Source organism: Limanda limanda, chromosome 4 (genome assembly GCF_963576545.1).
Source record: "Limanda limanda chromosome 4, fLimLim1.1, whole genome shotgun sequence".
In the NCBI taxonomy this organism is placed as follows: domain Eukaryota; kingdom Metazoa; phylum Chordata; class Actinopteri; order Pleuronectiformes; family Pleuronectidae; genus Limanda; species Limanda limanda.
Genome location: NC_083639.1, coordinates 24,688,605 through 24,945,298, shown reverse-complemented (window position 1 = coordinate 24,945,298; position 256,694 = coordinate 24,688,605). Strand labels below are relative to the sequence as shown.

General features: G+C 41.0%; 7 protein-coding genes and 7 pseudogenes across 8 annotated transcripts; 5 read left to right on the top strand and 9 right to left on the bottom strand.

Annotated features, from left to right (window-relative positions):
• The first annotated feature begins 1,604 nt into the window (after positions 1 to 1,604).
• sh2d5 (SH2 domain containing 5) lies at positions 1,605 to 7,523 on the top strand. The gene is made up of 10 exons (XM_061070349.1): positions 1,605 to 1,730; positions 2,040 to 2,105; positions 2,826 to 2,906; positions 3,852 to 3,926; positions 4,036 to 4,182; positions 4,875 to 5,075; positions 5,971 to 6,151; positions 6,575 to 6,680; positions 6,761 to 6,920; positions 7,320 to 7,523. Exons 2-10 carry the CDS (start codon positions 2,055 to 2,057, stop codon positions 7,521 to 7,523), a joined length of 1,206 nt encoding a protein of 401 aa, XP_060926332.1. The 5' UTR covers positions 1,605 to 1,730; positions 2,040 to 2,054.
• Positions 7,524 to 9,432: 1,909 nt separating this feature from the next.
• Positions 9,433 to 16,699, top strand: kif17 (kinesin family member 17). The gene is made up of 14 exons (XM_061069992.1): positions 9,433 to 9,663; positions 10,107 to 10,253; positions 10,883 to 10,984; positions 11,227 to 11,416; positions 12,153 to 12,605; positions 12,741 to 12,835; positions 12,958 to 13,159; positions 13,251 to 13,354; positions 13,446 to 13,561; positions 14,190 to 14,418; positions 15,007 to 15,298; positions 15,381 to 15,442; positions 15,533 to 15,653; positions 15,948 to 16,699. Exons 1-14 carry the CDS (start codon positions 9,433 to 9,435, stop codon positions 16,136 to 16,138), a joined length of 2,535 nt encoding a protein of 844 aa, XP_060925975.1. The 3' UTR covers positions 16,139 to 16,699.
• Positions 16,700 to 18,967: 2,268 nt separating this feature from the next.
• zgc:158258 (uncharacterized protein LOC791186 homolog) lies at positions 18,968 to 20,677 on the bottom strand. The gene is made up of 3 exons (XM_061070307.1): positions 20,573 to 20,677; positions 20,184 to 20,379; positions 18,968 to 20,070 (listed from the first exon to the last, which is right to left on the bottom strand). Exons 1-3 carry the CDS (start codon positions 20,675 to 20,677, stop codon positions 18,968 to 18,970), a joined length of 1,404 nt encoding a protein of 467 aa, XP_060926290.1.
• Positions 20,678 to 26,669: 5,992 nt separating this feature from the next.
• Positions 26,670 to 29,909, bottom strand: yod1 (YOD1 deubiquitinase). The gene is made up of 3 exons (XM_061069554.1): positions 29,842 to 29,909; positions 27,887 to 28,099; positions 26,670 to 27,381 (listed from the first exon to the last, which is right to left on the bottom strand). The coding sequence occupies exons 2-3, from the start codon at positions 28,092 to 28,094 to the stop codon at positions 26,684 to 26,686; spliced, it is 906 nt and encodes a 301-aa protein (XP_060925537.1). The 5' UTR covers positions 28,095 to 28,099; positions 29,842 to 29,909; the 3' UTR covers positions 26,670 to 26,683.
• A 7,240-nt stretch (positions 29,910 to 37,149) lies between these two features.
• On the top strand, positions 37,150 to 67,060 carry LOC133000064 (gastrula zinc finger protein XlCGF57.1-like; the record flags this gene model as incomplete). The annotated part of the gene is made up of 2 exons (XM_061069930.1): positions 37,150 to 37,604; positions 66,429 to 67,060. Coding segments are annotated over 2 exons (846 nt in total), but the record flags the coding sequence as incomplete, so codon positions are not given.
• On the bottom strand, positions 48,440 to 52,483 carry LOC133000059 (6-phosphofructo-2-kinase/fructose-2,6-bisphosphatase 2-like; annotated as a pseudogene).
• A 2,259-nt stretch (positions 67,061 to 69,319) lies between the features above and the next one.
• Positions 69,320 to 79,182, bottom strand: LOC133000058 (6-phosphofructo-2-kinase/fructose-2,6-bisphosphatase 2-like; annotated as a pseudogene).
• Positions 79,183 to 85,999: 6,817 nt separating this feature from the next.
• Positions 86,000 to 86,782, top strand: LOC133000116 (gastrula zinc finger protein XlCGF49.1-like; annotated as a pseudogene).
• A 2,889-nt stretch (positions 86,783 to 89,671) lies between these two features.
• LOC133000060 (6-phosphofructo-2-kinase/fructose-2,6-bisphosphatase 2-like) lies at positions 89,672 to 93,701 on the bottom strand. 2 transcript variants are annotated; one of them, XM_061069925.1, is made up of 10 exons: positions 93,613 to 93,701; positions 93,230 to 93,437; positions 92,902 to 93,048; positions 92,582 to 92,686; positions 92,362 to 92,491; positions 92,210 to 92,272; positions 92,063 to 92,127; positions 91,064 to 91,231; positions 90,418 to 90,440; positions 89,672 to 89,741 (listed from the first exon to the last, which is right to left on the bottom strand). In XM_061069925.1, exons 1-10 carry the CDS (start codon positions 93,684 to 93,686, stop codon positions 89,672 to 89,674), a joined length of 1,053 nt encoding a protein of 350 aa, XP_060925908.1. In that variant the 5' UTR covers positions 93,687 to 93,701. The 2 variants fall into 2 exon arrangements, with proteins under 2 accessions (XP_060925908.1, XP_060925910.1); XM_061069927.1 differs by lacking the exon at positions 90,418 to 90,440 and having other exon boundaries at positions 89,676 to 89,741.
• A 16,523-nt stretch (positions 93,702 to 110,224) lies between these two features.
• On the bottom strand, positions 110,225 to 115,242 carry LOC133000062 (6-phosphofructo-2-kinase/fructose-2,6-bisphosphatase 2-like; annotated as a pseudogene).
• A 14,459-nt stretch (positions 115,243 to 129,701) lies between these two features.
• On the bottom strand, positions 129,702 to 134,809 carry LOC133000115 (6-phosphofructo-2-kinase/fructose-2,6-bisphosphatase 2-like; annotated as a pseudogene).
• A 5,633-nt stretch (positions 134,810 to 140,442) lies between these two features.
• Positions 140,443 to 181,926, top strand: LOC133000114 (gastrula zinc finger protein XlCGF57.1-like; annotated as a pseudogene).
• LOC132999428 (6-phosphofructo-2-kinase/fructose-2,6-bisphosphatase 2-like) lies at positions 151,141 to 158,415 on the bottom strand (annotated as a pseudogene).
• Positions 181,927 to 189,831: 7,905 nt separating the features above from the next.
• On the bottom strand, positions 189,832 to 242,248 carry nfasca (neurofascin homolog (chicken) a). The gene is made up of 32 exons (XM_061069902.1): positions 242,155 to 242,248; positions 239,162 to 239,179; positions 237,149 to 237,254; positions 234,156 to 234,352; positions 233,300 to 233,422; positions 230,283 to 230,453; positions 229,892 to 229,939; positions 224,343 to 224,454; positions 223,632 to 223,816; positions 223,406 to 223,537; positions 223,076 to 223,219; positions 222,705 to 222,816; positions 222,408 to 222,574; positions 221,484 to 221,631; positions 220,624 to 220,748; positions 218,831 to 218,875; positions 217,348 to 217,449; positions 216,568 to 216,765; positions 216,206 to 216,276; positions 214,115 to 214,337; positions 213,801 to 213,916; positions 213,412 to 213,622; positions 212,879 to 213,001; positions 212,322 to 212,495; positions 210,761 to 210,787; positions 207,531 to 207,800; positions 206,751 to 206,873; positions 201,847 to 201,996; positions 200,547 to 200,675; positions 199,624 to 199,659; positions 198,682 to 198,751; positions 189,832 to 191,096 (listed from the first exon to the last, which is right to left on the bottom strand). Exons 1-32 carry the CDS (start codon positions 242,246 to 242,248, stop codon positions 190,868 to 190,870), a joined length of 4,179 nt encoding a protein of 1,392 aa, XP_060925885.1. The 3' UTR covers positions 189,832 to 190,867.
• Between the last annotated feature and the right edge of the window lie 14,446 nt (positions 242,249 to 256,694).

The following is a 256,694-nucleotide window of genomic DNA, read 5'->3' as shown; positions in this document are numbered from 1 at the left end:
ATACTGCAGCCAGCCACCAGGGGGCGAGTGAAATGCTCAAGCTTCACTTTTGGGGAGCTGTCATGTCCTTCAGTTCAGGGGTTATGAAGATTAAACTGAAATATGAGAGTCTGGTCCACAGAGGATTTCGGAGATCAGCGTCTGCCACTCGTCCCACTCTTGTTGCTGTTGCCTAGCAACTGAACTGAACGGTTGAGGACGAAAAAGTTTAAATGCCCCTTGTTTTTTTTTATTCAATGTACTGTTAGCAGTTTGGTTACGTTGAACCCCAAAACTAATGCATCAAACGGCGCCACAAACACTGGCCTAGAAAAATGAATCCTGGGCCAGAAAGGATCCGCCCATCGGAGCCTGCGTTTCTCGTAGGAGCAAGGACGCATCGGTCGCACACTTTTGCAGGAATCTTTGAAATGAGACGGTCCGGTCGCACCACTGTGAAGAACTTAGTCTCCACATGCAGCCTCTGAAGGCCGTGGGCCCCGAGTTGAGACACAGCTTACAGGTCGAACCTCTGGACTCTGTGTTGCCCTCTAGTGGTTGTACTGCTTAACAACCACGTAGCATGTAAGCTACATCATACGAAACAGGTGTATTTCTCTTAGTATGTAAAGGCAGCATGACCGAGCTTAAGATGTGACACAGTTCTCTTTATTCCCAGTCAGTGAACCATCAACCTTATCTTGAAGTTGCTATTTTAACGTTAAAAACAAAAGTGACCTAGTTTTACTTAAACCTGATTCTATTCTTACTTTCAGGATGCCTACGGTCATGAAAAACCTGGAAAAGTCATGGAATTGTAAAATGTTTATTTCCAGGTCTGGAAAAGCGCTTGAAAAAAATAAAATCCCAAAAGTTTTGGAGAAGTCATGGAAATTTGTTATATTCAAATATCCATGTTGTTCATTTACGCTGAGTTTTAAATAACTCATATGCTTTAAAAAGAAATGAGCTCAAAATATAAGCAGGCATACTCTGTCATACTTATTGAAAAGTTGGGTGGGGAAGCAGGCGGGATAATGCACTATGCCAGGGAAGTGTAGATTTAACCATGCTTGGCTACAAATGGAAAAGTACATGTCATGGGTTACAACAGACAATTACCTCAATCAAACTATTGTCTCATTCATTTGTGTAATAAAAAAATTTACTGTATGCTTTGGAATTCTCATTGTTTGCTTAAATACTAAAATGTTGTAACTTTTTCATGTACACACCGAGGTCTCACAAAATGTTTGGTCATGGAAATTTGGTTTAAAGTTATTGAAAGCTCATGGAATGGAAAACCATTTGTGAAAATGTGTTTGAACCCTGTACTTTACATCCTGGTATCTTCTCAGTGGCTTTGTGGCTGGAGACTTGCGCAATGATAAGGAATGTGAGGATCCGAGGGAGGGGGGTGGGGGGTGAGGAGTGATTCACTGAGTCAAACTTCAACTGAGAGAGAGTCTCTCACACCTTCCTCCTCCTCTTCCTCCCCGGAGCTCCGCCTCCGGCCCGGAGCTCACACCTGGAGGAGGACGGAGCAGCAGCAGGTAAAGCTGAGGAGGAGCTCGGTGTTCTCGGGCTGAGGAGGAGGAGGAAGAGGAGGAGGAGGAAGAGGAGAACAAGTGAGTCCGAGGGATTTCAGGAGCTTTCCACCGACACGTGGACCGAGTCCGGAACCGAGACCCTGTGTGGGGGGGCAGTGCGGGTCCAGGTCTGGAGGAGACTGTTCGGAGTCTCAGCAGCAGGTTGTGATTTGTTGTTCTCAGACTTTGTTCGGAGCAGGTCAGGACTGATCAGGCTGAACAACACGTCCCGACACTTTGACGGAAACTCTTTCACTTTGTTGCATCTGAGATTTTTTAAAGTTTTTAAAACAGATTAACGAGATTTAAAGCGTGAAACTCTTCATGTGAAACTTCTCTGCTCCACTTCACACGACCGTCTGATCTCCTGTTTCACTTTGAACTTCCTAAAAGTTGTTATTTACTCTCCTTGTCTTTAATTTGTTGTCCTTTGCTGAGATTTTTCTGTTTTTATTATTTATGATTTGACAGAGGAAGTTGGTGATCATGGGTGAGGCTCCAGTGAGTGAGGGGGGTGCAGTCACACGATCAGCAGAGGTAACCCCAGAAATATACATGTACAGATATATATATTTGCAATGCAGACGGTGATTTGTAAGGGAGATGGATTCTGACTTTACCCGTTAAAACAAAATGACCCCAAACAAACATCCATCTAAATAACCTGCCAATCCCACCGTCCATGTCTCAGCCTTTATGAGAGAACGTGTTGTATTTAAACAACTTTATGAATCCATATGGAGGCAGTTCATTTGGAACAGCTTGTACCAAAAAACATAGACAGATTTACGGTACGGTATAAGGGAGCTATATGAGTGATGAGACATAAATGATAAAGTTAATAACGATACAAAAGGTTTAAAAATAGCATCCGCAGTTTGTTTTTAAAAGCAGAAAATGGCGTGAGGACAGTGCCTTTGCCTCGCTCGCCCTCTCTCTCTCCCACACATACACATGGAACATCTGTCACACTCAGATTGAAAGATGTGGCTGTTGACATTTAGCTCTCCCTTGGCAGGAAGGAGAGATTCAGTAGAGACGCAGTAGATAACGCTCGTATGCTTGTTGCATGTTCATGTAAAGAGCAGGTGAAAATCCCCCCAAATCCAATGCATTATTGTTTTGCTAGCGTCCACACACACAGGGTTGAAAACCATACGTTGCTGTGTGTAATGAAGCATCACCCTCCTTGTGTCGTCTGCACGAGTGTCCTCTTGTTCCCGTGTGTGCTCAACCTTCCTTGTCTCTGCTGTGAAGTATGTCGGCTCGTTTCCTGTGGACGACCGCTGCTTGGACGACCAGATGGAGCAACTGCACGCTCAGCTGAAAGTCCTGAAAGTAAGAGCAGATCCACGTGAGGGATTCTTGAAATGATCCATATCTGGGAAAAGTGAAACATCTGTGTAATGCAAGTAGGGTTGCAAAGGGAAAGTTTCCGGTAAATTTCCGCACACTTTCCGGAAACTTTCCATTAAGTTAAGCTTGGGAATTTAGACGCTGAGCAATAAAAACATCATTCAAAACTCTATTTTAAAGATGTATGGAATGCATCACACGCTGCACGTTGAGTTTCAACCCTCCACTGTGCATTCTTCCATCACATGCACAGATAACTCCCAGCATGCTTCACACTACAGCAGGGCTACTGAGGCCTGCTGTAGAGTGAAGGACTAGTCAGGTAAGTGTCGATGATATCACTGGGGAAAATATATTAGCATGCGGATTGAGGATTGTTCATCTGTTCATCCAGCCTACTTCCATTAATTTATCCATCAATTGTAAAATATTTTTACAGACGATTCCAATTGTTTGGCTAACTATTTATATCTCTGGCATTGCATTAGTGTTTTTTTACAAACTTTTTTCTCATCTTATTCTACAGAACAATGCCACGTGCACTATCTCATGTGTGGAGACATTTCACTCCATCCAATGTAGAAGGAAAGGCTGTGTACATTTGCAAATACTGTGCAAAGATCTATGTTAAGAATGACACAACGATGCAGAAGCATATAGTCAAGTGCCCAAAGTTTCCTCAGGGCTCAAATCAGCCTATGACAAAACAAAATGTTTATATTTATGTCTGTATATGACAAGGTAAATACAGTTAGTATAAATTACCCACAACATTTCCAGTTTATTCTCGTTAATTCCCGTATATTCCTGTTAATTCCCCTTAATTCCCGCTAATTCCCATGGAAAGTTTCCAACTTTGAATATTCCCGGAATTTTGCAACCCTAAATGCAAGTGACGGCAGCTAAACCTCTGTTTGTCCCTCACAGACGTGCAGGAGGAGACGACCTGTGTCCCTGAAGTTCTCCATCAAAGGGGTGAAGATGTACAACGAGGATGAAACGGTAAGGATTTGTCTCTGATGATCTCACGACCGAAATGATTAACGTTGTAGAAGTGGGTTCAATCATCTGGTCTCTACTGTCCTGTCCCTCCCCCCTCCCCTGTCCACAGACCCTCCTCATGGCTCACGCCCTGCGCAGAGTCTCTCTCTCCACCGCCCAACCCACCGATGCTCAGTTCGCCTTCGTCTCTCACAACCCGGGCAGCACGGACGCTCAGCTGTACTGCCACGTCTTCCAGGCTCGGCACGCTAGAGCGGTAAGAAGGGGCGTCCAGATTCGACCTTTTATTCAGGTCAACGCCGCGTAGAGCTATGCCGGGAATTCACAAACTACCTACCAGTGAGAATGATTAGAGAGTAACTCGCCCCTCCACTCCCAAAAGGAGAGGCGGTGGACTAGTGGCAGAAACTTGGACTATGGGCAGAAAAGGTCTCTGGTTCGTCTCTGGTTCGACTCCACGGAGAAACAACAAAAAGACGAACCTGGATTGATCTGTCCAAAAATCCAAGATCATTCTCACTACTCTGTCTAGTGCCCCTGAGCAAGGCACCTTACTCCCCCAACATCTGCTCCCCGGGCGCCGTACATGGCTGCCCACTGCTCTGTGTGTCCTGCACCAGATGGGTTAAAAGCAGAGGTTACATTTCCCTACAATTGCATGAGTGTGCTTGTGCATGTCTGTGCATGTGTTTGGGACAAATAAATGTATCTTGATCTATTTTATCTTAATCTTAAAACTACAAAATGAGTGAGGGCAAAGTCACTTGATAACACCACCACAGCCCATAATCCTGCTGGTATTCATTAATTTTGTTGTGAACACATTTAAAGGGATTGGAAACATTGAAACATTGAAAGCTTATTGGCCGAGATTTGTGTTTCTTTGCGATTCAGTTTGTCACACGACACAGAAACTGTTGAGCAGTGTTCTCCCTCTCTCTCCTCTAGGCCCAGTTCCTGAACCTGCTGCTGTGCCGCTGTTTCCAGCTGTCGTACCTGGAGAAGCATCCGGACGAGGCTCAGACGGACTCGGAGGGTTCGCTGCCTCGTCGGAACCCGTCGCTGCTCAACCACGGCTTCCCTCTCAGTGTCTCCGCCCTGGTGTCCTTCAGGAGAGCCCCCTTCCAAGGGCTGCTGCCCGGCATCAAGGTGAGAACCTGAACCTCCTCTCCGCTCTCTACTCGACAGCACACAACCCGCAGCAGGGATACATTTCATTAGTCTCTCATTGTAGTCATAAAGAACGTTCAATCTTAGTCAATTGTAGCTTTTTTTTTTTTTTTTTTTTTTTAGAATATTTGAATTATCCAAATATTCACAATGTAAGAGAACATGCAGAGCATACAGAACACTATACATTAAACATTACAGAAAATTACATAACAAAATTTAAAAAAAATAAAATAAAATACACACATAGATGAAATAAAACTAATTAAATAAATAAAGTAAATAATTCCCCCCACCCAAAGAGAAAACAAAAAACAAAAAAAGTTGGTGCATAGGATGACACATCACAGAGAAATACCGCAATGACACAGTATATAATGTAATTCAGAGCTCCAAATAGTTACAGTCCTATGGTACCGTTGGTGGTGTAACCATGTACTCCAAATAAGGCTGCCAGATTTTCAAAAATAACTTATATTTCTTTCTGAGACTATATGTAATCTTTTCAAGAGGAATACAACTGTTCATTTCCACAGACCATCGGCCTATGAGAATTGTAACTTTTTAATCAAACTTATTTTCGGCTGTTTGGTTTAGCAGCACAAACTTCTGCTACTGAAGTAAAATTACTGGAGGAAAATAGATTCCTTCAATGCCATTCAATCTGTTTTATAAGTTCGAGCTGTGGTTGGAGCAGATGACTGTAGAAAGAAGTCTGTGATAAGCTGTCGTCACACATGAAAGATACAATTATGGATTTATCGAAGTGTTTGTGGGTAACCAGACAAAACCAATAAAGACTGTGGCGACAACGGACTGAAGCTAAATCCTCCCAACACAACGAGATAACATTTTCCTTTTCCCTCATCCGTAGAAAAGCAGCAAGTCCTTGGATCCCGCCCCGAGCAGCCCGGACGACGTGTTCCCAAGCCCCTCCCCCTCGCTGGTCCGAAAGAAGGCCATGAGAACCAAGGCGCTGTGTGGGGCGTACCGCTCCTTCACGTTCACGCCACTCAAACAGCGCCTGGTTCAGGAGCGCCTGAACGCATCACAAGGTGGGCCCGGTGTTCACAGAGTGCTATCAAGAGTCAGAGAGTTGATTAGGTAAAGAACCCCCCCCCCCCCTCAGTGTTGGGTGATGGCGACCACTCACCGTCTGTTGTGGTGTCGAGAGGACGTTTTTACCATTTCTACTTATTTGATAGAGGTGACGGATAAAGTTCTTGTTTCACGTGGGTCATTTCACATTTTTATTAAGCTTCTCACTGTTGAGTTTCTCTGTTTATTTGACTTGTAGCTGAAACACATTGATACACAAGCTGTGGTTTATGGATTATTTCGTCAAACTGTTGCCTTCACCAATTCTCTGGGTTGTATTAAATGTTTTTCTACACAATCGTGGGTTGTGGATTTACCTCCACTATTGAAACTCTGGAGATCAAACAAATCCAAACGATTTCTTCTCATGCGTGAAACAGAAAAGGTGGAAGACAAGACACTAGCGAGAAGGTCCCGAGCTCCGAGCCTGGCGGAAACGGAGGAAGCACTGGCTCACGCGGTGTGGTGCTGGGCTGGTATCGCAACGTGAGTTTCCCCCGAGCTTCTAAATAACTTCTCTAACAACAGATGACACTAATTGGTTTTTCTTCTTCCCGACGGTTCAGTGACAGCAGCTACTCTCTGCTGGCCGACGACGTTCTGGGCTCGTACCTCCTGTGCCCTCATCCCAAAAAACCCAAATGCGGCTCTCTCATCATTCGCTTCCCCTCCGGCCTGATCACCCATCTCATAGAGAACTCTCATTCGGGGAAGTTCCTGCTGGAGGTAAATGTTTCCAGGAAGGAAGGCAACTAACAAGATAATATGTGCTGAGATTCATAGTGGAAACAAAACCATAACATGTAGACAGAAAGAAAGGAAATGGTTTACTCTCCAGAAATGTATTTTGCATTAGTTATATTATGAATAACCTTTTGCCTGTAAAGTCAAGTTGGTTTCTTGGATAGAACATTGATATGTTAAAGATACTAATATCCGATATTTCCGACAAATGTCTGAAACACATACCATTTTAAATCGAATCCTCCATAAATGTTTTTCCTTGGGTACATGTATTTTTAATCTGTTGGGGATGTCTGAAATATCAAATACCCAAGATTACAATTTGGTGTAACACTAGTGTCATTTTTAAATCTTTTTTCTTTTGTTCCGTCTCTGTGTCAGAAATGCAGGACTGAGTTCAGTTCCATCGCAGAACTGATTGACTTCTACACTGAGACCCAGGACGAGCTGCCGAGCCTCCTGAGCTGCGCCCGAGTGAACCACTGCTACGAGTGGGAGGAGACCACCGGCAAGCAGCCGCCGGGGAAGTTACCCAAGGTCTTCAGCATAGCCAAACTTAAAAGTACCTCCAGAAAATGGTTCTAAACTGTAAGGAATGCCAAACTGTGAAGATCCAATTAAGTAACACCTTTTCTTTCTCTTTTGCACAAACAGTAAATCAAATTATCAAAAGTCACATTAGGTGTTGCGGAGAGGATTCACAGACTAAAATGCATCTATTAACAGTGTTGGCACTTAATGTATATAGGGTACACGTCATTTCATGGGAGGGTACTGCTTTATCAAAGATATACATTTTATGCTTGCGGCTTGTATGTTTTTCAGTATATATTTTCTAAGTGTTTTTATATCTGCCTGCAGGGCGTCAGAGGTTATCTGTGTTTTTAATGGTGTGATATTGAGAATTCAGATTGTTGCACCTGAGGCCATTTTTTAAATCTTTTTTTCTTGCGTTGTCAAGACAAATGTATTTTATCGTTTCAACGAACTTTAATCTTGCTTACATGCACTTGTTTCTCAGTTTAGACATTAGACCTGGAGAATGTGCAAGTGGTTCTATACAAGGAATTTCCTGGTTTAAGAAAACGTTACAAGGACATCAGTCATTTTCTAAATCATTGGCGTATATTAGAGCACTTATATCGTGGCCATGATATTTGAATGTATTCAAAGTTTTCTGTGTTTTTAATATTTGTCAGTCTAATACGTTATGTCTGTTTTACTGGTAATTTTAAGTGGTAAACTGGTATCTTGTATCCTGATGTCAGGTCAGTGGTTTTTCAGCAGAGCGTAAACCAAGATCTCATGAAGTAAGATTCAGTTTGCATTGGGATGTTGGTTATAATAAAATAATCTGATATAATTTTTCCTGTGTAAGGAGCTATATTACAGTGAAGGTTTTATATTTATTGTAAATCAAATGTACCCTCTTTTCCATTTTACACAGAAAATCCTTTGTTGAGATTAAATTACACAATTTCCTTACATTTTCAATCCAGTCTATTTATGACACTTCATGACGAAACCTCACCTGAAAGATGAGACTTTTCTGCAGTGAACACGCACACGGGGTTACTTGATTTCTACACTCAGACACATGCACTCAGTTGGGAGTTCATTAAGTACAGCGAGCGAATGACAATAGTCTGAAAGAAACATCTGCAGTAAATCACTATCGTTAAAGGTCAAATGTTTCTAGAAGTCTAGATTCGCCTGTATCAACTGATAGATTGAATACAGTTGAACACTCCATACAGCAAAACTGTTGCTTTAGCTTTAAACTGTATTAGGATTTAACTCTAGTTCTATTCTATTCCACCTGTCTCACCCCCAAAGTGAAAAACCAAGAACACGTCCTTCATCGTTGCAACTTTTTGAAAACAAAATCCTTTAGTTCGTAATACTTAATTTCTGTGACTGTTGAAGTACAGCAACTCCCCCTTGTGTATAAATATAGCATTATTTCAAATTTATTGTATATAGTATGTCTGCTTTTTTCCTACTAGTGCTGCTACTTTCTTGTGCTGCCCTCATTTGTGGTAATTCCTTTCACTACAAGTTCATCTTATCTAACAGATAAACTAACATTTTAATGTTTAATGACAAGATGGGTTAACTTAAACTCTTTTAATGATTGTAACCGGACACACTGATGTTTCCAAATCACAACCACAGTTAATATACTCAACTCGACCTCACCAAGATGGCCGCCACTCTCAGGCACTTTGGTCAAGGCCTTAGCTCTAGTTTGCGGTTGCTAGGCAACGTGGAGACGCTGTGTAGAGAGGAGCTGAGACCATGGAGGAGAGTCGGCTGCGTTTCTAGAAGGAACTCCACCTCCATTCCTCCATTCAGCTTAGTTTCTCTTATATAATCTTCTTTGAACACTTCTTGTCGCTTGTGATGTTCTCCAGCCATCGGCTCTGGGGATGTTTAGTGTTTGTCAGCTAGATCAACTCTGAACACAGCTTCTTCTTCTTCCCGCTGGTGAGTGATGGGGTCGGAGTCGGTGAAGGTGGTGGTCAGGTGCCGGCCTCTGAACGACAGGGAGACGGCCCTGGGCTCTGAGACGGTGCTGACCATGGACCTGCAGCGCTGCCAGTGTTTCATAGAGAAGCCCGGGGCGGCCGATGAGCCTCCCAAGCAGTTCACCTTCGATGGGACCTACTTCATCGATCAAACCACCGAGGAGGTGTACAACGAGATCGCCTACGCCCTGGTGGAGGTGAGTGAGTCTGTAGCTGTCAGTGTGAACACAGAGGGACAGGGTGCAGATGTGTGCAGCTCCACGGTCACTGGACACCACCAGTCCAACTTCAAGGACATATATCTTATTGCTACAGATGGCCGACCTCATTATTTACTTAACAGTCTGCTGTCAGTCTCCTGTAAAGGTCAGCTGTGTGTGTGTGTGTGTGTGTGTGTGTGTGTGTGTGTGTGTGTGTGTGTGTGTGTGTGTGTGTGTGTGTGTGTGTGTGTGTGTGTGTGTGTGTGTGTGTGTGTGTGTGTGTGTGTGTGTGTGTGTGTGTGTGTGTGTGTGTGTGTGTGTGTGTGGATAGGGAGTTAGGTAGGGGGATTGGTACTCACCTACCTACACATCTCTACCTAAACGTAAAAAGCCAGATGTAAAACATCACTGAAGACCTTTACTGATTTCCTTTCTTACAGGGAGTCACTGAAGGATACAACGGCACGATCTTTGCCTATGGACAAACAGGAAGTGGAAAGTCCTACACCATGCAGGGGGTGTCCGAGCCTGCAGCCCAGAAGGGAGTCATCCCTCGGGCGTTTGAACACGTCTTCGAGAGTATTCAGGTGAAGGCGCTGTTATGGACAGTATGTTTTACTTTAGGTGTACTTGATTAATTTAGTTTTTATTCTCTTTCACCAAGTTTGCATTGGCTTACTTTTGGGGCCCTTTATAACTCAGGATGACAGAAAGTAGGCTGAGAATATTTTCCATACTCACCACATATACTTGCTATAATCCCTTTTTCTCTGAAGCAGTATTTGAAAGACCCAAGGTTGAGTTAGAAAGCCAGACAGATGACAACTGGGGGGTTACATAATATCTCTGACTTCTTTGAGACAGACAGAGAAGACACAACAATGATTTGTCCAGATGAGCAAAGGTTTAGATATTTGTCCAATAGTACTTAGTGAGATTGTAATCTAAGCTAAGATTTGCTGTTGGTAATAGAACCATTAACATATGGCTCATCATATGAAAATAGTTGCATAGTCCCCCGATGTATCCAATATTCAGTCATCTCCACAAAAAAACATATTCATTTTATGATTTAATAGATTTTATGCAAAACAAAAGTTCCAAGACCAAGAGTCCGAATTTTTCTTCATAGTTAATCGCGCAGAATTGTGTGAACTGTTTTTACTCAATCATATGTTACATATTACATATGTTTATATGTTTGTGTGCAAGCTAGTGTGCGGAAAATACAAAGTTCCTGGTGAGGGCGTCGTACCTGGAGATTTACAACGAGGAAATCCGAGACCTTTTGGGAAGCGACACCAAACAGAGAATGGAGGTGAGTCCGTTAAATCCCCGTTAACAACACTGTGTAACGTTAGAAGACAAAACTATTAGTGTTCTTTGTTCAACACAATGACTGTGAAAGCTCTTTCTCTGACTGTCCTGACAGTGAACACAGCGCTTAGTTGCCATTGCGATTTTAAAGAGCAGTAAAGATATGGATACCTACAGGTGAAGGTCAACAGGGTGACACATTTTGATTTTGTTTGTTTTTGTGTGTGGATGATGATTGTTTAGCTGAAAGAGCACCCAGAGCGGGGGGTGTACGTGCGCGACCTCTCCATGCACACTGTGCACAGTGTGGGGGAGTGTGAGCGGATCATCGAGCAGGGCTGGAGGAACCGAGCTGTGGGCTACACGCTGATGAACAAAGACTCCTCCCGCTCCCACTCCATCTTCACCATCCACTTAGAGATCTGCAACACCGGTGAACACACACACACACACACACAATCATACACTACTGTTATCACACAACTGTTTAATGTATGATAAAGAAGTTTTATTTGCATTAGCCTGTAGAGGTGTGATACCATTAAGTCTGATCAGCGGCAGCTCAGTTTTCCAGTTAAACAATAATTCCACCTCCTGATATCGTCTCTTATTAATCTTGTTTCAGGTGTAACCCACATCTTTTATCTAACACATACATGTGTGGGTTTCACTGGAAAGTGTTAACAATGTCAAAAAAAAACAACACAAGAATGTGTAAAACATTTTCCATGTAGATGACATGTTTGTAAAAAAACAACAACTTTTCTATTTTGCTTTCTTTACTATATTTAGTGGAGAAACTCCCCTTTAGGGACTTCATAGAATTATAGAGCAAGTATCGTGAGTATCAGTAACAGCTTTTCAAAATACATTTTCTGCAAAAATCACAGTCAAAGAATAGAAACATTTTTGTTGCACAATAAACAATTTACAAAGAGATGTCAATTTGCAATATAAAAAAAGTAAATAAATGTCTTTGAACACCACTGGCATGGAAATGTTTCCACATGTCTGCATGATGACAAAATAATTCTACAACTAAAACTTAAAGTACATTTCAATGTATTTTCTTTAACTGTGTTTGTAACTTGGAGTGTATTTTATTTAATACAGTTATACACCTTCATGTTGTAGTTTCTTCACATTCTCTTTGTCACCCACATCCTCAGATGCAGAAGGGCAGGACCACCTCCGAGCAGGTAAACTCAACCTCGTTGACCTGGCAGGAAGTGAGCGCCAGTCCAAAACCGGCGCCACTGGCGAGCGCCTGCGTGAGGCCACCAAGATCAACCTGTCCCTGTCGGCCCTGGGCAACGTGATCTCAGCCCTGGTGGACGGACGCTCCAGGTACATCCCCTACCGGGACTCCAAGCTGACCAGGCTCCTGCAGGACTCTCTGGGAGGAAACACTCGCACCCTGATGATCGCCTGTCTGTCCCCGGCTGACAACAACTACGAGGAGACCCTGAGCACGCTGCGCTACGCCAACCGGGCCAAGAGCATCCAGAACAGGCCGCGGATCAACGAGGACCCCAAGGATGCTCTGCTCAGGGAGTACCAGGAGGAGATCAAGTCACTGCGGGCCCTGATCTCAGGCCAGCTGGGCATGGCTGACCTTTCCAGTGAGTGATGTATTTCAATTTAGGGGGAATAGAAACTCTTTTAATTTAAATATTACTAATTTTACAAATTATTGACAGATGTCTGACTATTATTTTCTTGCTTTGACTGATTTATCGTTGGTCTTCCTCGTGCAGCTCTGTTGGCCGCTCAGTTGTCTCAAACGTCCCCTGATCTTCCTTCGAGGCCAGAGTCCAACTCCACAGAAGCAGAGAAGGAGCAGATGAAAGAGGCAACTCCAGGCTGTTCCCACACCATTAAATCACTTCACTCCTCCAATTGCATTGTACAAGGATGAAGTGGTTTATGGCTCTGTGTTCTGCTCTCTCTCTCTCTCGCTCTCTCTCTCTGCAGGAGTACGAGGAGAGGCTGGCCAAGTTGCGGGCCGAGTACAACGCAGAGCAGGAGTTCAAGGCAAAGCTGCAGGAGGACATTGCTGCACTGCGTTCCTCTTATGAATCCAAGGTGTCCAGCCTGGAGCAGGCCCGAGCCAACAGGGGGAGCACTGTCCCAAAGAACGATGACAGGAAAACGTCTGGACACAGCAAAGACCCATGTAAATAGATTCTGAATCAGATTTCAGTTTCAGTGATTATTCTTCTGTCAATTCTTCTGTCAATCTATCATTTTTCGATTTTGTTTTCCAGCGTCAGGGAGCTCAAGCTGCATGACACAGGTTGCTGAAGAGGAGCTCAGCGTTAAAACTGACGCCTTGTGTCTCAGTGCACCTGGAGAAACGTCTAATTCCAAGGTACAGTCATGAAACGAGTATGTAAAAGAAATAAACAAAGAAGGATTGTTAAAAGCTCATTGGATGTTACTTCCTTGTGTTGGTGAATCAGCTTCCTGCTCCTTGTGCTGAAGATGAGGTCCATGAAGGTTCCGGTGGAGACGAGCTCATTGACTCAGAGGACGTTCCCACAGCAGAACCTCTGGACCAGCAACATGTCCTGGAAAGGTCTGACTTCTCCTGTTGTAATACAAAACTACAGTTGGAATTCCTAATACACGTCTCTATTAAAGCTGGGGTTGGTAATCCTGGAAAGAAAACTTAATTTGTTGATCGCTATCAGGAAATGAAGAGGATTTATTTGGAGGATGGAGGATTTCAAGTGTTTAAGAAACAACTTTTCAGCCCTACCTTTAATATTTTATTTTAACATTGCACACTGGATATGGAACATTGTCCAACATATTGATAGATAGATAGATAAATAGAATCCTTTATTAGTCCCACAGTGGGGAAATTTGAGGGTTTTACATCAGCAGCGCAGGCACAGTGCAACAAGAACAAACGAAAGAGCAAAACAACAAAGTAAGAAACAAAAAAACAACAATGAGCAAAAAGAAAAAGTAAACAGTCAAATAAGCAAATAAATAGTAAGTAGTAGAACAACTGAACAATACAATTAAATAATTAGATAATTAAATTAAATAATTAAATAAATTAAATTGCAAATATTGTGTTGTGTGTTAATGGGGTCACAGCTGGTTATACAGTCTCTATTAATATACACAACACCAGGACATTAAGCAGCTTCCACTCCTATTCCTCCATCACTTCCCTTCACCTGCCTCGTCCACAGGCTGCAGCAGCTGGAGCAGCAGGTTGTCGGAGGAGAGCAGGCCAGGAACAAAGAGCTGCAGCAGAGGCACCGGCAGAGGAAGAATCTCGCCGACCGGAGAAAGGTGCAGCTCATCCGAGCGCTGTCGGAGAACAGTGAGGAGAGTGAAAATGTGCTGCTGAATGTCTACAACTCCATCCAGGAGGAGGTCCACGCCAAAAGCCAGGTTCTGGTCAAGGTGCAGGGAAAGGTGGGTCACAGCTGCTAGTAAAACAAATGGGACTTACAGGACAGTAGGTTTGGAGACAAAGGAACGTTCTGTATATTTTGGATATAACACGATTCTTTTATTTAGTTTATTTTGTTTTTCACTGCAGCTGAGACTATACTTCATGAAGTTTTCTTATTTATATTCGTATATCTTATTAACCCAGACTCGTGCATCATTTCCAAGCCTCTCAGAGAAGGAAATCAGTCGTAATTGGGCCAAAATTCCAAAAGCAATTTTCTCTGACTACTATCGAGCTTGAAAGTAAAAACATTTCATCATCTCTGACCATGTCGAAAATTATAAACCCTCCAGGATAAGAGGTCGGGAGAATAGAACGTATTTAAAGATGGACGACATGACCGCTCCCCAGAAGTGACCTCAAAGTGTCTTCATTTCCACCTGGTGGCTGCAGTGTAGTCATTAAAACCTGCCTCCTCCGTGTTAGTGGATGGAACATGGACATAACACACATAGTTGCTAACTGGCCTACTGGTTCATACTATTTGACACGGATGACTTTTATGCACCACCCTTCAACCATAAAGCCACATTAACCTGCTGTGACAGCTGAAAGCGGCCAAGCTGGAGATCCGTGACCTGCAGGCAGAGTTCGAGGTGGAGAGGAACGACTACCTGGCGACCATCCGCCGGCTGGAGAAGGAGGGACAGCTGCTGAACAGCCTGCTGGAGCGCATGGTGCCCCTGGTGCGCCGCGACTGCAACTACAGCAACCTGGACCGCCTGAAGAAAGAGGCGGTGTGGGACGAGGACGGCGCCGCATGGAGGCTGCCGGATGTGATGGTGCAGAAAACCACGCTGCCTTCAGGTGCAACTCATGAACAGGGGAATTATGACAAAGGTTTTAGCAAACTTCTAAATCCTAAATGTGTTTTGCAACATCTTCCATGTAGGTCTTATCCTGTTCTGTTTCTCTTTCACAGCCGTTCATCCAAAACCATCCACCAGACGAGGCTCGGCTGCTGATGGTGGAGATCCCTTCTTGGTGTGTTGATGTGTTGATGGTTCATGCATCGTGTCTTACTCCCTCACACTGAAACCCTGACGCAGCCTCACCCCTCTGTGATTGACGCAGGTGGAGGAGGACCGGTATAAGGAAATGCTCGACCGCAGCGGCAGTGAGAACATCGCCAGCAGCTACTTCAAGTCAAAGAGGACCAGTCAACTGCTGGGGGGGGACGCCACCAGGGGACACTGTAAGAGCAGGACCGGGAGACTCCTCCACTGATTGAAGAGAATTGTATAGGAACCTTTCAGTTAAATAAGAATAGAGTCTTTTAGGGTCTTTTACTTCTTGAAGTGTAAGTCCTTTGAGGGGGAACAAATTGAAAATAGATATAAAGTATCACAAAGAAAGTAATCATGATTAGATACGAAAATCACTTTTATATTAAATGACAAAAGGATAACTTCTCAGCTTTTCCTAAGTTACAATGACTCATGTTTACATTTTGGCATCTTCCCTCACGCGTTGCTCTCTTCTCCTTCAGCCGTCCACTCTCCTCCTCTTGTCAACGGAGCAGCCCACCTATCACTGAGCAGTTCTGCAGTGAACCCCCCCGTCGGCTCGGACTCCGTCATGCCTCGACCTTTCCGCCTGGAGTCGCTCGGTGCCCCCGTGTCCAACGGCAAGGTGAAGCGCAAAAAGAGCAAATCTCACATTCATAGTGAGGGGATTTGAAAAGACTGTGAACTCTCATCTGCTACTTTCTCTAACACGTCTCACTGTGTTAGTGTGTAGGATTTAGAGAAATCTAAAGTGGAGTATAATGTCAATATTTATTTATAATCACAGTTTCTGTTGACTTAAGTTGAGCCCTTAATATCTACATCAGGGGCGGGGCCTCACTTAGTTCTCCTCCACAGTTTGGAAGGGGAAGGGAACTCAGTTGGTTGCAATATACATCTTTGCCACTAGATGCCACTAAATCCTACAAACTGAACCTTAAATATATTCTATACAATGTGATTGGTCACACACAGTATATTGTAGATGATCACCGGTTTACTTTTTGATTACTACTGATAGAAAATGTATGAGAGTATTCATCCGGCACTTTGTGTTTACACTGAGTCATGTCATGTGTTTTAAATTCACAATGTGAATGTCATTTTCATCGAAGATCTTCCTTCATTATGATGCTACCCTGGAGTTTCTCCACTGTACTTCAAAACTTTCGTACTGTTGTTGTGATAAACAAGCTGTTGTAATGTTCACCTGCTGCTGAGCAGATCAAATAAATGACTGTATCCACCTCGCGGCAAATTTACTGTACTTTACAAACCTGGACGTGTTAGCAGTGTTGTAGTAAGAAGATCTGAGCCGACGACTCGTCAGACCGGTTTGTGGTGTTGGAGTGAATAGTGACTGCACTGGGCCGAGGGGCTGTTATCATGGCAGCAGCGTTGACAGATAGCAGATTGTTATCTCAAGTTCCATGTGACCTCTGGGGTCAGCATTGTGGATTGAGGTGTTCTTTTACTAATCCTCAACAACGACCAGAGAGTTGTTGATTTATGCTCGAGCCAAATACAAATCTGTGAATTATTTCGAATAGATTTGGATCCTAAAATGGAAAGTTTGCAGAGATTAACTTGGCAGAAAACTATTAGAAATAACCCAACGATAGCTACAGAAAATACAACAAACAATGTAGCTGTAGTTCTATGTTTTAGAAACTCAATTCTTTCTGGAGTATCATATTTCTAACTTGGGCTCTGGCTTGATTTCGTTATCCATCATTTAATATTACTGACAGAGACTCATGTCAGTTTCAAAACTCAACACTCTTTATTTGTCTGTGCGGACACAGTAGGACACAGATAACGGCCCATCATGCAATGAGCTTGCCTCATCGAGAAGATAAAACAACAGAGGGCTACTGTAATTGTCTCTCACGAATATCAACAACACCCTAATTACGCTCAGGCTCCGGAAGCTGCTGCGTAACGAATCGCCCGGTCATTCAAATAAATCATTAGCAGGAATTAGCAAACTAACATGCGACCGACATCAAGTAAACAAAAACAGGACCGTTCACAAGGAGGCGGGGCTGCAGCTAATCGGATAATGGAAGAACAGCTGAGCTGGCGTTTCCCGTAGCCCGAGTGCTGTGTAAGAGGAGCAGTGTGGGATGACTGCTGGTCATTCTGTAAGTGGAGAGCTGGATGGAGCCCAGAGGAAGAGTCACTCTGCAGGTTGACAGGGAGGAAGAGTTAAAGCCCCTCGAGGAGGATAAGTCCCCATAATGTGACTGTGGTGACAGATTGTAGGTCCCCACTACATGAGTAATGTGAACACACACACACACACTAAAACACAACAAATCAATAAATAAGAAATGAACATTCAAAGAAATCAAATAGGAAACAGTGGCTAAAATGAATTATGGAAAATTCAAAAGCACATTTTGAAAGCAATAGCTAATTATCTTTAGATTTCTCTCTGATGACCATTTATTGTAGCAGTTGGGGAAGAATAACAACAGACTAGATGAGTTGTTGCACCAGTTACAAATTAAGCATTTATCAGAAATATCCACATTGTCATTTCCATCTCAAGGAAGTCTCAAGAACAGTTTGTCAAACCATGTGTGACTATCTCTAAATACACTGATTCCCTTTGAAACTTATAGTAGAAACAAATCTGTCAACTACTGTTACATTATATTTTAATAATCACATAATGCTTATAGCTGCTGTAGTTTTAAAAAACAATGAAAAAATCAACCCACAACATTTTCAGAGTTTTGCTTTACGATAATATTGAACTGCAAACACACGTCTGCTTCTTTGAGGCTCTGCTCAAAGACAAGTTGTCAATGATCCACTTGAAGGCACAACTGTGATCCGGACTGAATCTGGACAAAGGCGGCAGATCAACTTATATTGTCATCACTTTATTTAACATCATCAGATTTTCTCGGTTTTCCCAGGGAATAATTCAATGATTTTGATTTAGAAAAACAAAGTAAATCATTAAGGGAACTGATCTCTATAAATGTCTGTACTTTGGTGCAGCCTGATTGAGTTTAAGGGGATTGTTGCAGAGGTATGTGCTTGTAGTTGATTGTCTGTTTGATAGCAAGATTAAATACAAAACTACAGAACCAATTTCTAAGAAACTTTCTTCAGGGGCGGGTTTATAACCTAAAAATAACATTTATTGAATGAGGAGGTCCACAATTTATTATTTCACTATCTTTAACATGGAGAGAAAAGGTTTTAGCCTTAGTGTACGGATGCTCTTCTACACGTTCATTTCAAAAAACTCCTGAGACCAAATGAAAATAGCTGGGGAAAGAAACTGCCCTCAGGTAAGTAAGTTCAACCTAGAATGAAGACCTGGTTTTCCCTTTTAAATTCTTCTTCTTCATCCTCATGCGTTACTTTGCCAAAAGTGTCGAGTGCCAAGTTCCCTCTTAATGCTCTAACTCTCTGTAAGCTGATGGTTCTCTGAACTCTCTGAGCACTGCAGCCACGCAGTCACACTCCTGCCGTTCGCCTGTTCTCAGTGTTTAAGAAGTCCAAGTTTTCTGAGTGCTTCCCTCCGATCAGCTCCCATCCCCGGCACCACCATGACAGAATATCCTACAGAGTTTGAGGGTTTCTGAGGCTGAGCTGCAGAGGTGGTCTTCACTGGCCCAGCTCCTGTGATGTGTCCTCGCTCAGGACAGTTCCCACCTGTCCTTCCGTCCCCCAGAGCATCTGTCTTTAATCCTTTGGGCTGAACAGGATGTGGTACCGATGCAGACTGAGGGTCAGCTCTCGAGCAGTGATGGAAACTGGCGCTGCTGTGCAGAGGCTTGTTCTTGGGCACTTGAGAATAGGAAAACGATGGGCTTCTCGGTGGATTACCGTTCGATGAACCTCTTGTGAATCTTCTAGGTGTTGGGTCCAAAGTGGAGTGAGGTTTAGGGGGAGGTAGTGGAGCAAGTGTCTCATTTTCTTGATCTTTCAGGAGGCCGAGCTTCAGCAAAGCCTTCTGTCTCACCACCTCAGGGTCTTTCGCATGCTTGATACTGTACAAAGTGTTTGTGATCGACGAAGCTCCGTTCTGTGCTTTTGCAGCAATGCTGGCAGGAATCGTTTTGGGTTTAGGTGCCACAACCGGAGGACTTATGTTCAGCCTGGTAGACTCTGGGTGGGACTTCTCAGATCTCGGCATGTTTCCGAAGTTCGGTCCTTCCATCAAGGCAGGAGGACGCTTGTCCGATTCTATAGTGTGATCGACTGTGGGGCATAGAGGGGTCTTCTTCGTGGACGCACTCCTTTGCAGATAAACAAGCGCATCGTACGACAGAGGTCCTCGAGGTAAAGGACCCTCCGCTGTCCTGACTGAGCTGTCCTTGGGTTTCGTGGGAGGAGGTATCACAACATTCACTTCAAAGTGAACAACAGGTTTCTTGTTGGGTTTTTGATGAGATTTGTTGCTTGAAGGTGCGATCTGAGGCTTGGAGAGGTTTGAATCTGGAGGACCGCCTGGTTTGGTGCTGGACACAGAAGAGAGAGCGCCGCCTGCCATAACAAGAGGAGTAGGAACAAGGTAGCTCTGGAGGGGTTTAGTGTCAGCGTTCTCCTTCATGTTTTCTCTGGAGGGATGTTTCTGTGAATCTGATTCAAACAAGCACATCGTTTGGAACTGGAAACAAACTGCAATGCTCTTCAGAGTGTTTCATTGACTGACGTATTAGTAGTTCTGCATCTGTCCCCAGAGATTAACTCACCGTTCAGCTTGCTCTTGCTCAAGGAGGCCGACAGGTCAGCCAGTTTGATGGCGAGATTACCAGGAGTGGGCATCTGGTCGGGATCGTCATTGGACAGTCCACTATCCTCCTCGGTGTCCAGAGACTCAATCGTTTCCTCGAGAAACATGAGGCAGGCTTTCTCCTCAGCAGACAGGTGCTCCAGACTGTCATCGCTCTGTAACACAGGGAGGAAATCAGATGTGTAATGTCTCAAACCCTTCATTTCTAAATATATATAAAAAGGATTAAACCTGATAAATCCTTTATTTTGCTACCCAGTTTTGTCTTGATATCCCATGTGTTCCTTCGTATCATGTAGTACAACTCTACTCCTTCTCAGAGTGAATGAGGGAAGCTCAGGAACTCACAAAGCCAGAATTGGCACTGAGGACGCTGTCACAGCTGCCGGCAGAGTCCATGCCGCTCATCGTCTCCAACCCCACGCCACCTGGCCAGGTATCGCTCTCCGGCATGGTACTGCTCTACTGGGTCAAGGTTAGAGGCCCAGATCGCTGCGTGTCACTCTGCACCCAAAGAGAGAGAGATAGAGAGTTACCTTTCAGTCTTATCTGGTAAAATCATTCAAAAGTAGATTAAATTGAATCCATCATACCATAATTTAATCACACTGTTTATATTTGGCATCTGGGAGCCATTTCCTGCAGGTTCCTTCTATAATTTAATATCAGTGTTAATGATATTAAATTGCTCAAGTGCTTTTGCATCGGCTCCTTTGTTCCAACCTTATCTTTTGTGTTGCCTCACGTTAACCCTATGGGGGAATCTGTCACCAGTGTTCCCAGTTAACCGATTGAGGAGGTGTGTGTTACCAGAAGCCAGACAACATGTGATGTGATGTGATTATGGCTTTTCTCTACACATTTTTACAACTTGCTGGAAGTGAGTTGATTTAACACAAAGGCTTTTATCAGCGGATCATAAAACATTTAGTGACGGTGTGAACTCTGCATTGACGACTCTGCCCCAGTTTAACATATATTCTACAAGAAGCTGTGGCTGGACATCGTCTTTTTAGCTGTGAAGGACTTTAGACTTTGACAGTTCAATGTGCACAGACTCTGATTAACAGTACAGGACATGCTGGACGCTAAAGATTTTTTTCCAACAAACGTACGAGGACATGAAGAGGAAGGGGGGGGGGGGATCTAAGTAAGTGCTGTGAAGGGGACTGAGTGGGTTTAAAAAGCTTCTTTATTGAAATTGTAATCGGTCCAGAAAATGTATTCATACAAGGTTTAAGAGGTCTCCACAGTCACTGCCCAAGCTACTAAGGAAAATCTAATAAAATTCATGATTGTTAATATGAACATTTACAAGTAAAAGCCAATAACAAAAAAAATAACTATGATATGTAAAGAATTTATATAAAGTGGGTTTGGTTAGGGTCAGGGTTATGTCAGGGTTAAGGTTTAGGATTAGAGTTACCCTTACCTTAACCCTTAACCCTGAAAACATAGATAACATCACCTGTGAGCGTAACTTTGCTTTGAAAAGCCGAGACGAAAAAATCTAAGACTTTACACTCTGCAAATTAATTTAGAGCTACTACCAGTCACTCTTTACTCATCTAAAAGTGAACCGAAAGGAACAGAGGCTCCTTTATCGCAAAGAATAAATAATGTGTAACTGGGTTGTGATTGCTAAAACAAGAAACTTATGATTTATGAGTTTGTTTTATAGATTTCTATATGGCTCAGTCGTTCACCCCGACCTCACATCACCGTCTGACATCCTGTGCAGCCTCAGAGAAAGGCCGGTCCTGTTTCATGTGATATCTCTCTCGTCCTCTCGCGGCATGTGACTCAGATTACAGAACACATGCCGCTTCTAATCTTCCTCAACCGGATCAGTTTCAGGGGGAGCGGAGGGGGCGGCAGAAATGATCTCCTGAAAGCTATTTGATATCCCGCTCGTCCACGTTGAACGGTTGTAACTCGGTTGCAGGTTCTTCCCCTGAATCGAACATGGAAATACAAAGAGCGAGTAAACGCTGAGACCTTGATGTGGGGTTAGTTAAGTGGAGATATCATCCTGCAACACACATAGAATAAAAGCTTTGTCCTAATTGTGTATTTGTTGTATAAGGTGATTTCAAATTGAAATCACATTTGTTTTACAGCCATTTGAGCCAAAAGCACATTTGACCTTCTCACTGTGTTTTGTAGAAAAGGGAGCTGGAAACTTGGTATAAAGAAACTTCGGTCACTTTGGGATAAGTTTCTGAGGAACAGACGCACTCACTGTTCCCTGTTCATCCAGCCGGTCATCCCATCCCTGGGAAGTTTCAGAGCTACTTATCAACAGGCCACCATGTACACTTCCCCATGCGTCCTGCCTCATGCAGCTCAGGATATGAACGTGAACAGTGCAAACTCGCCGATAAGGTTTATTGTGTTTTTTAAGCCGACACAATCTGGCTTGACCACACACAGATAACCAGAGCACCTGCTGCTGCCTGGAGATGATATCTAACAGTTTGTAAAATATCAATTCAGTATTTGAAAATAAGAGCTAACTGATTTTTGGTGATCACTTCAAGCATCCTCACGTATATTATCTAATATTTTAATATTTTATTAAATGTGTCTGAGTTTGTTTTCCCCCATATAAATATCACACCAGCAGCATTATATGTTATCTATGTACATAGACACCTATAGGGACAGTCGCTCTAACTCCTAACACAAATGTCACACACTTTGTGGAACATGTGACCCATTGTTACAGTTCTGCCTTGATTGATGTTGTAAAAGAGCAAGTGTGCATTGTTTTATTATCCTTTATGTAATGTCTGAAACTGATAACTGGCACAAGGTGAAACCATCACTGTGCGGTGAGTTCATAGCCTTCAACCCTCGGCTTCTTCTGGAGAAACTATTAGTCATTTTAATCATCACTTGTTATGTTATTACTTCCATCGATTTTTCTATAGTCTAGACATTATCGGCCCTAATGTAAGTATTTACACAAAAATACCAAATTCCCTCAGATCAAAAGACGCAGTTATACATTCCATAATCATTTAAGAGTAATTTTTACTCTTTTCTCATCTGTGACATCTTTATTCTTATATTTTGACCTTAATCTTCCAATTTATTATAATTGTTTTCACCTTCAATTCTTCATTGTAATTATAGTAGCGAACTAACTAATAATGATTGTAAATAAATTAATGAAATCCTGAAACTATTCTGCAAAATATGTACATGTGAGTAAATTACATTAGCTATAACGACAGTACACACAAATATGAAGTCATGCAATTATAAAAAAAATGTAAACAGGGTACCAAAGAAGAAAATTCAATCATCATCATCTATCTTATATTTTAGTTTTATTAAACCACCTTGAGCCAACATTGATACCAGAAGAAAAGTTGACTTACTAAACTTCTTAATACTAAATAATAGTTCTCGTGTGAAACGTACCTTGTGGTTTTCCTCTCGCTGCATGAGTGAGTTCCTCTGTCGTCTCCCGTGTGAGTGAAGAGCAGCAGACACCTGCATGAAGGACACGCAGCTCTCAGCCAGTCACGGAGCAGCGTTTCCCCTAAGACGCACAAGCCCCCGTCGTCATGGCAACCACACCTGTTAATAATCTGTTAATCTCCGCTGAGTGAGAGTGACGGCGAAGTCTCAGTGGTGTTACTCTAATATTTATCAATAATTAATAATCATATCATCAGGAAAAGTTAATTTGTTACTTTTACTATTAAATTGCTATTATTACTCTGGTAGTATCTGTATTTTCGTTACTCTTTGAACAAAGCTTCAACTCGATTGATCCATTAGTTATTCACACGTATTCTTTGTATACAACTAAGAAAATACCTACTTCTACCAAAATAATTACAGAGGTAAGTATAAAATAAGTATTACACATTTGAGAACCTACAAAAAGCAAATAACAAAATCTGTTTATTGGAGAACTCAAATGTCTCCAAGCTTACTTCACAGTAGCAGTGGGAGCTGCTCCAGTCAGTCAGTGAGAGAACAACCATTAGATCCTATTAGGAAAAAGGAGATGTTTCTTAAAATAACATGTAGTTTAATCCCAGTACGATAGCACAGGATCAGTGATGTTTAGACAACTGGGGTTGATCTCCAGTGGATCATCAAATCTGAGTTATAGAGACAGTTATATATACACACACACATTGTTTGGGATTATTTTACCTTTTAGTTTTTTATAATGGTTTTATATTTATTTAGATATGAGAACTGTGGAGCGTTATTGTCACGTTACAATAAAATGGCTAAATTAACAGAATTTATAATGGAGCCCTTAGTGAACTTTAAAAAAAAAGGTTTTAACAGCTCGATACAAAAATACTTGTACACGACACGAGAGGCTATAAGTTTTAATTGTGACACAACACGGACAAAAATCAAGTAACTCCAGTTGTTCTGTAGTGCTTCGTGTGCAACATTCATGAGAACTTGGTTATGACAAAAGACAACAAAGCCATTTCATAGTTTCACTTAAATTCAAGCTGATCAATCCATTACTGCTGAAATAAAAAGAAACTAAGGTAACAGATGAGGGGGGAAAAATATCATAATTCACATTCAAACAAAGAAATAAGTGACAGTTTTGCCTGTAGTTGAGTTTAGCATAAGTCATGACTGAAAACAAGAAAGAATTTACTAAGTTAAAGTCTAAATCCAGTCCTCAATTGTGAAAAATATTTTTCTGGCAACAACTCAGTACCAAAATCACAGATGTGTAGCATAGAAATACTGCTTCTGCACAACAAACAGAGCGTCAAGAAAAAGGAAATCCCACAAACATCAAACTCCAATCAAAAGTTTCAGACCCGATGTGTAACATAAATAAGAGCGAGCTTCCTCCTTACAGGCAGCCGGTGAAGGGAATCCGCTGAGTTTATCATGCCTGACTTTAGCTGAGAACATACAGTGGACCAGCGTGAGAATCTAAAGTTTTACAAAATAAAACCCAAATCTTTACTCGCAGTTCTCAAACATTCACAACAAACCGAGTTGTTCTCAGGCTGCAAACGTGAGAGGAAACAGCCGAAGAGGTTCATGTTTAACGAAGGTGACGAGGGAGTAATGTGCGGACAGTAAACGTTGTAGGGTTGAGTAGGATTTCTCCCACACAGCGCCGTTAGTTGTGCCTTCATGTGGTGTCGGGGAAATCTGGAAAAAGTATTAACGTGAAGAGGATCTGAAGTCAGAACTCGGACAGTCATTAACCAATTAAAGTAGTTTTACAATCAGTTCTTAATAGTAGATTCTAACGTTGCATGCGACTAACGATGCAAACGTTTTCAAGGATTTATATGCCTGTCATATCTGATTGATATTGGAATGATGTGTCAATGTGTTGTTTAAATGCTGTAAATGCATAAAAACATTTCGTTTATGTGTCAAATGTTTTGTTTCCATACATTTCGTCTTCAAAGCATACAAAGACCCCAAAGTCAGGAAAAGGAATTCACATCCCGGGACGTTGGACCTTCCACCGAGCACCCGAACGCAGTTACACACTGTTTATAAAATACACCACCCTCTCACCATGACTTGTGTTCTGAAATACACTGCACAGCTTTCTCAAAAATATGCTGCAATATAAAACAAAACACTGTCTAAAAAGATTAACTCTTATAGCATGACACCCGGAAAATTACACCCTTTAAAAAAATCTACACTCCTGAAAAAAAAAAAATCTGCCGTACCGATGGAGGAAAGCAAAGCCCTACAGAGTTTGTAAAATGTTTAGCTTTCAGCACCATCCTTTTTTAAATTATTTGTATTTAATTTAAGTTCACTTATAAATGGTGTTGCAACTTAATAAAACACGGAGAAAAGTCCGAAAAAAAGTAATACATTTGGGATCATGACATTTCAAAACCTCAATCCACGACTCCGTCTTAGTGTCCGACTGTCCAAAGAAATAAAAAACAAATTGCTCCATAACCAACATCATGTATAACAGTCAAACATAGTGTTCTGCGGTTAAGACAACAGTGAGTAGAACCACGTAATAGCACAAAGAATTCTCAGTGGTTGTATTAATTCAGTCACATTTAAGTGTTTGGTGCGTTTCAACACAGCCCGGAAACATCGAGTGATCTAAACGGATTAAATCAAATCCTAAGAATTGTTTGCATATTTTCCTGGACCCAGTTACATCGATTTGAAAACCATCCGTAAAACAGATGACTGTGATGGTTTGTTGACACCGGAGCGCTGCAGTAGTGTTTCTTCTGACTTTCGAGAACTGACGGCAGTTTGAAAAGTATATAATACTGAACGGGTTAGAGGCTGAAACACAGTGTCTGCAGATTCTCGGTGGATGTCGCTGGGCAATGTGAGGTAGAGGATCACACAAGCAGACAGACACGGACTGACACAGCTGCCAGACATGGGGCACGGGTTTGGTGGTGGTTCTATTTAGTGAAAAGGGGGGCGGGGGGGGGGGGGACAAAATAAAAATCACACCTCCCCAAAGTTGGTGTGGCCTGTTTCCTTGGCGTGCTCGCGAGCTTCCTTCTGTCCCACCAGGCCGGTCTGGCACACCATGCAGCGCAGCGCAAAGCGGTTTACGTCCGTGAACTGCCGCTTGCGCCGAGCCTCGTCTGCCAGCTCCAGGGCCAGGGCCAGAATTACGTCGTCCGTGGTGGAGAAGATAGTCTGGGGTGGGACGTCGGAGCCGGGGGTTTCCTTCTGCAGCGGGTCGTAGTGGATGCCGTCGTAGATGAGCAGCACGCGTTTGCGGTAACCGGCGTCCTCCCCGAAGCGATCCACTCGGACCGTCTGGGTGTCCACCACGCAGATCTCGACCTGGTAAAACTTGGACAGGATGGACACCTCGATGGCGCCCCCCCAGGTGTCGTCGCGGCTTATCCAGGTGCAGTAGTCCTCGTTGGTCTTCCCCAGCACCGCTTCGCAGTACGCTGTGGGGTCGCTGGACACGATCTGGGAGATGAGGCTCCGCATCTCAGGAGCACACACGGCGTCGTACACGCCTCCTTCCACCACATAAAACACGCTGGTGAAGAGGCAGGAGTTGTCGGCCGGGACCACGCGGCGTGCCAGCACGGGGGAGGCTTCCAGGCGCGGCACTTTAGTCACAGTGGGATGATCCTGAGGCTTTGGCTTGTTTTTTTCTTCCTCAACAATGAGCGTGTCACCTGTAGACGATGACACATCAGTCACACAACACAGTTCAGCCTGCTCACACTTTGGTGGACGAGCATAACCGGGGTTATAACTATTCACATGAACCTTTCGCATATATATTTACAATCTCAAAGAGTCGACATAAGGTGCATGTACACGGGCTGAGATAAGGTCCACCCAACTAATCATTTATTTGAATGTTCTTTTGAGAGTTCAATCTCTAATAATACATTTATTTGTATAGCGCTTTTCAAGGAAACGCCTAAACACTTTACAAAGGATTAAAAAAAGAGACTGTGAGACAAACTAAAGATAAAAACATTGTGACACGTTGAAATTTGAAACTTTGTAGTTGTGATTTCAACGGGTCACCTCCTTAAACCTTATTTCAGTCACTAAACTGTCAATATGTCCCTGAAAAAACATTCAAACAATGTAATTAAAGCAATAATATAACCATATCTGCAATAAATGGTGTGGGGTTGTCCCATTTAGTTGTGATGTCTGTCAACGCACCTGATTTGATGGGGAAATCCTTGAGGTGGGCGTCTCCGTTCCGGAGGTCCAGGCTGGCCGGCGGGTAGCCCACCATGATCTTCTGCAGGTCACAGGGGATCCCCGTCAGCTCCTCCACCTTCCTCTTCAGCTCCTGGACGCAGGACTGCTGGGTCAAGCCCTGCATGAGGTGGCTCCCATTTTTGGTCTTACAGCGAAGCCTCAACATCCTGCCTGCGAGGGGAACACGGGAATTGACTTCAAGTGACAGGTGGAGGAAAACATCACTGATGCACCAGAGTCCCTTTGTTGATTTGGGAGTCTGGGGCTGATGCAACTGCAGGATCGTGGCCTGTGTGCTAGCCCTAGCATTGCTAGCTTGCCCGTTAGCCCAGCGTCTAACCAGACAGGGTTTAGATAGATAGATAAGATAGATAAGATAGATAGATAGATAGATAGATAGATAGATAGATAGATAGATAGATAGATAGATAGATAGATAGATAGATAGATAGATAGATAGATAGATATAGTACTTTATTCATCCCCGAAGGGAAATTAAGTCGTCATAGCAGCCGGTATATTTGAATACAATAAAATACAATACAATAGAATAAAATAAAAAATATTGAGGTAGAAAGAATAAAAAACAGAAACACAAGATAAATAGGTAGATAAGGTGCAGTGGCAAGATGATGGTAATAGTACTGATGATATGATGGTAATGTTAATGTTATTGTTAGACAGTATATAAAAATAGTACAGTATATATAGTATATAATATAACATAATATATATTTATATATGATAGTAATCATACCAATATAATAGCAGTATATAGTAATAATGGCAGCAACAGTATATATAATAATAATAGTAATATAATAATAATAATAATAATTATAACATAACATGTACACATGTATAAATATGTGTATATAGACTTATATATACAAAAAATATACAGAGTATGATATAATATATGATATATAGTACAGGTATAAATATAAGTATTTGTCTATACAATAGATAATATAATATACTATGAGTGTAAGAATATATATGTTTCTTTATCCTTCCGGGTGAATGTTCACAATGTTTATGTACATCTGTAGTGAAGTAAAGTGAGAGAGTAACAACCCGCCATTTTATGATCAACAGTGTAAAAATAGCAGAGGAACGTACATATATGTAATAACACTGTCATAACATTACACAAGTCGTATCTAATCTCACTAGTTCGTCGATGAGTTGTTTTCCAGCTTCGACTGAACTGTTACAGAACTCGATTCCCTCGAGCTGGAGATGAGACGCGCCGTGTTCACAGGTACTTGTTGTTGTTGTTATTTACCTTATAAGTGCTGCTTTTCGTTACCGGATAAGCTTCAACAACACTAGCTAACCAACGGCTGACCGACCGTTGGTTAGCCTCCGTGTTTGCCCGGCTCGGATGGTTCCACGCTGAGTCTTTTCAAAGCCCGAACTGGCTAAACAATCCCTCTGCTGACGGACACGTTTCTTTGTTGTGTGGTTTCTTTTGTTCAGTGACAGTTTAAACTCCGCTACAACAACAACAACAACACGAACAGAGAGAGAGAGAGATAGCATGCTAAGCTAACAGCTAGCAGCTACATGCCAAACGATAGGGAAAACCCCATGAAGCAATTTCACAACTCGACTCAACATCCACAACAGTTGTGACATTTCTAATAAAAAAAAAGGGAATAAAACCAACAACAACCACCTGGACTCGAACTACCGCAGCCGGTTACATACACGTAGCCTGTGTGCTAGCCTTAGCATTGTTAGCTTGCCCGTTAGCCCAGCGTCTAACCGGACGGGGTTTCTTCTTTATCCTTCCGGGTGAATCATACGCGAGGGAACTTGATATAATTCTACCGCGAACACCACAAAGTAACAAGGAATAGTTTGACAGTGACTCGGGTTTGACTCGGGTTTGACTCGGGTTTGCTCACCTTCCTCCGACTGAAGCCCTCAAACAATGGACACCCACTGAGACCGCTGCTGCGTGCCGCGTCACCGGCCTGCCTGTGACGTCAAGACGCCAGCTGGACAGTACCGTAGGTCCCGTAATAGATGTTAGCCCCAGTTTTGTACTGTGATTTAAAAAAGAAAAAAATAAGTGCTCTAGATCTCCTGTCTTTACAGTATCTGGCAAAATACTTGTTACTTTAACACACTGTAAAGAGTATGAAATAGCATCACATTTAAATACTCTATGATGAGACTATGATTGCAGCAGGACTACTTGACATATATTATTGAAGCTATCCTTCAAAAATGTTTACCCTCATCGATGCTGCTAAAAAACGTTTAAAAAACTTTAATCACGATTATGTTTTCCTATATACTTGACATCTATTGCACTTCAGTCCGTCCTGGGAGAGGGATCCCTCACATGTGGCTCTCTCTGAGGTTTCTACATATTTTTACCTGTTAAAAGGGTTTTAGTAGTTTTTCCTTAGTCTTGTTGAGGGTTAAGGACAGAGGATGTCACACCATGTTAAAGCCCTATGAGACGAATTGTTATTTGTGAATGTGGGATATACAAATAAAATTTGATTGATTTTGATTGATTGATATTATTATACTACATGAATATATCCTTTGTCTTTAACATAGTTTATTGAACCAAATCAAAATTCGTCTGAAGCTACTGTCAGGTGGGATTGTACAATACCATATTAAAAAGTACCTATATCGCTTTTCTTCTTAAGCTGCACGTTCCCCGAACATTGAACCCAAAGAATTAAGGAACATCACAACTTTTAACCTTTTCTCCAATTCCACTAAACAATTGTTACTTGAATCTCCAAGCTATCGTCATGTGGAGTAGTGGTGTTAGTCTATATATATGCAGTGCTTGATTATATGTGCTTAGTAACTACGAGGTCATCTTCTTTTTAGGGCCCGAGCACCGAACAGTAGGAGACAGTGGCAGGCCCTATTGAAATTGTAATCATTTTCTTTTCTTCAGGCAAATGAATCGGCTTTTTGAGGGCTTTAACATGCTCAAAATGTGTAGAAAATTGAAGTGGCATTTGCATTTAGTGCCCATTTTGGCCATATTCCACATGTTTACTTTGAAGTACTTGTCCCAGGGCTTACATCAGATCAACTTCAAATTGAGATGAGTGTCATCTCAACAAGATTGAAATACAAACTAACTCAAAGATCGATTTTTCGTCACACAGTGTGACCGTGGCGTGCCGTCAAAGTTTGATTACACGCCATCAAAACACGATGTTCTGTATCTCGGACATACATGGACCATGATTCCTGTGATGCTGAGCCGTCAACAAACAACTTCACTCCTGCAGTGACAGTGGTAATAGATTAAAGAAATCTTTATGTCTTGCAAAGGTGACGTCTCGCTCTCTCTCACTCTCTCTCTCTCTCTCAGAATTGGAACATTTCCTCAAACCGTGTCAACATTGAGGTACGACGAAGGTTCATCCTTCACCAACAGAGACGATGTTGTCATAACTCCACTGTGCATTGTCTTATCACCACCAAACTTCTGTGTCATGATCAGAGTCCAAGTCGGAACAGCTCTATGTGTCAATATTTCCTATGGGTCAAAGCGCCACTTACTGATCAGTGTGAAAATGAAGTTGCTGTAACATTGTCCAATTGAAACAAATTGCTCACGTTACATCAGAGCCCCTACTTGAACAGATCTATTAGTCTGTATGTAATAATACTGATGGCGCCACCTACTGGCAACAGCAAAAGGGCTTTGTTTTACAACTATCATCCAATTTACACAAAGTTTTCCCAGTGTGATGTGCAATTGATAGTGTTGACCGAACTGAGCAATTAGCAGAGAAGAATCGACATCACGTGACGGACGCAGGAAGTGAAGCGTTTATGTGCTCAGGCCGTTCAGTGCTGCTTTTCAGTCCTAGAAATTGTCGTTGATTTTTGGTTTTACTGTCGGAGATGGTTTATTTTAATTATTGAGTATTTCTACTTCAATGTCTTTTACTTGTAATGGAATATTGCTCTACTGTCTTGGTACTTTTACCTCAGTGCATGATCCGAGTTCTTCTTCCACTATTGGTTAAGTTTATTTTGTTGCTTATACTTTAGTACTTGTTTACTTGCAACAGAGTATTTCTACTGTGCAGTGATAGTACTTTCGTTTCCTCCTCGTCCTCTAGTCCAGCAGGGGTCGCTGCTGGCTCGGAGCTCGGAGTCTCTGTTTCCTGTCTTTGTCTCTTTGTCCCCTCAGAGACTCAGCGTGAGGAGGAAGGAGCAACATGTCCGCCATGCAGCTGCTGCGGGAGTCGGTACATGAGCGGATCCGCGCTGCCGCTGAAGACTTCCTGCTGCAGGTGGAGGAAGGAGGAGGAAAGGCTCGAGTCCCGGAGCTGAGAGCGATGCTCACCGAGCGGCTCGCGGCGGCGGAGGAGCAGATCCTTGCGGGGCTTGAGGAAACCGTGGCTGGGTACGAGGAGCGAGTGGAGCGGACAGAGCTGGAGATCTGCCGCCAGAGGAGGCTGCTCGATGCCGTGATGCAGCCCGAAGTCCGGCTGCACAGAGCAGGTCAGTCCCTAGAGGAACCGCTAACAGGCTAACGTTAGCTAGCATCATATATATCTATATCTATCTATGCTGGTGACGCTCTCTGAACTAGCTCCTCTGCTAACAGCTGTTTCTCTGCATCACTCCGGCTACAATCACCGGTCTGTAGTTAAACAGCCACACATCCCAGCCCCTCCTCTCTGGTGCTTCGTGACTCTGTGTTCTGTGTGAGCTCAGCCTCGTAGTCTAACAGGCTGATACAGCAGCGATGGCTTCTCTCTCTCCCTCTTGCTCCGAGTGTCTCATGTTTACTGACTCCTCCGCCTCCATTAACAGTAGTGCTACATGTAATAAATGCAGTGCTAGCCCCCGCTAGCCACCTAGCTTAGCACGTAGCTTAGCACGTAGCTTAGCTTCAGCTAGCAGTCCCTCGACCTGCCCCGTGCAGCCGGGAGCCCTGGGCGGCTGGGTGACGGTCCGGAGGGGGAACAGTGCTACCCTTAAAGAGGCCACGATTAAAGAGCCACCAGCTCACGGTTCAAACAGACTCTCCAGCGACCACAGTCAGCTGCATCCCAGGGACCAGAGCCGGAGACATCGAATCCAAACCGAAGCTGTAATTCACGTCGAAGGCAACGACTCCCGACTTCTCATGTCGGAGGTCACTAAAGTTAATGTTGAGTCGGTGCTTTTGCAGAAATGATGTTGGACACAGTCATTTTCTCTGGCCCTCTCCCCAACACAACAGGGGTCTCATGTATAACCGTTGCGTACGCAAAAAACGGGGCCTGAAACGTGCGTACGCCACTAATCACGCAAACGTTGGGATTTATAAAAACAAACTTGACAGGAAAATGTGCGTATTTCTACGCACACTTAGAACCATGCTTACGACCGTTTTGGAGACGGGAAAACGGCGACACAGACGTGAGGTGGTGAACTGCAGCAGATTATTGATCCAATTAATAATTTACATTAAAACCAACAGTTTTTCTCGGGCGACGTATCTGCTCCACACGAGCCTTTTAATTAAAAAAATATAAAACAACTTAAAGCAAATTAGGTTCAGATTCGTTTTAACAGCGTAGTTACGGAGCTGAGTCATTAATAGGTTTTAATAATATCTTCTAACACTGTGCGTATCATCAATTCACTGCAGTGAACAGGACTGTGCCATCAGGCGCACACAGAGCGCACTGGAGATTACTTATAAGAAATGAAGAAACTTTCCAAATAATATCCCAGTGGAGGTGAGGATCCACTGATGTGAGGGAATCGGTCCGAGGCTTTAAATAAAAAAATACTGCTGTGACACCGATGCGGGGTTCTGCTCGATGTGTGCATGCGAAGGACGAGGAGGAAGCGAGGGTTCCGCGATTTCTGATCTCACACAGTGTGTTATCCGCAGCAGTAGAGTATCATTGTATTTTCTTTATTAGTGACATCACTGCTGTCCCATAAAGTCGCTGTTCACCTCGGTAACAAACACCTTGATGTCAGTCTCAGAAAGTTTCACTTCCTCTTCACATCGCTTGATGCGGTGACTCTGTCAGGACTCACGGTGGAAACCCATTGGTCAGCAGCATCGTTTAATATTCACGCCGTGTTTTGCATTGACCATTTATGGGTGAAAGTGGGCGTGTGGAGGGCGGATCATCAGAAAGGATTTATTGCCAAGTAGGTTTACACCTACCTGGAATTTTCGTTGGTAAATAGGTGCATACATTTAACATAAAGAATAAAAACACAATAAGTACTTCACATAAGAAAGAAATAACTGTATATAAAAAAAAATATCCAAGATATAAAAAGTTAAATAAAGAGAAAATGCAAAACAGCTATATACAAGATATGAAAGGTTAAATAAAAAGTAAAATGCAAAACAGGAGAGAAATGTGGATGTGCAATATGCAATATACTGTTATATGTGTTAATGTAACACAGAATTGAGGCCAGGGTGCGGGTTAAGAGTCCAAGCCAGGTGGGGGTCCCTGTGTAACAGTCCAAATTAACTCCCGCCCAAATTAAACCAAACTATACCCCGGGGTGTAAAACACCCTAGGCCAAACTATACCCCTCCAGGCCAGAGTAAACCCCAGGGGATAAACTGTCCAGGGCAAAACTATACATGGTGGATATGTGGTTGATTTAGCTCTAAGGTCAGGTAGGCATAGTAGTTGTGTTGTGCTATCAAAGCATTTGAATCTTCAAAATCTAGGCTTGATATTCTCTTATATTTTAATGATAATTTACACTGCATTAATTGGAATTCAGCTGTAGGCATATACTAGGAGATCTGTATATATCTCAGAGACTAATTGTATCCACAATTGAAGTACTGCAAGCTAGACTATTATGCAGTTGTAGACACAACACAGGGGGTCCCGGGGCCTGAGAAGGGAAGGAAAGGGGTTAAATGTGGCTATAAGATGGATTATTAAAGTGACTTAAAGTAGAGTTTTCGTCGACTAAAACTAGACTAAAACTAAGAAGGATAAAAATGACTGAATGTGACTAAAACTAATATGCATTTTCGCCTAAAGACTATACTAAATCTAAAATAGATACCAAAATTAACACTGGTGTCATGAAGTTGAAATTTGAGTTATAATAACAATGTTAGTATTGGTGTAGCAAGCTAGAGAGTTTAATCAGACCGGATTCAACTAATCAACAGCTATCTTGGAATGAAAAAAGCATGTCAGGCTGTCCAAATACACCAAAATGCTTAATAACTAAATAAGCTGGCCAAGGAGTTAGACATTTTACTTTACTGGTCATCAAAGAGCATGACAACTCTTTCATACATGCAAAGCAGCTCACAGAAATATATCCCGACTTGTGTATTGCTCTGCGGATCAGAGCAACGCTACCAGTAACGGTAGCTTCAGCCGAGAGGAGTTTTTCTAAATTAAAACTGTTGAAAACGATGTTTTGATTGATGACTTTGCAGCAAGGAAGGCCAGAAGGATTGCACTGTAACCCTTGAAGTGTGATGCTATGGAGTGGAATGTAAATAGTTATTGAGACAAAGTTAATTTATACTATTTATTTGTTTGTTTATTTTGCATATTCTATTTTGATTATTTAAAACGTGTAACATATAATACAATATATCATTTAAATTGAAAGCAAACTTGCATATATTATTTTATTTCTTGTTATAATTATTATTGTTTGCTAGCTAAGTTGTCATTTGTTCGGATTCTTAAGTTTGCACTTTGCATTTCTTCTTAGCTCTCGTTCTTGTGATAAATAAAGGTGCAATACTTTACTGTAGAACTGTTAAGAAGTTTTGAATTTTTCTTTTTTGGGGGGAGGCGCCAGGGGTGAAGCTTGCCTTTTATAAGCCCTGCTTAATGCAAGCAGAGGAGTAGAGTTTGATGAGGTGAGATGGGATAGCTGATTCCTCTAACACCATTTTTTTTATATATATATATATATATATATATATTGATTAACTTTTATTATATTATGTAACAATTGCATTATCTTTTGGGTATGTGCTTTTATTTTAATGTGTAACACTACTGAGAGATGTTTTGATCTTTGTGGATGTTTTGATGTTATCAGTTTTTCTGGTTGAAGTAATAAAAGTCTTTGTTTTAGAGTTTTAAGATTTAAGTTAGTTAGCTTTCTCCCTTAATTTACCTGACAAAGCTGAACCCCCAATAAAATGTTGAAAAATTAAGTAATTCTTGTGTAAATCATTCAACACGACTGATATCATGGGGGTATAATCTGGCCTGAGGGGTATGAATTTGCCCAGGCCATAATATACCCGGGGTATAATCTAGCCTAGGCCCCTTTAACCCCGGGTATAGTTCGGCCGGGGGGGTATACTATGGCCTATTACACCGGGCCTTGTTGATTGGGTGTGTATTGACTGGCGGTATTTAAAAAACTAGCATCAGCTCTAGCAGCGGAGTTAATCCTCCACTTCCTGTCTGTGTCTGCTGCACCCGGCTGCTCCACCTCTCACCTGAATAATGAGGAGGATTTGATGCTGTTGTGAACGAGTCTGTGCAGAAAACCTGCTGCTGTGAATTAAAAACTTTTTTTACCAGAAACCTTTTGTTTTATGCTGCTTCCTTTACGAGCTGCGTCGTAACACCAACTGTAAACGACCACAACTTCTCTTCCTGAATGTGATCGTTCAAAAATCCCAACAGTCGACATTAAACGACACAACACAAGTTTTCAAAACACTTCAGGAAACTTCAGGAAACATGTGTATTTGTGTTTCAGTGTGTCCTGCAGACATCCAGCAACTGATGGTGAAGAAAGAAGAGGTTCCCCCTGAGGAGCAGCAGTGGAGCCCCCTTGTGGACCAGGAGGACCCAGAGCCCCCCTACATTAAAGAAGAACAGGAGGAACCGTGGACCAATCAGGATGGACAGCAGCTTCAAGGACTGGAGGAGGCTGATATCAAGTTCACATTGACTCCTGTCGCTGTGAAGAGTGAAGAAGATGAAGAGAAACTTAAATCGTCAAAGCTTCATCCAAGTGAGACGAAGGAGAACAGAGCGGACTGTGGAGGACCAGAACCAGCCAGGAACTCAGGTCCTGATGGACGTTTACAACAAGGTCCTGAAGACAAGACTGAAGACTCTTCTGAGACTGAAGAGAGTGAGGATAATTGGCTGGAGACCAGGGAAACTCAGACTGGTTTAAATACAAGAAATATCAAACAGCCTCTAAGTGATGTGGGATGTAAGACAGAAAAAAAATCGTTTAATTGCTCTGAGTGTGGTAAAAGATTTAACCAAAGGGGCCATCTAAATACACATATGAGGATTCATACAGGAGAGAAACAGTTTAGGTGCTCTGAGTGTGGTAAAAAATTTATCCAAAGGGGCAATCTAAATAAACATATGAGGATTCATACAGGAGAGAAAGCGTTTAGTTGCTCTGAGTGTGGTAAAAGATTTGGCTATAGGCAAAGTCTAAATACACATATGAGGATTCATACAGGAGAGAAAGCATTTAGTTGCTCTGAGTGTGGTGAAAGATTTAACCAAAGGGGCCATCTAAATAGACATATGAGGATTCATACAGGAGAGAAACCGTTTAGTTGCTCTGAGTGTGGTCAAAGATTTAACCAAAGGGGCAGTCTAAATACACATATGAGGATTCATACAGGAGAGAAAGCATTTAGTTGCTCTGAGTGTGGTAAAAGATTTAGCCATAGGCAAAGTCTAAAAACACATATGAGGATTCATACCAGAGAGAAACAGTTTAGTTGATCTGAGTGTGGTGAAAGATTTAAGATTCAGTCCTATTGTACGAGACATGAGGATTCATAAAGGAGAGAAGTGATTCAGTTGCAACCTTTGCAACAAAAGATTTATTAGATTTCATCAGCAGATATTCATAGTTACATATTCATAGCTCACTGTTTAAATAGAGTATTAACAGTTTTTATGTCCCTAGGAAAATTAACTAATTGAATAACACGAAAGATTTGTGTTTATATATCTTTTTTTTTTTTTTTTTAACTTCTTTTTATTTCCTTTTGTCAAATACAGTCATACAGTACATAGTTTTTAACATGAAATTAGGTATCACGGGTTCAAGTCTTAGGTTACTGGGGTTAACTGTCCATGTATGTCTCGGGTCCAGGCCATCATGATCCAAATATATCAAAATCAAGTTACTGATTAACAATGTCCACAGACACAATAAATTTCACATAACATTTCATCAAGACATTATTCTGAAATAGTATGACCTGCATATGTCCATTGCTTAAAAGGGGAAACAAAGGGAAAACAAAAGCAATATATATATATATATATTTATTTTTTTTCTCATATCAGATGGAAATGTAGAGCAATTGGGGACCAGTTGTTTTTAAAAACCTCTGTTTTCAGTTGTAATAGGGCAGTCAAGTATTCCATCCTGTACATATCTTGAATTCTACCCCTCCATTGGGTTATTGTGGGGGGCTGTGGCTTCAGCCAGGAGGCTGTTATTAGTTTATTTGCTATTAAAAGAAGGACTCTCAGAAGTTTTGTCTGGCTATTTTCTTCAAGGTTATCAGGCAGTATCCCTAAAATGATGTGTGATGGTTCTAATGGTATGTCTATAAATAAACAAGTTTTTATTTCCTTTTGTATTTTTCTCCAGTATTCTGATAGCTTTGGACATTCCCAAAATATGTGTGTGTGGTGTCCCACCTTGCCACAACCCCTCCAACATTGTGCTGATGTGATGCTCCATTTGGATGTTATAAGTGGAGTTCTGAAGTATCTCATTTTAAGCTTCCATCCAAATTCCTTCCAGTTAGGACTACTGGTTACTCTGTGTCCCTGTTCGAATGATTTTTCCCATTGTTAATCAGAAATTGTTATTTTCATCTCTAGTTCCCATTTTTCTTTAATATCCAAATTATTCTCCTTTAGTTCTTCCTGCAGTATCCTGTATAAATGTGATATGAACTTTGCTTTCACTGTTCCTTGTATTGCCGATATGAAGAAGTGTTCCATTTTGGATGGTGGTGAGCAGAGCTTTTCCCATTCTTGATGTGTATGTAAATAATGTCTTATTTGTAAGTATCTGTAGAAGTCTTGGGTTGGTAACTCATATTTATCTTTAAGCTGTTCAAATGACTACAGCACACCTACCTCGAACAACTGGTCCAATACTACTATTCCCATCTCTCTCCATCGTTCAAAACACCTGTCCAGTCTAGCAGGAAGAAATTCTGAGTTACTTGCTATTCTCATAGCTCTGGATATAGTCATGGGGAGTTTTAATTTTTTCCTCACAACTGACCATATTTTTAGAGTGTTTTTAATCCATATATTAGTAATCTTATTCTTCCCACGGTGGTCTGAATTCAGGAATGGGAATGAGTCCAGTGTGATGTGTCTGGGCATTCACTTTGTTCCATTCCTACCCATATAGTGTCTGTTTCTTGAGATACCCAAGCAACCATCGCTCGTAATTGGGCTGCCCAGTAATATTTTTTCAGGTCAGGCAGGTTCAGGCCTCCGTTGTCTTTTGGGCATAGTAGTCTTTGAAGTTTAAGTCTGGGTGGTTTACTTTGCCATATAAATTTGGAAAATCTTTTGTTCAGTGCATTAAAAGTGGTCGCAGGGACATATATAGGTAGTGATTGAAAAAGAAAGTGCAATCTTGGCAAAACATTCATTCTTATTGTTTCTATTCTTCCTATCAAAGAGAGTGGTGGGATTTCCCATCTTGTTAGGTCTGCTTTTATGTGACCCATCAATTTTCCATAGTTGACCTTAAACAGGTTTGATAAATCTGTTGAAATGATAATTCCTAGGTATCTAAATCCATCTGACCAATGAGCATTAAGTCTTCCTGTTAGGTGTGTAGGCCATTGTCCAACTAACATCATTGCCTCTGATTTTGATTGGTTGATCTGATAGCCAGAGAGCTCTCCATACTCTTTTAAAGTGTCCATCAACGCAGGAACAGATTTGACTGGATCACTTATGTAGGTCAGGATATCATCTGCAAAGAGAGATATCTTATGTTCTCTATTCCCCATGTCCTTTATACCATTTATTTCCTTATTTTGTCTTATAGCTGCTGCCAAGGGTTCAATATTTATAGCAAAGAGCAGGGGACTGAGGCAGTCTCCCTGTCTCACCCCCCTCTGCAGATCGAAGAACTCAGAACAGCATCCGTTCACTCTGACACACGACCTTGGGTTTTTGTATATGACCCTGACCCAGTTTACAAACTCTGGGTGAAATCCCATTGCAGATAGTGTTTTGTACAAGAAGTCCCAATTCACTGTATCAAATGCTTTTTGTGCGTCAAAACTTATGAGCATTGATGTCTGCTTATTTTTCTTAGCACAGGTAATAATGTTTAGGGTTCTTCTTATATTATTAGCACCCTGTCTGCTGGGAATGAATCCTGTTTGATCCGGGTTAATCAGCGTTGTAATATGTTTTTGGATTCTCTGTGCTAAAATACTTATAATACAATAATTTCTGGTCATTACATATCAGGCTAATGGGTCTATATCCTTCGCAGTGTGTTGGATCCTTTCCTTCTTTATAAATAACAGATATGATGGCCCGGGACCATGTCTCAGGGGAGTCATTTTTGGAAAGAGCGTATCTAAACACCCTGGTTAAAATCGGCGCCAACCAGTGTTAATTTCGTTGACGATAACGATAACGAAAAATATTCGTTAACGCCCCTTTTCCCATGACTAAGACGAGACGAAGACATAACGAAATGGATCTTTGAAAATAAAAACTGACGAAATCTATTTTAATTTTCGTTAACGAGACGAAACGAAAACGTGGCAGGTTGACTAAGTCACAACAATTTTTAAAAACATAATCGTATCAGGCCGTCATGAAGTACCCGGAGCGGCGAGTGTGTGTGTCTGTGTGTGTGTATGTGTTGCCAGACAGCGCACCGGTCCCGAGGCTCCAGCGCCGCAGCTTCTGGATCAGAGCAGAAGCTGCAGTTGGTTTCTACCGAGCTTCAGTTTCCTCCTCCGGTCTGATCTGCTTTCACTTTTTGTTTTCACATTTCGCCAACGCCAACTAAAATATATAGGCTGCAACTATTTGTTTTTATTTATTTCAAAATAGGGTACTTCTTATTTCATACATTTCCCACAAATATGGGGATGACTCAAATAACCCTACATAGTTCTGCGTTTAATTTATTTCAAAGTAGGCCTACACTTGCCTGTGTATTTTCTTCTCCTCTTCATAAGCATTTGGTGTTTCACTTTGTTGTAACAGGTAAAAATAAATAAAATGTCAACAGTTTTCTTTATTGTTGTTCTATAATTTCATAAATGCAATAATCTACAGATTAGTATAGTATAACTTTATTTAAAATTGTATCAGCTTTGTTATCAAATATGTTTTGCGGCTCCAGACAAATTTTATTTGGGGGAAGAGGGGGCAAAATGGCTCTTTTGATAGTAAAGGTTGCCGACCCCTGCTATAGACCTATAGGAGGGACATCTAATGGACAACCTAAGTACTGCAAGCTAGACTAGTACGCAGTTGTAGACACAACACAGGGGGTCCCTGGACCTGAGAAGGGAAGATATGTAGTTTAATGTGGCTATTAAATGTGACTAAAACTAGACTAGAATGTAATTTGTTTTCGTCGACTAAAACTAGACTAAAATGTAATTTGTTTTCGTCGACTAAAACTAGACTAAAATGTAATTTGTTTTCGTCGACTAAAACTAAGAAGGATAAAAATGACTAAAACTAGAATAAAACTAATATGCATTTTCGTCAAAAGACTAAGACTAAGACTAAATCAAAAATAGCTGCCAAAATTAACACTGGCGCCAACTCATTTATGAAGCATTTATAGAATTCTCCAGAGAATCCATCGACTCCTGGGGATTTATTATTTTTCAATCTTTTTATTGCATCCCTTATTTCTATTTCTGATATTGGTGTTACCATATTTAATGATACATCTTCTGGCAATTCGGGGAGGTTTAACTTAGCTAGGAAGGTTTTAGAATTATCTGTTGTTGTTTGTGATTTAGGTTCTTTGTACAGATTTTGGTAAAATGATGCAAATGCATCTGCCACCTCTTTGGGAAGAGATACTGTTCTTGCCATTGTTGTTTGGACTACCTTAGAGACAGTTCGGTTAGCCTGAGCTTTGCGAAGTTGGAAAGCTAGGAGGCGGCTGGCTCTGTTGCCCATCTCATAAAATTTCTGTCTGGAGAATCGTAGAGCTCCCTCCGCTTTGTATGATAAAAGCTTATCCAGTGATTTTCTTGCCTCCTTGAGTTGTGTGGCATTAATACTTGATCTATTATTCTGGTGTTGTATTTCTAGGAGTTTTATCTTGTTTTCTAGGGTCAACTGTTCCTCTAGTCGCTTTCTCTTCAGTTGTGATGATATCTGTATGATTTTCCCTCTTATGACTGCTTTTGCTCCCTCCCATAAAATTGACGGGTTAACTTCTCCATTATCATTTGTCTCAAAGTATTCTTTTAATTGTTGTCTCAAATCCTCCACTATTTCTGTGTTGCTCAGAAGAGATACATTCAACCTCCAGTATCTGAAAAAAGAGTACATGCCCAGGTCTATTTTCAGTATAATGGGGGCATGATCACTCAGAGTTATAGGTTCAGTGTAACATTCTATTACTTTGTACAGTTATTGTTGAGGAAGACAGAAGAAGTCAATTCTTGAATAACTGTTGTGTACATTAGAAAAAAAGCTGAAATCTCTCCCTTTAGGGTTTTTAGTTCTCCATGGGTCCACAAGTCCCAGTTCAGAAATGAAATTATTCAGTGTAAGTGTTTTTGGACTTTTGGGTCCCATCTTGCACCGTGTTAAAGTCCCCTCCAATTACTAGCATACCCTTTGAATTGTCTGAAATGGTGTTCGCAATTTCTTTGAAGAAACCTGGGTCGTGTTCGTTTGGAGCATATACATTCAAAATGGAGATCTCATTTCCTCCGACACTTCCAACCACCATGACATATCTTCCTGATTTATCCTGCACCACCTTCTCTACACTGAAGGCCAGAGTTTTACTAATTAGAATCGCCACCCCTCTTTTTTTCCCATTTGAGGCACTATACACTAAATTTACCCAATCCCTCTTTCATTTTTTGTGTTCTTCCTCGGATAAGTGAGTTTCTTGTAGCATTGCAACTGAGCATTGCATTTTCTTTAACTGAATATTTTTTTCCTTTTTATAGGATGGTTTAGTCCATGGACATTGTAACTCACTATGGTCAATTTATCCATGTGGATAACAGTACCTCTTCATTCTGTCTTTAAAAATTATCAAATATTTTCCAGAAACGTACCCGTATTTAAAAAAAACAAAAAACCTATGTGACTGCACATTTATGAAATTCACATGTAATATCCACCATTGTGGAAAACAACAACACAAAATCAAAACAAGGAAGAAGTAGACTCCCACAAACCCGACTGATCTAACAAACATAAAATCAGTCTCAACATGGACAGAGAGTTGTGACATGTCTCTCCGGGGGTGTGCACACAGTGCAGCTAGGTTACACGCAGGTCCGAGACCTTTGCTATAGCCCGTAGTGCTCGCTAACATGGAGCGTAAAGAAACAAAAAAAAGAAAAAGCTCCTCGATGGAGGAGAACTTCTTTTTTTTTTTTTTAAATAATGTTAATGAGCTTTCTGTGATAAAGCTAGCCAGAACATATTAATCCTTCTAAGTAAGCTGGGTCTTCGTTTCCCTCAAAGTCTACTCACAGCCCTGCGTGTTTCCACTTGTTCCCTCGCCGTCACCGTGGAGGAAGCTCCTCAGATCTGCACCGGTCATCACGTTCGCTCTGTTTGATGTTGAGGTCCGTAAAAGTTCCGCCCGAAGCGCCTCCCGTTCATCCAGGTGGACATGGATACCGATCCCAGCAAGTGTTTGTGCCGCATCTGAAAGTGTCATGAAGGTCTTGGTTCCGGATCTCAGGTGAATTTTCAGCTTGGCAGGGAACGGTGATTGAGCTTTAATGTTCTTTTCTTTGAGCTGCTTTATCACCTCCCTTACTTGTTTACGTTTCTTCTGGATGTCAGACGTGTAGTCTTGGTCAAAAAAGATCTTCAGCCCGTTATATTTCACTCCTCCTCGATGTTTCCATGCTTCCTGAATGACCAATTCCTTAGTTCTGTAGTCGAGGAATCTGACGATCACTGACCTCGGGGAGCTCCCCGGGTCTGTCGGTTTCATGGTCAGAGATCGGTGTGCTCTCACTATGTTTAAATTCAGGTCCTCTGGTAATGTCAGTGAGGTTCGGATGAGATTGTTTATGTAGCTCAGCATATCGTTGTTTTCTTTCTCTTCTGTTACTCCGTATATGCGGAGATTGTTGCGTCTCGCTCTGGATTCCAGATCCACACATTTTGCTGTCAGGTTAGCATCTCATTGTAGCAGGTAGCGAAGGGCTCTTTCGTGTCGCTGTGTCTTGTCTTCGGCTGCACCAAGCCTTTGTTCATATTCTGTCACTCGTTGCTCGAGCTGTGTCGTCCTTTCTGTTACCCAGCGAGTGCAGTTTCCAGTCTTGCTAACGCCTGGACTGTAACGTCTAACTTGTCTTGGGCTTTTTTAGAGGCCTCAGTTTGCTCCTTCCTGAATGTGCGCAACTCGGCTAGCACCGCTGCCATGGTCTCTTCGTCACCTGAGTCACTTTGACTTTGTTGCTCCTTGGGGGGATTTGGAGCCTTTTTGTTCCTCTTTCCTGTCTCTCGTCCAACGCTGGTCATCACAGATTGTTGTTGTGATTAGCTTTAGGTGGGAAACAAAGTTGTAGTAATGTTTTCTGGCTAGTTTTTTTACAAGTTCTCCGGGAGCTTTCTGGATCAGGCTGTTGCCTCGATCATGACGTCACCGGAACTCTATATATATTATTTCTACATAATTTCTCTATTTTTCATATTGTCCTTCATGTCATTTTAAGGTTGAAGTGTGTTCCTTGCACAGTTTGTATGTGTGTTCTTAACTAGTTCATATGATTAAATATCTTTGTTTTAAAACAATGGTTTCTTGGTTCGTGAGATTCAATGACTGTGTGTTCTCCTTTATGTATTGAATGTGTTTCCAAGAATAAAAGTCTAATAAAAAGGTAATGGCGTCATCGCCCTCCTCCTCTTTGTTTCTGTATGAACGGAGGCTGCACTGGCTACAGTTGAATTGTCTCCTCACGATACAAATTAATCAGCTTCTCACAGTCAGACATGTTTGTTTACGTTTGACGTGAAGTCGGAACTGGGCATTTGAGACTTTTTGTTTTTTCTGGTCATAATAGATCGGTCAATGTGAACGCGTTCCAGGGGTCTCGTTGTATTTGATTTTTTGTTCACAAAAGTTTGAAATAAGTATTTACTTGGCGACGTCTGGTGTGTTTTGTTAGGCACAGCTTCAAGAAGAGTAAAGCTCAGCACAGTGTTCCTTTTCCAGTGCCTTTGTTGATGAAACAATTAGTTCCCTTCATTTGTAGTTGCAACTCTAGGAGGATGATAATAATGATGAAATATCTCATTTTCAAGACATCTATGAAAAGAAACTGAGCAGTGGTGGTGTCTGTTTAACTGAGGATTATGTGTCAGTGGTCAAATCAGGTTTGATTGTCTTATTAGGGCCCGAGCACAGACATCAAAGGTGTCTGGTGAGACCCTATTGAAATTGTAAGGATTATTATTATTATTATTATTATTATTATTATTATTATTATTATTATTATTATTATTATTATTATTATTATTATTATTATTATTATTATTATTATTCAGGCAAATGAAATGGCTTTTTGAGGGCTTTAACATGCTCAACTTCTTACCAAAATTTGCAGAAAGTTAGAAAGTGGTGAAAATTTACATATTCTGAAGGAATTTTCAATGGGCGTCGCAAAATGGCTCAACGGTGCCCCCCGAGACCCCCCGAGACCCCCAGAAGGTGTTCCCATTGACCTATCTTCACAAAAATCGATATACAGGTGTATCATGACCAGACAAACAAAAAAGTCTCTTGGTGCAATTGGAAAAACACAACAGGAAGCCTGCTATTTTGCATTTAGTGGCCATTTTGGCCATATTCCACATTTTTTCTTTGATACACTTGTACCAGGGTTTTCATCGGATCAACTTCAAATTGAGATGAGTGTCATCACAACAAGATGGAGATAAAAACTGACTGACAGATTTTATTTTAATCACACGGTGTGACCGTGGCGTGGTGTCAAAGTTTGATTACACGCCATTAAAACACGATGTTCTGTAACGCGGACATACATGGACCATGAATCCTTTGATTTCAGTCTTCCTAGATCAAAGGAAACTTTATGTCTTGCAAAGGTTACGTCTCTCTCTCTCTCAGAACTGGTTATTTTTGTTTTTTCAGACAAAAAGCATGCAACGCTTCAAAATGGATGTGCTCGGGCCCACCCAGTGCTGCTTTGCAGCCCTAAAATTTTTATTATTATTATTATTATTCAGGCAAATTAATTGGCTTTTTGAGGGCTTTACCATGCTCAAATTCTTACCAAAATTTGCAGAAAGTTAGAAAGTGGTGAAAATTTATTATTATTATTATTATTATTTAGGGCCCGAGCACAGACATCAAAGGTGTCTGGTGAGACCCTATTGAAATTGTAAGGATTATTATTATTATTATTATTATTATTATTATTATTATTATTATTATTATTATTATTATTATTATTATTATTATTATTATTATTATTATTATTATTATTCAGGCAAATCTTATTATTATTATTATTATTATTGTGACTAAAGTGAATTGGCTTTTTGAGAGCTTTAACATGCTGAACTTCTTACCAAACTTTGCAGTAAATTAGTAAGTGGTGAAAATTTACGTATTCTGGAGTATTTGGAAATGGGCGTGGCAAAATGGCTCAACAGCGCCCCCTGGAACCCAGCCCCTAGATTTCCACATAACCGATTTTCACCAAAATCGGGCAAGAGGTGTATCGTGACTAATCATGAAAAAAAGTCACAAAGGGAATTATGAAAAACGCAACAGGAAGCCCGCGATTTTGGATTTAGTGGCCATTTTGGCCATTTTGGCGATTTTTACTTTAATGTACTTGTTTATTTTAATATTTTTCTATTTCTCGGATTATTAAAAAAAACATAAATTCTTCTTTTAATATGTTCTCCTATTCAACGGAAAGCCAATGAGCTGTCTAACTCCACAGCCCCATAGTGCTAATTGCCCTTCTCCCTTATCTTCTTTATTAATTGGGGGGAGGGGGCTGATCTAAAAATCCATTTGATAATGAATCTTAATAGGAGAAATAAGCAACTGAATTAATTAATTAATTACTTTCCCTTTTTCCTATTTGCTATTCAACCTGCTGAGTCATTTAGCTTCTCCATTCAACCTCTCCATTCCGTGACACTGTGGGCCTTGTGCTGATAAAACAAGGTAAAACAAAGCAAACTAGCCACGTAATCTAATTTCATTTAGTTCTTTAATAATATTGACAACGTTTTTCATATAACAAGGGACAATACAATGAAAGTCAAAAATTATCAATAACAGAGTTGAATGCACAGATTCATTTGTCTCTGATATTTCTTTGAGAAAAAACAAGACTCATTGAAACTCACTTTTATCGTCTGCTAAAAAGGCACAAGGAGGCTGATTGGAGCACGGCAATAACTTATCAATGATCAAACATTACACAGTCATCCAATGAAACTCTGCATTAGTAAATAAACAGACTGATGTTGAGGACAAGTTAAGAAAATAAACGTTTGCAAGAAATAAAGCAAATTCTTTGTTTGATAACATGAAGAAAAGTATCTCAACAAAATAGCAATACCTACAAATCCCTTCAAAGAACACATAATGAATATGTATCATTAAGAGCTGATTGAGACACATTAAAAACATTGTGAACAGCAGCTCGAGACAGAAAGTTCAATCTGTTACCTACTGCCGGGACAATATGTCAAGTAATGTGAAGTATTTTCTAACAATGCTTCTATAACAAGAGGGATAAATCTTTATACAGCATTTGAATCTTCCTTCAGAACCCCGTTCAGTACAATCTCTGTCTATGAGATGAGCAGATTTATATTCAAAAAAGTTTTTACACCATCTACTAATGTTCTTGTATTGAGAAGAATAGAGGAGCTGATACTCAGTGTATGTAATGGTCACTAAGGCTTTGTATTATTTACAGTACAATAAGGATTAGTTGGCAGTTGTGTACAACACTGTGTTTTGTTGTTTTGTTGATAGATTTCTTGTAGTGCACATGCAGAAGAGTTTATGATACTAATGATGATGCCTCCAGGTCAAAGCTTCAGCATGCAGAATAAAGACAAAGACAGAAACTGAAGATATACAGAAACAAAAAATGACCCTGTGTCCAAGTTGCCTGGTTTTAAAACACAAACTCTTCTTTGACTTCCTCCTCCTCTGACCACGATTTCCAAAAACTGTAGTTCAAAAATACCTCTATCCATCTTCAGTCATGATCGAATCCACACTTTAATTTGTGCCGTGAAGAACAAGACTTTTCATCTTCACTCAGAAGCGGACACAGCCACTAGTTTCCTCGGAGTTGTCAAAGTCGATTCCTTCGCACAGGGACTCCTTGAAGAGAGAGGAAACGTCACTGACACTCACAGATTAATGCCTCACAGCTGAAAATACTATTAGAGGAAACTAATAGTGTCTCAGGAGTCTTAAGTTCCTATTTGGAAAATTGGGTATTTTATGGAGAGTGCTGTTAAACGGCTGCAGCACTGGAGACTGTTCATTAGAACATTGTCTAAGAAGAAGTTATTAATTATTCATCAGAATCAGAGTGCGATAGTCGTTCTTGATAACGTCGCTGAGATGAAACATATCGACAGCAGCTTTCTGAATGCAAAGGTGATGGAAGGTTGAAGAAACCAAAGTGCTGGAAAACCATAAAAAACATGAAACACTGTGATAACGTATATTCAGATAACATGACTTGAACAACGGCTGAATTATGGGAAAGAAATAGAAACGTTGGCTAAAGTTTTTTTTTACCAAGTCTTCACAAAAAATACTCACAGACATCTTCTTCCTATTCGGGGCTGAAAGACGGGTTCAGAAGGAGAGAGAGAGAGAGATGTGGAGATGGGCTGAAGCACTGTACCCACAAGGCAAGGCCAACACATACACATCAAATACACAACAAATATACCCAAATTTTACTGGTTAAAAATCAATAATTTACATTTTATATTAATTTCCAATTGCAGTTAAATTTCAAATGGATTTCAGTTAAAAATAATTGTCCCTCTAGAAAAGAGCATAAATCTAAAATTTAAGATAAAAAAAAATTGATGCTGATATAAATGATTGTCTTATAGAAGAGGCTCGTGAAGTGATTACTACTCTTAAACCACCTCATCTCCACATAAAGTTTAAATTCAATTTTATTTCAGCAGAGGCTCAACTCATCGGTAGTGTTTCTCACCAAGAGACATGCTGTTCTGCATATTCACGCTGGAAACAGACCAGTGGTGAAGCAAAGGTCATGCAAGACAAACATCAGACGGCCAAGAAACATTCAAGAAAGAGAACTTTCCTTCGAGACCCGACACGTGACAGACACACAGAGACGAGTCCCATGTCAACACGGAGATGGAGACATATTGGAAGGGGGGGGGCTGTAACTCTTTCACTAACTTGGCTTTGCAGTCCCTCTGGCATCAGAGCTGATGGCGTGGGGGCAAGCGGTAGCCAGGGCGGGTTGCCTGCACTGTAGAGCCTGGGACGCTTGACCTGGTCGTGACTGGACAAGGGAGTGTAACTATTCCGCTGAGGTACGAGAGCAGAGTCCCTCAGGGTTTCATCCTGGTAGGAGATGAGATGCTGCAAGGTGTTAAAGGACAAAACAAAAGATCTGGGGACTCCTGATCACAGCCGAGCAGAGTAACCATCCTCTCCACATTGACTCGTGTTAACAGGCTCAACAACAGAAGCCAATTCAAAGGAGACTTTGAATTGAATTGGAGAATTTAAGGGGATTGTTAAGATTAAGATACATTTTATTATCCCACACACATGCACAGACATGCAAGGAGGGAAATTTAACCTCTGCTTTTAACCCATCTGGTGCAGGACACACAGAGCAGTGGGCAGCCGTGTATGGCGCCCAGGGAGCAGATGTTGGGGAAGTAAGGTGCCTTGCTCAGGGGCACTAGACAGGGAGAATCCACTTGGATTTTTGTTTCTCCGTGGAGTCGAACCAGAGACGAACCAGAGACCTTTTCTGCCCATAGTCCAAGTTTCTGCCACTAGTCCACCACCTCTCCAGTTAATGAGTGCCATTCTAGTTTGTGCATGTAAAAAACCTGCAGTTAAAAAGCCCAAAGTCCTCAGTGAAGGCAGCTCCTCTCCTCCTGAGACAACACAGCTCCTGTAGCTCCTCAAGCACCTGAAGCACATGAAGCCGCAGAGGAGCTGCAGCAAAGGACAGTCTGAAGAAAGTGATGTGTTTTTTGAAGATTAGAGCAAGTAAACCTTTTCAAATTAAAACACAAATTCAAATTATGACCCTGAATATGTCTCCTTTTAAGGATAGAATAAGTATAGCACACACCTTCTCTTCATTTAAAGGTTTGAAAACCTTTAAAATAATTCAAAGAAGCTCAAATACAGCTTTTCTTTCATCCATAACCAGAGCGATGGTAATAATGATTATTTCAGCCAAGCAGGGCAGCACGATCAGCCAGGGCTTCAGTCCATAACATATAAAACATTTAGTTTCATTAGCTGAGCTGCAGGCAGGTTCAAGATTCAAGGGACAGGGATTAAAAAGAGGGAGTTAAAGAAGCAAGGCATCACAAACCAGCATTAAACTAGTGGATACAACAAACAGGAGCCTGTTAGACTCTGTGGCTTTAATTCAATGGTGAAATCACATTCATGTAAAAAATGTGATTATTCAGCTTGAATGAGAGGAACTTACAAGGGGCCGGTCTCGATGTGTGTTCACTGCCTCCACGTTCAGATAAAACAGTTCCACTTTGCAAACCTGCAAGAGAGGAAACGGAATATTTCAATAGAAGAAAGGGTCATAGGGTGAAGTTGTGTGTCCTTGGGGGGGAAGGACCTACCATACGCCACAGATGTGAGTTTGAGCACAGTGTGGAGCGGACACTTCATGTACGGCAGATCTTCTGTAGGATGATTAAAAAAAGCACAAAGTCAGTATCTGTGTGTCCGTGTGTCCTGTGTGTGTTTTGTGATCATTCTTCTACCTGCACTTTTATCCAGGAAGTACGCCAACAAACATCGCATCACGGCCTGGTGGCAGACGACCAGCACGTTGCCCTGTCTCTCCAGCTCCATGATGACCGGCTCCAGTCGCTGAACCAGATCCTGGTAGGACTACAGATCCAGAGAAGACGATTTTATCAAAACATCAACCTGATTAACATCTGTGAAACACGAGGGGATGGAAGGAGTGGGCCAGGTTACCTCTCCTCCTTGGTAGCCATAGTGATACTTGTCCTGGTTTCTCAAAGCAAACTCCTCTGGGAAAGTGTTCTCGATCATCTCATAGCTCATCTCCTCACACACACCCTGAGGAGGGATATTCAAAAAAAGAAAAGAATATTCATTCTAATATCACACACCAAAGTAAAGTAAGCAGAAGCACTTTCACTGCACATAATACAAAGAAAGAAGTGTTTTAATTCCACATATTATACATAGGGATTGTTTAAAGACAGTAGCAGAATATTTTAATACATAAAGATGCTTTATGAGAGAGATTCCTCTCATAGATCGGTACTAACAGCGTCGATCTCGTTGAGAATCTTCCACTGTTCATAAGGAACCCCGAGCTCCTCCGCCGTCTGGATGGTTCTTCTCAGTTGACTCGTCCAAACCTTCAAATCCCACAGTTGGTGCTCCTCGATGAAGTCTCTCAGGGCGAACTGGGACACGAGAGAAACACAAATCGACAATCATCGCCTGGATATCATCAATTCTTTTCTAAGGGTTCCTGTCTGGTTCATTAGATTGATGCTCAGTAGCAATGGAGAGAATTAAAGTAAATCTTATCCCAGTGAACTAATGAGTCTTGTGATTGGTTCTTTCTGTGTCATCGTACCTGTTTCCCTCGAGGAGAAAGCTCGGAGTCCCCCCCCGATGCGGCCCTCCACGTTGTGGTTGCTCTCTCCGTGGCGGCACAGGTAGATGGAGTGAGAGTGCACGTGGATGTTCATGAGGTAATACACGATCTTGCTCTGGATGTAGTCCTGCACCCGGTTCACTAGGAAACGCCGGCCCACGTTTATCACCTTGATAAACGACAGGTCCCTGCAGGTGGTGAAGGATCATGGGGGGGCTGAACTTAAAATCTGCTTACTGATGCCATCTAGTGTTCATTTGTTGCAAACTGCTATAAAACCTTTTAGGTTCACAGGAGCATAATCCAGATATTAAATGTAATTACCTATTGAGATAGAGAGAAGCAGATGTGATCAGCTCTTACTTGTCGTAGTTGTCAGGATCTAACGGTTGATAAGTGACCTTGTAGGACTCGATGCGTTTGAGGAAGTCGTCCATTACTATCTCTCTGTGTCTCTCAGGGTCGTCGGGACTGGACACCTTCACTTCCTGTGGCAGGTATGCAGCACAGTCAGACCATGTGAGCAAGCAGCATGGTTCTGACATAACTAAGCAGACACCGGGAATATTTATAGATTAATGGTTTGAGTGACGTACCAGAATATTAGCAGCTATCACCTCAGGGTCGTCACACACCGACTCCACCAAGAACACCTGTTGGAGAGAGGTCAGAGGTCAACGTATGACTAACACGCAAACATAACAAGATCATCAAGTTTTTAAATTAGACATTAGAAGGGGCCCTGTGAAATTAGACAGTGGTTTTAGTAAATGGGCGGAGAAGGGTTTGACAACAATAAATCAATTATTTGAAGGAACGACTCTCAGGGCTTTCTCACAACCTTAAGCAAAGTATGGTATTGAAGCTAAGGATCTATTCCGATATTTCCAACTTCGGCACTATTTGACCACACACAAGGAGTGGGACAAAATTAGGGAAACACCAGGCAATTTTGAACAGTACTGGGTGGAGATAGCTGAGTATCGAATTCAAACAAAACATATAATATCCTGTTTATACACAAGAATTCATATGGATACAGCTATTGACACATTGTATATAAAAGGTAATTGGTAATTGGAGGCTAACACCATTATTACAGATGATGAATGGGAAACCTCTTGGGTGACCTGGCACAAATGTTTAAGTAGTCCAACCTGGAGAGAATTTAGTTGGAAGCTAAGAATGAGATATTTTAAAACACCCATAGTAATAGCAAAGTATGACAAGACGTATGCACAATATCGTTTTTAAATTAGTCATTGAATTCCCCTCTCTGCTGGAGAGGTTGTGGTCTAAAAGGCGACTTTTCTCAGATTTTCTGGGATTGCCCTAAATTGCAGAAGTTCTGGGAGGAGGTGATGAGGGAGATACGTGAGATCTTGAACTTAGACAGCTCGATTGACCCACAACAGCTGATTTTGGGAACTACAGCTTCAAGGGGACTAAGGAAAAACGAATTATATATGATCAGAGTTATGAAGCTAATTGCCCACAAAATGATGACAGTAAACTGGCTCAAGCCCCACCCACCTACCGTGGACCAGTGGGCCCAGAGGCTCCAGGCTGTGAATTGCATGGAAAGTTTAACTGCAATCCTACGACTCCGGATGGACATTTACTTTGCAAAGTGGACACCTGTGATAATGTATCTGTTAAAATGAACATTCTGTTGACATTTGACTGGACAAGCTGAACTGAATGTGAAACTATGTGAACCCATTGGGATAACTCTTCTGCCATTTGTGTTTTATTTTTATTTTATCTTCACTTGTAATATTGTATGACATGCTCACTGTCAAGGTACTTGTTCTAATAAAAGTTCGGAAAAAAAAAAAGATTAGTCATCGAAGGGGCCATGAAGAGGGTTCTTGTTAACATTTAAAAGTCTCACATTCATCATTTCACGTTCAACGCTACATAAGCTGTGAATGTTTGAATGTTAATTTCAATTAAGTCCAATTTCCAAAGACAAGATAACAGCAGGATAAAATAAAAGCACTTCCAATGTTACCTTGAATGCATTCTCCTTCACAAAGCCTTGAATGAGGTCTCTACGTTCTCTTGTTGTGTTTGTTGCATCAAAAACCTGAGAAAACAAGTCAATGTGTATAACGTGGACAGTGTCAGCTTCAGAGTGACAGCAGCAGCCTGTTTGATATCTAGGTCACAATTCAGCAGTGAGATGCTGTCAGGAGCCCGTCACGTTTTCACGAGACAAACCCCATTTCCACCAGATACGACCGTGAGGGGAGAGAGGCAGCTGTGCTCTGTGGAAATCAGCAGTGATTTTATTATGTATCGGCATGAAGTCTAATAACATGAACACTCCCTACTTGAACAGATCTATTCGTCTGTTTGTAATAATACTAATGGCGCCACCTACTGGCAACAGGAAATAAGCTTTGTTTCACAACTATCGGAGTCTCTGTCTCTTTGTCCCCTCAGAGACTCAGAGTGAGGAGGAAGGAGCAACATGTCCGCCATGCAGCTGCTGCGGGTGTCGGTACATGAGCGGATCCTCGCTGCCGCTGAAGACTTCCTGCTGCAGGTGGAGGAAGGAGGAGGAAAGGCTCGAGTCCCGGAGCTGAGAGCGATGCTCACCGAGCGGCTCGCGGCGGCGGTGGAGCAGATCCTTGCGGGACTTGAGGAAACCGTGGCTGGGTACGAGGAGCGAGTGGAGCGGACAGAGCTGGAGATCTGCCGCCAGAGGAGGCTGCTCGATGCCGTGATGCAGCCCGAAGTCCGGCTGCACAGAGCAGGTCAGTCCCTGGAGGAACCGCTAACAGGCTAACGTTAGCTAGCATCATATATATCTATATCTATCTATGCTGGTGACGCTCTCTGAACTAGCTCCTCTGCTAACAGCTGTTTCTTTGCATCACTCCGGCTACAATCACCGGTCTGTAGTTAAACAGCCACACATCCCAGCCCCTCCTCTCTGGTGCTTCGTGACTCTGTGTTCTGTGTGAGCTCAGCCTCGTAGTCTAACAGGCTGATACAGCAGCGATGGCTTCTCTCTCTCCCTCTTGCTCCGAGTGGCTCATGTTCACTGACTCCTCCGCCTCCATTAACAGTAGTGCTACATGTAATAAATGCAGTGTGTTGGTAGCGATGGAGGCGAGAGGCTCAGAGACCTAGAAGCTCGGCTCCGCAGCCTAGAACCTACGTTAGTTGTAGTTAGCTTAGCCCCCGCTAGCCGCCGCGGAGCTACCTAGCTTAGCACGTAGCTTAGCCTCAACGATTTGTTTACCTTTTTCCAGATGTTGATGGTCGGCTGCAGAGCTGGTCGCAGATTCGTCATTTTCACAAAGCGCATGTGTGTGAAGTTCGGTGATCTACTGAAGGTCTCGCTGAAATAAAAATCATACAAAAACCCTTCACGAGTTCCTGTGTCCGTGCCAGAATCACGTGGAGCCTTCAATATAAATTAAATGGTTAAAAAAAAAGAAAATAGTACAAAAATCTTGACCGGGACTCGAAACAGCGAGTCAAAGCACCAATAACTTCTGGCCTGATGACGATCTCGTTGAGCCGCTGAAGTTTCCATCGCGCAATAGATAAATGTCTCGTTCTTTGCTTTGTCAGCTGTATAACACCAGATGTGCTTTAAGGTAACGCCCAGATCATCTGGTGATAGTCCCAACACAGACAAAACGCATGTTTACTTAATACCAGGCTTTACAATCTGATGCTCCTCTTCATAGGAGACACAAGGAGCTCTGAAGAACACACACGCGTGACCAGCTCCACGCCAAGTGCTTGTGTTTGACGCTGGTGATCATTACAACGCGCACACACCAAAGCAGTGTCAGATGTAAACATCGCTCACAGCAACAAGAAGGAAGCTCCAGCGGTGTTTTTATGAGTAAAGTTGGTGAATTATAATAGTGATAAATAATAATAGTGATAAATAATAAAACTATTTATATTTGTTGTATTTTCACAAACAATGTGTTGTGGTGATACAAGCAATTGTGGACGCTTCATGAAACATCATCATTAAAAATAAAGTGCATTTTGTATCAGTATCATCTTCTGACTAAATATAAATGTGAAAGAAATCCCACCACGGGAATCGATGCGGTGTGGTCCACATAAAAATTAACGTGATGACAATGGCACTGCGCCACTGATCGGGAGATTTGCTGAGTCACGTTTATGTTCCGCTGACTGTGAAGCCTGTGCACATCTTACCCTGAGTTATTGTTTCAAGGAACACGCCCAGGTTAACTTTTGACAGTCACAATTTCCCCAAAAACTCGGAGTTATCATTCATACTTGACACATTTGGACACGTTCACCAACTTTACTCATAAAAACACCGCTGGAGCTTCCGCCTTGTTGTTGTGAGGCGATGTTTACATCTGACACTGCTTTGGTGTGTGCGCGTTGTAATGATCACCAGCGTCAAACACAAGCACTTGGCGTGGAGCTGGTCACGCGTGTGTTCTTCAGAACTCCCTGTGTCTCCTATGAAGAGGAGCCTCAGATTGAAAAGCCTGGTATTAAGTATGCGTTTTGTCTGTGTTGGGACTATCACCAGATGATCTGGGCGTTACCTAAAAGCACATCTGGTGTTATACAGCTGACAAAGCAAACAACGAGACATTTATCTATTGTGAGACGAAGATTTCAGCGGCTTGGTGGCGTAGTGATATCGTCATCTAACCAGAAGTTATTAGTTGTTCGGCTGCTACACACTTCTCTGCTCCCTCTGGATCAGTCACACAACCCCATAGAGACTGTGTCTGTCCACCGTCCGATTACATGATTTAAATCAAACATTAACAGAGCGAGAATTCCACACAATAATAATCTAATAGAAATTTACACAACCTCTGCAACAACTCAGGAAACTAAGACTTTTAAATGTGGTGTTTTAAACATGAGATCACTGTCATCAAAAGCTATTTTAGTAAATTAACTAGTCTCAGATTACAACATAGATTTATTGTCCCTCACTGAGACGTGGCTGCATCCTGATGAATCAGAATCAGATTTATTGCCAAGTAGCTTTACACCTACCTGGAATTTTTTTTGGTAAATAGGTGCATACATTTAACATAAAGCATAAAAACACAATAAGTACTTCACATAAGAAAGAAATAACTGTTTATAAAAAAATAATGTCCAAGATATAAAAAGTGAAATAAAGAGTAAAATGCAAAACAGTTTATACGAGATATAAAAAGTGAAATAAAAAGTAAAATGCAAAACAGGAGAGAAATGTGGATGTGCAATATACAATATACTGTTATGTGTGTTAATGTAACACAGAATTGAGGCGTGGGTGCGGGATAAGAGTCCAAGCCAGGTGGGGGTTGTTAAGTTAACTCACTTGCGCAGTGTAACTTCAGCGTGAAAGGTTCAAGCGGAGCGTCTGTTTCATTCAGTATAATTTATTCTTCCTCGTGCACCGGCTCTGTGCATCCGTGTCATGCACAGGTTCACAACAACAATAACACAGGATGTGACGACATACACGTCATATATACACAGGTACGAGAGAAGCGTAAAACCTCTAATAACAGGCAAAACTATTACCGTAAAACAATAAGAGCGTTCTCTATAATAAGGATAGTTTAACACCCCCACTCGCTCTTATCTCATTAGGTTGCATCAAAACAAAAATAACAGAATGTGGTATCCTTGATACTCAAAGAAACAAAATACTCTTTGCACTCTTAAGTACCAAACATGTTTTGTGCAAATCTTTTTAACTTCAGCTTAGTAGCTGGCTTTGTCATGACATCAGCAATCATTTGCTCAGTAGGACAATATTCCAAAATAAACTTTTCATTGTTCACATTTTCCCTGATAAAATGATACTTAATGTCAATGTGCTTGCTCCGTTGTCTGTTGACTGGATTTTTGGCTAGTGCTATGGCACCTTGGTTGTCTTCATACACTTTTGTTTTTGCATATTGATATGTGTCTATACCCCTGAGTAACTGCTCTAAGTAAATGCATTCCTGTACGGCTGATGCTAAGGACATGTATTCAGCCTCACAAGAGGATAAAGCTACTGTCGGTTGTTGTCTTGTTTTCCAGGATATCAAAGAGCTTCCCTCATTTAGACTGACACAATAACCTGATGTACTTCGCCTATCTGCTGGGTCTGATGCCCAGTCAGCATCACTGTAGACTCTGAGGCCTAATTTTTCTCCGTCATTTCTCCTAAAACATAATCCCTGTTCTGTTGTACCTTTAAGGTACCTGAACACATGTTTTAATGTGTTCCAGTGTTCTACTGTTGGTTCAGCAAAGTGCTGGGAGAGTTTACTGACCACAAAAGTTATGTCTGGTCGGGTACATGTAGACAAGTAAATTAAACTTCCTGCTGCCTCCCTGTACTTTCTTGGGTCTTTCAGTTTTTCTGCATGTTCTGTGTATTCAAGTTTTGGTTCACATGGAGTTTCTCTAGGTTTGCAATCCTGCATCCCAAATCGATCTAGAATTTCTCACATATCTCCCCTGTGACATTTTGACTACACCATCTGCTTGTTCGAAATCTATGCCCAAGAAATGTCTCAGCTTTCCCAAGTCTTTCATTTTGAACCTTTCAGTGAGTATTCTCTTTACATTTTTCAGAACATTTTCATTACTAGCTGCTATCACCAGATCGTCAACCCATATGATTAGGATTACTTTCTCGTTGTGCTTTTCTTTTGTATACACACAGTTCTCAGCTGGGTTCTGTACAAAATCATTCTCACTTAAACATTCATGCATTATAGTATTCCAATTTCTCCCTGATTGTTTCAGACCATAAATAGATTTTTGTAATTCACACACAAGTTTTTCACCTGTATTGGACTTTTTCTCATAACCCTCAGGTTGCTCCATATAAATTTCACGGTCAATTGGGGCATGCAAGTAAGCTGTCTTCACATCCATCTGGTGTAGGACTAGGTTATCTTGTACAGCCTTTTGCATGACCACTCTCACACTTGACATATCAGCTGTGGGTGAGAGTCTCCTCGTAGTCAGTGCCTGGTTTCTGACTGTAGCCTTTTGCTATGAATCTTGCTTTATATTTATCAGATCCATCAATTTTGGTCTCAAGTGCATAAACCCATCTGCCCCCCACTGTCTGGTTGCCTGGTGGCAACTGAGTAAGCTTGAAAGTCTCATTCTCCTCCAGGGATTGCATCTCCTCTCTCATGGCATCAGTCCACTGCCTTGCTTTGCTTGATGCAATGGGGTCCTGGTAATTTTGAGGTATGTCACACACTGCTCTGTAACAAGAGTCCATGCATGTGTGCAGTTTGTCATCTGTCACATAATCCTGTAGATAAGCTGGTCTCTTTCTAATTCTCGTGGGTTCCTCTTGATCACAGTCTCTGTGGACACATCTGGCTGTGTGTACTCAGTCTTTTCAGATGAAGTCTCTCTATCATCACTTTGAACACCTTGACCTGGTACATTTTTCACATTCTTATCAACAACATACTCATCACTGTTGTCATCAGTAGAGTGTATATCCCCGTATTATATGTGTGATTCAGGTGTTTGTGTTTCCCTGTCTTTGCTTGCTTTAGTGGTGAATTTCACCAACCTATGCTTTTTAACCCTCTCTGTGTCTGGATAGTACACTAGACAGGCTGGGCTGTTTATCATAGCCTATGAAAACACCTTGCTCACATCTGGAATCCAATTTGCTTTTCTCTTGCTTGTAGGCAAAACACATTGATCAGAATTTTGGTACCCTTACTGTGAATAGCTCGTACGGCGTTTTCTTTGTACGTCTACTGTAACATCTGTTTCTCACATAAGCTGAGGTCTGTACAGCGTAGTTCCATAAATTATCTGGTAACCCGCTTTCTATCAGTAGGCATCTGCTCATATCATAGAGTGTTCTCCACCCTCTATCTGCTCTGCCATTTTGGTGGGGTGGAACTTGTTGATGTCATTCATGATGTGGGAAGTCGCTCCCGCATCCATCATGATGCCTTTCATCTTCACGTTACCTGGTGGTCTTTCACTCTTGACATATCTGGCCATGAAGAGGTGGTCTTGGTCGTCACCTTGCTCCTCTGCAACTTTTCTGACGCCATCTTGTCCCCCCTTCTTCTTACAAAGTGTTTTTGCATGCGTATTGTTCTTGCAGTAACTGCACCACACTTTTCTGTAACACCTTCTTGCCATGTGTCCCATTATTCCACACTTGTAGCAGGTAATGTTAGCATCTTCTTCTTTTCTGCTACTGTGTGGCTTGCTATGGCCTCCACCATGTCTTGTATACGTTTTCATCACATTATCTGTAGTTGCTTCAGCCATTTTCATTTTCCCTGATTCCTCATAGACTCGTAGTCTTCTTTTGAAATCTGCAAACGTGACGCTGTCTTCATTCTGCGTCACATGGACAGCTAGCGGCTTGAACAAGTCCGGTAGCTCGCTTAGCGTCATGGCCACGATCAGTCCATCACTCATGGTCTCTCCTGCTTCCCTTAATGCTGTTATAATGTTCTCAGCTCTTATTAAATAGTCAGTAACAGTCTCGCTGTCTGCCATGTGAAGCTTGGCTAGAGACGTTTACATATTTATAATCCGTGGCTTGCTCTTTCCAGAATAACATTCTTTTAGTATTCGCAGGGCTTTCCTGCCATCTTCAGCAGCCTCGTGTCTGATTAACGATAGGCTTTATCATCTATTAGCCTTACCAGCTCGGCGTAGCAGTCGGCATTCTTCCGTCGGAAGGATAAAAATGACTGAATGTGACTAAAACTAATATGCATTTTCGTCTAAAGACTATACTAAATCTAAAATAGATATCAAAATTAACACTGGTGTCATGAAGTTGAAATTTGAGTTATAATAACAATGTTAGTATTGGTGTAGCGAGCTAGAGAGTTTAATCAGACCGGATTCAACTAATCAACAGCTATCTTGGAATGAAAAAAGTATGTCAGGATGTCCAAATACACCAAAATGCTTAATAACTAAATAAGCTGGCCAAGGAGTTAGACCAGTGGTTCTTAACCTCATTGGAGGTTCTGAACCCTGCAAGCTTCAGCAGTGCATTCACCGAACCCTTCGTAATTGGAAAAATAAAATAGGATTTCTTCAAAATATAGGTATATATTTTTTAGTGCACAAAATGAACCATGCATCAGTTGCACACAAAAGAACTGTGTTCAAAGAACAAAACTTGAATTTCACACAAAAACATAACTCAATGAATATTTACTGCAAATCAATGTGACTTTTGCTGTTGCCTTCCAGATACAAGTTCAGAAATGCGCGGCTTCACCTTTGCAAGTGCCACTCTCATATCATTTCCGCAACAAAGTCTGTTCCTTTTCTTAATCTGCGTGACAATGTTCGTACTCTCGCAAAAACAGGGCTAATTCCACAGGCATGGCAAAAACACGATTCCGAACGTTAGAATGGTACAGAAGTACCTTAAACTCAGAGCCCACTTCCTTACACAGCTCTTTGAAGATGCAGTGCTTCACAGCACTATTTCGCACGTAGTTCACAGATTCAACTACAATTTTTAATACTTCTGCCAGTTTGGAGGAAAGGTTTTTGTTGCCAACGCATGCCTGTGCAGAACACAGTGCGTAAAAATTATGTGTGGTGCATCGGATTTCACCAGCGCTCCAAAACCAGAGTGTTGTCCCAGCATGGCTGGAAATCAGATCTGCAACTTCTTGAGCCAAGATGTCATCGCTCATGTCGTCTATTCTGCTGCTGATAGTGTCATTTGAAAGAGGAATTTGGGATAACTTATCTTCATCATCATGATATTCACCATCTTCAAAGCAGCTGGTTTTACGAGTGTTTCACCAATGGTGTGTGGTTTGTCCTGCTTTGCGATCAGGTACACAACTTCGTACGATGCTGTGAGGATTAGGGTTGGGTACCGAGAACCGGTTCCAATATGGAACCGGTTCCATTATGGAACCGGTTCCATTACAACCGGTACCTACCCGGACCGAAATGCAACGGAGATTTCGGTGCTTCATTTCGGTGCCTGAGCCAATTGCAGACTGAGGTCTCCGCTCGTCCCGCCTCCTCACACTTCCGCTTCTTCCTTCACGGGAAGCGGCGCCTCCCGCCGGGCCCCCGGCTCCCGGTGGACAGACTCTTGTCCCTGCGCTGTCCGCGCCCCGCGTGCGTCAGGGCTCACGTTCAGGTGGGGGGGGGGGAGACCTCTCCCCGGCGCTGCCCCCCGCCGGGCGCATTTCCTCCGTGGCGGTGCGCCGCGGGCTCCGGGTCGGCTTGGAAAGGCTTGGGGCGGGAGGAACGAAGACCACGGCGAGACATGTTTCATAAAAGCGTCCGCATTTTAGGGGGACGAAGGGGGGCCGAAGCCCCCCTGCGACAGCCCCAGCCGCGGAGACACGGGGGGGGGGGTAAACTTTTGTTAACAGTTCGTATGTTATTCATAGTTTTAAGTTAAAAAGGGTTTTGTATTTATTTATATTTATAATCTACTTTAAACAGTTAATATATTTGGCAATAAAAAAAGCCTTTCTTAGTCAAGCATCGTTTTGTGCACTTTTTTGAAAAAAGTATCGGTTCCGGCACCGTTTAGGAACCGGTATCGTTTTAAAAGTATCGGTTAGGAACCGGTATCGGATAAAAACCAAACGATACCCATCCCTAGTGAGGATCGGTTTGTTGATGGGTACATGCCGAGCACAGGCAGAGTAGCCTTTTCATCGAATCTGGCTCTCTTCACGTTGAATTCAGCGAGCGTTGTGTTCTTGTATTTCCAATCTCCATGCAGCTTTAGGAAGTGTTCCTTTAGATTTGCCGGTGCCTGACTAGAATTGCTCAACTTGGCATTGCAAATCATGCATTGAGGACCCATCACGTTCCTTAATACACGTGAATCCATATTGTACGTATTCGTCCAACCACTTTCTTTTTTGCTCGACATAGTTAGTATGAAGGGATTGAAAGATTAAAATAAGATCACAAATGACGTACAATCACAACAGCCACAAGCCGACCACTGAGCGCACCAAGTTCCCTGCAGCACAGATATCAAAGCTAAGCAGTTTGCGTGATCAGCTGCAGCCAATGATGGCCAAGCAGACGTCACAAATAATGCAAGTGGGCTGAATTTATTTTGTGTAACACATTTTTACTGAGCAACTAAATATTTGTAATCTAACACGGCGAAGATAAATTGTGTGTTGCGAAATTCTCGGCAGCCAATTTTTTGAAGGCCTACAAAAAACGGCCTGACATTGCTAGTGTGAACCGGGCTATACTGTGTGTGTCTTGAGCCCTGCCGAACCCCTGAGAGTGACTCACCGAACCCCTGGGGTTCGATCGAACCCAGTTTAAGAACCACTGAGTTAGACCTTACTGGCCATCAAAGAGCATGACAACTCTTTCATACATGCAATGCAGCTCACAGAAATATATCCCAACTTGTGTATTGCTCTGCAGATCAGAGCAACACTACCAGTAACAGTAGCTTCAGCCGAGAGGAGTTTTACTAAATTAAAAGTGTTGAAAACGGTGTTTTGATTGATGACTTTGCAGCAAGGAAGGCCAGAAGGATTGCACTGTAACCCTTGAAGTGTGATGCTAGGGAGTGGAATGTAAATAGTTATTGAGACAAAGTTAATTTATACTATTTATTTATTTGTTTGTTTGTTTTGCATAATCTATTTTGATTATTTAATACGTGTAACATATTATACAATATATCATTTAAATTGAAAGCAAATTATTGTTTGCTAGCTAAGTTGTCATTTGTTCGGATTCTTAAGTTTGCACTTTGCATTTCTTCTTAGCTCTCGTTCTTGTGATAAATAAAGGTGCAATACTTTACTGTAGAACTGTTAAGAAGTTTTGAATTTCTTTTTTGGGGGAGGCTCCAGAGGTGAAGATTGCCTTTATAAGCCCTGCTTAATGCAAGCAGAGGAGTAGAGTTTGCTGAGGCGAGATGGGATAGCTGATTCCTCTTACACCATTTTTTTAATATATATATAATATTTAACTTTTATTATGTTACAATTGCATTATGTTTTGGGTATGTGCTTTTATTTTAATGTGTAACACTACTGAGAGGTGTTTTGATCTTTTTGGATGTTTTGAAGTTATCAGTTTTTCTGGTTGAAGTAATAAAAGTCTATGTTTTAGAGTTTTAAGATTTAAGCTGGTTAGCTTTCTCCCTTAATTTACCTGACAAAGCTGAACCCCCAATAAAATGTTGAAAAATTAAGTAATTCTTGTGTAAATCATTAAACGTGACTGATATCATGGGGTTATAATCTGGCCTGAGAGGTATGAATTGGCCTAGGCCATAATTTACCCGGGGTATAATCTAACCCAGGCCCCTTTAACCTTGGGTATAGTTCGGCTGGGGGGTTTACTATGGCCTGTTACACTGGGCCTTGTTGATAAGGCCAACTGCAGCCAGGAAGAAGCTGGTCTTGTGGCGGGAGGTTTTGGAATACGTCAGTCTAAATGAATCTACTCCCCCCAGTCATATAAATTCACACGTTCCCAGAGAATTTGGACGAGGAGGTGGAGTTGCTGCTATTTTTAACTCCAGTCTTTCAATTAATCCTAAACCTAAACTCAGCTACGACTAATTTGAATGTCTTGTTCTTAGTCTTCCACGCCAATCCAAGAAACACCAACAGCCAGTCATATTTGCTGTAGTACCGTGCTCCTGGGGCTTATACTGAATATTTAAAGGAATTCCCTTAGTTTTTTTCAAACCTAGTCCTTAAAGACCGATAAAATTATTATTATTGGTGACTTTAATATTCATGTTGACCATAATAAAGATAGCCTTAGTGTAGGGCTGTGCAATTAATCCAATTTTAATCATGATTTCGATTTTTGGGTCAAATGATCTCCAAACTAATATAATCAAATTGAAATGATTTCCTGAAATTACATGCACAATTCAGTCCTTCCGCCAAAGCATTCAACGCAGCCCTGCTGACTGGCTCTCACTCTCAAGCAGCTGTAAAGTGAAGGAGGAGAGTTGTGTGTGAGGTGATCGGTGGTATTTAATAAACAGCGCGAGTGGAAAATGGCAGAGGGAGGGCAGACCCGTTTGATCGACAGAAAGGACAGAAAAAGTAAAGAGGAGCAGCACCACACTATTTAGCAGCCTTGCAGCGCCATTCTCAAGCACGCAGCCGCCTGGCTGTTCACACCGGACCCGCATTTCTCTGCGCTGGTCAGTCCGCGATTCTCCGCTTGTTGTTGTATGTAACACGTTCAATGTATGTGTTTGGGGGTAAATGATGATGGTTCTCATAGCCACTCCCCACCTCTCTTTCTCTCTCTCTCTGTCTGTCTGCTTGTGTGCTTGTAGTGGGAGGGGCAGATGGGGACATTTAATAATGATAGGAAATTTCAAAGTTCTAATTTACAAAGTGTTTTTTTGGAGCGAAATACTGAATAAATGCATCATATTTTCAAAATCAAAAGTAATCTTTTTAATAATCGTGATTTCAATATTGTCAAAAATAATCGTGATTAAGATTTCTTTTCATAATCGAGCAGGGACCTCTCATTTGCTCACCTAAGCTAGCATCAGCTCGAGCAGCGGAGTTAGTACTCCACTTCCTGTCTCTGTCTGCTGCACCCGGCTGCTCCACCTCTCATCTGAATAATGAGAAGGATTTGATGCTGTTGTGAACGAGTCTGTGCAGAAAACCTGCTGCTGTGAATGAAAAACAATTTTTTTTATCAGAACCCATTTGTTTTATGCTGCTTCCTTTACGAGCTGCGTCGTAACACCAACTGTAAACAACCTCAACATCTCTACTTCCTGAATGTGATCGTTCAAAAATCCCAACAGTCGACATTAAACTACACAACACAAGTTTTTCAAAACACTTCAGGAAACTCTGAAATTATAAACGTGTGTTTTTGTGTTTCAGTGTTTCCTGCAGACGTCCAGCAACTGATGGTGAAGAAAGAAGAGGTTCCCCCTGAGGAGCAGCAGTGGAGCCCCCTTGTGGACCAGGAGGATCCAGAGCCCCCCCACATTAAAGAGGAACAGGAGGAACCGTGGACCAATCAGGATGGTCAGCAGCTTCAAGGACTGGAGGAGGCTGATATCAAGTTCACATTGACTCCTGTCGCTGTGAAGAGTGAAGAAGATGAAGAGAAACTTAAATCGTCAAAGCTTCATCCCAGTGAGACGAAGGAGAACAGAGCGGACTGTAAAGGACCAGAACCAGCCAGGAACTCAGGTCCTGATGGACGTTTACAACAAGGTCCTGAGGACAAGACTGAAGACTCTTCTGAGACTGAAGAGAGTGAGGATGATTGGCTGGAGACCAGGGAAACTCAGACTGGTTTGAATACAAGAAATAACAAAGAGCCTCTAAGTGATGTGGGATGTGAGACAGAAAAAAAACTGTTTAGTTGCTCTGAGTGTGGTAAAAGATTAAGCCATAGGCAAAGTCTAAATAAACATATGAGGATTCATACAGGTGAGAAACCTTTTAGTTGCTCTGAGTGTGGTAAAAGATTTAGCGAAAGGGGCAGTCTAAATAAACATATTAGGATTCATACAGGAGAGAAATCGTTTAGTTGCTCTGAGTGTGGTAAAAGATTTATCCAAAGGGGCCATCTAAATAGACATATGAGTATTCATACAGGAGAGAAACAGTTTAGTTGCTCTGAGTGTGGTAAAAGATTTAACCAAAGGGGTAGTCTAAATATACATATGAGGATTCATACAGGTGAGAAACAGTTTAGTTGCTCTGTGTGTGGTAAAAGATTTATCCATAGGAGCCATCTAAATAGACATATGAGGATTCATACAGGAGAGAAACAGTTTAGTTGATCTGAGTGTGGTATGAGATTTAAGATTCAGTCCTATTGTACGAGACATTTGAGGATTCATAAAGGAGAGAAGTGATTTAGTTGCAACCTTTGCAACAAAAGATTTATTATGATTTATCAGCAGATATTCATAGTAAGCATATTCATAGTTCACTGTTTTAAATAAACTACTAACAGGTTTTATGTCCCTAGAAAATATAACTCATTGAATAGCACAAAAGATTTGTGTTTATTTATCTTATTTCTACAGATTTCTACATAATTTCCCTTCATGTAATTTTAAGGTTAAAGTGTGTTCCTTGCACAGTTTGTATGTGTGTTCTTAACTAGTTCATATGATTAAATATCTTTGTTTTAAAACGATGGTTTCTTGGTTGGTGAGATTCAATGACAGTAGTGTTCTCCTTTATGTATTGAATGTGTTTCCAAGAATAAAAGTCTTATAAAAAGGTAATGGCGTCGTCGCCCTCCTCTTTGTTTCTGTATGAACGGAGGCTGCACTGGCTACAGTTGAATTGTCTCCTCACTAGACAAATTAATCAGCTTCTCACAGTCAGACATGTTTGTTTATGTTTGAGTTGAAGTCGGAACTGGGCAATTTAAACTTTTAGTTTTTTCTGGTCATGATAGATCGGTCAATGTGAACGAGTTCCAGGGGTCTTGTGTTTGATTTTTTGTTCACAAAAGTTTGAAATAAGTATTTACTTGGTGCCGTCTGGTGTGTTTTGTTAGGCACAGCTTCAAGAAGAGTAAAGCTCAGCACAGTGTTCCTTTTCCAGTGCCTTTGTTGATGAAACCATTTGTTCCCTTAATTTGTAGTGTTGTTGAAATATCTTATTTTTAAGACATCTATGAAAAGAATCTGAGCAGTGGTGGTGTCTGTTTAACTGAGGATTACGTATCAGTGATCACATCAGGTTGGATTGTCTTATTTATTTGAATATTTTTCTATTTCTCGGATTATTAAAAAAAACATAAATGCTTCTTTTAATATGTTCTCCGAGTCAACAGAAAGCCAATGAGCTGTCTAACTCCACAGCCCCATATTGCTAATTGCCCTTCTCCCTTATCTTGTTTATTGGGTGGGGGGGTGGTCTAAAAATCCATTTGATAATGAATCTTAATAGGAGAAATAAGCAACTGAATGAATAAGTGAATTACTTTTCCCTTTTTCCTATTTGCTATTCAACCTGCTGAGTCATTTAGCTTCTCCATTCAACCTCTCCATTCCGTGACACTTTGGGCCTTGTGCTGATAAAACAAGGTAAAACAAAGCAAACTGGCCACGAAATCTAATTTCATTTAGTTCTTTAATAATATTAACGTTTTTCATATAACAAAGGGCAATACAATGAAAGTCTAAAATGATCAAGAACAGAGTTGAATGCACAGATTCATTTGTCTCTGATATTTCTTTGAGAAAAAACAAGAGTCATTGAAACTCACTTTTATCGTCTGCTAAAAAGACACAAGGAGGCTGATTGGAGCACGGCAATAACTTATCAATGATCAAACATTACACAGTCATCCAATGAAACTCTGCATTAGTAAATAAAAAGACTGATGTTGAGGAAAAGTTAAGAAGCAAATAAACATTTGCAAGAAGCAAATACAGCAAATTCTTTGTTTGATAACATGAACAAAAGTATCTCAACAAAATAGCAATAATACCTACAAATCCCTTCAAAGAACACATAATGAATATGTATCATTAAGAGCTGATTGAGACACATTAAAAACATTGTGAACAGCAGCTCGAGACAGAAAGTTCAATCTGTTACCTACTGCTGGAACAATATGTCAAGTAATGTGAAGTATTTTCTAACAATGCTTCTATAACAAGAGGGATAAATCTTTATACAGCATTTGAATCTTCCTTCAGAACCCTGTTCAGTACAATCTCTCAAATCTATAAGATGAGACAACACACGATGGCTTCAGATAACAATCACAAGTGCAAATGTCTGTCTATAAGATGAGCGGATTTATATTATAAAAAGTTTTTACAGCATCTACTTTATAACATGATCTGTTTGCAAATGTAGAAATGTATTTTTTATCATAATAATGTGCTTGTATTGAGAAGAATAGAGGAGCTGATACTCAGTGTATGTAATGATCAGTAAGGCTTTGTATTATTTACAGTACAATAAGGATTAGTTGGCAGTTGTGTAAAACACTGTGTTGTGTTTTGTTAATATATATTTATTGTAGTGCACATGCAGAAGAGTTTATGATACTAATGATAAGGCCTCCAGGTCAAAGCCTCAGCATGCAGAATAAAGACAAAGACAGAAACTGAAGATATACAGAAACAAAAAATGACCCTGTGTCCAAGTTGCCTGGTTTTAAACACAAACACAAACTCTTCTTTGACTTCATCCTCCTCTGACCACGATTTCCAAAAACTGTGGTTCAAAAATACTTCTATCCGTCTTCAGAGTCAAGATCGAACTCAAACTTTAATTTGCGTCGTGAAGAACAAGACTTTTCATCTTCACTCAGAAGCGGACACAGCCACTAGTTTCCTCGGAGCTGTCAAAGTCGATTCCTTCACACAGGGACTCCTTGAAGAGAGAGGAAACGTCACTGACTCTCACAGATTAATGCCTCACAGCAGAAAATACTATTAGAGGAAACTAATAGCGCCCCAGGATTTTTAAGTTCCTATTTGGAAAAATAGGGTCATTTATGTGGAGTGCTGTTAAACGGCTGCAGCACTGGAGAAGAAGAAGTTATTAATTATTAATCAGTTTTCTGAACCTACGTGTTATTGCTTCAATTTAATCAATTCTGAGACACTCTTAAATAACCATCTTATAATTATTAATACATTATATATGTGCACAGCAAAGTATAGTTACTTGTCTATCATTTTACCTCTTTAAAACATATAGGTGTCTTACAAATGTGATAATCAAATGCTTTTAAAGAAGTTGCTTTTTACTATCGCAGCCAATTATTAATTTTCCAAAGAATCAGGGTGCGATAGTCGTTCTTGATAACGTCGCTGAGATGAAACATATCGACAGCAGCTTTCTGAGTGCAAAGGTGATGGAAGGTTGAAGAAACCAAAGTGCTGGAAAACCATGAAAAAACCATGAAACACTGTGATAACTTATATTCAGATAACATGACATGAACAATGGCTGAATTATGGGAAAGAAAATGAAACGTTGGCAAAAAAATTTTTTTACCAAGTCTTCGCAAAAAATACTCACAGACATCTGCTTCCTATTCGGGGGTTCAGAAGGAGAGAGAGAGAGAGAGAGATGTGGAGATGGGCTGAAGCACTGTACCCACAAGGCAAGGCCAACACATACACAACAAATACACAACAAATATACTTATGAATATGCATTTGTAAATAAAAAAACAATTTTTATGGGTTTAAAATCAATAATTTACATTTTTTATTCATTTTCAATAGCAGGTAAATGTTCTCAAATGGATTTCAGTTAAAAAGAATTGTCCCTCTAGAAAAGAGCGTAAATCTAAAATTTAAGATAAAAAAAAATTGATGCTGATATAAATGATTGTCTTATAGAAGAGGCTCGTGAAGTGATTACTACTCTTAAACAACCTCATCTCCACATAAAGTTATAATTACATTTTATTTCAGCAGAGGCTCAACTCATCAGGAGTGTTTCTCACAAAGAGACATGCTGTTCTGCATATTCACGCTGGAAACAGACCAGTGGTGAAGCAAAGGTCAAGCAAGACAAACATCAGACGGCCAAGAAACATTCAAGAAAGAGAACTTTCCTTCGAGACCCGACACGTGACAGACACACAGAGACGAGTCCCATGTCAACACGGAGATGGAGACATATTTGAAGGGGGGGGGGGGGGCTGTAACTCTTTCACTAACTTGGCTTTGCCGTCCCTCTGGCATCAGAGCTGATGGTGTGGGGGCAAGCAGTAGCCAGGGCTAGTTGCCTGCACTTGCCTGGGACGCTTGACCTGGTCGTGACTGGACAAGGGAGTGTAACTATTCCACCGAGGTACGAGAGCAGAGTCCCTCAGGGTTTCATCCTGGTAGGAGATGAGATGCTGCAAGGTGTTCAAGGACAAAACAAAAGATCTGGGCACTCCTGATCACAGCCGAGCAGAGTAACCATCCTCTGCACATTGACTCGTGTTAACAGGTTCAACAACAGAAGCCAATTCAAAGGAGACTTTGAATTGAATTGGAGAATTTAAGGGGATTGTTAAGATCAAGATACATTTTATTATCCCACACACATGCACAGACATGCAAGGAGGGAAATTTAACCTCTGCTTTTAACCCATCTGGTGCAGGACACACAGAGCAGTGGGCAGCCGTGTACGGCGCCCAGGGAGCAGATGTTGGGGAAGTAAGGTGCCTTGCTCAGGGGCACTTGACAGGGTAGGGAGAATCCACTTGGATTTTTGTTTCTCCGTGGAGTCGAACCAGAGACGAACCAGAGACCTTTTCTGCCCATAGTCCAAGTTTCTGCCACTAGTCCACCACCTCTCCAGTTACTGAGTGCCATTCTAGTTTGTGCATGTAAAAAACCTGCAGTTAAAAAGCCCAAAGTCCTCAGTGAAGGCAGCTCCTCTCCTCCTGAGACAACACAGCTCCTGTAGCTCCTCAAGCACCTGAACCACATGAAGCTCCTCAAGCACCTGAAGCTCCAGAAGCTGCAGAGGAGCTGCAGCAAAGGACAGTCTGAAGAAAGTGATGTGTTTTGTGAAGATTAGAGCAAGTAAACCTTTTCAAATTAAAACACAAATTCAAATTATGACCCTGAATATGTCTCCTTTTAAGGATAGAATAAGTAAAGCACACACCTTCTCTTCATTTAAGGGTGTAAACCTTTAAAATAATTCAAAGAAGCTCAAATACAGCTTTTCTTTCATCCATAATCAGAGCGATGGTAATAATGATTATTTCAGCCAAGCAGGGCAGCATGATCAGCCAGGGCTTCAGTCCATAACATATAAAACATTTCATTTCATTAGCTGAGCTGCAGGCAGGTTCAAGATTCAAGGGACAGGGATTAAAAAGAGGGAGTTAAAGAAGCAAGGCATCACAAACCAGCATTAAGCTAGTAGATACAACAAACAGGAGCCTGTTAGACTCTGTGGCTTTAATTCAACAATGGTGAAATCACATTCATGTAAAAAATGTGATTATTCAGTTTGAATGAGAGGAACTTACAAGGGGCCGGTCTCGATGTGTGTTCACTGCCTCCACGTTCAGATAAAACAGTTCCACTTTGCAAACCTGCAAGAGAGGAAACAGAATATTTCAATAGAAGAAAGGGTCATAGAGTGAAGTTGTGTGTCCTGGGGGGGGAAGGACCTACCATACGCCACAGGTGTGAGTTTGAGCACAGTGTGGAGCGGACACTTCATGTACAGCAGATCTTCTGTAGGATGATTAAAAAAAGCAGAAAGTCAGTATCTGTGTGTCTGTGTGTCCGTGTGTGTTTTGTGATCATTCTTCTACCTGCACTTTTATCCAGGAAGTACGCCAACAAACATCGCATCACGGCCTGGTGGCAGACGACCAGCACGTTGCCCTGTCTCTCCAGCTCCATGATGACCGGCTCCAGTCGCTGAACCAGATCCTGGTAAAACTACAGAGCCAGAGTAGACGATTTTAACAAAACATCTACCTGATTAACATCTGTGAAACACGAGGGGATGGAAGGAGTGGGCCAGGTTACCTCTCCTCCTTGGTAGCCATAGTGATACTTGTCCTGGTCTCTCAAAGCAAACTCCTCTGGGAAAGTGTTCTCGATCATCTCATAGCTCATCTCCTCACACACACCCTGAGGAGGGATATTCAAATAAAGAAAAGAATATTCATTCTAAAATCAAAGACCAAAGTAAAGTAAGCAGAAGCACTTTCACTGCACATAATACAAAGAAAGAAGTGCTTCAATTCCACATATTATACATAGGGATTGTTTAAAGACAGTAGCAGAATATTTTAATACATAAAGATGCTTTATGAGTGAGATTCCTCTCATAGATCGGTACTGACAGCGTCGATCTTGTTGAGAATCTTCCACTGTTCAAAAGGAACCCCGAGCTCCTCCGCCGTCTGGATGGTTCTTCTCAGTTGACTCGTCCAAACCTTCAAATCCCACAGTTGGTGCTCCTCGATGAAGTCTCGCAGGGCGAACTGGGAAACGAGAGAAACACAAATCGACAATCATCGTCTGGATATCATCAATTCTTTTCTAAGGGTTCCTGTCTGTTTCTTTAGATTAATGCTTATGAAAAAGCCAATGGAGAGAATTAAATTAAATCTTATCCCAGTGAACTGATGAGTCTTGTGATTGGTTCTTTCTGTGTCATCGTACCTGTTTCCCTTGAGGAGAAAGCTCGGAGTCCCCCCCGATGCGGCCCTCAACGTTGTGGTTGCTCTCTCCGTGGCGGCACAGGTAGATGGAGTGAGAGTGCACGTGGATGTTCATGAGGTAATACACAATCTTGCTCTGGATGTAGTCCTGCACCCGGTTCATCAGGAAACGCCGGCCCACGTTTATCACCTTGATAAACGACAGGTCCCTGCAGGTGGTGATGGATCATGGGGGCTGAACTTAAAATCTGCTTACTGATGCCATCTAGTGTTCATTTGTTGGAAACTGCTATAAAACCTTTTAGGTTCACAGGTGCGTAATCCAGATATTAAATGTAATTACCTATTGAGATGTGATCAGCTCTTACTTGTCGTAGTTGTCAGGATCTAACGGTTAATAAGTGACCTTGTAGCACTCGATGCGTTTGAGGAAGTCGTCCATTACTCTCTCTCTCTGTGTCTCTCAGGGTCGTCGGGACTGGACACCTTCACTTCCTGTCGCAGGTATGCAACACAGTCAGACCATGTGAGCAAGCAGCATGGTTCTGACATAACTAAGCAGACACCGGGAATATTTATAGATTAATGGTTTGAGTGACGTACCAGAATGTTAGCAGCTATCACCTCAGGGTCGTCACACACCGACTCCACCAAGAACACCTGTTGGAGAGAGGTCAGAGGTCAACGTATGACTAACACGCAAACATAACAAGATCATCAAGTTTTTAAATTAGACATTAGAAGGGGCCCTGTGAAATTAGACAGTGGTTTTAGTAAATGGGCGGAGAAGGGTTTGACAACAATAAATCAATTATTTGAAGGAACGACTCTCAGGGCTTTCTCACAACCTTAAGCAAACTATGGTATTGAAGCTAAGGATCTATTCCGATATTTCCAACTTCGGCACTATTTGACCACACACAAGGAGTGGGACAAAATTAGGGAAACACCAGGCAATTTTGAACAGTACTGGGTGGAGATAGCTGAGTATCGAATTCAAACAAAACATATAATATCCTGTTTATACACAAGAATTCATATGGATACAGCTATTGACACATTGGATATAAAAGGTAATTGGTAATTGGAGGCTAACACCATTATTACAGATGATGAATGGGAAACCTCTTGGGTGACCTGGCACAAATGTTTAAGTAGTCCAACCTGGAGAGAATTTAGTTGGAAGCTAAGAATGAGATATTTTAAAACACCCATAGTAATAGCAAAGTATGACAAGACGTATGCACAATATCGTTTTTAAATTAGTCATTGAATTCCCCTCTCTGCTGGAGAGGTTGTGGTCTAAAAGGCGACTTTTCTCACATTTTCTGGGATTGCCCTAAATTGCAGAAGTTCTGGGAGGAGGTGATGAGGGAGATACGTGAGATCTTGAACTTAGACAGCTCGATTGACCCACAACAGCTGATTTTGGGAACTACAGCTTCAAGGGGACTAAGGAAAAACGAATTATATATGATCAGAGTTATGAAGCTAATTGCCCACAAAATGATGACAGTAAACTGGCTCAAGCCCCACCCACCTACCGTGGACCAGTGGGCCCAGAGGCTCCAGGCTGTGAATTGCATGGAAAGTTTAACTGCAATCCTACGACTCCGGATGGACATTTACTTTGCAAAGTGGACACCTGTGATAATGTATCTGTTAAAATGAACATTCTGTTGACATTTGACTGGACAAGCTGAACTGAATGTGAAACTATGTGAACCCATTGGGATAACTCTTCTGCCATTTGTGTTTTATTTTTATTTTATCTTCACTTGTAATATTGTATGACATGCTGTGTGAGACTCACTGTCAAGGTACTTGTTCTAATAAAAGTTCGGAAAAAAAAAAAGATTAGTCATCGAAGGGGCCATGAAGAGGGTTCTTGTTAACATTTAAAAGTCTCACATTCATCATTTCACGTTCAACGCTACATAAGCTGTGAATGTTTGAATGTTAATTTCAATTAAGTCCAATTTCCAAAGACAAAATAACAGCAGAATATAATAGAAACACTTCCAATGTTACCTTGAATGCATTCTCCTTCACAAAGCCTTGAATGAGGTCTCTACGTTCTCTTGTTGTGTTTGTTGCATCAAAAACCTGAGAAAACAAGTCAATGTGTATAACGTGGACAGTGTCAGCTTCAGAGTGACAGCAGCAGCCTGTTTGATATCTAGGTCACAATTCAGCAGTGAGATGCTGTCAGGAGCCCGTCACGTTTTCACGAGACAAACCCCATTTCCACCAGATACGACCGTGAGGGGAGAGAGGCAGCTGTGCTCTGTGGAAATCAGCAGTGATTTTATTATGTATCGGCATGAAGTCTAATAACATGAACACTCCCTACTTGAACAGATCTATTCGTCTGTTTGTAATAATACTAATGGCGCCACCTACTGGCAACAGGAAATAAGCTTTGTTTCACAACTATCGGAGTCTCTGTCTCTTTGTCCCCTCAGAGACTCAGCGTGAGGAGGAAGGAGCAACATGTCCGCCATGCAGCTGCTGCGGGAGTCGGTACATGAGCGGATCCTCGCTGCCGCTGAAGACTTCCTGCTGCAGGTGGAGGAAGGAGGAGGAAAGGCTCGAGTCCCGGAGCTGAGAGCGATGCTCACCGAGCGGCTCGCGGCGGCGGTGGAGCAGATCCTTGCGGGACTTGAGAAAACCGTGGCTGGGTACGAGGAGCGAGTGGAGCGGACAGAGCTGGAGATCTGCCGCCAGAGGAGGCTGCTCGATGCCGTGATGCAGCCCGAAGTCCGGCTGCACAGAGCAGGTCAGTCCCTAGAGGAACCGCTAACAGGCTAACGTTAGCTAGCATCATATCTATCTATATCTATCTATGCTGGTGACGCTCTCTGAACTAGCTCCTCTGCTAACAGCTGTTTCTCTGCATCACTCCGGCTACAATCACCGGTCTGTAGTTAAACAGCCACACATCCCAGCCCCTCCTCTCTGGTGCTTCGTGACTCTGTGTTCTGTAGTTCAGTAAAGTTGGCAACACATTCACATGCTGCATTTGTCCCACCGTAGTAATGTGGACAACGGGCTACAGGCGAGTTTTTATCAATATGAGTCGTCTTCCGTGATGGACACATAACATGGGTGTCTACGTACAGCCTGCTGAGAAACGAGTGCGCAGGGACCGTCTACAAAGTGCAACAACGAAAAGAGATATTACAAAAATATTCAATAACCTCATTGTTATACTGTATATTCTCACCAAAATCATGTCACAGGTCCAGCGAGTCCTGCTGACTATGCTACACTACAAAGTTTAAAAAAATGTCATTTATCATAATTTTGGGAAATATTTTAATGAAGATTATTCAATAGCTTCACTGTAATACTGTTCATTTTCACCAAAATCACTTCACAGGTTCAGTGAGTCCGCTTGGCCATGCTACAGTACAAATTTTGGGAAAAAGTGATTTCGCATAATTTTGGGAAATATTTTTTATATAAAATATTCAATAACTTCGGGCTAATACTGTATGTTGTCACCAAAATCACGTCACAGCTCCAGGGTCTCCTGTTGGTTATGCTACAGCAATACGTTTGGGGAAAAGTGTTTTTGTTTAATTTTGAGAAATATTAGATATGAATATTATTCAATAACTTCGGTCTAATACTGTATGTTGTCTCCAAAATCACGTCACAGATCCAGGGTCTCCTGCTGGTTATGCTACAGCAATAAGTTTGGGGAAAAGTGTTTTTGTTTAATTTTGAGAAATATTAGATATGAATATTATTCAATAACTTCGGTCTAATACTGTGTATTGTCAGCGAAATCACGTCAGAGATCATCAGAAACTTATTGCTGTAGCATAACCAACAGGAGACCCTGGATATGGGAGGTGATTTTGGTGACAACATACAGTATAAGCCCGAAGTTATTGAATAATATTCATATCTAATATTTCTTAAAATTAAACAAAAAGCGTTTGTGCTTTAACAACGTTTCGCTTAAGACGTATTGATCCGGGAAGTCCGAATCTGTGAATCTGTTGCCAACTTTACTAAACTGTGTTCTGTGTGAGCTCAGCCTCGTAGTCTAACAGGCTGATACAGCAGTGATCTCTCTCCCTCTTGCTCCGAGTGTCTCATGTTTACTGACTCCTCCGCCTCCATTAACAGTAGTGCTACATGTAATAAATGCAGTGTGTTGGTAGCGATGGAGGCGAGAGGCTTAGCGACCTAGAAGCTCGGCTCCGCAGCTTAGAACCTCTGTTAGCTGTAGTTAGTGTTGGGGGGTGAAGTCCTGAGTGCTGACAATCAAACAATGGGTTGTAAATACTTGAGGCCTACAAGGCCAAGCAGAAACCAGTTCAACCAGTTTCTACTCTGAATCCACACATTCTCCAGACAGCCTGGAGCCTCGCCTTGGTGGGGGAAGCATCTCAATCAATCAATCAATCAAGTTTTATTTGTATAGCCCATATTCACAAATCACAATTTGTCTCATAGGGCTTTAACATGGTGTGACATCCTCTGTCCTTAACCCTCAACAAGAGTAAGGAAAAACTACTAAAAACCTTTTTAACAGGTAAAAATATGTAGAAACCTCAGAGAGAGCCACATGTGAGGGATCCCTCTCCCAGGACGGACAGAAGTGCAATAGATGTCAAGTGTTAAGAAAACATCATCAGGATTAAAGTTTTTAGCAGCATCGATGAGGGTAAACATTTTTTCAATACTATATGTGAAGCAGTCCTGCTGCAATCAGAGTCTCTGGTCAGCAGCAAGACCACGATCCAGCATCAGGATGGGATCCACTATAGTCCACAGTTATTGTCCACTGCCGCCAGTTAGAATCCATTATCAGCTGCCGCCTCGGTCGTGGTCCACCATCAGCCGATGCCACTGCGACAAAGGATCCTCCATTACCACTACGATCAGCAGGCACGATACAGAATCCACCGAACTGGATCCACCATTGCGACCTCTGACGCGCGATCCACAATCATATCCATGGTGCGGCCACAGCTGTGGCCCTGCATCCGCGGGCGTTAATGCACAGAAACTCCGGGAAAGGGGTCAAGTTAGTAACATGAACTGATGAGATAAGAATTACCTTGATGTGTTAGGGATGGAGAAAAGGAAGGAGAAGCAGGAAAGAGAAGCTCCGTGTGTCTTGTGTCATAAATTCCACTAATTAGCTCTAACTATAAGCTTTATCAAAAAGGAAGGTTTTGAGTCTACTTTTAAACGAACAGAGCGTGTCTGCTTCCCTAACTGAAAGTGAGAGATTATTCCACAGCAGTGGGGCTTTATGGCTAAAAGCTCTGGCTCCTACTCTACTTTTAGAGACTTTAGGGACGACAAGTAAAACCTGAATTCTGGGATCCAAGTGCTCTAGTAGGTTGATATGGAACTAACATCTCTTTAAGGTAAAGAGGTGCCATATCATTAAGGGCCTTGAAGGTGAGGAGGAGAATTTTAAATTCTATTCTAGATTTAACAGGTTGCCAGTGTAGCGATGCTAATACTGGAGAAATGTGCTCTCTTTTCATAGTTCTTGTCAGGATTTTGGACCAGCTGCAGAGTCTTTAACGACTTACTGCTGGAGCCTGATAATAGTGAATTACAGTAGTCCAGTCTCAATGTAACAAAGGCGTGGACTAGTTTTTCTGCATCTTTTTGCGAAAGGACATGTCTGATTTTTGAGATATTACGCAAGTGGAAAAAGGCAGTCCTAGAAATTGTTTTTAAGTGACTATTAAAAGACAAATCAGGATCGAAGATCACTCCCAAGTTCCTGACTGTTTCATTGGAAGCAAGGGCAATGTCATCTAGCGCAGCTATATCATTAGATAATGTTTCTCTAAGGTGTTTAGGGCTGAGTATTATAACTTCAGTTTTATCTGAGTTTAATAAGAGAAAATTGCGGGTCATCCAGGTTTTTATGTCCTTGAGACATGCTCGAAGTTTAGTTAATTGATTACTTTGATCAGGTTTTATTGACAAATATAACTGGGTGTCATCCGCATAACAGTGAAAATTTACCGAGTGTGTCCTGATAATGTTTCCTAATGGAAGCATATATAATGAGAATAAAATTGGGCTGAGCACAGACCCCTGTGGAACACCATGGTCAACTTTGGTGCGCACAGATGACTCATCATTAATTTGTACGAATTGGGAGCGATCAGAAAAATATGATTTAAACCAGTTTAGGGCCGTTCCTTTAATGTTAATTAACTGTTTTAGTCTTTGTAATAAAATGTGTTGGTCAATTGTGTCGAATGCTGCACTGAGATCTAACAGAACGAGGACAGACACAAGTCCCTGATCTGAAGCTATTACAAGGTCATTAGTGACTTTTGCCAGGGCTGTCTCTGTGCTGTGATTGGTTCTAAACCCAGACTGAAAGTCTTCATATATATTATTTTCCTGGAGAAACTCACACAGCTGATTGGCTACAACTTTTTCTAAGATTTTAGAGAGGAAGGGGAGATTTGATATTGGCCTGTAATTTGCTAAAACCTCTGGGTCTAGGGTGGGTTTTTTGAGTAGGGGTTTGATTACAGGTATTTTAAAAGACTGTGGTACATAACCTGATGATAATGACAGATTGATTGTGTTAAGTAATGAACTATCTATTAGGGGCAGAATTTCTTTAAGTAATTTAGTTGGAATCGGATCTAAGATACAGGTTGTTGGTTTAGAACCTGAGATTATTTTGGTAAACTGATCACGGGTGATCAGAGAGAAGCTGTCCAAGTAATGGGAAGGATTTTCAGCCGTTTCTGAGATCTCTGTTGTTGGGAGGGTATTAGTGCCAATTGAGGGCAGGAGATGGTTGATTTTATTTCTAATAGTTAGAATTTTATCATTAAAAAAGGTCATAAAGATATTGCTATTTAGGGATCGAGGAACACTGGGCTCGGTGGAGGTGTGACTCTCTGTCAGCCTGGCTACAGTGCTGAAGAGAAACCTTGGGTTGTTTTTATTCTCTTCTATTAGTTTTGAATAATAGGCAGCTCTTGCTTTGTGGAGAGCCTTTTTATATTCTTTAACACTACTCTTCCAGTCTAGGAGATTTTCAACACTGTTGCTGGAGCGCCACTTCCTTTCTAATTTTCTTGATAATTGTTTCAACTCATGTGTCTTAGAATTATACCACGGAGCTAATTGACTATGTTTTACACATTTCTTTTTTAGAGGCGCTATTGAGTCTAATGTTAATCGTAACGAGTCTGCAGAGCTATCTACGAGGTGGTCAATCTCAATAGAGCTCGGATTTTTAAAGAATTTGTTGTTTATGTCGACGGATAATACGGGTTTAAATGTAATCGGAATTATTTCCTTAAATTTAGCTATAGCACTATCAGGTAGACATCTAGAAAATTCGTTTTTTATTAGGGGCATATATTCAGGTAATGAAAAATCGAAGGTTATTAAATTATGGTCTGATAGTACTGGATTGCGCGGAAGTACTTTTAAATGTTCAATTTTGACACCGTATGATAATACAAGGTCAAGTGTGTGGTTACAACAATGAGTAGGTTGATGTACACACTGACTAAAACCAATTGAGTCTAGTATTGAAATAAATGCTACGCTCAAGCTATCTTTATTATTGTCAACATGAATATTAAAGTCACCAACAATAATAATTTTATCGGTCTTTAGGACTAGGTTTGATAAAAACTCAGGGAATTCTGTTAGAAATTCAGTATAAGCCCCAGGAGCACGATAAACTACAGCAAATATGATTGGCTGTTGGTGTTTCCTGGATTGACGTGGAAGATTAAGAACAAGACATTCAAATGAGTTGTAGCTGAGTTTAGGTTTAGGATTAATTGATAGACTGGAGTTAAAAATAGCAGCAACTCCACCTCCTCGCCCGAGTTCCCTGGGAACGTGTGAATTTATATGACTGGGGGGAGTAGATTCATTTAAACTGACATATTCATCAGGATGCAGCCACGTCTCAGTAAGGGACAATAAATCTATATTGTAGTCTGAGACTAGTTCATTAACTAAAATAGCCTTTGAGGACAGTGATCTGATGTTTAAAAGACCACATTTGAAAGTCTTGGTTTCCTGTGTTGTTCGAGAGGTTGTGTTAATTTGTATAAGATTATTGTGAGTTCTCGCTCTGTTATTGTTTAATTTAAATAATTGAATCGGACGGTAGACAGAGACAGTCTCTATGCGGTTGGGTGACTGATCCAGAGGGAGCGCAGAGAAGTGTTTAGCACTGCAGCTCTGCTTCCTGGTCCCAACTCTGGGCTGTCATGTAATAGACTGGGTAATATTCCTAGATAAGAGAGCTGCTCCATCCCAAGTGGGATGAACGCCGTCTCTCCAAACAAGACCAGGTTTACTCCAAAAAGTTTGCCAATTATCTACAAAGCCCACACCATTTACAGGACACCACCTCGACAGCCAGCGGTTAAAAGACAGCATGCGACTAAACATGTCATCACCTGTTGTGTTAGGGAGAGGGCCAGAGAAAATTACTGTGTCCAACATCGTTTTTGCAAAAGCACACACAGACTCAACATTAACTTTAGTGATCTCCGACATACGAAGCCGGGAGTCGTTGCTGCCGACGTGAATTACGATTTTACTGTATTTGCGATTAGTTTTAGCCAGCAGCTTCAATTTGGATTTGATGTCGCCGGCTCTGGCCCCCGGGATACAATTGACTATGGTCGCTGGTGTTGCTAACCTCACGTTTCTGAGAACCGAGTCGCCAGTAACCAGAGTTTGTTTCTCAGCGGGTGCGTCGCTGAGTGGAGAAAATCTATTTGAAACGTGAGCTGGTGGGTCTTTAATCGTGGGCTTTCTAAGGGTAGCACTATGCCCCCTCCGGACTGTCACCCAGCCGCCCTGGGCTCCCGGCTGCCCGGGGCAGGTCGAGGGACTGCTAGCTGAAGCTAAACTACGGGCTGAGCTACGTGGCTTCGCTGCGGCTAGCACGGGCTGGCTAACTACAGCTAACGGGGGGGTTCTAAGCTGAGGAGCCGAGCTTCTAAGTCGCTAAGCCTCGCCTCCATCGCTACAAACACACTGCGTTTATTACATGTAGCACTACTGTTAATGGAGGCGGAGGAGTAAGTAAACATGAGACACTCGGAGCAAGAGAGAGAGAGAGAAGCCATCGCTGCTAAAACTACAAGGGTGAGATTTAAACAGAACACAGACTCACAAAGCACCAGAGTGTAGGGGCTGGTATGTGAGGGTGCTTAACTATATACCGATGATTTTAGCCGTAGTAGAACAGAAAGACAGTTGTGTTTTAGCGGAGGAGCTAATTCAGATAGCGACTACACCACATGGGCAATAACAGGAAGTGACGCAGCACGCTTACCGTAATGACGTAGCAGGAGACCGACGTCCAGGACATTAATCAGCGGTTGTCATCAGCTGCTTCTTAAGTTATTAGTGCTTCGGCTCGCTGTTTCGAATCCCGGTCAAGATTTTTGAACTATTTTCTTTTTTTTTAACCATTTAATTTATTTTGAAGTCTCAACGTTATTCTGACACGGACACATGAACTCGGGAAGGGTTTTTGTGAGGATTGATAAAGGAGGAAAGTGATTTAGTTGCAACCTTTGCAACAAAAGATTTATTATGATTTATCAGCAGATATTCATAGTAAACATATTCATAGTTCACTACTTTAAATAAACAACTAACCGGTTTTATGTCCCTAGAAAATATAACTCATTGAATAGCACAAAAGATTTGTGTTTATTTATCTTATTTCTACAGATTTCTACATAATTTCCCTTCATGTAATTTTAAGGTTAAAGTGTGTTCCTTGCACAGTTTGTATGTGTGTTCTTAACTAGTTCACATGATTAAATATCTTTGTTTTAAAACGATGGTTTCTTGGTTGGTGAGATTCAATGACAGTATGTGTTCTCCTTTATGTATTGAATGTGTTTCCAAGAATAAAAGTCTTATAAAAGGATTATGGCGTTGTCACCCTCCTCCTCTTTGTTTCTGTATGAACGGAGGCTGCACTGGCTACAGTTGAATTGTCTCCTCACGAGACAAATTAATCAGCTTCTCACAGTCAGACATGTTTGTTTACGTTTGAGTTGAAGTCGGAACTGGGCAATTGAGACTTTTTTGTTTTTCTGGTCATGATGGATCGGTCAATGTTAACGAGTTCCAGGGGTCTCGTATTTGATTTTTTGTTCACAAAAGTTTGAAATAAGTATTTACTTGGTGCCGTCCAGTGTTAATTTTGGCAGCTATTTTTGATTTAGTCTTAGTCTTTTGACGAAAATGCATATTAGTTTTAGTCTAGTTTTAGTCATTTTTATCCTTCTTAGTTTTAGTCTAGTTTTAGTCGACGAAAACAAATTACATTTTAGTCTAGTTTTAGTCTAGTGGATTTTTATTTCAGCGAGACCTTCAGTAGATCACCGAACTTCACACACATGCGCTTTGTGAAAATGACAAATCTGCGACCAGCACTGCAACCCACCATCAACATCCGGAAAAAGGTAAACAATTCGCCAGTTGATCTGGCTGCCACTTAAACTGAAACACTGGGAGCCCAGGGCGGCTGGGTGACGGTCCGGAGGGGGAACAGTGCATGATCCGAATTCTTCTTCCACTAAAGAGCCCACGATTAAAGAGCCACCAGCTCACGGTTCAAACAGACTCTCCAACGACCACAGTCAGCTGCATCCCAGGGACCAGAGCCGGGGCATCGAATCCAAACTGAAGCTGCTGGCGAAACTAAATGTAAATACAGTGAAATCGTAATTCATGTCGACAGCAACGACTCCCGACTTCTCATGTCGGAGGTCACTAAAGTTAAAGTTGCGTACGCACACAACGGGGCCTGAAACGTGCTTATGCCACTAATCACGCAAACGTTGGGATTTATAAAAACAAACCTGACAGGAAAGTTTGCGTATTTCCACGCAAACTCTGACCCATGCGTACGAACGTTTTGGAGACGGGAAAGTGGCGACGCAGACGTGAGGTGGTGAACTGAAGCAGATTATTGATCCAATACATAATTTACATTAAAACCAACATCTTAGTTTGCTTGCGCGACATAATTGTTCCACACAAACCTTTTAATTTTAAAATATATAAAACAACTTACAGCACATTACTATCAGATTCCATTTAACAGCGTAGTTACAGAGCCGAGTCATTAATAGGTTTTAATAATATCTTCTAACACTGTGCGTATCATCAATTCACTGCAGTGAACGGGACTGTGCCATCAGGCGCACACAGAGCACAGAGTGCACAGAAGATCAGTTTACAGATAATATCCCAGAGGAGATGAGGATCCACTGATGTGAGGGAATCGGTCAGATGCTTTAAATAAATAAATACTGCCGCGACACCGGTGCAGGGTTCTGCGTGATGTGTGCATGCGGGTAGAAGGACGAGGAGGAATCAAGGGTTCAGTGATTTCTGATCTCACACAGTGTGTTATCCACAGCAGCAGCAGTAGAGTATCAGTGTATTTTCTTTATTAGTGACATCACTGCTGTCCCATAAAATCGTTCTCCACCTCGGTAACAAACACCTTGATGTCAGTGTCAGAAAGTTTCACTTCCTCTTCACATCGCTTGATGCCGTGACTCCGTCAGGACTCACGGTGGAAACCCATTGGTCAGCAGCATAATTTAATATTCATGCCGTGTTTTGCATTGTCCATTTATGGTTGAAAGTGGGCGTGTGGAGGGCAGCACCACACTATGTAGCGGCCGCGTAGCGTCATTTTCAAGCCTCGTTGTTACCCGTTCAATGTAGGCATTCGTAAAATTATGATGGTCCTCATAGCCACCCCCCACCCCTCTCCTTCTCTCTCTGTCTGTCTGCTTGTGTGCTTGTAGTGGGGGGGCAGATGGGGACATTTAATAATCAAAGGGAATTTCAAAGTTCTAAATTCAAAGTGTTTTTTTGGAGCGAAATACTCAAAAAATGCATCATGTTTTCAAACTCAGAAGTAATTGTTTGAAAAATCGTAATTGCAATATTGTCCAAAATAATTGTGATTATGATTTTTTCCCCATACTCGAGGAGGAACCGCTCACTGGCTAACGTAAGCTAGCATCAGCTCAAACAGCAGAGTTTATACACCACTTCCTGTCTCTGTCTGCTGCACCCGGCTGCTCCACCTCTCACCTGAATAATGAGGAGGATTTGATGCTGTTGTGAATGAGTCTGTGCAGAAAACCTGCTGCTGTGAATAAAAAACTTTTTTTTACCAGAAACCTTTTGTTTTATGCTGCTTCCTTTACGAGCTGCGTCGTAACACCAACTGTGAACGACCTCAACATCTCTGCTTCCTGAATGCGATCGTTCAGAAATCACAACAGTCGACATTAAACTACACAACACAAGTTTTTCAAAACACTTCAGGAAACTCTGAAATTTTAACCCATGTATTTGTTTTTCAATGTTTCCTGCAGACGTCCAGCAAGTGATGGTGAAGAAAGAAGAGGTTCCCCCTGAGGAGCAGCAGTGGAGCCCCCTTGTGGACCAGCAGGTCCAAGAGCCCCCCCACATTAAAGAGGAACAGGAGGAACCGTGGACCAATCAGGATGGACAGCAGCTTCAAGGACTGGAGGAGGCTGATATCAAGTTCACATTGACTCCTGTCGCTGTGAAGAGTGAAGAAGATGAAGAGAAACTTAAATCGTCAAAGCTTCATCCGAGTGAGACGAAGGAGAACAGAGCGGACTGTAAAGGACCAGAACCATCCAGGAACTCAGGTCCTGATGGACGTTTACAACAAGGTCCTGAGGACTCCTCTGAGACTGAAAAGAGTGAGGATGATTGGCTGCAGACCAGGGAAACTCAGACTGGTTTAAATACAAGAAACAACAAACCGCCTCTAGGTGATATGGGATGTAAGAGAGAAAAAAAATCTTTTAGTTGCTCTGAGTGTGGTAAAAGATTTACCAAAAGGAGCAATCTAAATACACATATGAGGATTCATACAGGAGAGAAACCGTTTAGTTGCTCTGAGTGTGGTAAAAGATTTAACCATAGGGGCAGTCTAAATACACATATGAGGATTCATACAGGAGAGAAACCGTTTAGTTGCTCTGAGTGTGGTGAAAGATTTAACCAAGGGAGCCATCTAAATAGACATATGAGGATTCATACAGGAGACAAACAGTTTAGTTGCTCTGATTGTGGAACTAGATTTATCCATCGGGGCAAGCTAAATACACACATGAGGATTCATACAGGAGAGAAACCGTATATCTGCTCTGAGTGTGGTAATGGATTTGACCAAAGGGGCAATCTAGATAAACATATGAGGATTCATACAGGAGAGAAACCGTTTAGTTGCTCTGAGTGTGATAAAAGATTTAACCAAAGGAGCCATCTAAATACACATATGAGGATTCATACAGGAGAGAAACAGTTTAGTTGCTCTGAGTGTGGTACAAGATTTAACCAAAGGGGCCATCTAGATAAACATATGAAGATTCATACAGGAGAGAAACCGTTTAGTTGCTCTGAGTGTGGTACAAGATTTAACCAAAGGGGCAATCTAAATAGACATATGAGGATTCATACAGGAGAGAAACCGTTTAGTTGATTTGAGTGTGGTGAAAGATTTAAGATTCAGTCCTATTGCACAAGACATTTGAGGATTCATAAAGGAGAGGAATGATATAGTTGCAACCTTTGCAAAAAAAGATTTATTAGGATTTTATCAGCAGATATTCATAGCATACATATTAATAGTTCACTGTTTTAAATAAACTACTAACAGGTTTTATGTCCCTAGAAAATATAAATCATTGAATAACACGAAATATTTGTGTTTATATATCTTATTTCTACAGATTTCTACATAATTTATCTATTTTTCATAATGTCCTTCTTGTAATTTTATTTGAGACTTTTTGTTTTTTCTGGTCATGATAGATCAGTCAATGTGAACGAGTTCCAGGGGTCTCGTATTTGATTTTTTGTTCACAAAAGTTTGAAATAAGTATTTACTTGGTGCCGTCTGGTGTGTTTTGTTAGGCACAGCTTCAAGAAGAGTGAAGCTCAGCACAGTTTTCCTTTTCCAGTGCCTTTGTTGATGAAACAATTTGTTCCCTTAATTTGTAGTTGCAACTCTAGAGAATGATAATAATGATGAAATATCTTATTTTCAAGACATCTATGAAAAGAAACTAAGCAGTGGTGGTGTCTGTTTAACTGAGGATTATATGTCATTTGTCAAATCAGGTTTGATTGTCTTATTTATTTCAATCTTTTTCTTTTTCTGGGATCAATAGAAAACATAAATGCTTCTTTTAATATGTTCTCCGAGTCAACAGAAAGCCAATGAGCTGTCTAACTCCACAGCCACATAGTGCTAATTCCCCTAATCCCTCATCTTGTTTATTAATTGGGGGGGGGAGTGATCTAAAAGTCCATTTGATAATGAATCTTAATAGGAGAAATAAGCAGCTGAATTAATTAATCAATTACTTTCCCTTTTTCCTATTCAACCTGCTGAGTCATTTAGCTTCTCCATTCAACCTCTTCATTCCGTGACACTTTGGGCCTTGTGCTGATAAAACAAGGTAAAACAAAGCAAATTAGCCACAAAATCTTATTTCATATAGTCCTTTAATACTATTAACGTTTGTCATATAACAAGGGACAATACAATGAAAGTCAAAAATGATCAATAACAGAGTTAAATGCACAGATTCATTTGTCTCACTCTTATCGTCGGCTAAAAAGGCACAAGGAGGCTGATTGGAGCACGACAATAACTTATCAATTATCAAACATTACACAGTCATCCATTTCTGCATTAGTAAATAAAAAGGCTGATGTTGAGGAAAAGTTAGGAAGAAAATAAACGTTTGCAAGAAGCAAATAAAGCAAATTCTTTGTTTGATAACATGAACAAAAGTATCTCAACATAATAGCAATAATACCTACAAATCCCTTCAAAGAACACATAATGAATATGTATCATTAAGAGCTGATTGAGACACATTAAAAACATTGTGAACAGCAGCTCGAGACAGAAAGTTCAATCTGTTACCAACTGCCGGAACAATATGTCAAGTAATGTGAAGTATTTTTTAACAATGCTTCTATAACAAGAGGGATAAATCTTTATACAGCATTTGAATCTTCCTTCAGAACCCTTTTCAGTATAATCTCTCAAATCTATAAGATGAGACAACACACAATGGCTTCAGATAACAATCACAAGGGCAAATGTCTGTCTATAAGATGAGCGGATTTATATTTCAATGAGGAGAGACTTGGTTTTACTTTACAATATTTATTTTGTAAACACACAAGATATGAATGTTTACGGTCTGTGGCATTTAGACCCCTGTGAGATGTCGGGGTAAGAAGGGGGCAGAGCAGGACATCGAACAGGAACACCCCCCCGGGGTCTAGACACTGGTGGTGGTTCATCAGTCAAGCGATAGTTTTGGATGGCCCATGTCCGTGAGAATTGTCCTATTGGACTTCGCCAATTGTGACATCCTCTGCCCTTAACCCTCACAAGAGTAAGGAAAAACTACAAAACCTTCTTAAAGGAAAAACGTAGAAACCTCAGATAGAGCCGCATGCGAGGGATCCCTCTTCCAGGACGGACAGAAGTGCGATGGATGCCACGAGTACTAGGTATATTGTCGGCAGGTTGTTGCCTTTTTAGTCCGCGATCAGCTCCCACCGTGATCGGGTGCCGCCGTAATCACGATCCGCTGACAGTCTTGGGATCCGTCATCAAGGTCCATGATCTCTTCCAGCATGATGTGAGATTAGGCATGTAGTCAGTTGAGGTCGATGAATATCCTACTGGGGACTGGAGGAGATTGGGGTGGAGGAGGGGTTATGCGTGTCACTGAAGGACGCCTGACTGCGGAAGAGAACAGAAGGGATTTTTAAAGTTTGGTGATGAATGATTGGCTGAAAAGCCCGTGCAAGACTTGATTGGACATTTAGAAACGCCCACGATCAGCTGATCACTTTGCAGGTTAAGTGCTCCGTAGATCAGCTGACCGTGTGCAGCTTAAGTCTTCCTCACTGAACTTGCGCTGAGCTTCATTATAAAAAGTTTTTACAGCATCTACTTTATAACATGATCTGTTTGCAAATGTATCATAATAATGTGCTTGTATTGAGAAGAATAGAGGAGCTGATACTCAGTGTATGTAATGATCAGTAAGGCTTTGTATTATTTACACTAGAATAAGGATTAGTTGCGAGTTGTGTTAAACACTGTGTTGTGTTGTTTTGTTGATAGATGTCTTGTAGTGCACATGCAGAAGAGTTTATGATACTAATGATAAGGCCTCAAGGTCAAAGCCTCAGCATGCAGAGTAAAGACAAAGACAGAAACTGCAGATATAAAGAAACAAAAAATGACCCTGTGTCCAAGTTGCCTGGTTTTAAACACAAACTCTTCTTTGACTTCATCCTCCTCTGACCACGATTTCCAAAAACTGTAGTTCAAAAATACTTCTATCCATCTTCAGAGTCATGATCGAACTCAAACTTTAATTTGTGCCGTGAGGAACAAGACTTTTCATCTTCACTCAGAAGCGGACACAGCCACTAGTTTCCTCGGAGCTGTCAAAGTCGATTCCTTCACACAGGGACTCCTTGAAGAGAGAGGAAACGTCACTGACTCTCACAGATTAACGCTACACAGCAGAAAATACTATTAGAGGAAACTAATAGCGTCCAAGGAGTAATAAGTTCCTATTTGGAAAATTGGGTCATTTATGTGGAGTGCTGTTAAACGGGCTGCAGCACTGGAGACTGTTCATTAGAACATTGTCTAAGAAGAAGTTATTAATTATTAATCACTTTTCTGAACCTACGTGTGATTGCTTCACTTTAATCAATACTGAGACACTCTTAAATAACCATCTTATAATTATTAATACATTATATATGTGCACAGCAAAGTATAGTTACTTTCTATCATTTTACCTCTTTAAAACATATCTAGGAGTCTGACAAATGTGATAATCAAATGCTTTTAAAGAAGATGCCTTTTACTGTTGCAGCCATTTATTAAGCTTCCAAAGAATCAGGGTGCGATAGTCGTTTATTGCTAACGTCGCTGAGATGAAACATATCGACAGCAGCTTTCTGAATGCAAAGGTGATGGAAGGTTGAAGAAACCAAAGTGCTGGAAATCCATAAAAAAACATGAAACACGGTGATAACGTATATTCAGATAACATGACTTGAACAATGGGTGAATCATGGGAAGGAAAATGAAACGTTGGCTACACGTTTTTTTACCAAGTCTTCACAAAAAATACTCACAGACATCTGCTTCCTATTTGGGGCTGAAAGACAAGAGAGAGAGAGAGACAGAGATGTGGAGATGGGCTGAAGCACTGTACCCACAAGGCAAGGCCAACACATACACATCCAATACACAACAAATATACTTATGAATATGCATTTGTAAATAAAAACAAAATTTGTATGGGTTTAAAATCTATAAGATACATTTTTTATTAATTTCCAATTGCAGTTAAATGTTCTCAAATGGATTTCAGTTAAAAAGAATTGTCGTTCTTGGAAAGAGTGCAAATCTAAAATTTAAGATAATAAAATTGATGCTGATATAAATGATTGTCTTATAGAAGAGGCTCATGAAGTGATTACTACTCTTAAACCACCTCATCTCCACATAAAGTTATAATTACATTTTATTTCAGCAGAGGCTCAACTCATCAGGAGTGTTTCTCACAAAGAGACATGCTGTTCTGCATATTCACGCTGGAAACAGACCAGTGGTGAAGCAAAGGTCATGCAAGACAAACATCAGACGGCCAAGAAACATTCAAGAAAGAGAACTTTCCTTCGAGACCCGACACGTGACAGACACACAGAGACAAGTCGCATGTCAACACGGAGATGGAGATATATTTGAAGCGGGGGGGGGGGGCTGTAACTCTTTCACTAACTTGGCTTTGCCATCTGGCATCAGAGCTGATGGCGTGGGGGCAAGCGGTAGCCAGGGCGGTTTGCCTGCACTGTAGAGCCTGGGACGCTTGACCTGGTCGTGACTGGACAAGGGAGTGTAACTATTCCGCCGAGGTACGAGAGCAGAGTCCCTCAGGGTTTCATCCTGGTAGGAGATGAGATGCTTCAAGGTGTTAAAGGACAAAACAAAAGATCTGGGGACTCCTGATCACAGCCGAGCAGGGTAACCATCCTCTCCACATTGACTCGTGTTAACAGGTTCAACAACAGAGGTCAATTCAAAGGAGACTTTAAATTGAATTGGAGAATTTAAGGGGGCTGTTAATGAGTGTCATTCTAGTTTGTGCATGTAAAAAACCTGCAGTTAAAAAGCCCAAAGTCTTCAGTGAAGGCAGCTCCTCTCCTCCTGAGACAACATAGCTCCTGTAGCTCCTCAAGCACCTGAAGCTCCTGAAGCTGCAGAGGAGCTGCAGCAAAGGACAGTCTGAAGAAAGTGATGTGTTTTTGAAAGATTAGAGCAAGTAAACCTTTTCAAATTAAAACACAAATTCAAATTATGACCCTGAATATGTCTCCTTTTAAGGATAGAATAAGTAAAGCACACACCTTCTCTTTATTTAAGGGTGTAAACCTTTAAAATAATTCAAAGAAGCTCAAATATAGCTTTTCTTTCATCCATAACCAGAGCGATGGTAATAATGATTATTTCAGCCAAGCAGGGCAGCATGATCAGCCAGGGCTTCAGTCCATAACATATAAAACATTTCATTTCATTAGCTGAGCTGCAGGCAGGTTCAAGATTCAAGGGACAGGGATTAAAAAGAGGGAGTTAAAGAAGCAAGGCCTCACAAACCAGCATTAAGCTAGTAGATACAACAAACAGGAGCCTGTTAGACTCTGTGGCTTTAATTCAACAATGGTGAAATCACATTCATGTAAAAAATGTGATTATTCAGTTTGAATGAGAGGAACTTACAAGGGGCCGGTCTCGATGTGTGTTCACTGTCTCCACGCTCAGATAAAACAGTTCCACTTTGCAACCTGCAAGAGAGGAAACAGAATATTTCAATAGAAGAAAGGGTCATAGGGTAAAGTCATGTGTCCTGGGGGGGGAAGGACCTACCATACGCCACAGATGTGAGTTTGAGCACAGTGTGGAGCGGACACTTCATGTACGGCAGATCTTCTGTAGGATGATTAAAAAAAGCACAAAGTCAGTATCTGTGTGTCTGTGTGTCCGTGTGTCCTGTGTGTGTTTTGTGATCATTCTTCTACCTGCACTTTTATCCAGGAAGTACGCCAACAAACATCGCATCACGGCCTGGTGGCAGACGACCAGCACGTTGCCCTGTCTCTCCAGCTCCATGACGACCGTCTCCAGTCGCTGAACCAGATCCTGGTAGGACTACAGAGCCAGAGAAGACGATTTTAACAAAACATCAACCTGATTAACATCTGTGAAACACGAGGGGATGGAAGGAGTGGGCCAGGTTACCTCTCCTCCTTGGTAACCATAGTGATCCTTGTCCTGGTCTCTCAAAGCAAACTCCTCTGGGAAAGTGTTCTCGATCATCTCATAGCTCATCTCCTCACACACACCCTGAGGAGGGATATTCAAATAAAGAAAAGAATATTCATTCTAAAATCAAAGACCAAAGTAAAGTAAGCAGAAGCACTTTCACTGCACATAATACAAAGAAAGAAGTGCTTTAATTCCACATATTATACATAGGGATTGTTTAAAGACAGTAGCAGAATATTTTAATACATAAAGATGCTTTATGAGAGAGATTCCTCTCATAGATCGGTACTGACAGCGTCGATCTCGTTGAGAATCTTCCACTGTTCATAAGGAACCCCGAGCTCCTCCGCCGTCTGGATGGTTCTTCTCAGTTGACTCGTCCAAACCTTCAAATCCCACAGTTGGTGCTCCTCGATGAAGTCTCGCAGGGCGTGGGCGAACTGGGAAACGAGAGAAACACAAATCGACAATCATCGTCTGGATATCATCAATTATTTTCTAACGGTTCCTGTCTGTTTCATTAGATTAATGCTTATGAAAAAGCCAATGGAGAGAATTAAATTAAATCTTATCCCAGTGAACTGATGAGTCTTGTGATTGGTTCTTTCTGTGTCATCGTACCTGTTTCCCTTGAGGAGAAAGCTCGGAGTCCCCCCCGATGCGGCCCTCCACGTTGTGGTTGCTCTCTCCGTGGCGGCACAGGTAGATGGAGTGAGAGTGCACGTGGATGTTCATGAGGTGATACACGATCTTGCTCTGGATGTAGTCCTGCACCCGGTTCACCAGGAAACGCCGGCCCACGTTTATCACCTTGATAAACGACAGGTCCCTGCAGGTGGTGATGGATCATGGGGGGGCTGAACTTAAAATCTGTTTACTGTCGCCATCTAGTGTTCATTTGTTGGAAACTGCTATAAAACCTTTTAGATTCACAGGAGCATAATCCAGATATTAAATGTAATGACCTATTGAGATAGAGAGAAGCAGATGTGATCAGCTCTTACTTGTCGTAGTTGTCAGGATCTAACGGTTGATAAGTGACCTTGTAGCACTCGATGCGTTTGAGGAAGTCGTCCATTACTCTCTCTCTGTGTCTCTCAGGGTCGTCGGGACTGGACACCTTCACTTCCTGTGGCAGGTATGCAACACAGTCAGACCATGTGAGCAAGCAGCATGGTTCTTACATAATTAAGCAGACACCGGGAATATTTATAGATTAATGGTTTGAGTGATGTACCAGAATATTAGCAGCTTTCACCTTAGGGTCGTCACACACCGACTCCACGAAGAACACCTGTTGTAGAGAGGTCAGAGGTCAACGTACAACTAACATGAAATCAACACAATATCGTTTTTAAATTAGACATTGAAGGGGCCCTGTGGAGTTTTCTTGTTAACATTTAAAAGTCTCACATTCATCATTTCACATTCAACGCTACATAAACTGTGAATGTTTGAATGTGAATTTCAATTAAGTCCAATTTCCAAAGACAAAATAACAGCAGAATATAATAAAAACACTTCCAATGTTACCTTGAATGCATTCTCCTTCACAAAGCCTTGAATGAGGTCTCTACGTTCTCTTGTTGTGTTTGTTGCATCAAAAACCTGAGAAAACAAGTCAATGTGTATAACTTGGACAGTGTCAGCTTCAGAGTGACAGCAGCAGCCTGTTTGATATCTAGGTCACAATTCAGCAGTGAGATGCTGTCAGGAGCCCGTCACGTTTTCACGAGACAAACCCCATTTCCACCAGATACGACCGTGAGGGGAGAGAGGCAGCTGTGCTCTGTGGAAATTAGAGGTGATTTTATTATGTATCAGCGTGAAGTCTAATAACATGAACACTCCCTACTTGAACAGATCTATTAGTCTGTATGTAATAATACTGATGGCCCCACCTACTGGCAATTTACATAAAGTTTTCCCAGTGTGATGTGCAATTGATAGTGTTGACCGAATTGAGCAATTAGCAGAGAAGAATCAACATCACGTGACGGACGCAGGAAGTGAAGCGTTTATGTGCTCGGGCTGTTAAGTGCTGCTTTTCAGTCCTAGAAATTGTTGGTTTTTTTTGGTTTTACTGTCGGAGTTTGTTTAATTTAATTATTGAATATTTCTACTTCAATGTCTTGTACTTTTACTTATAATGGAATATTACTCTACTGTCTTGGTACTTTTACCTCAGTGCATGATCCGAATTCTTCTTCCACTATTGGTTAAGTTTATTTTGTTGCTTATACTTTAGTACTTGTTTACTTGCAACAGAGTATTTCTACTGTGCAGTGTTAGTACTTTCGTTTCCTCCTCGTCCTCTAGTCCAGCAGGGGTCGCTGCTGGCTCGGAGCTCGGAGTCTCTGTTTCCTGTCTTTGTCTCTTTGTCCCCTCAGAGACTCAGCGTGAGGAGGAAGGAGCAACATGTCCGCCATGTAGCTGCTGCGGGAGTCGGTACATGAGCGGATCCGCGCTGCCGCTGAAGACTTCCTGCTGCAGGTGGAGGAAGGAGGAGGAAAGGCTCGAGTCCCGGAGCTGAGAGCGATGCTCACCGAGCGGCTCACGGCGGCGGAAGAGCAGATCCTAGCGGGACTTGAGGAAACCGTGGCTGGGTACGAGGAGCGAGTGGAGCGGACAGAGCTGGAGATCTGCCGCCAGAGGAGGCTGCTCGATGCCGTGATGCAGCCCGAAGTCCGGCTGCACAGAGCAGGTCAGTCCCTAGAGGAACCGCTAACAGGCTAACGTTAGCTAGCATCATATATATCTATATCTATCTATGCTGGTGACGCTCTCTGAACTAGCTCCTCTGCTAACAGCTGTTTCTCTGCATCACTCCGGCTACAAACACCGGTCTGTAGTTAAACAGCCACACATCCCAGCCCCTCCTCTCTGGTGCTTCGTGACTCTGTGTTCTGTGTGAGCTCAGCCTCGTAGTCTAACAGGCTGATACAGCAGCGATGGCTTCTCTCTCTCCCTCTTGCTCCGAGTGGCTCATGTTTACTGACTCCTCCGCCTCCATTAACAGTAGTGCTACATGTAATAAATGCAGTGTGTTGGTAGCGATGGAGGCGAGAGGCTCCGCAGCATAGAACCTACGTTAGCTGTAGTTAGCTTAGCCGCCGCGGAGCTACCTAGCTTAGCACGTAGCTTAGCCTCAACGATTTGTTTACCTTTTTCCAGATGTTGATGGTCGGCTGCAGTGCTGGTCGCAGATTCGTCATTTTCACAAAGCGCATGTGTATGAAGTTCGGTGATCTACTGAAGGTCTCGCTGAAATAAAAATCATACAAAAACCCTTCACGAGTTCATGTGTCCGTGTCAGCATCACGTTGAGACTTCAATATAAATTAAATGGTTAAAAAAAAAGAAAATAGTACAAAAACATTGACCGGGACTCAAAACAGCGAGTCAAAGCACTAATAACTTCTGGCCTGATGACGATCTCACTACGCCACTGAGTCGCTGAAGTTTCCATCGCGCAATAGATAAATGTCTCGTTCTTTGCTTTGTCAGCTGTATAACAACAGATGTGCTTTAAGGTAACGCCCAGATCATCTGGTGATAGTCCCAACACAGACAAAACGCATATATACTTAATACCAGGCTTTACAATCTGATGCTCCTCTTCATAGGAGACACAAGGAGCTCTGAAGAACACACACGCGTGACCAGCTCCACGCCAAGTGCTTGTGTTTGACGCTGGTGATCATTACAACGCGCACACACCAAAGCAGTGTCAGATGTAAACATCGCCTCACAACAACAAGAAGGAAGCTCCAGCGGTGTTTTTATGAGTAAAGTTGGTGAACGTGCTTCTAATGGACGGGTGAAGCTTCACGTGTTTTCCTGTCGCTGCTGGTTAAAGTCAGCAGAAGTGATTTTAAAACACAAATTATAATAGTGATAAATAATAATAATAAAACTATTTATATTTTGTTGTATTTTCACAAACAATGTGTTGTGGTGATACAAGCAATTGTGGACGCTTCATGAAACATCATCATTAAAAATAAAGTGCATTTTGTATCAGTATCATCTTCTGACTAAATATAAATGTGAAAGAAATCCCACCACAGGAATCGATGCGGTGTGGTCCACATAAAAATTAACGTGATGACAATGGCACTGCCCACTGCGCCACTGATCGGGAGATTTGCTGAGTCACGTTTATGTTCCGGTGACTGTGAAGCCTGTGCACATCTTACCCTGAGTTATTGTTTCAAGGAACACGCCCAGGTTAACTTTTGACAGTAACAATTTCCCCAAAAACTCGGAGTTATCATTCATACTTGACACATTTGGACACCGCTGCGCCCGTGTGCCGACCACACGTATATACGACATCATGAAAAACTGCTTTATCCTGCGCACAGACAAAGCAAAAGCCACAAATAGTTTGCCTGCTTACTATGAGTGGGCGTTTCATGTGCTCGTAGATATCATGGTTGGTGTGGACCACAGATCTGATGATACTGACACAAAATGCACTTTATTTTTAATGATGATGTTTCATGAAGCGTCCACAATAGCTTGTATCACCACAACACATTGTTTGTGAAAATACAACAAAATATAAATAGTTTTATTATTATTATTATTAATCACTATTATAATTTGTGTTTTAAAATCACGTCTGCTGACTTTAACCAGCAGCGACAGGAGGACACGTGAAGCTTCACCCGTCCATTAGAAGCACGTTCACCAACTTTACTCATAAAAACACCGCTGGAGCTTCCGCCTTGATGTTGTGAGGCGATGTTTACATCTGACACTGCTTTGGTGTGTGCGCGTTGTAATGATCACCAGCGTCAAACACAAGCACTTGGCGTGGAGCTGGTCAAGCGTGTGTGTGTGTGTGTGTGTGTGTGTGTGTGTGTGCTCCCTGTGTCTCCTATGAAGAGGAGCATCAGATTGTGAAGCCTGGTATTAAGTATATATGCGTATTGTCTGTGTTGGGACTATCACCAGATGATCTGGGCGTTACCTTAAAGCACATCTGGTGTTATACAGCTGACAAAGCAAAGAACGAGACATTTATCTATTGTGAGACGAAGATTTCAGCGGCTCAGTGGCGTAGTGATATCGTCATCAGGCCAGAAGTTATTAGTTGTTCGGCTCGCTGTTTCGAGTCCCGGTCAAGATTTTTGTACTATTTTCTTTTTTTTAACCATTTAATTTGTATTGAAGTCTCAACGTGATTCTGGCACGGACACATGAACTCGTGAAGGGTTTTTGTAGGATTTTTATTTCAGCGAGACCTTCAGTAGATCACCGCACTTCACACACAGGCGCTTTGTGAAAATGACGAATCTGCGACCAGCTCTGCAACCCACCATCAACATCTGGAAGAAGGTTAACAAACAACAAATCGCCAGTTAAACTGGAACACCGGTGACATCGAATCCAAACTGAAGCTGCTGGCGAAAACTAAACAGTGAAATCGCAATTCACGTCGGCAGCAACGACTCCCGGCTTCGCATGTCGGAGGTCACTAAAGTTAATGTTGAGTCTGTGCTTTTGCAGAAACGATGTCGGACACAGTAATATTCTAGGAATATTACCCATTCTATAACATGACAACCCAGAGTTGGGACCAGGAAGCAGAGCTGCAGTGCTACACACTTCTCTGCTCCCTCTGGATCAGTCACACAACCCCATAGAGACTGTGTCTGTCCACCGTCCGATTACATGATTTAAATCAAACATTAACAGAGCGAGAATTCCACACAATAATCTAGTAGAAATTAACACAACCTCTGCAACAACTCAGGAAACTAAGACTTTTAAATGTGGTCTTTTAAACATGAGATCACTGTCATCAAAAGCTATTTTAGTTAATGACCTAGTCTCAGATTACAACATAGATTTATTGTCCCTCACTGAGACGTGGCTGCATCCTGATGAATCAGAATCAGAAAGGATTTATTGCCAAGTAGCTTTACACCTACCTGGAATTTTCTTTGGTAAATAGGTGCATACATTTAACATAAAGCATAAAAACACAATAAGTACTTCACATAAGAAAAAAAATAACTGTTTATAAAAAAATAATATCCAAGATATAAAAAGTAAAATAAAAAGTAAAATGCAAAACAGGAGAGAAATGTGGATGTGCAATATACAATATACTGTTATGTGTGTTAATGTAACACAGAATTGAGACGTGGGTGCGGGATAAGAGTCCAAGCCAGGTGGGGGTTGTTAAGTTAACTCACTGAAAGGTTCAAGCGGAGCGTCTGTTTCATTCAGTATAATTTATTCTTCCTCGTGCACCGGCTCTGTGCATCCGTGTCATGCACAGGTTCACAACAACAATAACACAGGATGTGACGACATACACGTCATATATACACAGGTACTAGAGAAACGTAAAACCTCTAATAACAGGCAAAACTATTACCGTAAAACAATAATAGCGTTCTCTATAATAAGGATAGTTTAACACCCCCACTCGCTCTTATCACATTAGGTTGCATCAAAACAAAAATAACAATGTGGTATCCTTGATACTCAAAGAAACAAAATACTCTTTGCACTCTTAAGTACCAAACATGTTTTGTGCAAATCTTTTTAACTTCCGCTTAGTAGCTGGCTTTGTCATGACATCAGCAATCATTTGCTCAGTAGGACAATATTCCAAAATAAACTCTTCATTGTTCACATTTTCCCTGATAAAATGATACTTAATGTCAATGTGCTTGCTCCGTTGTCTGTTGACTGGGTTTTTGGCTAGTGCTATGGCACCTTGGTTGTCGGCGGGCGACTTTAAAAACTTAAAGGAATCATGATGTTAATGTGTTACATGTCTTACATTGGATTTCTGACCGGCGCTTACAGGCTATTCTGTGATGCTCAGACATCATGTGTTTGTCCAGTTTGTCCCTTCTGTAGGACTGGCAGGGAGACTCTATAAATGGCCGGGTCTGGTTTCCTCTCACAACTGCCTGTTTATGCTGTCTACGTATTCGACAACACATTCCAAAAACCAAAAAGAAAACTGAAATAAACCCTATTCTTTCTCTATGAACTGTAACGTATCTATCTATCTATCTATTTATTTATGCATGCATGTATACATGTATGTATGTAATGTATGTATTCACTGACTTCCATTAGTAACCTGGATTGCCGAAATCCGGAAATTTTTTTGGATCCGGTACTAATGTTTATCGCGTCTACACAAAGCCCGTCACGAAAACACGGAAACGCTGCAGCAGATTGGTTGAAATCACTGTAAAGACGTCATGGAGCATGCGCATAAAGTGAAAGAAGACAAAAGTCGAGATCCTACTAGCAATCTTCCCATATATTTGTAAATGTATATATAATAACGACTTCTCTACCACCTGAAATCACTGTAACCACAGCAATCAAACAGGACTAGTTAGAATAGAGCACTTCGCCATAGCCCTCGTTTGTGTTAAGTTACCGTTTTGAAACTTCCGCCTGTAATAAAAATATTTTCACGTCAGATTTGCCGGTTAAACAGTGATAGAAGGAAGTGACGCAGCGGGATTAATAATGGTTCAGGCTGAAGTTGCGAGGCGAGGTGCGTTCACGGTTGAATACAACAAGCGGAGAAAGCAGAATTGACCGAGAAATGCGTGTCCCGTGTTAACAGCCAGGCGCCTGCGCGCTGAAGATTTGGTCCGGTGTAATACTTAAGTTACCAAGATCAGTCTTGTACAACCAGGGGGAGTATTGCCCCTCTGACAGCCAAGCTGGGTCAGAACCTGTCATCCGGTGGTGACTGAGCAGATTCTTGTCTGGGGCAGGGCGTGCAACACTCGGGCTCTTCTCTGAACTCGGACCCGGAGCAGGAGAGCTGCTCCGGCTGCTACTCGCAGGAGAGTGGATGTTACCATGTTCCACCTGGGAGCGCGGATATTTTTAACTGCTTCTCAGGTGGTTGATGCGACATGTTTTCAGATGGATGCTCTCTGTCCGCTGGTGGGAGGTAGCTCACCTGTGTGTGCGCGCACGTGTCTGTGTGTGCGCGCATCTGGATGGAACTCCGCCGTGCGCGATACAGAGAGCAGAGGAGAACTCTAACCGCGCGACCATGTCGAGACAGAAATGCGAGCTATAGACCTGTTTTATAGGAAATGTAACCTTAAAATGATTTATGTAGAGATCTGGCGCTATATTAAAAAATAAAAAATAAAATAAATCAGTGCCTGGTTTCTGACTGTAGCCTTTTGCTACGAATCTTGCTTTATATTTATCAGATCCATCAATTTGCGGTCTTAAGTGCATAAACCCATCTGCCCCCCACTGTCTGTTTGCCTGGTAGCAACTGAGTAAGCTTGAAAGTCTCATTCTCCTCCAGGGATTGCATCTCCTCTCTCATGGCTAGGGCTGCAACTAACGACTATTCTGATAGTCGATTAGTCACCGATTATTGAAACGATTAATCGACTAATCGGATTATGAATGACACAAATTCTCAATTGCTCTTATTTAGCCAACAGCTTTTAAATTTAGCTTGAGGTTGTTCGAGGCATGTGATGACTGAAAATAAAGGCAATAAAGATCGATACTTCATTCAAAAAAAATGTCTTTTAATAAACTTTGTTTCATATAAGGGTACTGTTGACACAAAATCAAAGAAAAATCAAGTTTGTGTCCATTTAAAACCAAGGACTGGCAAAGTGCTAATAAAAAAAATTAATTTAAATTTAAGTTTCCCTTTTTACAGTGAACCAAGAACAGGCCAAGTGCTGGTACTAAAAATAAATTAAAAATCAAGTATCCATTTTTCGTGTTAACAAAAAAGGACCGGGAAAATAACATTAATAAAAACATCAACAAAACTACAGTCTTCTTCGGACTAAATCATTTTGATTAAAAAAAGACGTTTGTCAAGCAATAGGATAATATTTCGCTTTTAAACTCGTTAAAAAAAACAATCCGTATTTTTGTAATGATTGCTAGAATCCTGCGCGCAGGTATATACGTTTTATATATAACATCTGACGGAGGCGAGTCCGCATCGTCTCCGTTACGATGTCACACGTGCCTCCTCCTCACATGCGCGTGTCATGCTTCCATGGAGAGCAGGTCCTCTGTACAGATACTGCAGGTAGTTTTTTCGGGCTGTTACGGGTGAAGTTCTCTGGAACCGCGGCAGCGGACGCCGACATCAGTCCATGTTTTGTCGCTATTGCACATGCGCGACTTTCAGAGAAAGGAAGGGAGCGAGATGGCTCACTCCTCAGCTACTTCTATCAGCACCTCCGGTAAAACAAAGTTTAGTACCGGTGCGCGGCACGAGAAACACGCGCTATGACGTAACCAACGAATCATCGACGAGTAAATTCGTCGGCGACTATTTTGGTCATCGATTTTTGTCGACGACGTCGACTAATCGTTGCACCCCTACTCATGGCATTAGTCCACTGCCTTGCTTTGCTTGACGCAGTGGCGTCCTGGTTATTTTCAGGTATGTCACACACTGCTCTGTAACAAGAGTCCATGCATGTGTGCAGTTTGTCATCTGTCACATAATCCTGTAGATAAGCTGGTCTCTTTCTAATTCTCGGTGGGTTCCTCTTGATCACAGTCTCTGTGGACACATCTGGCTGTGTGTACTCAGTCTTTTCAGATGAAGTCTCACTATCATCACTTTGAACACCTTGACCTGGTACATTTTTCACATTCTTATCAACAACATACTCATCACTGTTGTCATCAGTAGAGTGTATATCCCCGTATTCTATGTGTGACTCAGATGTTTGTGTTTCCCTTTCTTTGCTTGCTTTAGTGGTGAATTTCACCAACCTATGCTTTTTAACCCTCTCTGTGTCTGGATAGTACACTAGATAGGCGGGGCTGTTTTTATCATAGCCTATGAAAACACCTTGCTCACATCTGGAATCCAATTTGCTTTTCTCTTGCTTGTAGGCAAAACACATCGATCCGAATTTTTGTAATTTTGATATGTCTGGGACCCTTCCTGTGAATAGCTCTTACGGCGTTTTCTTTGTACGTCTACTGTAACATCTGTTTCTCACATAAGCGGAGGTCTGTACAGCGTAGTTCCATAAATGATCTGGTAACCCGCTTTCTATCAGTAGGCATCTGCTCATATCATAGTGTTCTCCACCCTCTCTCTGCTGTGCCATTTTGGTGGGGTGAGTATGACGCAGACGTCTCAGGTCTAATCCTATTTTTTGTTACAAGTGTCTGGAAGTCTCGACTTGTAAACTCAGTGCCGTTATCTGAACGGATACACTTGACTTCTCCATAAGGAGCTATGTGTGCTAAGAATTTTTCTGTGGCCTGCACTGTATCACTCTTGGACTTAAGAAAATATACAAGCATAGTTCCTGAGTAGTCGTCTGTACAGGACTGTGCTTGGTGTCCGCATGGGACCGGCTAAGTCGGTGTGGACTAGTTCTAGGGGCTTCTTTGCCTTCCTATCTGGCTCCCTATTTCTTGTCTTGGTGAACTTTCCCTGTGTACACACATCACATAATTGATCCAACCCTACTGCACCTCCCTTAATCACCATGCCCTTCACAACACTTTGCAACCTTTTCACATCTTCATAATTACAATGACCCAATATTTCATGCCAAGTTTGCATATCATGACATACTTTACATTTATCAACATCCTTCTCAACAGTTGGTAAGTAATACAAATGTCCATTCTCATGAATGTGCTGCCATCCTTGGTGATCATGCGACTGTTCCCCTTCTTGAAAGTGAGTGTCGCTCCTCCATTTGTTGTTCTTGCCACTGAGAAGATGTCGTTTGGATATGATGGCATGTAGAGGGCCTCTCGTAGCTGCGCTGTGTGTTGTCGTCCTGCGTGGTCTAGAAGATGTATCACCGCCGTGCCTCTCTGTTGTGCTCTTCCACTGCACTTGCTTCCGTCTAATTCCACTGAGTGGGTCTCTGACCGGAACGAGTTGTCGAAGCTCTGGAACTTGTTGATGTCATTCACGATGTGGGAAGTCGCTCCCGCATCCACCATGATGCCTTTCATCTTCACGTTACCTGGTGGTCTTTCACTCTTGACATATCTGGCTATGAAGAGGTGGTCTTGGTCGTCACCTTGCTCCTCTGCAACTTTTCTGACGCCATCTTGTCCCCCCTTCTTCTTACAAAGTGTTTTTGCATGCGTATTGTTCTTGCAGTAACTGCACCACACTTTTCTGTAACACCTTCTTGCCATGTGTCCCATTATTCCACACTTGTAGCAGGTAATGTTAGCATCTTCTTTTCTGCTACTGTGTGGCTTGCTATGGCCTCCACCTTGTCTTGTATACGTTTTCATCACATTATCTGTAGTTGCTTCAGCCATTTTCATTTTCTCTGATTCCTCATATACTCGTAGTCTTCTTTTGAAATCTGCAAACGTGACGCTGTCTCCATTGTGCGTCACATGGACAGCTAGCGGCTTGAACGAGTCCGGTAGCCCGCTTAGCGTCATGGCCGCGATCAGTCTATCACTCATGGTCTCTCCTGCTTCCCTTAATGCTGTTATAATGTTCTCAGCTCTTATTAAATAGTCAGTAACAGTCTGGCTGTCTGCCATGTGAAGCTTGGTTAGAGACGTGTACATATTTATAATCCGTGGCTTGCTCTTTCCAGAATAATGTTCTTTTAGTATTCTCAGGGCTTTCCTGCCATCATCAGCAGCCTCGTGTCTTATTAGCGATAGGCTTTTATCATCTATTAGCCTTACCAGCTCAGCGTAGCAGTCGGCATTCTACCGTCCGTCTTCCTCGCTCGCATCAACTGGTTCTCTCACAAAAGTATCCTTCCACTTCAGGATATGCAGGCAGCTCAGGAACCGTGTCTCCCAAAGGTCGAATTTCTCCTCCGTCCCACCGAATATAAGCTGCGGTGCTGGAGCTCCTGTTCCTCGGTTAGCCATCGTTAGCCCGTCACTTTCTTGTAGCTTCTCTGCTAGCTATTAATGCGTAATACGTCGCAACTACTTCTCGCTCGCTTGTCTTCAGCCCTGGGCCCATAACCTGTTAAGTTAACTCACTTGCGCAGTGTAACTTTAGCGTGAAAAGTACAATCGGAGCGTCGGTTTCATTCAGTATAATTTATTCTTCCTCGTGCACCGGCTCTGTGCATCCGTTTCATGCACAGGTTCACAACAGCAATAACACAGGATGTGACGACATACACGTCATATATATACAAAGGTACGAGAGAAACGTAAAACCTCTAATAACAGGCAAAACTATTACCGTAAAACAATAAGAGCGTTCTCTATAATAAGGATAGTTTAACAGGGGTCCCGGTGTAACAGGCCAAATAAACCAAAGTATACCCCGGGGGATAAACTGGCCTAGGCAAAACTATACCACGGGGTGTAAAACAGCCTAGGCCATACTATACCCCTCCAGGCCAGAGTATACCCCAGGGGATAAACTGTCCAGGGCAAAACTATACATGGTGGATATGTGGTTGATTTAGCTCTAAGGTCAGGTAGGCATAGTAGTTGTGTTGTGATATCAAAGCATTTGAATCTTCAAAATCTAGGCTTGATTTTCTCTTATATTTTAATGATGATTTACACTGCATTAATTGGAATTCAGCTGTAGGCATATACTAGGAGATCTGTATCGGAGAGTAATTGTATCCACAATTTAAGTACTGCAAGCTAGACTATTATGCAGTTGTAGACACAACACAGGGGGTCCCTGGGCCTGAGAAGGGAAGGAAAGGGGTTAAATGTGGCTATAAGATGGATTATTAAATGTGACTTAAACTAGACAAAAATTAATGAGTTTTCGTCGACTAAAACTAGACTGAAATGTTCTGAGTTTCCATCAACGAAAACTAGACTTAAACTAAGAAGGATAAAAATGACTGAATGTGACTAAAACTAATATGCATTTTCGTCTAAAGACGATACTAAATCTAAAATAGATACCAAAATTAACACTGGTGTCATGAAGTTGAAATTTGAGTTATAATAACAATGTTAGTATTGGTGTAGCGAGCTAGAGAGTTTAATCAGACCGGATTCAACTAATCAACAGCTATTTTGGAATGAAAAAAGTATGTCAGGCTGTCCAAATACACCAAAATACTTAATAACCAAATAAGCTGGCCAAGGAGTTAGACCTTACTGGCCATCAAAGAACATGACAACTCTTTCATACATGCAAAGCAGCTCACAGAAATATATCCCAACTTGTGTATTGCTCTGTGGATCAGAGCAACACTACCAGTAACAGTAGCTTCAGCCGAGAGGAGTTTTTCTAAATTCAAACTGTTGAAAACGATGTTTTGATTGATGACTTTGCAGCAAGGAAGGCCAGAAGGATTGCACTGTAACCCTTGAAGTGTGATGCTAGGGAGTGGAATGTAAACAGTTCTTGAGACAAAGTTGGAAGGAACCGCTCACAGGCTAACGTAAGCTAGCATTAGCTGGGGCAGCGGAGTTAATACTCCACTTCCTGTCTCTGTCTGCTGCACCCGGCTGCTCCACCTCTCACCTGAATAATGAGGAGGATTTGATGCTGTTGTGAACGAGTCTGTGCAGAAAACCTGCTGCTGTGAATGAAAAACTTTTTTTTACCAGAAACCTTTTGTATTATGCTGCTTCCTTTACGAGCTGCGTCGTAACAACAACTGTAAACAACCTCAACATCTCTACTTCCTGAATGTGATCGTTCAAAAATCCCAACAGTCGACATTAAACGACACAACACAAGTTTTTCAAAACACTTCAGGAAACTCTGAAATTATAAACATTTTTTTTTGTGTTTCAGTGTGTCCTGCAGACGTCCAGCAACTGATAGTGATTAAAGAAGAGTTTCCCCCTGAGGAGCAGCAGTGGAGCCCCCTTGTGGACCAAGAGGACCCAGAGCCCCCCCACATTAAAGAGGAACAGGAGGAACCGTGGACCAATCAGGATGGACAGCAGCTTCAAGGACTGGAGGAGGTTGATATCAAGTTCACATTGACTCCTGTCGATGTGAAGAGTGAAGAACATGAAGAGAAACTTAAATCGTCAAAGCTTCATCCGAGTGAGACAAAGGAGAACAGAGCGGACTGTGGAGGACCAGAACCAGCCAGGAACTCAGGTCCTGATGGACGTTTACAACAAGGTCCTGAGGACAAGACTGAAGACTCCTCTGAGACTGAAGAGAGTGAGGATGATTGGCTGGAGACCAGGGAACCTCAGACAGGTTTAAATACAAGAAACAACAAACAGCTTCTAAGTGATGTGGGATGTAAGACTGAAAAAAAATCGTTTAGTTGCTCTGAGTGTGGTAAAAGATTTAACCAAAGGGGCAATCTAAATATACATATGAGGATTCATACAGGAGAGAAACCGTTTAGTTGCTCTGAGTGTGGTGAAAGATTTAACCGAAGGTGCAGTCTAAATATACATATGAGGATTCATACGGGAGAGAAACCGTTTAGTTGCTCTCAGTGTGGTAAAAGATTTAGCGAAAGGGGCAGTCTAAATACACATATGAGGATTCATACGGGAGAGAAACCGTTTAGTTGCTCTGAGTGTGGTAACAGATTTAGCGAAAAGAGCAATCTAAATACACATATGAGGATTCATACGGGAGAGAAACCGTTTAGTTGCTCTCAGTGTGGTGAAAGATTTAACCGAAGGTGGAGTCTAAATACACATATGAGGATTCATACGGGAGAGAAACCGTTTAGTTGCTCTGAGTGTGGTAAAATATTTATCCATAGGGGCAGTCTAAATAGACATATGAGGATTCATACAAGAGAGAAAGCGTTTAGTTGATCTGATTGTGGTGAAAGATTTAAGATTCGGAGGGTAACCCGGACAGACCCGGGTCTGGGTGAGGGGTTCCGGGAGTGAGGGCGTTACAACGACCGGACTGAGTGGTCGAGAGCCGTCAGATCGAGCTAGCTCTCAGCGGCTAGCTGCTCTCTCATCGGGGCTCTAGATTACAGCAGCGCATATTTTCAAGTGTAACATTGAACGGATCCCGTTTAACGTTCTAGAGTTGTTAATCTTGTAATAAAGATCTCAATGAGGAAACACGATGTTGTTTCTATTTTCACTGCATTTTAATATAGGCTATAAATAGTGAATTTTAATATAAAAATATGAATGATTAATCGATCGTTAATTCTTCCGACGATCGATTAAGACAATTTAATCGAATCCCCCATCCCTAGTTCATTTACGCTGAGTTTTAAATAATTCATATATTTTTAAAGAAATGTGCTCAAAATATAAGCAGGCATACTTGGGTTTGTGTCATTTAAGGTGTACCGTATGCCTTGGAATTCTCATTGTTAGTTTGAATACTACATTTTGTCACTTTTTCGCGTATACACCGAGATTTCACGAAATGTTCGGTCATGGAAATTTGGTTTAAAGTTATGGAAAAGTCATGGAAAAGTCATGGAAATCCATTGGTCAAAATGTGTATGAACCCTGAATGACAGTTCGTGTTCTCCTTTATGTATTCAATGTGTTTCCAAGAATAAAAGTCTAATAAAAAGATAATGGAGTCGTCGCCCTCCTCCTCTTTGTTTCTGTATGAACGGAGGCTGCACTGGCTACAGTTGAATTGTCTCCTCACGAGACAAATTAATCAGCTTCTCACAGTCAGACGTGTTTGTTTACGTTTAACGTGAAGTCGGAACTCGGCAATTTCAGGTCAGAGTATCTGACATGCGAGTCGTCTGGAACGCAGCATTACACTCACGCATGAATGACGGTAAATGTCAAACAGCAGGATTGTTAAACTCAGAGACAGCTGTGATATCCCCAACCTATAAAATTTGAAGATAATTATTTTTATGTTTGTGCTGAGATGTTTTGGTTCCGTCGGTCAATCTGTGTGATACTGGACTCAGTAGATCACAGATCTATATAAAACAACATAGATCATATGGCAGTGATTCAAAACAAACATATTTAATCTAATGAGCAATTAGCAGACAAGGATCGACGTCATGTGACTTACGGAGGAAGTGAAGCGTTTATCTTTGCCACAATGCGCAAAACGCATGTCACGCTTCAAAATGCATGTGCTCGGGCCCGTTCAGTGCTGCTTTGCAGAACTAGAAATTTTAATTTTAATTTTTAATTGTTTTTGTTTTCATCTCAATTTGAAGTTGATCATTATGTGGCCAAAATGGCCAGATAATGCAAAATGGCGGCCTTCCTGTTGTGTTTTTCATAATGCCCCTTGAGACTTTTTTGTTTTATGGTCATGATGGATCGGTTCATTTGTAGTTGCAGCTCTAGGAGAATGATAATAATGATGAAATATATTTTTTTCAAGACATGTATGAAAAGGAATTGTGCAGTGGTGGTGTCTGTTTAACTGAGGATTATGTATCAGTGGTCACATCAGGTTTTATTGTCGTACTTATTTCAATATTTTTCTGTTTCTCGGATAATTAAAAAAACCATAAATACTTCTTTTAATATGTTCTCCAAGTCAACGGAAAGCCAATGAGCTGTCTGACTCCACAGCCCCATAGTGCTAATTGCCCTTCCCCCTTATCTTGTGTATTAATTGGGGGGGGGGGGGGGTCTAAAAATCCATTTGATAATGAATCTTAATAGGAGAAATAAGCAACTGAATGAATAAATGAATAATACTATTAACGTTTGTCATATAACAAGGGACAATACAATGAAAGTCAAAAATGATCAATAACAGTTGAATGCACAGATTCATTTGTCTCTGATATTTCTTTGAGAAAAAACAAGAGTCATTGAAACTCACTTTTACTGTCTGCTAAAAAGGCACAAGGAGGCTGATTGGAGCACGGCAATAACTTATCAATAATCAAACATTACACAGTCATCAAATGAAACTGCATTAGTTAATAAAAAGGCTGATGTTGAGGAAAAGTTAAGAAGCAAATAAACGTTTGCAAGAAGCAAATACAGCAAATTCTTTGTTTGATAACATGAACAAAAGTATCTCAACAAAAAAGCAATAATACCTACAAATCCCTTCAAAGAACACATAATGAATATGTATCATTAAGAGCTGATTGAGACACATTAAAAACATTGTGAACAGCAGCTCGAGACAGAAAGTTCAATCTGTTACCTACAGCCGGGACAATATGTCAAGTAATGTGAAGTATTTTCTAACAATGCTTCTATAACAAGAGGGATAAATCTTTATACAGCATTTGAATCTTCCTTCAGAACCCTGTTCAGTACAATCTCTCAAATCTATAAGATGAGACAACACACGATGGCTTCAGATAACAATCACAAGTGCAAATGTCTGACCAGTAATGTCTATGATCAGTAAGGCTTTGTATTATTTACAGTACAATAAGGATTAGTTGGCAGTTGTGTAAAACACTGTGTTGTGTTTTGTTAATATATATTTATTGTAGTGCACATGCAGAAGAGTTTATGATACTAATGATAAGGCCTCCAGGTCAAAGCCTCAGCATGCAGAATAAAGACAAAGACAGAAACTGAAGATATACAGAAACAAAAAATGACCCTGTGTCCAAGTTGCCTGGTTTTAAAACACAAACTCTTCTTTGACTTCCTCCTCCTCTGACCACGATTTCCAAAAACTGTAGTTCAAAAATACCTCTATCCATCTTCAGTCATGATCGAATCCAAACTTTAATTTGTGCCGTGAAGAACAAGACTTTTCATCTTCACTCAGAAGCGGACACAGCCACTAGTTTCCTCGGAGCTGTCAAAGTCGATTCCTTCACACAGGGACTCCTTGAAGAGAGAGGATACGTCACTGACACTCACAGATTAATGCCTCACTGCAGAAAATACTATTAGAGGAAACTAATAGCGTCCAAGGAGCCTTAAGTTCATATTTGGAAAATTGGGTATTTTATGTGGAGTGCTGTTAAACGGCTGCAGCACTGGAGACTGTTCATTAGAACATTGTCTAAGAAGTTATTAATAGTTAATCACTTTTCTGAATTAATACATTATATATGTGCACAGCAAAGTATAGCTACTTGTCTATCATTTTACCTCTTTAAAACATATCTAGGTGTCTGACAAATGTGATAATCAAATGCTTTTAAAGAAGCTGTTTTTTACTGTTGCAGCCATTTATTAAGCTTCCAAAGAATCAGGGTGCGATAGTCGTTATTGATAACGTCGCTGAGAAGAAACATATCGACAGCAGCTTTCTGAGTGCAAAGGTGATGGAAGGTTGAAGAAACCAAAGTGCTGGAAAACCATAAAAAAACATGAAACACTGTGATAACGTACATTCAGATAACATGACTTGAACAATGGGATGAATTATGGAAAAGAAAATGAAACGTTGGCTACACGTTTTTTTAACACAAAAAAAATAATCCCAAAAATCTGCTTCCTATTCGGGGCTGAAAGACGGGTTCAGAAGGAGAGAGAGAGAGAGAGAGAGAGAGAGAGAGAGAGAGAGAGAGAGAGAGAGAGAGAGAGAGAGAGAGAGAGAGAGAGAGAGAGAGAGAGAGAGAGAGAGAGAGAGAGAGAGAGAGAGAGAGAGAGAGAGAGAGAGAGAGAGAGAGATGGGCCAAAGCACTGTACCCACAAGGCAAGGCCAACACATACACAACAAATATACTTATGAATATGCATTTGTAAATAAAAAAACTATTTTTATGGGTTTAAAATCTATAATTTACATTTTATATTAATTTCCAATTGCAGTTAAATGTTCTCAAATGGATTTCAGTAAAAAAAATAACTGTCGCTTTAGAAAATAGTCTAAATCTAAAATTTAAGATAAAAAAAATTGATGCTGATAGAAATGATTGTCTTATAGAAGAGGCTCGTGAAGTGATTACTACTCTTAAACCACCTCATCTCCACATAAAGTTTAATTTAAATTTTATTTCAGCAGAGGCTCCACTCATCAGGAGTGTTTCTCACCAAGAGACATGCTGTTCTGCATATTCACGCTGGAAACAGACCAGTGGTGAAGCAAAGGTCAAGCAAGACAAACATCAGACGGCCAAGAAACATTCAAGAAAGAGAACTTTCCTTCGAGACCCGACACGTGACAGACACACAGAGACGAGTCCCATGTCAACACGGAGATGGAGACATATTGGAAGGGGGGGGGGGGGGCTGTAACTCTTTCACTAACTTGGCTTTGCCATCCCTCTGGCATCAGAGCTGATGGCGTGGGGGCAAGCGGTAGCCAGGGCGGGTTGCCTGCACTTGCCTGGGACGCTTGACCTGGTCGTGACTGGACAAGGGAGTGTAACTATTCCACCGAGGTACGAGAGCAGAGTCCCTCAGGGTTTCATCCTGGTAAGAGATGAGATGCTGCAAGGTGTTAAAGGACAAAACAAAAGATCTGGGGACTCCTGATCACAGCCGAGCAGAGTAACCATCCTCTCCACATTGACTCGTGTTAACAGGTTCAACAACAGAAGCCAATTCAAAGGAGACTTTGAATTGAATTGGAGAATTTAAGGGGATTGTTAAGATTAAGATACATTTTATTACAATGTAATAATATACATCCCACACACATGCACAGACATGCAAGGAGGGAAATTTAACCTCTGCTTTTAACCCATCTGCTGCAGGACACACAGAGCAGTGGGCAGCCGTGTACGGCGCCCAGGGAGCAGATGTTGGGGAAGTAAGGTGCCTTGCTCAGGGGCACTAGACAGGGAGAATCCACTTGGATTTTTGTTTCTCCGTGGAGTCGAACCAGAGACGAACCAGAGACCTTTTCTGCCCATAGTCCAAGTTTCTGCCACTAGTCCACCACCTCTCCAGTTAATGAGTGCCATTCTAGTTTGTGCATGTAAAAAACCTGCAGTTAAAAAGCCCAAAGTCCTCAGTGAAGGCAGCTCCTCTCCTCCTGAGACAACACAGCTCCTGTAGCTCCTCAAGCACCTGAAGCACATGAAGCTCCAGCAAAGAGCTGCAGCAAAGGACAGTCTGAAGAAAGTGATGTGTTTTTTGAAGATTAGAGCAAGTAAACCTTTTCAAATTAAAACACAAATTCAAATTATGACCCTGAACATGTCTCCTTTTAAGGATAGAATAAGTATAGCACACACCTTCTCTTCATTTAAGGGTGTAAACCTTTAAAATAATTCAAAGAAGCTCAAATACAGCTTTTCTTTCATCCATAACCAGAGCGATGGTAATAATGATTATTTCAGCCAAGCAGGGCAGCATGATCAGCCAGGGCTTCAGTCCATAACATATAAAACATTTAGTTTCATTAGCTGAGCTGCAGGCAGGTTCAAGATTCAAGGGACAGGGATTAAAAAGAGGGAGTTAAAGAAGCAAGGCATCACAAACCAGCATTAAACTAGTGGATACAACAAACAGGAGCCTGTTAGACTCTGTGGCTTTAATTCAATGGTGAAATCACATTCATGTAAAAAATGTGATTATTCAGTTTGAATGAGAGGAACTTACAAGGGGCCGGTCTCGATGTGTGTTCACTGTCTCCACGCTCAGATAAAACAGTTCCACTTTGCAACCTGCAAGAGAGGAAACAGAATATTTCAATAGAAGAAAGGGTCATAGGGTAAAGTCATGTGTCCTGGGGGGGAAGGACCTACCATACGCCACAGGTGTGAGTTTGAGCACAGTGTGGAGTGGACACTTCATGTACGGCAGATCTTCTGTAGGATGATTAAAAAAAGCACAAAGTTAGTATCTGTGTGTCCGTGTGTCCTGTGTGTGTTTTGTGATCATTCTTCTACCTGCACTTTTATCCAGGAAGTACGCCAACAAACATCGCATCACGGCCTGGTGGCAGACGACCAGCACGTTGCCCTGTCTCTCCAGCTCCATGATGACCGGCTCCAGTCGCTGAACCAGATCCTGGTAGGACTACAGATCCAGAGAAGACGATTTTAACAAAACATCAACCTGATTAACATCTGTGAAACACGAGGGGATGGAAGGAGTGGGCCAGGTTACCTCTCCTCCTTGGTAACCATAGTGATCCTTGTCCTGGTCTCTCAAAGCAAACTCCTCTGGGAAAGTGTTCTCGATCATCTCATAGCTCATCTCCTCACACACACCCTGAGGAGGGATATTCAAAAAAAGAAAAGAATATTCATTCTAATATCAAAGACCAAAGTAAAGTAAGCAGAAGCACTTTCACTGCACATAATACAAAGAAAGAAGTACTTCAATTCCACATATTATACATAGGGATTGTTTAAAGACAGTAGCAGAATATTTTAAAACATAAAGATGCTTTATGAGAGAGATTCCTCTCATAGATCGGTACTGACAGCGTCGATCTCGTTGAGAATCTTCCACTGTTCATAAGGAACCCCGAGCTCCTCCGCCGTCTGGATGGTTCTTCTCAGTTGACTCGTCCAAACCTTCAAATCCCACAGTTGGTGCTCCTCGATGAAGTCTCGCAGGGCGTGGGCGAACTGGGAAACGAGAGAAACACAAATCAACAATCATCGTCAAGATCAGAGGTCTTCAACGTTTTTCAGGCCAAGGACCCCCAAACTGGTGGAGAGATGGAGCAGGGACCCCCTACTATATATATAATATAAAATTGTGTTTTATATTAAATTGGTCCTAGTGCCATGTAAAAACACAGCTACCCTGTTATTGTGCATTCAATACTAAGCTATTCAAATATTACACAGGTTCATATATTCATGTTTTTAATTTAACATGTGCAAGGTACAGGGTGGCCATGCCACTGCCATTTATAAACATACATCGTGCATACAACACTTTGTTATTAAAGTAATTCACAGATTCAGGTTTTTATTTGAAACATGAATGTAGAAGAGACAGTGAACCCTCAAGCTATCTGTGAGATGTTGTTAGTGAGATGTCGGACCCTGATGGGTAGCACACAACTTATCTAATCTTCGATGGATGGAGGTTGTCAGGCAGAGGGTCAAATCAGCCTCACAATATGTTGGATGCATGTTAATGTGTATTTAAAGACATTTAAATTTGTGGAAAAAAATTGGTTCAAAAATAAATAAAAAATTATAAAAACATTTAAAAATTGTTTAATCAACCAAAGATTTCGCGACTCCCCTGCAGAGCCTACGCGGACCCCCTAGGGGTCGCGGACCCCCTGTTGAAGACCTCTGGTCTAGATATCATCAATTATTTTCTAAGGGTTCCTGTCTGTTTCTTTAGATCAGTGGCTCAGTGGCAATGGAGAGAATTAAAGTAAATCTTATCCCAGTGAACTAATGAGTCTTGTGATTGGTTCTTTCTGTGTCATCGTACCTGTTTCCCTCGAGGAGAAAGCTCGGAGTCCCCCCCGATGCGGCCCTCCACGTTGTGGTTGCTCTCTCCGTGGCGGCACAGGTAGATGGAGTGAGAGTGCACGTGGATGTTCATGAGGTAATACACGATCTTGCTCTGGATGTAGTCCTGCACCCGGTTCACCAGGAAACGCCGACCCACGTTTATCACCTTGTTAAAAGACAGGTCCCTGCAGGTGGTGAAGGATCATGGGGGCTGAACTTAAAATCTGCTTACTGACGCCATCTAGTGTTTATTTGTTGCAAACTGCTATAAAACCTTTTAGGTTCACAGGAGCGATCCAATAATCCAGATTTTAAATGTAATGACCTATTGAGATAGAGAGAAGCAGATGTGATCAGCTCTTACTTGTCGTAGTTGTCAGGATCTAACGGTTGATAAGTGACCTTGTAGCATTCGATGCGTTTGAGGAAGTCGTCCATTACTCTCTCTCTGTGTCTCTCAGGGTCGTCGGGACTGGACACCTTCACTTCCTGTCGCAGGTACGCAACACAGTCAGACCATGTGAGCAAGCAGCATGGTTCTTACATAACTAAGCAGACACTGGGAATATTTAAAGATTATGGGTTTGAGTGACGTACCAGAATATTAGCAGCTTTCACCTCAGGGTCGTCGCACACCGACTCCACCAAGAACACCTGTTGGAGAGAGGTCAGAGGTCAACGTACGACTATCACGCAAACATCATAAGATCATCCAGTTTTTAAATTAGACATTGAAGGGGCCCTGTGGAGTTTTCTTGTTAACATTATTTTTTTTAACAATATATTTATTGAGTTTTACATATAAGAAACATACATTCAAACATTTATAAACATACAAACGTTTATGAACACCCCCAACCCACAATCAAACACTCAGGGTAAAGAAAAAGAGGCAGAAATCAAATAACTTAAATAAGATTAAATAAAATAATTTAAAAGACATAAAGACATAATTATACAAATACGGATAAATTAAATTACAATCAATCAAATCAAAAGCCTAGATAAAATAACGTTCTCTTATTCATAATATAAGTTAGTTACAATTAATATTCATCCTATTAGGTGCTGCTACTTTATTCTGTTTCACTCATTAATTTCCACTTGGTCGCTTTCCAAAAATTGCATGAAGGTGTCCCATATCTCCTTGAATTTACTGTTTTTCCCTGTGACCACATATGTTAATTTCTCCAAGGCAAGGCAAGAAGCCATTTCCCTTAGCCACATCGCAGTTGTAGGACTGTCTATACTCTTCCATCTCAAAGCAATCACTCTCCTGGCTTGAAGCATACACAGGTTAATCAAAGGTGCTGTCTTTCGGCTTGGTACAAAGTGATTAGGATAGATAGCTAATATACATCTTGTTAACATTTAAAAGTCTCACATTCATCATTTCACGTTCAACGCTACATAAACTGTGAATGTTTGAATGTGAATTTCAATTAAGTCCAATTTCCAAAGACAAAATAACAGCAGAATATAATAAAAACACTTCCAGTGTTACCTTGAATGCATTCTCCTTCACAAAGCCTTGAATGAGGTCTCTACGTTCTCTTGTTGTGTTTGTTGCATCAAAAACCTGAGAAAACAAGTCAATGTGTATAACTTGGACAGTGTCAGCTTCAGAGTGACAGCAGCAGCCTGTTTGATATCTAGGTCACGATTCAGCAGTGAGATGCTGTCAGGAGCCCGTCACGTTTTCACGAGACAAACCCCATTTCCACCAGATACGACCGTGAGGGGAGAGAGGCAGCTGTGCTCTGTGGAAATCAGCAGTGGTTTTATTATGTATCGGCGTGAAGTCTAATAACATGAACACTCCCTACTTGAACAGATCTATTAGTCTGTTTGTAATAATACCGATGGCGCCACCTACTGGCAACAGGAAATAAGCTTTGTTTCACAACTATCGGAGTCTCTGTTTCCTGTCTTTGTCTCTTTGTCCCCTCAGAGACTCAGCGTGAGGAGGAAGGAGCAACATGTCCGCCATGCAGCTGCTGCGGGAGTCGGTACATGAGCGGATCCGCGCTGCCGCTGAAGACTTCCTGCTGCAGGTGGAGGAAGGAGGAGGAAAGGCTCGAGTCCCGGAGCTGAGAGCGATGCTCACCGAGCGGCTCGCGGCGGCGGAGGAGCAGATCCTTGCGGGACTTGAGGAAACCGTGGCTGGGTACGAGGAGCGAGTGGAGCGGACAGAGCTGGAGATCTGCCGCCAGAGGAGGCTGCTCGATGCCGTGATGCAGCCCGAAGTCCGGCTGCACAGAGCAGGTCAGTCCCTAGAGGAACCGCTAACAGGCTAACGTTAGCTAGCATCATATATATCTATATCTATCTATGCTGGTGACGCTCTCTGAACTAGCTCCTCTGTTAACAGCTGTTTCTCTGCATCACTCCGGCTACAATCACCGGTCTGTAGTTAAACAGCCACACATCCCAGCCCCTCCTCTCTGGTGCTTCGTGACTCTGTGTTCTGTGTGAGCTCAGCCTCTTGGTCTAACAGGCTGATACAGCAGCGATGGCTTCTCTCTCTCCCTCTTGCTCCGAGTGGCTCATGTTCACTGACTCCTCCGCCTCCATTAACAGTAGTGCTACATGTAATAAATGCAGTGTGTTGGTAGCGATGGAGGCGAGAGGCTCCGCAGCCTAGAACCTACGTTAGCTGTAGTTAGCTTAGCCCCCGCTAGCCGCCGCGGAGCTACCTAGCTTAGCACGTAGCTTAGCCTCAACGATTTGTTTACCTTTTTCCAGATGTTGATGGTCGGCTGCAGAGCTGGTCGCAGATTCGTCATTTTCACAAAGCGCATGTGTGTGAAGTTTGGTGATCTACTGAAGGTCTCGCTGAAATAAAAATCATACAAAAACCCTTCACGAGTTCATGTGTCCGTGCCAGAATCACGTGGAGCCTTCAATATAAATTAAATGGTTAAAAAAAAAGAAAATAGTACAAAAATCTTGACCGGGACTCGAAACAGCGAGTCAAAGCACTAATAACTTCTGGCCTGATGACGATCTCACTACGCCACTGAGCCGCTGAAGTTTCCATCGCGCAATAGATAAATGTCTCGTTCTTTGCTTTGTCAGCTGTATAACAACAGATGTGCTTTAAGGTAACGCCCAGATCATCTGGTGATAGTCCCAACACAGACAAAACGCATATATACTTAATACCAGGCTTCACAATCTGATGCTCCTCTTCATAGGAGACACAGGGAGTTCTGAAGAACACACGCGTGACCAGCTCCACGCCAAGTGCTTGTGTTTGACGCTGGTGATCATTACAACGCGCACACACCAAAGCAGTGTCAGATGTAAACTCCTCACAGCAACAAGGCGGAAGCTCCAGCGGTGTTTTTATGAATAAAGTTGGTGAATTATAATAGTGATAAATAATAATAGTGATAAATAATAAAACTATTTATATTTGTTGTATTTTCACAAACAATGTGTTGTGGTGATACAAGCAATTGTGGACGCTTCATGAAACATCATCATTAAAAATAAAGTGCATTTTGTATCAGTATCATCTTCTGACTAAATATAAATGTGAAAGAAATCCCACCACAGGAATCGATGCGGTGTGGTCCACATAAAAATTAACGTGATGACAATGGCACTGCCCACTGCGCCACTGATCGGGAGATTTGCTGAGTCACGTTTATGTTCCGGTGACTGTGAAGCCTGTGCACATCTTACCCTGAGTTATTGTTTCAAGGAACACGCCCAGGTTAACTTTTGACAGTCACAATTTCCCCAAAAACTCGGAGTTATCATTCATACTTGACACATTTGGACACCGCTGCGCCCGTGTGCCGACCACACGTATATACGACATCATGAAAAACTGCTTTATCCTGCGCACAGACAAAGCAAAAGCCACAAATAGTTCGCCTGCTTACTATGAGTGGGCTTTTCATGTGCTCGTAGATATCATGGTTGGTGTGGACCACAGATCTGATGATACTGACACAAAATGCACTTTATTTTTAATGATGATGTTTCATGAAGCGTCCACAATAGCTTGTATCACCACAACACATTGTTTGTGAAAATACAACAAAATATAAATAGTTTTATTATTATTATTATTTATCACTATTATAATTTGTGTTTTAAAATCACGTCTGCTGACTTTAACCAGCAGCGACAGGAGGACACGTGAAGCTTCACCCGTCCATTAGAAGCACGTTCACCAACTTTACTCATAAAAACACCGCTGGAGCTTCCGCCTTGATGTTGTGAGGCGATGTTTACATCTGACACTGCTTTGGTGTGTGCGCGTTGTAATGATCACCAGCGTCAAACACAAGCACTTGGCGTGGAGCTGGTCAAGCGTGTGTGTTCTTCAGAGCTCCTTGTGTCTCCTATGAAGAGGAGCATCAGATTGTAAAGCCTGGTATTAAGTAAACATGCGTTTATTCTGTGTTGGGACTATCACCAGATGATCTGGGCGTTACCTTAAAGCACATCTGGTGTTATACAGCTGACAAAGCAAAGAACGAGACATTTATCTATTGCGCGATGGAAACTTCAGCGGCTCAGTGGCGTAGTGAGATCGTCATCAGGCCAGAAGTTATTAGTTGTTCGGCTCGCTGTTTCGAGTCCCGGTCAAGATTTTTGTACTCTTTTCTTTTTTTTAACCATTTAATTCGTATTGAAGTCTCAACGTGATTCTGGCACGGACACATGAACTCGTGAAGGGTTTTTGTAGGATTTTTATTTCAGCGAGACCTTCAGTAGATCACCGCACTTCACACACAGGCGCTTTGTGAAAATGACGAATCTGCGACCAGCTCTGCAACCCACCATCAACATCTGGAAGAAGGTTAACAAACAACAAATCGCCAGTTAAACTGGAACACCGGTGACATCGAATCCAAACTGAAGCTGCTGGCGAAAACTAAACAGTGAAATCGCAATTCACGTCGGCAGCAACGGCTCCCGGCTTCGCATGTCGGAGGTCACTAAAGTTAATGTTGAGTCTGTGCTTTTGCAGAAACGATGTCGGACACAGTAATATTCTAGGAATATTACCCATTCTATAACATGACAACCCAGAGTTGGGACCAGGAAGCAGAGCTGCAGTGCTACACACTTCTCTGCTCCCTCTGGATCAGTCACACAACCCCATAGAGACTGTGTCTGTCCACCGTCCGATTACATGATTTAAATCAAACATTAACAGAGCGAGAATTCCACACAATAATCTAATAGAAATTAACACAACCTCTGCAACAACTCAGGAAACTAAGACTTTTAAATGTGGTGTTTTAAACATGAGATCACTGTCATCAAAAGCTATTTTAGTTAATGACCTAGTCTCAGATTACAACATAGATTTATTGTCCCTCACTGAGACGTGGCTGCATCCTGATGAATCAGAATCAGAAAGGATTTATTGCCAAGTAGCTTTACACCTACCTGGAATTTTCTTTGGTAAATAGGTGCATACATTTAACATAAAGCATAAAAACACAATAAGTACTTCACATAAGAAAAAAAATAACTGTTAATAAAAAAATAATATCCAAGATATAAAAAGTAAAATAAAGAGTAAAATGCAAAACAGATATATACGAGATATAAAAAGTTAAATAAAAAGTAAAATGCAAAACAGGAGAGAAATGTGGATGTGCAATATACAATATACTGTTATGTGTGTTAATGTAACACAGAATTGAGACGTGGGTGCGGGATAAGAGTCCAAGCCAGGTGGGGTTGTTAAGTTAACTCACTTGCGCAGTGTAACTTCAGCGTGAAAGGTTCAAGCGGAGCGTCTGTTTCATTCAGTATAATTTATTCTTCCTCGTGCACCGGCTCTGTGCATCCGTGTCATGCACAGGTTCACAACAACAATAACACAGGATGTGACGACATACACGTCATATATACACAGGTACGAGAGAAACGTAAAACCTCTAATAACAGGCAAAACTATTACCGTAAAACAATAAGAGCGTTCTCTATAATAAGGATAGTTTAACACCCCCACTCGCTCTTATCTCATTAGGTTGCATCAAAACAAAAATAACAGAATGTGGGTATCCTAGATACTCAAAGAAACAAAATACTCTTTGCACTCTTAAGTACCAAACATGTTTTGTGCAAATATTTTTAACTTCAGCTTAGTAGCTGGCTTTGTCATGACATCAGCAATCATTTGCTCAGTAGGACAATATTCCAAAATAAACTTTTCATTGTTCACCTTTTTCATGATAAAATGATACTTAATGTCAATGTGCTTGCTCCGTTGTCTGTTGACTGGATTTTTGGCTAGTGCTATGGCACCTTGGTTGTCATCATACACTTTGGTTTTTGCATATTGATATGTGTCTATACCCCTGAGTAACTGCTCTAAGTAAATGCATTCCTGTACGGCTGATGCTAAGGACATGTATTCAGCCTCACAAGAGGATAAAGCTACTTTCGTTTGTTTTCTTGTTTTCCAGGATATCAAAGAGCTTCCCTCATTTAGACTGACACAATAACCTGATGTACTTCGCCTATCTGCTGGGTCTGATGCCCAGTCAGCATCACTGTAGACTCTTTGGCCTAATTTTTCTCTGTCATTTCTCCTAAAACATAATCCCTGTTCTGTTGTACCTTTAAGGTACCTGAACACATGTTTTAATGTGTTCCAGTGTTCTACTGTTGGTTCAGCAAAGTGCTGGGAGAGTTTACTGACCACAAAAGTTATGTCTGGTCGGGTACATGTAGACAAGTAAATTAAACTTCCTACTGCCTCCCTGTACATTCTTGGGTCTTTCAGTTTTTCTGCATCTTTTGTGTATTCAAGTTTTGGTTCACATGGAGTTTCTCTACCTTTGCAATCCTGCATCCCAAATCGATCTAGAATTTCTCACATATCTCCCCTGTGACATTTTGACTACACCATCTGCTTGTTCGAAATCTATGCCCAAGAAATGTCTCAGCTTTCCCAAGTCTTTCATTTTGAACCTTTCAGTGAGTATTCTCTTTACATTTTTCAGAACATTTTCATTACTAGCTGCTATCACCAGATCGTCAACCCATATGATTAGGATTACTTTCTCGTTGTGCTTTTCTTTTGTATACACACAGTTCTCAGCTGGGTTCTGTACAAAATCATTCTCACTTAAACATTCATGCATTATAGTATTCCAATTTCTCCCTGATTGTTTCAGACCATAAATAGATTTTTGTAATTCACACACAAGTTTTTCACCTGTATTGGACTTTTTCTCATAACCCTCAGGTTGCTCCATATAAATTTCACGGTCAATTGGGGCATGCAAGTAAGCTGTCTTCATATCCATCTGGTGTAGGACTAGGTTATCTTGTACAGCCTTTTGCATGACCACTCTCACACTTGACATATCATCTGTGGGTGAGAGTCTCCTCGTAGTCAGTGCCTGGTTTCTGACTGTAGCCTTTTGCTATGAATCTTGCTTTATATTTATCAGATCCATCAATTTTGGTCTCAAGTGCATAAACCCATCTGCCCCCCACTGTCTGGTTGCCTGGTGGCAACTGAGTAAGCTTGAAAGTCTCATTCTCCTCCAGGGATTGCATCTCCTCTCATGGCATTAGTCCACTGCCTTGCTTTGCTTGATGCAATGGGGTCCTGGTAATTTTGAGGTATGTCACACACTGCTCTGTAACAAGAGTCCATGCATGTGTGCAGTTTGTCATCTGTCACATAATCCTGTAGATAAGCTGGTCTCTTTCTAATTCTCGGTGGGTTCCTCTTGATCACAGTCTCCGTGGACACATCTGGCTGTGTGTACTCAGTCTTTTCAGATGAAGTCTCTCTATCACTTTGAACACCTTGACCTGGTACATTTTTCACATTCTTATCAACAACATACTCATCACTGTTGTCATCAGTAGAGTGTATATCCCCGTATTCTATGTGTGACTCAGATGTTTGTGTTTCCCTTTCTTTGCTTGCTTTAGTGGTGAATTTCACCAACCTATGCTTTTTAACCCTCTCTGTGTCTGGATAGTACACTAGACAGGCTGGGCTGTTTATCATAGCCTATGAAAACACCTTGCTCACATCTGGAATCCAATTTGCTTTTCTCTTGCTTGTAGGCAAAACACATCGATCAGAATTTTTGTAATTTGGATATGTCTGGTACCCTTCCTGTGAATAGCTCGTACGGCGTTTTCTTTGTACGTCTACTGTAACATCTGTTTCTCACATAAGCTGAGGTCTGAACAGCGTAGTTCCATAAATTATCTGGTAACCCGCTTTCTATCAGTAGGCATCTGCTCATATCATAGTGTTCTCCACCCTCTCTCTGCTCTGCCATTTTGGTCGGGTGGAACTTGTTGATGTCATTCATGATGTGGGAAGTCGCTCCCGCATCCACCATGATGCCTTTCATCTTCACTTTACCTGGTGGTCTTTCACTCTTGACATATCTGGCCATGAAGAGGTGGTCTTGGTCGTCACCTTGCTCCTCTGCAACTTTTCTGACGCCATCTTGTCCCCCCTTCTTCTTACAAAGTGTTTTTGCATGCGTATTGTTCTTGCAGTAACTGCACCACACTTTTCTGTAACACCTTCTTGCCATGTGTCCCATTATTCCACACTTGTAGCAAGTAATGTTAGCATCTTCTTCTTTTCTGCTACTGTGTGGCTTGCTATGGCCTCCACCATGTCTTGTATACGTTTTCATCACATTATCTGTAGTTGCTTCAGCCATTTTCATTTTCCCTGATTCCTCATAGACTCGTAGTCTTCTTTTGAAATCTGCAAACGTGACGCTGTCTCCATTGTGCGTCACATGGACAGCTAGCGGCTTGAACGAGTCCGGTAGCCCGCTTAGCGTCATGGCCGCGATCAGTCTATCACTCATGGTCTCTCCTGCTTCCCTTAATGCTGTTATAATGTTCTCAGCTCTTATTAAATAGTCAGTAACAGTCTGGCTGTCTGCCATGTGAAGCTTGGTTAGAGACGTGTACATATTTATAATCCGTGGCTTGCTCTTTCCAGAATAATGTTCTTTTAGTATTCTCAGGGCTTTCCTGCCATCATCAGCAGCCTCGTGTCTTATTAGCGATAGGCTTTTATCATCTATTAGCCTTACCAGCTCAGCGTAGCAGTCGGCATTCTTCCGTCCGTCTTCCTCGCTCGCATCAACTGGTTCTCTCACAAAAGTATCCTTCCACTTCAGGATATGCAGGCAGCTCAGGAACCGTGTCTCCCAAAGGTCGAATTTCTCCTCCGTCCCACCGAATATAAGCTGCGGTGCTGGAGCTCCTGTTCCTCGGTTAGCCATCGTTAGCCCGTCACTTTCTTGTAGCTTCTCTGCTAGCTATTAATGCGTAATACGTCGCAACTACTTCTCGCTCGCTTGTCTTCAGCCCTGGGCCCATAACCTGTTAAGTTAACTCACTTGCGCAGTGTAACTTTAGCGTGAAAAGTACAAGCGGAGCGTCGGTTTCATTCAGTATAATTTATTCTTCCTCGTGCACCGGCTCTGTGCATCCGCTTCATGCACAGGTTCACAACAGCAATAACACAGGATGTGACGACATGCACGTCATATATATACAAAGGTACGAGAGAAACGTAAAACCTCTAATAACAGGCAAAACTATTACCGTAAAACAATAAGAGCGTTCTCTATAATAAGGATAGTTTAACAGGGGTCCCGGTGTAACAGGCCAAATAAACCAAAGTATACCCCGGGGGATAAACTGGCCTAGGCAAAACTATACCACGGGGTGTAAAACAGCCTAGGCCATACTATACCCCTCCAGGCCAGAGTATACCCCAGGGGATAAACTGTCCAGGGCAAAACTATACATGGTGGATATGTGGTTGATTTAGCTCTAAGGTCAGGTAGGCATAGTAGTTGTGTTGTGATATCAAAGCATTTGAATCTTCAAAATCTAGGCTTGATTTTCTCTTATATTTTAATGATGATTTACACTGCATTAATTGGAATTCAGCTGTAGGCATATGCTAGGAGATCTGTATCGGAGAGTAATTGTATCCACAATTTAAGTACTGCAAGCTAGACTATTATGCAGTTGTAGACACAACACAGGGGGTCCCTGGGCCTGAGAAGGGAAGGAAAGGGGTTAAATGTGGCTATAAGATGGACTATTAAATGTGACTTAAACTAGACAAAAATTAATGAGTTTTCGTCGACTAAAACTAGACTGAAATGTTCTGAGTTTCCATCAACGAAAACTAGACTTAAACTAAGAAGGATAAAAATGACTGAATGTGACTAAAACTAATATGCATTTTCGTCTAAAGACGATATTAAATCTAAAATAGATACCAAAATTAACACTGGTGTCATGAAGTTGAAATTTGAGTTATAATAACAATGTTAGTATTGGTGTAGCGAGCTAGAGAGTTTAATCAGACCGGATTCAACTAATCAACAGCTATTTTGGAATGAAAAAAGTATGTCAGGCTGTCCAAATACACCAAAATACTTAATAACCAAATAAGCTGGCCAAGGAGTTAGACCTTACTGGCCATCAAAGAACATGACAACTCTTTCATACATGCAAAGCAGCTCACAGAAATATATCCCAATTTGTGTATTGCTCTGTGGATCAGAGCAACACTACCAGTAACAGTAGCTTCAGCCGAGAGGAGTTTTTCTAAATTCAAACTGTTGAAAACGATGTTTTGATTGATGACTTTGCAGCAAGGAAGGCCAGAAGGATTGCACTGTAACCCTTGAAGTGTGATGCTAGGGAGTGGAATGTAAACAGTTCTTGAGACAAAGTTGGAAGGAACCGCTCACAGGCTAACGTAAGCTAGCATTAGCTGGGGCAGCGGAGTTAATACTCCACTTCCTGTCACTGTCTGCTGCACCCGGCTGCTCCACCTCTCACCTGAATAATGAGGAGGATTTGATGCTGTTGTGAACGAGTCTGTGCAGAAAACCTGCTGCTGTGAATGAAAAACTTTTTTTTACCAGAAACCTTTTGTATTATGCTGCTTCCTTTACGAGCTGCGTCGTAACAACAACTGTAAACAACCTCAACATCTCTACTTCCTGAATGTGATCGTTCAAAAATCCCAACAGTCGACATTAAACGACACAACACAAGTTTTTCAAAACACTTCAGGAAACTCTGAAATTATAAACATTTTTTTTTGTGTTTCAGTGTGTCCTGCAGACGTCCAGCAACTGATAGTGATTAAAGAAGAGTTTCCCCCTGAGGAGCAGCAGTGGAGCCCCCTTGTGGACCAAGAGGACCCAGAGCCCCCCCACATTAAAGAGGAACAGGAGGAACCGTGGACCAATCAGGATGGACAGCAGCTTCAAGGACTGGAGGAGGTTGATATCAAGTTCACATTGACTCCTGTCGATGTGAAGAGTGAAGAACATGAAGAGAAACTTAAATCGTCAAAGCTTCATCCGAGTGAGACAAAAGAGAACAGAGCGGACTGTGGAGGACCAGAACCAGCCAGGAACTCAGGTCCTGATGGACGTTTACAACAAGGTCCTGAGGACAAGACTGAAGACTCCTCTGAGACTGAAGAGAGTGAGGATGATTGGCTGGAGACCAGGGAACCTCAGACAGGTTTAAATACAAGAAACAACAAACAGCTTCTAAGTGATGTGGGATGTAAGACTGAAAAAAAATCGTTTAGTTGCTCTGAGTGTGGTAAAAGATTTAACCAAAGGGGCAATCTAAATATACATATGAGGATTCATACAGGAGAGAAACCGTTTAGTTGCTCTGAGTGTGGTGAAAGATTTAACCGAAGGTGCAGTCTAAATATACATATGAGGATTCATACGGGAGAGAAACCGTTTAGTTGCTCTCAGTGTGGTAAAAGATTTAGCGAAAGGGGCAGTCTAAATACACATATGAGGATTCATACGGGAGAGAAACCGTTTAGTTGCTCTGAGTGTGGTAACAGATTTGGCGAAAAGAGCAATCTAAATACACATATGAGGATTCATACGGGAGAGAAACCGTTTAGTTGCTCTCAGTGTGGTGAAAGATTTAACCGAAGGTGGAGTCTAAATACACATATGAGGATTCATACGGGAGAGAAACCGTTTAGTTGCTCTGAGTGTGGTAAAATATTTATCCATAGGGGCAGTCTAAATAGACATATGAGGATTCATACAAGAGAGAAAGCGTTTAGTTGATCTGATTGTGGTGAAAGATTTAAGATTCGGAGGGTAACCCGGACAGACCCGGGTCTGGGTGAGGGGTTCCGGGAGTGAGGGCGTTACAACGACCGGACTGAGAGGTCGAGAGCCGTCAGATCGAGCTAGCTCTCAGCGGCTAGCTGCTCTCTCATCGGGGCTCAAGATTACAGCAGCGCATATTTTCAAGTGTAACATTGAACGGATTTTAATATAGGCTATAAATAGTGAATTTTAATATAAAAATATGAATGATTAATCGATCGTTAATTCTTCCGACGATCGATTAAGACAATTTAATCGAATCCCCCATCCCTAGTTCATTTACGCTGAGTTTTAAATAATTCATATATTTTTAAAGAAATATGCTCAAAATATAAGCAGGCATACTTGGGTTTGTGTCATTTAAGGTGTACCGTATGCCTTGGAATTCTCATTGTTAGTTTGAATACTACATTTTGTCACTTTTTCGCGTATACACCGAGATTTCACGAAATGTTCGGTCATGGAAATTTGGTTTAAAGTTATGGAAAAGTCATGGAAAAGTCATGGAAATCCATTGGTCAAAATGTGTATGAACCCTGAATGACAGTTCGTGTTCTCCTTTATGTATTCAATGTGTTTCCAAGAATAAAAGTCTAATAAAAAGATAATGGAGTCGTCGCCCTCCTCCTCTTTGTTTCTGTATGAACGGAGGCTGCACTGGCTACAGTTGAATTGTCTCCTCACGAGACAAATTAATCAGCTTCTCACAGTCAGACGTGTTTGTTTACGTTTAACGTGAAGTCGGAACTCGGCAATTTCAGGTCAGAGTATCTGACATGCGAGTCGTCTGGAACGCAGCATTACACTCACGCATGAATGACGGTAAATGTCAAACAGCAGGATTGTTAAACTCAGAGACAGCTGTGATATCCCCAACCTATAAAATTTGAAGATAATTATTTTTATGTTTGTGCTGAGATGTTTTGGTTCCGTCGGTCAATCTGTGTGATACTGGACTCAGTAGATCACAGATCTATATAAAACAACATAGATCATATGGCAGTGATTCAAAACAAACATATTTAATCTAATGAGCAATTAGCAGACAAGGATCGACGTCATGTGACTTACGGAGGAAGTGAAGCGTTTATCTTTGCCACAATGCGCAAAATGCATGTCACGCTTCAAAATGCATGTGCTCGGGCCCGTTCAGTGCTGCTTTGCAGAACTAGAAATTTTAATTCTAATTTTTAATTGTTTTTGTTTTCATCTCAATTTGAAGTTGATCATTATGTGGCCAAAATGGCCAGATAATGCAAAATGGCGGCCTTCCTGTTGTGTTTTTCATAATGCCCCTTGAGACTTTTTTGTTTTCTGGTCATGATAGATCGGTTAATTTGTAGTTGCAACTCTAGGAGAATGATAATAATGATGAAATATATTTTTTTCAAGACATGTATGAAAAGGAACTGAGCAGTGGTGGTGTCTGTTTAACTGAGGATTATGTATCAGTGGTCACATCAGGTTTTATTGTCGTACTTATTTCAATATTTTTCTGTTTCTCGGATAATTAAAAAAACCATAAATACTTCTTTTAATATGTTCTCCAAGTCAACGGAAAGCCAATGAGCTGTCTGACTCCACAGCCCCATAGTGCTAATTGCCCTTCCCCCTTATCTTGTGTATTAATTGGGGGGGGGGGGATCTAAAAATCCATTTGATAATGAATCTTAATAGGAGAAATAAGCAACTGAATGAATAAATGGATAATACTATTAACGTTTGTCATATAACAAGGGACAATACAATGAAAGTCCAAAATGATCAATAACAGTTGAATGCACAGATTCATTTGTCTCTGATATTTCTTTGAGAAAAAACAAGAGTCATTGAAACTCACTTTTATCGTCTGCTAAAAAGGCACAAGGAGGCTGATTGGAGCACGGCAATAACTTATCAATAATCAAACATTACACAGTCATCAAATGAAACTGCATTAGTTAATAAAAAGGCTGATGTTGAGGAAAAGTTAAGAAGCAAATAAACGTTTGCAAGAAGCAAATACAGTAAATTCTTTGTTTGATAACATGAACAAAAGTATCTCAACAAAAAAGCAATAATACCTACAAATCCCTTCAAAGAACACATAATGAATATGTATCATTAAGAGCTGATTGAGACACATTAAAAACATTGTGAACAGCAGCTCGAGACAGAAAGTTCAATCTGTTACCTACAGCCGGGACAATATGTCAAGTAATGTGAAGTATTTTCTAACAATGCTTCTATAACAAGAGGGATAAATCTTTATACAGCATTTGAATCTTCCTTCAGAACCCTGTTCATTACAATCTCTCAAATCTATAAGATGAGACAACACACGATGGCTTCAGATAACAATCACAAGTGCAAATGTCTGACCAGTAATGTCTATGATCAGTAAGGCTTTGTATTATTTACAGTACAATAAGGATTAGTTGGCAGTTGTGTAAAACACTGTGTTGTGTTTTGTTAATATATATTTATTGTAGTGCACATGCAGAAGAGTTTATGATACTAATGATAAGGCCTCCAGGTCAAAGCCTCAGCATGCAGAATAAAGACAAAGACAGAAACTGAAGATATACAGAAACAAAAAATGACCCTGTGTCCAAGTTGCCTGGTTTTAAAACACAAACTCTTCTTTGACTTCCTCCTCCTCTGACCACGATTTCCAAAAACTGTAGTTCAAAAATACCTCTATCCATCTTCAGTCATGATCGAATCCACACTTTAATTTGTGCCGTGAAGAACAAGACTTTTCATCTTCACTCAGAGGCGGACACAGCCACTAGTTTCCTCGGAGCTGTCAAAGTCGATTCCTTCACACAGGGACTCCTTGAAGAGAGAGGATACGTCACTGACACTCACAGATTAATGCCTCACTGCAGAAAATACTATTAGAGGAAACTAATAGCGTCCAAGGAGCCTTAAGTTCATATTTGGAAAATTGGGTATTTTATGTGGAGTGCTGTTAAACGGCTGCAGCACTGGAGACTGTTCATTAGAACATTGTCTAAGAAGTTATTAATAGTTAATCACTTTTCTGAACCTACGTGTGATTGCTTCACTTTAATCAATACTGAGACACTTTTAAATAACCATCTTATAATGATTAATACATTATATATGTGCACAGCAAAGTATAGCTACTTGTCTATCATTTTACCTCTTTAAAACATATCTAGGTGTCTGACAAATGTGATAATCAAATGCTTTTAAAGAAGCTGTTTTTTACTGTTGCAGCCATTTATTAAGCTTCTAAAGAATCAGGGTGCGATAGTCGTTATTGATAACGTCGCTGAGAAGAAACATATCGACAGCAGCTTTCTGAGTGCAAAGGTGATGGAAGGTTGAAGAAACCAAAGTGCTGGAAAACCATAAAAAAACATGAAACACTGTGATAACGTACATTCAGATAACATGACTTGAACAATGGGATGAATTATGGAAAAGAAAATGAAACGTTGGCTACACGTTTTTTTAACACAAAAAAAATAATCCCAAAAATCTGCTTCCTATTCGGGGCTGAAAGACGGGTTCAGAAAGAGAGAGAGAGAGAGAGAGAGAGAGAGAGAGAGAGAGAGAGAGAGAGAGAGAGAGAGAGAGAGAGAGAGAGAGAGAGAGAGAGAGAGAGAGAGAGAGAGAGAGAGAGAGAGAGAGAGAGAGAGAGAGAGAGAGAGAGAGAGAGAGAGAGAGAGAGAGAGAGAGAGAGAAATACTCACAGACATCTTCTTCCTATTCGGGGCTGAAAGACGGGTTCAGAAGGAGAGAGAGAGAGAGATGTGGAGATGGGCCAAAGCACTGTACCCACAAGGCAAGGCCAACACATACAAAACAAATATACTTATGAATATGCATTTGTAAATAAAAAAACTATTTTTATGGGTTTAAAATCTATAATTTACATTTTATATTAATTTCCAATTGCAGTTAAATGTTCTCAAATGGATTTCAGTAAAAAAAATAACTGTCGCTTTAGAAAATAGTCTAAATCTAAAATTTAAGATAAAAAAAATTGATGCTGATATAAATGATTGTCTTATAGAAGAGGCTCATGAAGTGATTACTACTCTTAAACCACCTCATCTCCACATAAAGTTTAATTTAAATTTTATTTCAGCAGAGGCTCCACTCATCAGGAGTGTTTCTCACCAAGAGACATGCTGTTCTGCATATTCACGCTGGAAACAGACCAGTGGTGTAGCAAAGGTCAAGCAAGACAAACATCAGACGGCCAAGAAACATTCAAGAAAGAGAACTTTCCTTCGAGACCCGACACGTGACAGACACACAGAGACAAGTCCCATGTCAACACGGAGATGGAGACATATTTGAAGGGGGGGGGGCTGTAACTCTTTCACTAACTTGGCTTTGTCGTCCCTCTGGCATCAGAACTGATGGCGTGGGGGCAAGCGGTAGCCAGGGCGGGTTGCCTGCACTTGCCTGGGACGCTTGACCTGGTCGTGACTGGACAAGGGAGTGTAACTATTCCGCCGAGGTACGAGAGCAGAGTCCCTCAGGGTTTCATCCTGGTAAGAGATGAGATGCTGCAAGGTGTTAAAGGACAAAACAAAAGATCTGGGGACTCCTGATCACAGCCGAGCAGAGTAACCATTCTCTCCACATTGACTCGTGTTAACAGGTTCAACAACAGAAGCCAATTCAAAGGAGACTTTGAATTGAATTGGAGAATTTAAGGGGATTGTTAAGATTAAGAAACATCTTATTATCCCACACACATGCACAGACATGCAAGGAGGGAAATTTAACCTCTGCTTTTAACCCATCTGGTGCAGGACACACAGAGCAGTTGTTGGGGAAGTAAGGTGCCTTGCTCAGGGGCACTAGACAGGGAGAATCCACTTGGATTTTTGTTTCTCCGTGGAGTCGAACCAGAGACGAACCAGAGACCTTTTCTGCCCATAGTCCAAGTTTCTGCCACTAGTCCACCACCTCTCCAGTTAATGAGTGCCATTCTAGTTTGTGCATGTAAAAAACCTGCAGTTAAAAAGCCCAAAGTCCTCAGTGAAGGCAGCTCCTCTCCTCCTGAGACAACATAGCTCCTGTAGCTCCTCAAGCACCTGAAGCTCCAGAAGCTGCAGAGGAGCTGCAGCAAAGGACAGTCTGAAGAAAGTGATGTGTTTTTTGAAGATTAGAGCAAGTAAACCTTTTCAAATCAAAACACAAATTCAAATTATGACGCTGAATATGTCTCCTTTTAAGGATAGAATAAGTCAAGCACACACCTTCTCTTCATTTAAGGGTGTAAACCTTTAAAATAATTCAAAGAAGCTCAAATACAGCTTTTCTTTCATCCATAACCAGAGCGATGGTAATAATGATTATTTCAGCCAAGCAGGGCAGCACGATCAGCCAGGGCTTCAGTCCATAACATATAAAACATTTCATTTCATTAGCTGAGCTGCAGGCAGGTTCAAGATTCAAGGGACAGGGATTAAAAAGAGGGAGTTAAAGAAGCAAGGCCTCACAAACCAGCATTAAACTAGTGGATACAACAAACAGGAGCCTGTTAGACTCTGTGGCTTTAATTCAACAATGGTGAAATCACATTCATGTAAAAAATGTGATTATTCAGTTTGAATGAGAGGAACTTACAAGGGGCCGGTCTCGATGTGTGTTCACTGCCTCCACGTTCAGATAAAACAGTTCCACTTTGCAAACCTGCAAGAGAGGAAACAGAATATTTCAATAGAAGAAAGGGTCATAGAGTGAAGTTGTGTGTCCTGGGGGGGGAAGGACCTACCATACGCCACAGGTGTGAGTTTGAGCACAGTGTGGAGCGGACACTTCATGTACGGCAGATCTTCTGTAGGATGATAAAAAAAAGCACAAAGTTAGTATCTGTGTGTCCGTGTGTCCTGTGTGTGTGATCATTCTTCTACCTGCACTTTTATCCAGGAAGTACGCCAACAAACATCGCATCACGGCCTGGTGGCAGACGACCAGCACGTTGCCCTGTCTCTCCAGCTCCATGACGACCGTCTCCAGTCGCTGAACCAGATCCTGGTAGGACTACAGAGCCAGAGAAGACGATTTTAACAAAACATCAACCTGATTAACATCTGTGAAACACGAGGGGATGGAAGGAGTGGGCCAGGTTACCTCTCCTCCTTGGTAACCATAGTGATCCTTGTCCTGGTCTCTCAAAGCAAACTCCTCTGGGAAAGTGTTCTCGATCATCTCATAGCTCATCTCATCACACACACCCTGAGGAGGGATATTCAAAAAAAGAAAAGAATATTCATTCTAATATCAAAGACCAACGTAAAGTAAGCAGAAGCACTTTCACTGCACATAATACAAAGAAAGAAGTACTTCTATTCCACATATTATACATAGGGATTGTTTAAAGACAGTAGCAGAATATTTTAATACATAAAGATGCTTTATGAGAGAGATTCCTCTCATAGATCGGTACTGACAGCGTCGATCTCGTTGAGAATCTTCCACTGTTCATAAGGAACCCCGAGCTCCTCCGCCGTCTGGATGGTTCTTCTCAGTTGACTCGTCCAAACCTTCAAATCCCACAGTTGGTGCTCCTCGATGAAGTCTCGCAGGGCGAACTGGGAAACGAGAGAAACACAAATCAACAATCATCGTCAAGATCAGGGGTCTTCAACGTTTTTCAGGCCAAGGACCCCCAAACTGGTGGAGAGATGGAGCAGGGACCCCCTACTATATATATAATATAAAATTGTGTTTTATATTAAATTGGTCCTAGTGCCATGTAAAAACACAGCTACCCTGTTATTGTGCATTCAATACTAAGCTATTCAAATATTACACAGGTTCATATATTCATGTTTTTAATTTAACATGTGCAAGGTACAGGGTGGCCATGCCACTGCCATTTATAAACAAACATCGTGCATTCAACACTGAGTTATTAAAGTAATTCACAGATTCAGGTTTTTATTTTAAACATGAATGTAGAAGAGACAGTGAATCCTCAAGCTATCTGTGAGATGTCGTTAGTGAGATGTCGGACCCTGATGGGTAGCACACAACTTATCTAATCTTCGATGGATGGAGGTTGTCAGGCAGAGGGTCAAATCAGCCTCATAATATGTTGGATGCATGTAAATGTGTATTTAAAGACATTTAAATTTGTGGAAAAAAATTGGTTCGAAAATAAATAAAAAATTATGAAAACATTTAAAAATTGTTTAATCAACCAAAGATTTCCCGACTCCCCTGCAGAGCCTCCGCGGACCCCCTAGGGGTCGCGGACCCCCTGTTGAAGACCTCTGGTCTAGATATCATCAATTATTTTCTAAGGGTTCCTGTCTGTTTCATTAGATTAATGCTCAGTGGCAATGGAGAGAATTAAAGTAAATCTTATCCCAGTGAACTAATGAGTCTTGGTTCTTTCTGTGTCATCGTACCTGTTTCCCTCGAGGAGAAAGCTCGGAGTCCCCCCCCGATGCGGCCCTCCACGCTGTGGTTGCTCTCTCCGTGGCGGCACAGGTAGATGGAGTGAGAGTGCACGTGGATGTTCATGAGGTAATACACGATCTTGCTCTGGATGTAGTCCTGCACCCGGTTCACCAGGAAACGCCGGCCCACGTTTATCACCTTGACAAACGACAGGTCCCTGCAGGTGGTGAAGGATCATGGGGGCTGAACTTAAAATCTGTTTACTGACGCCATCTAGTGTTTATTTGTTGCAAACTGCTATAAAACCTTTTAGGTCCACAGGAGCATAATCCAGATATTAAATGTAATGACCTATTGAGATAGAGAAAAGCAGATGTGATCAGCTCTTACTTGTCGTAGTTGTCAGGATCTAACGGTTGATAAGTGACCTTGTAGCACTCGATGCGTTTGAGGAAGTCGTCCATTACTCTCTCTCTGTGTCTCTCAGGGTAGTCGGGGCTGGACACCTTCACTTCCTGTGGCAGGTATGCAACACAGTCAGACCATGTGAGCAAGCAGCATGGTTCTTACATAATTAAGCAGACACCGGGAATATTTATAGATTAATGGTTTGAGTGATGTACCAGAATATTAGCAGCTTTCACCTCAGGGTCGTCACACACCGACTCCACGAAGAACACCTGTTGGAGAGAGGTCAGAGGTCAACGTACAACTAACATGAAATCAACACGATATCGTTTTTAAATTAGTCATTGAAGGGGCCCTGTGGAGTTTTCTTGTTAACATTAAAAAGTCTCACATTCATCATTTCACATTCAACGCTACATAAACTGTGAATGTTTGAATGTGAATTTCAAGTAAGTCCAATTTCCAAAGACAAAATAACACCAGAATATAATAAAAACACTTCCAGTGTTACCTTGAATGCATTCTCCTTCACAAAGCCTTGAATGAGGTCTCTACGTTCTCTTGTTGTGTTTGTTGCATCAAAAACCTGAGAAAACAAGTCAATGTGTATAACTTGGACAGTGTCAGCTTCAGAGTGACAGCAGCAGCCTGTTTGATATCTAGGTCACAATTCAGCAGTGAGATGCTGTCAGGAGCCCGTCACGTTTTCACGAGACAAACCCCATTTCCACCAGATACGACCGTGAGGGGAGAGAGGCAGCTGTGCTCTGTGGAAATCAGCAGTGATTTTATTATGTATCGGCGTGAAGTCTAATAACATGAACACTCCCTACTTGAACAGATCTATTAGTCTGTTTGTAATAATACTGATGGCGCCACCTACTGGCAACAGGAAATAAGCTTTGTTTCACAACTATCGGAGTCTCTGTTTCCTGTCTTTGTCTCTTTGTCCCCTCAGAGACTCAGCGTGAGGAGGAAGGAGCAACATGTCCGCCATGCAGCTGCTGCGGGAGTCGGTACATGAGCGGATCCGCGCTGCCGCTGAAGACTTCCTGCTGCAGGTGGAGGAAGGAGGAGGAAAGGCTCGAGTCCCGGAGCTGAGAGCGATGCTCACCGAGCGGCTAATGGCGGCGGAAGAGCAGATCCTTGCGGGACTTGAGGAAACCGTGGCTGGGTACGAGGAGCGAGTGGAGCGGACAGAGCTGGAGATCTGCCTCCAGAGGAGGCTGCTCGATGCCGTGATGCAGCCCGAAGTCCGGCTGCACAGAGCAGGTCAGTCCCTAGAGGAACCGCTAACAGGCTAACGTTAGCTAGCATCATATCTATCTGTATCTATCTATGCTGCTCACGCTCTCTGAACTAGCTCCTCTGCTAACAGCTGTTTCTCTGCATCACTCCGGCTACAATCACCGGTCTGTAGTTAAACAGCCACACATCCCAGCCCATCCTCTCTGGTGCTTCGTGACTCTGTGTTCTGTGTGAGCTCAGCCTCGTAGTCTAACAGGCTGATACAGCAGCGATGGCTTCTCTCTCTCCCTCTTGCTCCGAGTGGCTCATGTTTACTGACTCCTCCGCCTCCATTAACAGTAGTGCTACATGTAATAAATGCAGTGTGTTGGTAGCGATGGAGGTGAGAGGCTCAGAGACCTAGAAGCTCGGCTCCGCAGCTAAGAACCTCCGTTAGCTGTAGTTAGCTTAGCCCCCGCTAGCCGCCGCGGAGCTACCTAGCTTAGCACATAGCTTAGCTTCAGCTAGCTCATCTAGGAATATTACCCAGTCTATTACATGACAACCCAGAGTTGGGACCAGGAAGCAGAGCTGCAGTGCTACACACTTCTCTGCTCCCTCTGGATCAGTCACACAACCCCATAGAGACTGTGTCTGTCCAGCGTCCGATTAAATTATTTAAATCAAACATTAACAGAGCGACAATTCCACACAATAATCTAATAGAAATTAACACAACCTCTGCAACAACTCAGGAAACTAAGACTTTTAAATGTGGTCTTTTAAACATGAGATCACTGTCATCAAAAGCTTTGTTAGTTAATGAACTAGTCTCAGATTACAACATAGATTTATTGTCCCTCACTGAGACGTGGCTGCATCCTGATGAATCAGAATCAGAAAGGATTTATTGCCAAGTAGATTTACTACCTGGAATTTTCTTTGGTAAATAGCTGCATACATTTAACATAAAGCATAAAAACCCAATAACTACTTCACATAAGAAAGAAATAACTGTATATAAAAAAAAAGTAAAATGCAAAAAAGGAGAGAAATGTGGATGTGCAATATGCAATATACTGTTATGTGTGTTAATGTAACACAGAATTGAGGCGTGGGTGCGGGTTAAGAGTCCAAGCCAGGTGGGGGTCCCTGTGTAACAGGCCAAATTAACTCCCGCCCTAATTAAACCAAACTATACCCCGGGGTGTAAAACACCCTAGGCCAAACTATACCCCTCCAGGCCAGAGTATACCCCAGGGGATAAACTGTCCAGGGCAAAACTATACATGGTGGATATGTGGTTGATTTAGCTCTAAAGTCAGGTAGGCATAGTAGTTGTGTTGTGCTATCAAAGCATTGGAATCTTCAAAATCTAGGCTTGATATTCTCTTATATTTTAATGATAATTTACACTGCATTAATTGGAATTCAGCTGTAGGCATATACTAGGAGATCTGTATATATCTCAGAGACTAATTGTATCCACAATTGAACTAGACTATTATGCAGTTGTAGACACAACACAGGGGGTCCCTGGGCCTGAGAAGGGAAGGAAAGGGGTTAAATGTGGCTATAAAATGGATTATTAAAGTGACTTAAAGTAGACTAAAATGTATGAGTTTTCGTCGACTAAAACTAGACTAAAACTAAGAAGGATAAAAATGACTGAATGTGACTAAAACTAATATGCAGTTTCGTCTAAAGACTATACTAAATCTAAAATAGATACCAAAATTAACACTGGTGTCATGAAGTTGAAATTTGAGTTATAATAACAATGTTAGTATTGGTGTAGCGAGCTAGAGAGTTTAATCAGACCGGATTCAACTAATCAACAGCTATCTTGGAATGAAAAAAGTATGTCAGGCTGTCCAAATACACCAAAATGTTTAATAACTAAATAAGCTGGCCAAGGAGTTAGACATTTTACCTTACTGGTCATCAAAGAGCATGACAACTCTTTCATACATGCAAAGCAGCTCACAGAAATATATCCCAACTTGTGTATTGCTCTGCAGATCAGAGCAACACTACCAGTAACAGTAGCTTCAGCCGAGAGGAGTTTTTCTAAATTAAAACAGTTGAAAACGATGTTTTGATTGATGACTTTGCAGCAAGGAAGGCCAGAAGGATTGCACTGTAACCCTTGAAGTGTGATGCTAGGGACTGTAATGTAAATAGTTATTGAGACAAAGTTAATTTATACTATTTATTTATTTGTTTGTTTATTTTGCATATTCTATTTTGAATATTTAAAACGTGTAACAAATTATACAATATATCATTTAAATTGAAAGCAAACTTGCATATATTATTTTATTTCTTGTTATAATTATTATTGTTTGCTAGCTAAGTTGTCATTTGTTCGGATTCTTAAGTTTGCACTTTGCATTTTTTCTTAGCTCTCGTTCTTGTGATAAATAAAGGTGCAGTACTTTACTGTAGAAGTGTTAAGAAGTTTTGAATTTTTCTTTTTTGGGGGGAGGCTCCAGGGGTGAAGCTTGCCTTTATAAGCCCTGCTTAATGCAAGCAGAGGAGTAGAGTTTGATGAGGTGAGATGGGATAGCTGATTCCTCTAACACCATTTTTTTATATATATAATAATTAACTTTTATAATATTATGTTACAATTGCATTATGTTTTGGGTATGTGCTTTTATTTAAATGTGTAACCCTACTTAGAGGTGTTTTGATCTTTGGATGTTTTGATGTTATCAGTTTTTCTGGTTGAAGTAATAAAAGTCTATGTTTTAGAGTTTTAAGATTTAAGTTACTTAGCTTTCTCCCTTAATTTACCTGACAAAGCTGAACCCCCAATAAAATTCTTAAGTAATTCTTGTGTAAATCATTCAACACGACTGATATCATGGGGGTATTATCTGGCCTGAAGGGTATGAATTGGCCTAGGCCATAATAAACCCGGGGTATAATTTAGCCTAGGCCCCTTTAACCCCGGGTATAGTTCGGCGGGGGGTAAACTATGGCCTGTTACACTGGGCCTTGTTGATAAGGCCAACTGCAGCCGGGAAGAAGCTGGTCTTGTGGCGGGAGGTTTTGGAATATGTCAGTCTAAATGAATCTACTCCCCCCAGTCATATAATTTCACACGTTCCCAGAGAATTTGGACGAGGAGGTGGAGTTGCTGCTATTTTTAACTCCAGTCTATCAATTAATCCTAAACCTAAACTCAGCTACAACTCATTTGAATGTCTTGTTCTTAGTCTTCCACGCCAATCCAAGAAACACCAACAGCCAATCATATTTGCTGTAGTACCGTGCTCCTGGGGCTTATACTGAATATTTAAAGGAATTCCCTGAGTTTTTTTCAAACCTAGTCCTAAAGACCAATAAAATGATTATTATTGTTGACTTTAATATTCATGTTGACCATAATAAAGATAGCCTTAGCGTAGGGCTGTGCAATTATTCAAATTTTAATCGTGATTTTGATTTTTGGGTCAAATGATCTTCAAACTAATATAAACGAGTTGAAATGATTTTCTGAAATTACATGCGCAATTCAGTCCTTCCCCCAAAGCATTCAACGCAGCCCTGCTGACTGGCTCTCACTCTCAAGCAGCTGTAAAGTGAAGGAGGAGAGTTGTGTGTGTGGTGACCGGCGGTATTTAAAAAAAACACCACGAGTGGAAAGTGGCAGAGGGAGGGCAGAACCGTTTGATCGACAAATAGGGTAGAAAAAGTTCTCTTGTATGGGAACACCTCGGATTCTTAGAATCCGAAGAGGAGCAGCTCCACACAATGTAGCGGCCGCGCAGCGCCATTCTCAAGCACGCAGCCGCCTTTTTTTTTGGAGTGAAACACTGAAAAAATGCAACATATTTTCAAATTCAAAAGTAATCGTTTGAATAATTGTGATTTCAATATTATCCAAAATAATTGTGATTATGAATATTTTTTACATAATCGAGAAGGAACCGCTCACAGGCTAACGTAAGCTAGCATCAGCTCGAGCAGCGGAGTTAATCCTCCACTTCCTGTCTCTGTCTGCTGCTCCACCTCTCACCTGAATAATGAGGAGGATTTGATGCTGTTGTGAATGAGTCTGTGCAGAAAACCTGCTGCTGTGAATGAAAAACTTTTTTTTACCAGAAACCCTTTGTTTTATGCTGCTTCCTTTACGAGCTGCGTCGTAACACCAACTGTAAACGACCTCAACATCTCTACTTCCTGAATGTGATCGTTCAAAAATCCCAACAGTCGACATTAAACAACACAAGTTTTTCAAAACACTTCAGGAAACTCTGAAATAATAAACATGTGTTTTTGTGTTTCAGTGTGTCCTGCAGACGTCCAGCAACTGATGGTGAAGAAAGAAGAGGTTCCCCCTGAGGAGCAGCAGTGGAGCCCCCTTGTGGACCAGGAGGATCCAGAGCCCCCCCACATTAAAGAGGAACAGGAGGAACCGTGGACCAATCAGGATGGACAGCAGCTTCAAGGACTGGAGGAGGCTGATATGAAGTTCACATTGACTCCTGTCACTGTGAAGCGTGAAGAAGATGAAGAGAAACTTAAATCGTCAAAGCTTCATCCGAGTGAGATGAAAAAGAACAGAGCGGACTGTGGAGGACCAGAACCAGCCAGGAACTCAGGTCCTGATGGACGTTTACAACAAGGTCCTGAGGACAAGACTGAAGACTCTTCTGAGACTGAAGAGAGTGAGGGTGATTGGATGGAGACCAGGGAAACTCAGACTAGTTTAAATACAGGAAACAACAAACAGCCTCTAAGTGATGTGGGATGTAAGACAGAAAAAAAGCTGTTTAGTTGCTCTGAGTGTGGTAAAAGATTTACAGTAAGGGGCAATCTTAATACACATATGAGGATTCATACAGGAGAGAAACCGTTTAGTTGCTCTGAGTGTGGTGAAAGATTTAGCCGTACGGACCATCTAAATAGACATATGATGATTCATACAGGAGAGAAACCGTTTAGTTGCTCTGAGTGTGGTGAAAGATTTAGCCGCAGAGGCCATCTAAATACACATTTGAGGATTCATACCGGAGAGAAACCGTTTAGTTGCTCTGAGTGTGGTGAAAGATTTAACCAAAGGGGCAATCTAAATACACATATGATGATTCATACAGGAGAGAAACCGTTTTGTTGCTCTGAGTGTGGTAAAAGATTTAACGAAAAGGGCAGTCTAAATATACATATGATGATTCATACAGGAGATAAACCGTTTTGTTGCTCTGAGTGTGGTAAAAGATTTACCCGTAGGGGCCGTCTAAATACACATATGAGGATTCATACAGGACAGAAACAGTTTAGTTGATCTGAGTGTGGTGAAAGATTTAAGATTCAGTCCTATTGTACGAGACGTGAGGATTCATTAAGGAGAGAAGTGATTCAGTTGCAACCTTTGCAACAAAAGATTTTGTAGGATTTATCAGCAGATATTCATAGTATACATATTCATAGTTCACTGTTTTAAATAGATTACTAACAGGTTTTATGTCCCTAGAAAATATAACTCATTGAATGACACGAAAGATTTGTGTTTATATATCTTATTTCTACAGATTTCTACATAACGTATATATTTTTCATAATGTCCTACACGTCATTTTAAGGTTAATGTGTGTTCCTTGCACAATATTAATGTGTGTTCTTAACAAGTTTATATGATTAAATATGTTTGTTTTAAAACAATGATTTCTTGGTTCGTGAGATTCAATGACAGTGTGTGTTCTCCTTTATGTATTGAATGTGTTTCCAAGAATAAAAGTCTAATAAAAAGATAAAGGCCTCATCGCCCTCCTCTTTGTTTCTGTATGAACGGAGGCTGCACTGGCTACAGTTGAATTGTCTCCTCACGAGACAAATTAATCAGCTTCTCACAGTCAGACATGTTTGTTTACGCTTGACGTGAAGTCGGAACTCGGCAATTTCATACGAGTCGTCTGGAACGCAGCATTACACTCACACAAATTGACGGTAAATGTCAAATAGCAGGATGGTTAAATTCAGAGACAGCTGTGATGTCCCCAATCTATAAAATTTAAGATAATTATTTTTATATGCTTGTGTTTGTACTGGGATGGTTCGGTTCTGTCGGTCAATCTGTGATACTGGACTCAGTAGATCACAGATCTATATAAAACAACATAAATCATAGGGCAGTGATTCAAAACAAACATTTAATCTAATGAGCAATTAGCAGACAAGGATCGACCTCACGGGACGGAGGCAGGAAGTGAAGCGTTTATCTTTGCCGCAGTGCGCAAAACTCATGTCACGCTTCAAAACCCATGTGCTTGGACCCGTTCAGTGCTGCTTTGCAGTCCTAGAAATTGTAAAAATTTTAATGTTTAATTGTTTTTGTTTTCATCTCAATTTGAAGTTGATCTGATGTACGCCCTGGTACAAGTACCTCCAAGTTAAAATGTGGAATATGGCCACTAAATGCAAAATTGCGGGCTTCCTGTTGTGTTTTTCATAACGCCCCTTGATACTTTTTTGTTCTGGTCATGATAGATCGGTCAATGTAAACGCGTTCCAGGGGTCTCGTTCTATTTGATTTACGGTTTACAAAAGTTTGAAAGGAGTATTCACTTGGTGCCGTCTGGTGTGTTTTGTTAGGCACAGCTTCAAGAAGAGTAAAGCTCAGCACAGTGTTCCTTTTCCAGTGCATTTGTTGATGAAACAATTTGTTCCCTTAATTTGTAAAGAAACTGAGCAGCGGTGGTTTCTGTTTAACTGAGGATTATGTATCAGTGGTCACATCAGGTTTGCCTGTCTTATTTATTTCAATATTTTTCTATTTCTCTGATTATTAAAAGAAACATTAATGCTTCTTTTAATATGTTCTCCCAGTCAACAGAAAGCCAATGAGCTGTCTAACTCCACAGCCCCATAGTGCTAATTGCCCTTCTCCCTTATCTTGTTTATTAATTGGGGGGAGGGGGGGGGGTGATTTAAATATCCATTTGATAATGAATCTTAATAGGAGAAATAAGCAACTGAATGGATTAATGAATTACATTCCCTTTTTCTTATTTGCTATTCAACCTGCTGAGTCATTTAGCTTCTCCATTCAACCTCTCCATTCCGTGACACTTTGGGCCTTGTGCTGATAAAACAAGGTAAAACAAAGCAAACTAGCCACGAAATCTAATTCAATTTACTTCTTTAATAATATATACAACGTTTGTCATAACAAGGGACAATACAATGTAAATGATCAATAACAGAGTTGAATGCACATATTCATTTGTCTCTGATATTTCTTTGAGAAAAAACAAGAGTCATTGAAACTCACTTTTATCGTCTGCTAAAAAGGCACAAGGAGGCTGATTGGAGCACGGCAATAACTTATCAATGATCAAACATGTACCTACAAATCCCTTCAAAGAACACATAACGAATATGTATCATTAAGAGCTGATTGAGACACATTAAAAACATTGTGAACAGCAGCTCGAGACAGAAAGTTCAATCTGTTACCTACAGCCGGAACAATATGTCAAGTACTGTGAAGTATTTTCTAACAATGCTTCTATAACAAGAGGGATAAATCTTTATACAGCATTTTAATCTTCCTTCAGAACCCTGTTCAGTACTATCTCTCAAATCTATAAGATGAGATAACACACAATGGCTTCAGATAACATTCACAAGTGCAAATGTCTGTCTGTAAGATGAGCGGATTTATATTATAAAAAGTTTTTACAGCATCTACTAATGTGCTTGTATTGAGAAGAATAGAGGAGCTGATACTCAGTATATGTAATGATCAGTAAGGCTTTGTATTATTTACAGTACAATAAGGATAAGTTGCCAGTTGTGTAAAACACTGTGTTGTGTTGTTTTGTTGATATATTTATTGTAGTGCACATGCAGAAGAGTTTATGATACTAATGATAAGGCCTCCAGGTCAAAGCCTCAGCATGCAGAATAAAGACAAAGACAGAAACTGTATATATACAGAAATAAAAAATGACCCTGTGTCCAAGTTGCCTGGTTTTAAACACAAACTCTTCTTTGACTTCATCCTCCTCTGACCACGATTTCCAAAAACTGTAGTTCAAAAATATTTCTATCCACCTTCTGAGTCATGATCGAATCCAAACTTTAATTTGCGCCGTGAGGAACAAGACTTTTCATCTTCACTCAGAAGCGGAACCAGCCACTAGTTTCCTCGGAGCTGTCAAAGTCGATTCCTTCACACAGGGACTCCTTGAAGAGTGAGGATACGTCACTGACACTCACAGATTAATGCCTCACAGCAGAAAATACTATTAGAGGAAACTAATAGTGTCTCAGGAGCAGTGATGCCGGTTACGCGCTACTTAGTAACGCGTTACTCTAATCTGACCCCTTTTTTCAGTAACGAGTAATCTAACGCGTTACTATTTCCAAACCAGTAATCAGATAAAAGTTACTCTTCCAAGTCACTGTGCGTTACTATTTTGTCTACTTTTTGTTACTTTTATTATCATCTACACGAACATGTGCACTTCTCGCTCTTACTCCGTCACTCGCACACATCAACAACACTTGACTTCCTCATTGACCCCCGATCCCCAACACAACCAGCCAATGAGGGCCTGACATCCTCAACAACGCCATCCTATTGGTCCAAACAGTCACATGTCTCCCCGACCCCTTCACTGACCCTCAGGATATCGGAACGCTCCTTCAACACAGTGTTTTACTGAACATACGTCAAATCCAAACATAAACATAAACCCAGTCCGTTACAATATATTTGATTTTCTTCTTGCGTCTCTGGGAGTGAGGTCATGTAGCCTATGCGAGAATTAATTTGAATCGCCCTCGTTTCGTGCCATAATAAACAAGATCCCTACTACTGGCAATGCCGGCTGCCTCACAGAACAGCTTTTTGTAAAACCACTCCTTGCTTCTCTAATTCTGTGAACAACAGGTACAATGTTCATAAAAACATGTTGAAAAGTTACATTTATAAAAATGTAGATCATAAGAGGTAAGTTTTTTCCATTACAGTGTTAACAGTTAAATATGTCAGGTCAAGAAAGATTGTCATTCTTTAATTTTTTATAAAAACAAGTATTTATGTTAAGTGAAGTCAAGAAAAACTGTCTTTTTTTATTTTTATAAAAACATGTATTTTTTCAGGAAATGTTCAACTTAAAAATGTCAGGAGATACATTATACGTTGTTGTTAAAAATGCACTTCTAATAAAGTGAGTGTTGGCAAAACCGGTTGTCATTTTTGTGTTGAGGCGGCGGGGGTGTTGTCGGCAGCTGCTGAATGTAACAAATAAAGTAACTTGTAATCTAACTTAGTTACTTTTAAAAAATCAAGTAATCTGTAAAGTAACTAAGTTACTTTTAAAATCAAGTAATCTGTTAAGTAACTAAGTTACTTTTTCAAAGTAACTGTGGCAACACTGCTCAGGAGTCTTAAGTTCCTATTTGAAAAATTGGGTCATTTATGTGGAGTGCTGTTAAACGGCTGCAGCACTGGAGACTGTTCATTAGAACATTGTCTAAGAAGAAGTTATTAATTATTAATCACTTTTCTGAACCTATGTGTGATTGCTTCACTTTAATCAATACTGAGACACTCTTAAATAACCATCTTATAATTATTAATACATTATATATGAGCACAGCAAAGTATAGTTACTTGTCTATCATTTTACCTCTTTAAAACATATATAGGTGTCTGACAAATGTTATAATCAAATGCTTTTAAAGAAGCTGCCTTTTACTGTCGCGGCAATTTATTAAGCTTCCAAAGAATCAGGGTGCGATAGTCGTTCTTGATAACGTCGCTGAGATGAAACATATCGACAGCAGCTTTCTGAATGCAAAGGTGATGGAAGGTTGAAGAAACCAAAGTGCTGGAAAACCATAAAAAAAACCATGAAACACTGTGATAACTTATATTCAGATAACATGACTTGAACAATGGGATGAATTATGGGAAAGAAATAGAAACGTTGGCTAAATTTTTTTTTACCAAGTCTTCACAAAAAATACTCATAGACATCTGCTTCCTATTCGGGGCTGAAAGACGGGTTCAGAAGGAGAGAGAGAGAGAGAGAGATGTGGAGATGGGCTGAAGCACTGTACCCACAAGGCAAGGCCAACACATACACAACAAATACACAACAAATATACTGTGGCGTGCACTTATGGGTGTGTCCTCTCACCCAGTGGGTTGATGGGTAATGTTAAGGCTGTAGCTATATATACTTCCCGTATGGGGAACGTGTCTGTTCTTGCTCACTAGGAATAAACTACAGTAAGCAGTACCTGCGTCTCTGCCTTTCCTTGTCCTGCCACATTGGTGACCCCGTTTTTTTGACATGTTCGAGGTAGAGGAGGATAGTGTCCCTTCCTCATCGAGGGAAGACGTATTTTCTTCCCCGGCGCCCGTGGACCGTGTCTCCACAACGACCATGGTGCCGCAGCTTCCGCGATCGACCGGCTCCGCGGGGCACGTTAAACTGCCGGAGTTTTGGCAGAACGACCCCGCGCCGTGGTTTCAGCACTTCGAGGCTCTCTTCCATCTGCGAGGAGTGACGGCAGACGACTCCAGGTATTTTCGGGTGGTCGCGGCTTTGGACAATCCAATCCACCCGGCGCGTGATGCAGCTCCTGCGAGCCCCGCCGCTGCGCGGAAAGTACACCGCCCTCAAGCAGCTTCTCCTCCGGCGCTACAGCTTGTCAGCCGCGGAGAGAGCGGACAAGCTACTGTCGCTTCCCGGTTTGGGCGATGGTTTGGCAGTGGACCTGATGGACGAGATGCTGTCGTTGCTGGGCTCCGAGGATGAGGGTTTCCTGTTCCCGCACATCTTTCTGGAGTCGTCTGCCGTCACTCCTCGCAGATGGAAGAGAGCCTCGATGTGCTGAAACCACGGCGCGGGGGTCGTTCTGCCAAAACTCCGGCAGTTTAACGTGCTCCGCGGAGCTGGTCGATCGCGGAAGCTGCGGCACCATGGTCGTTGTGGAGACACGGTCCACGGGCGCCGGGGAAGAAAATACGTCTTCCGCTGCAGGTGCGCGCAGCCCTCGCCAACTCTTCTTGCTTGGCGGCCGGCGACTTCCGTGGATTGGCTGAGCAGGCGGACCGGATCCTGCTGACTTCGAGGAACGTCTCCGTGCAGAGTGTGGCCGTGGAGTCCTCGCAGTCGACGTTGGAGAACGAGGATCCGGCATTGACGGCTGCAGTTTCCACCTGCAGACAGCGCGGCCAGCTGTGTTTCTTCCATCAGCGCTTCGGCAGCAAGGCGCGCCGCTGCGTTCCTCCGTGCGTGTTCGAGGCACCGGGAAACGGAAGAGCCGGCGCTCGGTAGCAGCCGTGGGCGCTGGCGATCAAGAGGAGCTGCTGTTCATTCATGACTCCATATCAGGTAATCAGTTCCTGGTGGACTCCGGCTCGCAGTAGAGCCTTCTCCCTCCTGCAGCTACGGACCTCTCGGCCCGTGGCAGTGGTCCGCGTCTGACAGCGGCTAACGGTTCGGCTATAGAGACGTTTGGTACCAAGTCTGTGACTGTGTGTTTCAATGGACGCAAATTTCTGTGTGACTTTGTTGTAGCCTCCATTATGGTTCCTATTATTGGAGCAGATTTTCTGTGCACTAATGGGTTGTTAGTGGATGTAGCTAATCGCAGGCTCATTGATGCTGTGTCTTTTGCGTCTTTTCCGTGTCAGTCAGGGGGACCCGGGCCGTTAACACACGCTAATTTCGCGGCGTCAAAGGATGTCTTCCAGCGCTTACTGGCGGAATTTCCTTCGCTGACAACGCCCGCATTTTCTGCCGCGGTTACTAAACACGGCGTGGAACATTTCATTCCCACTGCGGGTACGCCCGTTTTCGCACGTTCGCGTCGCCTCGACACCGTGAAGTTAGCCACCGCGAAGGAGGAGTTTGCTACCATGGAGCGTTTGGGGATCGTTAGGCGGTCCAACAGCCCGTGGGCTTCGCCGCTCCACATGGTGCCCAAGGCGGACGGTTCTTGGCGGCCGTGCGGCGACTTCCGCCGTTTAAATAACATTACGGCCCATGACCGTTACCCCATTCCGCATGTTCAGGATTTTTCGATTCGTCTGGCGGGCATGACAATTTTTTCTAAAATCGATTTGGTGCGAGGTTATCATCAGGTGCCTGTGCGGGCAGAGGACGTGCCCAAGACTGCTGTCATTACACCGTTTGGGCTTTTCCAGTTCCTGCGAATGCCGTTCGGCCTTAAAGGCGCAGACGTTTCAGCGCTTGATGGACTCGGTGCTACGTGACCTCGCGTTTGTTTTCGTCTATTTGGACGACATCTTGGTGGCCAGCCCGTCGGCTGATGAGCATTTGTCGCACCTTAGGCAGGTTTTCCAGCGCCTTGATGGGCATGGTCTCATTGTCAACACAGCCAAGTGCCAGTTTGGGCTGTCTGTCATAGACTTTTTGGGCCATCGCATTTCGTCGCAGGGTGCGGTTCCCTTGCGAAGGTGCATGCAGTTGCGGATTTTCCCCGTCCGGTCTCGGTCAGGTCGCTACAGGAGTTTTTGGGCATGGTAAACTTTTACAATCGGTTCTTGCCTTGTGTGGCCCAACTCCTGCAACCATTGTATGGTGCTTTGAAGCTTAAGAAAGCCAAGGACCAGGTTGACTGGACCCCTGTGAGGATCCAGGCTTTTGAGGGGGCTAGGGCTGCCCTGGCTAACGCAGCGCTTCTGGCGCACCCCGCGTCTCGGGCGCCCATCGCCCTCACGACCGATGCTTCGGATGTGGCTGTTGGTGCAGTTGTTGAACAGCGTGTTGCGGGTGCTCTCACGGGCCGCTCCCGCCCGGTGGTGCCGGTTGCTTGGCGCCGTCGGGTCTTTGATATGGTGCACTCTCTTTCTCATCCGGGTGTCCGGGCGTCGGTGAAGATGGTGTCTTCGAAGTTTGTGTGGCCTGGCCTTCGCAAAGAGGTCAAAGAGTGGGCGGCCACATGTGTGGCGTGTCAGCGGGCAAAAGTTCACCAGCACACTAGGGCGCCCCTCGAGCCATTTTTGATTCCAGCCAGGCGTTTTGATCATGTGCATATCGACCTTGTGGGGCCTCTTCCCCCTTCCCAGGGTTTTACACATCTCCTTACCATGGTAGATCGGACCACTAGGTGGCCAGAGGCGGTTCCTCTGTCTTCCACGACATCTGCGGACGTGGCACGCGCTTTTCTTTCAGCTTGGGTCTCACGTTTTGGTGCACCGTCTGATATCACCTCTGACAGAGGCCCGCAATTCATTTCGGATCTCTGGTCAGCGCTAGCAAAGTCTTTGGGCACACAGGTTCACCGTACCACTGCCTACCACCCCCAGGCTAACGGTTTGTGTGAACGTTTTCACCGGTCGCTTAAGGCGTCATTGCGGGCTGCGCTCTCAGATGCAAACTGGTTGGATCGGTTGCCGTGGGTGATGCTCGGGTTGCGCTCGGCTCCTAAGGCTGACCTGGATGCCTCGCCTGCAGAGTTGGTACTCGGTCAGCCGCTCCACGTCCCAGGGGAGTTTCTGCCTCAGAGCTCGGCCCCCTTTCCGGTTCCTCTTGCGCGTCCTGCGTCACAGGCCGCTTGTGCACCGGTGCCCGTGCATCATTTTTCTCCTCGGTCTTTCGTGCCAACGGCTCTCGCGACCACTCGGTTTGTTTTCGTGCGTCACGATGCTCACCGGTTTCCCCTCCAGCGCCCGTATGACGGCCCGTTTAGAGTGTTAGAGGCGGGTTCTAAAAGTTTCATTCTGGACATGGGCGGGCGCAGGGAGCGTGTTTCGTTAGACAGACTTAAGCCAGCTCATCTGTTGGCCGGCGAAGAGGTGCTACCGGCCCGGGTTCCCCGTCGTGGTCGCCCCCCTTCTAAGACCCCTGTGTTGTTTTCTCCAGTTGTGCCTCCTGATCCTGTGCCTGTTGTAAATTATGTCCCTTCTGCTTGTTCCACCCCTGCGTTTGCGGACGGGGATCGGCGTAGCCGTTATGGTCGCCTCGTTAAACCCCCTGAGAGGTACTGACTTTTGTCCCATTTTATTTTTTTTCCCTCTGGGTGTTCGGGGGGGGGGGGGGGCTGTGTGGCGTGCACTTATGGGTGTGTCCTCTCACCCAGTAGGTTGATGGGTAATGTTAAGGCTGTAGCTATATATACTTCCCGTATGGGGAACATGTGTCTGTTCTTGCTCACTAGGAATAAACGACAGTAAACAGTACCTGCGTCTCTGCCTTTCCTTGTTCGGCCACAATACCTATTTTTTATGGGTTTAAAATCAATAATTTACATTTTTTTATTAATTTCCAATTGCAGTTAAATGTTCTCAAATGGATTTCAGTAAAAAATAATTGTCCCTCTAGAAAAGAGTGTAAATCTTAAATTTAAGATAAAAAATTGATGCTGATATAAATTATTGTCTTATAGAAGAGGCTCGTGAAGTGATTACTACTCTTAAACCACCTCATCTCCACAAAAAGTTTTAATTACATTTTATTTCAGCAGAGGCTGAACTCATCAGGAGTGTTTCTCACCAAGAGACATGCTGTTCTGCATATTCACCCTGGAAACAGACCAGTGGTGAAGCAAAGGTCATGCAAGACAAACATCAGACGGCCAAGAAACATTCAAGAAAGAGAACTTTCCTTCGAGACCCGACACGTGACAGACACACAGAGACGAGTCCCATGTCAACAGAATTTAAGGGGACTGTTAACGAGTGTCATTCTAGTTTGTGCATGTAAAAAACCTGCAGTTAAAAAGCCCAAAGTCCTCAGTGAAGGAAGCTCCTCTCCCCCACAGACAACATAGCTCCTGAAACTCCTCAAGCACATGAAGCTCCTGAAGCTCCTCAAGCACCTGAAGCTCCTGAAGCTCCTGAAGCTGCAGAGGAGCTGCAGAGGAGCTGCAGCAAAGGACAGTCTGAAGAAAGTGATGTGTTTTCTGAAGATTAGAGCAAGTAAACCTTTTCAAATCAAAACACAAATTCAAATGACCCTGAATATGTCTCCTTTTAAGGATAGAATAAGTAAAACACAACCCTCACACACCTTCTCTTCATTTAAGGATGTAAACCTTTAAAATAATTCAAAGAAGCTCAAATACAGCTTTTCTTTCATCCATAACCAGAGCGATGGTAATAATGATTATTTCAGCCAAGCAGGGCAGCATGATCAGCCAGGGCTTCAGTCCATAACATATAAAACATTTCATTAAATTAGCTGAGCTGCAGGCAGGTTCAAGATTCAAGGGACATGGATTAAAAAGAGGGAGTTAAAGAAGCAAGGCATCACATGCAAGCATTAAACTAGTAGATACAACAAACAGGAGCCTGTTAGACTCTGTGGCTTTAATTCAACAATGGTGAAATCACATTCATGTAAAAAATGTGATTATTCAGTTTGAATGAGAGGAACTTACAAGGGGCCGGTCTCGATGTGTGTTCACTGCCTCCATGTTCAGATAAAACAGTTCCACTTTGCAACCTGCAAGAGAGGAAACAGAATATTTCAATAGAAGAAAGGGTCATAGAGTGAAGTTGTGTGTCCTGGTGGGGAAGGACCTACCATACGCCACAGGTGTTAGTTTGAGCACAGTGTGGAGCGGACACTTCATGTACAGCAGATCTTCTGTAGGATGATTAAAAAAAGCACAAAGTTAGTATCTGTGTGTCTGTGTGTCCTGTGTGTGTTTTGTGATCATTCTTCTACCTGCACTTTTATCCAGGAAGTACGCCAACAAACATCGCATCACGGCCTGGTGGCAGACGACCAGCACGTTGCCCTGTCTCTCGAGCTCCATGATGACCGGCTCCAGTCGCTGAACCAGATCCTGGTAGGACTACAGAGCCAGAGAAGACGATTTTAACAAAACATCTACCTGATTAACATCTGTGAAACACGAGGGGATGGAAGGAGTGGGCCAGGTTACCTCTCCTCCTTGGTAGCCATAGTGATACTTGTCCTGGTCTCTCAAAGCAAACTCCTCTGGGAAAGTGTTCTCGATCATCTCATAGCTCATCTCCTCACACACACCCTGAGGAGGGATATTCAAATAAAGAAAAGAATATTCATTCTAAAATCAAAGACCAAAGTAAAGTAAGCAGAAGCACTTTCACTGCACATAATACAAAGAAAGAAGTGCTTTAATTCCACATATTATACATAGGGATTGTTTAAAGACAGTAGCAGAATATTTTAATACATAAAGATGCTTTATGAGAGAGATTCCTCTCATAGATCGGTACTGACAGCGTCGATCTCGTTGAGAATCTTCCACTGTTCAAAAGGAACCCCGAGCTCCTCCGCCGTCTGGATGGTTCTTCTCAGTTGACTCGTCCAAACCTTCAAATCCCACAGTTGGTGCTCCTCGATGAAGTCTCGCAGGGCGTGGGCGAACTGGGAAACGAGAGAAACACAAATCGACAATCATCGTCTGGATATCATCAATTATTTTCTAACGGTTCCTGTCTGTTTCATTAGATTAATGCTTATGAAAAAGCCAATGGAGAGAATTAAATTAAATCTTATCCCAGTGAACTGATGAGTCTTGTGATTGGTTCTTTCTGTGTCATCGTACCTGTTTCCCTTGAGGAGAAAGCTCGGAGTCCCCCCCGATGCGGCCCTCCACGTTGTGGTTGCTCTCTCCGTGGCAGCACAGGTAGATGGAGTGAGAGTGCACGTGGATGTTCATGAGGTAATACACGATCTTGCTCTGGATGTAGTCCTGCACCCGGTTCACCAGGAAACGCCGGCCCATGTTTATCACCTTGATAAACGACAGGTCCCTGCAGGTGGTGATGGATCATGGGGGGGCTGAACTTAAAATCTGTTTACTGTCGCCATCTAGTGTTCATTTGTTGGAAACTGCTATAAAACCTTTTAGATTCACAGGAGCATAATCCAGATATTAAATGTAATGACCTATTGAGATAGAGAGAAGCAGATGTGATCAGCTCTTACTTGTCGTAGTTGTCAGGATCTAACGGTTGATAAGTGACCTTGTAGCACTCGATGCGTTTGAGGAAGTCGTCCATTACTCTCTCTCTCTGTGTCTCTCAGGGTAGTCGGGACTGGACACCTTCACTTCCTGTGGCAGGTATGCAACACAGTCAGACCATGTGAGCAAGCAGCATGGTTCCGACGGAATATTTATAGATTAATGGTTTGAGTGATGTACCAGAATATTAGCAGCTTTCACCTTAGGGTCGTCACACACCGACTTCACGAAGAACACCTGTTGTAGAGAGGTCAGAGGTCAACGTACAACTAACATGAAATCAACACAATATCGTTTTTAAATTAGACATTGAAGGGGCCCTGTGGAGTTTTCTTGTTAACATTTAAAAGTCTCACATTCATCATTTCACATTCAACGCTACATAAACTGTGAATGTTTGAATGTGAATTTCAATTAAGTCCAATTTCCAAAGACAAAATAACAGCAGAATATAATAAAAACACTTCCAATGTTACCTTGAATGCATTCTCCTTCACAAAGCCTTGAATGAGGTCTCTACGTTCTCTTGTTGTGTTTGTTGCATCAAAAACCTGAGAAAACAAGTCAATGTGTATAACTTGGACAGTGTCAGCTTCAGAGTGACAGCAGCAGCCTGTTTGATATCTAGGTCACAATTCAGCAGTGAGATGCTGTCAGGAGCCCGTCACGTTTTCACGAGACAAACCCCATTTCCACCAGATACGACCGTGAGGGGAGAGAGGCAGCTGTGCTCTGTGGAAATTAGAGGTGATTTTATTATGTATCAGCGTGAAGTCTAATAACATGAACACTCCCTACTTGAACAGATCTATTAGTCTGTATGTAATAATACTGATGGCCCCACCTACTGGCAATTTACATAAAGTTTTCCCAGTGTGATGTGCAATTGATAGTGTTGACCGAATTGAGCAATTAGCAGAGAAGAATCAACATCACGTGACGGACGCAGGAAGTGAAGCGTTTATGTGCTCGGGCTGTTAAGTGCTGCTTTTCAGTCCTAGAAATTGTTGGTTTTTTTTGGTTTTACTGTCGGAGTTTGTTTAATTTAATTATTGAATATTTCTACTTCAATGTCTTGTACTTTTACTTATAATGGAATATTACTCTACTGTCTTGGTACTTTTACCTCAGTGCATGATCCGAATTCTTCTTCCACTATTGGTTAAGTTTATTTTGTTGCTTATACTTTAGTACTTGTTTACTTGCAACAGAGTATTTCTACTGTGCAGTGTTAGTACTTTCGTTTCCTCCTCGTCCTCTAGTCCAGCAGGGGTCGCTGCTGGCTCGGAGCTCGGAGTCTCTGTTTCCTGTCTTTGTCTCTTTGTCCCCTCAGAGACTCAGCGTGAGGAGGAAGGAGCAACATGTCCGCCATGCAGCTGCTGCGGGAGTCGGTACATGAGCGGATCCGCGCTGCCGCTGAAGACTTCCTGCTGCAGGTGGAGGAAGGAGGAGGAAAGGCTCGAGTCCCGGAGCTGAGAGCGATGCTCACCGAGCGGCTCGCGGCGGCGGAAGAGCAGATCCTTGCGGGACTTGAGGAAACCGTGGCTGGGTACGAGGAGCGAGTGGAGCGGACAGAGCTGGAGATCTGCCGCCAGAGGAGGCTGCTCGATGCCGTGATGCAGCCCGAAGTCCGGCTGCACAGAGCAGGTCAGTCCCTAGAGGAACCGCTAACAGGCTAACGTTAGCTAGCATCATATATATCTATATCTATCTATGCTGGTGACGCTCTCTGAACTAGCTCCTCTGCTAACAGCTGTTTCTCTGCATCACTCCGGCTACAATCACCGGTCTGTAGTTAAACAGCCACACATCCCAGCCCCTCCTCTCTGGTGCTTCGTGACTCTGTATTCTGTAGTAAAGTAAAGTTGCCAACACATTCACAGATTCGGACTTCCCGGATCAATACGTCTTAAGCGAAACGTTGTTAAAGCACAAACGCTGCATAATTCCCACCGTAGTAATGTGGACAACGGGCTACAGGCGAGTTTTTATCAATATGAGTCGTCCTCCGTGATGGACACATAACATGGGTGTCTACGTACAGCCTGCTGAGAAACGAGTGCGCAGGGACCGTCTACAAAGTGCAACACCGAAAAGAGATATTACAAAAATATTCAATAACCTCATTGTTATACTGTATATTCTCACCAAAATCATGTCACAGGTCCAGCGAGTCCTGCTGACTATGCTACACTACAAAGTTTAAAAAAATGTCATTTATCATAATTTTTGGAAATATTTTAATGAAGATTATTCAATAGCTTCACTGTAATACTGTTCATTTTCACCAAAATCACTTCACAGGTTCAGTGAGTCCGCTTGGCTATGCTACAGTACAAATTTTGGGAAAAGGTGATTTCGCATAATTTTGGGAAATATTTTTTATATAAAATATTCAATAACTTCGGGCTAATACTGTATGTTGTCACCAAAATCACGTCACAGATCCAGGGTCTCCTGCTGGTTATGCTACAGCAATACGTTTGTGGAAAAGTGTTTTTGTTTAATTTTGAGAAATATTAGATATGAATATTATTCAATAACTTCGGTCTAATACTGTATATTGTCAGCGAAATCACGTCAGAGATCATCAGAAACTTATTGCTGTAGCATAACCAACAGGAGACCCTGGATATGGGAGGTGATTTTGGTGACAACATACAGTATTAGCCCGAAGTTATTGAATATTTTATATAAAAAATATTTCCCAAAATTTTGCAAAATCACTTTTCCCAAAATTTGTACTGTAGCATAGCCAACAGGACTCACTGAACCTGTGAAGTGATTTTGGTGAGAATATACAGTATAACAATGAGGTTATTGAATATTTTTGTAATATCTCTTTGCACTTTGTAGACGGTCCCTGTGCACTCGTTTCTCAGCAGGCTGTACGTAGACATCCATGTTATGTGTCCATCACGGAGGACGACTCGTATTGATAAAAACTCACCTGTAGCCTGTTGTCCACATTACTACGGTGGGAATTATGCAGCGTTTGTGCTTTAACAACGTTTCGCTTAAGACGTATTGATCCGGGAAGTCCGAATCTGTGAATGTGTTGCCAACTTTACTGAACTGTGTTCTGTGTGAGCTCAGCCTCGTAGTCTAACAGGCTGATACAGCAGTGATGGCTTCTCTCTCTCCCTCTTGCTCCAAGTGTCTCATGTTTACTGACTCCTCCGCCTCCATTAACAGTAGTGGTACATGTAATAAATGCAGTGTGTTGGTAGCGATGGAGGCGAGAGGCTTAGCGACCTAGAAGCTCGGCTCCGCAGCTTAGAACCTCTGTTAGCTGTAGTTAGTGTTGGGGGGTGAAGTCCTGAGTGCTGACCATCAAACAATGGGTTGTAAATACTTGAGGCCTACAAGGCCAAGCTGAAACCAGTTCAACCAGTTTCTACTCTGAATCCACACATTCTCCAGACAGCCTGGAGCCTCGCCTTGGTGGGGGAAGCATCTCAATCAATCAATCAATCAAGTTTTATTTGTATAGCCCATATTCACAAATCACAATTTGTCTCATTGGGCTTTAACATGGTGTGACATCCTCTGTCCTTAACCCTCAACAAGAGTAAGGAAAAACTACTAAAAACCTTTTTTACAGGTAAAAATATGTAGAAACCTCAGAGAGAGCCACATGTGAGGGATCCCTCTCCCAGGACGGACAGAAGTGCAATAGATGTCAAGTGTAGGAAAACATCATCAGGATTAAAGTTTTTAGCAGCATCGATGAGGGTAAACATTTTTTCAATACTATATGTGAAGCAGTCCCGCTGCAATCATAGTCTCTGGTCAGCAGCAAGACCACGATCCAGCATCAGGATGGGATCCACTATAGTCCACAGTTATTGTCCACTGCCGCCAGTTAGAATCCATTATCAGCTGCCGCCTCGGTCGTGGTCCACCATCAGCCGATGCCACCGCGACAAAGGATCCTCCATTACCACTACGATCAGCAGGCACGATACAGAATCCACCGAACTGGATCCACCATTGCGACCTCTGACGCGCAATCCACAATCATATCCATGGTGCGGCCACAGCTGTGGCCCTGCATCCGCGGGCGTTAAGGCACAGAAACTCCGGGAAAGGGGTCAAGTTAGTAACATGTACTGATGAGATAAGAATTACCTTGATGTGTTAGGGATGGAGAAAAGGAAGGAGAAGCAGGAAAGAGAAGCTCCGTGTGTCTTGTGTCATAAATTCCACTAATTAGCTCTAACTATAAGCTTTATCAAAAAGGAAGGTTTTGAGTCTACTTTTAAACGAACAGAGCGTGTCTGCTTCCCTAACTGAAAGTGAGAGATTATTCCACAGCAGTGGGGCTTGATGGCTAAAAGCTCTGGCTCCTACTCTACTTTTAGAGACTTTAGGGACGACAAGTAAAACCTGAATTCTGGGATCCAAGTGCTCTAGTAGGTTGATATGGAACTAACATCTCTTTAAGGTAAAGAGGTGCCATATCATTAAGGGCCTTGAAGGTGAGGAGGAGAATTTTAAATTCTATTCTAGATTTAACAGGTTGCCAGTGTAGCGATGCTAATACTGGAGAAATGTGCTCTCTTTTCATAGTTCTTGTCAGGATTTTGGACCAGCTGCAGAGTCTTTAACGACTTACTGCTGGAGCCTGATAATAGTGAATTACAGTAGTCCAGTCTCAATGTAACAAAGGCGTGGACTAGTTTTTCTGCATCTTTTTGCGAAAGGACATGTCTGATTTTTGAGATATTACGCAAGTGGAAAAAGGCAGTCCTAGAAATTGGTTTTAAGTGACTATTAAAGGACAAATCAGGATCGAAGATCACTCCCAAGTTCCTGACTGTTTCATTGGAAGCAAGGGCAATGTCATCTAGCGCAGCTATATCATTAGATAATGTTTCTCTAAGGTGTTTAGGGCTGAGTATTATAACTTCAGTTTTATCTGAGTTTAATAAGAGAAAATTGCGGGTCATCCAGGTTTTTATGTCCTTGAGACATGCTCGAAGTTTAGTTAATTGATTACTTTGATCAGGTTTTATTGACAAATATAACTGGGTGTCATCCGCATAACAGTGAAAATTTACCGAGTGTGTCCTGATAATGTTTCCTAGTGGAAGCATATATAATGAGAATAAAATTGGGCCGAGCACAGACCCCTGTGGAACACCATGGTCAACTTTGGTGCGCACAGATGACTCATCATTAATTTGTACGAATTGGGAGCGATCAGAAAAATATGATTTAAACCAGTTTAGGGCCGTTCCTTTAATGTTAATTAACTGTTTTAGTCTTTGTAATAAAATTTGATGGTCAATTGTGTCGAATGCTGCACTGAGATCTAACAGAACGAGGACAGACACAAGTCCCTGATCTGAAGCTATTACAAGGTCATTAGTGACTTTTGCCAGGGCTGTCTCTGTGCTGTGATTGGTTCTAAACCCAGACTGAAAGTCTTCATATATATTATTTTCCTGGAGAAACTCACACAGCTGATTGGCTACAACTTTTTCTAAGATTTTAGAGAGGAAGGGGAGATTTGATATTGGCCTGTAATTTGCTAAAACCTCTGGGTCTAGGGTGGGTTTTTTGAGTACAGCTATTTTAAAAGACTGTGGTACATAACCTGATGATAATGACAGATTTATTGTGTTAAGTAACAAACTATCTATTAGGGGCAGAATTTCTTTAAGTAATTTAGTTGGAATCGGATCTAAGATACAGGTTGTTGGTTTAGAACCTGAGATTATTTTGGTAAACTGATCACGGGTGATCAGAGAGAAGCTGTCTAAGTAATGGGAAGGATTCTCAGCCGTTTCTGAGATCTCTGTTGTTGGGAGGGTATTAGTGCCAATTGAGGGCAGGAGATGGTTGATTTTATTTCTAAGAGGTTAGAATTTTATCATTAAAAAAGGTCATAAAGATATTGCTATTTAGGGATCGAGGAATACTGGGCTCGGTGGATGTGTGACTCTCTGTCAGCCTGGCTACAGTGCTGAAGAGAAACCTTGGGTTGTTTTTATTCTCTTCTATTAGTTTTGAATAATAGGCAGCTCTTGCTTTGTGGAGAGCCTTTTTATATTCTTTAACACTACTCTTCCAGTCTAGGAGATTTTCAACACTGTTGCTGGAGCGCCACTTCCTTTCTAATTTTCTTGATAATTGTTTCAACTCATGTGTCTTAGAATTATACCACGGAGCTAATTGACTATGTTTTACACATTTCTTTTTTAGAGGCGCTGTTGAGTCTAATGTTAATCGTAACGAGTCTGCAGAGCTATCTACGAGGTGGTCAATCTCAATAGAGCTCGGATTTTTAAAGAATTTGTTGTTTATGTCGACGGATAATACGGGTTTAAATGTAATCGGAATTATTTCCTTAAATTTAGCTATAGCACTATCAGGTAGACATCTAGAAAATTCGTTTTTTATTAGGGGCATATATTCAGGTAATGAAAAATCGAAGGTTATTAAATTATGGTCTGATAGTACTGGATTGCGCGGAAGTACTTTTAAATGTTCAATTTTGACACCGTATGATAATACAAGGTCAAGTGTGTGGTTACAACAATGAGTAGGTTGATGTCAGACTGACTAAAACCAATTGAGTCTAGTATTGAAATAAATGCTACGCTCAAGCTATCTTTATTATTGTCAACATGAATATTAAAGTCACCAACAATAATAATTTTATCGGTCTTTAGGACTAGGTTTGATAAAAACTCAGGGAATTCTGTTAGAAATTCAGTATAAGCCCCAGGAGCACGATAAACTACAGCAAATATGATTGGCTGTTGGTGTTTCCTGGATTGACGTGGAAGATTAAGAACAAGACATTCAAATGAGTTGTAGCTGAGTTTAGGTTTAGGATTAATTGATAGACTGGAGTTAAAAATAGCAGCAACTCCACCTCCTCGCCCGAGTTCCCTGGGAACGTGTGAATTTATATGACTGGGGGGAGTAGATTCATTTAAACTGACATATTCATCAGGATGCAGCCACGTCTCAGTAAGGGACAATAAATCTATATTGTAGTCTGAGACTAGTTCATTAACTAAAATAGCCTTTGAGGACAGTGATCTGATGTTTAAAAGACCACATTTGAAAGTCTTGGTTTCCTGTGTTGTTCGAGAGGTTGTGTTAATTTGTATAAGATTATTGTGAGTTCTCGCTCTGTTATTGTTTAATTTAAATAATTGAATCGGACGGTAGACAGAGACAGTCTCTATGCGGTTGGGTGACTGATCCAGAGGGAGCGCAGAGAAGTGTTTAGCACTGCAGCTCTGCTTCCTGGTCCCAACTCTGGGCTGTCATGTAATAGACTGGGTAATATTCCTAGATAAGAGAGCTGCTCCATCCCAAGTGGGATGAACGCCGTCTCTCCAAACAAGACCAGGTTTACTCCAAAAAGTTTGCCAATTATCTACAAAGCCCACACCATTTACAGGACACCACCTCGACAGCCAGCGGTTAAAAGACAGCATGCGACTAAACATGTCATCACCTGTTGTGTTAGGGAGAGGGCCAGAGAAAATTACTGTGTCCAACATCGTTTTTGCAAAAGCACACACAGACTCAACATTAACTTTAGTGATCTCCGACATACGAAGCCGGGAGTCGTTGCTGCCGACGTGAATTACGATTTTACTGTATTTGCGATTAGTTTTAGCCAGCAGCTTCAATTTGGATTTGATGTCGCCGGCTCTGGCCCCCGGGATACAATTGACTATGGTCGCTGGTGTTGCTAACCTCACGTTTCTGAGAACCGAGTCGCCAGTAACCAGAGTTTGTTTCTCAGCGGGTGCGTCGCTGAGTGGAGAAAATCTATTTGAAACGTGAGCTGGTGGGTCTTTAATCGTGGGCTTTCTAAGGGTAGCACTATGCCCCCTCCGGACTGTCACCCAGCCGCCCTGGGCTCCCGGCTGCCCGGGGCAGGTCGAGGGACTGCTAGCTGAAGCTAAACTACGGGCTGAGCTACGTGGCTTCGCTGCGGCTAGCACGGGCTGGCTAACTACAGCTAACGGGGGGGGTTCTAAGCTGAGGAGCCGAGCTTCTAAGTCGCTAAGCCTCGCCTCCATCGCTACAAACACACTGCGTTTATTACATGTAGCACTACTGTTAATGGAGGCGGAGGAGTAAGTAAACATGAGACACTCGGAGCAAGAGAGAGAGAGAGAAGCCATCGCTGCTAAAACTACAAGGGTGAGATTTAAACAGAACACAGACTCACAAAGCACCAGAGTGTAGGGGCTGGTATGTGAGGGTGCTTAACTATATACCGATGATTTTAGCCGTAGTAGAACAGAAAGACAGTTGTGTTTTAGCGGAGGAGCTAATTCAGATAGCGACTACACCACATGGGCAATAACAGGAAGTGACGCAGCACGCTTACCGTAATGACGTAGCAGGAGACCGACGTCCAGGACATTAATCAGCGGTTGTCATCAGCTGCTTCTTAAGTTATTAGTGCTTCGGCTCGCTGTTTCGAATCCCGGTCAACTATTTTCTTTTTTTTTAACCATTTAATTTATTTTGAAGTCTCAACGTTATTCTGACACGGACACATGAACTCGGGAAGGGTTTTTGTGAGGATTGATAAAGGAGGAAAGTGATTTAGTTGCAACCTTTGCAACAAAAGATTTATTATGATTTATCAGCAGATATTCATAGTAAACATATTCATAGTTCACTACTTTAAATAAACAACTAACCGGTTTTATGTCCCTAGAAAATATAACTCATTGAATAGCACAAAAGATTTGTGTTTATTTATCTTATTTCTACAGATTTCTACATAATTTCCCTTCATGTAATTTTAAGGTTAAAGTGTGTTCCTTGCACAGTTTGTATGTGTGTTCTTAACTAGTTCACATGATTAAATATCTTTGTTTTAAAACGATGGTTTCTTGGTTGGTGAGATTCAATGACAGTATGTGTTCTCCTTTATGTATTGAATGTGTTTCCAAGAATAAAAGTCTTATAAAAGGATTATGGCGTTGTCACCCTCCTCCTCTTTGTTTCTGTATGAACGGAGGCTGCACTGGCTACAGTTGAATTGTCTCCTCACGAGACAAATTAATCAGCTTCTCACAGTCAGACATGTTTGTTTACGTTTGAGTTGAAGTCGGAACTGGGCAATTGAGACTTTTTTGTTTTTCTGGTCATGATGGATCGGTCAATGTTAACGAGTTCCAGGGGTCTCGTATTTGATTTTTTGTTCACAAAAGTTTGAAATAAGTATTTACTTGGTGCCGTCCAGTGTTAATTTTGGCAGCTATTTTTGATTTAGTCTTAGTCTTTTGACGAAAATGCATATTAGTTTTAGTCTAGTTTTAGTCATTTTTATCCTTCTTAGTTTTAGTCTAGTTTTAGTCGACGAAAACAAATTACATTTTAGTCTAGTTTTAGTCGACGAAAACAAATTACATTTTAGTCTAGTTTTAGTCTAGTGGATTTTTATTTCAGCGAGACCTTCAGTAGATCACCGAACTTCACACACATGCGCTTTGTGAAAATGACAAATCTGCGACCAGCACTGCAACCCACCATCAACATCCGGAAAAAGGTAAACAATTCGCCAGTTGATCTGGCTGCCACTTAAACTGAAACACTGGGAGCCCAGGGCGGCTGGGTGACGGTCCGGAGGGGGAACAGTGCATGATCCGAATTCTTCTTCCACTAAAGAGCCCACGATTAAAGAGCCACCAGCTCACGGTTCAAACAGACTCTCCAGCGACCACAGTCAGCTGCATCCCAGGGACCAGAGCCGGGGCATCGAATCCAAACTGAAGCTGCTGGCGAAACTAAATGTAAATACAGTGAAATCGTAATTCACGTCGACAGCAACGACTCCCGACTTCTCATGTCGGAGGTCACTTAAGTTAAAGTTGCGTACACACAAAACGGGGCCTGAAACGTGCTTATGCCACTTCTCATGCAAACGTTGGGATTTATAAAAACAAACCTGACAGGAAAGTTTGCGTATTTCCACGCAAACTCTGACCCATGCGTACGAACGTTTTGGAGACGGGAAAGTGGCGACGCAGACGTGAGGTGGTGAACTGAAGCAGATTATTGATCCAATACATAATTTACATTAAAACCAACATCTTAGTTTGCTTGCGCGACATAATTGTTCCACACAAACCTTTTAATTTTAAAATATATAAAACAACTTACAGCACATTACTATCAGATTCCATTTAAAATTATAAACATGTGTATTTGTGTTTCAGTGTGTCCTGCAGACGTCCAGCAACTGATGGTGATTAAAGAAGAGGTTCCCCCTGAGGAGCAGCAGTGGAGCCCCCTTGTGGACCAGGAGGATCCAGATCCCCCCCACATTAAAGAGGAACAGGAGGAACCGTGGACCAATCAGGATGGACAGCAGCTTCAAGGACTGGAGGAGGCTGATATCAAGTTCACATTGACTCCTGTCGCTGTGAAGAGTGAAGAAGATGAAGAGAAACTTAAATCGTCAAAGCTTCATCCGAGTGGGACGAAGGAGAACAGAGTGGACTGTGGAGGACCAGAACCAGCCAGGAACTCAGGTCCCGATGGACGTTTACAACAAGGTCCTAAGGACAAGACTGAAGACTCTTCTGAGACTGAAGAGAGTGAGGATGATTGGCTGGAGACCAGGGAAACTCAGACTGGTTTAAATACAAGAAACAACAAACAGCCTCTAAGTGATATGAGATGTGAGACAGAAAAAAAACAGTTTAGTTGCTCTGAGTGTGGTAAAAGATTTAGCCATAGGCAAAGTCTAAATAAACATATGAGGATTCATACAGGAGAGAATCAGTTTAGTTGCCCTGAGTGTGGTAAAAGATTTTGCGAAAGGGCCCGTCTAAATACACATATGAGGATTCATACAGGTGAGAAACCGTTTAGTTGCTCTGAGTGTGGTGAAAGATTTAACCGTAGGGACAATCTAAATAGACATATGAGGATTCATACAGGAGAGAATCAGTTTAGTTGCTCTGAGTGTGGTAAAAGATTTAGCGAAAGGGGCAATCTAAATACACATATGAGGATTCATACAGGAGAGAAACAGTTTAGTTGCTCTGAGTGTGGTAAAAGATTTAGCGAAAGGGGCAGTCTAAATACACATATTAGGATTCATACTGGAGAGAAACCGTTTTGTTGCTCTGAGTGTGGTAAAATATTTAACCAAAGGGGCACTCTAAATAGACATATGAGGATTCATACTAGAGAGAAACAGTTTAGTTCAGGGATGCCAGGGTGAAATTGGACAGGGGGCCAGATTTTTTCAAGCAAGACCTCAGGGGGCCGGATTACACTTTCGGACTGAAAAGGCCAAACACTGACTCAACACATGGATAGGTAGGTTATTTGAAATTATTCATGAAGGCCTACACATCAATAAGAAATTGCATCGGCACCAAAATAGCCTCACAATGAGGCCTAAAATTACATAGCCTAAAGCAGGAGACAGTTACCCTCTAAAAACGTTACATTTTCCTATCCATGCATGTAGCCTACATTTATAAATTAGAAATGCAACAAAATAGACTAGGTGCCAACAAAACACATTTCCTATAAATAACACAAGTGTAAACTGTTAATTACTTTTATTATATTTATTGAAGGCTTGCACATGAAAACAAGTCAATGCAAAATAACGCCAATTAAAAGAAGGCCAGGCCAAGTAGGCCTAAACGAGTCACAGAAAGAAAGCGCCAGAATAAAGTAGTCCAACATTAGACCATGTGATTGAATATCCAGTAGGAATTAGTAAAACAAAACGGTTCTTGAAAAAATAGGCAAATATGAGCTATCTAAAAACTAAATTGGCTCAATAACAGATGAGGCACATTAACTTTGCCAGTCATCACCAGTCACCAACCCATATTTCCACACACCCATGTGCCTTTATGGCACTAGCCTGGCTATCAGTCAACCCCAGCCCCTTTTATTCCCTCCCCCCCATATCACAGTGGAAATTATAAAATATATCATACTCTCTGTATATTCTTTGTATACATAAGTCTATATACACATATTTATACATGTGTACATGTTATAATTACTATTATTATATCACTATTACTATTATTATTATATATACTGTTGCTGCCATTATTACTATATACTGCTTTTATATTGGTATAATTACTATCATATATAAATATATATTATGTTATATTATATACTATATATACTGTACTATTCTTATATACTGTCTAACAATAACATTACCATCTGTTTTTTATTCTTTCTACCTCAATATTTTTTATTTTATTCTATTGTATTGTATTTTTGTATTTTATTGTATTCAAATGTACCGGCTGCTATGACAACTTAATTTCCCTTCGGAAAGTAATCTATCTATCTATCTATCTATCTATCTATCTATCTATCTATCTATCTATCTATCTATCTATCTATCTATCTATCTATCTATCTATCTATCTATCTATCTATCTATCTATCTATCTATCTATCTATCTATCAACACTCGTCTTCTCCCTCCACTTCCTCATTCACCCCTGACACGCCAACGAACCAGCCAATGAGAGCCTGTCATCCCACACAGCCATTGGTCAAGAACTGTCACATGTCCGACCCCGACCTATTCACAGACACTCAGGACATCTCAGTACTTATTCAACACGGTGTACTTAGCGGAACATTCATAACAACCACATATCAAGCAGTCAAACAGAACAGAACTCAACTATCAGTTCGTTACAATATGTATTAAAATAAAACGAACCTTTGTGTGTATCTCGACATTTGGAGAATACGGCTTGCTGTTTCTGTAGCGATGATGCTAGCTCGTTTAGCTTTTGAGTCCGGAGTTGCCCTGTGTACTCGCCGTATTTCTCGGCGTGGGTCTCGTAGTGTCGTTTGATGCTGTACTCCTTTAGTACAGCCACTTGTTGACGACAGATAAGACACACGGGTTTGCCTCCTACTTCCCAAAAGAAATAATTTTCTCTCCATCTATCCTGAAAGATGCGAGCTTCAGTGTCGACCTTCCTCTTCTTTGACAACATCTCGATCAGCACTACCGGCGCTGCTGCAGCTGAGGCGGGCAGCAGCATCAGACCAACTAACGGAGTCCACCGAAAATTTTAATTTTTTTTTTTTTTTTAAATTCCATCAAAATTAAATTAAAATTTATATTCTCCCCTTATCACCCTCGGGCCGGATGTGATGTACAGTCGGGCCGGGTCCGGCCCGCGGGCCGTAACCCTGGCATCACTGGTTTAGTTGATCTGACTGTGGTATGAGATTTAAGATTCAGTCCTATTGTACGAGACGTGAGGATTGATAAAGGAGGAAAGTGATTTAGTTGCAACCTTTGCAACAAAAGATTTATTATGATTTATCAGCAGATATTCATAGTAAACATATTCATAGTTCACTACTTTAAATAAACAACTAACCGGTTTTATGTCCCTAGAAAATATAACTCATTGAATAGCACAAAAGATTTGTGTTTATTTATCTTATTTCTACAGATTTCTACATAATTTCCCTTCATGTAATTTTAAGGTTAAAGTGTGTTCCTTGCACAGTTTGTATGTGTGTTCTTAACTAGTTCACATGATTAAATATCTTTGTTTTAAAACGATGGTTTCTTGGTTGGTGAGATTCAATGACAGTATGTGTTCTCCTTTATGTATTGAATGTGTTTCCAAGAATAAAAGTCTTATAAAAGGATTATGGCGTTGTCACCCTCCTCCTCTTTGTTTCTGTATGAACGGAGGCTGCACTGGCTACAGTTGAATTGTCTCCTCACGAGACAAATTAATCAGCTTCTCACAGTCAGACATGTTTGTTTACGTTTGAGTTGAAGTCGGAACTGGGCAATTGAGACTTTTTTGTTTTTCTGGTCATGATGGATCGGTCAATGTTAACGAGTTCCAGGGGTCTCGTATTTGATTTTTTGTTCACAAAAGTTTGAAATAAGTATTTACTTGGTGCCGTCCAGTGTTAATTTTGGCAGCTATTTTTGATTTAGTCTTAGTCTTTTGACGAAAATGCATATTAGTTTTAGTCTAGTTTTAGTCATTTTTATCCTTCTTAGTTTTAGTCTAGTTTTAGACGACGAAAACAAATTACATTTTAGTCTAGTTTTAGTCGACGAAAACAAATTACATTTTAGTCTAGTTTTAGTCACATTTAATAGCCACATTAAACTCCTTATCTTCCCTTCTCAGGTCCAGGGACCCCCTGTGTTGTGTCTACAACTGCGTACTAGTCTAGCTTGCAGTACTTAGGTTGTCCATTAGATGTCCCTCCTATAGGTCTATAGCAGGGGTCGGCAACCTTTACTATCAAAAGAGCCATTTTGCCCCCTCTTCCCCCAAATAAAATTTGTCTGGAGCCGCAAAACATATTTGATAACAAAGCTGATAAAATTTTATAAAAAGTTATACTATACTAATCTGTAGATTATTGCATTTATGAAATTATAGAACAACAATAAAGAAAACTGTTGACATTTTATTTATTTTTACCTGTTACAACAAAGGGAAACACCAAATGCTTATGAAGAGGAGAAGAAAATACACAGGCAAGTGTCGGCCTACTTTGAAATAAATTAAACGCAGAACTATGTAGGGTTATTTGAGTCATCCCCATATTTGTGGGAAATGTATGAAATAAGAAGTACCCTATTTTGAAATAAATAAAAACATATAGCTGCAGCCTATATATTTTAGTTGGCGTTGGCGAAATGTGAAAACAAAAATTGAAAGCAGATCAGACTGGAGGCGGACACAGAAGCTGGAGCTCTGTAGAAACCAGCTGCAGCCTCTGCTCTGATCCAGAAGCTGCGGCGCTGATCTCAGAGCAGCTGAGACCAGAGAAACTCTGTGTTTTCACTATTTCCATAGTTAAGAAGCAGCCGGGGAGTCAGTGAGCGGCCTGCTTCACATGAACGAGCTCTGATCTCACTGTCTCTCTGAGCGAGTGCGCGGGGGCGGAGCCTCGGGACCGGTGCGCTGTCTGGCAGCAGACACACACACACACGCACACACACACAGACACACACACTCGCCGCTCCGGGTACTTCATGACGGCCTGATACGATTATGTTTTTAAAAATTGTTGTGACTTAGTCAACCACCAACATTTTCGAATAGTTTTTATTTTCAAAGATCCATTTCGTTACGTCTTCGTCTCGTCTTAGTCATGGGAAAAGGGGCGTTAACAAATATTTTTCGTTATCGTTATCGTCAACGAAATTAACACTGGTGCCGTCTGATGTGCTTTGTTAGGCACAGCTTCAAGAAGAGTAAAGCTCAGCACAGTGTTCCTTTTCCAGTGTCATTGTTGATGAAACAATTTGTTCCCTTAATTTGTAGTTGCAACTCAAGGAGAATGATAATAATGATGAAATATCTTATTTTTAAGACATCTATGAAAACAACTGAGCAGTGTCTGTTTAACTGAGGATTACGTATCAGTGGTCACATCAGGTTGGATTGTCTTATTTATTTTAATATTTTTCTTTTTCTGGGATCAATAAAAAAATATATGCTTATTTTAATATGTTCTCCTGGTCAACGGAAAGCCAATAAGCTGTCTAAAGGCCGATTTATACTAGGCTTTTTACGGACGGACGCACGCACGCGAGCGACGCGACACGCCCCTCGCGTACTTCCGGGGGGCGTGTTGCGTCTTGCGACCGTCAGCCAATTTTTCTGACTATACGACAAAGCGACGCGAGCCTCACGCGGCCCGCAAGGCTTGTGATTGGTCTGCTTACTACATCCCGTCCGGAGTCGCATTTCCGGTTTCAAACCCGGAAACTGCGGAAGCCACGGAAGATTTAGAAGAACGAATATGGACCAAATAGAAGAGCACTTGGCAGAAAAGATCCGAAACCATGTCCACTAGTATAACCCGTCACTGACCGGCGGATTTGTCCGCCAGAAAAAGGCTCTGAGGAGCCGCTGTGGCGATGTCAATAAACGTGTGCCACACACGAAGAAGAGCCGACTTCAACAACAAACATTACTCCACCTAGTGGTCTGGCGGTGAATTGCGTTGCAACACGCGCAACTCTGGGGGAACTATAAACCAAAACGAGTCCGTAGAAGCTGCGTGCGTGCGTGCGTGTGTGCGTAAAAAACGACTATAATTCGGCCTTAACTCCACAGCCCTATAGTGCGTATTGCCCTTCCCCCTCATCTTGTTTATTAATGGGGGGGGGATCTTAAAATCCATTTGATAATGAATCTTAATAGGAGAAATAAAAAGCAACTGAATGAATGAATTACTTTCCCTTTTTCTTATTTGCTATTCAACCCGCTGAGTCATTTAGCTTCTGCATTCAAACTCTCCATTCCGTGACACTTTGGGAGGAAGAGACGTGGATGCCGAGCGGGAGCAAAACGTTGCGCCAGGAGGAGACGTTTTAAACCAGTTCTCCCCTCCATTATCATGGGAAACGTACGGTCTCTCCCCAACAAGATGGATGAATTATCAGCGCTGACTCGCCATCAATCGGACTACCGTGAGTGTAGCCTCATGCTGTTTACGGAGACATGGCTAACGGAGCTAACTCTGGACACGCATGCTACACTGGACGGGTTCCACATCATACGGGCGGACAGGACAACGGAGAGCGGTAAGAGGAAAGGGGGGGGTCTTGCAGTGTTTGTAAATGAGAGATGGTGTAACCCTGGACACATCACTGTTAAGGAGCAGACCTGCACCAAGGACATTGAGTTGTTAGCCATTAGCATGAGGCCAAGTTACTTACCACGGGAATTCTCTCATGTTATTGTGATGGCTGTGTATGTTCCCCCCTCTGCTAATGCGGAGGCGGCCTGTGACGTCATCCACTCGGCGACAAGCAGGCTGCTGACCCAGCACCCCAATGCACTCCTCCTTCTCTCTGGTGACTTTAATCATGCCTCTCCGTCCTCCACTCTACCCACATTCACCCAGTATGTCACCTGCCACACCAGAGACAATAAGACACTGGACCTCTTATATGCCAACACCAAGGAGGCATACTCTTCATCACCTCTTCCTCCCCTGGGAAGATCTGACCACAACCTGGTGCACCTCCTTCCTGTGTACAAACCTCTTGTGCAAAGGCAGCCAGCTGTGACCTGCACAGTACAGAGATGGTCCGAGGAAGCCGAGGAGGCTCTGAAGGACTGCTTTGATTCGACTGTGTGGGAAGTATTCAGTGATGACCATGGGGAGGACATCGACAGTCTCACTACCTGCATAACGGACTATATCAACTTCTGTACGGAGAACACCGTCCCCACCAGGACTGTACGGTGTTTCTCCAACAGCAAACCATGGATCACCCCTGAAATAAAGGCCCTCCTCAAGGACAAGAAGAGGGTCTTTAGGTCAGGTAACAGAGACGAGCTGAAGACTGTGCAGAGGGAGCTGAGGAGGAAGATAAGGGACGGGAAGAAAGTCTACAGGAGGAAGATGGAGGAGCAGCTGCAGCAGAAAAACATCAGTGGGGTCTGGAAGGGCCTGAAGACCATGTCTGGTTTCAAGGGGCCCAACCAACAGCCTATGGGGGACCAGAAGTGGGTGAATGACCTGAACCTGTTTTTTAACAGATTCGATAAGCCACCCACCCCTCCCCCCATCCAGTCCTCTCTGCTGCTGCAACCCCCTGTGGACTGCCTCCCCCCCCCTCTCCCCCGCCCCCCAACCTAACAACCCACAGCACCCAGCCCCCGTCCCCCATCGTGTCCTTCACAACTGCCCAGGTGAGGAATGAGCTGAGCAGGATGAAGGTGAGGAAGGCCACGGGTCCAGACGGGATCAGCTCAAGGCTCCTCAGGTCCAGCGCAGCCCAGCTGTGTGGGATAGTGAGGCACGTCTTCAATCTGAGCTTGAGTCTGGGGAGGGTACCACAGCTGTGGAAAACGTCCTGCTTGATACCAGTCCCAAAGACCCCGCGACCCAAAGACTTCAGCAGCTTCAGACCGGTGGCGTTAACATCCCACCTGATGAAGACGCTAGAGAGGCTGGTCCTTGTACACCTACGCCCCCTGGTGAGCTCATCTTTGGACCCGCTCCAGTTCGCCTACCAGTCTGGCATCGGGGTGGACGACACTGTCATCTACCTGCTACACAGAAGCCTTTCTCACCTGGAAAAGGCTGGAAGCACTGTGAGGATCATGTTCTTTGATTTTTCCAGTGCCTTCAACAGCATCCAGCCTCTACTTCTGAGGGACAAGCTGGAGCAGACCGGAGTGGACCACCACCTCACAGCATGGATCCTGGACTACCTCACCAACCGTCCACAGTATGTGCGTATACGGGGGTGTGAGTCTGACCTGGTGTCCTGCAGCACAGGGGCCCCACAAGGAACCGTACTAGCTCCAGTCCTCTTCACCATCTACACATCGGACTTCTCATACAACTCTACAAACTGCTACCTGCAAAAATTCTCTGATGACTCTGCAATCGTCGGCCTCATTTCCGCCGGTGATGACAGGGAATACAGAGAACTGAACCAGGACTTCATTACATGGTGCCAGCGGAACTTCCTCCAGATCAACTCTGGAAAAACCAAGGAGCTGGTGGTGGACTTCCGCCGGAGTAAACACTCTCCTCCGACACCAGTGAACATTCAGGGAACGGACATTGACATTGTGAGATCATATAAATACCTGGGTCTTCACCTAAACAATAAACTGGACTGGACTGATCACACACAGGCTATCTACAAGAAGGGACAGAGCAGACTCTATCTGCTGAGGAGTCTGAGGTCTTTTGGGGTGCAGGGAGCACTCCTGAAGACCTTCTTCGACTCAGTGGTGGCATCAGCCATCTTCTTTGGAGTGGTCTGCTGGGGCAGCAGCATCTCGACAGCAGACGGGAAGAGACTTAATAAACTCATCAGAAAGGCCAGCAGTGTGCTGGGGTGTCCACTGGATACGGTGGAGGTGGTAGGAGACAGGAGGATAGTTGCTAAGCTATCCTCCCTGATGGCCAACTCCTCCCACCCCATGCGGGACACCCTGGCAGCCCTAAACAGCTCCTTCAGCCACCGGCTGATTCACCCCCGGTGTGTGAGGGAGAGGTATCGCAGGTCCTTCCTTCCCGCTGCTGTCAGACTGTATAACCAGCTGTGACCCCATTAACACACAACACAATATTTGCAATTTAATTTATTTAATTATTTAATTTAATTATCTAATTATTTAATTGTATTGGTCAGTTGTTCTACTACTTACTATTTATTTGCTTATTTGACTGTTTACTTTTTCTTTTTGCTCATTGTTGTTTTTTGTTTCTTACTTTGTTGTTTTGCTCTTTCGTTTGTTCTTGTTGCACTGTGCCTGCGCTGCTGATGTAAAACCCTCAAATTTCCCCACTGTGGGACTAATAAAGGATTCTATCTATCTATCTATCTAAAAAGGCTGATGTTGAGGAAAAGTTAAGAAGAAAATAAACGTTTGCAATCTTTTACCTACAGCCTGGACAATATGTCAAGTACTGTGAAGTATTTTCTAACAATGCTTCTATAACAAGAGGGATAAATCTTTATACAGCATTTGAATCTTCCTTCAGAACCCTGTTCAGGAAAATCTCTCAAATCTATAAGATGAGACAACACACGATGGCTTCAGATAAGAATCACAAGTGCAAATGTCTGTCTATAAGTCGAGCGGATTTATTTTATAAAAAGTTTTTACAGCATGTACTTTATAAAATGATCTGTTTGCAAATGCAGAAACTTATTTTTATCGTAATAATGTGCTTGTATTGAGAAGAATAGAGGAGCTGATACTCAGTGTATGAAATGATCAGTAAGGCTTTGTATTATTTACAGTACAATAAGGATTAGTTGGCAGTTGTGTAAAACACTGTGTTGTGTTGTTTTGTTGATATATTTATTGTAGTGCACATGCAGAAGAGTTTATGATACTAATGATAAGGCCTCAAGGTCAAAGCCTCAGCATGCAGAATAAAGACAAAGACAGAAACTGCAGATATAAAGAAACAAAAATGACCCTGTGTCCAAGTTGCCTGGTTTTAAAACACAAGCTCTTCTTTGACTTCATCCTCCTCTGACCACGATTTCCAAAAATATGTCGTTCAAAAATCCTTCTATCCATCTTCAGAGTCATGATCGAATCCAAACTTCGCTTTGCGCCGTGAAGAACAAGACTTTTCATCTTCACTCAGAAGCGGACACAGCCACTAGTTTCCTCGGAGCTGTCAAAGTTGATTCCTTCGCACAGGGACTCCTTGAAGAGAGAGGAAACGTCACTCACACTCACAGATTAATGCCTCACAGCAGAAAATACTATTAGAGGAAACTAATAGCGCCCCAGGAGTTTTAAGTTCCTATTTGGAAAATTGTGTAATTTATGTGGCGTGCTTTTAAACGGCCGCAGCACTGGAGACTGTTCATTAGAACATTGTCTAATAAGTTATTAATAGTTAATCACTTTTTTGATCCTACATGTGATTGCTTCACTTACAATACTGAGACACTCTTAAATAACCATCTTATAATAACTAATACATTATATATGTGCACAGCAAAGTATAGCTACTTGTCTATCATTTTACCTCTTTAAAACATATCTAGGTGTCTAACAAATGTGATAATCAAATGCTTTTAAAGAAGCTGCCTTTTACTGTCGCAGCCATTTATTAAGCTTCCAAAGAATCAGGGTGCGATAGTCGTTCTTGATAACATTGCTGAGATGAAACATATCGGCAGCAGCTTTCTGAGTGCAAAGGTGATGGAAGGTTGGAGAAACCAAAGTGCTGGAAAACCATGAAAAAACATGAAACACTGTGATAACGTATATTCAGATAACATGACATGAACAATGGGTTGAATTATGGGAAAGAAATAGAAACGTTGGCTAAAGTTGGAAGGAGAGAGAGAGAGAGATGTGGAGATGGGCTGAAGCACTGTACCCACAAGGCAAGGCCAACACATACACATCAAATACACATCAAATATACCCAATTTTTATGGGTTTAAAATCAATAATTTACATTTTATATTAATTTCCAATTGCAGTTAAATGATCTCAAATGGATTTCAGTTAAAAAGAATTGTCCCTCTAGAAAATAGTGTAAATCTAAAATTTAAGATAAAAAAAATTGATGCTGATATAAATGATTGTCTTATAGAAGAGGCTCGTGAAGTGATTACTACTCTTAAACCACCTCATCTCCACAAAAAGTTTTAATTACATTTTATTCAGCAGAGGCTCAACTCATCGGGAGTGTTTCTCACCAAGAGACATGTTGTTCTGCATATTCATGCTGGAAACAGACCAGTGGTGAAGCAAAGGTCATGCAAGACAAACATCAGACGGCCAAGAAACATTCAAGAAAGAAAACTTTCCTGTGATCTGGGGACTCCTGATCACAGCCGAGCAGAGTAACCATCCTCTCCACATTGACTCGTGTTAACAGGTTCAACAACAGAAGCCAATTCAAAGGAGACGTATCAGGATTTTCAGTTTTTCTTTCCTCTCTTGTGTTTTATTGGTTTTAACCTCTGCCAGGGAAGTTATGTTTCCACCCCTGTCCGTTTGTTTGCAAAGCAATATTATACAAAAACCATGACACAGTTTGAATTAGGGTGTTTTTCAATATTTGATATTAATAATTCATGGATTAAAAGATCAGGCATGTTTAGGCGACTGATATCTAAGACTTTGTGCAATTTGGGGAAGCTTGATGGAATTTAAGGGGACTGTTAATGAGTGTCATTCTTTTCTTTTCATTCTCTAAGGGTCATAGAGTGAAGTCATGTGTCCTGGGGGGGGAAGGACCTACCATATGCCACAGGTGTGAGTTTGAGCACAGTGTGGAGCGAACACTTCATGTACGGCAGATCTTCTTTAGGATGATTAAAAAAAGCACAAAGTCAGTATCTGTGTGTCCGTGTGTCCTGTGTGTGTTTAGTGATCATTCTTCTACCTGCACTTTTATCCAGGAAGTACGCCAACAAACATCGCATCACGGCCTGGTGGCAGACGACCAGCACGTTGCCCTGTCTCTCCAGCTCCATGATGACCGGCTCCAGTCGCTGAACCAGATCCTGGTAGGACTACAGAGCCAGAGAAGACGATTTTAACAAAACATCAACCTGATTAACATCTGTGAAACACGAGGGGATGGAAGGAGTGGGCCAGGTTACCTCTCCTCCTTGGTAACCATAGTGATACTTGTCCTGGTCTCTCAAAGCAAACTCCTCTGGGAAAGTGTTCTCGATCATCTCATAGCTTATCTCCTCACACCAGTGTTAATTTAAGCAGCTATTTTTGATTTAGTCTTAGTCTTTTGACGAAAATGCATATTAGTTTTAGTCTAGTTTTAGTCATTTTTATCCTTCTTAGTTTTAGTCGACGAAAACAAATTACATTTTAGTCTAGTTTTAGTCACATTTAATAGCCACATTAAACTCCTTATCTTCCCTTCTTAGGTCCAGGGACCCCCTGTGTTGTGTCTGCAACTGCGTACTAGTCTAGCTTGCAGTACTTAGGTTGTCCATTAGATGTCCCTCCTATAGGTCTATAGCAGGGGTCGGCAACCTTTACTATCAAAAGAGCCATTTTGCCCCCTCTTCCCCCAAATAAAATTTGTCTGGAGCCGCAAAACATATTTGATAACAAAGCTGATAAAATGTTATATAAAGTTATACTATACTAATCTGTAGATTATTGCATTTATGAAATTATAGAACAACAATAAAGAAAACTGTTGACATTTTATTTATTTTTACCTGTTACAACAAAGGGAAACACCAAATGCTTATGAAGAGGAGAAGAAAATACACAGGCAAGTGTAGGCCTACATTGAAATAAATTAAACGCAGAACTATGTAGGGTTATTTGAGTCATCCCCATATTTGTGGGAAATGTATGAAATAAGAAGTACCCTATTTTGAAATAAATTAAAACATATAGCTGCAGCCTATATATTTTAGTTGGCGAAATGTGAAAACAAAAAGTAAGCTAATAGCTTGCAGAAAAGGCGGTGCTGTAAACTGGAAGTTGACCGGATCAAATTTATGATGGCCATGACAGAGTCCATGGCCTCTTACAACTCACCTCTGAGCTTAGCACACAGGAGGCTCTAGTGGATGAGGCAATGAAGTGGTCTCATCTGCGGAGCCACGGCTGCCATCCTTGCAGCTAGTCCCTGCTCCCTGCCCGCCATCGAGGGTGCACCATCAGTCACCAACATGTTGACGCGCGCCAAATCCAAGTTGTTCACTTGAAAGAATGAAACGATTTTGGTGAAAAGAATCTCACCGGTAGTATGTCCCTCCATGGGAATTAGTCCAAGCAGATCCTCACGAAAACATTCCCCATCAAAAAATCGCACATATAGGCACAGCTGTGCAACATCAGTGTTATTGGTGGACTCATCCACGGCCAGAGACATCACTTCGGCCTTCCTCAGATTGTCCAACAGCGTCTTGAAAACGTCCGATGCAAGAAGCTCCACTCTCCTCATATTGGACGAGTCAGATATTGGAACTTGCTTGATGGAATCGATCACGCTTTTTCGTGTTTTCTCATCTGCTACCAGCTCCTCAATTGATGCTAGCATACACTCCTTCACTATCTCAGAGTCTGTAAACTGCTTTTTCTTTTTAGCCAATATCCATGCCACTCGTAACGATGCCACCGTTGCTCTCTCTTGATCCGTAGAGGCCCGAAATAAAGTTTGACATCTTCGCTCATAACAAGATTTGAAGCTCGATATCTTCTGCTTCCAAGCAGCAGAGCCCAGTGGGAAAGTGACATCAAAGTTAGCATGCGCCGTCTTCAAATGCCTCCTCAAATTGTACTCTTTACACATGGCGAGGCACTCATTGCAGATAAACATACCGGGTTCCTACTATCCACAGTAATAAATACGTATTTCTCTGTCCATTCATTTTTGAACTGCCTATTTTCAGAGTCAACTTTTCTTCTTTTTTTTAAGGTGGAGAGAGACATTTTCGTCTCGGTCACAGTGATGCACTCTAGAGCAGCGGTCCCGAACCTTTTTTTGCGCTACGGACGGGTTGGATGTCAGAAAATATTCCCACGGACCGGCCTTCAAGGTGTGGCTACGGAGCATCACTACGGAGGCCCTCTGGTTACATCGGTAGATTTCATTTTTTTTCAAAGCGCACAGAGGTTGCTTACCAGCAAGGCGTGCACAGGCGTCATCTTGTTAATTCGTTTAATAATTATATTGTGATTTGTTCGAATTATTAATACGTGGCCACGCAATAATTAATTTGAGGCTTCGTATTAACAATTTATTTAAAATAACAAATTAATTCCATAATTAAAAAAAATTCAACCGATGTCACTAGATGTGGCAGATAAATAGGACAAAATATAATGATATACGACTAGCATAAAAACTGGGGTATTTTCTAAATATAATAATAATAAATGTGAAACTGATGTGTATTCTTATGAAACTTTATTAGCAGCGTCCTCGTAACATTGCACCAACAACACAACAGTGAGTAACAATGAATCAATCACAAATACAAAACAACTATAAAGTGCATGAAAAATATAACTAACCACAACGCTGAATCAGTGGAAGCCCTGAGCCTGTTTGTCTGCAACAAGGCAGTCCCATCTAAGGCTAAAAGTGACAATAACACCCGAAGTGTGTTGCTGATGTCCAGTCTACTCCGTAATTTCGTTTTGGTTGCCGTCACAGCAGAAAACTCTGCTTCGCACAGATATGATGTCGGAAATGGCAACAGTTTTTAGTGCTCTTGTGGCGATCTCAGGGTATTCTGCCGTGACTTTAATCCAGAACACTGGTAGAGTTGTTTTCTGGAACATACTTTTATGTATGCGATCTCCAGCAGCTGATCTTCTCCTTGCACAGACATGCTGGATTCACCTGGTTTGTTGACAAATGGGATCCGACAAATACCGTCTGGAGTTGTGTTCAGCGAAAAAGTGACGTGACCGAGACAAGCGTCTTTACATGCATAAAGCATGAGTCATACGGGAGAGGATCGGGTCATTTTTCAAAATAAAATACCATTCAGAATCAGATTATAAATAAAACGGAAATAATGTAAGTTGTTTATTCTTTCTGGGCGGCCTGGTACCAAATGACCCACGGCCCGGTTGAAAATAAAGCAAAACTACAAAGTGCTATGAGTAAGTCCCATTTAAGTGCTACTAAATTGTTAATTTAAAAAAAATTTAGTATTTAGAAAAAGAAAAAAAAAGATTTTTTTTTTTTTTTTTTCAAGAACTTTTCGAGCACACCGCCTATTGAAGAGCCCAGCCATAGAGACTGTGCCTGTTCACTGTTGAATTTAAATCAAACATTAACAGAGCGAGAATTCCACACAATAATCTAATAGAAATTAACACAACCTCTGCAACAACTCAGGAAACTAAGACTTTTAAATGTGGTCTTTTAAACATTAGATCACAGTCATCAAAAGCTATTTTAGTTAATGAACTACTCTCAGATTACAACATAGATTTATTGTCCCTCACTGAGACGTGGCTGCATCCTGATGAATATGTCAGTCTAAATGAATCTATTCCCCCCAGTCATATAAATTCACACATTCCCAGAGAATTCGGACGAGGAGGTGGAGTTGCTGCTATTTTTAACTCCAGTCTATCAATTAATCCTAAACCTAAACTCAGCTACGACTCATTTGAAAATCTTGTTCTTAGTCTTCCAGACTAGGGATGGGCATTCGATTAAATTGTCTTAATCGATCGTCGGGAGAATTAATGACGAATTTTCGATTAATCATTAATATTTTTATATTAAAAAATTCACTATTTATAGGCTATATTAAAATGCAGTGAAAATTAAAAAAACAAAGCGTGTTTCCTCATTCAGATCTTTATTACAAGATGAACAAAATATGCGCTGCCGTAATCTCAAGCAGCGGAGCCGACAGCCAGAAGCCGGTGCTACTAAACACTAATAATATAAAAAACAATCATGTTAAACAATAACTTAACCACAAATATGTAATACTTAGGTCTGACAGGTTTTGCCACATGTAACTCAAAACTGTCAAACAAGGCACCGAGTCGAGAAAGCTTCATAAAAATAACTAGTAACTCACATACGACTTCAGCACCAGCCTACTGACTTGTGTTGAGAAAGATGACATGTAAACATGCTCTGGGGACAGACGCGAACGCAGCCTGGTGACCGACGGTCCAGCCGCCGAAACAACTCGCTCTGAGAGGACTGACGTCGCCGTGATACCATACAGCCTATGCGTGATACACAGGTAGCTCCGTGCTGACTTGGCTAGCCTGGGGAACCTTATTCCATTCACTTTCCACCTGTTGAGTCATTTTTTCTGATCGTTGTGCATCGCAGCTCCTCCGTGCTAACACCGAGTTGATGCTAGGTTGAGAGTGAGACCGAGAGCAGCATGCGCCGCCATTAACCAGGGTCGGATGTGCGTTCTTCAAGTGGTACATCGTTTGAGTCGTGGCCGAGTTGTACTTAAACACAGCTTCGCAGTGTTTGCAGTGAACCAAGTCATTTTTTTATTCTAAATAGTCCCAAGCTAAACTTCGCCGTGACTTCTTCGTGTTTACTTTGGAAATGGTAACACGGTAACTCGCAGGTAACTGAGTAGGTCTGTGGCGTTTTTTTCAAACACTGCCCCCCGTGGACAAATGTGTAATTACCGAATTTATCGATTAAAAAAATTATTTCCTCGACGAAATTCTTAATGATCAATTAATCAATCGTTGATTAATTATGCCCATCCCTATTCCAGACCAATCCAAGAAACACAGACAGCCAATCATATTTGCTGTGGTTTATCGTGCTCCTGGGGCTTATACTGAATTCTTAACTTAATTCCCTGAGTTTTTTTCAAACCTAGTCCTAAAGACAGATAAAATTATTATTGTTGGTGACTTTAATACTCCTGTTGACCATAATAAAGAAAGCCTTAGCATAGGGCTGTGCAATTAATCAAATTTTAATCGTGATTTCAATTTCTGGGTCAAATAATCTCCAAACTAATATAATGGAGTTGAAACAATTTTCTGAAATTGCATGCGCAATTCAGTCCTTCCCCCAAAGCATTCAACGTGGCCCTGCTGACTGGCTCTCACTCTCAAGCAGCTGTAAAGTGAAGGAGGAGAGTTCTGTGTGAGGTGACCGGCGGTATTTAATAAACAGTGCGAGTGGAAAATGGCAGAGGGAGGGCAGACCCGTTTGATCGACAAAAAGGACAGAAAAAGTAAAGCGGAGCAGCACCACACTATTTAGCAGCCGCGCAGCGCCATTCTCAAACACGCAGCCGCCTGGCTGTTCACAACGGACCCGCATTTCTCTGCGCTGGTCAGTCCGCGATTCTCCGCTTGTTGTTGTATGTAACACGTTCAATGTAAGTGTTTGGGGGTAAATGATGATGGTTCTCATAGCCACTCCCCACCTCTCTTTCTCTCTCTCTCTGTCTGTCTGCTTGTGTGCTTGTAGTGGGAGGGTCAGATGGGGACATTTAATAATGATAGGAAATTTCAAAGTTCTAATTTACAAAGTGTTTTTTTGGAGCGAAATACTGAATAAATGCATCATGTTTTCAAAATCAAAAGTAATCTTTTTAATAATCGTGATTTCAATATTGTCAAAAATAATCGTGATTACGATTTCTTTTCATAATCGAGCAGGGACCTCTCATTTGCTCACCTAAGCTAGCATCAGCTCGAGCAGCGGAGCTAATACTCCACTTCCTGTCTCTGTCTGCTGCACCCGGCTGCTCCACCTCTCACCTGAATAGTGAGGAGGATTTGATGCTGTTGTGAACGAGTCTGTGCAGAAAACCTGCTGCTGTGAATGAAAAACGTTTTTTTTACCAGAAACCTTTTGTTTTATGCTGCTTCCTTTACGAGCTGCGTCGTAACACCAACTGTAAACGACCTCAACATCTCTACTTCCTGAATGCGATCGTTCAAAAATACCGACAGTCGACATTTAACGACACAACACAAGTTTTTCAAACACTGCAGGAAACTCTGAAATTATAAACGTGTGTATTTGTGTTTCAGTGTGTCCTGCAGACGTCCAGCAACTGATGGTGATTAAAGAAGAGGTTCCCCCTGAGGAGCAGCAGTGGAGCCCCCTTGTGGACCAGGAGGATCCAGAGCCCCCCCACATTAAAGAGGAACAGGAGGAACCGTGGACCAATCAGGATGGTCAGCAGCTTCAAGGACTGGAGGAGGCTGATATCAAGTTCACATTGACTCCTGTCGTTGTGAAGAGTGAAGAAAATGAAGAGAAACTTAAATTGTCAAAGCTTCGTCCGAGTGAGACGAAGGAGAACAGAGCGGACTGTCGAGAACCAGAACCAGCCAGGAACTCAGGTCCTGATGGACGTTTACAACCAGGTCCTGAGGACAAGACTGAAGACTCTTCTGAGACTGAAGAGAGTGAGGATGATTGGATGGAGACCAGGGAAACTCAGACTGGTTTAAATACAAGAAATAACAAACAGCCTCTAAGTGATGTGGGATGTAAGACAGAAAAAAAATCGTTTAGTTGCTCTGAGTGTGGTAAAAGATTTAACCATAGGTGCAATCTAAATACACATATGAGGATTCATACTGGAGAGAAACCATTTAGTTGCTCTGAGTGTGCTAACAGATTTAACCATAGGGACGGTCTAAAAAGACATATGAGGATTCATACAGGAGAGAAACCGTTTAGTTGCTCTGAGTGTGGTAAAAGATTTAACCAAAGGAGCAGTCTAAATACACATATGAGGATTCATACAGGAGAGAAAGCGTTTAGTTGCTCTGAGTGTGGTAAAAGATTTAATGAAAGGGGCAGTCTAAATACACATATGAGGATTCATACAGGAGAGAAACCCTTTAGTTGCTCTGAGTGTGATACAAGATTTATCCATAGGGGCCATCTAAATACACATATGAGGATTCATACAGGAGAGAAACCGTATATCTGCTCTGAGTGTGGTAAAAGATTTAACCAAAGGAGCCATCTAAATAGACCTATGAGGATTCACACGGGAGAGAAAGCGTTTAGTTGATCTGAGTGTGGTGAAAGATTTAAGATTCAGTCCTATTGTACGTGACGTGAGGATTCATAAAGGAGAGAAGTGATTCAGTTGCAACCTTTTCAACAAAAGATTTATTAGGATTTATCAAAAGATATTCATAGTATACATATTCATAATTCACTGTTTTAAATAAACTACTAACAGGTTTTATGTCCCTAGAAAAAATAACTCATTGAATGACACGAAAGATTTGTGTTTATATATCTTATTTCTACAGATTTCTACATAATTTATATATTTTTCATAATGTCCTACACGTCATTTTAAGGTTAATGTGTGTTCCTTGCACAATATGAATGTGTGTTCTTAACTAGTTTATATGATTAAATATGTTTGTTTTAAAACAATGATTTCTTGGTTCGTGAGATTCAATGACAGTGTTGGGACTGAGTTCCCAGTGATCTGACTTATAACAAAGAGTCGTAAAACTTGGGACCAACCTCAGGAGACCCCTTACATTTAAAAATCCAGCATGGAGCCCTTATCTCCATGTGGCAGCAGATCACTTCCTGGGTCCTGTGAAGGACCCCACTGTAAGCCACTCCCTGAGACTTGACTTCTGACCTTTCAATTGGCCGAAGGCAACACTGACCCCTGACCCCTCTCCAGGGGGGCTGGTACCTCCCAGGTGCTACAAAAGAACTGTGCTCCCAGAAATCTCTCTCTTTTCACCCTGCTCAAGTCGTCTCCAGACCCTCCAGGGGCCTAACTACACGACTCAGTAACTAAGGAGGCGATTAGACGTTTGTTTAATATCATTTTATTTGAAGTCGTTTCATTTTCTTCTTTTATTTTAGTCGAAGTTTTATCTTGATAGGACTTTTTGCTGTTTTAACTTGAAGACCGAAACAGGAAGTGCCCCGCTGGACGGACTCCGACACTTCCATAGACTTTTTCTTTTTTTCACGATCCACAAACGGCTTCCACAAAGCCGTTCCCTGCAGAAGCGCGACGTTCATCCCGCTGAGGAGTAAGAGACAATTCACTCCGTTCCTGTAAACCAGCACGTTCTCCGCTGTTACAGAAGAAAGGCGAAGTTTCATTCCGTCAAGGCAGCAAGAAGAATTCGCTTCCTTTTCCGGTCCAGCGGCCGAGCCCGGAGCTCCGCTCGTGAGAGAGACCACGTGATTCACTGGCCCCCGACACATTCGCGCAGACGCGCAGGCACATCGCGAGGGTTGTACAGTAAGAGACTTGATTATCTGGGCAGATACGTAGCATATTGTATAATATTTGATTGTATTTGTTGCGAGACCGCTGAGTCTCATTGTTTAACCGGCTACTACAAGCCGCTACTTCCGGTTCATTTCCGGGTTTTGTTTAGTGTTTGAGCGCCGCGAGGAAAGCCTCCAGCCACGCTGTTAACGTCTGTGTTAGTCTGCAGTGAGTTTACCGATCAGAAACTCAGCCCACAACGTCCGCTTGGGGCTGAGTGGTTAAATCACTGTTAATCTATCTCTGGCGTGTTTTAAGAGCTTCTTTGAACTCTCCTTGCATGTTTTCCCTCTCTCTCTCTCTCTCTCTCTCTCTCTCTTCTCCTAAACCTAGTATACACCCGTTTCCGATCTGTATTTATAATACAGTTCATGTCACATAGTTAAATCTATATTCAGAGAGGCTGAACACATCTGGAAACCATTCGGCCCCCAAAGCCAAGCAGAGATAAGAATTCTCTTTGTCTGAAATTTCCTTTGTGTAATTCATCTGGCGACCACCATTGTGAGTTCCGACCACATGGTCATTAACATTTTCTCCATTTTGGATAACGTTAAGTTAAACCACCATCTTGAGTCTATTATTGCCACGCCTTCTCTCCCTCTCTCCTCCTATTCTGGCTCTAAATTCATAACGGCTCCGCCATCTTGTTTTGTAGTCAATCCGCCATTTTGAGAGTTTTTAGGCCTTGATTCCACGAATCATGATCGGCCTCCATCTTAGATGTGATGTCACTACGTGACTGCGTCATCGCCACGCCCCTTCTTTTTCTCTCTCTCTCGCACACACACACACACACACACACACACACACACACACACATTGATAGACACAGACAGATACACACACACAGAGACACATAGATGGACCAGAGGTTACATGCGTGTTCTAAATTGTGATAAGCTGCTGTTGTTATCTTTGAAATATGGGAGTTTGTTAAAATGATAAATCATTAAATAACACTAACTTTATTTCACATACACACACATAGACACACACACACAGAGAGACACTTTGACACAGACACACACACACAGAGACAGACATACATAGGTAGACCACAGGTTTTACATGTATTTTCTGAATTGTGATAAGTGCTGCTGCTGTGTTTATCTTTGAAATATCGGAGCTTGTTAAAATGATAAATCATTGAATAACATTATAACTTTATTTCCCCTTTTTAATAAATTATTTTGTAATTAAAGTATCTGTAGTCTGTGATTATTTGTGCATAAGTGTGTGAATACAGCTGGATTATGATTGCCTGTGCTCGAACTTAGAAGCCTTCACTGTTTATTAAGTAATCGTTAATATTAAAATATTGACATTATTAATTTGACATTTATCATTATGAGACTGATAATTACAGCTTGATTTGTTGGTCCCTGGAAACCAGGGTGGTGCCCCTCTACGATAAGTTATGGCCTTATCATTTTTAATTATTTTTAATAGATAACCTTTTATTATTTTAATAATCATATTTCATGATTATTAATAATTAGCTAACGTCAAGTTTACTCCTATTGCACAACAATGCCAAACTTCTTGAGTCTCCTCAGGAAGTAAAGGCGCTTTTGTGCAGTTTTGACCATCGAGTCCGCTTGTTTGGACCAGGTCAGGTCATCCGTGATGAACACAACGAGGAATTTGAAGTCGGAGACTCTCTCCCCTACAGCTCCGTCAATGAGATTGGGATTGGCACCATGTTGCTAGGGCCCTTACCTCATCTCTATAGGCGGTCTCATCGTTGTTGGAGATGAGGCCCAGGATGGTAGTGTCGTCTGCAAATTTGAGGATGATGTTGGAACTGTGTGTTGCCACACAGTCCTGCTTGTACAGGGAGTACAGGAGGGGAATGAGCAAGCAGCCCTGAGGGGCCCCCGTGCTCAGGGTCAGTGAGGAGGATGTGTGGTTGCCCATTCTCACCACCTGGGGTCTGCTCGTCAGGAAGTCCAAGATCCAGTTACACAGGGGGGTTTTAAGACCCAGGCTCCTGAGCTTAGGGACGAGCTTGGCAGGCACAATCTCGTTGAACACTGAGCTGTGATCCACAAACAGCATCCTCACATATGTGTTTGCCTTTTCCAGGTGGGAGAGGGTGGTGTGTGTTGTCAAGGTTATAGCATCATCCGTAGACCTGTTTGGGCGGTATGCAAACTGGAAGGGGTCAAGGGTGTACGGAAGGGTCGAGCAGATGTGGGTTTTGACCAGCCGCTCGAAGCACTTCATGATGGTGGAGGTCAGTGCTACAGGGCGGTAGTCATTTAAACAGGTGATGGATGGTTTCTTAGGTATGGGGATGATGGTGGCCTGCTTGAGGCAGGTGGGGACTGTTGATAGTTGTAGGGAGAGGTTGAATATGGAGGTGAATACCTCCGCTAGCTGTTCGGTGCACCCCATGAGGACACAGCCTGGAACTCCATCGGACCCAGATGACTTTCGAGGCTTCACTCTTTGAAGCTCTCGTCTGACATCAGCCACGGTCAGGGACAGAGTGCAGTCGTCTCGTCCTCGGCCAGTCTCGCGGATGGAAGGGTGTTGGTTGCCTCAAACCGTGCGTAGAAAGTGTTGAGGTCATCAGGTAGAGAGGCGGCGGGCTGATCATCACTGCTATTTCTCCCTTTATAGCCTGTGATGTGTCGTAGGCCACCCCACAAGCGTCGGGGGTCAGAGCTGAGGTAGTTGGATTCCAGCTTGTCCCTGTAGTCTCTTTTTCCATCTCTGATGGCCCTCCGTAGGTCCCATCTGGACTTCCTCAAAGCCTCCGGGTCACCGGAGTTGAAGGCAGAAGACCGTGCTCTGAGCTTAGCACGGACATCAATCAATCAAATTTTATTTGTATAGCCCACATTCACAAATAACAATTCGTCTCATAGGGCTTTAACATGGTGTGACATCCTCTGTCCTTAACCCTCAACAAGAAGCACTGTAGAAGCATTGTAGAAGCATTACAAAAGTGGAATTTTCATAATATGTCCCCTTTAAGTTCAGCCTGTATAATTGATTACAAGGCCTGAACACTTGATGACGCTAAGGTGCAGAACTTAAGTTACGTACCTAACATCTGCTAATGGCCACTGACCCCTGCTAACATCTGCTGGTGGAAGTTGGTAACCTAAATTGTGCAACAAAACAATGGTGCACATGCTTTAGGAAAAATATTAAAAGCTAAGAGATGAACAAAGAGACAAGCAGTCGGGAGGTAGAGAAAAGGAGATAGCTTTACTATAAAGAAGGCGTCGCTAGCAGAAGTTGCAACATCTCATCATACACGCATACATGGTGAATATATTAATGCAATATTCTGTTGAGTAGATGTACCTAACAAAAGCCATCAGCATGAGGAAGCAAGACGTTGCTGCTCTGAGATGCTAATGTGAGAAATTACAAAAAGCCATACCGCATGTGATCAACCATTTTACAAAATCCAGTTGCGACTATCTTATGTGCATAAGGGAAATTCAAGACTTTGTAGCTTTTTCAAATAAAAAACCCACATAAAAGGTGAGCTGAGACAAAGCAGTAAATAGACGATTGACTCTGTATGCACCTCAAATCAATTTTCACACACAAACAAAATGACAGAAAAAGCACTGTGTATCAGTAAATATGTGAAGTTCACTTTGCTTCAGTTGACATTTCCCCACTGTGACACATGTGTAGAATTAGACATCTTTTTGTTGTGGAAGAGGTGAGAACTACTAGACCAGAGCTGTTTTCAAAATGGTTGCCTGTAATCTGGACAATATCATAGTGGATCCATTAAGTCTTTCCTAATGTTCAGATTTCCAAATAGGCAAAAAATGGCAGCCTCCTTCTTCCTGAGTGTGGAAAATTGAATGAGATGTTAAGTCACAGTTAAACTGTTCGTTCAGGTAAAGTCAACTTGAAAATAAACTTGACTTGGCTCTTGAATTTGTTGTCCACTGATATTTATCACTTCTAACTTGCATTGAAACAAAGCATAACAAAGATAACAGGTTGCCATTTTCATAGGTTCTGCTTTTGGTCTCACTGTTCTCCACCAATTTGAGCTTGTGGGACGACACTTTATGCAGGCGGGGAGACTTTCAGTTTCTTTCAGGGGTTGGCAGCAGTGCTGTTGATTATGATTGGACACATGTGTTATCATAACACAATAACTATAACGACATCTGGCATGTTGTAGGAATGGGGATACTGAGGGCCAGATACCACAGCGAGAAATATGAACCAAACTGATTAAAAGATTAAGAGCATGGTGGTGTAAATGACTAAAGCTACTGACCAATTGGAAGCACTAGTTGATATCTTGAACCAAAGACTCATGGGAGGCACCAGATAATGGATTTTTAAGCTCCTGCAGTGAAAGGTTACATTATTTTAGGGAAAACTTCCACATGGTAATCTTGGAAGTGTTACAAGTTGACAACAATCCGAGCTGCAGCATGATAGGTCGAGGCAGATGGCCACCCACGTTGAGTCTGTTTCTGCTAGAGGTTTCTTTTAGTTACTGAGGAAGTTTTTTTCTCTCCACAGTCGCTAAAGTGCTATAAATATGTAACATAATTGAATTACTAAACCTGGACATAAGGAAACAGGCAGCATGGCGGACATGTATCAACCATATGTTTACATTATACTAGACACTTGAATAGATGGACATATTCTCATGGGTTTAGCGTATGGTGTGAGTAAAGTTTATGCTTCACACAGATTCTTGTGGACTAAATGTCACATAGACCCTCAGGGACATGGAAAGAATAATCTCATCTTTTTGACTAGGTGAGTATTGACAGACTCAACTGCGGAGGAAAAGGCTCAAGCTTTGTTCCTCTGAGGAAGGCCTCTGAAATGGGACACAGCTATGCAACAATGTTGGGAAAAAGGCATTCGGAAAGAAGGAGTAGACAGTCTCAGAAAGAATAATGTGAAGGACTGAGTTTGTTCCAATACATCAGAGAATGCATGTTTTTTAGGCCTACTAGCAATTTTTATGCGACAAATGCTACAAATGGGATATTGAAGAACATATTTATATCATAGAGAATCTTACATATTCCTCTTTCACAATATAGAATTCAGACCATCATTAAGCAAGTGACTGACTTGTCACAGTCAGTTCTATATAATACAATGTCAAAGCAAAGGGAAATATTGGAGTGTAGGGTGGTTCTTGTTGAGTGCAAATGCTAGTCAAAGCTACATAACACAGGTACATGACACACTAGAGATGCACCGGTTGCATTTGCTTGGTGGATGCAAATTTTTGAATCTTCTTTTCAAATAAAGCATTTTTCAGGGGAAATTGACCATGAAATATTTACAAAGATAAGAGACCAACGTGTACAAAATATATGCCCAATAAATAATAAGCAACAATATACATTTTCTGTGTGGTAGAAATGGTATGTTACATAAATCAGAAAAACAACACAGAATAACAGTAGTACAAGAAAAGCAGCACAACTGACAGATAACATGATGACAGGTACAGTATTTTCTTTTTCTGGTTTTGTTTACAGCAGAAAAGCCAGCTGCTACAAAAATATCTTATTCATAGTGTTTAGTTCAATGCCTCTCATGATAAGCAATGACAGATTCTGAAGACATCTTTACTTTGGCTATTTCTGGTGTGTGAAAACAAGAATAAGTCTGTCATGAGTGATTATAACAATTATTAAATAAAGAACTAATATATTAATAATATCCACATAATGTCATAAATAGAAATATAAAATAAATATTTAAAATGCATTTAATTTCCATGTGATTTAGCATTGGAGGGTCTAATAGCCCTCTTGACCAGCAAGTAACTACAGTAAGAGCGGCAAAACTCTGTGGTAAAACCAATGAGCACTCACTGAATGATTAGTATTAACTAAAGAAACATGAGTAGATCATTGAATGGCGGTCCATAAGTCTGCAAAGACAATGACTAGATGACTTATATGGTAGTAGGACAAGTGAGGTACCGAGCATGCCAACTACTTCTAAACATATTCTGTTAATTTAACAGTTTTCTCTTTTTTGTCTTTCTCTGCAAAAACTAAAATCTCAGCTTCTTTCATTTCAAAGTGGGTTGTAAATTTAATTGATATATCTTCATGCTGTAAATACTGTAGTTTTAAACGTATCCTACATGACCCCACTGCTGTATTCATTTTGTCTATGCATAACAAATTGGTCAAATTTATAAACATAAATTCTGGAAATGGAAAAGGTGCTGACCATTCTGTACATTCTTAACACAAAAACCTTTAGAGGCAGTGTGATTGACACAATGTCATGAATTGAAAATGGAGGTCTGGAGGAAAATATCAGAAAGAACTCAAATAAGTTGGGGCATACAGTTGGCCTACAAGTTAGGTTAAATCCTTTTCAATTTGTGTACTCATGTCACACAGGAGAGAATGTATATCAGCCCCCAACCTGGAAACATAAGGATTTAGGAAATTTGGTGTTTTGATATGTTTTAACCAACCACAATTAGTCATTGCAATGAGCAATGCAATCCAACAATGTTGGATTCTAAAATGTACTTATTATACTTACATATTCTTATGGTTAACAAATGAGAAACTGACAAAAAAGCAACAGAATATTGTAATACAGAATAACCGAATATTACTGGTAATAGTTGGAGCTTTACAGTCACCATTTAAACTATCCCATTTGACATGAATGCAACATTAGCCTGCATGCTGACTAGGAAATTCACTGAGTTGTTATCCAGTTGCCTTTCTACAGTGCTCCAAAATATTATTTAAATGGTTCATTGAAAACACACTATAGCAAAGTTTGCTGTTTGTGGTGAAATGGCTTTTGTTATGGTAGCCATTTTGATCGATTGAATTAAAGGTAAAAAAAAAGTCTACCACATGATACAAGGCAAAGTTAATACAAAGCATGGGAGTTTGGACTGTATATGGTAAAAATGAACTTAAATTTACTGTTTACTGACCAGATTAAAACCATTAAGGTATTGTGGAAGTGACAGTGCATAGTTTTGCGGGGCACTAAAATGTGTGCCAGAACTGTATACAGCATTCATTAAGATTTAATGACTCATCTACCAGCTGTGGAAAAACTAAAATCTTTCATTGCTTAAATATCAATATGATAAACATATCTGCCAGCATCCTGTTGAGTTTGATGGTTCGAAGCTGATATGTTGAAACACGGGGCAAGTGTGCGTGTGTGGGTTTGTGTGTAACCACTGTGTGAACTTTACTGGGATGCTACACTTAAGTATGAGGGGCGCATCAGGAAGGAGAGCAGTGACACTGAACATTTTCAGAGCAGGAACAAACAAAGGAAATATCTCTAAATAATACTTGGAGATGCCTCCAAATACTGGAAGCTGCCCAGAAGGCACACTTCAAGTCTGTGTGGGTAAAGGGCAGGCAGAGCACAGAGTAAAACAAGCACTGTCCACTTTGTCCAAACATCACCTCAGACGGGCCATATTTTAGAGCTGGAAACATAAAGTAAAGGCTTGTGGTCTAGTTGCACTCCCGTATTCCTTGTTGTTATCATCAGAGGAAAGTCTACACAGTCTCCAGACAGGCCCTGCTGCCTTTCGTCTGTGTTATTAGTGTTTCATATAGTAATATGTTGTTGTGTGTGTCTGTGTGTTTGTATGGGGTGTATGGTGCTGTCGTAAAACCATAAAAGCACTGGGTGGATGTTTGGGGAGCTTAGTCCCCTATGTGCTGCCGGAAGGTTATGCCAGGGAGTAGATGGCATTGACAGGTGAAGTGGCCTCTGAGCTCTCGTTGCCCTCCGTCTCATCCTTGTCCTTCTTCACTGTGTACTGGCCAATAAAAGAGCCATCCTCGTTGAACTGACCATCGCCACCTTCACCATAGTCCACGAGGCTGTCGTCGCTTTCCTTCACATTGCCATCCAGCGAAGTCTGGCTGCCCTGCAGAGGCTTGTTGTCCTCATCGCTGCTGCAAAGGGAAATGAGGAGAAGAGAGTTTGAGGTTAAAATGTGAGCAGGGTGTTTTTACAGTGGCAGCAGGAGTTTGCGACCTTGCCATTGGCATAGGTTTAAAGGGGAAATTAAAGGTTACGGAAGTTGAAGATAAAGAAATTAGATCAAACTTAGTTATCAAATTAGGTTTAAAGGGGAAATGAAAGTTACGGAAGTTGAAGATAAAGAAATTAGATCAAACTTAGTTATCAAATTGTATGGGTAAAATTTGTTTTGGGCAGGGTGTGCTGATCTGGGCTATTGTTCTATTTAAGTATTATGCTCGGTTAAGGGGAGATTCTTACATGTCTTACATGTCATGCTTGAATGGAATCACGTCATGACCAAAATGGACAAAGAAATAATTTATATTCTATCAATTTACATATGCAATGTGAGTACTCAAAATACTCAAAGAAAATCTAAGTCAATCCTTTGAAAACGTAGCTGCACTCGCATTGTGTACCAAAGCTGCTTGTAGATATACAGCAAAAGTCTAAACAGTATTCAATTCGGGGTTTTAAAACAAACCTGACTCCTAAAAACATTTGTACAGCTTGCATTAATATGTTTGAAGGAAACATATTGCCACCTGAAAGTACGTTGTTTTGAAAACATCCGTGAATGTACCTTCAAACCATTCACTGTAAATACAAAATGATTGCACTCAAAAAATCTGCAAAACAATCACTGTCAGCATAAAGTGCTTCATTTGTTTTCTGACTCGACATGAACTTTAGACTCCAATGTCCAAAAATTTATGTCAGCAGAATCAATCGATGTAGGAATTACATTCCTTCCAAAACCCGATTGGCAAAGCAATTAAGTTAACCAGTATTCTTTGGTAATGAAGAGATAAATACTGTCCTCAAAAATTCAAACAAGACATTTGCATACACATGCTAAATGCTGGCCATATTCTTTCATGAAATATAAGCCTGAAAAGTCCACTGCAATTCCTGGAGTTGCGGTTGATTTCAGTTCAGAGTATGGCTGCATGTCCATTCACTCTGATTTCAGGGAGAACATCATGCACAGGAAGAAAGAGCTCTAGACTAGCAGATGCTTTTTTTGGTCTCATATTAAGCCAGCAGCATGACAGTGGCAAATGCATTAGAAGAAGGCAGAACTGAGATATTTCTCTTCTCTGCTTGCGGTGGAGTATTATATTTCAAAAGGATCAAACATCATGTATTCAGATGCTCCAGGAGGACAGTATCTGTACTGTTGCTTCAGAGAATCATCATGCTCCATGCTAAAATACAAAGGGAATCGCACACATCATTAAATACAGTTTAGGATCTAGATATGTAATCATCAAGAATACAAATGGACCAAGGAAGATGCAGCATGATCAAGGTCCAACACAATTTTTTGATCCAGTAAATTCAGCACAATTGGAATCCAGAATACATTTTATCAAAGCACAGAAACGCTAGAGTATAGCAAGAAGCAGTGAAACATTCAAAGCTTTAAAAACAAATGCTAGCATGTGATTATGTGAGGCTCTGAAACAAAGTTAGAAGCTAACATAAAGTGGATAAATGCTTGAGAAGTTTTGTCATTCAGTTAGTATGAGGCCAGTGATGGTTCCTGTGTTGTATTTTGAACTAAATAATGATTTTGAAGGGCTGATTCTTAGCTGTTTAGATTCATTGTAGCCCTTTTTTCAAGACTATCAATTGTAGATGACACCACGTAACAGCCACACAGGCAGTTAATGATGAAACCTGGGTAGGGATTAATGATGTCACAAAACGTTATTATCTTAGATATGGACGCACTGTTGACATCATTCAGAGCCAGAGTCGGTGCAGTGGGTGCTGAGCTTAGGTAGTTAGGCCCCACCATACACCCTCCAAGGAATCATAAGATAGCTTCAGTTGTCAATCATGACCTCTCAACAAATTTTTTATAGCATCGAAAAAATTGAAACCAAACCCATAAGAAACATGAACACTTGGACAACATTGTTACTACAAGAATAACCTATAACGATAGTAAGCATCTTTGGATAAACATTTATATAACATGTATTTTATGTTTATGTCCCATCTCTTGGAGGAGACATGCTTTATGAAAGATATTGCCGCCAGCTACCAACAGCAACACAGTAGCTGTCAGATAGAAGGATATTCTTTAAGAGTGCCAGAAGTAAGTCAGAGGGGCATTTCTCCACACACCACAACCTATGAGATGCTTCAAGATTGTAGTTTCCGGTAAACTATCTCACATAGCAAAGCAGATTAACATGTGTCAAGAAGTGAATGATGAGTTCACTTGTATTGAGAAATAGTTTTTTTTCATTGGATTACACATGCTTAGTTCTTAGAAGTTCTCTTGATAGAGAATATTCTCTCGGATTTTTAAACAGTCAAGAATGGCTCTAACAAATGAAAATGCACTGCAAAGAAGCAATAGAGAGTGAGATTCGGAGGACAAAGGTGGTGATACTTCTTCTTTTCATACCTTTCAAGAGACCTTTTCACCAATGAGGAAATGAAATCCAAAAGAGACAAAGAACACAGAAATGAAGGTGAGGTGCGGAGAACAGAAACAAACAGCAAACAAGACATGCTAAATAAACAGATACTAAAAACGATGTTGCTGCATTGAGATGAAGAATAACACTGACATATACAAGTCTTTGCTAAGGTTGGAAGCGAATACATTTCATTAGATAATTACATAAAACAAAGTACTGGTTTGACCTTGAAACAGTTATGACAATCAATTATAACAGTAAGGTGACGCATTTTTAGGATGTGTTGACCATAGAACCATGGCCAATTTTGATGGCGCAGGAAACACAAGCATGTTAAGCAGTCAGACAGTCAGACAGATGATAACAACCCAGCATCCTATTATGACTACACACCGGAAGATTGCCACACAACTGGGCGGCTGTGGCTCAGAAGGTCGACTAATCAGAAGGTTGGTGGTTTGATCCCCTCCAGTTCTGATGCTGAAGTGTCTTTTGGTCACTCTAAATTGCTCCTGATTTTGTGTGTGAATGATGTTGGAAAGAAAAGTGACTTCTGGGAGTGAATGAATGTGACTAGTAGTGTAATACACTTTGGGCCTGATCTACTAAAGGTTTGCCTGGTAAAAACGTGTGCAATCTTGATCTCACCGCAAAAAAAACCATGCAAGCTGATCTACTAACGGTGCGCACTGAGGAATGTGATTTACAAAGCCTGAAAAAAATGGTGGTGGTTGTGACTGCGTCTATATTTAGTACGTTTAAAATGTAGGTGCTAATCACCACAGTGTTGCACACAAATAGCTGCAGTTATAGTGGTGAGGAGGAGATGACAGGAAGAAGACGGCGAGAACAGGTTTTTTCTGCTCATGGCAGAAAGTGAAATGCACCTGCTGCTCAATATTGTTCAGGCATCTCTTCCAACATCCCCCCACCTGTTTTATTTGCCAAGGTTTTATCATAAGCTATTTTTTCTTTTTCTTTTGCTTATGTCCTGCCATCTTCTCTTAATTTCATCATTTGTTACCCATAGCATTAACTTTCTCACGAATTCTCTCCTATATTTTGTTTCTTGAGTTATATTAATATTTCTTTGTTGTAGCTCAACAACATGTTTGTTTGCCTTTTCCACTAACACCTCCAATATCATGGTATCAAATTTTGTTTAGCGATTGCAGTCACTCTGCTATCAGTAATGCTCTTGCACTTGTTATCATTTACGCAATTATTTATAGTAGATCACCCGCAAAATGCCCAGAAACAGAACGTGCAATCTGCACATGCAATTTAGCACTCTTTATTTGGGATCTTAGTAGATCAGGCCCTTTGAGTGACCAGTGAGACTAGAAAAGTGCAATACAAAAGCATTTCATTTAACTAATGATTAAAATTGCAAATATTAACATTGTAATCTAGCATGAGGCTTCGGGCTGAAGACACATTTCCAGCTGCTAAACCACTTAATTTGGAGGTCAAACTTCATTGCAGAGGACTAACTACAGCTAGTATGGCAAGTGGAAGTTGGAGCAGGCTGTAACTGTAATGGATAGTTATGAGGGTATTAACTAGGGTATTAACTGTTTCATATGAATTTGTTCACATGTGGTTTCCTCTTCCTTTGTGTACAAGTATTTACTGACTGATCAGACTGTCGCCATATTCTCAGAACTCAGCCATTAACTTGTTTGTACAATGCTAGATACTATAAATCCCCATGAAGTTTTTAAAGAGTAATTCTGTTTTTAGAATAGAGTTATTGTGTTTAACTCTTGTCCTGTACAACTAAACTAAACAAAGGATCCTGCTGAAAAATGAATGTTGTGTAAAACTTGTGTTTCTACTTTGAAGTATTGTAACAAGATGCATGAATTTCAAGTGAGAACATTTTGGTTGTATCTCCAGCCTTCATGCACCCGGTGGTAGATGCTTTTAAAATGTCCAGCGACAAAGGAAAAACAACGAAATTAGCCTTGAGAGCGGTGAAGTCATGTTAGCTGTAACAGAAAGGTGCAAGCTCCCACACTGTTAACTCATGCTGCTATCTGGAAACAATGTCTTCTTGCTGGAACAACTGATCCATGAAGAGCCTATAATCGGGATTGATGCTTTTATATGTACAAGATGAAGTTTGGCAACTCTGTACACCTCTCTGGCTAACAACATCCAATACATTGAGATACATTATTATCAATGGATGAGTGCAATAACCAATGAACATATTCAAATAATAAACTCAAATTAACATTCAGGTTCAATTAATGGAAGGTTCCAGTTGATTCAATTAAAAGTAATATATTGCATCATTCTAAAGAAAAATTGCAATATATGATGTAATATATTGCATCATTCTAAAGAAAAAATGTATGTACTTTCCTATTCTGCGCTTTGAGTGGTCATCAAGATAAACCAAAATCTCTATGTAAATACTTACAATTTACCCTAATGTATCTGATATACAGATTTTACTTCCCAAAAGTCACTCCGGGTCCATGACCTTTGGCTTTGTCCCATGATTGTCCCTTTTTGGTAGGACATCTTTAAGTGGTATTCTAACAATTATGATCTGATGCACTGTTTGGCTGCTCAGTAGCTTATCTTGCACTGCAACATACTGTACAGCAGACCTTATGTTTGGTATGTTAGTTGAAAAGAGGATACTACTCAGTGAATGAACAAGTGTTCTTTGTTTCTCCAGATGCTTTATGGTTAATGAACAATTTGAGAGCTCCTGGGGCTCAAGTGTTAGGCAACCTATCTACCCTGTATTACTCCCTTTTGTGTGATATCAATTCTGGCTATTCCTCACCATATGCTTTATTTTCATCAAATGATTGACTGATGGAGGCTGTAACTGCAGCTATCTCTGTCTTGTCTGGCTTTAATCTGCATTTGTATGTTTGCTCTTAACTGTATGTTTTTGTTGATGTTTGTTTTGTCTGTGTGATACATTTTTTATTTAATAATAATGGATTTCACCGTATTTAGCTCCAAACAACATTAAACAATGTAGAGTGACATTTTTAAAAGTCACTTGTATCAGATTTACTGCAATATTTGTGAACTTCATCATTTATTTATTTTCCTGTAAAAAATAGAATGTTGATTTTAAATCCAAATCCAAATGATCACCAGACTATACTTTACTGTGTGTATGTATGTATCTCTTGGATGTAATGTGATCACCATGGTCTGAAGTTCAGGTTGTTTACACTGGGATAGTTTTGTTACTGGTGTTTATAAGATTTCCAGTTTGAAGTTGTTATGGAACTGAAGCCTACAACTCAGCTGCTTCCATCTCTCTGTTAATCGGACCTCACAATCAGGACGTCTAATACTTACTATGATGTCACTTATAAAATCGTTAAAATGATACTTTACAAGCTAAAGCGGGACTGATTTTGCTGACATCATCTAAGCCAAACAAAAAGCCAATAATGCTGATTGTCCCTGTTTGAGCAGACCCAAAGAAGTTACACTTTATCCACAGCCCCTCTCCCCAGCTCAGGCGAAACATCGACTCCACCCGACATGCACAGGCTGCGAAAAATGCCGTGCCGAAACTTGAGTACCTGTTTTCGTTTTCGTTCCTGTCAGGGACAGATGACCCATTTCAGCGTGGGGGGGAGAGACGGACGAAATGTGAGGAAAAAGTGGACACAGCAAGATAGAAGACGTGCAGAGAAAGAAAGAGGACAGAGGACAGATGACAGAGAAGCTTCACATGATACATGCATGTCATTTCTTTATGCACACACACAAAAACACAGAGACGCAGAGCTGGAGTGGAGTGGGATTGATGCATTAGCACCAGGGAGGGGAATCAGAGTAAAGCAATGACCTTGAGTGTAAAAGAGGGGTTGAGTGTTAATATTAGATCCATTATTGATTAACAAACAGTGCAGGATCTCAGATATAGGGGATGCATGAATCACAAAAGCACACATTAAGCACAAAACACACACAGCATTACAATAATTTTAGCAAAGAGGTTATTTATGTGTGTACTTTTCATTTATGTAAAAAAGAGTGTAGATTGTGTGGATACTGTTAAGGCCCAGATTCTTGTGACTGTATGTGCACTCATATATGGGCTATCACAGGTTACTGTTGGTTTAGAAGGTTTAGAAAGCAGGTTAATCTAAACATTTTTTAGTCAAAGTTCAATGGGACCTGGAAGGAGATAAAGGCACATCATTCACCAACACATTCTACAGCATATACAGTACATCCTAACACCTAACAGAAATATGGCATACTGTGTATGCTCAATTGTTATCATTGCACAACATAGCATGTGTCATTTTCATATGTGGCCGTGTTTAAAAAATGGTGCCCAGAAAAAGGTGGTGCAAGGATGGTAAACTGAACATGGAATAGTAGGATCTCATTGTACATCAGCTGCTTGACCGGGAAAGTTTTCATCCATGTGAACTCTTATGCAATTACAGTATATTGTACATGACAACAACTCTCTTATGTTGCCCACAACTTTCAGTTTAGCCAATCACAAGATTAGCTTGTTATCACTAACAAATCTTTCTGTCTGTTGTCAGTCCACTCCATTTAAGGGGTCAGCTGATCGCGGCTCATTAACGCTACCTGCTTCCTAAGTCAAACTCATCCTGGGAAGCTGCATTAAGACCTACAAATTAAGTCATGGTTACAACCTTAAATGAAGGATGTGTAAACAACAACACGTGTGACTTTTGAATGTATTAGTCCATGAACTGGTTTATGAAATGTATCTATAGAGCCTTAGCTGCACGACTGATGGTAAGAGTCCTGTTCTCCATGAATTAGTTGTAAGCATTAGACTAATTGGCTGAACTCCATCATAATTAATGCACATCTCATCTGATCTGAATTTCCACCATCCAACCATCTTGCATCACTTGCTGTTGACAATTTCTGGACCTGGCACTTATAATTAAGGAGTGGACACAATCCTCATCAATTTACCCCAAATTCTTGTGACCTATACATATTTTCAAATGAACATCCAATTATTTGAAAGGTCAGTATACAAATACAGATGATGTACTTAGGGAAGGCAGTAAACAGTCTGTATAATTATACTTACTGGTAATCGAAGGATCCATCCTGGTCTTTATGGTCCACTGAGTCTAAGGGCAGATCTTTTTTGTCACGCACTGAAATTATAAGAACAAATGAGACATTATTATCCTTTTGCTGATATGAACAAAATATCGACATGTTGAGGAGTTTCTGGAGTTAGTTTGAAAATATTACTAAGTTCCATACATTTGTCTTTGGCCTTCATTTATGAAAGTGTTAAAGGAGACATATTATGCCCATTTTACCACAGTTGATATGGTTCATTGTCATCTTAATGAAATGTCTGAAACATATTTTGGTCAAAATACCACAAAATCATTTAAAACAGCACCCTTTTTACCCTGTTGTGTGTTCTGGTCGTAATCCCATTCGACGCCATACAGCGTATCGTTTCTGACATAGAGGAACCACAACAAATTGCAGGAGTTGTTTTTTTCCAGAGTTTTTGCACCGGTAGACATGCCAGATACCCAAATTAACGTGTAGAAGCACTACAAAAGTGGAATTTTCATAATATGTCCCCTTTAAGGTTCACTATGTGCCAGCTGCATTCCTATTCCCTACTATCATATCATACTAATGTGTGTATAAAGCAAACAGATGTGGACAGTGCACTACTTTGGTAAATTGTGTACAAGTAATTAATGTACATTATATATCATTCCTATTAGTTCAGTAGCTTTTAGTTTTTGAATTTGAAAACATCCATAAAACAGACAATAAATCTATGCTTTGTTTGCTGTTTAATCTTAGTATAAAACTGGAACACAATGCAGGTTAAGGGACTTTTGAGCTTGTTTTAGTTCAGTTGTTGGGTTGGATTTGTAAACTGCATAAATACTTCACTCAGTACTGAAAATGTGTTAACTCCAGTGTGTACATTTGTTGCTTTACTTAGTTCATCACTGGGTGTTAGTTCTTATAAGCATCACATGTCAGCACCTACCGAGATATTTTGCGAAACCAGTCACACAGCAGCCACCTAAATATTATAGAAACTGTAAAACATTAACACGATTCTCATTTATTTTGTTTGAATACACTTAATTATCACATAGTGTAGATCAGGATCAAAAGCAGGAAACTTCAGTTAAACCATGGTAATGCACCAATCAATACATTTTTACTTGTATTGCCCATATTCACAAATCACAATATTCCTCACAGGGCTTAGAAAGGTGTGACATTCTCTGAACCCTCACAACCTTACCCCTACACTTTTAGAATGTACACACTGTTTTATAAATAAGGCCCCAGGTCACTTGCCATCCTCCTCGACACAGGTCCAAAGTCCAAGTACAATGATGAAACCGGTGTCACTGATTTTTTTTGTTTTATATTAGCCTCGACTTCACTCCATACAGAGGGTTTTAAAAATGGGAGGACTGAGGAGAGGACTGCTTCCTGTGTTTACTGGCTGCTATAGCTGCCTATGTGCTGCTATATCACTGGTTCGAAACAGTCATGTAATTATTATTTCCACCCATACACATTTTGTATGTGAACTGACAATACAACTGCATCTACAATTGTGTTCACGATGTGTCACTAACAACTCCCTCAGTTGATTTTGCATGCATTAACACCTGCACTTTCCTGTGGTCAATCACCCAAAATGCATTTTGATGCCAGGTGTGAATAGGGTAAAAGTGTTAAATATGCACCAATTACAGTATTTCAATATGTAATTTGACATAACGGAAGAACACTTTATTTCACAAATCAAAATAAACCAAATAAGCTACAACTTAAAAACTCAGGAGACTATGCTGACAACCCTTGAGTTTATTTTTTATACGCTATGTTAAAATGAAAAGATAAAATGAATAATCCTATTACTGGTATCAAAGCCCCAGTGTCAGGTCTCACCTGGATATTTGCCACCACGACTCCTTTTGATGAAGCAGACGATGAGGAGAATCAATATGATGAGGGCAATGGCACACATCAAGCCGATGAACCAACCCTGAGTGGCGATGTCTACTTGGTCTATATAAGCTGGAGACATACATAGAGCACATACACAGGGTGGGGCAGAGGGAGAGGGAAGAGTTGAAACACAGTGAGTCATTCTCAGAGCCATAATGAGTCAGAGCAAACAAACCAGACAATCGATTCACATTGCAAAGCATTCAACTCAGAACCAGCATTTCCTCAGCTCATATCCAAGATTCAGTTGTACACAGAATCTCATCCATAAAAATAAGGCACTTATCTTCTCAGAGAAGTGTGGGAGACACAGTTTTGGTGTGAAAGATGATTGTTACTCTCAAGACAAGGTTTCAGTCCAACATAAATAATGCAAATACTTTGAATGGATTAGAATAAAATAAAGGCAAAGGTATTTGCAGCAGCATTTGTAACAATGTACAAATTCTTGTCAACACTGTCGTTACAATCATAAGTCTCATATGGCAGATCAGACCAAGCAGTTGTGGTGATGGCCATGGGGTAACCTTCAGCTCCAGTAGAACTGAGGATTGTTGTTAACCTATCATATCAAGCAGTAGGTGGCTGATGGGAAAAGCTATTTTTACATGTTAACAGCTTGTAACTAGCCTGACAAGTATTAAACAAAGTAACAAAGCAAAACACAGTTTTTTCAGGGGAACCAACTGGAACCCAAAGACACCACAGCACATTAGCTAGACTAAGATCTATAATTTCTTATAAAATGTAAGGGATGTAATGACAGGACACATATTATGTTTCCCTCCATGTGTATTTTGTATATATGATCTAGTTAATGATGACATTTGGATTATAATGTTAAATTGATATTACACGGACAGTACATGAGCTGTAGTGTGTGCTGTCTCAAGATGAAGATCTTGATGCATTAAATATACTTTTTCTACCTATTATGTACAAACAAATATAAGAACTTACAGTAGGCGTGTATTTTCTTGACATGTTAACAACATTCTTATAGATAAAGCTCATAAACACAAACAAGTTGAAGTTGGTGGGGCCCACATACAGAAGAGTGAAATGCCTTCTCGTAATTGACTGGAGGTTACTTTTGGAAGAACATGCATGTTGTAAAATAGCAAAACCTTAAGAAGTCACCAAGCTTTTACTCAGTTGACATTTTACTACTGACAGACTTGCTCCCAGAGTAGCCCACCTGGCAGGAACACTGGTTCCACCTAGCCTGGTGTGGTCTCACCTGCTTGGGTCTTAAAGGTGAAATAATTGCTGCTGATGCTGTTGAATTCATGGGAGTAAACCCTCAGACGGTACGTGGCACCTGCGATCAGATCCGCCACTCTAATGGGGGGCTGTTGATTCACTCGTACTGTTTTCTCCGTCTTGTTGCCTTGGAGACACAAGAAAGAGGCCAATCACACTCCGGGGGTGTGGCCTTCATACCACAATTATGCCTGTGTTTTCTACTGAAGATCACAGCATCACAATGTTTTGAAGGGATTTTTCTCTGAGTGATAGCAGGGTTGGTGACGTGAATTGAGACTGATAACAATGCAGTGCCCAACCTCAATCAATATGATTTATTCATCTCTGTACAGTACAGAAGCAAACACATGTTGCTATTGAAAACTTCTAGTCATTACGCCAAATGGATGAGAAGCAAAACTTTGAAGCTTAATTCAGCTGACATTCAGGATCATTCTCCTCTTTTAGGGTTCAGAGACTATATTTAGTGACTAACTCTCCACAGAAATTTCATCTAAGAAATGGAGCAAAGGAGAAGAGAAGCACAAGGAGCAGGTCTTCCTGGCAAAACCACCACTTTGGTGTTCAAACTGGGTCTTTATCATGTTTGAACCACATAGAATTGATTGATTTTGACTGCAGCAGAACTTCCTTGTGTAACATCAGGGGCTAAAGTGGCAAAGCATTGTTCGTCTCAATTAATCATACAGCGACTACAACCCGCGTCTTTCCTGCAAAAAGACATGTCGGTCATGACATGGCCAAGCTATGAGCATGACCCTGAGGTGAGAGGAGAAGGCAGCACTTGGTGGTGACATCATGCACCATGCTAGCAACCATTTAACAACACTGAAGTCAACCAACAGTTTTCATATCAATGCCATGCTATTAACTACCAGTCTTCAAACCCACCAAACAAAATGGCAATTGTTGAAATAAGCGAAGAGCCTCTTTTTCAATAATTAATAAATGAAGTACTATGAAAATGGCCATGGCTGATATTTAGTATTGTTATAGTGATTTTTATGTTTTCAGGTCAATGCAGAGAAGAGAGCAGCCCAGGGAGCTCAAAGCACTGCAACTTAAGAAAACACATGCAAATAGACACAACACAGGCAAATTCATCGTCATCAGTCTGACCACGTGTACTGCAAACAACTCAACAATATACAGAAAAAAACTACAAATACAGATGACTAAAAAATCTCCAGGATGCGACAGAAAAAAGAGACAAAATGATGGTTCAATTGTGAATAACACATGCAAAGTCCTTAAAGGTTTAGTGTTTAGGATTGAGTGGTGAAGATGTAAAGTTCAAGGGCAACTGAATGGTGATGAACAAAGGACTCAGCTTCCAGTGCCTCCAGTTTACAGCTAATTAGCCAAAAGACAAAAACTACTAATGATGTTATCACAATCGCAACCTTGATAAGCAAATAAGGGTATAACTAATTAAAATACACTAATTTGTGTATTTGTGAAAAGTTTTTAGATAGATTGATTGCCGGCTCCTCATTAATAACTACTCATTCTACTAGTTTGTTGTACGCTGATAAATCTTGATCAATACATGATACGTACAGCCCTCCCTCAAATGTGAAAGGAGGGAATTGTAGGTACACTGAACTAAGTCCTTGTCACCAGCAGTTATTGTGTGTGTGTGTGTGTGTGTATATTTGTGTGCGTGTGTGTGTGTGTGTGTGTGCGTCCTTGGTAATTGTAATAATAATAATAATAATAAACTATTGGATCATTCATGTTTTCAGGCAATTCAGTATTCTGCTTGGCTATAGAAGCTGAGGGTTAACTTAGTTGTAACACTAAAAAGTAATCAAACAATTCATTATAATAATGGCTGCAGCAAAATGCCCAATTTCTTTTATAAAATGTATTCCAAACTTTAAAAACCTTTTTCGGATGATTTCAATTAAGTTGCTGTATTTTTGCATTTTCTCATTTATTATTTATCAACATACATTTTTTCCAGAAAAATTAACTAAATAACTTGGAGAGGAGAGCTGAATTCCCTAATAGTTGCAACTCAACAGCAGTTTGTAGGGTATGTTGGTTTGCATCTTTATGTTGAGAACAATCTTTCAGTGTGTTTGAAATTTTTTTTTTATTTTGAAGTGTTATTTATTTCAATACCAAGGAAAGAAGTCTGAGGATTTATTGTCATGTGCATAAATAAACAAATTATTAGTGCAACTTTTGAAAATTCAAACTTCACTATGTTCCTCTCTCCTTGGTGCAGTCAGTTATTGTATATTCTAAACACTAAAGAAGTATAGAAAACATGCACATTGTGGCATAGTTTCCTTTGTTGTTGCTGCTCGTGTGATAAACCTTGTGAATAATAAAGAAGACTATTGTCTCTGTGTTCAAATCCATCTGTTTGTTTGAGTGCGAGGGTATTAAAATAATTGGTAAGTAAGTCAGAGATGTGGTCCTAGATTATCTTTTTGTCTTAGAACATTCTTTTATAAAATAATTATGAGAAGTTCCTTTTTTTCTAACTTGAACCCCTGCCCCACAAAATGTCTGTGCACGTTCCTACCTTCAGGTCACATCTTACATGAAAGTCCTGTGTTTGGTTTGTCTGTTCTGATGTACTAGGTGATAACAAGGTGTATTTTTAGCTTGTGTAACCCAGTGGTGGATCTCGGATTTTTCTAAATCAGATACCAATTTTATGGCCAACATTCAACATACACAACTGATACAGTAAGTTACATATTTAGGTCATTCCTTTTTCACTGTTAGCTCTATAGCTTTGAGCAAAGCAAGATATTGGTGGTTATATTTTGAAAATTACTCCTTGTCTAACCACATTGTGTACTTCAAACAAATTGTCATCTTGAGTGTTAGTATTGTTGGTAAGTGACAATATATTTTAAAGACTAATGACAGGATAGGGTGACTTTGGGTCCAGCTCCCCCCTGGCCTCACCCCTGGATCTGCCCCTGATGTAACCATTTTAACAAATATTATTAGAAATGGCAGAGCGAAAGAAGGATGGGAACAAGTGTGTATTCTAGAGTGAGATGTACTTTTTCTTGAACATATGAAGATGACTTGGAGTGAACTTGAAGGAAATTAAATGTCAATAGGTATTAACATACTCACATATTTAAATTTAGGAGGACATATTTACAAAATAATGGAGAATGAGAAATTAAGGCAAGTCTACAATATTTAGACACTTTCAAATAGCAGCTTTTCAGAGTTGATAAAAAATAAATGATGCTTTCAGTGTTTATGAATTTCTTGGATGATATTATGACCAAATGCTAACATAGCAATTAAAAGCACAAATAATATGGGGGGTTATGTTCCCCCATTATTAATGGTTAAAAAGTGGCTGCAATTTTTGCCTGGAAGGGCAATGGTTACACAAGTCTACAGTCAGGAAGAAAGAGGAAGAATGAAGGGGTTAAGATGGGAAGTGGTGGTGGTGGGGAGGGTGATGGCACTCTTTTCTGAGTCAAAGCTATTAGATTTGACTTTGAAGAACCCGTATCCCCCCCCGCACCCTTTCTCTTTCTATGAACATTCAGACATCATTAAGAATTTCAGCCACTGCCCAAGTACATGAATAACACATCCTTCATTCTTTCGGTCCTTAATGATAGCTCATCGAGTGTTGAATTGGGAGAAATGGCCAGAGACTCTAAAGACAGTGGCTTGTTCAATCTCAACCAGTAAAGAAGGGAGAATGTGTTTAAAATAAGCTGACTTCAAAATAAACACCCAATCCAAAAGAAGAGAAAGTGATTATAGAAGCATGAAGATGTTACTCAAACAATTCAGCAATAGCAATCCCAACAGCCCACTGACAGTGCTGTTTAAACTAGAGCCATTCAAAGCCAGGCAGCATGTTGAAAGGAAACTATTGTGATGGTGGACTGCACAGGAGGTAGAGAAATTATGATGATTAACAAAATTTCTAACATCAAGAAGTGACAGAAAGAGTGCAAGAAAGACACAGATACACAGACTCCAGTATATTTCACATTTAAGCTCAAACTGAGAAGTGAATCATTAACTACCAATGTCACATCCTCAAGTGAAAAGCTGATAAAAAACAACAGGCCAATGTGACAGCAGTTACTGCTACAGTTAAAGGTTTTGTTTTGTGAGAGATCTTCTGTTATGATAGAAGAGCTGTAAAAGCCTATTTAATATAATTTTTTTTTTTGTCCTTCTCTTTATTTTCGCATTCCTTTCTTGCATTCTGTTTTTCCTACTCTTGCTCTGTTGCTTTGTGAGTATATTAGATTGTATGTACTTTTCTGTAAAGGGACCTCTGATCATGTCAATCATGATCAAATGCTGGTAAAAGCACTGAATATGATCAGAGATGCAGGAAAAAGGAAATCTAATGTGAACTTCATAAATAAAGATGGGCCGAGCAGTATTCAACCAGTGATGTTTAAGAGAATGTTCTAGAGTCTCCTGTGAAACACACTAAACAAATCTTTAGATTGGAAGTGACAACATAAAATATAAGCTTTTACAAGCATTTTAATCCTTTTAGTTTTTTGAATTTGTGGATAAAATGTTTGCAAATAATTGTCAATTCACTCAAACTATAGAAGATGGAAACTACAATTGGTCAAATAAAATTTAATTCAATTATTTGTCATTTCAATAATTGTCTATAAAAAATTTTGATGAGTGCAACTTTTAAATTAAAGCGGGTTTTAATTTAATAAATGACAGATAATTTTTGAAATTTTGCCTGCTTGCTGAAAAAAAACGTCTGTTTGCTCCTACTCTTTGTACTTAGCAAAATATTGTATATCCACTGATATCTCACTACTATAGTTTTGGTTTACTCATTAATAAGTTCAGCGCTAGATGTTGATAACTCAAGGTGGGCTTGGTCTGGTCTCTTACTGTCCAGTGTGAACTCTAGCACAAACTCGCTGCTGCCGGCCGGGAAGTTGTGTCTCCAGCTGACGTTAGCGTAGTTACTGTTAGGCTCCACCGTCAGATCCAAGATCTGCCACTCAGGGGCCACTACACAAGGGGTGGCGGGGGGGGGGGGGGGTTAAAGGTCACAAGCAGGGGGTAAAGAGGGCACAGTTACAACAGCGTCACACAGAGCTCCAATTAGAACTATGTATGGTACTATCACTAAGGGAATAGTTGTCCAGGTTAGGACTGATGCTGAACATGGTCCTCTCAAACCCAAAGTAGAAATGTTCATGGACAGAAAATTCACCCACAGTCAAGTTCCAGAGGATTTTTCAATTCATGAAAGGTGTAATTGCAATATTTACTTTAGGTTTTGAGTGAGTTCCAAAGCTAATTAAACTAGAAAAAACTAGAATAAAATGGCGAACTGAACTTGAAATATGTAGCTCTTCAATTACAAAGTGTAAAGGGTATACTATCCAAAAACGTTACAATCATCCATTTAATGCAAAATACATTTGGGATTCTCAGTCCCAGACTCAGAGGATAGTTGCTGGCTACATCCCAATATTCTGAAGTAATTCCCCACTGTTTGTGCAGTAGGTACAGCACAGCTTATCGGAATGCAGCCCTGATTTCCTGATTTCGTCAGTTGGGAGAAGGCAATTGTCTTATGATATTCATAAATTAAATTGCCATTCAAGATCAACTTAAATACAACAAAGACGGTTAAAACCACAATGGGGCAACAGCATGTACCCAACACATTCTGATCGGTACGCCTGGTGGTGACTAGCACAGGAGGTGTGATGGTGGTTGTTGCCTCAGTTGCAGTGGTGGTGGTAGTAGGAGTTGTTGTAGTAGACGTAGTAGTAGAAGGAGAAGTTGTAGCTTTAGGAGTGGTAGTAGTTGAGGTGCTAATGGCTGTAGGAGCCATGGTTGTAGGAGCCATGGTAGTAGAAGGAATAGATGCGAGAGGAGGAGGAGTGGGAGTGAAAGTTGAAGCGACAGAGGCGTCTGTAAGGTTGACTACAAGGGAGGAGGTGGGAGAGAGCAGAGGGTTAAACAAGCCATAGGATCATCAAACAGGCAGACACACACTGACACACACACACTGACTCACGCACTGACACACATAGGAGAAAGTCAATGAAGCGCAGAGATGAAACACAGTTCCACGATTTCCCCAGGGGCTGCACTTAATCATCCTGCCCATCACATTTCACACAACATACGTCACACACACTGGAATCATCATCAGTCAAGAACTGATTTCAGTTTTCACTTGGTGTCTTTCACTTCATCTCTATTGAGATAACCCAAATATTGCATACGACACACAGACACTTAGAGGCCACTGCCACCAAGAGGACAATTGATAATATTACACATCTGTCATTTACTCTTTGAAGATGATGCAAATGATTAAAGCATTAAGAATACAAATATATTGTAGAGCTCATATCCCCTTAATATTCCAAAAGATCTCCTTGATCCCTAAATACAGAAGTAGAACAGGAGGTAGAGCCTTAAGCTCCCAGGCTTAGGACTATACTTTTTTTCTTGTCATTGCATTTAAGTGGCACTCAAAAAAGTACCATTCTCTACTACTCATCATGTAACAATAGGCTATTGATGAGCCACAGAAAAATGACGTAAATTATGAAAGAATATCCCCCGGTGGCATCATTTGGTGTTACCTCTTTGATGATGATGCCATTTGCAGTGAGTGCCCTTCAGACTTGAAGTGCAATACAATGTTGTTTGTAGTAACTGACTTAAGAGACACGATGGCCAACCTCAGGCTCGTAAACAGCACATCATTTTCCAATGATTTCCACTTGAAAAGTTGTTCACTTTTACAGTACCTTGAAGCTGAGGTCTTTTTCAGCCAGTGAAGAATCCCGCTACTGACGCAGCAACCCAAAAATCTCCCTCATACAACATGCTTGTATCATCATGCTGGATGCCAAACATGCCCTTAAGTCACCTTGCTAGGGATGAAGTGTTCCGGGATAATGGAAATATCAGCCGCCCCAGGTTTCATGACACCTTACCTGTTATTCCCAGTGTGTATAACTGACTGAGTGAACAAGCGATGGATAAAGATGCCAGAGTGATATGAGTGTTGAAAAAGCTCTGAAGCAAGACAATCAAGCTATTGAGTGAGCAAACAAACCAACTGCCGATGGAATTTTGTTTGTCTGTCCTCCATGGCACACTCACCAGGTCGCATGATTCATCAAAATGTTTCCAAAGTCTTTACATTCTAGTGTGAGGAAAGGAATTTCCTTTCCACCCCACACCAATGCACACACGCACGCAAAAACACACGCCCAAAACAGCAGCATTTTTATGACATTGTATCCAATGACAGTGAGTGAAAAAAAAACATTTAAACATGTAGATGTTTAAATAAGTATATATTGTATATAAATATGTTGCAACACAAGACTAACTTGTGTCGCATAGCAGACAGGAGGAGTGATGCTGTGAGATAGAATTGTAAAAGTGCACCGTCACGGACTGGCTCAGAAATCAAAGGTTGAAAGTTAAGAAAAGAGCAAAGGAAGATTGTGCAGCATCTCTCAGGGTGAACTATGAAGCCCACTTAGTGGATAATGATACAAAACAATTTGAGGGTGTGAAGTATGCAATATACCCAGTGTGTTATACAGTTGCATACTGTAATTGAGCTCAATCAATGTATATCCCGTTCATTAGAAAGGATTTAGAGAGTAACCTACAGCATTTAAAACCAATGATGACCTGAGCATGGTCAGTGGGCTTATTCAGTCTCTGACAGCACATGTAAGCAGACAAACAGCAGTTTAACATAAAGAGGAGAGATGAGGAGAAGCGGATGAGAAAAGAAAGAACAACAGTAGTTCAGTCCAAGATTAAAAACTCAGTCTGGTCTGTTCTAAGTTGGAGCTTTGACCTGTTCTCAATTTAATATAATAATAATAAATATGATGATTTCGTGTCTTTAAGAGTCAATTGACGGAATAATGAACACATAATTACAGGTTGGGTCACTTCTGATAAGTGATTATTAGTATGTTTAATGTTTTCATTTAAGTTTAAACTCATCCAGATAGGAAGTAATCTACAAATAAATCACAAACTTAAAAAATGACTGCAGAGTTTGATCAGCTGGATCTGTTGACAAGTAGCTGACATACTAATACTATAGTATTGCAGTATAACTCCTGACATTGAATGACTAAGCCCAATCATATCTCAAAGAGTTCAGAGATCCTTATTGTCCAAGTAGATCACTTCATTTCCTAAATACAGGTTCACTTTTGGTTCTTAGAGTTTCTTAAGAGTAGAATGGGAGGTAGAGCCTTTAACTACCAGGCTCCTCCCTTGTGGAAACAGCTTTTAGATTGGGTTTGGGAGGCAGACACCAACTTTTAGGTTAACTTTCCTCCTTGATAAAGCCGAAAGTTATTCCTGGGGAGCAGGTGACCCCTGAACCAACCCGCAGTTATGCTACTGATTGTTGTGATGTTTTCTTCTCTTACAGTGTGAGATCATTAATAACTTGCTTGTCATTATTGTGGTATTAATAATTGCTCTGCCACTCAATATAGTGTTTACAGGGATGGTAGATTCAAGCTTTAATCGTCCCCAGATTGACACTGGAGATTTAATAAACCTAACTTCTAAATGTGCTCCAGAATGTTTACATAAACAGGTCTCATTGGTCAGACTCTATATATTAAAATGGTGTCTGTGTTAAGTTTCATTTGACTAAGAGTTGAAAGGTGAAAAATGTAAACCCAAAGTGATCGACACAAATTCAGCAGCTCTACTGGTGTGAGCGGCAGGGGCTAGATCTAAACGACACAATAGGGGCGTGAAGGTGGACTGCACTGCTGCTGAGTGTTTTAGATGGATAGAAAGACAGAGATTGATGGTGTGTGTTTTGAGGGGGGGGGGTTGCGACAAGCAAACAGGCTGTGGTTCTCATTCCCCATTACCTAGACCTGTAGTATCAGTAAAATTATCTGCCAACAACAAGAACAAAGAGAGAGAGAGAGAGAGAGAGAGAGAGAGAGAGAGAGAGAGAGAGAGAGAGAGAGAGAGAGAGAGAGAGAGAGAGAGAGAGAGAGAGAGAGTCAACAAGAATGACTGGAAGTTCAATTCAACAGATTCTCTTGCTTTCCACTATCTAACAGTTTTCTTCAGTTTGTGTTGAATGTTTTTATATGTACTACCCTATGCCATTTAAAAACTGTTTCTTATGAAGTCTGCCCAGAATTACAGGGGACATAGTTTTTTTTCAAAAGAATCAAGTCGAAAGAACCATCAGGTCCTATTTATTTCAGATCTACTGGAGTTGACTAGAGGTTAATTCGAATATCTCAGAGGTTGATATCTTTAAACCTTGAAGAATAAAATCAAAACTATGTGGGTGGGCAGATACCACTTGAGACACCAGAGGGTCACTGGCTGATTTTAATCAGTGTGTGTGTGTGTGTGTGTGTGTGTGTGTGTGTGTGTGTGTGTGTGTGTGTGTGTGTGTGTGTGTGAGAGAGAGAGAACGGGCTGGAGAGAGAAAGATTGTGAAACACCAGCTCCTTCTCCTCTTCTCCATTTAATGTCATACAGAAAGAGACCTGTGTTTGCTTAAGGGCTACAGCCCTTCTCACTTTCTGTTTATTTCTCCCTCTCTCAAACACAGACACACACTCACACATACATACGGCCTCCAGTGATTTACAAAACAAGACTCACAATGTATGCACACTTTCTAACCAACCAAGTTCCGATGTAGGTAAATGGTTAGAGTTTGTCTTTTACAAAGTCACATGAGAAGCTGAAGATCAGTTTCCTGTTCTTTAGAATGCTGAATACACTATGAGTAAGGAAAACTCATCATAAACTCTATCAAACTTTTGAAATTTTAAAATTCCTGGATTAAATATTTTAAGCAAATTCCAAGTCTTTACCTTACCTCTACACCATCTGTAACATTCTACCCAAAATCCAGTGGTTTACACTGCCGATAGAAATCTTAAAAAATGCCACATAAATATATAATTTGATTAAAAAAAAAAACAGTTTGTCAAAAAAAAAGGGGGATCCTGCACAGTAAGAAAAATATATGATATATATATTTTGCCTCATCATTTAAAAATCAAAATGTAAAACAAATGAAACATAATAGAGTGATGTGAAAGAATCCATCTTTAAATGATAAATGTATTTAAAAATAATGTAGTATATATATATATATGTAGTTATTGCTGCTGTAAACTATCTTGCATTTTGTTTTACTTCTGACTAGCCTCAATAATATAAACAGCACCACTAACATCCTCCAAAATTACCATGCAGTAGAGTCAACACTCCTCTGTAACAATTTTAATTAAGCTTGAACATTATTAATTTCTTTAAATGCAAAATTGCTGCATGAGATATCATGTTAGTTTTAGTCAGGTGTGCCTCATAATCGAATTACTTAAACCTCTGCAGCTTACAGGGATTTTGCAAGCGTATATATGTATGAAATTTTATGGAAACACTCATTGGACTCACCCTCATTGGTGAAGTGTGGGGACTCCTCAGCGAAGACCTCTCCTGCTCCCACCTGTGTGAGCGCTGACAGTAAGAACTTATAGCGGGTAGATCGATCTGGCAGGCGGAGGGTGAAGTCTGTCATATTTGGAAGAAAAGTCTCCAGCTGTTGTCGACCCACCCTGGAGCCATTGACTAAACACACACACACACACACACACACACACACACACACACACACACACACACACAAACGCAATAAGTAAGCTTCCAGTTGTTACCCATACTTTCTGTGAGATCTTTTGGATCCTTTCCCGTTCATCCACCTCACTACTACATACTGAAGTTGTGTATGATGTAATAATAATAATGTAAGAAGCTTCAGCTTTGTTTTCACTTCCAAATTAGCAGTCAATATAAAAGACTAATACTGGTTTAATGAAGATCTGTTTCACCAATTTCCCTGAGATATATTAGGAATATGACAAATTCCCAAACCTAAGAAAAACTAATATTTAGAGTTCTTACATCAATTCCTCGCCACCATCAGTACTTGTTTGAACATTGGAGCAACCAACCTGTTTGATATTTGAGCTGATATCCAGTAAGAATGCCGTTTGGCTCCAAAGGTTTATCCCATTCCAAGTAGATAGTGTCAAAACTCCTCCTGTTGATCCTGAAGAACCTTGGAGCATCGGGGACTGTATATGCATACATGTAAACATTTGTAAAGAGAAGAAACAACTGACACTAGTGGCACTTTTACTGGCATTAATACTCACACGCTCTCTAGGTAAATAGACAATCAATTGGGTCAAAATATATCTCAAAATGTAAAGTCCTGTAGATGGTCCTGCTGCTATTACATTAACGTACTAAAGACATACCAAGCGTTTGTGTGATTGGCACTGCCATACTGACTTTTAATGGTTTATGTAATTCCACTCGAGGTTTAATGGAAGGAACAGGAATTTCGTGGCTAAAGTAACAAAGGCGTAAAAATATGGCAAAAGGCAGGATATCTACATACTGGATTCAAAATGTCCCTTAAGAAACCTATAGATATGTGATTTGTGATGTAATACACTGATTGAACAGCTGCCATCCTTACCTCCCTCCTTGGTGGAGAACTCCACAGTGTTGCTGGGAGGGCCCTCGAAGCGGCTGTTGGCCACAACTATAAACATCTTGTATTTAGAGTAGGGCACCAGGTCAGTTAGGATGCCAGATGGCTCGGACGTGGTGCTGTAGATCCCTTTGGTCTTATTCTTCTTACTGACCATCAAATGTGGGACAATACTGGACTCACGCCAGTAATACAGCTGGGAGAAGGAAGAAGAAGAAAGGGGTTAACAGGTAAAAGGTACAGAGGGGGTGAGGAGATTAAAACAAAAGAAACTTTAAGAAATAATGAAGGGAACAACAGAAGAAAATACCATGCAAAATTTTCTAGACAAACTCTGCAGTGCGTTTTATTACAAAAAATGCAGCTCTTCTCACCTTGTACTCTTTGAACTCTCCCTGGACAGAGTTTGGGTCCACAGACTTCCAGTGGATGTTTGCTTTGGTGCTGTCGACCTTTGATACCCTAAAGTCAGTGGGAGCATCTGTGGGCTCTGAACACAAAAAAATAAGAATGTTTCACAGAATCTGTTAAAAGTCAGACAGTTCTGTTTGTGCTGAGGTGTTTCTGCTGCACTTATAAAGTCTTAAAAATCAACCCGCTTCATTAAAAGCTATTTGTATAAATCAATAAATCAATGATGGTGTTGTCTGTCTTTCAAAAATATTATATCTTGTGTATATCTACTTACTGTCCTCTCCAGAGTATCCAATGACCACATTAGACTCAGGTCCTGGGCCAAAATCATTTCTGGCCCGGACTTTGATCTCATAAGGCACATAGGTTTCTGTGTTGTGGACGATATGTTTGGACCCCTCTGTGGTCACATTACTCCACTCTTCCCCCACATCCCTCCGTCTCCACCACACGTTGTATTGTAGATTTGGACCATTTCTCTCCAGATCAAGCAGTGGCTGAAGGAAAGACAAATCTGAATGTGACTACAAACTGATTGAAGAGCAGATGCTGATGTGATACTTCTACAAATAAAAGGTATTTAAATATATAATTATGGAATAAAATTATAAAATTAGTCTGACACAGAGAGATTGACTTTTTATGGCAACAATAAAAGTGTGAAGCTCCTTAAAGTTTCCGTTTTATACAGTTTATTAGTACTAATACTTTCCTGCAGTGTGAATCTGCAAGTTTACCCGGAAGGGAAATTTTGTTGATCTTACAAATTGATTTTTTTTGAGCCATAAACAGTACATAGAGATAGACGACATAACACGTTCCAAAAGTTAAGCCCAAACATCTTGATTGCCCCTTGATGCTCGCAGTATAGGTCATAATCGCAGCCCCCTCCATGTTATTGTATGGGAAAACGGACCAAACTAAGTAATCAAAGTCAAACATATTTTTCCAAAGTAAGTTTCTGTGATTACACCTTGATGCCCTTTCAAGTGTTCAAGTTTTATTTTTAATTAATATTTATGTACATTATTGATGCTATTTAAATGCTATACTGCTGAGATTGTGATTGTGATTAGTCAAGCACATGTATTGGCATTTATAACACATTTATTTACAGTCAATCATCTTTTATAAATTTCATATCGGGCCATAAATAAGTGTATGAATATGAAGTTTTACTTTTGTTTGCGTGAGTTTTCTCCTGGTTCTTCAGCTTCCACCCACAGTCTAAAGACATGCAGATTAGGTTAAATGTTCTTAAAGACTCTAAATTGCCCATTGGCAAATGGTCTGTATTTTTATAGCGCTTTTTTTAGTCTTGATGACCACTCTACTGATTTATAAGCACTTTTCTACAATTTGCGGTTCAGTACCTTGCTAAGGACAGCATGCGGAATGAGGAAGACTGGGATTGAACCGCCAAACTTCTGGTTAGAGGACGAACACTCTGAACGTGGCTGGTCCACTGTATTTTATGCAGCGTATGCTTAATATGCAATTAATGTCTATAAATGTCTGAACAACCTTGTGCTATCAAAAAAATGAAAACAGAACCAGTCAGCCTTCATAAAGGAAGACATCGTGGCCTTTTATTATCATTCAGATAAATCCTAAAAAAATGTTCCTCTCGGTAGAGGAGTTTGGATCCTTTTCAACTGAACATGCCAGAAAAGGGACAGCTTGGTGTTGTCTGTTGAGTGAGTGCCAGTCCATCCAGCCATTATCTATACTGCCTATACTTTGAGGGTCACAGGAGGAACTTGAGCCAATCCCAGCTGACATTGGGTCAGAACTGGGGTGCATCCTGGACAGGTCTCCAGTGTTTCAAAAGGCCACCATCACAGACAAACAAGCATTCACACTCACATTCGCACCTTAAGTCAATTTAGAGCTACCAAAACCCCAATCTGCATGTCTTTGGACTGTTGGAGGAAGCCAGAGTACCTGGAGAAAACACACATAAATACTCCACACGACCAAACCAGGCTTCGAACCAGGAACCATGCTGCCTTGAGGCAACAATAGTAAACATTTTACCACCATGCTAAGTGCCAGTCATTAGGGACAAGTATAAGTAAAAACAAGGTAAGAAGTAGGCAGCCTGTAAAATTACAGTCCCAGAGCTTTAGGCAGCATACGAAAACTACTTCGGCTGGACAGATTCAGCTTTACTTTTAAAGTAGTGTCTTCCTTAACAACAACCGAGTTTAAAAAAAAATACCACGTCGCATGTGTTTTATTGATTCTTGTTTCCAGCTGGTCTCCAGAAGCTACACTTTTCTGTTTTGTATTTCTATTTACAGTCAGCAGGCGGTGAGTTGAATACACTCACAGGATGTAATTTCTTGCATTGTACATGACTTACCTCCCAAGTGATCTCCATGTTGTCCTTCTTGGAGCCCCATCCTCTAAGACCTCTGGTAATTACATCTGGAGCTTGTTTTAACATAAAAAAATTCATCATCTTAATCAGCTTCAACAAAAGATGCAGATTTATGACCTTGGGCTTTCCGGATTGTGTTTGCAAGAATCTGTTGTCTATCCTATCTCAAAGAAGAAGCTGGTGTTTTATCATTATTATTGACGGATTTTTTAAAATAGGAATAAAAGCTCTTGATGAACAAGATCATGATTGTCCTTGATGAGGAGGCAGGCAAGATATATTTAGCCAGCAAAAGTGTCTGTAAAGACAAATATGATTGAAGATGAGTTTGTCGTGCTTCTCACCTGCTCCACTGGTCTTGTATCTTGGTGAGGGACGGCTGGGCTGACTCTGGCCAACTGAATTAATGGCAACGACCCTGAATTGGTAGTTGACAAATGGGGCAAGCTGCAGGATGACAGAGTTGAGGTCTCCAGGGTAAGTGGACAGGTTTTGCCACCTGCCTGGCTCCCAGCGGTCCTCCTCAAACTGGACCAAGAACTCTGCAGAGACACACACGTGTCATGAGAAAAGGCAGAACACTCACCATTTAAACACTTGAAATTTGGGACTATGAGGTTATGATGGGGTTCACAATGTTGTCTGGGATCTTAAAGTCCCCTCATGCACCAGTTGGGGACCACCTGCAATTTTGGCTTTATGCATTCCTGTATCGTGTCATTTCATCCCCTCTACTCTGAAATTTGTTAAAACACCATAACGAATTAATGAGATGCATTATACAGATTATATTTAATACTTTATTAGTAATAGACCTCATCTGTCAGATGGATTATAATTATGGTCTGTTAAAATGTATCCAATTTGCTTTGAAATGAGAATTTTTATTTCATCCTTTCTTTCAGAAACTAACTTACAAACCTGTCTTTTACTTGGTGTGCCTACAGGATACACTGTACTTCCATGTGAGGGCACTGTGAGATAAGCTGCACTATTTACATTCATAGACTTTAAGAGTATGCTTGTGAAAAGAGACCATTAAAGGCCATTTTTACCCTTCAAATGATGTCCAGGAGAGCCCAGAAAGTACAAGAAGAGAGTGTGAAGAGTGTCTGTACAAAAACCTGTGATGGGACTCCTGTGATCATTTCCAGGGATCCAGGTGAGACGAACACTGCGGGCTGCTGGGTCAGACAGATCTAGATCCATGGGAGGGTCTGGGCGGTCTGCAGAGAAACAGGGAATGATCAGTCTCAGACATGTCTAACACATAGATGCTGCAATACTGCAAAACACATCACTCATACTGTACAGTGTCATATATTTCATGGCCAGTCCTTGAATATTGAGTTAAAATACACTTATTATTAGAATATTATAGGTTATTATTAGGGCTGTCAAAATTAAGGCGTTAACGTGGATCGATTAATTTATTTAACGCATGCGCAGAATGACCCGCTACAAGTACCCATACCTGCCTCACTCATTCGCTCAGAGCACGGACACAGTGGGATCATAAAGCATTCACCTTAAGCAGCTGGTCAGTGACTTTGTAGGAAAACAGTGAAACGCACTGCTCACAGCTGCTCAGTGATCAGCTCATTCTGTGTCCTCCTCCACTCTGCTCTCACTTGAACTAATAGACACTCATCACTAGTTATCAGGACCCGATGAGCAAATTAAGTAACTCAGTGCTTGTTTGATTTGCTCAAGAGTTTATGAGGCTGCATTTAAACATCATGAAAATGACTCGTCACGCAACATGTGCTCAGTACAACATGAGACCTGACACTCACAGTCAGGTCTCAGTGTTAAAGTGACCGGAGCGACCCACAGACATCATCGATTCATAACCAACCCACGTTTGTCACCTAAATCCTCCCAATAAAAAATGAACTATGAACTGCATGAACTGAACTTGGAACGCGTTCTTCTTAAGTGCGAACTGGCTCAACACTGCTTCTACAGATGGGCTCAGATTCAGATTTTACAATCAAGTTTAATTGTGTAAAGGTTTGGTTGGCTGTTGAAAAAAAGAAAAGAAAAAAATTGTATTCAACCTTCCCATATTAGTTTTTTTTCAAAAGAACAAAAAAGAACAAAGTCTAAGATGCCCACAGCTACCCTCTGATTAATCTGATTACATTATTCGTTTGACAGCCCTAGTTATTTTATAACAAATGCCCAATTGCCTCAAAAACTAGAAATATATTGAGAACAATTCAGGAAATCACGCTTATATACAACAATGAAATTAAGACAAATATGAAAGTCTACACTACTAATAGCATCAACAGCAAACATTTTCAGACTTAATATGAGAGTTAATTATTTGACAGGATGGATTGTGGTGCATGCATTAAAAATCCATTCTGCATCAAAATAATTCCTCTCATCAAACACAAATTGGGAAAGAATATTAATTGGCACAAAAGGAAATAATATCCATTAAAACGCCCATTAAAAGTGTTTTAATATAATCATTAAAATGTAACAAAGGCACAAGTTAAGACAAGGTTAGAGAAAAGTCAGACCCTAAGAACATAAAACAGCATAAAAACAGCAAAGAAAAGACAAACAAAGACTTCCACCTGAGCCATGTGTTACCTGGAGGCAAGGCACTAGAGAGTGAGGGGTTGAGGGAGGCTTCCTCTGTGGGATTGGGTCAAGGACCAAGCAGTGGATATAAAGGTTTGCATGTTAGTCTACCAGCCAATCAACAGCAAGAAAGTTAACTGTTAACATGTTATTTAGAACACAATTTACTAATGTTAATTTAGATCACTTGGCAAGCAAAAGTTTTTTACAGATGAGACTTTGGCATTAAGGTCTGAGTCACAGTTGTAAGCCAAAATCATTAAAGCATAAACTTTAAGAACTCAGCAGATGAATAACCCAACAGTAAAAGTCCATAATCTCAAGAAAGTACAGAGACACAAACATTTGGGTCATTTCTGAAGGATCTGTTAATCTCTCTTTATTAACCAGTTTAAAAGTAATATTTGCTGAATTTGCATTAATTTTGTTTTCGGCTTATTTCCGTGACTCTTAACCACTGCACAGTATCACATGTCAAAACACAGGTCACACAGAATGAATAAAGCTTTACTTTGGCAGTTTTGTAAACAGCACTGCAGTACCTCAACACAATGCATGCAAACCGTTGTATCAGTGGGAGTACGTTGAGTTCAAGCTAAGCGAGGTAAGTATGTGATTAATTGCATTTGAAAACATTTTTTTGAAAAACTGGACCTCGTCTTCAGTATGTTAACTTTGTCAGCCTACTTTTCTTTTTCCATTTTTTCCATTACATTTAAATCTTGAGTATTATAACTATTACTGGGTCAATTTATAGGTTAATTTGTATATGCAAGTAGTTTAAGCACATTCAGTCTTAATTTTCCCACATGATGACTAACGTCTTGGCTAGCCCTTAATCCAGTATTCATCAGGTGTGTGTACGTAGATTATTTTATGAGTGTGAGTACAATAGCATACAATGCTAATGCAAAAGTAAGTCATGGAATCAGCATACTCTTTCCAATAATATCTTTTTTGTTTTAATTTTTTTTTACAATTGAGAAGTACATGGGTATTAAATTTAAATTGAGAGAGGTCTAATAAAGACATTTTCAAGAATATCATTGTGTCTATGTATCATTATATTATTATGATTCACTGCAATATATATTAAAACATAGATGTATCAACATCATTGTGACTGTCAGTTCAAAGAAACTTTGATGCAATAATATATAAAACAATTTGAACTGGAGGGATTATAAATAAGTACAAAAATAAATACTAGAATGGTGTAGTGTTGTTTCACATTGCTGCATTTAACAATCTCAACACTCTCAGAACACATGAACAAATGTTATTGAACTGCCTGTCGGATGAAAGAACATGAGTCTGTTCAGTCTTGATAAAAAACTATTTTGTCTTCTCTTCAGGCCATATGAATTTACTTTTCTCACTTTTCTCTGAGTTAATTTTCCCTGTCTTTTCGCCCTTCTCTCATCTGTCCAGGCCTGTCCACTGACTTTGCAAGGACTGTTCATCAGTATGCTCAGGTTTGATTGGCTGAGTGGTGCTACATGAAATGATTTACAATGCATTGAACTGGTCTGTTTCCTACGCCGCTAAACAGGCTAGAAAAGCAAGTTTCTTTATCAGAATTTGACAACTCTAAATGATTTTTCTGTTCTAAGTTTGGGTCCGGACTGGATAGCATCTGGGTCCAGGTCTAGAACAGGGTCCACCTATTAGTGACCCTTTTTTATTCAACTATGTAATTAAACTAAAACTGTTTTTCTTGAATGTTTTAATTCGGTGATCTAGTGCTTTTTTTAACTTGAACTGAAGCCCACTGTTTCAGAACTGCTCTGTATGTGATGTACCTAACACAGTCAGGCGGGCAGATGCGGAGTCCTGGTCAATCTCAGATTTAACAGTGCAGGTGTATGTTCCCTCATCACCCTCATTCACATTGGGGATGGTCAGTGACTCATCATCCTTCCTCAGCCTGGGAGAAACAAAGATAGCACATAAATGATTTAATCTGAGCATAGTACAAACTCTTGACTGTATTAAAAGTAAAACTACACAGTGATTGTTTACCATAGTTGAACAACAACAAAAAGATTTTGTTTGCTCTGGAGGATAATCAAGCGTATGTATTATTTAGGAGTTCGGTGGAACTATGCGCAACTTGACAGTTTATGTTAGTGAAACTAACATAAACTTTAAGATTGACCTAATATCTATATTACAAGCAATATGAATTTAAATGTATTACTCAGTGAAGACAAATATAGAAATACAAATGTATTTAAAACAACAGAAATGGAAAGTCTACCTCTCAGTAGGAAAGATAGTTGCCTTTTGGCTTAAAACACGGTGTAAATTACCTAGTTTCAAGTCGAATATGACACTTGGATGCGACCACGCGAGCAGTATGGAGGGAGTTGGAGGCCGTTGTTTTAATTAGTCAGAAGTTTAGGTCGCTAGTTATTTCAATTGTATCATATTCGTTTGCTACAAATTTTCTTCTGAGACTCCAGAAGTGTTTTGTGGACACCAACACTTCACCCACCCCTCCAACGGCATAGTGGTGAATAGATGAGTGAATTCAAAATTTTGGATGAACTATCCCTTTAATTTACAACCTGTATAAATATGTGTTGTTTTGTTCTTAGAGGGGCATGAGAAATGTTCATAATGTATGAGGGGTGTTAAGGCCACCTTTAAGTGCCATTACCTCCATCCTAGATAGAGAACCTTGTCATCCTTGGTCCAGGTCACAGTGACAGGCAGGCTGGGATCCGACTTCACTTTACAGTTGAAACGAGCTGTGGAGCCCCTGATGGCTGACTGGTGCTCAGGGAAACTGATTATACGAGTTTGCGCTGAGTTGGATGAGTAAGGGCAAAGGAACACAAACACACACACACACAAACGAACACAAACACACACACACACACAGACCATAAGAACTCATGTTTAGCTGGATGCAGGATATCAGTGGAAGATGAGTTTGTGTCAGATAACAGCACATCGTACAGTCCTTTCAAAAAAGGCACACTCACACCAATACACTTTACAGTGTCTGTAGGGCCATGTAAATCTGAGTATTCATTTCTTCTCATACTGTAAGGAAAATACTAATACCAAAAAATGACATCTATATAAAGCTAAAAGTCTTGTGTTGTGTATGTTCAAACATCCACCCTGAACTCCTCACCTCTGTACAAGAAGTCACAAGAAGCCTGATAAGGGTCCTTGCCACTTGAAAGGCAGCCTTGGTAGATTAGTTGGCTTGTTTTTTTTTTTCATTTAATGCCTTGCTACCTCAAATGCTACAATGGATATTTTTGAAATACATTCACAATGTTTGTTTGCAAGGCAATTTAATAAAAGGCACACAAGATTTGCATATCATCCGAAAGTTATTTGGCAGAAGGAAAGGAAATCATATCGTTTTCACACAAAAATTGTGGCGTGTTTTGTCATAAAAGGTCATAAAACCTGCAGGAGCTGATAGCTACTGCACATATCGACTGCACAAGATACAAGTCATGTTAGATCGTTACAGGATATCTTCATACCAATATGTTACTGTGTAATTGATGATGACTTTAGTTCTCAGGTTTGCTCAGAGTGCAGCAATATTGATATGTCTGACCTTTGACCTCCAGGCGGACCTGGTTCTCGGCTGTGCCCAGGATGCTGTTGGCAACACATGTGTATGTGCCCTCGTCCTCTGTTCGAGCCCTTTTGATCTCCAGGGTGCCGTTGATGTAAACACGGTACTGACCACCATCCAGCCCACTGCCCTGTCCATTCTTAAACCTACACATGATGAAAACACAAGCACCAGGGTAAAGAAAAAGGGTATTAGGAACTAGTTTATTCACCTGGAAGCATCTGTGTAGAATGATTCCAACAAAAGTATGTCTTTGCAAAAAAGCTCAATTCTCACCAGCGTAGTTCAGGCAGAGGGGAACCAAAGAATGGACAATCCAAAAAGGTGCGGTTGTTCTCAATGACTTTAATAAGTTGGTTTTTAGGGCCCAGCATCCTCGGAGGCATGTCTATAAGGGAGGGACAGTTGATACAAATTTTATCATTTTGACATGAAAGAAGTAGATTTACGGGAAAAATGCATTTACTTTCTTTATCATAATCAGTATCCATTCATACCCTCATATTTATATTTTCCGAGATGCTGTAATTGTTGAAGAGTAATGCTAAGGTAGTGCATAAAGATGCATACCGCTCCAAGCCAATGTGATTTGGCTTCTATTGACATTTTCAAATCAGCACACAGCCCAACCACCCTCCATGTCTTACCGAGAACACTGACGAAGGCATTGGACAACAGGTATCCAAGCTGGTTGGAGGCGTTGCACTGATAAACAGCACTGCTTCCCATTTGCACTGAGCGGAAGAGGATGGTGTCACCCAGCACCTGTCTGCTCGGGTTAGGAGGAGAGCCTTTTGGGGAAAGGGGGAATGATAGCACTTTAGGATACTGTTTCTGAGAGATCCCAGGACAATACAATGTAAAAATTGAAAGGAATCAGGCCCCTGCAATAGACAGGTTTAGGGACAATACCACAGAAACCTGAATGAATGAAAGAAAGATAGAAAGAATGAAAAGGCTGAAACAGCTACACCTACTGTCTATAGGTTGTCCATTGATCAGCCACTGAATGTTAGGTTTAGGGTTCCCGTTGGCCCGACACACCAGGCGGCCGTTCTCATCCGGGGCTAGCACCAGGTCCGTAGGTTTGTCCAGCCAGTAAGGAGCCGCTGTCGGACACAGGGAATCAGGTTAGCAAGATTGACTCACTCACAGGTTTAAATACAGTAGTTGTGCAAAAACGCATAATTGTGACTTCTTCACCTTTAACCTGGACAAAGATGCTGTGGCGTATGCTGCCTAAATGACTGTTGGCCATGCACACATACTCCCCAGCATCCTCCTCTGACACACTGATAATCTTCAGGGTCTTGTTGAAATTCTGAAACTTCACTTTGTGTCCTGGCAGGTCCCCGCCCTTCTTGAACCACTTGACGGTAGGAGTTGGTCTGTAGCGGAGGAATGAAACAAACGCAGCTTTGTCATTTTTTAACACTATTATGCAGAAAGAGAAAGTCATCACATTTCAAGAATTTTTTCGGGAGCATATTCAGTATCCTATCATCCTTCAATATCATTCTTCCAGTGACGTGTTACAGGTGTTTGGACCACTTACAAATAGTGTTAAATGTTAAATAAATATCTAGAACCTAGTTACAAACAGTGTCAGCTATAGTTAATCACCTACTGTTCATAGTGTGTGAATTCACATTTGTTTACAAACAACATGCTATTTTTTTTGTTTTTTAATTGAACACAGAGATGCTGTATTTTATAAAACAAGACCATACTACCGCAAATCATATTCATCTTATTTTTTGCAGATAGAGAGTGGGAAAGAGAGAGAGAGAGTGTGTGTATGAGAGAGAGCGAGAGAGAGAGAGAGAGAGAGAGAGAGAGAGAGAGAGAGAGAGAGAGAGAGAGAGAGAGAGAGAGAGAGAGAGAAAGTGAGGAAGAGAGAAAGAGAGTGCTCACAGTCCAGCAGCGATACACTCCAGTAGCAGTTGCTCATCTCGTTGCACAATTTTGGAGCTCTCACTGCCTGATGGTGAGAGGAAGGTCGGCGTGGACTCGGATACTTTACGGCCTGCAGACGAGAAATGAACAGAGGTTACAAAAAACAAACATCCAGAAATAATCCAACTGACTAATTACAAACAAGAAGAGATAGACATCTAATGTTGTTCATCTACAAAACTCTGCTGTCAAAACTTTTTCAACTAAATTACCTAACCTCTCTTCTCTCATATAAAACCAGTACATACAGCACAAGATCTAGTAACTAATTAACATTAGACAAATCCCTAATGTACGCACCAATGTTGGCAGAACTGGTTTGAGTTACTATGCACCTTATAAATGGAATTATTTACAAACTTCCCTTTAAATACAGCCTTGTATTCCCCTTGGAGATAACATTTTTTAAATTGTGATGTTTTTTATTAATCTTGTGACTGTTTTATTAACTTATTTTTACTGTGTTTTGTTGTTGCTTGTGTTTAATTGTTTGTTGCTAGTTTTGAATGTTTCTTCTTCTCATGCCTCTCTTGAAAAATAAATCTCGATCTCAATGTGACTGCCTGATTAAATAACGATTTAATATTTCCTACAAGGAGTTAAACATCCGCTCTGTGGGCACTGCCACATAAATCTAACACTATTATTCTGATAATTTCCTTGTGGCTGTGCTCCATCTTTGCCTTGCTTTGACTCTCTCTGTAGTGAGGCCAAATTCTGAATGAGAGTAGCTCAATATCAAGCTGAAGTATATTTAGAGGCATGTAGTTGTCTTTAGCCTAATGTTTAACCTTCCCATGGGAATTATTCCTCAACCGCGACATGTAATTGGTTGCCATTACTAGACCTTGTAGACCATTAAGGCCTTCTATAATCCACACAACAACGGGGGAGGATAAATCTATGTGCACATTTACTGGAATAGTACGACAATAGTTTTGCTTCACTTGAACTTAAAAAAAGGAAGAAACCAAACTGTAAATAGACTTTTGTGTATCAGACTGAGATGTAAGCAAAGTGCTGTCTCTGTTTACGGCGTAACACAAACATGTGGCATTTGAATCAGGTATGAAGTCGATTGTAAAGTTACAAAACTCAATCCTTTCTCAAGGAAGGTAAGATAACTTTTCTTGGTTTGTTGAGAATTTAGCTTTGCTGTTCAGCAAATACAGAGGAATAACCTACTAATACTATCTCAAACAACAGTCAAGTTGAAAGCCAGTTAATTACAATGTGGGTGAGATCATCAACATCCCAACTTATTTGTGGAGAATGGTGCAGAGGATCCTGTGATTTGTTATCACATAAGCTCCACTTGACTTTCTGTAGATTTGATACTAGTGGACTAAACGGAGAAATACTGCAGAAAGTCTGGAGGCTCTTAGTCAGACATTTGCGTTCACACATACAGTCTGGAGAATGTTTGAAGGATCTCCAGAGTGTAGTGCAAATCAAAATGCACCTTTATTTTAATTGTGCTGATGTTATGCTGCTTCTGTTTAGGTGTATGTTAGACAATATCTACACTTTCTGCAAGATCAGCAATTACTTTTGTTAAATAAAATATTTCACTAACCAACAGAAACCATAGTCAAACATATAAAATAAAATATTATATGTAATAAAGTAGAATTGCCCTATAAATGCCACACAAATCTGAGAAGAATCTGTCATGATATTCCATCACTAGTAGTAATTGTTTGCAACTACACCACTGACTGAACCAATTAAAAATTCTCCTTATTTTTATACAGGCTTGTTTTTCTGGATCTTGATCACTTCTCAGGGTTGTAGACAGCACATTACCAGACTGCTCCAACCCAAGCACAAGTACTTGTAACACCATGGACACCAAATCCAGTTTGGGAAAGATACAGCCTGCTGACAAGTGTGTGGGATTAAATTAACATTAGGCTCCTTTGTAATGGAGATCTTTATGGGATTAAAGCATATGTTAGCAGGGAGTTTCTCCGCAAACAGAGAGGAGTGGGTGAGGGGGATTGGTTATTGTTAGTGACACTGTGAGGAGACATTTTTTTTTTACAAGACTAAGAGCCTACAGAAGACAAAGGCATCAAGGGTCAGTGGCAACATATACCAAAATGCTAAGGCACACAATCATTATGATGGATATCTATGGTGATGAAGTAAACACCCTGGAAACATAGAAAACAGCATGAAAAAAAGACAAATGTGGCCTTCGCATCTGTTTATGTTAATAAGAGATTGGTTACAAAGTAGCTAGTATGTGTGAATGAGTGTGTGATAGTAGTTGTGTGAACATGTCAACAGCTCTCTATCACTTGCCCACACTCACACACAAAAACATGTATAAGAGCAGAGGTTGGAGGTGGCAAAGCTTATTAATATACAAACATGACTATTAATGACCACGGCATGAATCCAGACTGATTATTCAACATTTGACCTAATTATTCTCATCGGTATCCTCAGTCCTACTGGAACTAACTTGGCAAGCCCGTTCAGTCACAGGGACTATGTGATACCTAAGGGACATATCCAGTCTTCCCCTGGGCTTCCTGAAAATGGAATATTCTGATTATAAACTGAATGAAATTAACACTCCTCTGTGAGAGTACATAGTAGGATCAGAGAGAAGTCACATCTTGTGTCACTCAACCTAGAAAAAAACAAGAATAAAATATAACACCCAAGATGGACACAATCTTTCCCCATAGAGTATTTATATAAGTATGCCTTGTTGGTCAGACTACACATACCTCACTATATTTTTTTTATTTAAATTTGGGAAACATCAAATAATGATAAATTTTAAACTGAAGCCTCACTCAAACAATGGAGGATGTTCTGCAAATGACACAATACTCTCAAATGTCCTTAAACTCCTAAAATGTGGCTTCAGTTGATTTTTCTATTACCAAATGTTGTGAACTGCATGATTTCATAGGGGGTATTCAATCTAAGGTTGTATAATTTTGTTACATGGATATTAAAGGTGCTTTTGAGTAGCCCATTGAGATTAGGAAGGTTCCTAACTGAGTGAAATGACCCGGAAGTATTTCAGCAGCTGCCATGATAAGAGCTGTTCTGATTCTCTAAATCCTAATTTATCTCTTTAGCATCGTAAACACTGGACCATCTTTATGACAGGAAAAGAGAAAATGTAATCCCACAATTCTTTGTGGCAGTATCAACATTTAAAGTGACGCAGCCTCGTAGTATGTACGCAAACCCACGTTAATATGAATAATCTGAAGAGATCTGTAATTCTCTTGTCATGAACCAGAACTGATGTGAGTCTGCATATGATTGTCTGAGCTCCTGATTTCCTCGCTGCATCTACATCTGTCCAGTCAGGATTCACAATGCACAACAAGCATATTGGACACAATATCATCATCTGAACTAGATATAAATGTCATTGCTGCACACAACATTTTTTATTATTTCAACATTTCAGTCCAATCTAGTTAATTCAATCTATTTTGTTGCTTCTTTCTGTGAGTTACTGATAGAAAAATATTCTCTCTTTGAGAACTAAAAACATCTTTCCTTAGAACGTGACATTCTGTTTTGGACAGGAAACTTTACTAAAACTGGGGTTAAGGGCCTATCCCATTTCTTCCTACCCTTACCCCTACCCCTTGTTCTCGAGGGTTATCTTGACGCCCCTTGAAACGGAGTCACAAGGGACGTCATCAGAAGTCGTTGATGTAAACACACAAGACAAAAAGTTTTGCCGGGGATGTCAATGTAATAACATTGTTGAGATCTTAAATAAACCAATTTTAGTGCTTGCAGTTACTAAAGTGACAAACCTATAATATCCAAATAATATCTATGACAATGCAGGTGAATCAAGGACATTTGAATCCGAAAAGCTTAGATGCTCTAAATGATTTCACGTATGAATCAAAAACACAAAGGCTGCTAACAGGAGACTGTATTTAACGCTGCCACGAGGCATTGTTATTAGAGCAGTTAAGTTCAGTAACATCGCTTCTATACACTGGTTATATTGTGTATTTTAAAAAATATTACAATCATTATTGTACATTTTTAATCTGTATTAATGGACAAATTGTAACATCTATGGGTCTCTCTTCCATCTTCCAGGTGATTCGCAAGGCATTTTGGGAAATTCTCGTACGCCTTGGTTTGAAGTGTTGGTCTGAAAAATCTTTGTTTTAAGGGCTCTACAGCCCTAACATTTGGCCCTAACCCTCGGTCCCAACAGGTATTGGGACAGCTACCCCTACACAGGAATGGGCAAAATGAAATGGAAGGGCTTGCGTCATTTTTTTCTATAAAAAGAGAGACAGTTATCTTTTCCTAACTCCTTACAGCTTCTCCTTCATATCTTTCCTTGACTTTGTGATGTTTTTCATCAGGGTCAAGGAATAGTGGTTAGGAAGAGGATTATTTTTGACTTTCTGTCCGCAGCCTAAATCTTTAATCTTATGGTGCTTTTACAGATGTTCAGTCCTACGAGAGTATTCATCGCAGTTCACATTCTGAAGTTGCAAACTGATCCATTCAGTTCGCCGCTCACCAAAATATGACCATGTGCAATGAACAGCGCTCTACTAAACTGGCCAGCAGCTTGAATTGGCCTCATATTTGCAATGTATCTGCTTCGACTTAGACTGAAGCTGTCCCCACTGGATTGATTAAGGTAGCCCCACTAGTTTTACAAAAAGGCACTAGTTATATGAGCAAATCTTACATACCCCTCTCTAACCTGGTGCATCTTTAAGGGGTCCTCGATACTCAGCAACATAACCCAGCACTGAACTGTCTAACTTCAGTACATACAAGATCAAGTGGATGCATCACTGATCAAATGGTGTGACATTAAACTGTGATTCTGACTGACCTCACTTCAGCTTGTTCAAAAACCATGGGTTTGCCGGAATGATCTGATTTGACGTAAATCAGGATATAGGATGTAAGATACAAAAATTCTAACAAGCAATTTATAATACTGTAGCTTACCCTGTTAAAAGTATTTTTTTTTATTTTTCCTTACTCGTGTTGAGGGTTAAGGACAGAGGATGTCACACCATGTTAAAGCCCTATGAGACAAATTGTGATTTGTGAATATGGGCTATACAAATAAAATTTGATTGATTGAAGTCCCATGTCGTAGTATATCCTCTTAATTAGGTGTTATGCTCATTAGTAGATGTTGAAATAGTTTTTTGATTATTTTCAAATACAACTTAATGTAGTTGCTGTCCAGACTAGAATCAGAAGATATGGTGATTACATATGAATGTTCTTATATCTTCTATTTCCAATTAAAATATATTTTATATTGATAACTTCAACCCAAAATGCCTTAAAATAAATTCAGCAACACATTTTCACTTTTCCATATGAAACCTCACAGGGAATTCTACGCCTACAGAGAGCAGTTAGGAGGTTAGATCAGTGGACAGCTTCAGCCAGCAGGTTAATGTTTCTAGCCATGTAATTGTGGGGCGTGACTAAACAGGAAGTGGAGCTGTCAGGAAGTGACTCACCACCATAGGGGTCAGTGGCATTGTAAGATGTTTCATTATATGGCTCCTCTGAAAAAAAAGGTACACAAAGTGGATCATCAGTCCACACAAAAAAAAACAAATACAGAGGGCATGATGGCAGATAGTGGTGTTGGAGAGAAAGGCTTTCATATTACATCCAGAGAATCCAATAATTCAAGTCTTCACTTTTCTGGTGCAAGCTGTTACATTCCATTTGAGTTTATTGGTATCTGATCAAAACACAGCAGACATGACTTTCTCTCTCTCGCTGTGTGTGTGCGTGTGTGTGTGTGTGTGTGTGTGTGTGTGTGTGTGTGTGTGTGTGTGTGTGTGTGTGTGTGTGTGTGTGTGTGTATGTGTGTGTGTGTGTGTGTGTCAGTTGTCTACTCACTGGTGAGAACTTTGAGTGTGAAGGGGTTCTTCTGCTGGATGGTGTGTGTGAAGAGGAAGCGAGCATTGCAGCTGTAATCTGTGTGAGCATCTTGAGCAACAACATTGGAGAAGTACAGGTCTCCATTCAAACCTGTAGACACTCTCTTATCTTGTGATATTGGGTTCATAGCTAGAGAGAACAGGAGGAGCACAGAGGTGGGATAGAGGGATACGGAAAAAAGGAAAAGAAACAGATTAAATTAAACCACATTAACAGCAGCTATTAGACACTTGAGCATCACTCATGGCTGGTATTTACATACTAGAATTAACAACTCCTTTGCTAAAAGCCCTGGACCAAAGACATGGATTTGCAAATTAAATGTGAAACTGAAAAATAAACTTTAATTTAAAAAACAAACTTCACCTTGGACAAGTACAAAACAAAGATTTATAAAGGAACATGGAGTGAAAATAAAGTACGACTTTATTTCATTGGCCTGTAATTTCCTGAAAGTTTCTTGGGAAGTTTTAGTATAGAACTATGTAATAGCTGATGCCAATCTGCTAATACAAGAACAATTTCAGTATTCTGTTTGAGCATTGCTTTATTTAATTCCAGGAAATATCTTGGTATATTACTGGGAAATTATTCAGAAATGTTGAGCCAATAAAATAAAGCATTCTGAACACAAATGGATTAGAGCATCATGTTTAATATGACCATTAACTGACACTCCTGACCTATATCTTCAGGATCTTATACACTTCAGTCCACCCACATAATTGATGGATTGAATAATAGTATGAAGGAGCAGGTTTACAGAGGTTCCTAATAAAGTGCTCAGTGAGTGTATTTTCGCCTGATCATAGCTGTATATATAAGATTCCAACCACACACATTCCCTGCAGTGTCTTAATTTTAATTAGCCACCTTCAATGAAACAAAGCAGACATTTAATTACCAAGAAATTGCTGTCACCATCAACTGAATGTCATAAAAGTAGAATAATAAAATGAAGGTAAAGATCATTTTAATAGGAATCGCTAACTTGTAGATTGCATATATTTTTACAACCAGCTGTTCAAGTCAGCTCTGGTAACCCTGCTGCTGTGTCCTCCTAAAGTCACTAAAGGCAAATGTTCACTCAAACAGATGTCCAGACAGTTTATCGTCCACACTGTCTGACTGCACAATCTGATGTGAGGTGGTCAAGACAGTGCCCAAGGACTAATCAGTAGTGATGTGTCCTCCCGTGTCGAGGCTTCAAGATAAGATAAGATACATTTATTTGTCCCAAACAAAGCGTCAAAGCTTTGAAGCGTGTGTCGAGTAATCCAGGATGATTTTTGTGAAGCGCGTATCGAGGCTTGTGTTGATGACGTATGTGATGACGTTCGAAGCCTCGCGAGCCGGCCGAACCACTTGACTGATGCAGAAAGTGGTCCGCGGGTTTGGTGTGCGATTCAAAATAAAAGGGGCCGCGAAACGCAACGGATCCTGTGAAAGGATCTTTTCTAAAGCAGGCGAAATTATTTCAAAAAAAGAAACCGCCTGAAACCCAGCACTGTTGAAAAGCTTTTGTTTTTAAATAAAAATTAATAAACCGTTATCTCTATTGTACGTGTTACATTTTGTCCCCCCACACACATAAGCACAGTCACAAACCTAGTAACACAAGCACATTCACAACACAACCCTCTCACTAATTTGTTTCCACTTTCACTTTTGACCCCACCATTGTATCATAAAGACAGACACCATATTAATAATAATCGTTTATGTATTGGCATCACAGACATCATTCATTCATTTATTCAATTCAAAGCTCCACACACAAAATCCATGGTGTCATTATAATTACATTTACATTTAATGTCCACTTGATGGCGCAGTGGAGCAAATTAAGCCCCATGATGCTTCGGCCCATGAGCGAACCAATTGGATGGAGAGCATCAACGCTTCATGAAGCTTCATCTCGCCATCACTACTAATCAGCACCCAGCCAGTAGGATTTATCATGCGTTTGCGTGTTGAAGTGTCTGAGCTATATGACATGATATGATGTGTTATGGTTGTGAAATTATATGATTGTGTGAGTATCATACAGAATGTTAACTGAGTGAGAAAAGTTCTCTTGAGGTGATTGGGTCATATTGCTAATCCATCTATTCAAACTCAGAAGGGCATCTTTATTGTTGTGACATTTTCATCTCCAAGGTACAGGTAAATCCTCAGCTTCTAAAAGTTGTATTCTGTGTTATTTTACAAGGTAACTTTGATGGTTCCTCTCTATGGCCATAAGATCGCCTCTGTCTGAAAGGGACTCTCTCTCTCTCTCTCTCTCACACACACACACACACACACACACACACACACACACACACACACACACACACACACACACACACACACACACACACACACACACACACACACACAACCTAACATGGGAGAGGTGAAGAAAGGATGCCAGAGTGGCTCAGGACTGAAATGTCTCCTTCAAACTGCGGAGAGAGGAGGTGAGAGAGAAAGGAAAAGAGGATAAAAACTAAATGATAGGATTAGGTTTAAAGTATATTAGAGGACCTCTATCCTAAAAACACGGTGTAAATGATGCTGTTTTGAGTCAAATTGGAATGTCGGGGCCTCTGGACACTTGGAGGACACCACAGCAGCAGTATGGGGGAATGTTATGTTTTGTCATTTTGTCATTTTACGTTTGAAGACATGGTCACCATTTACTTAAATTGTTCTGGATTTGGCCGCAACACTGTTTATCCCTGATACTCCAAAAGTGTTTTGTGGACTCAAACACCCTCCCCTCCATCGACATAGTGGTGAGCAGATAATGACAGAATTTTAATTTGTGGCTGAACTATCTATGAGAGATATAACTGCACCTAGTTGTCTGACAGTGTCATTTTTACTGGCTAATGCATAGCAAATATGCAGGACAGTCATACAACACACTACATTAGGAAGGCGAAATAAACTTGTATGTAAGTGTATATATGTGTGTAATTGGTGCTTACCGCTGCTCATCCAGAAGGTAAAGGGAGGAGGTAGTCCTGGTGGGGGGTTACAGGTTAGAACCAGTGGGGAGCCTTCAGTCACCACCACTGGCTCCAACACCTCCTTGGGCCACAGAGGAGCCTCTGATGGACAGAGAGGGGGAGGTGAGGGAGAGAAGAAAAGGAGATGATAAATGTGATCACATAGAGGTGAGGGAAGGATTTTCATTGTAATAATGAGCTGATAAGAATGGAGCTTGTCATTATTGTTCTTGGAGTTTATTGGTTATACTGACAAAATGAAAGCTGTTTCTGCTGTCTGAAGTTCTGGGCAACACAGTAGTATTAGTGGTCATCAAATTCATTAATTTCTTAAACATTAAATTGTTTCAAATAGGTCAAATTTGCTTAAATAACCAAACACAGCATTCTTTGAGAAAAAGATCAAGGTTTATTACTGTAAAAACAATTAGAATGTTTATGATGAGAAGTATCAGGCTTTACAGAAACTCCAACAACAGTTAAAAAGGGAAAGGATGCTTCTATGTGATCTCAGGCCTTCTCTAAAACATATTGTCTAAGTCGAGCAGTGAAGATGGAGACTTATTTACAAGCTGAAGAGTCAAGACACAATGGAAGACGGATGCAGACAGCAACACATAACCGTAACAAAAATATCAAAAGGACTACAACATTCTATTTTTGCAAATAATAAGTAATAATATATACATATTTTGAATTTGTATTCACATACATTCAATGATTTTAAAGATATGTAGGAACCCTGAATAATATTAAAAAAAAATTCTGCAAGAAGGACAATTACGAAATATCATCAGAATTAGATTATTGTGTCTTGACATGTGTAAGTTCTTACTTGAGACCCGCAGCAGGATTTTGTTGGACAGAGCTACTCCAAAGTCATTGGTAGCAAAACATTGGTACTCTCCTTCGTAGTCCTCTGGTCGTCCCCCGCTACGGAAACCAATCTCCAGTGTTCCTGAGCGTTTTCGCATAGTCACCCTGGGATCTTTCCCAATGTTGAAGAACTTCCCATTCCTTCGCCATGAAAACCTGAGCAACAAAACAAAGAGCCAAAGAGTTTCATTGTTGTAATATTGCCTGGACCTGAAGATAGTCACAGGACATTTATCTCAAGAAGTTAACATACCATTTATATTTGCATGGTGTAAGATATCCCCCAGCAACTAAACACCTCAGCACAAATTTATATCCAGGCAAATGATAGTGTGAGAGTACACTCAGAGAAAGGTTAGAGTGAGTACACAACTCTGTTGATTGTTATATATGGCCATTGAATGCCATACATATGGGCTGGTTGGGGCCTGTTAAACCAATTATTATTATTATTATAATTATTATTATTATTATTATTATTATTATTATTAATATTATTATTATTATTATTATTATTATTATTATTATTATTATTATTATTATTATTATTATTATTATTATGATAGATAGATTAACTATTTTGTTGTTTGTGTCTGGGCCACAGACTCAACAGCTGGAAAGTGAGTAACTCCTTTGCTTGCCATGAATTTGCTACAAAAATATATCACACAGCACAGCCTCTATGTAAAAGTGCTGTTGCTTAATCCTGTTGCATATGGTGCTCCCTGATTAGTGAAGAACACTGAATATGCTTACATAACACGCCTCTATTTTTAGTGAGCAGTGTGGATTTACAAAAGATGCTTCCTGTCATTTTGCAGTGAGTTAGTCAATTGGGGCGTGTTTGAGTTACAGCACTGAGCCTGAACAATCGTCTACTGTCGACGCACTGGAGACCATTGCTGTTTTTTCGTGTGTGTTTGCAGGCAGAGGCTGATTGTGAGAGAATAAGTGAACGATCCCCTTCCCTGAATGTTTCATGAGTATGAATAGTCAACTGAGTGCATTACTGAGGACAATGCCTGTCCTGGGAATGGGAGAGCCAGTATGTGTGCATGGGAGAGTGGCTGAGTGCTGTATTGTGAGGTGTGTTTTTTTTTTTGTGTGTGTGTGTGTGTGTGTGTACAAGTATTTGGATTGGTGACAATGTGAATGTGTGTCTGTGTGTCTTACGTAAGGCCAGTCTGTCTCCTTATGAACAATGTACCACTGTCCTGAGCTGGTCATACCCCCACTAATGTAATAACTGGAGGCCCAATGTGTGTGTGTGAATTATGTGACTATTTCGAAGCAGATGAATACTGATGAATGAGTGTACATCACAGCAAGTTTCGAGTGTGCTTTTGTGATGTTATCCATTTTTTGTATGTGGACTGGAAGAAAAAAAAGTACTGTGATATTGTTTCACATTTCACAGATGAGTGACATAACTTATAAAAAGAGCAACAGAACACGTTTTACAGGACAATCACAAGCAGGGTTTAAATAATTAGAAAATACTGTATAAAAAGACAAACAAGCAAGAGTTGAATACGTTTGCAGCAGCTAGAGCAGACAGTCAGACAGAGTGATGAATGTAACTGAATGTTAAATTAAAATGTTCCGTTACCTGAAAATACCTACAAGGCTCTTCTGATTTATGTGTTACAAGACATCAACTATTCAACTCAAACAAAACAATAACATTGCTTATCTTAACAGTGATCAGTGCTACCATAGGAAAATAATGAAAGTTATTGCTCAGCTTGATTCCAGAGCTTATACACATGAAAACATAAGCTTCATAAATCTCAGTGAGAGATGACATACTGTTCGAGATGGAGGGATGTGCATCTTCATCACAGAGGCCGATGTTAGACTCATCTTTAATGATCACATACATGCATATTTGATTGCATTTGTTTGGATCTTAAACAGAGAGCAAACCAAAACTGATTCCAATACTGCAACTCATTAAGCATCTGTTAATCTTTGACTTTTGCTTTTCACAAACGGTGTTTGGTGTACATCAAGCAGGTTTCACAAGAGGCCCATTCTTACAGAGAAAATGGCACGTTTTCTAACATAGAATTTGTCCGTGAGTCTTGTGGCTATGTAAAACCCTTTGAATTGCCTTTATGTTTGAAACGTACTATATGAATAAAGCTACCATGCATTGCCTTTTTCTGCAGAACAAGTAGCTGGGCGTGGCATTGTAAAGCACAGCAGACTTGTCAAGCAGAGGATGTACAAGGCATGCAGACAGGAGTCACTCTGAGTTTAAAGGTTTGTTAGAGAGCAGCAAAGGAGCTTTAGGGCAAGCAACCGTTCATGTTAGGGGAAAGGGGGTCACTGAAAAAGGAAGGGTGGTTAAGATGAAAATGTGCTTTTGTTTGTGAGAGAGACACAGACGGTTGAGGACAGACTGGCAGGAGAGCACATCAGAGTGCCACTGTCACCCCTCATAATTCTCACTGGCACAGACAGACCAGAGTCAATGGATATGGAGGAGTGGGGAGGGCAAAGAGACACCAATAACAGACTGAGCAGGCTGACAAAAGGCAGCAAAGGAGAGAAATAAAGACAGAGAAAATACAATGCTCTTGAGTGAATGGATTAAACGATAAACAGTGGGAATGCATCACATGAGTCTTCCTTGCTTTGTCCTCAGCTTCATCTCCCTGATTAGAATTTAGCTTGTTTGTTCATTTTGTCACATAAGTCTTAGTGTGACCTTTTCCGCATGTTTACAGAATTACTGTCAGATTTGCGAAACGTGTCAAACTACTTAATTTAGCTAACATTTAGCCACTCAGCTATGGTTCTTTAATATCCATTATGGTTAAGGGTTAAGATAATAGTAGGCAAGTAGTAGCTAGAGTTAGTCACCTATAAATTAATGTAAGTCAATGTAATGTCTTCTGACACCATGGAAATACGACTCTTAGTATGTGTGTGTGTGTTTGTGCTTACGTTGGCACTGGGTTTCCCTTGGCCTCACACTCGATGATGATGTTATCTCTTGGGTCGACAATGTAGTCTTTCACTGACTGTTTGACTATAGTGGGGGGTTGCTTCACTGTGGAAGGAGGAGAGAGACAAAGAAAGGGTTACAGAAATACATAATGAACACACACATTCATGCCCATGCACACACACACCGTTCTGCTTTGCATTTCATTTCATTTCAGCTACTGAAAACTTGTAGCTATTGATTTATGTATGGCTTTTTTAAAGATCGATATATCGATTTCTTGCGTTATAGTAATAAAACCAAATAGAGAGACATTAGATGGCAAGAACTGGTTGTCAACAATCAGAATATGTTTGGTCGGCATTCCTATTCCATGACTAATATCTATCAGGTACCATCTACCGCTTGCACCTTAAAGGGACAGTTCACCGTAAAATGAGAATTCACTCATTATCTACTCACCACTTAGTCAATTGTGAGTCCTTCTTCAGATGAAATTAAACAACAGAAAAAACATGACATGCCTCCATACTCCTTGTGTGACGTCATCCAAGTGTCTGTCAGCCACAATATTCATGTTCAACTCAAAACAAGGTAATTTACAGTATGTTTTAATCCTAAATGTCCGCTGATATCTTCCTACGAGGTGCATTCATGGAAACTTACAAAACCCATTGTGAAGCTAAGTATGCTAGCTTAGCCACTTCTGTTGGACTTTAAGGCTTAAAACACAGTTTAAATTACTTAGTTTCGAGTCAAATATGAATGTCCGGGCTTGCAGACACTTGGATGACACCACACGAGCAGTATGGACGCATGTTATGTTTTTCTCTTTTGCTTTATTACGTCTGAAGTCAATGGTGACATTGACTTCAATTGCATTGGATTCGTCTGCAACAAAGGTTACCCTGAGACTCCAGAAGTGTTTTGAACTCTTCTCCCACCCCTCAATCGGCAAAGTGGTGAGTAGACAATGAGTGAATTTTTCATTTTTCAGCGAGCTATCCCTTTAATCTTCTGCACTAACCTATTTAACAATAAACACCAACACTAAACAGAAGTTATTAGGACTTATACAGTACCTGAAGATTACTTTTTGTTTGTTTGATTCAACGAAGACTTTATGAGTTACATATTTTAATACACTAATAAAAAGTCCAATATTTTTTGCAGACTAAGTTCACCTGACCCACACAACAGGAGACGAGACGTACACAGCCAGGAATTCAGGGTTAAAGTGGCCGGAATGATCTGGATTTAGGATCCGACATTATTGATAAATAACTGACCAAATTTGATAGTCATATGAGATTTGTTGACATTAAGTAAAAATAAAATATCACATTTCTTTCATTTCCACAGATTTTTTCCTTTTTTTTGTTTGTTTGAATGAAAGGTGGTGATCAGCTCACACAAAACAAGATAAGTAGCACTTCAGAGAGCCAGCTGCCTGCTGGTCAGACAGAGGCAGAGAGATGAGAGAGATGAAAGAACACTTTCCCTCTGTAATTGAAGCTCTTCAAGCTAATCTTATATAGAACTGAAACAGCACTATATTATGGCCTATATAGCCCTAGAGTTGCTATGGTAACCACACAAATATAGGTGTAAAGTAGCATGCATACTTGTGATAAAACCATGCTATGAGAGCTATGGCACACAACACTCTTTTATATAACATTCATATAACTATTATTATATTTTATATAACAACCTCACATACTTTTAACTACGCATGAGTTATCCAAGCACATGTGATCTCAACAAAGGCACATTAATTGGTGTTAATTACTGTTAATGTGTTCCTACAGAGTGATCTGATCATGGGTGCATTGTACTGTATATGTGAGGGTCTTTAACCTCTATGGAACAAGAGGGGGGAAACATTTATTGGAAGCAAACATCGTTCTGTCTTTTCCACAGTCAACATTACAAGCTATGAGCTTAACAATGAGCAAAAAGGAGAAATGAGGGAAAGAGAAATGAGCAACATGTTAAAAAGAAACACTTACGGTCTTGCTGGATCTTTGCTGTTAGTCCAACGTAAAGCCAAAGAGAGACAAAGAGAAAGGTGCACAAAGCGTAATGTGATTGTTAATTATATCAAAGACAAAAACATTGATATTACTATGTTAGACATTTTTATATTCATCTTGATTATGTTATAGCTCAGTGGTTCCCAACTGATGGAGTCCATTTTGAATGGGTCACAAGCAAATATTTCAACTTCTTCTAGAAAATAACTATCTTGGTCGACCTCAACTTGAAGGGAAATCTGGACCAGTTGGGGACTGTTGTTACAGGTTAAATACATACATTATGTTAAAGAGCTTATGTCAATTAGTATTTATATTAGTGTGATCAACACGATGAAACAGAGAACCAGTGACAAAGGACTCACCTATAATGAGTTCCCACAACAGAAAAGTATGAGTAAGGAGGAAGAGAGATCACATACAATCTCAAGCAGGTTAATTCTATGACAATTAACCAGCTAGTAACATAAGGGAAATAGAACTATAATTGTGTTTACAACTTCACATGCATGGGTGTATGTGGAGGCCCCCACATGAACTTTTTAAAGAGCTGTAAACTGTGTGTACTGTTTACTATTCTATACAAGCCACAATATCAAGTGCTAACTACATAACTACATAGACCTATTTACTGAATTGAACTTGTATTCATCATCTAAAGGTCTTCCCTTTCAAATGTTCAGATGCATGTGAGGAGGATGTGTGAAAAGCACCAATTGATAAACGTCAATAGTGCAGTTTGCTGTGAAGGAGATAAGTAGACATAAGGAAAAGAGGGGGATGGGGTTTCTCCCTTCTGAAATAAAGCATCAGCAGTGGAGCATGTGGTGCCTTTGTTAGTGCTTCTGATGCAGGGCTAAGAGGGGTGGAGTCTTGAGGTCTTGAACATATCATAAACCATGATTTTGCCAAGAATGTGAAATTGAAAAGCTCAGGCATGGTTCAAAAAACACTTTATAAGTAATGGTGTTATCAAAAAAATGTATTAACAATGGGCCTCAATCTTCAACTGTTCTTAAGAAGAAATTTCTAAACAAAACCCATACATGCGATTTTTACAGCGATTCTGAAATTCACCAATACTTTTCTTATCTGGGATTTGTTCTGAGGTGAGAAACAAAATCTTTGCACATTCAAGAGCACTATTCTGCTTGTGGAAAATCAGTTATGGAGTTGTTGTTTTTTTTCGATTCTACAATTGTATTATGGGATTTAAAATACTATAATTCAAAGGTTTCAGTGCATAATTTTATAATTGCACATTTTAATCCATTTCTTTAAGTGCCTCAGAGATTTTAAACACAGTGAAAGATGGGTGTCAGGTGACACAAATAGTTACTATTCTTTAGATTTCACACACTGTTGTTTCCTTATTAAATGTGTCAGGTGTTTCATGGTTTCACATCTTTCAGTTAAAATGATTTGTCCAAAATAACCTGTTGATTTTGAAAAACGAGCTGATTTCTGTGTATAGAGAACATTTAAACCAAATGCCCTTGGGTTTCTCATCAATAATTATTGTAAAGTTGAGGAAGATTCATCTTTGTGTGTGTGTGTGTGTATGTGTGTGTATGTATGTGTGTGTGTGTGTGTGTGTGTGTGTGTGTGTGTGTGTGTGTGTGTGTGTGTGTGTGTGTGTGTGTGTCTCTGTGTGTGTGTGTGTGTGTGTGTGTGTGTGTGTGTGTGTGTGTGTGTGCGTGCGTGTGTGTGTGTGTGAGAAAGAAAAAAAGCAAAGAGAGGGCGAAACTGAGGAGAAAGGTTCCTCTGTGGTTTTGTCTCCAAATCCTTCAAGTATCTATTTAACAGCAGATTCCAGTCAGGCTGTGTGTCTTCCTGAATGGACTCCTGTTGTATCAGAATCACTATCAAACATTAATATTTGCATTGATTTAATGGTTACTTGTTATTTTTGCAGTGTGGCAACAAACTGAAGTGACGCAGTATTACCCAGAGATATGAAGCATATTCGACAGATGTGATCACCACTCTAGCTCCAACGCTAATGAGAGCATACATTTCTTTGAGGGTTTTGATGTCACAACTAAACAGTCTTGCATTGTCCACCTGTACAAGCAACCAAATCTTTACTGAGATTTTAAGTTACAACAAAAATATGTTTAGGAAACACTAAAGAATTGGGTGTCAGGAAGCCAATATATCACTCTATATCCTTCAAGATTATTCGTATTAGAGCAGAGGGGCTAAAGTTGATCTTTTCTTTTTTCATTTTTCATCTGTTATGGTCATTTTCACACTAACAGACCATCTCAGTGGGTTTTTCCAAGCTATAGTAATAGGCTGACCTGTGTGTCACTTAGAAACCAGCTAGCCAATCATAAGTGAGGCCCAGAGACAGAGATGATGAACTTTGAAATGTCCTGTTCTTGCTAGTGCTCCACGGAGAAGCATGAGAGAGGAGGTATTTAGATTATTTGGGGTACTTAAAAGCACAATAATATATTCTGAGGGACATCTAAACACATTTAAATATGATCAATTTCCATTACTACTGAATTTATATTAATAGTAGTACTGTCTGTCTTTATTGCTTCATCTTAGTACTAACTAAAATACCTTTTTGATTTTGCCAATGGAGCTTCCCTGCTAATATGTAAATGGTGTGAACACCTAAAAATCTTGAAATGCAGATTGTTTTATTCGTACCCCCACCCCCGCTAAAATGTGAACTAATAAAGGTTTGTAAAACCTGACACCAAATCAAATACATCTAATAACTTGAGTAGCACTAGCAACTGACATACTGTCGTTTTCCAACATACTGTTTTACATAAAGCACATCAATGGGGCAACAGCAATATAGGCAGCACTGACCACTCTTGGGAAAATCTAATTCTAATCCTACCAAATAAACAGTTTGATCTAAAGGTATAGCATTACTTATAGCGTATCACCATATGCTTTAACAAATATAGAGGTAAAATGGATCTGATGATTGCCAGGTGACTTACGATCTAGTGGGACTTCGATGGGTGTTGCCTCACGCAACAATAGAACCAGTAAAGACACGAGAGCCAGGGCTGTATGCCTGCCCAGCCCCAACATCTCTCCCTAATTGGCTCGCCTTGTCCCTCACCACTGCTTATTGGTCAGATAATTCTCCTGAGAGCCGCGCCAAGGACCTGTGAATATAGACACAGAGACAGATGGTTAGAATGAAGACAGCATGGTAGACAGTAGAGTAAAAGAGCAGCATAAACTGTGTATGTGGGGGTGAGTGCGTGTTCTGACAAGAGAGTGTGTTGACTCTGGCCTACATTCACAGCTGAGTCTCTTTGTGGCTCCTTAGAGAGCAGCCTGGAAACTAAATAGAAGAGAAGCCCATATCCCACTGTTTCAGTGGGATCAGGCTTGTCACAGGCTGCTTCACAGGAAAACACTTAACAGCAAAATCTGGAATACGTTCAATGAATTTCCTGAAATGAGTATGCTGAATACTTGATAAAACATAGTCATCTACTGATATCAAGATGATACTCTTACATGGATCACAGTACTGTCTATACTGGTCTTAATGGTTAATGGTCACGATCAGTTTGGAATTTTGTCATTTTAGTGGAAGGCCATTCGGCCTTTGATGTAACTAAACTCTTTAGGGCATAAGGGCCATTCAGTGAATTAAAAGTGATGAGCTAATAAACAATAAACTCACTGATCACAAGTCACAAATCAAATATTGCTGTCTTTAATTAACTTATATGATACTTTTTTTGTCAAAGTACAGTTGTTGTAAAATCATTGGAATGACTTCTTCTTATGTTCAGAATCCATGAGTATTCAAACATTTCATTTCAGAAGATAAATTGGCGGTTAGACCCCCATAGGTAATAGTAAGATGAAGCTCAAACATTACACAGAATGAGCAAACACATTTTAAGATTATCACAATTATGATGCAAGGTCGACGTGGTTCCAAGCCATGTCACTTGAGTCCACAACTCTGTTCAGTCGTCTGTTTATGTACAATGTGATGGCAATACTGCAGTTCAAGATAGACATTTGGTTAGGGGGTTATAAGGGACCAGAACCATCCACAATGGTGTTCCATCACCTTCCAGCTAATGCCATTAAGCTACTCACGCAAAACAATCAGATAATAATAAACACAACACAGTACACACAACACACATCCCCATGCTGTTCTGATCCATAGTCAGACTAGCCACCAGGACAGGCCATGTCAGTCTCTTTATCGGCCCTCTCTGTGTGCCTCTCATTCAGGGTACACATGAGAACGTCCTATGTGCCCCTTCCCTCACTAAGGGTTTTTCAACTGACCTGTGTCAGTGTAAGTTCACTTCTTGTGTGCTAAACAAACATTTTGTTTGTTGGTGGTTACTTGTTTGTCACAATTGTATTCCATACCAGGTATCTGCTCTGCTCTGTGTGTCTGTCCAAAGATCACACCAGATGGGATAAATGCAGAGGACTAATTTCCCCATTACATGAGTGTGTCTATGCATGTTTGTGTATTTGTGTGGGATAAATAAATTGTATCTTCTTCTTCTTCTTCTTCTTTCTTCTATCTGTGCCCTTTGTCCAAAATAGAATTTACTGGCCTAAACAACTTGTTTATTGTGATAAGTTAACCCAAAGAGAAGTTTAATATCAACCTTAAGAAACCTACATGTGGTGAAATGGACGCTATATTCATGATCTTTACAGTCAGTGCTGTCTTTAGCCTTTGTAAATATTCAGCAGCCAGCACACCACACAGAGCTTTCTAATTTACACCCCACCATGTCCAAATTAGAGCTGCCCAAAGACCACCTGCCCACTGTTAATCCCTGTACCCTGCATGCTGCCATCCCCCACAGTCCTCTATGCTTTCATTTATAACAGAACTCAAAGCTCAGGTTGCCATTTCAAATCTCCAGGAACCTAGGAGAAAATGTGGATGTTAAAATTGATACAACACAAAGCACTGCTGATGAGGACTCTGACTTCGCTGAATACGCCTTAACTGTGTATAAAGTGTAAAGGATCTTACAGTTGTTAAGGTCAAATAAATGAAGCAAAATTCTTTGTTGTAAAAACTGGACTAATAGCTTTCCAATGTAGTATTACAACTGTTGTTTCTTTAAAGGTATGACCCCCAAAACATTATACACTATATATAAATGCAATATTATTTATGCAAGGTTTGTGGACCTTCAGAAATAGCAGTCAACCTTTTACAAATAACTGCTTTGATCAGGCCAGAAATATAAACCTTTTCATTTGAGCTTATTCTGGCTCATTAGAACATTTTCTGGCTGTTTTTTAATTATCTCTGACAGCCAAACAAATCATCCAAACCAAACAAACTGCTATTTAGAAAGAGTTATGTATACTGCCTATTAAAAATGATAGAAGAAAGCAATAAACCTTTCTATATAAAAAAAGGATGATTATTATTATTTATTAATGCTGTACTCTACAGTATTCAATTGGATAATGTCAACAATGTTATTTCCTGATGATGATGCTGTATAAAATATTTAGCTAGCATTGTAGGAGCAAGCACTGACGCAGTGTCTATTTCAACTGTGAGCAGTGGAATAACAGACTGACTTCACAAGAGAGGGGACTCAACAGCTTTATGGCCCAAGGGCAGTTGTCAGATATCACCCAAAACCTGCAAACACCTCCCTCACACACACACACACACACACACACACACACACACACACACACACACACACACACACACACACACACACACACACACACACACACACACACACACACACACACACACAACATACAAGTACACAGAGACATTATGCATAAACCATCTGGTGGCATGTCAGTCCTACAATATTCAACTAAATAGCTAATCTGTCCCACGGGAGGTAAGACCCCAGCATTGGCAGGCATGAGGAGGCATTCACACAAACACACACACACACAAAACCTCACTCTGCAGTCCAGATGTGTAAACTGACCAGTATTACATTATCTCTTTTTAATTACTGAGCGTGTACACACACACGTACAATAAAATACCACACAGTCCATTTTGGAGAGAAATGTGATGAGAAAGTAAGAGAGAGATAAAGAAGATAGAAATGGAGAGAGATCGACAGAGAAGAGTAATAGCAGCAAAACCTCTGAATTGGGTCAGAGCTTGTCTCCATGTGTGGAATCTCTCTCTACACCCTGCAGTGCATTATCGTACAAATGACAAACAACCACTGAGAAAAAGGGTCAGTGAGCATTGCATACAACCTACTACACATTACCTCACATGGCAGTGTAGCAGCAACATGTATACAACTCGGTTTTTACAGTCCCCAGTGCATGGCAACAAGGAGGATGCTTCTGTTAAGTATACAAAACACACTTAGCCTAAATATAAGTCCTCTTTGTAAGTTGATGCATAGATTGGTTGATTTATTTATTCTATTTATTCATTGTTTACTCTTTTCCATTTATGACAAAGTACAAGTGAATTAATATCCTGATTATAAGACATCATCCTGTGTGTATGGAAACTGTCTTGACACTGAGTCACACCTACATCCACAAACAGACTAAGGCTGCTCCTCAATAAACATTATATTTTAATGGGGCTGTCATTAATACACACCTGGTCTATACAGGTTCTCATAAATGGAATAGCATTTACGCATCAGGTCTGTTAGTGGGTAACATTTTCACTTTTCAGGCCAAATTTAAAATAAATCAATTAAACCATGATTGTTGTAGCTGTAGCATGAGGAATACAGCTGCAGACACAACAGAGGGTGTGATCTGGGCTAGTTTTATTATTATTCTAATGGGTTCACAGACTCAAAAAAGTAAACTACATTGAGATTGGGTCACCCCTTGAAAATTAATTGCATATTACAGAGTTAAAACCTGATAAAGCTTATAGTTAGAGCTGGTCCAGGCTTGTCTTAGACCTGCTCTTAGTTATGCTGCTATAGGTCTAGAAGGTCGATAACATCAACTTGCGGTATGCATTGATTAGTGCAGCAGAACGTAACTTGTCCTATGTTCTAAAATAGGAAGCGTTTAGTTTAAAAAGGCAAAGAGGTATTGATGTCTGATCTACTGAGTGGGCCACATGGTTTTATTAGTACTACCATACAAACCAGTAGCCAGTCAGATTTACCTTGAACCTCAGTGTACCCTCAAGTTCGGCCTGTATCATTGTATCATTGATTACAAGGCAAAAACACCTGATGATGCTAAGGCGCAAAGGGAATTTATGACACATGACACACGGAGCTTCTCTTTCCAGCTTCTCCTTCCTCTTCTCAAATCATTATTGCATCAAAGTAAGTCATATCTCATCAATACATGTGTCTGACCCTTGTTCCCCTTCCCCAGAGTCCCTGTGCCTTATCGCCCGTAGATCCAGGGCCGCAGCTGTAGCTGGATTACGATTTGTGGATCGCGTATCGGAGGTCGCATATCGTGCGGGCTGATTGTAATAATAATGGCGGATCCTTTATCGCGTTGGCATCAGATAATGGTGGTGGACCACGACCGAGGTGGCAGCTGATGATGGATCCTAATTGGCAGCAGTGGACAATGACTGTGGACTATAGTGGCATCCGATCTTGATGGTGGATCATGATCTTGCTGGCTGCTGACCATAGACTATGATTGCAGCAGGACTGCTTGATATATAGTATTGAAGATATCCTTCAAAATGTTTACCCTCATCGATGCTACTAAAAACTTTAATGTTGATGATGTTTTCCTACACTTGACATCTATTGCACTTCTGTCCGTCCTGGGAGAGGGATCCCTCACATGTGGCTCTCTCTGAGGTTTCTACGTATTTTTACCTGTTAAAAGGTTTTTTTGTAGTTTTTCCTTACTCTTGCTGAGGGTTAAGGACAAAGGATGTCACACCATGTTAAAGCCCTATGAGACGAATTGTGATTTGTGAATATGGGCTATACAAATAAAATGTGATTGATTGATTGATGATTAAAATTCAGGCCTTGTTTCAAAAAGGCAGGTTACTTTAGAAATGGGTCTTTAATGTGTTTTCTCTTTGCCTTTGCAGCAAGAGCATTAATATAAAGCTATGCCCATCTGCCCATCCCCAACACACTTCACATTAACACTTGCGCAATAATGGCACATTTCATTGTTTCTTACATTGTGAGATTCCATGAGAGTCTCTTTGGTATCTCGAGTGCTAATGGTACAATTCTGGGTCAAACACAGAGGGAACAGTGCTATGGGGGTGAAATGACTCCTTGTTCTGCTTTGCATTGGCTAAAGCTGCAGCTGTACCCGAATGTCCTTATTGCAGCTTTCAAGTCTCCCAAATGAAAATTCTGTCACATGATTAAACATACATTATAAATTCTTACTTGCCAACCTACCATCAAAATATAGAGATTTTGTGAATCAGCATTTGTTTTATTGACAGATGCACAATTCCAGCAAATGGGGTGTTTTTTTGCAGATGATGTGTAATGATCCCTATCTATCCCTAAAATAATGCTTTACTTTCATAAAACTCTCCTCGATCAAGGCTGAATACCTTGCCCTAGGTTCACCATTTACTATGACGTTGACAATTTTTCAATAAATCACAATTTGTCTCACAGGGCTTAACAAGGAGTGACATCCTCTACCCTTAACCCTCATAAATATATCTTAAATATAGGATTCACAGTGAACTGCAGGAGCCATGAGCCATGAATACCTTTTTCTGCTTTATTTTCAACTTGAAATATCCTAATATTTACATTATATGACTTACATGACATTTACACTCCCATTACATCCCCCTTCTTTCACATTATAGTCTTCTGTTTATTCACTGCATATGCTATTAACAGAAACTACTCCAATTAAGCTTAAAAATAAGGCAGGCAAGGTAGTGAATTAAGGTTTTTTTTCTACTTATTGTCTCAACCTTTATTTGAAAAAAAATCTAACTATTTGCAGAGGACCAGCATAATCAGTGAACTAACCAAATTCTATAACTGCAAATGGTTGCTCTAAATACTAAACCTGGTTATTTCTCTGGACTATTTTATCTCAGTAGTAATACTGGAGGCTATAACACACAAACAACCCCCTCAACCATTCTGCTGACCTCCATATATACCCCCAATCCAGAATCACCAATTTTCCTCTACAAAGAACCCAAAATAGCCCTCCACCTGTCATACTCAATTATCATCAACCACAGAAATGGAATGACTAACACACACATAAATAAATACTGTAGGTACAAGCCGCCAGCAGTTGCAGCTGCTGCACTTACGGCAACCACTTTTATGGCCTAACCCCTACCTGTAACCTTCCCCTCATCACCCATCATTTGTCAGAGAATAATCACTGTATGCCGTTATCAGTCAAGCTGTAATACTGAAGCAACAGAGAGAAAATAAATAAGAAATATGGAAATCACTTTCCCCTAAATTGTGTAAGCAAAGCACAGGAGAACCAAGTAACACTGATGGCCAAGCAGGTTCTAAAATTAGTCTGAATTTAAATATTCACAAGCATATATTAAGTCTCTCAACTGTTATCAGGTTACCTTAAATCAAATTAACCTAAATCTTCCAACATAAAAATCTGAACCTTTTAAAATCAGTTCAATTTAATTTTTATAAATGTTTTACTGAGGTGGACCAGCAACGTTTAAAGAAGGATATTCACAGTGATATTGAACTCTCTTTTACCATAAACAGATGTGCTTGAGGAATAAGTAAGAATTGGTGCGTAAGGTTTGCAGTAAATGTATACACTGACTTACGTATGCGTGTGGACACGTATTCTCTCTGTCCACCCACTTTGATTCGACCACTTAGCAGACCTGATGACAAAGAGGAAGAAAAATTATAACCTCATGAATTATGTTAAGCCAACAAATTAAAAATCTGTTTCAAAAGAGGTCTGGGATCAGTGCACATATTTAAGTATTCTAAAGAAGCAATATGTGTATCACAAGGGTGTGTGTCATGAAGAATGCACCACTCAACAGGCCATGATAAAAAATGAATATTTTTAAAGCTAAAAGGTTCAGAACTCTGAAGGGAAGACTTGAGTCTGATGTGACTACTAATAAGTATTTGTCAGCCTAAGCAAAGGAAGATGCAGAAGATGCAGAAGATACAGTCGAGCAGACACACACACACACACACACACACACACACACACACACACATGCCTCAGGACTGTCTGCATTAGTGTTGTTCTCCAACTGTGTGTTTGTGCTATCAAAGAGCTTGTCTGTGCACCAGCCACTGCCCTTAGGATCACAGAATGCTCTTTCTTTTTGTCCCTCTTACTGCTGTTGCTGATGCTGCACACACTCACACATCCCCAGTCAGCTCACACTTTAACACAGTCTGCCTTTAGGACTGGAGGTAATGCCTCTGTGGAAGTAGAAATATAAATCACTAGAGCCTGACCAATATGGATTTTTGTGGGCCGATTGCCTATGCTGATATTAGGGAGTAAAACATTTCTGAGACTAATACAGGGTTTTTCCTGTCCCAAAATTAAGGGTGTAACTGAGCCGTCAGACCAGGGGCTGCTGTACCAGGCCAAGGGCAGACACCCAGGGAGCCATGCTCAGCTCCACTGTGTTCATTTAGGGTCTTTTCATAGACGTGTGGATCGTAAATCAGTTATTTTCAGTCATTTTCTGTGTCTTTATCCTTTCATGCTGCACACTGCCAATGGAATCTAGCCAAACCCAGCGAGCCCCGCCATCTCCTCCGGCTCTCCATACATTGTCTAGGCCATGTTCACATTCATTTTCTAAAGCATCATCGTATCAGGCCATCATGAAATACCAGGAACGGGCGAATGTGTGTGTGTGTGTCTGCGTGCTCCCAGACAGCGCACACACACACATGGGCCCCGGGGCTCCGCCCCCTCGCCCCCGTTCACTCGTTCAGAGAGACACCCACAGTGAAATCAGAGCTAGTTCACGTGAAGCTGTTTCTTAACAGTGGAAACAGTGAAAACACAGAGTTTCTCTGGTCTCAGCTGCTCAGAGATCAGCGCTGCAGCTTCTTGATCAGAGCAGAAGCTGCAGTTGGTTTGTACCGAGCTTCAGTTTCTGTGTCCGCCACCAGCGCTTTTCCCTGCAGGTGGCTAATCTTGAGTGTCAGACCCCCGGCCTCGGTAAGCTAACCATGGATAAATCTCCAAAAATAAGAGTTTGGGAGGAGAATAGAGAGTTTAATTCTGCGTGGACAGATTAATTTGCTTTCAATGCCAACGATACTGGCTTACCTCGATGTTTGATATGTTGTTTGAAATTAGCAAACATCAAAAAATCTAATGTTGAAAGACAAATTTCCAGAACAAGCACACATCATTTGCTGAAAAGTACCACGGTGGAGATGAACGAAAAAGCAGAGTTCTGTGTTTCATTTATTTCAAAGTAGGCCTATGCCAATGCATTTTGTTCTCCTCTTCATAAGAGTTTGGTGTTTCCTTTGTGGTAACAGGTAAAAATAGCAATAAAATGTTAACAGTTTTCTTTATTGTCGTTCTATAATTTCATAAATGCAACAAACTATAGTTTTATATGCATATATATTATAACTATGTATAAAACTTTATAATCTGTGTTATCGAATACGTTTTGCGGCTCCAGATAAATTTTATATGGAGGAAGAGGGGGCAAAATGGCTCTTATGTTAGTAAAGGTTGCCAACCCCTGGTTTAGGTTTACAAATTCTGAGTTGGGTCTGAGTTTACACATATGTCCGATGACACTGCTTGTGTGTGTTAGTGTGTCAGCGAAAGAGAGAGAGAAATGAGCAGCAAAGTCATTGTGTGTGTGTGTGTGTGGTGGGGGGGGCTGTTTCATTTGATTACATTTCTCAGCAATTTATTTTGTATAACACAAGTACACTTATTATGACAAGATGTATAAAACAAACAGGCTATTTTGGTTTTACTAATCCATTGTAATTTGTGTTGACGCTCAATCAATCAATGGACCTGCTTTTAGTTTATAAGTACTCTTGCACTGAGGCTTCCAGATAGTATTAGCCGCTGGAAGAAGCCGCTTATGCTGACTCACATGCAAGAAAGCTCTAAATTCCTGCATTAGCTTGGACAGTGAGCAAAGCACAGACTTAGGTGAGGGAGCTTGGTAGTGTGTAACAGAGCAGTGAGAGTTAAGTAGTCTTTATTTATATTCCGCTTTTCTAGTCTTGATGACCACTCAAAGCACTTTACAGTACAGTTTATTAGGGTTTGAGGCCTGAAAGGCCAAAACCCTCAGGATTTTGCTGCGGTTTGTTATAATTAAAAATATTTGTAGTCTGCTGCTTGGGCTCAAATTCCTGGGAGCTGGAATGAGCTAAAAACATGAAACTTTCCACAATAACTGGAATTGATGTGCATCAACTATCCCTGAAATATGAGCCATATCGGCCATATGGTGGCGTGGTAATAAGGCCTTGAAAAGACACATTTTAACAAACAAGCCATGCCCCGCACGCCCTAAGACTGATTGACTTGAAATGCAAGACACAAGTCCAGCTCAATGTGTTCTACAAAAAAAGCCTCTAGAACCATAAAAGTCTGCAAATTTGCATCATATCAACACAAAATTTGGTACACAGCACTGTGAGACATTTCTTTTATGAAAACCACCATTAGCCAAAAACTTTTCGCAAAGGGCGGATATGTTATGTGGTAAACATGTCACAACCAGACTGGGTCCATGCAACAGTACATTGGCCATAACTCATCTACATTTGCAGTTTGAGTTCTGCTGATAGGGGGCGCTAAAATCTCCCAAAAATCTATAGCGCAGTAACCACTAAACCAAATTAGTTTAGGGCAGGGGTGTCCAAACTTTTTATCCCGAGGGCCACATACAGAAATAAATATGGCCACTAACGCCGCCACGCCCCCCTGCCCTGGAGTGGACTGTTGACAGTTCGCCTCAATTGCATTGCTCAGGGCGGGGGAGCGTTCTGAGGGACAGCTGGCAGGTCAGGGGTGAGTTGGGCGCTAACTAGTGTCTAAACTGAGAAGTGCAATACAGTGAGTGGGCCATAGTCCATAACATTACATTACATTTCATTTAGCTGAACCTTTTATCCAGAGCGACTTACACACAGCCGACCCAGTGTTTGGATTTTCACTATCATGCTGGAACTAGGGTGATTTCCAGAACTTACTATTATAGCTTTAACACGATCTGATGACTAAAGCATTCATCCAATATTTGTTAAAGCTATACAGTATACCCCTTATAAGTACATTAATGCACATATTGAACATCTGGGGGGGAATTGTTTAACTAGGTTAAGTGCTTCGCCAAAGGGTATGAAAAGTATGCCCTACTTAGGGAAATGTGTATGTGAAGAAGGCTGCAGTGCTATGTAAAAAAAATTCCATTTGCCTTTATTTACAGCCTCAGTTTCTGCACATTCCACATAATTTTGTATTTGTTTCTAGCCTGTGTAGTAACTCTCCCATATTATTGACGATGATCATGTCATGTTTGGTCTGAAATGGTGCCATATGCCAATCAGGAATTAGGGTTACCTTCACGGGATAAATGTGCAATGTTATAAAAAACACTCTTTTTGACATCCACAGCATGTATGATCAGCGCCTTTAGCTTTTTCCTCAGGACTGGTCTGTTTATGTACCAGCGTGCATGACTGTCATTAATTGTTAAAAATTAGTTAACTTTTTTCAGTCTTTCAGCTGATGTAACTCACTATTTTCTTTTTCTAATTAAATTAACATTATGACGGATCAAGAAATTAAGTCTAAATTAAAGATATCTGTTGTGCACGTCCTCTGAAATTGAAACTACATATCTGTGAGATGAAGTATGCACAGGAAAGCAAGTATATTGACAGCCTTACGGTGAGTCATGTCCACTGAAGCACCAAGTACTGAACAACATTTGGTCTAAGAATGCTTACAGTACATTGGTCATGCTCTTTGAATAGATGTTAAGGTTTAAACAGAATGAATGTCTGTCAAATCAGAGATTATGTGTCACTACAAATAGAATTTACTGTACAGATTGAGACAAATATATTGTGTTAATGTTGTATTCTACTTAGTCATCTCTACTCAATACAGAATACATTTTTGTAAATGTGGCCTTCTTGAGAATTCTGTTACAAAAGGACGTTGAACACTTTACATAATTAAGTGTTCCTTTATTCATAGGGTTAGGGTTAGCACACAGTAGAATCCTATACTGAATGTGCAAAGTTCATACAAAATTACCATATACAAACCATTTTAGCTGTGTTTCTGTGTGCGTGTGTGGTGCTGCTGGTGCTGGTGGCGGGGGTAGGGGGGTACTACAATATCCAGTCTATCACCTACTATTCCCTGATGATTTACTTTAACGGGGTCTAACACTCAACAATTCACTAATGTCTATCCCTGAGGTGTGTGTGCCAGGGTGCGTGTGTATCCCCAATACCTCCAACCATGGCCTTTGAACCCTGTGAATTACACAAGAATGTCAGGGGTCACATTCTAAAAAGGTTTGAGCAGATGGGATAATTGGTAAATGTGTGGGAGGTGTTGGGTTCATTTATGTGTCTAAAGCATAATAAGTACTATTTGTGTTTCCATTGTCAGTATTCACTAAAGCATGTTGTTGCATTAGTGATGTTGTTTTTCACTTCCTTTTTTATTATTTTGAATCATGTCACCATAAATTAATTAGCTTTGAGTTTGATTTGTATTTGGTCAGTTCAAAAGAACACAATGTACAATGCAGAAGTGCTGATAGTCTGTGTCTGTGTCACTGCTGTAAGATGGCCTGGTCTGTCTCACTTCTGTCAGATGTCCTGGTCTGTCTCACTTCTGTCAAATGTCGGGGTCTGTCTCATTGCTGTCAATTGCCCTAGTCTCTCTAATTGCTGTAAGATGTCCTGGTCTGTCTCACGGTTGTAGATGTCCTGGCCTGCATGTGTCTCTGCTGTAAGATGTACTTGTCTGTCTCATTACTTTAGGATGTCCTGCTCTGCCTCACGGCTGCCATATACAATAATTACCCTCACATATTCTGGTCCACCTTAAGCATCTGCTGCCAAACATACCTATAACAGGATGGTAAGTTAATCAAAAATGTTTAAATCTGAGGTTTATAAAGATTAATGTTAAGACAGGGCTATTGTATTGTTGTAAAGTGGCCTGGGAGTTGAAGTAAAACTATAAAAATCTGGTTGTTAGCTCCAGAAGGGTAACCAAATGAATGCACATCATTGCCTTTTTCAATGAATTAAGATTAAATGCATTAAGGAAGGCAAATAGGAAATTATGGATTGAAAAAGCTCTATCACACTAACTGTTGAGGTAGAATGTTAGGTGCAATTTAAAGCTGAGGAAAAAAACTTAGATATATTTTTATATTTATTTTGTACTACTGTTTCATCTGGGTGTAACACTGAAATTCAACTTTTTCCAATTTGTAGAAGCTCTTGGCTCTATAATGTTTAAGTTACTGTAAAATGGCATCTGTCCAGGTTATAAATATCACACATAACCCAAGTTTAGTTACAATGCGGCACCAAAATGTGTGTGTGTAGACTATAACTGGGCTCTCCTATTGTACATTTACAGAGATTGTGTAAAATGAACCCCCCTTTCTTCTACAAAGCCCTGCTCAATTAACTCTCAGCCCCTCAATGGAACACAAACAGGGACAAAACAAAGCAGTGTCAAATTGCAGACCCAGTCTTGTGCACCAAGCTCAACCTCCTGGGAAGGTAAGATGGAGGGAACGAGGATAGAAAATTGAGAGGGTGGATTGTGAATGTGTGGTTGCCAGGCAATACATGTGTGTTTGTGGATGTAATTCTTGGTGGGGGCTGCAGTTCGATGTTGCAGAATGACCTACTTTTGATCGAAAGAGAGAGAGAAAGAGCGAATAGAAATAGAGTGTAGGGATCAGCAAAGTGGAGATGCAGTGGAAAATGAACAGGTTCAGTGATTTTATTCATTAAGAGGAAATAAAAGAAAGGAGCACGGGGAAAGACAGAGATGTACAGGGAGAAAGAGAGGTGAAAGAGACTGAAAAAGATGTCCCTGAGGGTCAAGCAAGAAAGAGATGAAAATAAAGAAACAACGGAGAGCTGTAAAAAAGGGAGGTGTGTGTGTGTGTGTGTGCAGGTGGTTGTGTGTGCGTGTGTCAATCTATAGTTATGAGGCCAAATTTTGGTTCAATACCGTCATTGTCAGGACATTTGGATGTGAGGACCAGCCAAAACAAGGGCTCAGAGGGCTGTTTCTTGGTGTGTGTGTGTGTGTGTGTCTCTGTGTGTGTGTGTGTGTGTGTTTGTGTGTGTGTGTGTGTGTATATATGTGTGCCCTGAAGATCAATGCCAGATAAATCAATCCGAATTCCTAGATTGATGTCAGTTGAAACACTTCCTGTGTCCACTCAGCCTCCTTTATGAGTGACTAATTCCTCCTATTTTCCCAGCACCCATGTTGCTACTGAACTTTTTTTAAATGGCATCTTTAGTTCAAAGACTTGAAAACAAACATGGAATCAATGAGTACCATTTTTACCTCTTAACCACAACTGAACCTATTAATATGTAGGGCTCCGGTTTGCTGGATCAAACACCTTAATATTATTAGTTACACATGTGCTTATCTAGGTAACAAGTCAAACTGACCACCATGAAACAGTATTACATTTTCTAGTGACATTTCCACAGTGGTGTGAGGCATTGAAAGACAGCAGGAATTGAACAAATTGCAGAAATACGTGTCAATCGTCATATCAATCATGTCAAGGCTCAAACATGTACTCTGTATCAGTCTAACTATTTTTTAGCAGTATGTATTTCATATGATGCTCAGATGATGACCATATCCACAGTGAATGGTCTGTATCACATAGCTCTTTTCTAGTCTTGATGACCACTCAAGTGCTTCACAGTACAGTTTTTGCCATTCACCATTTTACACACAATGGCACGGCCATCAAGAAATTTGGGGTTCGGTATCTTGCCCAAGCATACTTCTGCACACAGAAAGAGGAAGACTGGGATTGAACGCCCAACCTTATGGCTAGAGGACGACCCACTTCACACTGAGCCACCCGACACACAAAGCAAAAATGTCTTCATGTATATGCACAAAAACAAGTCACAAACAAGCAGAGCACACAGCAAGAACAAATCCTATGCAGATCTTGCAGGACTTTGAACTAAGGAGAGTTCAAAATATATGATTAGGAAATATAACCCATTGGGGGACCCCAACCAGTTCATTACTCCCTGTCAGTTTCTACCCATCACACCCACAAAGACAGGATTGAGGCAGGCAGACAGCGAGATGGAGGTGGGGGGAGGCAAGGCAAGAGGGGAGACAGTTACAGATGTAGACAGAGAGATATCAGCAGACAAGACCAGAGAATACAAAAACAACACAGATGATGTGGTGTCACAGAATTTGACTCATACTGCTGAACAATCTGCACATGGTGTGACATCCTCTGTCTTTTACCCTCGTCTAGTATTAGAAAACTACAAAAACACAGAGGAGAGGAAGGGGGAAGAAA

Excerpts from the sequence above, each read along its gene's own strand:
- nfasca (XM_061069902.1), bottom strand. The coding sequence starts at position 242,248 with ATGTTGGGGCTGGGCAGGCATACAGCCCTGGCTCTCGTGTCTTTACTG. Across the intron at positions 233,423-234,155 it reads AATCCTGCTGCGGGTCTCAA|AGGCTCCTCTGTGGCCCAAG; the intron begins GTAAGAACTTAC and ends TCTGTCCATCAG. Across the intron at positions 207,801-210,760 it reads TACTGATACTACAGGTCTAG|TCAACCTTACAGACGCCTCT; the intron begins GTAATGGGGAAT and ends CCTCCCTTGTAG.
- LOC133000060 (XM_061069925.1), bottom strand. The coding sequence starts at position 93,686 with ATGGACGACTTCCTCAAACGCATCGAGTGCTACAAGGTCACTTATCAA. Across the intron at positions 92,273-92,361 it reads CTTCCTGGATAAAAGTGCAG|AAGATCTGCCGTACATGAAG; the intron begins GTAGAAGAATGA and ends ATCATCCTACAG. Across the intron at positions 89,742-90,417 it reads CAAATAGGAAGCAGATGTCT|GAGTCCCTGTGTGAAGGAAT; the intron begins GTGAGTATTTTT and ends TCTCTCTTCAAG.
- yod1 (XM_061069554.1), bottom strand. The coding sequence starts at position 28,094 with ATGTTGAGGCTTCGCTGTAAGACCAAAAATGGGAGCCACCTCATGCAG. Across the intron at positions 27,382-27,886 it reads GGATTTCCCCATCAAATCAG|GTGACACGCTCATTGTTGAG; the intron begins GTGCGTTGACAG and ends CATCGTCTACAG.
- zgc:158258 (XM_061070307.1), bottom strand. The coding sequence starts at position 20,677 with ATGCCGGAGAGCGATACCTGGCCAGGTGGCGTGGGGTTGGAGACGATG. Across the intron at positions 20,380-20,572 it reads TCAGTGCCAATTCTGGCTTT|AGCGATGACAGTCTGGAGCA; the intron begins GTGAGTTCCTGA and ends CCTGTGTTACAG. Across the intron at positions 20,071-20,183 it reads GAGCAAGAGCAAGCTGAACG|ATTCACAGAAACATCCCTCC; the intron begins GTGAGTTAATCT and ends TGTTTGAATCAG.
- kif17 (XM_061069992.1), top strand. The coding sequence starts at position 9,433 with ATGGGGTCGGAGTCGGTGAAGGTGGTGGTCAGGTGCCGGCCTCTGAAC. Across the intron at positions 10,985-11,226 it reads ACACCAAACAGAGAATGGAG|CTGAAAGAGCACCCAGAGCG; the intron begins GTGAGTCCGTTA and ends ATGATTGTTTAG. Across the intron at positions 15,654-15,947 it reads GGACGCCACCAGGGGACACT|CCGTCCACTCTCCTCCTCTT; the intron begins GTAAGAGCAGGA and ends CTTCTCCTTCAG.
- sh2d5 (XM_061070349.1), top strand. The coding sequence starts at position 2,055 with ATGGGTGAGGCTCCAGTGAGTGAGGGGGGTGCAGTCACACGATCAGCA. Across the intron at positions 4,183-4,874 it reads AGGCTCGGCACGCTAGAGCG|GCCCAGTTCCTGAACCTGCT; the intron begins GTAAGAAGGGGC and ends TCTCTCCTCTAG. Across the intron at positions 6,681-6,760 it reads TGCTGGGCTGGTATCGCAAC|TGACAGCAGCTACTCTCTGC; the intron begins GTGAGTTTCCCC and ends CCGACGGTTCAG.